This window comes from Jaculus jaculus, chromosome 4 (assembly GCF_020740685.1).
Source record: "Jaculus jaculus isolate mJacJac1 chromosome 4, mJacJac1.mat.Y.cur, whole genome shotgun sequence".
Lineage (NCBI taxonomy): Eukaryota > Metazoa > Chordata > Mammalia > Rodentia > Dipodidae > Jaculus > Jaculus jaculus.
This window is the reverse complement of record NC_059105.1, coordinates 39,849,292-40,137,649: the sequence shown is the minus strand read 5'-3', so window position 1 is coordinate 40,137,649 and position 288,358 is coordinate 39,849,292. Positions and strand designations below refer to the sequence as shown.

The window sequence follows — 288,358 nt, the reverse complement described above, 5'->3', positions numbered from 1 at the left end:
TATGTCCCAAGACTGGTCCTAGATGCCTGTAATTATGTGTGATACTGAACTACATATATATATAGTCTCTACATTTTATACAGACTTATGATAAAACTTGGTTTAAAAATAAGTATAATATGACATTAACAATAGCTGATTATAAAACAGAGCAATTATAACAACATATTGTAATAATAGTTATTTAATACCTATGAATTGGTTATTTTATTTTTAGAATTTGCCATTGGGGTAGACTGCTGTACAAAATAAAAAATGCTTGCAAGAATGTAGAAGAATGATGCTGCAGTCATGTTCACATTGGTGGCAGAAATCACCCGACCAAGAGCAGCTTGTGGGAAAAAAGTTTATTTTGGCTTATAGGCTCAAAGGGGAAACTCCATGGTGGCAGGAGAAAATGATGGCATAAGCAGAGGGTAGAAATCACCCCCTGGCCAACATAAGGTGGACAATAGCAACAGGACAGTATGCCAAACACTGGCATAGGGACACTGGCTATAACACCCATATGCCTGCCCCCAACTATACACTGCCTCCAGGAGGTATTAAGTCCCAAATCTCCATCAACTGGGAACCTAGCATTCAGAAAACCTAAGTTTATGGGGAACACCCAAATCAAATGACCACAAATTAGATGTACAACTGGTATAGGCATAGACAGTCCAGTCTTTGGACAAGAGTTTAGTAATGTCTAGTACAAGTGAAAATTCACAGCCCTTGGAACCTGGCAGCTCCACTTCCAGGTGAAAATCTTACATTTTTTTCACTTAGAAGAATGTTCATAATAGATAACCACGACATCTCAATGACATGCAAGAATAAATATTAATCAAACTTGTGCAGCTGTAGGTTTGGCTAAAGGTTAGCTGATCTAGGCTGGGGCAATCCCTACCTATTAATGAGAATTGCTTTCTCATTGGTGTGACAAAATACCTGACCAAAAGTGACTTATGGAAGGAGAGGGGTTTAATTCAGCTTACAGTTCCAGAGAGTAGAGTCCATTATAGCAGGGAAAGCATGGTATGAGCAGGAAGCCAGCATCCCATCAGCAGGGAGGAAAGAGAGAGACAGACAGATAGACAGAGAAAGAGAACAGTAAGCCAGCCTGCAAAATCTCAAGTCCCAGCCCCACTGACACATTTTCTCCAGCAAGGGTCTGCCTCCTGAAGGCTACACAACTTTCCCAAAGAGTGCCACCATCTAGGAATTCAGTATTGAAACAGAGGAGCCTATGGGGGCATGTTATATTCAAACCATCACACTGAAGCAATCAGCTGAAACATGCTGAACTCAGTTATGTGCCCAGTTCTGATCCACCTGCTTCCTCCACCTTCCTATGAGTAGCCCAGGCATATTTTCACAGCAGCACAAGAAACTCAGAGCCACCACTTCAGGCACATAAATATTCCTCCAGCCTTTGGTCATGTCTTGCCTGTTGCCACACCATTGGCCAAAGTAAGTTACATGGCCAAACCCAAAGTCAAGGAACAAGATGATAGAAACTAGATGGAGGAACCACAAAGTCGCATGCCAAAGGATATGCATTACAGAGCAGAAGGAACTGACATCATTAGAGCCATCTATGATGCTCTCTGCAAAACTAATCATAGTAAGACATATGCATGTATATACCTATATATATGAGATTCACTATTACCCACAGTTCCAGTCATCAAGTACCAATCTTGGAAAGTACCCCGGCAGACAAAGGGCTGTAGGTGTACCTAAGACCCTGCATAGCTGTGAAAATTCATAAACTATAGCTTCCTGTGTGATGACATAGAAACCTCAAAAATAAAAGGTTGGTTGAAAAATAAACAAGTTCCAAAATGGAATGCAGATCATAAAATCACTTCTTTTAAGCTTTAAAATGCACCAGACATTGCACATATTGTTCATGGATATATATATATATATATATATATATATATATATATATATATATATATATATATATATATTAAAGATGCAGTTAAGCCTCACAGAAGTGATGATTTCTGGAAGAAGAAAGAAATGGAGCCATGGAAGGGGACAATGTGTGCCTCACTAGTGTCTGAGGCATTTTACTTCCTAATATAACAGATGTAGCAGCAAATATAGGAAATATGATTCTGGTGGCTGATAAGGAAAATGTTACAAAGAGCCAAACAAATAGCATTTGGCCCTAGAACAGAAACAATTGTCTGCTACAAACACCAGGAGATTCTGACCACTTAGACCACTTCCTATCACATTCCTGCCAACACTTTTGAAGCAGCTCCAGATAGGTATGCAGTAAAAATTAGACAAGAGATTACCAGGTATGAGCAAAACTCTGCTCCTTCTCATTCTAATCACTTGCCAGCTTGCATCCTAAATCCCAGACACACAAGCTCATGCTTCCTTGGGGGACACAACATGTCTGGCTGTCTCCTGAGTCAGCAAATCAAGTTACTGGGATGGAGTGATCAAGGTGCCTTTGTGGAAAGAACTGAGCTAAAAGGGAGTTGTTTTACTCATTCTCCCTCCCCCACCTTTTAAATTAAACTTTTATCAGAACATCTCAGAGTCTCTTTTCATCCTCAGGGAAATGAAAAGGACTATTATGAGCAGAAAATAAAACCCAAATTTTGTTAGCAAATATTAAAAAAAATTTCAATCATGGCAAAGAAAAATTGCCAGATGGTCTGGAAGGGAGTAATAGCGTATTGGAGGGTGGGGGGGCTGGAGGCAGGTGGATCAAACAGCTCTTCACTTTCAATGTATGAGCAAAGCAATGTCAGAGGGGAGTGTGGATGCTTGTTTAACTAAATGTAAAGCTGGGTAATTTTTTTAAGCAAAGTTTACTTTCCTTTAATTTTCTCTGTATTTCACTCCAAAAAATGCTGACGTTGAATGGAAACGAACATGCATATGCAAAGAACTAGAGAAATTGTACAAGTAGGATGTCGGTTTCTAGATGGTCTTTGCTGCTGATGCTCAGATGACTGTATTAATATGTATTAACAGTAAACAGATGACATGTCTTTGAAATAGCCGCCTAATTGAAGAAAATAGGATTGCTGGATGCAAGGCCATGAAGGGGCAAGCTAGCATATTTTCCAAAGGCACTCAGCCTGAAATGAGTATCCTTGCCCAATTTGCAACATTACATCCAAACATTAATCTGAATGGTTTTCCTAAGGAATAATTTAAGCGTTATTATCTGTGATTTTGAAGTTGCTTATGGTGGCTATTAATGAAGGAAGATAAATCTCTCTTCGCTCCTCCTATTTCCCTTTACGTGCTTATTTATTGCATAGTTTTGCTTCAAAGCAAACTCGATTTTTCCATGTCTCTGCATCTCCACAGCTGCCTCCCTCCCACCACCGCCACCTAGCGCCAACCTCCCCCTTGTCACATGACAAATATGGGGGCAGTAGTTCCAAGGGTCCACTCTGGACTTCGTTTTGTACCTGTTCTCCACATAGATGCAAGCTAATCTGTGTATCATATAAAGCTGGTTATTTGATCTCTTTTTCTGTTGTCCTTTTTCCTATGACTAAGATCCCCCCTTTCCCTCCTTGCAGAGAACTCTGGATTCTATGTACTCCACGGCCCTCCCACCCAGTACTCCTGCCATGCCATGGTTTTCACGTTCGGTTCAAGTTATCACGAGTTTCTACAGGAAAGTCAGAAGATTTTGCAAGCTGTGTTATGTCCCGTTTGAGGAAACGTCACCCCTTGCTTTATTTCCCCAGAGGAAATCACTTGCAACTATTTCTGCTGATTCTTTAGGATTTTGCCCACACATCTCTAAGTGCTGCACTTTTAAGGCATTTTGATTTTTGTTTTAAGCAGATTCTTCTCATATTGAAGACAGGACTTTGTTCTTATACATCTATCTCAACACCCCCCCCCACCCGCCCTGCTCACACAGTTACCTGATCACTGTGATTAGATCAATAATCTTGGTCTTCATTATTTCGGCTATGTCAACATTTTCACAGCTGAGCCACTTGTATCAAAGGTTACTCTTCCTTCTCTGAATGACTTGGATTTTCCCTATTCTTAATCATTGCCAAGTTTTCTTTTAACATTAACTTGAGTTTATCACTAAGTCAACTCTAAACCCTCCCTCATCTTGTCCATCTTTCAAACAGTTAGGTACATGTTGATTTCTATCTTAAGGAAATCTCCCTTGACCAGACTTTGTCCTGTGATGGCAGCTGTCATCTTGAAACAGTCATTCATTTTAGTAGAATTGCAACAGAAAGGCAAGTAGATACACATGTCCTATGACCGTCATTCCCCAAACTTTCTTCTGATTCTTGTCACTATGCCTCAGGGCCTTCACACATGCTCATGTCTCTGCCTCTCATCACTAAGTAGTCTTTGAATCTTTTAAATCTGAGCCTAAAAATCACTTCAGAGACATTCTCTGATTCCCCATGCACACCTCATACTTTGTAGTGTCCTATTCTCTTCCTGGAAAGCACTTATCACAAGTGTTGGGATAGTACGCTAATAACTAGAGGCATTTGTCTGGCTGTGCTTTGAACATGACCTTTATCCTAATCAGATACATTCATTTGCTCAAGAACAAGCAGGATTTTTATAGAAGAAAAGGCAAGAGCTAAAAGCAATTAATGCTTGGTCTTTTGACTTCTCATAGAAGCTTGGGAGAATTTGAAGGGCAGCTGGGGATGTGAATGTTGAGTGGAGAGCAGAGATAAGGCTGTAATAAGAGTGGTGCTAATATTAATCAGTATACAAATAAATATGCTAGTATACAAATAAAAATTCCAAAACATATTTCTTTTTATTGTCTAAATTTTCTAAATTAATTATAGTATACAACTGTTTACTATGAAGAATAAGTTGTACCACAAATCATCCATTAACTCATTTAACAAAGCACTATTAGGTTATGGAAACTGATGTATGTGATCTTACATTTGTGGCTATAGGAGGACAATGATTTTCATTCCTTTGTCTCATCCCTTGCCCACCTCTGGTTTTAGGTTAAGTTGAATTAGTCAGTTTCTATGCTCACAGTCAGTTTCCACTTGGGGCAGTTTGAATGAAATGTCCCTCACAACTTCTAATGTTTTGAATACTTGGTCCCCAGATGGTGGCAACTTGGGAAAGTTGTGCAGACTTTGGGAGGTGGGGCCATTGCTTGGCAGTGCTATCTCACTCTTGTGGCTTCCTCCTTGTCACTGATGTATGAAGATGTGAGCAGGCTGTTTGCTCTTATCATGCTTTCCCTGTCATGATGAGACTCCCCTGGTCAGAAGTTTTGTGCCAGCAATGGGAAGGTTACTGGTATACCAAGTAAAGGTGATGCTCATTGTTGTTCTACCCTAGGGCTTTCTCTAAAGCCTGATGAACTCACATGGCATCTTGAAGGCACATCCTGGAGGTGACAAGAAACAAACATTTTGGAGACAACCTCAAGTAATCATAAACAGGCAGTGATGGGAAACAGTGCCCCAGGGCCTCAGACACCCATATTGAGGAACTTAGAATCCTCTTGCCTTAGCCTCTCAGGCACCTTGGATTACAGTTTCATGCCACTATACCTGTTTTGGAAGAAGATAATTTTAAGAAGCGTAGTTCTGTGTAGTTTCTCAAAGGATCACCAGCAGGATCAGGCCCCAGTACCTCAAAATGAGAGCTAGCACAATGACATTCCTTTGGTTGGCTTCTCTTCCTTCAGGTGCCCTCACTTCCTGCTTTCCCAGTTACCTTCCAGATATACTAGAAGTACCCAAATCCTTGCCTTGGGTTCTGCTTTTGAGAAAAAGCAAAATTAATTCTCCAGATTATGTCTCCAGCTGAGTTTATAGTTTGACTCGGTCCACAGCTTCCCCGTTAGAGTAACAATTATAGGGTCACTGGGGGATCTTGTGCAGTGAGGAAGTGATGGTTGATATTGCTACTCTCCTCTCAGCCTGGTTACGGTACGGTCACTGCTCTCTAGGTGCCCGTACACCTCCTGCCAGCCTTCCTCCTCCTCCTGGGATAGACAGGCTAGAGGCAAAGGGAGAAGTGAAGAGGAGGGGAGACCCAAAGGGCACAATGGATAAGGTGCTCAGGTAGAAGACAGATCACCACAGAGGGGGGAAGAAGAAAAGAAGAGGAGGCATAAGTAGTAACTGGTGGCAGCTCACCTGACAGTGCCTGAGCCAGGCCAATTTTTCACTGTAGCTCCTCTGCATGTTCTGCTTTGGTGATGAAGAGAGTGGCCAGGCACAGCGGAGAAGGAAATGGCCCACAAATTAGATGTTGGGAGGAGGAGCTAAAGGAGAGAGGATGCTCATCATTTGCTGGAGCTCATGATTTCTTAGTCAATAGGGTCATGAAAAACCTTTTCAATGCACCCTCTCCCCCCACCCCATACACACCCTCCCTACAAGGCCTGGATTCTACTTTCCCCCATAGACATAGTTCTACTTAGCTCCTTCTGGAATGCAGAATTAGTCCTCCTTAGCCTGCTACAGAGGGCTTCTACCCCCTACCAAGACTTTAGGGACTAGATACAACTTCTAGTGCCTGAGACAAATAACCCAACACCCACAGCATATTCTATGGGTCTTTACTCTGAGTGTCCAAACCAGAAAAGTCTCTGTATCCTACCACACGGGATTTCTATTTGAAAACCACAATTCTGGAATTTTACTCAATTTTCATTTTAGTGCTTGTTGATATTGCTCCTGTGTTTTTCCCAGACACTATAAAAACATATCCATAGCTCATAACTAATAAATTAATGTACTTGTGGAATAATAAGCCCACCTGTGTACTTTTATCCCCATGCTAGGATAGGCTGGCCACACAGCTACACACACTTTGCCTGTAGACAATCCAGCTTGTCCATCCTTAAGACTTGGATAAGCTCCACCCAAACACTACTTCCACTTCTGAGTAAGCAATCATCCCAAAACTCTCAGCTTAACATCACCATTTATTATTATTCCTAACGTTTCTAAGTGTTGACTAGTCTCAGTTGGGTGGTTCTCACTGAAGGTCTCTTTTAGTGTTGAAGTAGAATGTCGGATGAGGCTGGCATCATCATATGAACACCCAAGATGGCTTCTTCACCCACATGCCTAGTCTCCAGTCTAGGATCTCTGAAAGAAAAAGGTAGAGGCATTTGTCTGGCCATGTAGTCTCTCCCAAAAGCCAGCTTGGGCTTTCTTACAGCATAGTAAACTCGTACAGATTGCTTGTCTACCTCAAGGGGAGCCTGCCAAGAGGACAAGTACAGACTTTCTTCAGATCTGTGCAGAAGCCACACAGCATAAACTCTGCCATAATCTTGGTCACATAAAGTTACAGGTTAGCTACAACTTAATGGAGATTATATTTTGAAGAGTACCTACCACAAACCTGGACGTTGAGGGGGAAACCCCCCCCACACACACACACAAACTTTACTTAAACATGTATTTACTTATACAATCACCTATTTGACTAATTCTGTTGAAACTAGAAATACATGCAGTCCCCACTGCATGTAACTCTGTGATCATAGTATGTGAAAAAAACTCAGAGACAATATACAAGTGAGTTGGTATGACCGTGCAAGTTAAAACTTCTCATGAATTCTGAGATTTGAGTCTTTTATCATTTTCACACATTCGATATTTTCTTTTTTTTACTTCATCATAACAAGATTTTTTATTTATTTCATTCATGCTAATTAGGACAAGTTAATACATTTATATTTTCACGTATCTAAGTATTCCCACTGCTTAAATTGTCACCTGATTCCTAATAATATGTATTTCCAGTATCCAGCTATGCAGAGACTCAACCCACATACCTCCATGCTGTTTGGACAGTTAGTTATTGTTTTGAGGCCATCAAGCAAATTTGGTAAAGCTTTTCTCTGAGGCCTGAGTGAAGCTAGTCCTGAGAATAAATGCTCAAGGTTGCCAAGTGACAGAGGCATCCATGTGTTCTCTAATTTATTTATTTTTAAACATTATTTATTTGTTTGTTTGTTTATTTATTTGAGAGAGACATACAGATAGAGACAGAGAGAATAGGCACATCAGGGGCTCTAGCAACTGCAAACGAACTCCAGACACATGTGCCACCTTATGCATCTGGCTTATGGGGAAATTGGGGAACCGAACCTGGGTCCTTAAGTCTTCACAGGCAAATGCCTTAACTGGTAAGCCATCTCTTCAGCTCTTCTAATTTTTTTTGTATGTGATATAAGGGACCATCTAGAGCACTATTCTTGGGCAGGGATTCTTGTCTGGACTAAGTGCTGTACCCGTTGCAACAATGCTGAGGACCATTGCAGGGGTTAGGCCACTTACCTGGATTCCTTAGGAGAATTTACATACTGGATACTTTCTTAACCACCTCCAAATGTACAAGCCATTCTTACTTCTCAGGAGGAACAGAAGCAGGCAGCAGGCCAAATGTGACCCATGGGCTACACTTTGCCAAACCTGGCCTAGACTAACTTCCATAAAGGCAGCAGCCATGTCTGCCTTACTGGCTCTTATGAAACCTGTATTTAGTATGCCATAGCTGGTCTTGATAAATATTTATTAGATGAATGAGTAGTTGATTTATTAAAAAAATAAATAAATCTCTGAAGTAAGAATTTCTCTGAAAAGCCTTTAGTGTTCACCTCGACATTCATCCCCTCCACTTAAAACCTAGGTCCAAAATTACATTCGTAGCTTTATTGACATTTCTCTGGAAATATAGCAGTATCAGTACACCCAAGTCTCACTTACCCATGCTAAATGTGCCCAGAGTGCCTTGAATAGTCTAAAACTTCAATACAAGAGAGTGATGGAGGTTTATTGCCTTCTCAGCTTCTCAGAGAGATGCAAGTGCAGGCCATGAATCAGTGATGTCATAACTCCTGAGCCTCATGCTGCTATGAAGGCGCTGGTAATGTGACAACACTGAAGCCTAGAACTGCCTCAAGTCGTCCTGGAGATTCTTGGTCAAACTCTCTGTTGCAGTCAGGTGCGTATTGCTGGCAGAAATCACCCAACCAAGAGCAGCCTGTGGAAAGAAAATGGTAGTTTATTTTGGCTTACAGGCTCAAGGGGAAGTTCCACAATGGCAGGGAAAAATGATGGCATGAGCAGAAGGTGGACATCACCCCCTGGCCAACATAAGGTAGATCATAGCAACAGGAGAGTGTGCCAAACACTGGCAAGGGGAAACTGACTATAACACTCATAAGCCTGCCCCCAACAATACACAGCCTCCAGCAGGTGTTAATTCCCAAACCTTCATCAGCTGGGCACCTAGCATTCAGAACACCTAAATTTATGGGGGACACCTGAATCAAACCACCACACTTTCTCATTTCCCTGAAAGTCAAACCAAAGGTCTTCTTGCTCCTCCCCACGACTTCCTGTGTCTATTAATAACAGCAGGGGTCCCTAATCTCTGTGGGCTCAAAACTGGAATTTCCTTTGTCTTCCCCTTCTTCCTCATTTTCCTATTTTCTCATTGCTGCAGGACCAATTTCTAGACTACCATTTTCCTCTCCCATGCCCGTGCACCTTCTTCTCCCACCTCCAATATACACGGCTTAAATGCTCTCAAACCAAAAGTGACTTTCCAAGGGCACTTAGCAGCTATTGACTTGTTTTATAATCATTTGAATGTCAATCTTTTCAAAGTATAGCCTTGGTCATGCCATGTTCCTGCTCCAAAACTTTTGGGAGTTACCACTGCCTACTAAATTGGATAACCTCCTTGGCCTCACATTCACAAGAGTCTAAACTTTTACTTTCATCTCTTAGACAGGGCCTACATGTTTGGCTCAGTGGGAGTGTAAGAGATTATTTGTCTTCCAGTATTTATTCTTCTCTTCCTTTTTGGAAATAGAGCTCTTGGCGTTGATATAAGCACAGGCCCATGATGGTTCCCAGGTTGTGTTGCAGTCAGGCATGTCCATTTTACAAAGCTCTTGCAAATAGGAAGTAAGAGAAAATACTGTGTGTGACTTGTTAAAAATGTCCTTAAAGTATCAGGAGATAAGCCTTTTTATATGCCTTCTTCCATACAGCCAGGAACAATGTGAATATGTGGGTTATGTCATCTTGGCCTCTAAAACAGAAGGCAAGTAATGAAAGACTCTGGGTTCCTGATGTTCAGAGTCATCCTACACCCTGAGCTCCCAATCCTGGACTCCTTTATGTCAGACAAAGATTAATTTCTATCTTGTTTAAGTCACAGCTTCTTGTTTATCTAGTCTTTCATTTTCTTTAATCACTTGCAGCTGGAGCTAATCTTAATTGATACCAGAGCTAGTCGTCATTTTCTCAGAAAATGGTTTTCTTGCCCTCAGGCTTCTCTGTTCTTAGCATTGGCTGTTGCTTCACCAGGACTGTCCTGGTCAGGGGTGACAGGGCAGGAGTGGATCCCTTCCTCCTAGCTGGTCTGCAGAGTGTAGGGAGAAATGAAGTAGAGCACTTCAGAAGTCAGTCTGCAATGTGAGAGAAGATGGACAGAGAAAGGTCATACTGATCAAATGCAGTCAAAGCCTGAGGTGGCTACACACCGTCACCCTCTACACTGTTGATCTCATTAGCTTGCCGTTTTTACTTGAAGCTAAAAGTCAATATATACTTGTAGAATTCATTGTAACACAATAAATAAGTTCAAGTCCCTTGTTGGAGGGTCACAGATGGTTTGATGGTGGAGCAAGGGACCCTTTCAGTTGCATCAGTTTGGTAGACCACCCTATGGTGAAGAATTTCTCATATTTGGAGAGCCAGTCCCCAGACAATTAGCCAGTTTAGTGCTGGAAGGCACTACATGAGCTACCAGTGGAAAGTGGCCAACATCTGTCCAAGCAACTCAAAGTCTAAGCAACTCAGAAGCAAACAGCCTGATGTTATGCTCACACAAGTGCAATAATGGCACCCAGCCATGGTGGGTAACTAACTGCTCTTGGATTGGCTAACAGATCCACACAGTGGAAAGGAAACAACTGGGAAACAAGTCAGAGTCTATCCAGATAATGATTCTGCTTTCTACTGTCAAGCTCCCACTAACCTTAGACTATAACAGGGTCTGAACCCTTTTAATTCTCTCCAAGTTAACAGTGGTTATCCCACAGTTAACCAGTGCTAACTTCATTCTCTGCTGGAGAATCTGCTTCTCTTTTTTAAGACAGGAGCTAGACTTGAGGAGATAAATGACCCAGTGCACTTCACCCTGGCCCAAGTTGAAACCACAGAGGAAGTGGGAAAATGAACAAGAGTACTGCTTTCTTAGTGAATCTGATATCAGCACAAGGGTGATGTAGATAGACACTGAAGACACTCAACACCTACCAAACCAGAGATCCAGAGGCTCCTAAGAGCCCATCACTGAAGTAGTCTTAAAATGCTTCCAGCATGGCTCGGGGAATTTTGCAGAAGTGGGAACAGAAAGATTGTTACGACCACAAGTTGGGGCATTTTGCACAGAGATATTGCCTCCCCTCCCCCATGGTGCATGACCCACAATCCCCATGGGGCTGACCTGCAGTCCCAATGAGGAAGGCCTCTTCAGACAAGGGGCAGAGAGGAGGGAAAGGATGGCACCAACATGTGATGTTTACATAGTAAATATGTCCATATCTAATAAAAAAAGAATTTCTTATATTTAATTTTCTTTCCTTTTTCCCAAAATTATACTCTCATTTGATTGTCTATGACATTTGTTACCTGTGATGACTTTTCAGCTCCTTGGTCCAACCTTTGTAGGAGCCAGAATAGTTTCTATACTTGGGTTCTATGAGACACCTTTGATTCTGATTCTTATTGTACCAAGTGTCCACTTAAAAAAAAAAAAAAAAAACCTGAGTCTTGCTATGTAGCTTATGCTGACCTGGAACTCACAGTCCCCTTGCCTCAGCCTCCCAGGGGCTGGGGTTACAGGGATTATAGGTATGTGTCACCAGGTTCAAGTGCCTTCTCTTAATCTATTTTAAATCTAGCTTACTTTTGTTACTTGAAGCCAAAAGGTCAATATATACTCATAGAATTCATTGCAACACAATAAATAAGTACAAGTCTCTTGTTGGAGGGTCACAGATGGCGTGATGGTACAGCAAGGGACCCTTTCAGTTGCATCAGTTTGGTAGACCACCCTATGGTCTTACACTTTTCTTATACTTACTTTTCTTACCTTCCTCCCAAAAGTATGCTCTCATTTGATTTTCTGTGACATGTATTACCTGTGACACTCACATGACGTTTACCACTTGCTGTCTAATTGTTAATGTCTATGATCACCCAGCTTACAGACAACAGTGAGACCTGTCCTCTGTGCCAGTGAGTCCTTCTACGTAATAGCTTATCTTTATTTGCACTGAGAACAATCTGAACTCTCACAGGTCAGTTTTTGTCTTTGGTTTTATTTTTATTTCCCCTAGTCAGATTTACTGCAATCTTTACCAGGACTAGAGTTATTTATAAACTGAAGTCCACAGATGGAAAGAGAGAAATGGCTATATTCTCTTTATCACCTAAAACTCTAAACCCTAAAGAGCAAGAAAAACTAGAAGTGAAAATGGTAAGGAAGAGTGAGCTGTAATAAGTGAATAACATCAGGCTTTACTATGGAGCCCCACTTTCCAGTGTGCTGTGCAGTAAAACACGTATTCTTGGGTTTCCGTGTTCAGTAGACAGCTGGAAACCCACACAGGATGCCAAAACTATGTGACCTACATTTGCAGCTAGGCAGCCTCTGCTGCAATGAAATCCAGGATTCAAATTCTTTTACTTTAAATTTCCTTGGGAGTATTATGTGTTCCAGATAATGGAGTAGCGGATGCATTCCAAGTTTTGATTCCAGATACTTTAAACCATGCTAAGCTGCCTCTCTATCTTTCAAAAACAAAAGAAAATAAAGCAGAAAAACATGCACTGGACTTTTATTTTCAGTTATAAAATATGTTGGGGGAAACGTTTGAAACTTTCTTGTTTCTTTAAAAGTTCATCTAACATACTATTTTTCTTTATCTTTGGAATTTAGGTACAATCTGAAATAAACTGAACTTTCATAGTGGTTTACAGCTGCTTCTTATTAATGTGGATAAAATAAATAAACCTAAATGAATAGCATTGCAGTCAGATTCATTTTCTCCTCATGCAAATGGCCTATGAGTATCTTTTTAGGAGGCAAAAGCAAATATTTATGGGGAAATTCCATTGTCCTGTGGGATTCCCTGAATGAACCTCATGGGATCTAGCAACTGAGGTCTCAAAGTGTATGTGGAGCTTGTTTTGATGATGGGAACTTGAGGAGGGGAAGCATCTTTTTCTCTGAGTCCTGGTCCAGAAGGAACTTTTGGACCTCTGGCCCCTAATCACTATATTGAACGAAAGCAGTTGAAGCCTGAGGTGGCTGCACACCCTCACCATCTCTGCTGTTGATCTCAACTGCCAAGAGCTGTCCCTCCCCAAATTTCCAGCAGGGAGGGCATTGAAAATTGATTTCCATATTTCCAGGGGTATTATTTCTGTCCTAATGCCTTTCCCACTCTTGTTTACGATCCTTTTTACTCTCCCCTCATCCAGCTAATCGTTAGGGAAGTCTTTGCCAATACACCAAAATTAATCATTTCCCTCCCAGCTTTCTATAGCATTAACTCCCAGTTTTGCTTTCTATAGCATTTACACATCACATTACTGATCTGTCCCCTTCCATAGTTGTCTGACCTTTCCAAACCTCTTTGCTCCCAGTTTGCAAACTCCCTCTGGATGTGGCCCCGTTTTACTCATCTTTGCATCCTCAGCACCTGACCTGATCAGGGCTTAACCAGGTGCAGAATGAAAATGAGCAAGATACTTTGCTGCATCAATCATGTACTCTCTCTCCTACGTCTCTCCAAACTCTTTCTTTGTTTTCTAGACACGTGTTCAAGTGCCCTAGAAACTAACCAGCACTAAGTGATAAAAACAATGTTAATAATAATGGTAATATTAATAATAGCCTATGGGTTCCTATTGATATGAAAAAGCAAGTATAAATAAATGAGGCTTGGTGGATCATGCCTACAATCCTAGTGCTTGGAAAACTAACTAGGAGAATTGCTGTGAGTTCAAGGAGAGCCTAGGCCACAGCATGAGTTCTGGGTCAATCTGAGCTAGAATTAAAAAAAAAAAATCTCAAAAACGAAAGAGTGAGAAATAATAATAGAATAGAAAGACCATCCTTATAGTATGAATCCAAGTAATACATAGAGAAGGGATTTAGCAAATGACCAGTTAATTACCAACATAATAATTGATTCAAGCAAGACTTGTCAATAACTTCTCTAACTAGAGAATGAAATTTTGAGTAGAAACAGAACATTTATTGTTTCTAAATGTTTCCCCACAATTTTTATCACTTATGAGAAAACCAGTGTAGTTACAATAAAGTTATCAAGGAAAAACACCCTCTATAAGTGGCCTGAATGCCCAGCATTGCAACACATCAACACCATGAGCCTCCTGAGATGATTACTAAGAAAGACAAAACACCATTTTAGTAGCCCACCACAATGCATGCCCAGGATGTTTCAAACTAACACAACAAGAGACTGCCTGCAAAAGAATGGTCTTATTCTTTTTTTAAGTGCCAATACTTCACATCTGAAGAAGACTGGTGATGGGTTGAAGAAAAACAAAGGAACAGGACAATTTAATGCAATATGTGACTTGAATGTTCTTGGGCAATACAGAACACTTTGGTACAATTAGTAAATTCTGACTTAGGATCTTCAGCTTAGGAGAAAGCACTATACTAATGTTAATGCCTGGATTTGGATCATTCTGATGTAGCTGTGACTGGGAATATTTTTTGAATTTAGGAAATGCACTGAAATATGAAATATGAAGGATATCTGTGACTTGCTCCCAAACAAAAAAGACATAAAATCACAAGAAGTCAATCAAACTGGCCTTGCCTTTGCTTCTTCATCCTCAGTCATTTCTTTTTTTATTTTAGTTTTATTTTTAATTAATTGATTTATTACAGGGGGGGGCATGCCAGGGGATTCCGCTGCTGTAAACAAACTACAGATACATGTGCCACTGCATGTGCATCTGGCTTATGTGTGTTCTAGGGAATGAAACTTGGTTCCTTAGGCTTTGCAGGCAAGCATCTTAACAGCTAAGCCATCTCTCCAACCCAGAAGGATGAGACCTTACAAATAAGGTTCTGAGAAAATTGCTGTGAGATGCTTTTTCTACTAAATTCCTAACTTGTAACTTTCCCTGAAGCTAATCTTCCTTTTTTTTATTGACAATTTTTATAATTATAAACAATATCCCATGGTAATTCCCTCCCCCACCCACTTTCCCCTTTGAAACTCCACTCCCCATCATATCCCCTCCCCCTCTCAATCAGTCTCTCTTTTATTTTGATGTCATGATCTTTTCCTCCTATGATGATGGTCTTGTGTAGATAGTGTCAGGCACTGTGAGGTCATGGATATCCAGGCCATTTTGTGTCTGGAGGAACACATTGTAAGGAGTCCTACCCTTCCTTGGGCTCTTACATTCTTTCTGCAGTCCCTGTATGTCTCATGACCCTTCTCCACTGCCTAATTTAAATGATCTTTCTATACCTCCAATGGTCTCAGTGCTGCCAAATCCAGAAATAGTTCTCTGTTCTCTTCTACTTTTCTTCTCCTCCTCAGTATTTGATACTCTCTTCACTTCGATATTTAGAAACTCAGCTTCTTAAATCACAAACATCACATTGGAGAGATGGATTAGCAGGTAACGTGCTTGCCTGAGAAGCCTAAGGACCCAGGTTTGATTCCCCAGTACCCAAGTAAAGCCAGATGCACAAAGTGATGCATGCATGTGGAGTTCATTGGCAGCAGTTAGAGGTCCTGGCATACCCATCCTATCTCTCTCATCCTGCCTCTCTCTCTCTCTGTCTCATATAAATAAGTAAAATATTTTTTAAAAAAAAACAATCCTAATATTCTTTTGCCATTTCCATGAGGCTTCTTCACTGCTAGTGGAATTATGATACTGTTTTACTTACAAGTCTCTCCATGTACCTCTTTCTTTTAAATTATTTATTTATTTATTCTTTGGATTTTTCTTTCAAGGTAGGGTCTCACTCTAGCTCAGGCTGACCTGGAATTCACTATGTAGTCTTCGGGTGGCCTCGAACTCACGGTGATCCTCCTACCTCTTTCTCCTGAATGCTGAGATTAAAGGCGTGTGCCACCACACCCAGCTTCCATGTCCCTCTTTTGCTTAGGTTGCTCACTTTCAATTAACAAACTTCAACTCCTCCATCAATTGCCAGCTTATCTATCACCTGTGAGGATTCTTCTCTGATGCCCTGTCCAATTTTGACAATATTCAAACCCTGTGATGCTGCTCCAACTACTTAGCCCCTTACAATAGCAGTGCCAATTTGCTCACACAACGCTTCACAAAATCCCAAAGGACAGAGACCATGTCTTGCTCATCTCAGTATTCTCAGTACTTTGCATGGATCAAGCATTGGATGAATCATTGACTGACCAAAATGACCTGATGTTTAAAAACTGAACAAAAGCCAGGCGTGGTGGTGCACACCTTTAATCCCAGCATTCGGGAGGCAGAGGTAAGAGGATCGCCATGAGTTTGAGGACATGCTGAAACTACATAGTGAATTCCAAGTGAGCCTGGGACACAGTGAGACCTTACCTCGAAAAACAAAAACAAAAACAACAAAAAAAACTGTAAAGAAAATTTGCCACACAAATGTGAGGACTATAGTTTGGGTTCCGAGCCCCCATGTACATGTTTGGGAGATGCAGTAGCCCATTTGTAATTCTAACGCTTGAAAGCCAGAGACATGGGATCCCTGGGTCAGGCTGGTTAGTTAGAGTAGCCAAATTGACAAGCTCTGTGTCCAAGTGAGAAAGCTTTCCCGTGTAAACAAAGTGCAAAGGGATCTAGAAAGACACCCTGCCTCCACCTCTGGCCTCCAACGTGCACGCTCACACACATTAGAATATGTATTCATTCACACAGCACACACATTCACATGCAAAGAGAAAAAAAAGTTTAAGAGGATGGTTTAGTTAAGAGAAAACATTAATTTTGGTTTTGTTTTTAATATTGTTTTGCTAAGCAGGCATATTTCATTGTTATAACTACTTAATAAGCTTGGACAATAATGTCATTTGTGGAACTGCTGTCTGGCCCCTGGAATAACAGAACAAAATGAGAGATTGCAAGCCTCCCATGCAGGCTTTCTTTGATTTGCAGGTTTTCCCATGCCTAATGCAACTTATATTTTTCTTGTTGCTCGGATTTCCTACTGGTTTCCATTTGGTAGAGAAAATGAAGTTGGCATAGGACTTAAAATTTATTCATTAACCTTATAGCAGCTTCAAAATGATGCTTAAATAATGGCTTTATTCTCCTGAAAAAAAAAATTGTTATCAAATTGTTGGAATGAAATGAAAATCTAGAAGAGTCTCTCACATGAGAAATGCTTTATTTCTGTTCCCATAAGGATTCATCCCAGAGATCAGCATTCATATCTTCTCTCAACACTAATTTTAAAAAAACCCTATAATGCAGTTTGCATCAAAAGCATGAAGTTAAAACACAGGTGACACATAAAGCCCCTGAAAAGAGAGTTCGTGTTGGGTAAATCAAAGGCCAAATTCAGCATAGCTATTGTTTCTTTATTGTTTGGTTTAATAAAACATTTTTTTAATTTTTGTTATGTAGAAACTTTGTATGGATTCACCATGTGTTGGCACCGTCATTTTCCTCCTCCCCGCCCCTCTCCACTGAGAGCCATTCTTAGCGGGATTGCAGACATTCAATATTTTTTAACAGAAAAAAAATTATAATTTTGGTTTTTTAAAAATGATTAGAAAATAAGGCACATTTAGAAGTAAATTTGATGTATTGGGTTGGAATTAGACATTTCTGGACTTTTGTTTCCTCTGTATCATTTAGGAAAACATGACTATAGTTAAGCAGTGTTGTGGGGTTTGGACTTGGATTTGAATCTAGATGGACAATATAGAAGCACATAAAAATCTCAAACTGGAAGACAGCAAGATTGCTAAGAATTCAGGGATTTCTCTAAAGACTCTGTTTTCTCTCAAAGGTTAAAATCAGTTGTTGCTTTTGTACAAATTCTCTGCATAGCTGGGTTCAATATTGGGGATGATGGTGATTAAGAATGCCCACAGGTTTTGAGATGTAAAGCTAAAAGTGTAACAAAATGTTGTTTCTTGTATTGCAGAGTGCAAAGAGGAGAAAAGGGAAAGAAAGGACTAGTGTGAAAGGATTAAGCATTTGAAAACTAACTTTCTTAAGAGAGTACAAACAAACATAGGACATCATTGTGTCCTTACAATAGGCACAATTTCTTCAGTCGGACACAAAAATAGTACTGATCATAGAAAAAAGATGGATAAATTAGATTATATTAAAAGTTATAACATCTACTTATCATAAAAGAAATCTATCCTACTGTAGCAGTTATCTTCTCAGTACTGGGAGAAAACATCCAACCGAAAGCAGCACATGGAAGAAAAGAGTTTATTGCAGCTCACAGTAGCAAGGGGAAGTTTCATTATGGTGAAAAAAGCATAACACAGCAGAGGCTGGACATCACATCTTATTACATCAGCTAGAAGGTAGTAGCAAGAGTCACTTGGCTAGTAGGACTGGACTAATGAACCTTAAGGCCCACCCCCAGTGACACACCTGCTCTAACAAGGCTCCACTTTCCAAAGTCTCCATCAGCTGGGGATTTAGTATGAGGCATAAATACAGACACATGAGTGCATGTGGGACATTTCACTTTGAAACCACCACACCCACAAAATGTGAGAAGATATAATTAACACAGAGCATTTAAATCCAGATCATGTTTTTAATATTTCTACAAACAAGGAAGAAAACTGTAGAAAAATTGATCAATGACTTGAGACAGTTCATAAAGACACCCAAATAGCCGATAAATATACAGAATGATGCTCAGCTTCAGCAGTTAGTGAACTGAAACTCCTTCAATCTCAGACACAAGTGACTATTTCTGTTTTTGTCTATATGCATAGCCAAATCTTGAAGTCTACGTAGAATGTCTTCTTGCCATTTTTCCATTTGTACCTTAATTTTTCATAATTTCTTAAGGAAGAATAAAATGGGTTCCAAGATACTTAACCTGTATCCCAAGAATCCCATTTTCATTATCCATCAGCCACCTGTAGGACATGTGAAGAGTCAGTGTTTTCAAGTTTTTGCCAAGTAACACAGGTAGTTGTTACATACTATGTGTCAGAACTGCGGACCCCATGCCCTGTTCCCAGCACTCCTTGCCTTATTGGATTTTATTGAAGACAGAACATTTTGCCAACATGATTCTGTCTCCATTAGAAGGCTCTGTCTTCCTTCTGTGTCTTACCCAGCTCAGTAGGATGTTCCCTTTAGAATACTTTCACTGTCTATGCTATATCCTTCCATCCGTAGTTCTTAGAATAAACAACTCGGTACATTAAATCTTGGGCTGTTTTTGGATTTACCAAAGTGTGTCATTGAAAAGGCTTTAGGTTGGGGTTGAAGTGGTTAAACTTGTATTTAAAAAAACAACAGCAAGACTGTAGCTGTGATGGAAAAGCCTAGGTGGAAGGCAGTTATATTTCATAAGTCACATCTTTCAGGTCATCTGTGTGCTGAGTAGATACTCTATAATAAATGAGCTGATGTAAGCATGAATGAGTTATGTGCAAAAATATGTATATCATTTCTGGTGACAGATATATTTTATATTAGATTCTAAAATATTGTTGTGTTAGTCACTTTTGATGGCTGTGACAAAATACTTGAGAAAATCAACTTCAGGGAGGAAAGATTTATTTTGGCTAATGACTTCAGAAGTTTCCATCCATGGCAAGCTGGCTTCATAATTTCTGAGCTGTGGTAAGGCAGAACATGAGGTTGGGGAATTTCACAGTGGAACAAACTTACTGACTTCATGGCAAGCTAAAGGAGAGAGACAGACAGATAGACAGAGATGGCAGAAAGACAAGACAGAAATAGAGTCAGTGTGGAGACAAGGTATGTCCTTCAAAGTCACACTCCCAGCCACCTACTTCCTCAATGAGGCCCCCACCTCTAAATAGCCCATTAAGCTATAAAGTCACCAATGGCTAATCCACTGATGAGGTAAGAGCTCTTGTTATCCAGTCACCTCTCTCTGCTGCTCTGGGAACAAAGCATTGAGCATTCCAGATTCAAACTATGATTGTATAATAAATTATAACATATAATCAGAAATTGATTCTAGTGACAGGCACACTTTTACATTTTGCACTTAGCAAACACTTTCATAAACATAAAGGAGGTAGTAGATTAGTCAGGAGCAACCAGTAGAAAATCAGGTGGTGATGAGAGAATGAGCTGGTGACAAGGGAGGAGTCATGATTTTTCACTTGGGGACTGCCACCAGTTCAGCTTTGTACCAATTTTAAAATTTAAAAAGCCAAGGATGGGCTGGAGAGATGGCTTAGCGGTTAAGCGCTTGCCTGTGAAGCCTAAGGACCATGGTTCAAGGCTCGATTCCCCAGGTCCCACGTTAGCCAGATGCACAAGGGGGCACATGCGTCTGGAGTTCGTTTGCAGTGGCTGGAGGCCCTGGCGCGCCCATTCTCTATCTATCTATCTGCTTCTTTCTCTCTCTCTCTGTCACTCTCAAATAAATAAATAAAAAATTTTTAAAAAAAAAGCCAAGGAAAAAATTATTAGTCTAGAAATAGGGAAACTGAGGTACTTGAAATATATAATTTCCTTCTATTTTCTGTGTTTTCTTTTACTTGTTTATGTGTATGTGTGCCAGTATAATTTTTTGTGCATGTGTAGTGTGTGTGCGTGCATGTGCGTGTATGGCATAACATGCATATGTATGCACAGACGCACTTGAAGGTGTGCAGAGGACAGAGGACAACACCAGATAGTCTCATCTATTGTTCATCTATGTAGTCGATTGAGAGTCTTTTCTCGGAGCCTGGAGCTGCAGTTTTCAGTTTTTGTGATCCCTAGTGATTGCCCAGTCTGTGCTCCCCTCAAAATTGGGATTATAAATATGCATGGACATGCTCAGCTGTGTATGTGAGTGCTGCGGAATCAAACTCAGGTGGTCTCAGGCCCTGTCATGTCCTTGTGCTGTTAGTAAGTACTCTTACCAATGAGCCGTCTCTCCAGCCCTTAACCTGTTTATATAGGAAAATATATTTAAGGAGCGTGCCATGCATTTTCTTCATAAAAATGCTATATTCTTTAGCATCCTACAGCCCCTGGATTTGTGGTCACAGCCTCTCAGGATAACTCCAGGCATTATTAAGGTGTTTACTGACAGTGATAAGTGTGTTGAGTGAATTCCATAAGCCCAACATCCAAACAATATATGTGGCTATTGTGGTGTTGTTATATTAAAAATTCTCAAAACAGAAGTATTGCAATACAGATTCCAGCCATGTCACTCCATGTTGCATAACAACAGCATATGGTGTCTTCAGCAGTAGGGTCTTACCACTAACCTTTTGTGGGTCATCAAGTACTCTGACAGAAATCTGTCTTCTTTTGGGAAACCTTGTAGGTCTCTCTGATCAACAGCTCATTTGGGATGTTAGCCACATGCTGGTACTAGATGTTACAGGTCAGAGCTAAAGAAGAGAAGGAAGAAAAAGATAAGTAATATAAAAGATATAGAGAAAAGAGGAAGAGAGAGAGAGAGAGAGAGAGAGAGAGGGAAGGAAGGAAACAGAAGATTAAGGTCAGTCTTCATCATACTCTCTTCAGAGCCCTGTGATTCAGGTGTTCCTTCTAAGGGCCTGATGAAGGTTCAACCATTTAGTCTGTCTTTTAGGATGTAGAATTTTATGGTACCATTGCTATTTGGGTCCAGTTTTGTGTACCCCATCCCCACCCTTACCCTCTCTGCCCCACCCACACTATTTTCCTGTCCTCAAGATGTTTATTACGTATATCAGCATCTCAGGTAGATTCATGTTAGGAGCCATAGATGAGTGAGACTATATGACAATTATCTTTCTGTGATTGGCTGAGTTTACTGAGAATGATCTGTTCTAGCTTTGACCATTTTTCTTCAAATTTCATTGTGTCTTTTTTCCTTACTGGTGTGTAGAATTCCTTCATGTAGATATACCAAATGGTTATCCATTTGTCTAATAATGGACATTTGGGTTGATTCCAGCTCTTAGCTATTACGAACTGAGGAGCTATAAACATGATTGAGCAAATCTCTCTGAAATAAGGTGTAGAGCTTTTAGGATAAATGCTCAGTAATGGAATAACTGGGTCTGTTGGTAACTCTATAGGCAACCTTTTTGGAAATCTCCATATTGCTTTCCAAAGTGGTTGAACCATCTTACATTCCCACCAACAGGGGATGAAGGTTCCTTTTTCTCCACATCCTTGCCAGTACTTAGTCATTTGATTTTTTAATGTTTGCTGTCCTTACTGGGATAAGGTAGAATTGCACAGTTGTTTTAGTTTGCATTTCCCTGATGATTAGGGATGATGAACATTTTCTTAAGTGCATTTGCCATTTGTATTTCTTCCTCTGAGAACTTTCCAGTTCTTGGCCCCATTTTGTGAGTGGCTTGTTTGGCTTTTTATTATTTAGTTTTTTTTAGTTCTTTGTAGATTCTAGAAATTAGGCCTCTGTCAGTTGGATAGCCAGCAAATATTTTCTCCCATTCTGTGGATAATCTATTGGCTCTGCTTATTGTAGCTCATCTAGTACCAGGAGGCGCTACATGAGTGACTGGGGGAAAATGATCAACATCTGTCCAAGCAACTCGTGGTATAAGCTATTCAGCAGCAAACAACCTGACGTGATGCTCATACAAGTGCAATAGTGGCACACAGCCATGGTGGGTCACCAACTGCTCTTGATTTGGCTAACTGATCCCCTCAGTGGAACAGAACACATAGCTAGATCTGAGAAACAAGTCAGAACCATATCCAAAAATGAGCCCACTCTCCAGTATCAAGCTCCCACCAACCATGGGCTACAAGAGTACCTACACCTATTAAATTCTCTCTCTAAAATAATAATGGTTATCTCATTTATCTGGTGCTGACTTCACTCTCTATTGGATAATTTGCTTCTCTTTTTCAGATAGACGCAGATTCCAAGGACAGAACCAGTTCATCACACCTCAAAAGGGCATCTGAAACTAAGAGTATTTGGGGAAATAAGCAAGATTGCTGCTTCCTTGGTGAACCTGGTACCAGCACAAGGGTGAAGGAGATAGACACAGAGAACACTCAACTCCTACCAATCCAGATATCCAGAGACACAGAGGCTCCCAAGACTTCATCAGTGAAGCAGACCTAAAATGAACCCATCATGGCTCAGGGAAATTTGCAGAAAAGGGGGCAGAAAGAATGTTAGACAAGTTGGGTCATTATGCACAGAGACATTGCCTCTTACCCATAACTGATGGCTAACCCCACAATGCATGACCCATATTCCCCAAAGAGGAGGGTCCCTACTGAGGAGGGAGGACAAGGAGGAGGCTAATGATGGTACCAACAAGACTGTATACACTGTGTCCATAACTAATAAAAAAGTATTTCAATGCAAGCTAATTAAAATAGCTGTATATAATCTTGGTTGTTGGAATCTAGCCTTATACAATAATTTGGGACCTACATAGGAAATGCTATTTGTATGATTATGATGTTACTTTAAATATAAAACTATATGGAAATACTTATAAAATATGGTATATTATTTGATCTGATATTAGTTGTATGCACTAAATGATATCATACATGATGCTTTTGTGATTCTTTTCTCAACACCTAATTGAATTTTTAGAATGAATATATTATACCCATTTTCTTAATTGCTGTTTTTTGAGTGCTGTATAGTGTCTATACATAATTGCTGTTCAATATATGGTTATTAAATTGTTAAACAAGCTATATAAAAATAGGAACATGGAGCCGGGCGTGGTGGTGCACGCCTTTAATCTCAGCACTCGGGAGGCAGAAGTAGGAGGATTGCTGTGAGTTTGAGGTTAGCCTGAGACTACATAGTAAATTCCAGGTCATCTTGGGCTAGAGTGAGACCTTACCTCAAAAAAACAAAAAATAAAAATTAAAAAAAAGAAAGAAATATGAACATGGCTTAAAACCAAATATTAAATAAAAAGTAGATAGCCATAATAGTTTGCAACAATATAATATATGTTTATGAAAAGTGACTGGAGTAGCTAGGTGCTATGGTACATCCCTGTGATCCCAGCACTCACAAGGTAGAGACCGGAAGATAGCTGTGAATTTGAGGACAGTGTGGCTTACATAGTGAATTCTACATCTATCAGGGATACATACAGAGACCCTGTCTCAAACAAACAGAGGAAAACAAATGAAAAATTAGAAAGTGGCTGAAGAAAAATGGTGAGGTTTGTCCTAGATATCTTTCAATGATGGAGAGAGGGAAGGCAGGCAGGGTATTTCTGAAATACTGTGCTATGAGAAAAATGAAGCTTTTCTCACAATATCATTCTATAAACCTTAGCTCATTCAATTTCTTAAAACAAATGGAAAAGTAATTGGCAATTCTATCATAAAGAATAGTAGGAAGAAAGAGGTTTATGGAAAATCTTGACATAAAAGGTTGGTATGAAAAGGGAGGGAATAAAGAAAAGAGCTCCAGTGATCAAGAATTTGTTCCCTGTGCTGACACTTTATTTGCCTCTCCAGACCCAGACCCATGCCGCCAGCTCTCTCAGCCCTTCTTTAGGGGGGTTCAGCAAATCAGAGTCCTCAATGCAAAGATCAGTGGGGAAGGGAGAGAGATGCTAGAGTGCTTGCTCTCTGTCTTTCTTGTCCTCTACCAAGCCAATGATTCGGTTCATGGCTACATTTCCCCTAGATTCTTTTTAATTTCTTCATGTCTTCTGCTTTTCCCAGAAGATTCCTTTTTGAAGGATCCCATTTGGATAGAATACCAGTGATATCCTTTGTCTTCTCCTTTGGAGTTTGGAATGAGCCCTGCCTCCTGCTCATGGCTGGGCACCCTCACCATCCTGTGTTGGTTCTCTTTCCCTGCCCATACCCCTTTGAAGAGAACTTTTGCTAAACTCATTTAATCAAATCTCTTGAGTAAACCTCGTATTTCTGTGCATAAGTCTAAATAATAAGTACATGGCCTATTATCAAGATCTGTACTTACATGGGCAGGAATCAGGAAGGCAAAGAATTATAGTCATAAATAAATAAAAATATTATTTTTAAAAGATGGGCTGGAGAGATGGCTTAGCTGTTATGACACTTGCCTGAAAAGCCAAAGGACCTCTGTTCAATTCCCCAGGACCCACATAAGCCAGATGCTCAAGGTGGCGCATGCATCTGGAGTTCATTTACGGTGGCTGGAGGCCCTGACACACCCATTCTCTCTCTCTCTCTCTCTTATTTTCTCTCTCTCTCTCTCTCTCTCTCCCCTCTTTCTCTCTCTCAAATAAATAAGTAAAACTGAAAAATAAATAATTACAGTCAATGACAAAAAGGTTTACAGTTTGTCAGCATAGTAGGCACTTGTAAAGTCAACCAAGGCAGGCAAGTCCAGTTAGTACAACAGTGAGCTTGAAATCATTCCAGTGTTCACTGACCATGTGATGGCCATGGAAGAACCCCATGCTCATTGTTCCATAGGACTGGAGGAGAAGAAAGAAAGACCTTCTGCATGAGAGTGCTCTGCATTTCACACACCAGCACCTTATCTGAGTTTCACGAGTGTCCACACTGTATACACCTTCATTATTGAAAGCAGAGATAAGGCTAATCATTGTTGGATAGAACCCAAAATGTGGGTAACATAGTGGCCAAAAGAAAATGAACTTCTGTCTGGCACAGTAAGGAGGAGGTAAGAAAGACCAGAAGAAGAAATGTTGCCAGGAAGTCCTAAGACTACAGTTTTTAGCAGGCACTCTTAAAGGCTTATCCTGTCCATGCCCTGCTCATATTTTTTCTTTTCTTTTTTTTTTTTTTTTTTTTGCGGGCTTGTCTCAAATTCACAGTGATCCTCTTACCTCTGCCTCCCATGTGCTGGGATGAAATGTGTGTGTGGCTATTTCCAGCCTTGCTGCTTCTCATGTCTCATGCAAGCAGGCTTCTTCCATTTCCTTGCTGTTTGCTTCCAACATTGCACAGTACTTCACTGTGGATTGCCTACCACTCCCAGCATTCTGCAAACCACAAGATACAAAATTCTCTGATGTAGACACCACACTCTTGTCTGCAATTTTTAGATGCTAAGAAACCACTTAGCCAACTGGTTCTGACCCAGAAAGCTTCAAAGGATGCCCTGCCTGCCAGGACTGTCTCACTGCCATGCAGAAGCTTTCTGCTGTGCTGACATCCAAGCACCACGGCCGCAGCCTCCTTCAACGATCAGTAATGGCAGAGGCAAGATTAGGTGTCAATCTAACATTCATTTGCTGGCATTACCTGCTTATTAATGAGACTTTTAAAATGTACTAAGACTACTCTGAAATTTTTAAATGCTGTGCTTTCAAGGCTAGTTGGGCATATTAATTTTCCATCACAATAAACTCAATTGGTTCTGCTATATTCTTCAATATTTGAGAATCAATGCATGCCAGCAAGAAGTTGGCTAGCTTTTAATTTGCCCTTTAATTTTCAATCCATGTGGTTCTTAAGAAAGAAATTTAATATATCGATCTGAGATTTGGTTCAAAGAAAAACCTGCTCCCTCTAGGCAATAGCTTTAAATGGAATGATCACTGCATCCACTGAGTCACTACTAAAGACTTAAATCTCTGTGGCATAGGCGGTGGTGTGTCCTTAAGCAAAAGTGGGGAAGAGATGCTCATACCTAAGGAGTAAATGATATGCTTTCATGAGGGAATGACCTTTCTGAAGGGTTGCATTAAGTATGAATATTTGGATAATGAGGAAAATAAATAATAAAGCTAGTTGAAAAAGAAGAATGGCAAGAACACTAGTAAAATCTTTAGCCCTAATAGCCTCTATCTTTTACTTTCTTCTTCATATTTCATTCTCTATCTCCCTTTATTTTTATATACATATACATAGTGTGCATACATATGTGTATATAAATGCATGTTCGTATATGTTGTGGACACACGTGAATGCATCTACCTGTGCATATGTGTATGCCTGCATGGGAAGGCCAGATGTTGATGTTTGGGATTATCTTCAGCCACCCTCTCTTTATTTTCTGTCATCTCTTGATAAATATAGAGCTCACTAATTCAGCTAAGCTAGCTAGCCAGTGAGCCCGAGGGATTCCCTGTCTTTGCTTCCCTAGCCCTGGGATCTCGGTTGTATGCAACCATGCCAAGCATTTTTTTTTTATAGGTTCTGAGGATTTGAACTGAGGTCCTTGAGCTTGCATAGAAAGCATTTTATCTGCTGAGCTACCTTCCCAGCCTTGTTTTCGCTTTTAATATCTCCCTAACACCTCTAATATTTATATCACAAGCAAAAACCAATGCAACCTTCCATATGATATTTAAAAACATCTAAATTATGTATCAGTTCTTTAAAAGGAACCAGTTCACTTATTCAACAAATATATACCCATTACCCTAAATATAATATCCAGTAAAGTAACTCATACAAAGCATATACGGTAAGTTAACTGCTCAATAAATCTTAGTTATGGGATCATAGTCATCCTGATGATAATAATTTTATAAGCAATATGCTAACTGCAAAGACAAATATTCATGAACAAGAAAAATATGATCCCTTAAGTGTTTTACCTTCTGGTTGCATATAGGAAGAGTGCAATGAGATCTATGAGAGAAACAAACAGTATATTTTGATAGAAACACCAGCAAAGTAATTTTTATATGACTGAGTCCCATGTAAAGGTTCATATTAATAAGTCAGAGACCTTTATCTTTTTTAAACATACACTGCACTGTGGTTTGAATCAACTGTCCCCCTTAACTCACATGTTCTGAATACTTGGTGCGCAAGTGGTAGAAATTTGGGAGGTTAGCCTTGCTGGAGGAAGTGTGTTGTTGGGGGTGAGTTTAGGGGTGTTATAGCCAGCTCCTGCTTTTTAGACTTTGCTCACACTCTTGCTGCTATTTTCCATCTGCTGTGGCAGGGATGATGTCCAGCATCTGCTCATGGCATGATTCTCCCTACCATCGTGGAGCTTCCCCTCAAGACTGTAAGCCAAAATAAAAAACTTCCCTCCGCTACTTTTTAGTTGGGTTCTTTATTCCAACAAAGAGAAAATAACTACAACATCCTACCTTAAAAATAATTATTATTTGAAATAAACTTTCCTTAGACATTTGTTTATACTTTTCAAGAATGTCAGGTGAGCTGGGTGTGGTGGTGCACGCCTTTAATCCCAGAACTTGGGAGGCAGAGGTAGGTGGGTTAGAGGCCACGCTGAGACTACATAGTGAATTCCAGGTCAGCCTGGACGAGAGCAAGATCCTACCTTGAAAAAAAGATAGATAAATAAATAAAAGCAAACAAACAAAAATTTTAAAAAAAGAATGTCAGGTGATTGTCACATTCAGTCAGAAAAGCTTCTTTTTGTAGATGCTGGTTAACTACTAGGAAGACTCAAGACTCATCAAAGGGTTGAGAAGAAATGACAGTTAAGTGCTCAGCACCAAAAGACACATGTTCATTACACTCACCAAGGCTCAAGGAATATTGCTAAAGAGGTGACAGAAAGAATGTAGGAGTCAGAGGATATAGTACCAGCATGTGGTTCACATCCACAATGAGCTGTTGATCAGAAAGACCCACAAGGTTTCCCAAAAGAAGACAGATTTATGTCAGAGTACTTGATGACCCACCAAAACGTTAATGGTAAAACCCTACCACAGAAGACACTGTATGCTGTTGGTACAGAACATGAAGTGACCTGGCTAGAATCTGGAAGAAAGTCAATCCGCAGACAGTTACCTCACCTAGTGCCAGAAGGTGCTACATGAGTGGCTGGGGGGAAATGACCAACATCTGTCCAAGCAACTTGTGGTCTAAGCTACTCAGCAGCAATCAACCTGATGTGATGCTCATTCAAGTGCAATGGTGGCACACAGCCATGGTGGGTCACCAACTGCTCTTGATTTGGCTAATGGATCCTCTCAGTGGAACAGAACCCATGGCTAGGAATAGGAAACAAGTCAGAACCAGATCCAAAAAATAAGCCCACTCTCCAACATCAAGCTCCCACCAATCATGGGCTACAAGAGGGCCTACATTTATTAAATTCTCTCTAAAATAATAATGGTTATCTCATTTATCTGGTGCTGACTTCACTCTCCATTGGAGAATTTACTTCTCTTTTTCAGGTGGATGCAGAACCTGAGGAGAGAATCATTCCATCGCACCTCACCAGGGCCCCAGTTGAAACCATAGAGTAAATGGAGAAACGAGCAAGAGTGCTGCTTTCTTGGTGAACCTGGTACCAGCACAAGGGTGAAGGAGACAGGCACAGAGAACACTCAACTCCTACCAAACCAGACATCCAGAGACACAGAGGCTCCCAAGACCTCATCACTGAAGTAGACCTAAAATGAACCCAAAGTGGCTCAAGGAAATTTGCTGAAGAGGGGTGGAAAGATTGTTAGAGCCACAAGTTAGGACATTATGCACAGAGATATTGCCTCTTACCAGTAACTGATGGCTAACCGCACAATGCACTACACACATTCCCCAAGGTTTCCCAAACCTGGAGGAGGGTCCCTTCAGATGGGGGGAGGACAAAGAGGAGGCTAACAATGGTACCAACATGGCTGTATGCACACTGAGTATATAACTAATTTAAAAAAAAAAAAGAGCCAGAGGATAGGAAGGAATACTTTGGAACACTGTCATCTGAACATGAAGTGGCCATTGCACACATGACTTCACAGAAGCTATTGTTGCCTGCATAATACTGGGCTCATTAACATGTCATCATGAATGAAGAAAAAGGCAAAAACAAAGAAGAAAATGAAGAAGAACAATTAAAAACAGAAGGAGAAGAATCCAAACTAGAAGAACTAATTGGAAAAGAAGGTTATATGGAAGGGATATGAAGGAGGGATGACAAAGAAAACAATAAATAATGGGAGGGGATTATGATCAAAATACATTAAGTACATGTATGAAAGTTGTCAATAAAAAAATATATGCTGGGCATGGTGGTGCATTCCTATAATCTCAGCACTCTGGAGGCAGAGGTAGGAGGGTCACCATGAGTGCAAGGCCACCCTGAGACTCCATAGTGAATTCCAGGTCAGCCTGGGCTAGAGCAAGACCTTACCTTGAAAAACCAACACACACACACACACCCGCCACCAAAAAAAAAAAAAAAAATCTAAAATAGGTGGCTCACTGTGAGTTTGAGACCAGCCTGAGACTGCATAGTGAATTCAAGGTCAGCCTGGGCTAGAGTGAGACCCTACCTAAAAAAATATATATATAAATATAAAAAATGAAAAACTCTTTAAAATAAAAAAAAAGAAAGGAAAAGAAAAAGAAGAATGTCACATGATTGTGGGTTGCCTTTCACTTGGGCTGCACATGAGAGCATGTATGTTCACTGTCTTTGTTGTGAGCAGAATGCAATCTGCCTACATAGGATCATCTTGTGAGGAAGGAAATGAGAAGATCCACTCTCCCTCACTGAAGGAACAGAGAGCAGATATGACATGTTCTGAATGGAATCTGCCATTCCTTCCTGAGGCTCATCAATGAATATTTTATTGGACCCTTCCCTACCCATTATTTTCCTGAGAATAATGTTTTTACTAAATGGTTTAGAGGAAATCCTAATGAAGTAAGAGTACTTGTTAAAGGAGAAAGAAAATTACACTTTGAGGTACAAACCCAAAGCCTGATTTTTTTTTTCTGTTTCTTTATAAGCACGATGTTTTTGTGTAATTGGCTCATTTCTCATTTTTTGTCATATCCTTCTTATTTCTTAGCCAAGGGGCAGACCACTGCACTTCATGCCATTGTTTTAACCTCTATCAAAGGCCTTATTATGCACACCTTGTCATAAGTAATACCAAAATCCATAATCTTCACCTTCAGCCGAGTTAAATATAATTGGACTTAAAACAACCAATTACATCCTCAATTCTGCTGGTGTGCAAAGTGAAGAATGCAATTTCACTGAAGGAAATGGGAATATCTGGACTCAATAGGATACTTTTAAAGGAAGTTCGCAGTTGTCTGTTTTCCTTGGCAGGCCTGTCTCCACTGCACCTCCCTAAGCTCGGGGGATTCCCAGCATGCCACGTTCCCCGCCATTCTGGAACCACAGCCTCGAATCTCTCTTCGCCTGAAAGGTTTTCTTTCTCCTCTGCCTGAAAGTTGCTGCCCTCCCTTGATTCCTGTGCAGACCCCACTTCTCCTTTCTGGCTGAGTTTAGATGCCATCTGCTTCTTGAAAGCCTCCCTGAACCTCCAAATTACCCTCCCCCCTTTTTTTTCTTTGATTTGCTCCTGTAACACCTAACATCTCTTCTCATACTGTGCCTGCTTTTATAGGGACTTGGAGTCTCTATTGTTTCACTTTCTATATTGATAATCCCCTAAGGGAAAGAATTTTGAAATTTATTTTATATCCCCTTTGCCCCTCACGTGGAGCCTTTGGCCTGGGTGGCATGTCATAATTGCTTTTAACAATTGAATAACCAACCACTCTACCTTGCATCCCTCATGTTCAAAATCCTTGTGAAGGTCAAATATGTTTTTTTTTTTCTCCCCAAAAGAATTTACTAATAAACCTTTTTCATTCTGTTTACATCTATAAGAAAATATAAAGGCTTGTACAGAGGGGAAAGCTAATGCTGGCTTTTTTTTTTCCCCTGAAGCAATTCTATGTCTATAAAACTATTTTCCTCTAATCATTGCAATGAATTTGTGCTGTCCCTGGTAAACACTGTGTCTGATGCAAACCTTTCCTAATGTATTCAGCTTTCCAGCCAGGAATTTCCATTAAACAGGGCACTGTGCTGGAAGCTGTAATCTGGGTGAATGTGACCAGGACTTTGTTTCTTTTATCCACATGTATGAGATGGTCCCAGTGTCACAGTATTTCCCAACCCTTTAATTATTATTTAAGATAATTTAAACTCGTGTTTATTGGGTTACTGATTTCTTTTAATGAATTCCAGATATCAGGAGTCTCTTAGAGAATTCCCAGCTTGTGTGGGCCCACTGTCTGCAACATGGGAACATGTGGGTGTTGAAGTCATTAAATCAAAGGGTGATTCTCCCTCTCCTTCACGTTTACAAGGCTCTCTTAGAGCTCATGGCGCACACACTCAGTGACTGACTTGTGTTCCTTCCGATTTTTCATCAGTTGAGCTAATCTAAAAACAGCCGAACATTCAGCTTGTACATGTGTTGGGCTAATCCCCAACCTAGCTCAGTAGTGAAAGGTATTTTTCTTTTAAGAATCAGTGTAAGAGAGATGGACCAGTTAAAAATATACATATAAGCCTTTAATCCCAGCACTCGGGAGGCAGAGGTAGAAGGATCACCGTGAGTTCAAGGCCACCCTGAGACTACATCGTGAATTCCAGGTTAGCCTGGACTAGTGTGAGACCCTACCTCGAAACACCAATACATATGTATGTATGTATGTGTGTATGTGTGTATATATAGATATGTATGTATTCATGGTTCAGAAATCCCAGCCACCCTCTTCAACCCTAGATGCTGTTTGACTCAGTAACCTCCAATCTTTGCTCTTACATTTCTAGACAAGTCGTGCATCCTACTGTTTAAAATGGAGCAGGTGACAGCTTTGGTTCTCTCCCGTCAAGCTGTGTCCTGAGCTGAAGCTGTATGATGCCAGCTCCCGACTCCCAGGTGCCCCACAAGTGCCTCGTGATGGAGCGGAGCCCCGCCGGCGGCGCCCTTCTACCCCGTCATGCTGGAGCCTCTACCGCATCAAAAATAACTAGACGGGCAGCTGTGGCTCTAGGAAACTTTTGAGCTCATAGATTTATTTAATAATGGAAACATTGGCCCAAAATTTCCTACAGAGAGAGTCCTCTGCTTTGGAAATGGTTTTACTTATACATAGCTACAAAAATACCATTTCTGAGATATTTATGTAGGGCCCAATATTTAATCTTTTTGTGACTTCTGGAAAAGCTGGGAGGGGGGGGGAAATACTCCCCTCTTTTCCTTCCACAACCACCTCTTTAGATGTAACCAAGACGACAAAAAGAAACGATGTAAAACAGAGCATGTTCGGGTGTTTGTGATTTGCCATTTCATTGATAAGCACTTTATTTTTTTTTCCAGAAAATCTCCATGCATTTCGTTCTTTTGTTGTTATTCAGACACTACCTTATATTTAGCAGACAAAATAGTTATGGATATTTTAATTTCACTTAATGTTTAGCAATGCTGTATGTAGTGTCATACACTGGCAAAAACAAATGTCATATTTTGTTTTTTAATTCCAAGGGAATTTTGACTGAATTCCCTGGAAAACCTTGTAAAACGTTTGAAACTCATTAAATGTATTTAAAAAAAAAAAAACCACTCTTTTTAATCAGTGGAATGTGAACTCCATTTTCATTCTCTAACACCACCATCATTAACTCCAATCTCAGACCCACTGTTACAGCTCCATGCAATCTTGGCATCTTCCTGGGGCGGAGACAGCAGGAGTTTGAGAACAAAGCAAGAGAAGCGGCAAGAGATCCTCCTTCCTTACACCTTCACTGCATTCCAAACCAGCGCTGGAAGCACAGCAAACAAGACCCAGCCCTCACCAAACCAGGAGAGGCCGACTTCAACTTGAAAGCTGTGGGGTAGAGCTGCTGGCTCAGCTACTACTGGCACAAACTTTAAATGCTTTAACTTCACAAAGCCTTTATTTTCTTGTCTATAAACTAGAGCACTTAAACCGTGCATTCCTACCTCCGAGACTGTTGGTAGATTCAAGTGGTATATATTATATGTAAAGCACTTTGTCAACTAACTATAAAGGATCATAAAACACAAAATGTTACTTTAAAAAGGAAAAAGGACCTGGGGAGAGATGACTCAGCCACTAAGAATACTTTCCGATTAAGCATGAGGGACTCACTGGCTGGTGACCTCCAAATTCAGCTCCCCAGAACCTATATCAAAAGCTAGGCCTAGAACTGGAGAGATGGATTAGTGGTAAAGGCACTTGCCTGCAAAGCCTAAGAACCGAGGTTCAGTTCTCCAGATCCCGTGTAAGCCAGATGCACAAGATGGCATATGCATCTGGAGTTTGTTTGCAGTGGCTAGAGGCCCTGGCGTACCCATTCTCCCTCTCTTTCTAGATAGATAGATAGATAGATAGATAGATAGATAGATAGATAGATAGATAGATAGATGGATAGATAGATGGATGGATGGATGGATAGATATCCTTCTCTCTTCCTCTCTCTAATAAATAAATAAAAATATTTTTTTAAAAAAGCTAAGCCTGGCCATTCACATATGTAACCCCAAGTGCTGGATGACAAGACTAGAGAATTGCTGGGACTTGCTGATTGATGGACAGCAACTCTGGGTTAAGGGAGAGACCCCATCTCAAAGAGGCTCTCTTGAGCATGAGTGACAAGAGAAGGATACCTAATGCTCTCCTCTGGCCTCCACAAGTATGCACATAGGACATGGGCATCTACATACACATGTGCATACACTACACATCACACACTCATATCCATACTTTAGTGGTTTGAGTCAGATGTCCCCATGAACTCATGTTTTGAATGCTTGGCCCTCAGCTGATGACAATTTTGGGAGACAATTTGGAGGAGGTCTATTACTGGGGGCAGACTTAGGGGTGTTATAGCCAGCTACCCCTTGCCAGAGCTCAGCTCAACCTCGTGCTGCTTTTCTGCACCTGCTCTTGGAGGAAATGGTGTCCAACTGCTGCTCTATGACCATTTATTCCCTGCCATCATGAAACATCCCCTGGAGACTATAAGCCAAGATAAACCCTTTCCTCCCAGCAGCTGGTTCTGGTCGAGTGTTCCGCCGCCCCCCCCCCCGCCCCAGCAGCATGAAGGTAACTATAACACTCACCAAAACAAGGCAGGAGAATGGAGGAAGCTATTCCACAACCAAACTTAGTATGAGGTTCTCTAGGCTATGGAACATGTCTCTTGCTTCTCTAATTATTTTCCTACCTGTTTTTAAAAGGCTACCACAGAAGCTAGGAATCTTTCTTTCTTTTTGTCTATTCTTCTGGATGTTTTGGCCAAGAGAATCAGATAGAGTATGTAGAAAGTCTAGGAGTCCAAGAGCACACCTTCTGTGTGCTGGGCAGGCACCACATTCCCTCCTGTGTGCTCGTTCCAGCGGCTGATATCTCAACACTCATGAAAAGCAGACACCCCCCCCCCCCACCCTGGTGATAACTCAAACACATGATGCTTATTTCTTGCTCATGTCACTGAGAAAAAAAAAAAAAAGATGTTCTTAAAGGGCAGAGCCTGTTCTCCAAGCAATATTTTAAATATTTGGTTCACCCCACGTTTAGGTTCCATGATCTTCAATATAGAGTTCACAAGATTTGTAAATTTGTCTTCTCAGAGCCAGCACACAGACAAGAAGAGAGGAAAAACACACTCACCCTCAGTCACTGCACCTGAAAGTGATATATGCATTTCTTCTTAGCGTCCACTAGCAAGATCTCATCACATGGTTCCATCTACTCAAGAGGAGCCAGGAATAATGCAGCCTGGGTGCACAGCCACAGCTGTCTAGAAGAGGACAATTGATTTTGGCGGACAACTTATTGATAGTCTCCATGAGTGTCGCTTACACAAAAAGGTTCGAAGAAAAAATATCACAGCTGAAAGGCATATTTGCAATGATCTACCTCAGCATTCCCCAAACTGGCTTGACTATGACCTACAAAGATTAATAAATAGTTAACCCAGTACACCACATGTATATGGGTATGAGATACAAGGGTTATAGAAAGTGGTATTTTTCCTGATATATACGTTGTACTCATACTTCCTACTACCTTAGTTGCTACCCTTTGTCAGTGGTTTTAAATATTAACTTTATTTCTTAACTTGGTGTTGGGTTATAACACACATTCATATCTAGGTCACATTATAAATGACATATATGAGGCTCTGGCAATGACATGATATCCCTGATGCCATAGATAGATGGTAACATCTTTGAACACATACTTATGGTCACCAGTCATTAGCCCAAAGTTGCTTTTATTTCTATTTACTTGAAAGAGAGAGAAAAAAATGAGAATAAATGGGCATGGCAAAGCCTTTTGCCACTGCAAGCAAACTCCAGAGCAAGTGAACCACTTTGTGCATCTGGCTTTACATGGATACTGGGGAATCCAACCCGAGGCCTTCAAGTTTTGCAAACAAGTGCCTTTAATCACTGAGCCATTCTTCCACCCCCAAGTATTTTTATTTGTGAAGGTATGTGTATGTGGTTTCAATACATTTTCCAGTTTAAATTTTAGATATGAGTATCTTCACTGAAAACAAAAGTCAATGTCGGATGTAACAGAGTACTTACATGCAAATTATTGTTGAATAATATACTATTCTCTAAATATATATTTTAACTCTAAAGATGAAAGAAATATCTGTCATCTATTTATCTATCCATTGTCTCCATAATCTGTTGTTTAAGGTTACTAAGTATCCTTTCTTGGGAAGAATAGACTTTATTTTGATATTATGTTCTTTCTCCTTTTTGGTATTAAAGTTTTATGGGTAGTAAGACTTTGTACTGTTTTGTATTGCTGTTTCAATGTCTTCTTTGGCAAAATTAATGTTGGCAACTGAGTCTTGGATCTTCAGCACTCATGCAAGTACACGCATATGCACATGCACATGCGCACACACATTTATAAAACCCAAAGTCTGGGAACCAAGGCATTTTCTTCTTATGATTGATTTCCAAAATACTTCCTAACCATCTCTCTGAGACTCAAGACAATCAAAACAATGAAGAGTTTGGAATCTGACTCAGGCCTAATTATGTAAACACTACTTTTCCTCCCAGGAGGGCAGCTGCATTCACCAACAATGTGCATTTTCCCATGCAACTCAAAGGGAGGGGGTGAGGGGAAAGCTGACCCAAGAGGAATGTCCCTGGAACCACTGTTGCCTGGGCTGACAGGACTGGCTGCAGTCCTAGGTGGAAGAGAATCTCCCCTTCACTCTCTGCACTTCCAATTCCATCCAGAAACTCCCAGAAATGTGTGTGGTGTGTGTGTGTGTGTGTGTGTGTGTGTGTGTAGAGGAGAAGAGAAGGAGAGAAAAGGAGAAAGAGAAAATGAAAGAAAGGAAAAAATGTTTCAAGAGAACTGAAAAGTAAGAAAGGTTAGTAATGATGAGAGTTCAGCTAAATGGGGGAAGTGAGAAATTACTCTACGCCTTATACCTCAAAGAAATAAGTTGCATCAGCTTAATATTCTCCCCAGTGACAAATTCTTAGGGCTGGCAGTCTTTTTTCTCCTCTACTTTACCAAGAATGACTGGGTTTTCCATTTGGATAAAGCTTCATGCGTTTCTCATCTGCCAGCTGAAAATTGCAAACAGGAAAATTCTGTTCACTGGAGCACAGGGATAGTTTCAGTTGGTCAAAATAGTTTATAGATCCTGATGGCTTTTGCTTTGAACTTGAAGAATCACAGGTTTATTTGTTTAAAGGAATAGAGTTAGTCTTTCTGCTTAGTTTTATGCTATGGACTCTTGAAAATCCCTTGGCAACAAGTAAAGTTGTTCTAGCAGTGCTATTTTAATGAGTAATAATATTTATATTTTTATTCCATAGGATCTTATAGGAAGTTACATTTTAAAACTGTGTCTGTCATACAGTTGTATGTCTCAGATGAACTTCACACACTGCAAACTAGCTGACTTCATTCAGAATGGAGTGAGCACAGTTCTGGGTGCTGGGGGACATAGTGAACCATTTCCACTGTAGTGGTGTAAAGGTGGAACAGCTGGACTAGCATTTCTTGTGAACCAGCCCTTGAGATTAAGTATTTTTGTGGGAGAAATCCAATGTTAAATGTGGTAGAAGTTGAAATTTACTAACCAATCTTGAGTTGCTACTATTTTCTTTCCTTAAAGTAAAAAGAAACCAGTTTTACTATTGGCAAAAGATTGTGTTTTAATACAGGTACATAAAGATTAAGTCTTCTCTCAAAATTAGTAATGCATGTAAATAGAAAACAATTTTTCGTATTTACAACTTTTACAATATCTATAAGATGTAAATGGCTTAAGAGCCAGAAATCAAAAAAAAAAAAAAAAAAAAGAAAGAAAACCTGGATTTTGTCAACCAGGCAACAACAGTAAGGGAACTTTGTGGACATAATTATCTGGATTCTCTACCTTTTTAAAGATAGAAGATAAGCTGAGAGAACATGAACTTTAGTGCTGTTTATTTTTCCAAATTCTTCAACAGTGTGGAGATTTACCTTCCACTACACCCAGTCACTACACCAAGAACTGTAAGCTTGTGGAGGTGCTGAAACCCACAGAAGTCCACACAGTCTTTCTTGTCCAGCATTCTGGGTCCACAGTGACCAGTGGAGAGTGACAGAGTTAGCTCGCTTGCTTACTTGAATATCCAGGTAAAACGTGGCACATACCTGCTACATCTGTCTGATCTGGTGATTCTTCCTCCTTAACATGGCATTTTGTCACATGATACTATTACATTTTCAGAAAGAACCAGATTTAACCTACAGTGTCCCTTCTAACTAAACACAAAGTCTATAAAAGTTAGTAATGCTTCTCTAGACCAAGGGCAGCTGCTTATGTATGATTAAAAACAGCCTCAGAGTAACCTTCATTAGTTATGTGTGAAGTTTCTTTGGGGAGTCTATAATTTTATTCAATAATAGCAGACATTGTATACTTTTTGTAGGTCAGACATAACTCCTTAAGTCTGAAATTTTTAAATAAAATCCAATAATGTGGGGTACCTCTGTTCTTTGGATGAGTGAAGTAAGGACTTGGGGAGGGTAGGCATGTTGCCCTGAACAGGAAGGAGGAGAGTTAAGAATGAGAGCCAGGTCAATTTAAACCCAAATCCTGCATTCCCAGATCCACTCTGCCCTCCCTCTATTCAATACCACACTGAAGCCACTGAAAATTCAGACTGTCTTCAGGACCAGAAGCCAATTACTGGAGGAATGATGGGATGCTCCTATAGCGGTTTCCCCAGGCTCCTCTCCCATCCCACCTCATCCCACAAAGACACTCTTGTGCCTGCCAGGTGGGGTTCTCAGTGAAGTGAATACCCATTAGGCCAACCGGAAACCACACCTCGCAGCACCCTCCTGCTCATCAACACCCACAGATTACAATATTAATTATCCAGTAAATTACACTTTTTTTAGGAAAATGTGTAATGTGGGCTTAAAAAAAATTTTTTTTCCCCACACAATCTTGCTCATGAAAAATGTTGGCAAGAGAGCCTAAGTCTTGCTGAAAATAAAAACACAACTGACTCTAAAGAGCCTGTCTTCATTTCAGAGAATGATTTGCTTCTTGGTCATCATGCTTACTTCAAGACCAAAATGGTCATGTTTCCTGATGAGGGTGGTACTCTGTCCTCAGACGCTGCTCTCACGTAAAATGCTTCAAGTGATTCTTTCATTTAAAAATAACATTGAAAGAAAATAAAGTACACTAGTTATTGTAATTTCCTGCATACCTTAATATTTATAACTTTTAGAGAAACCATTTAGATTGGAATTTATGTTGTAAGAACTATGGTGGTTTAAGTCAGTGTCCCCCATAAACTCATGTGTTCTGAGTGCTGGGTCCTCAGGTGGTAGCAATTGCAGCCTTGCTGGAGGGGATATATTGTTGAAGGCAGACTGATAGGTGTTACAGCCAGCTTCCCCTTGCCAGTGTTTGGCACACTGTCTTGGTACTGTTGTTCATCTGATGTTAATCAGGAGGTGATGTCCAGCTCTGCCCATGCCACATTTTCCCCTGACATCATGGAGTTTCTTCTTGAGTCTGTAAGCCAAAATAAACCCTTTGCCCCAAAAGCTGCTTTTGGTTGGGTGCTTTGTGTCAGCAATACGAAGGTTATTGCAACAGTAAAATTGGTACCAAGAAATAGGGTTATTATTGCTAGAAACCTGACTGTGTGGCTTTTAACCTTTTGGAACTGATTTGCAAGAAGAATGTGGAAAATTTGAAACCTTGATCTAAGAGATGCCTTGCAATGCTGAAGGTAGAGTTTCATGGACCATTCTTGTCAGAGTTGAAAGACCTGAATGCAGGAAGAACTGTGAGGTTTAGTTTATGAGGTTGAGAAAAAGCTTTGTCAGGATTGGTCTAGGAGCAATTTCTATAAGAGGCTGGTTTTGTGCTGCTTGCTTGTGTCTGAGAACTTGTGCAGTCTTGCATTGTGAAGAAATGGACTGGTGTTGAGCAAATGGATAATAACAGCCCAGTTCAGCTGCAATTGTTTTAGAAATTGTAACCATTGAGATTGGGCCGGCTATTTTGCATTGGGGAAGCAGAAAGAATGAGGTCTCTTTTGAAAGTAAGGGGACTGAATACTAAAGGATTGTCCTGCTCTTCAAAGTCAGCTTTATTCCCCTCTGGATTAACAAATTGGTAGCCCACCTGGTACTATGGAAATATAACAAATGCAGGGAAGAAAGGGTCATTAAAGGCTTTGTTGTTCTGGAAATGGCCACGGGCAATGTGAGGCAAGGTTGTTGGATTATCTACCTGCATGGAGGTTTGACAGAGCAACGAGGATGAACTATGGGTTACAGTAGAGACCCTAGCACTTTTTGAAGTGGCAGGAATGCAAGCCAGCCACCAAGGAGAGTTGCTAGCTTGCAATGCATTGTACTCCAAGCTGAGAAGCCCAGCTACAGGGGTTGAATTCGAATTCCAGAGACTCGTCACTGGTTAGAGATGTTTGACTTGAAGCTATGGAATTTCATGTTTGCCTTTTGTTTGAAAATTTGTATTGGTTCAATCTTTCTTTGTTATGCTCAATGTAATCTTTTGTAGTGTGAATGTCTATTCCATGCCAATATGGGTTCCTTCTTTGGTTGAACAGGATAACTGTTAAGAAACCTTAGACTATGGGGATGTTTGAACAGCACTGGGATTGATTTAAAAAAAAAAAAAATATATATATATATATATGTATATGTATATATATATATATATATATATATATATATATATAGAGAGAGAGAGAGAGAGAGAGAGAGAGAGATTTTTAAAGTTGAATTGAATATATTGCATTTTACATCATGGATGGTCATCAGTTTCTGGAGCCCAGGGGTGAAATGTCCTGGTTTTATTCAGGTATCCCCCATAAACTCAAGTGTTATGAATGCTGGCTCCCCAGATGGTGGTAATTTTGACATTGGAGACTCCTGATTGTTGGGATGATTATAAGTGTTATTCCCCTCCCAGTGTTTGGCATACCACTCTCCTGTTGCTGTTGTCCACCTGATATTGGCCAGAAAGCAATGTTCACCCTCTGTTCATGCCATTGTTTTCCCTGACATCATGGAGGTTCCCCTTGAGTCTATAAGGCAAAATAAACCTTTTCCTCCTCGAGTTGTCTTTGGTCTGGTGCTTTGTGCCAGTAAATAAGTCTAACTTATAGACTAGAGCAAAAATTCCCAGGTTCCAGTTCAAGTTTTACCACCAATCAGATGTCTAACATTGGCTGAGTCACACAACCTGCATTCTTACCATGCAGCAGTGGATGACCAGTAGAATATAGAATGTGGTCCGTGGGGCAGTTCCACAGACACAAAAAAGAAATAACAGAGATTCTTTGACTCCCTGGACTTTATCACCTTGTTTTCTTGAGGCCTGTGTCTGGTGTTTGCAGAAGTTAACATAAAATTCCAGCCTAATCAATTATCTCTCCCAATAATGTTATTGTCTCTCTGGGTAAATCATTGCTTTTTAGGAAAATTCTGTTCTTGATATTCCTGCTCCTTTCTGAGAGGACATACTGAAGATGTGAGGGAGGGTGTGTCACTTTTGATAGTGTCAGAGAAAGAGAGGGCATGGGAGCCCAGTAAGCCTCAGCCCCGAGTCCTTGCTCTCTTCCCAAGCTGCTGGGGAACAGGCTGGCACAGGGTGCTGAATCTGGGGCTTGTGAATGGGCAGTTAAATCCTCAACCTACTCAGAGTGGAACCTACTTTTAGACTATCTGGATATCTCAAAGCTCTTCCTGTCATGAAGACCTCTGTGATCTCCACTTGATGCCCACTCTGGATGGCACTCTATTCTCTTTGGCACAGATCATTGTCTTCCTTGCTTGTGGTGACTCCCTATGGAGGGTCTCTCAGCCACCATACATGTCTCCATAGGCTATGAAGGACAGGCATGTCTCTTCCATGCCACACAACAACAGGGGCATATGTGGCACAGCCTTTCTTTCTCCCAGGCATGCTATGCCATCATTGGTACAAGGCATAGGCTACAAGGGGCATCCTTCTGAAGTCTAGAATGGGAAGAGGACTAAATGTCCTTATCTTTGGGTTTTTCCCTAAACTGACCCAAAATGTGTCACTCCTCTGGAATTTGTTTAGAAAAGCAAAGGTCAGGCCACAGTCCATGGTTCTCTTACCTCCATCTCCTCCGCTTCCTCACAATCCACTGAGGACCAGAGCTGAGCTAATATTAGAGGCCACCATGCACAGTCATTCAAATTGTAGCCTGTGCAAGAATGAGCAAACGAGATAGCAGCTACAATTTGAAACCCAGTGGGCTTTCTGTTTGCCCTTCCATGAGCCTTACCGCTCATCTCTGTTTGCTTAGAACACAAAGATCCTTTCATAATGGCATGGTAAGGCTAGCAGCAGCTTGGATTATATCCATTCCCCTCTGCATGCACTTCCTTCTCTGGATTTGCAATGGCTGGCACACAGCACGCCTGATAAGGTAGAAGAGTGGTGCACATATTACTCAGTATTTTCAACATCTGATACACAGTCCACATGCTGAAGTGCTCTGAGATCAAGGGGTTTTGGTGGAAGGTGATTCAAGTAACGCTTGAGCTTTTGCCATTAATTCAACACTGGTCTGGGATGGGGATGCAGAGGAGGTGTATACAGGACCCAAAGTGCTCTCTATGGAACAAAGGTAAAACACGGTGAATTTGGCCCCAGCTGAACAATGTGGATCTCAGTCCCACAACTCTCTGGGGAGGACACGGGTGTGTGAGGTGAGAAGACTTTGGAGAAGGCTACTATGCCGCTGGAAAACCAGTGACCCCACTGAGCTCTTAAGTATGGTACAGTCTGAATTCTCATTCCAGAAATTGCTATTAATCTTAGGCTTTCCTCTATCCTATCTATTTCAATCCTTGTTTTAGTGTGTTTTGTTTTTATGAGAAAGTATCTCACTCTAAAGTTCTGCCTGGCCTAGAACTCACTATATAATCCAGAACTCAATACCAAGATATCCTCCTGCCACAGCCTCTAGAGTGCTGGGATTATTGGTGTGAACCACCACACGTGGACACTTCAATCTTAGCACTGGATGAAATCTCTAGCACATTGGCCAAAGCTCAGGAAACAGTGTGGAGAAGGTGTGGGAAGAATAGCTGTCATCACTGACCAAAGAAGCTCCTTTTTGGAGATGACTGTGGATACTAGGAAAACTCAAAACTCATCAAATTGCTGAAAGCAAGAGGCTCTCCAGGGCTCAGCACTACATGAGCTATCTCTGTCATACCCTCCAAGGCTCTGAGAACATTGACAGAAAAGTATACAGAAAGATAAGAGCCAGAGGAGGGAGACACCATCCTCCAAACATGAACTGGTGCATTCATAACTTCACGGTGGATGTTGTTACCTCCATAAAACTTGCTCAGTATTGAGCCCATCAACATTTTGACATAAATGATGGAGGAGGGCAAATTAAAAAAAGAATGAAACATCAAAGTAAATAAAGGACTGCTTAGAAATAGGAGGGGGTTCTGTGGAATGGATTTGGGGAAGTGGAGCAAAAGAAGGTAGAGATGGAAAGGGATTATTATCAGATTGCCACTTGTGTATGTTCACATGTCAAAATTCTCAACAACAACAAAAGAAAATTAAAAGCTATGCTCCCCAAGGTACCCGTGTATATACCTACAGTGGAAAGGTCGGTTCTTGGTTCCCCCTCTAGTGGGGAAGTATACTACACAGATTTCAATTCAATTGCCTTTCCTGGTCAGAAAGGGAAAAAACTTAAAACATGATTATTAAAGTCAAACTTTAAGTGGAAAAAATGAATCACTGAGCAACTGTGGTTAAACTCTCCCTCTTAATGTAACACGAACCTTCCATTTAACTTGTCCCTGCCCCATCCCCACCAGCTCAGAAAACATAGACTTCATCTCTCCACTGTCTACAATACAAGTGTCTGAGGCATGATGGCCAAGCACCTTCATTAATTTACCTTAGAGTCATTTCTCAAGCATCAAGGTCATGTATTTGAAAGCCTCCTGAGACACCTGTTGGTTGCTTGGAGTTCATTAAGATGTGGGTTGTTAATTAGCATAATTGTTCTTCAAAATCTCACAGACTAGGGCAAGGTCAGGTCACTTCACTGAAAAGGTTAGGGCTTTAGGAGACTCACAGGAACTGACAAGCACTGGTTTTGGTAGACTAAGGTCCATATATACTTTTCTATAAATAAATCTGCTTAAAACCATATGACATGTATAAATATGACAGATATTTCTAGTGATATTAAGGATAGGGAGAGAAGAAGGACAAAATGTTTTGTTATTAAAGATGATAAAAATATATTTATGGCCCTTTTCACAAGTTCTTTTTTTTTTCTTTTTTCTTTATTTATCAGAATAGATGCACTATGGAAAAATAATGCAACACATAAATTCTAGTTATATTAGCATAAAAATGAAAAGTAATCACAGGAAATGATTACAGTATAAGTAGGCTTATAAATTCAATGTTTTTCATTGTAAGAGATGTAGCGCATGATTCCAATGGAAAAAAAAGATAGCTTGTTTATTTCATATTTTAAAATGGACGTCTCTTTTAATATAAAAAAGGCAAAACTACACAGGATAGTTAATGTGAGTTAATATAATTACAATTAACCTGAACAATTCTTCCTACTGCCCTGAAACACTCAGTAACATTAAACAGAGTGCCAATGCTGATGGGCTCTGAGGTGAGAATAGGAATATTGAAACTTGCCCTGGCCAGGGGTTGTCCTCGCTGATAAAACTGAGCCAGTGGTGTCTGTGAAAGGGCATCTTTCACAGACAGCACAGGACCTTTTCTCTCCTTTGTCACTGTCCTCTGGTAGTCCAAATCCAGGACAAGGGGCACAATGGTCTTCAATCAGCTGCCACCCAAAGGAGTTTGGAGGCAGCTTGGCAAAGCCTTGGGACATGTCATCTTTCTTCTAATGGGCAATCTAAGACAAGACCACTTTGCAGGCAACTACAAATACAAGAAATGTACACCAAATTCACATGCTCCTGCCACAGGTCCACCCGCATAGTTACATGAGGAAGAAAAAGAAAATGAACGATCACTCTTCTAAGATTTTATCTTGAAGAACGTGGACATGTGTGTTCCCTAACTTCTCTCTCACCCCTCTGTTATAAACGGCCTTCTTTCTTGGCTGGCTCAGGTCCCAGGTTTTATGAGGCAGAATTAAGTGATTGTAAAAGGGGAAAAAAAAAAAAAAAAGACCAGCTAAGGAAGTAGGTGGGAGGGGCGGATGGGAGGGGCAGGCAAGACCAAGACAGTAGGTGGCTAAGACCTTTGCAGAAAAATGCAGATGAGAATGTGAGGAGCTAATTGAGTGAGTGAGAAGCTTGTGATCCTGGGCGTTTGAGAAAACCACAAAGGAAGCGAGTCCCCTCAGAAAAGTCTCTGTAGGCTGAGAACTGGATGGTAAAGGAAAGCCATCCAACCACTAGAAGATGAGTGTTCTTTCAGAAACACAGCAAAAGAGGGGTTCGGCTTTTAGGCTGGATGGTACCGAAGCAGCCCTGGCCCTCATTGCGTTCATCCAGGTCTCCTGCCAGGGCCTCAGTGGCTTCCACAACATCCAGATGGCAGCGCCTCGCAGCTAACTCAAGTGACAGTTCTAGTTGGAGTTTAGTTAATAAGGCCTACCAGATGTGCCCCAAAGTCTCACGACCACTACAAACTCTGTCAGGTCTCCACAGTGATATGAACGTCTGAAGATGGTTGTCCACATGAAAGTGAGTGTGTCTCAGAATACAATACACAATACGGCCTGGGAGAAATTAATATGTGAGTCATGAGCTTACTATTTATTTCCACATACAACCACAGCATTTTTTTTTAACTTTAGCTAGGTCATCTTTTATAACTCTCCCAAGGATGTACTAAGAGAATAAATCAGATTATCATTTGTATCAATTGTGCCATATTGAACATCTCAACAAGATGAGCAATATTATCACAAGGCTGGTGTATTCATCAGGGTTCTGAGCACTCCGTGGCCCCGTCAAGTAGACACATAAAAATCACCATCACAGCTGTGCTTATAAAAGCCATAAATAAACCCTTATTTTTATTTCATCGAATGTAATGTGAGATGTATCTCAGGCTTGTTAGCCTGAGATCCAGTCAGAGATTCATCCTTTGGCAAAAGGCTGGCCTAATGTTGAGGGATTCTCCTCCTACAATTTCTGCTGCTTGCCGATCGATCTCACCCCGAATGCAGTGTAGGATGAGTAGGAACAGGAAGGGCAGGGCCTGACAGGATGCTCACTTCCCTCACTTGCAATTCCCCAAACCTTTTAGCAACAGGGCAACCTTTCAGGGACATGCAGCTAAGGGCGCTGTGGGGAAACTCAATGAGAAAGCAAGGGAAACACTTGGCAAGTTGTTGAATACCAGTGTCAGTCCCAGAGGTAGGATTTTTCTGCTCCACTTTGTCTCTCAGCTTTCATTTTGTTCTACAACAAAGCAAGCACTTGCATTTAAAACTGTGCCCAAGCCACACCCTCCCCCTCAGACTTCAGGGTGCATGTGTGTGCCCTGCATCCAAAGGAGGGGTCCTTAGTATCAATCTGAAACAATGTCTTAAAGTAATTCATTATCTTCTCCCCACCCTAAAATATTCCTTTCTCCAGGGCACATCTATGTGGCAGTAGATAAATATGGAAAGGAAGAGTTAAGTGCTTTACATAAAAATATTCATTAATTTCTTTTTATGGAAACAGGTTTGACAAACCAATAGATCTATCCTGATTCTTCGATGGGTGTTTCTAGTTAATTAATTCTCATAACAAACAAAACTCTAGCAAGCTAATTTATTGTCTAGTCCTCAAGCTAAAATGAGCTTCTCTATCATTTCTCCTTAGCATGTACCTGCACACTTCTGGGCTATGTACCCCTTGGTAAAATTACTTAGCTTCTCCATCTTACATGTTGCAAGCACCTTGATCTTTGTGTGATTCATCTTCACACTTGCACAGCATTTTGGACAGTGCTTTGCCCTTGGCAAGCTCTCTGAAAATATACTCAACATAATGCCAGGCATGGTGGCACATGTCTTTAATCCCAGCATTCAGAAGGCAGAGGTGGGAGAATTGCCATGAGTTTAAGGCCACCCTGAGAATACATAGTGAATTCCAGGTCAGCCTGGGCTAGAGTGAAACTCTACCTTGAAAACAAACAAACAAAAATATATATATATGCATATAAATGTGTGTGTGTATGTATGTGTATATATATATATATATATATATATATATAATTCAGCATAAAGGGAATGTCTATTTGTCATGCAAAAGCCAATTAATACTTCATGGGCAGCTCCTAATGCCCCCATACTATACTGTCTGTAAGATATATGGTCCTAGTGAGGAGGAGGAACCCATCAGCATGAATGAACTGTCACTGTGCTAAGTGACAAAGGCCAGACACAAAAAGATAAACATTGCACAATATCACTTATATACAGAATCTTTTAAATTTTTTTATTTGAGAGAGAAAGTGGTTGTGCCAACAAACTCCAGATGCATGTGCCACTTTGTGCTTCTGGCTCTAGGCAAGTGCTGGGAAATGGAACCCTGGTCAGCAGACTTTGCAAGCAAGAACCTTTTTTAAATATATATTTATTTATTTATTATTTATTTGACAGAGAAAAAGGGAGAGAGAGAATGGGCACACCAGGGCTCCCAGTCACTTCAAACAAACTCCAGATGCTTGTGCCCCCTTGTGCATCTGGCCAACGTGGGTCCTGAGGAATCGAACCTGGGTCCTTTGGCTTTGTAGGCAAACACCTTAACTGCTAAGCCATCCCTCCAGCCCAAGCAAAAGCCTTTAATGGCTGAGCCACCACCCCAGCATTACAGAATCTTTTTGAAAAGACAACTAAATAAAAAGCAATAGAGAGTTGACATTGGTTACCAGGAGTGGAGAAGAGAGGGAAATAAGAATCAAGCCAAAGATGCAAATCTACAAGTCAGTGGGGTGTAGAATCTAGAGGTTGCATGTATGCAGCATGAGGACAACAGTTCATGATGTATTTTTACTTCATATGAGGTAACACACAATGGAAACTATGAAAGGGGATGGATACGTAAACTTATTTCACAATAGAAATGATTTCACATTGGACTGGAGAGATGGCTTAGAGGTTAAGTGCTTGCCTGTGAAGCCTAAGGACCCAGGTTCGAGGCTCGGTTCCCCAGGTCCCATGTTAGCCAGATGCACAAGGGGGCTCATGTGTCTGGAGTTCGTTTGCAGAGGCTGGAAGCCCTGGTGCACCCATTCTCTCTCTCTCTCCCTCTGTCTGTCTTTTTCTCTGTGTCTGTCGTTCTCAAATAAATAAATAAAAATAAAAAATTTTAAAAAAGAAATGATTTCACTGATTGTATATGGCTCAAAATACCATGTCATATTTCTTAAATACATGCAGGAACAATGAATAAGTTAATTCTATCTTAATAAAAATCAAATCTATTAAGAATACGGACCTTTGTTACTTTTAAAGTTCACTTTAAGAAAAGGAAGCAAGAAGAAAAGAGCAGGGAAAAATCATTCTTAAAAGATAAATTCTATAGGGAGGAGAGAGTATGATGAGATATTAAAACATTACTGACTAAATATAATGGTAACTATGTGGCATTGGCACTTGAAGAGAGAGATGGATCAATAGAAAGGAATAGAAAATGCAGAATTAGACTCAGTTTCATATAAGAATATGATGCTTGATAAAACTTGGCATCTCAGATCAGTGGAGGAAAAAGTTATGCTTTGGTTAGTGGTAAAGGGTAATTGGAGAATTACAAGGAATAATATAAAATTGGTTCTATTCCTCATACCACATAACAGGATAAATTCCTAGTGGATCTAAGACTTAAATGTAAAAAGTCAGATCATTTCACAACTAGAAGAAAACAGCATGAATGAATTTATAATATGGAGCTGCAACTGCTTTCCTAACAAATTTGAATATCTAGAAGCAAATAAAAGAAACAAATTAATATATTTTTTAAATTTTTATTTATTTCAAGGAGAGAGAGAGAATGAGTAAATATATCAGGGCTTCTTAATACTGCAGATGAACTCCAGACACATGTACCAGTTTATGTATCTGGAGTCACATGGGACTGGTGACTTGAACCTTACCCTCAGGCTTTGCAAGAAAATGCCTTTAACCCTGAGCCATCTCTCCAGCCCCAACTATCTTCATTATTTTACTATATCTATCCAAATAATTAGAGGTTGAATTGTACACTGTCTTGAATTTGCTTCAAAATAATCAAGAGGCAAGAATAAGAGCATAGAAGGAAATAATGTGGCCATAAGTTGGAAATCACTGGTTAGGTAAAAAGTATCTAGAAGACCTATTCTCTCCTTCATATTTGAAAATTTCCAGAATTATAAATAAAATATTTTTTTAAATCAGTACCAATTACAAAATAATATCATTGGCTCTTACTAAAATCATGTAAATATGTGTGAACATGAATGGAGAATGCATACAGTTTCACAAACTTAGCCTAATAAAGTCTTACCTATTAATTTTTTTAATAGTCTGTTGTTTGTATCATTATGACTGAGTAGCTACTCTGAGTGACTTTCCTACTGCAGAATAGAAGCTGACTGAAAACACTTTAAGACATGACTGACTGGCTTTACAAGATTGAGAATATGTTCGGAAATCCTTCTCACCAAAAACTTACCTGAGGTCAGAGGGACATGAGCTGGGGCATCTGGAAGGGACAGTGTTACTTGATACTGGCTGGACAGTCATGTGGCCCACTGCAACAAGAGTAAAAGCAGTCTCAGGTTCCCTGTGCCAATGGAGATCTCTAGGGAAGCTGAAATAGTCCCAGATAGAGAGCTCCTTGGTCACCAGAAGAAGTAAATCATGTCCAGGAAACTGGACCACCACTCAGTTTTGATCTCACTAAATATCTAAATATGGCCAGATAATGAGCTCACTATCAGAGGTCCACCACTTCACAGGGATACAAGGCACTCTGACTAAGAGATGGCAGACATAATAACAAAAGCAAAACCAAACCAAACAAGCCATGCAACAGAATAAAGATGGACCCTTGTGTACCTAGATTTTGGAAGTAGTAGAAACAGATTATACAGTGTTGTGTATAAAAAGCATGAAGTTATAAAGGACTCAGTCACAACCAAAACCAATTTAACAAAAGATTATGAAGAAATAAACAATTTTAATTTCTAATTAAAACTTTTGAAAGTCAGACCATGAAATTAAAATCTTTTTTATATTTATTTATTTATTTATTTGAGACAGAGAGAGATAGAGAGGGAGGGAGGGAGGGGGGGAGAGAAAAGGCATGTTGGGGCCTCCAGCCACTGCAAACTAAAATAGATTCGGGCACCACATTATGCATCTGGCATATGTGGGTTCTGGAGAATTGAACCTGGGTCCTTTCGCTTTGCAGGCAAGCACCTTAACCACAAAGCCATCCCTATAGTCTTTACTATTTTATATTATACTTTTCTGTCATAAGTTTTATGAAGGTCATATTTTAGAGGGAAACACCATTGGCATAGCCTTTATTAATACTGAAATGGATTTAAAGTGGCAGACCAAATTGAGGGAAATGCATTTCATATTTCATATTTAATACATTTCATATTTCACTTGAGCAATATGGTATTTTATACTGTTTTAAAAAAAAATTCTTTCATCTAGCCAGGCGTAGTGGCACACGCCTTTAATCCCAGCACTCAGGAGGCAGAGGTAGGAGCATTGCTGTGAGTTTGAGGCAACCCTGAGACTACATAGTGAATTCCAGGTCAGCCTGGGCTAGAGTGAGACCCTACCTCGAAAAAAATAAAAATAAAAAACCTTTCATTTTCAGTAGAAATTTCTACTGACCTTTATTATGTCACATGTTTATCTTGTAACTTTTTCTGACCAAGTATTTTCATACTTTGATTGCCGTTATGAATAAATTGTCCTCAGCATTGTCTATTGCTAGTATATTTCCTTCCTTCTTCCCTCCCTCCAGCACTCTTTTTTTTAAATTTTCGTTTTTTTGGTTAATTTTTTTTTGTTCACAATTTTTATTAACATTTTCCATAATAATAAAAAATATCCCATGGTAATATCCCCCCACACTTTCCCCTTTGAAATTCCATTCTTCATCATATTACCTCCCCATCTCAATCATTGTACTTACATATATACAATATCAACCTATTAAGTACCCTCCTTCCTTCCTTTCTCTTCCCTTTATATCTCCTTTTTAACTTACTAGCCTCTGCTACTAAGTATTTTCCTTCTCACGCAGAAGCCCAATCATCTGTAGCTAGGATCCACATATGAGGAAGAACATGTGGCACTTGGCTTTCTGGGCCTGGGTTACCTCACTTAGTATAATCCTTTCCAGATACATCCATTTTTCGGCAAATTTCATAACTTCATTTCTCTTTACCGCTGAGTAGAACTCCATTGTATAAATGTGCCACATCTTCATTATCCACTCATCAGTTGAGGAACATCTAGGCTGGTTCCATTTCCCAGCTATTAAAAATTGAGCAGCAATAAACATGGTAGAGCACATACTTCTAAGGAAATGAGATGAGTCCTTAGGATATATGCCTAGGAGTGCTATAGCTGGGTCATATGGTAGATCAATCTTTAGCTGTTTTAGGAACCTCCACACTGATTTCCACAATGGCTGGACCAGATTGCATTCCCACCAGCAGTGTAGAAGGATTCCTCTTTTTCCACATCCCCACCAACATTTATGATCATTTGTTTTCATGATGGTGGCCAATCTGACAGGAGTGAGATGGAATCTCAATGTAGTTTTAATCGGCATTTCCCTGATGACTAGTGACGTAGAACATCTTTTTAGATGCTTATATGCCATTCGTATTTCTTCCTTTGAGAATGCTCTATTTAGCTCCATAGCCCACTTTTTGATTGGCTTGTTTGATTCCTTATTATTTAACTTTTTGAGTTCTTTGTATACCCTAGATATTAATCCTCTATCAGATATACAGCTGGCAAAGATTTTTTCCCATTCTGTAGGTTGCCTCTTTGCTTTTTTCACTGTGTCCTATACAGTGCAAAATCTTTGAAACTTCATGAGGTCCCAGTGATTAATATGTGGTTTTATTGCCTGAGCAATTGGGGTTGTATTCAGAAAGTCCTTTCCAAGACCAATATGTTGAAGGGTTTCCCCTACTTTTTCCTCTAGCAGTTTCAGAGTTTCAAGTCTGATGTTAAAGTCTTTAATCCATTTGGACTTAATTCTTGTGCATGGCAAGAGAGAAGAATCTATTTTCATCCTTCTGCAGATAATATATCCAGTTTTCCCAACACCATTTGCTGAACAGGCTTGTCTTTTCTCCAATGAGTATTTTTGGCACTTTTATCAAATATCAGGTGGCTATAGCTACCTGGACTTACATCTGGGTCCTCAATTCTGTTCCACTGATCTACATGTCTTTTTTTGTGCCAGTACCATGCTTGTTTTTGTTACTATGGCTCTGTAGTACAGGTTAAAATCAGGTATGGTGATACCACCAGCCTTACTTTTGTTGCTCAGTATTATTTTAGATATTCTAGTTTTTTTGTGATTCCAAATGAATTTTTGGATTGTTTTTTCTATTTCCATGAAGAATGCCTTTGGAATTTTGATAGGGATTGCATTAAATGTATAGATTGCTTTTGGTAAGATTGCCATTTTCACAATATTGATTCTTCCAATCCAGGAACAAGGGATGTTTCTCCACTTTCTAGTGTCTTCTGTAATTTCTTGCTTGAGTGTTTTAAAGTTCTCATTGTAGAGGTTCTTTACTTCCTTCGTTAGGTTTATTCCAAGGTACTTTATTTATTTATTTTTTTTTTGATGCAATTGTGAATGGGAGTAATTCTCTAATTTCATCCTCTGTGTGTTTGTTGTTAGCATATGTGAAGGCTACTGATTTCTGTGTATTTATTTTCTATCCTGTTACATGGCTGTAGGTTTTGATCAGCTCTAACAGTTTGCTAGTAGAGTCTTTAGGGTCCTTTATGTATAGAATCATGTCATCTGCAAATAATGATAACTTGATTTCTTCCTTTCCAATTTGTATCCCTTTTATGTGTGTCTCTTGCCTTATTGCTATGGCTAAGACTTCCAAAACTATATTAAATAGAAGTGGAGACAGTGGACACCCTTGTCTTGTTCCTGATTTTAGTGGAAAAGCTTCCAGTTTTTCCCCATTTAGTAATATGTTGGCTGTAGGCTTGTCATAAATAGCCTTTATTATATTGAGATATGTTCCTTCTATTCCCAGTCTCTGGAGGACTTTTATCATGAAGGGATGTTGGATTTTGTCAAATGCTTTCTCTGCATCTAATGAGATGATCATGTGATTTTTGTCCTTCAACCCGTTTATGTAATGTATTACATTTATAGATTTGCGTATGTTGAACCATCCCTGCATCTCTGGGATAAAGCCTACTTGGTCAGGGTGAATGATCTTTTTGATATACTCTTGTATTCTGTTTGCCAATATTTTGTTGAGAATTTTTGCATCTATGTTCATGAGGGAGATTGGTCTGTAATTTTCTTTTTTTGTTCTATCTTTGCCTGGTTTTGGTATCAGGGTGATGCTGGCCTCATAGAAGGAGTTTGGTAGAATTCCTTCTTTTTCTATTTCCTGGAAAAGCTTAAGAAGCAATGGTGTTAGCTCTTCCTTAAAAGTCTGGTAAAATTCAGCAGTGAATCCATCCGGGCCTGGGCTTTTTTTAGTTGGGAGATTATTGATAACTGTTCGGATCTCCATGTTTGTTATAGGTCTATTTAAGTGATTAATCTCATTTTGATTTAATTTAGGTAGGTCATATAGATCAAGGAAATCATCCATTTCTTTCAGATTTTCATACTTTGTGGAGTATATGCTTTTATAGTATGTCCCTATAATTTTTTGAATTTCTCTGGAATCTGTTGTGATGTTACCTTGTTCATCTCTGATTTTATTAATTTGTGTCTCTTCTCTCTTTCTTTTGGTCAGATTTGCTAAGGGTTTATCAATCTTGTTTATCCTTTCAAAGAACCAACTCTTTGTTTCATTAATTCTTTGGATTGTTCTTTTTGTTTCTATTTCATTAATTTCTGCCCTAATCTTTATTATTTCTTCCCGTCTACTACTTTTTGGTTTGCCTTGTTCTTCTTTTTCCAAGGCTTTAAGGCGAAGCATTAGGTTGTTTACTTGCGACCTTTCTAATTTCTTAATATAGGCACTTAAGGCTATAAATTTACCTCTTAGAACTGCCTTCATTGTGTCCCAGACATTTTGGTATTTGTGTTCTCATTATCATTTGACTCTATAAATTTTTTGATTTCCTTTTTGATTTCTTCATTGACCCACTCATCATTTAGTAGTGTATTGTTTAGTTTCCATGATTTTGTGTATGCTCTATAGCCTTTCTTGCTACTGATTTGTAGTTTAATTCCATTGTGGTCAGATAGAATGCAAGGAATTATTTCAATTTTCCTGAATTTGTTAAGATTTGCTTTGTGTCCTAATATATGGTCTATTTTAGAGAATGTTCCATGTGCTGCTGAAAAGAATGTATATTCTGCAGCCTTTGGATGAAATGTCCTGTATATATCTGTTAGGTCCATTCCTTCTATGACCTCATTTAGTCCAGATGCCTCTCTGTTTATTTTTTCTCAGGATGACCTGTCAACTGATGAGAGTGGGGTGTTAAAGTCACCCACCACCACTGTGTTTGGTGTTATCTGTGACCTTAGTTCTAATAGTGTTTGTTTGACGAATTTGGGCGCCCCCATGTTAGGTGCATATATGTTTAGGATTTTAGCATCCTCCTGTTGGAGTGTACCCTTAATCAATATAAAGTGACCTTCCTTATCTCTTTTGATTAACATTGGACTGAAGTCTACCTTGTCAGATATTAGGATAGCAACCCCTGCTTGTTTTCTAGGCCCATTTGCTTGAAATACCTTTTTCCAACCTTTCACCCTAAGATAATGTCCATCCTTTGTAGAAAGGTGAGTTTCTTGGAGACAACAAATTGTAGGATCCTGCTTTTTAACCCAGTCTGCAAACCTATGTCTTTGGTTGGGGCATTGAGGCCATTGATATTAAGAGAGATTATTGAAGGTGTGTATTTATGTTTGCCATTTTTTTGGGGGGGGTGGTTCTGGTTCTACCTTTGCTCTCTTCTGTTAACTAGTATTTGAGTATTGCTTATTTTTTCTAGGTTCCTTATATGTGTGCTTTTCCTTTTCTTCAGCATGGAGGATTCTATCAAGTATTTTCTGTAGAGCTTGTTTTGTCTTAAAATACTCCTTTAACCTGCTTTTGTCATGGAATTTCCTTATTTCTCTGTCTATTTGAATGGATAGCTTTGCAAGATAAGGTAACCTTGGCTGACAGTTGTTATCTTTCAGAACTTGGAACACATCACTCCAAACCCTTCTGGCTTTTAAAGTTTGTGTTGAATAATCTGCTGTAATCCTGATGGGCTTGCCTTTGTAGGTAACTTGATTTTTCTCTCTAACTGCTTTCAATATTTTTTCTTTGGTTTGTGTGTTTGGTAGTTTGATTATAATATGGCAAAGAGAGGTGCTTTCCAGGTTTTGTCTGGCTGGTGTTCTAAAGGCTTCCTGTATCTGCATTGGCACCTCTTTCCCAATTTGGGGGAAATTTTCTTCTATGATTTTGTTGAAGACACCTACTATGCCTTTGGAGTGGAATCCTTCTCTTTCTACTATGCCCTGAATTCTTATATTTGATCTTTTCATAGTGTCCCGAATATCTTGAAATTCCCACTCATACTTTTCTATAAGTTTGTCTTTCTCTTTGTTGGCCTGTATTAGATCTGCCACCTGGTCTTCTAGCTTAGATATTCTGTCCTCTCCTTCATCCATTCTACCGGTGAGATTTTCTACAGAGTTTTTTATTTCATTAACTGTGTTCTTCATTGCTAGTAATTCTGACTGGTTTTTCTTTATCATTTCTATTTCCTTATTTATGTCTTGTATTGCCTTCTTTATTTCATAAAATTGGTGTCCTGCATCTTCTTTGATTCCTTTGATTTCCTCTTTGAGTTCCTCTTTGACTCCTTTGATTTGTTTTCTGACTTCCTTGAACATATTTATAATCATTCTTTTGAAATCTTTCTCAGGCATTTCCTCTAACTCGTTCTCACTGGAGGACATTTCTGATGCATTAATACCATTACGTGGATGTATATTGTCTTGCTTTTTAGTGTTTCTTGTGTTATAATGTATATATATTTTTGCATCTTGGATTAAGTTAATGCTTGGATTTTCTAGCTAACCAGGTATTCTTAGATGTATCAATTGATTTGATGTTATATATCTTTGGGATAGGAGCTTAAGGTGTTAGGTGTGGCTCTTAAGGCTCTCAGAATAGCTACAAAGGTGCTCCTAGGGGTTGAGTTTCTCTGCTATGGTAGTATTCAAGTAGTCTGAGTGGAATAAAATACAGGTAGATTCTAAAATTGAACTAAACACTATACACATTCAATCAAAATCAGCACCGAATATTTATGCAAGAGTACTTATTATAACAACCAGATCCTCTATCAACAAAGCGGTTAAGATTTCTGGTCTGTTGAGGGATCCAAGTCAGCTTGTGACCAAGTGAGACCCTTCCCTGGTGCAATCAATCCCAGTTACCTTTGTGGATGATTTTGGTCTCAGTCAAGTTGCTGGCTGGGTCATTGGGCTGCTGTCCTGATTTCTGGAGCTGGGCACTGGCTTTTCCTGTGGGGCAAACCCAGGCTGGCAACTGTGGCCCTGCAGATCGGCACCCCCGCTGCTGGAACCACTACCGCTGCTGCTGAAGCTGCTGCTGCTGGATCTGCTGCTGTTGCCTCTGAAGCAGCGGCTACTGGATCCACCACTGCTGGGGCCACTATTGCCAGTGCTGGAGCCACTGGTGTTGCTGCCGGACTCTTCTCCTGCTTGGGTTCTGCTGTCGGCTCAAGTTGGCATGGCTGGGTCTCAGGACCACAGCTCTGTTCGCTGGAGCTGGGCACAGGCAGTGGGGGACGGGAGGGAGCCGCAGCTGCTCTGGTTCTCTCACTGTTCCACGTGTTCTTCTACCTTGTGATCTGCTCTTCTGTTGCTCACTGCCACTCTCCCTTCACATTTCTTGAGTTGCAGACAGCTCCGGTGTGAGTGGAAGCTCTCCTCACCTGGCTTTTCCTGTGGCTTGAGCAGAGCCCGGCGGCTTTCTGGTGTGCCGCCGCCACTGCCGTAGTCAGTGGACTTGCCAGGGCTGCTTTTGCTGGCCTGTGTGGGCTCTGGATGCTCTGGATCTCTTCTACTTCTCCCCTGCCATTTCAATTTCCTATACACCTCACTTTTTAGTAAAGGTGTGTGTATTTTGCTGAGGTTTTGGGTTTTGTTTTGTTTTTGTTTTTTTTTTTTTTTTTTTTTTTTTTTTTTTTTTTTTTTTTTGGTCTTTTACCCCCTCGGCTGCTTTGGCGTGGTACCTACGCCACCATCTTAATCGGAAGTCCCCCGAAATTAAAATCTTAAAGTGCACAGCATTAGACATGTCCTATGAAAAGAAGGTGTATAACACACTGAAAGAATTCCACCAAAAGAAAATCGCAACACAAGCCAAAAGGAAATGGCAAAAGAGATAATGAGGCTAGTAAGAGAAGGTATACTGTAAATTTTATACAAAACCCTAAAGAAGAGAGCCTAGAGTGAGATATAATATGTAAAGACTATTTCACAGTAATGGCTACCACAATTCTCAGAATTAATGGCAACCACAGATGTTAGCAGTTGGCACATTGCCTGTGTTGGACCTCTTGCCCGTGGAGAAGGTAAAGTAGAGGCTTATGAAACTGTGCCTTCTTCCAGTGATGGTAGCAAATGGAGAGCACTACACATTCTGGATGGGGAGATTAATGCCGCTTTTTAAGGAGCTAAAGCAAACTTTCTCTGTAAAACAGTTCTCCTTTATATGGAATAGTCAGTGATACATGACATAAACTTACAGATTTACACTCTTGCATGCCACCTCATACATGGGCTAAAGAGGTCTGGACCATCTGGTTGTCCCACTGGACATCTCACTGACTCACTGATTCAGTGACATTATTCTCATTGGAGTAGATGATTTGGACTTGGAACAATGTTTGAGTGAAGGCAGATGAAGGACTGCTATTATACAACGGGAAGAGAAATATTTGCATTATTCAAATGATGCCCTTAGGTAATTTTGATTTTCCTTGCCCATTTCTACTGGGGAAAGGTCACAGTAAAATATCCAAGCCTTTCCAGGCGTGGTGGAGGACGAGGTAGGAGGATCACCATGAGTTCGAGGCCACCCTGAGACTACATAGTTAATTCCAGGTCAGCGTGGGCCAGAGTGAAATCCTACCTTGAAAAAAAACAACCTAGGGCTAGAGAGATGGCTTAATGGGTAAGGTGCTTGCCTACAAAGCCTAAGGACCTAGGTTTAATTCCCCAGGACTCACGTAAGCCAGATACACAAGGTGGCACATGTATCTCCAGTTTGTTTGCAGCAGCTAGAGGCTGTGGCTTACTCATTCCCTCTTTCTCTCTCTCAAATAAATAAATAAAAATAAAATGTTTTTTAAAAAGCCCAGCCTGTGGGGCTGGAAAGATGGCTCAGCAGTTAAAGCACTTTCCTGCAAAGCCTAACATGCATCTGGAGTTCTTTTGCACTGGCTGGAGGCCCTAGCACACCCATTCTCTCCCTCCCTCTCTCTCTCTCTCTCTCTCTCTCTCTCTCTCTCTCTCTCTCTCTGTGTGTGTGTGTGTGTGTGTGTGTGTGTATGCATGTCTGCTTGCAAATAAACAAATATTTATTTTTTAAATCCCAGCCTAGGAAGGGCATGAAGATCCCATGCTTGGGTCACTCTGTGATGTTGGGAACCAAGACTGGGAGAACTGATAGTCAGGGGACTCTAGAGTGAGTAGTGACAGTATACAGAGAGTATTTGTCACAGCCACATAACCAGCCATAGTGGCAGAGTGGTTGGTGCCACATCTCTCTCAGAAAGATAAACACATAAAATCTTTTTAACTTTAATTGACAACCTCTGTGCATACACAATATACCGTGATCATAATGCCCTCCCACCACCCTCATCTGTCCCTCCTCCCTTTCCCTTCCACCAAGTCCCTTCTTTCTAACTAATCCTTGTTATATTTGATGTCATCCTCTCCTATTATGCAGATCTGCCCTAGGTAGCATCAGCCACTGTGAGGTCACGAATGCCACAGCCACTATGTGTCTGGAAGACAGTTTTCCAAAGCACTCTTTAGTTCTTACTTTTTTTTCCTGCACCTCTTCCACAGTGGTCTCTGAGCCTTGGAGGGTGCATGCAGAATCCTGAAAGAGCTGCATACATACAAAAAATGAATTTGAAGCCGAGTGCCTTTAATCCCAACACTCGGGAGGCAGGGTAGGAGGATCACCGTGAGTTCAAAGCCACCCCGAGACTCCATAGTGAATTCCAGGTCAGCCTGGGCCAGAGTGAGACCCTACCTTACCTTGAAAAACCAAACAAAAAAATGGATTTTAGTGAGGCAAAGGGTGAACTACAGTGTACATAGAGAGGTCTGCTGAGATGCCTCTTTAAGTAAGGCTATTTGAGGAGCAGGCACTAGGTGGGAATGGTATCAGCAGATAGTCTCCAGCTATGGTTGTCTTAAGAGCACATAACTATTTGACCCAAAAGCAAACCCATCAAAGTATGCACCACATCCAGGGATTGGTCTTGGTGGGGTCTAGAGTTCTGGTTATTTGGCTCCATTCATTGCAGGACAGCTCGTATGGGTTGTGAGTGCACCATGAAGTGGGCCTTGGCTCTCTCTGCATTACTCCTTCCATTGTTTCATGAGTGATGGTCACTAATAAATATTGTGCCTTAGCATCTACTTCCAAACAACCTGTGTTTTATTCCTAGATTTGTGGTTGTCACTAATTCTTAGAATTGTTATAGACATTATTAATAAATATTCTTTAAATATTATTTCTTACTCTAGGCTCTTTTCTTTGGGGATTTGTATAGAATTTAAAGTATTCCTTTCAGAAGAGTAACTTCAAATAAATGAAGTCTCCTCTACTCAATTTTCTGATTACTGTTACATGGTCAAGCTCTTTAGAATCTCACCCCATATATATAATCTTCTTTTGCTTAATCCAGTACCCGCTGGCAAGGTCTTGTCCTTAGAGCATAGAGTCTTTTTTTCCTTATCAGTCTCCTAATGTTCCCTAGCTGGCTAATCTGTGACTTTACCCTAAATATAGGCCAAGTGGTTAGGAACAAAGTAGGAGTAGGTCCTTAGGGGACACACATTGCTGAGCAGAGAAGAGTTCTCTAAATTGTCTCAAGCAAGGGGAGTGTGCTAACTCTTTATAGGAAGCTATAAGACGCTTAGAAGTGATGAGAGTCCAGGAAAGTTTTAACCGTTCAAGGTTTTAGGAGTGATTCAGCCAAATGATTGCATCCAAAAAGCATGGACCCATTTTTCCCCAAACAGAACCTGACCTTGACATAACAGACCTTTCTTGGTATTTCATCAATTGATTAAGTCCTGAAGCTGGCACTGGTCTTCAGGTTTCAGAGACCCCTTGTAAACTATCAGGAAAGCTGCCTGGCTTTCATACCTAACTTTGCAGTTGTTGATAAATCACATCCTTCTTCCATTATCTTCAGCACTTAGCAACAGCAATGCAATCCATCACCCATAGAGATCCCATGTACTTCTCAACTGCTTGAGATGTGAAGCCAGCACTCCATCAGTTCACCATACCAACTCATCTCTAATGACAATATTAACCAGCTGGCTGGCTGTCCATTCTCCTTCTCCAACAGAGATGGGGTCCTCCTTATCAACAGAAAAGTGTAATCCAGCTCATCTGATCACCTATCTGCTTAGCCCACTCTCAGCATCAACTCATCAATTCTCGGAGATGGGGGAAGAATGGAGGCTATATAGGAGAGCAACAGTTAGGTTTATGGAAGTTACAGATAATATTCAAATTCTTTGTTGGGTGGAAAATCCACTGTTGTTTATTATATTACCTGGTATATAATCTTTTAGATATAGCTAATGATATTTTAAAGAATAAAAATGCAAAAGGGTTTACCAGTTCTCTATATTGCATAGCATCTTATGTTTCCATAATTAGAAAATTATAAAACAGCATTACTACAATTAAAAAATATAGTCCTCCAAATACTTTAAACAAGTTTATGTGCTTTCTGTTATTGCTGTTGGAAATAAATGTGGTCTGTGAGAATTAACTAATGTTTGTGGTAGTGGATTCTTTGTCACTTTTGCTGTACTCGTGTCTTGACAATTGATTTTGGGTGGAAAATACCTCAATTATCATTAAATATAGTTTGCTTTAGTTTTTAACAATTGATGTTTTGCATTTCTTTTTCTGAGGTAGGGTCTCACTCTAGCCCAGGCTGACCTTGAACTCATTCTGTAGCCTTGAACTCACAGTATTCCTCCTAACCTCTGGCTGGGATTAAAGGCATGTGTCACCACACCCGGATTGCATTTCAATTTTGAGATACAAATAGAGGTTGATAAATCTTGAAGTCTTGATTCACAGGGCCTGGAGATATCTCTACCACTGTAATAAGGGAGCACTTCCTACATCAAGCTCTGATGAACCATGCTGATCTTGCTTCATTAAGTTCTATCTTTCCATAAACTTTGCTACAATATGAATATAATGATTCTCAATTTTTTTGCATGATGAAATCCTTAAATATTGATAGGCATGCTTATTTTCTAGGGACTTGTATGCTTAGATTTTGCTTTTTAAGCAAGAGAATAAATATCACACTTATATCTTAAAAAAGAAATATATCTATTATGCAGATAAAGAATAAAAGAATATAGAAAGGAGTGAGAAGCACCTGGAAACTCTACCCAAAGTCCAGGTGAAAACAGTAATTATCTCAATCAGACCACTACAAAAATAAAGAAAGATTGAACTAAGTAATATTTGATGTACCCTGAAGAAGGACTTGGCCAACGAGGTATATAAATACAGGACAAGGACCAACTAAAGGAACCTCAAGTTTCTAGTCAAGTTGACTGGGTGGAAATGATGGCACCCACACAGGTTTGCAATCAAAGATAATTAGTATGTTTAGCAGAGGAAGGGTTAACTTTGTCTCATCCACAATGACAGTGAGAAATCTGTACTGCAGAGGTAGAATCATCAGGGTTTATCAAGCAGACATTACTACCAGAGGAATACATCATAATATTTTAAAAATATTCTTATAACTTCTTATCTACCATTATATGAGTTATGTCTTTCCTATTTCCCTAGAGGAAACCAGAGAGGGGACAATCTCCAAGACCTATACAGTGTCTTAGCTAGAAGCTAGAAGTCTTGACCCAATGCTAGAATTGTATATAAACTTATGGATTCCTAACATAGAATGGAATTTTTGTCCCTATTGTTTTAAATTTCATTCTTTTTAAAACTCATGGTAGAAAACATATAACAAGTTCATTTCTTTATAAGTATAGTATACAGCTCATGCTAAAAATGAAGGTTTATGTACTGATGACTACACAATCCATAATTTCCAGTTGGCAAACACAGAAATAATCAATGTATAGCAACAGGCCTACTGAATATCAATATACAGCAATAAGCCAACTACATTCTTTTATAAATGGGATATATAAAGCATTAACAGCAGGCTTTCCTTAGGCTTATATTTTTAGTTGAGCTTAGCTGACCTCAAAATAGATTTGCATTGGGGGGAATGTAAAACTTCCTCAATTTTCCTCATGTGTCTATCCTATGGCCATAGACAGGTGGTGTGGGTAATTGCTCTCTCACAATCTTACTATTTATGGAAGGATCTCCTTTAGGTAGCCATCCCTGCAATTAAGCTATGGAGCCACTAGATGGTGATAAGAAAAAAGTACTATAATCAAACTGCACAGTCTGCCCAATTGGCAGGCAATTAATTGAGGGACAGATATTTCTTCTTCACCAATAATTTTAGCTTTTGTAGTTGTAAGATCTCTCTACTCACACCCCTCCCCATTCTCCCCTGCCATTCTGGCCATGTTAACCCTGGGGCTCTGGGACTGCCTCATGGTATAATTGAGTATACCTGTGAGCTAAGAGAAGGGAAAGTTTCCTTCCCTCAGCCCCTACCTCTGTATATCACCCAAGGCCCTTCCCTCACAGAGCAGTTTCTCTCTTCCATAAAACCCACTCCCTGGCCTATCCTCATTCTCTTTCTGGCTCTCCTGCTTCTCAGATACATGCATCACCCCCTTTTTCCTCTCTCGCTCCCCCTTTTTCTCTGGTCCATGAACTAACTCTTTTTCTCTCTCTCCCCTTTCTCTCCTCTTCTCTCTCACTCTCTCTCTCTTTTTCCCTCTCCTCCATTACAATAAAGTCTTAGATCCAAGAAGCTGTCTGTTTTGGTTCTCCATTGTGAGCCTTAAAATCTAAGAGTAGTCATAGCAACACAAATGCATTCAATTTGTAAAATGGTATTTTTATAACCCTCACACTGAGTTGAATACAACCTGGGGAAAGTGAGGGGTCAAAGAGTAATTAACTTCCTTACCTACACATATGAGTCAGGGATCAGGCAAGAAGGCAAGAAACAAAATTAAAGAATTTGTGCTTCATTAGATCTAATAGGCTGGAGATACTCGTCCATACTAGGCAGGGCAATCTACTTTCCTGAGTTCACTAATTCAAATGCTAAACTTATCCAGAAACGTGTTCACTGACACTTCTCAAAACAGCATTTAATCTGAGAAATGCATGGTAGTCAAGTGGACATACAAAGTTCATCATTACATTGAAGTAACTTGGTTTACTAAAGATGTTTTGATCAGGCCTAATTCTAAAACATTGATCATCAAACTACGCTGATTTTCTATGTTATCTGCCTAGATTCTTCTCAAGTCTTTAGAAAACAGTGGCATTTCTGGTATGGAATACTATAGAAGTAGAAGTTCTCAAAGGATGTAGTTTCTTCAGCTACTGGATATTCCAAATGCCCCACTGACACATTAGCACACTTGACTTAATTCAATACAGTGCTGTAGACCCAGAACCAAAACAAATATAAATGAAACCAAATTCTGCCTCATAAGAAGTTCACATTTCTCCATATCTGACTAGCATGCTATTCTAATAGAAGAATTGGGCTTAATAAGGATAGTAACAATTGGAGGTTTATTAAGTGTAACATGAGTTATTTGGACCTATTTCAAGTCCATATAGTCCACAGAACATCAAGGATGTCTTGAATGAAATATGTGGGCAATGGAAAGGAGCCATTGGTAGGAACATAGGACCATCAGAACATAGGACCATTTATAGGTTATAGTGGGCATTCTTTTTGTCCATGATGATCCCTTCCATGGACAACCAGATCCTTCCATAAATAGTAAGATTGTGAGAGAGCAATTACCCACACCACCTGTCTATGGCCATAGGATAGACACATGACTGGCATTACCCAATCATGTCCCTCAAGGCATAGCAACTGGCCCAAAAATGTAGATGGACCCCAAATGGCACCAACTGAAGTCAATTTCTAGGATTGAGGTATGGATTCTAGTTGAAGAGGACTTTTTTTTTTCCCTATTGTGAACTCTACTCAAGTAAGTACCATGTGAAGCTTACCCACCACCACGTAGAAAGAGAATACAGGAGCGATAAAGACATACAGTGCAAGAGACAAAACAATAAAAAAGGGTCAGTGAACCCTGACAGCATCATTTGAACTCTAGGATATATTTTCAGTTGCAGGAAACAAGCATAAACATGCATAAGAAAAAATATCGGGGGGGGGGAATATGATTGCTCTTTTATTTGTTTCATGTATGTGAAAGTTTAAGAAGCAACATTAACATTAATTGAAATTACAAGTGAAGTTGAGTTTTTGTTGCTTGGAATCAAGAATACCAGCTTAAAAAAAAAAAGAGGGAGGAGAAGAAAAAAAATTAAAAGAAAGCAAAAGAAAAGAAAATCTGTTAGTTTAAGCCTTGCTCTGCATCAGTTAGTGGCGGTGCATGGTTAAATCTCTGAGGGTGGCTGGAGCGAAAAGGGCCTGGGGCAGATGCTCTGCTCTTCACTTGCTGTGCACCATGAAAACAGCACTGGAGGCTGTGAGCTCCCCGTGTCTCCCAGGTCTCTTCCGGAAGGATTTGGAGCAATCTCTGCCACTTGCCCTAAGAATCAAGGACACCTCTTGAGAGCTGCATCTGCGGAATCCTAAGTATCCAAGGCAGGCCTCACCTCCGGATTAGCAATTTAAGCAGTTATGCCATCAGATCTTGGGACTTGACCCTTTTTCTTTTCTTCAACTCTCTATAGATGCTGAGCAATGAATTAAGATCACTGATCTGAGAGTTCTATCCCCAGTGTTTCGGAGCCATATTTTAGCTCATTCATCTCCATGATGAATAGACTTCCGACTATGAATAATCTGAAAATGAGCATTTTGTGGACCCTCACTGATCACTGTTAAATGAGAAAGTCATTAATCAAATTTCAATGACATGGCAGGATGCAAGGTTGAGATCTGAAAATATCATCATGGCTGATATGTATTTTATGGTTCCTGGGTCTGAAATTTGGCTACTTAAGCCATATGCAAAAAGTAGGTGAGGTTTCAGCCTCCCACGCTCTGATAATTTTCCAGTGACTATAAATATGTGCTCAAGAGACAGCTTCTATGTAAACACATTCAGAAAGATTTTTCGGCATCTGCCTAGAGAAGCTGCCATCCTATGCCCGGGGAAGCTGAGGGCACAGCACACAGAGCATGCTTTCTCATTGGGGGTGCCAGCATCTGCTGGGCAGGAAGGCAAGATAAGACAAAGAGTCACCTCTTGGGTTCAGGCAGGGAAATGAAACACGATTCAGTGTTTTGTCTTGAGCAGTTTTACATTTACTGTTCTGCTAAGTAGTGGAGTTGGTCTTTCATTAGAAACATCATGCAAAGCCTTGGCATTGGGGTTGGGTTACAAAATCTTCACTAAGAACTGGAGATTCCCTGTGCCTTGTTCTCACAAAGTTCTCCAGCCAGGTCCAGCATACCACCTGACATACAGGTGCATTTCACAGTCCATCTTTCCATCCATTTTGTTTTGTCCCTACTTTTAGCAAATATGACTGGTAAAAATCAGAGCTACCTCAGATAAATTAGAATATAAACACTACAAAAACATCCCCAGAAAAATCTTTCCTTGAGATGATCTTAATTTGCAAGCCCCCTCATTTAGGATGCATTTAAAAATATAACAATATATGTATAAGTTCTTCTTCAGACATTTCATGATGGGAAAAAAAAAAAAAGAAGGGTACTGTTTTACTCCTGCCAGAAATTTGCGAGCAAGGCCTAGAACTGGCTAAAAGAAAAACTGTAAGGCAAGAACTTATAAAACTTATGAAATTTAACTTATAACATAAACTTATTTATTTAACTTATAAAATAGGTTAGGGGATTATCTGAGGTCCTCAACTATTCATACAAATCGTGTCCTTCATTATCACATGTGCATAGGAGAGGCTGTGCACTGTATGCATAAATTTACCACTGAGTATAGCAACAGGAAACCCTCCAGAATCACCAGCTCATGGAATTATGGGCTTTGAATGAGAATTTCTGCCATGGCTCTCACATCATCATGCTTTGGCAAAATGATGGAAGACACAAATGCCTGCCAAGATTTAGAGAGATGGTAGACGATAGATGCAAGGAAGAGAATGCATGCTACATGTTATCCTGACTCTCAACTCGTTTGGAAGGCAGATAGCTCAAACCTACCCTGGTCCCAGTGTAAACCAGTATCCCCAGAACAGAGCAGCCTTCTCCATGAGCCTGCATTCTCCCCAGCCCACCCTGCCCCTCATGCTGCCGACTCCTTCCATGGCTCTGTTATAGGCTGTGGGACCATTTACTCTAGCCTTCAACCCGGTACTTCTACAGGCACCTTTTTAAAGGCAAGCAGATGGTTTAGCTTCTTTTTTTTTTTGTTTGTTTGTTTTGTTTTGTTTTTCGAGGTAGGGTCTCACTCTGGTCCAGGCTGACCTGGAATTAACTCTGTCATCTCAGGGTGGCCTTGAACTCATGGTGATCTTCCTACCTCTGCCTCCCGAGTGCTGGGATTAAAGGCGTGTGCCACCACGCCCGGCTGGTTTAGCTTCTTTTGTTTTGTTTTGAGTTCATTTACAGTTTTGTGATTTTATATACTTACACATAACATTATTAGAGGAGGAGTGGGGTTTTTCACAGCTTCTAATTATCTAAGGCTCAAGTCTAGCTTTTAGTGTTTGTTAAATAATACCTAGCATTTCTGGCTATCAGCTAGTAATCCCTTTCCATGGTTCCTCTGCACATCAGAACCTATGAAGACCACTCTTCTAGTGCTCAGTAACCCTCCTTGGAGGCCTATAGGTCAGAAGCCCAGAATTTTAGAAGCAACTAAATGACTAAATCTATAAGCTTTTGTAAGGCCTGTACTCCAGCATCTTCAGTATGGTTAATTTTGTGAAGTTGGCTTAACCATGGTGTCCAGATATATGACTGAACATTATTCCGGATGATTTTATGAGGATAATTTTACGTCAATGGGCTTTGAATAAAGCACAAGAAAGTTGGGCCTCATCCAATCAGGTGAAGGCTTGTAAAGAACAAAACGACTAACTTCTCAAACAGTATACATGCTCTACACACATTGGCACATGCTTGTAAGCCCAGCACTTTGGAAGTAGAGGCAGGAGGATCAAAAGTTTAAGATCATCCTTGGCTACACAGTGAGTTAGGGGCCATTCTGGCCTCCTTGAGACCCCATTTCAAAACAAAACAACAACAAAGGTGTACTCTGCAGCCAACAGATCAGGCCTTTATACTCAAACTGCCCTATCAGCTCGTGCTGTCTCCAGCCTTCTAGAACAATTTATAGATATTCTCTCTTTCTGTCTTCTTCCTCTTGGACCCTCCTTCCCCCACCCTTCCTATTCTCTTTTTTGAAGTTCCCTCTTCTTTTTCTTAGCTAGTCTCAGTGGGAAGAATGTTCTAGTCTTTCAAAATTCCCTGTTGTCTGGCCTGAGAGATGGCTTAACGGTTAAAGCAATTGCCTGCAAGCCTGAGGACCCAAGTTCAATTCCCCAGTACCCATGTAAGCCAGATGCACAAAGTAGTGCAAGTATCTGGAGTTCATTTGCAGTGGCTGGAGACCCTGGCACTCACATTCTCTCCCTCTCTCTCTCTCTCTCCCTCTCTCTCTCTCTCCCTCTCTCCCTCCCTCTCTCTCTCCCTCTCTCCCAACCTCCCTTCTTCCTTCACCTCTCTCTTTCAAATAAATGAATAAAAAAATCTTTTTTAAAAAAATCCCCTGTTCTCCAGGCTGGAGAAGTGGTCCAATAGTAAAGATGCTTGCTTATAAAGCCAGCTAACCTAGGTTCAACTCCACAGCCACCAATGTAAATCCAGCTGGACATTTGTCTGCAGTGGCAAGAGACCCTCTTGGTGAACCCATATGCACACACTTGCAAACAAATAATTGTTTCAATTTTTAGAAATTCTCTGTTCTCTCTTCACACAGGTGTCCCCAGGTGAGCTCTGATGTCCGTGTACACTTTGTCCACCAAGAGCAAACAAGCCATAGTAACCACCTTGCACTCGCTTATTCTTTAATTTACTTATTCTTTCAGCAAAGCTTTTATAGAACATTTATTATGTGCCAGAATCCGAGGGTACAAGGCTGAAGAAGGCAGTATCCTATATCTAAAAATATATACTACAGACTTAAAGCTTCTAGGAGCGATGACATGAGATATTCTCAAATCTCTGAAGTAGGACTGCAGAATTACTTTTTAGTTTCCTGGCTTTCTTACTGAATCATATATATTTTTTTACTTAGTCACACATAACCTATGAATATTTTCACACCCCAAGTTAACCACCTTTTAACGTTGTTCAAGCATAAACTCTTTTATGGAGAAATTGTTTCTTTCCTTAGGCATAGAAACAATTGCCTTGTTCACTCTGCGTCTGCTCCTTTAGCCAGATGTACAACATTATCAGAGATGAACAACAGAAGGCCGGCAGAATCAGTGGGTCAGTGGTTGGTCCATACAGCTGAAAATCAGCCTTTTGCCCAAAAGCTATGCATTTGGACCTGAAATGCAGCCCTGCATCCGAATAATTCAGCTAATGCTCCAAGACATTTTTCTCTCCTCCAAATATGTGCTAAATGCTTGAATACAAAATGTCCCATCACTCTCATGCTTCACTTGTCTCTCTGCTTCTGTCCACAAACAAACCACATGTTCCCTGATCCTTCTTTCCCCCTGCCTCTAAGTTAGAAGTTACCAGAGTCTATCATCCTGGCCTCTCAATCCACATAGTGTAATTCAAAGCCCTTACAAGAAGCTAAAAGCCAGCTGTTTTAATTTTATTATATTTGATGTAAATTAGTAAACTTCCAGCAATTTTCTATGATTAAATTTCCAGGATTTTCTACTATGCAGTAAGTTTCAGTATTGTCCTTTTTGAGCTCTGTCTCTTTTGTTGCTAATGTTACATAATCCATAAAAGTACACAACCAGTCAATTTTCACAAAGTGTACTAGTATATAGCCAGTACCCCTGGAAACTAGCCTGGGTCCCCTTCCAGTTATTTCTCCTTCCTAAAACTAGCTTGACTCCCTGGTTTTTCACTTTCTACAAATGGAATCGGATAGTGTGGCCACCATGGATGTGTGCCACTGAGAACTCGCTATAAGAAAGAACCTGCAGTGAGAAGGGTGGTGATCGGCAGCCTAGCTATTACACCACTTTGCTGTGAGGCACAATTATGCCAAGACCATCTCTCCCTACACTGTCCCACCAATGACTGATCATGATGCAGCACTATAGCCACCAATGAGGAACTCTACTGGGCAAACTTTGTCCCACATTCTGGGACTCTTCCCACTTAATCCCCTTTCTGTCCTCCTCTTACAAATGCCAAGCATTGTCAACATGATCATTCGCCACCTGATATCTACTTCTCCATCTTATTTTTCATAATTCACTTCTAGCTCTTCAGTTCTGTCAAGCACCTGCTTCATAGAAGACCTGCTTTGGTTCAACTTATACATGTAAGCAATCCTCTTACTAAAAAAATAGTTATGCCGGGCGTGGTGGTGCACACCTTTAATCCCAGCACTCGGGAGGCAGAGGTAGGAGGATCACTCTGAGTTTGAGGCCACCCTGAGACTACATAGAGAATTCCAGGTCAGCCTGAGCTAAAGTGAGGCCCTACCTTGAAAATTCAAAAAGAAAAATAAATAAATAAATAAATAAAATAGTCATGGGCTGGAGAGATGGCTTAGTGGTTAAGGTGTTTGTCTGCAAAGCCTGAGGACCTAAATTCAATTCCCCAGTACCCACATAAACCAGATGTATAAGCTGGCATGCCCATGCTCTCTCTCCCTCTGTTTTTCTCTCACTGTCTTAAATAAATAAATAAAATATTTTAATAAACAATTATACTATCAACAGATGAATGGTTAAAAAATATGAAATTATGCACATGCACATAATGTAGTGTCATTCAATCATAAAGAAGAAGAATTAAATTAGGGGCTGGAAATGTGGCTCAGTGATAGGACATAGCATGGATGAGAACCTAGGTTCAATTTCCCAGTAACACACACACACACACACACACACACACACACACACACACACACACACTGCATATACACATTAAAAAAACATAAGGTAAGTTTTAGCTTGGCATGGTGATGCATGCCTGTAATCCCAGTACTTAGGAGGCGGAGACAGAAAGATTAGGGGTACTCAGCTACATAATCAGCTCAAAGGTAGCTTGAGCTACATGACATTCTGTCAAGAAAGATGGCTGGGGAGATTGCTGAGTGGTTAAAAGCATTCTCTTGCAAAGGCTTTGAACCTGAGTTTGATTTCCCAGTACCTATGTAAAGCAGAAAGTGGCATCTGGAGTCACTTTGCAGCAGCAGGAGACCTTAGCACATCCATCCTATCTTTATTTCTCAAAAATTTTTTTTAGTTTATATTAATTTAAAAAATTGAAAGGGGACAGGGAGAGAGAGAAGAAGGATTATGAAGGATACTTTTCTCTCATTTGTGGATCCTGGATTTGATATTCATGTGAGACTGGGGGAAGGAAGGGGGCCATCCCCAGGGGGAAAGGGAGCAAAATGGAGGATGAATATGGTCAAGTACAGGATATCCTTGAATGGAGATGTCCTTATAAAACCCATCACTGTGTACAATGAATATATGCCAATAAAAAACAAAGCCTAAAGGCTGGAAAGATGACTCAATGGTTAAGAGCACTTCCTATGCAAGCATAGAAGCCTGAGAGACAGCTCAGGTTTGATCCCCAGGACCCATATAAACATCTGGTGTGGCCACTTTTATCCCCAGTCCCATGGATAAACAGAGACTTGAAAATCGCTGAATCTTGCAGGGTGGGGTGGGGTGGGGAACAACAAGTTCTGGCTTCAGTAAGAGAATCCAGTTCAAATAGAAACGGGCATGAGAGCACTAGAGGAGAATCAGCCACTGCAGGGAAGAGCACCCCACAGTAGTTGAGCACACGAGGTGCCACATGGACACACACGCACACACACACAAACACAATCAAAAACAAAATTAAGCCTGGGAAAAAGCCATCACAATTTATGGGTCATCTTTTCAACAGTGGGATGCTATTGGTGAATATCCCAGCAGCTTTCATTTATAAAACTAAAGCTATAGCAGTTAAGAGACAAGAAAATAAAACTAAAGATAAAAAGCCTAATTATGCACTAATAAGGCTGTTCCAAACCTCTTCATATAGGTATTAAAATTTTCTAACATGCTATAGTCTCTTCTTCATCTTTGTGTCTGATTCTTCTTTCTCAACTGCCCGTGAGCTCAGGCCTTGGGTCAAATCCTCATGAAAGCTCAACCAGCCTGAAGTGTCTCTCTGATGTGTAAGCTCAAAGGCTTGCTCAGCACACAAAAAGTATGCTGTCTTAACACCTACACTGTCCAAGGTATGCTGGGGACAGTTGTTGACACACCAAGTAAATTCCACATTCAGTAGCCTGCTATTAGCGTACCCCACAATGTACTTCCATTTGCCTTTTTAGGTTCTTCCTGGGTCCCATCCTTATCCTTGGAGATGAGTATTCCTCATTCTAATGATTTCTTAGGACCTTCCACTCACACCTCTCTGAACCTCAAGGTGCATTTGGTTAGGGTTGAAATCTCCCTTTTTTGCACCTTTAAAGTCAGCGTCAACCCTTGACTTCAAGCCTAACCTAGCTTCTGTGACACTGAGAATATGAGAAGAAGGCCTTAGGGCCAAGGGTAGGAAGACCTGGGCTCAGGAACTTAGAGAACAGAGTTCAAGACCTTGCTCTTCTGTTTCCTCTGTAATTTGAAAAAGTCACTTAATTTTTTGGAGCATTACTTATACAATAAAGAGATCTGGATTGATCAAAAGTCTCTTATGGCCCCGCTGAAGACTCCAACCTAAATGATTAAACAGAGAAAGCAGGACAGGACCAGTGCATTGGGCTGCATAACAAACCACAGCGTGTTCCTAACGTTTCAGAGACTTTCATTTTGTCGTTTTCTAGGATATAATCTTCTGCGCTGCCTTGTCCCAAGTACTGGGTAACCCTACTCTCCATCTGGTACCTATTCTGTGGGCATTTCAGGGACTTTCATTTCCTGTATTGGAGTCTGGAATCTTTGAGGCCCCCTAATTTCAAGTTGGCAGGAGATAAAATTGTCCCTGCTCTCTGGCTTTAGAAAAGATGAACATTCTAAAATCCATTTATGTTATAAACATATTCACAACCCTCAAAGTCCAAACAATGTCATTAACATGTAAGAGCTGCTGTACATATAAATAACAACTTTGATTTTAACATTTAGGTATATGAAACTGTAACGTTATATCAGTTTTGTATATGGTTCTAAAAATTTTAACTGTAAGAAGCAACCTATTCAGAATTCTAGGGCTGCAAAATTAATCATTTCAAATTACCCTTTTGGTTTTGGATTTCCTTCAATGGTCTAAAAATAGTTTTAAAAGTCCCTTTGCTTTTATTATAAATATGAATTCCATTTGACTTAATCATCTGTCATCTGAGGCTCCTGATTTCCCCCTGAATTGAATCCTCTGCCTAAATTTACAATACTAAAAATTGTAAAGATGTAAGCAAAGACCACATACACATAACTACACTCAAGTTAAAATGCTCACCATTAATGTATGTGATTATGCAATGCTTTAAGCACTTAATAGTCCTTAAAAGATTTTGTCTTCATATAGCTGCTCTCATTGTCCCTGGAGCTTTAATTCAATTTTCCAAGAATATTTACTTGCTGTTTTAAAAAAATGGTCAAAGAAAGCCAAGATTTTAAATATGTGACTAGAAATTTAATAATTCTCTTCAACTTTGCTAAGATGCAAAGAAGAGGAAGAAACTAACACCTATTACATGCATCCGTTCAACATTATGCTCTGCATTTTCATATGCTCTCATTTAATTATACACAAAAGATTATTATTAAAAAGAAAATTATCTGTCTCTTTCTAAAATAAAGAAAAATATGAGTAAATTGAGGACCTAAAAGATTATGATGCTTGCACAGAATCCATGCAGATCTTTTCCAATACCTACTTTATGTTCAGATTGAAAGTGTTTATTTTAACTCAAGTCATCAATCAGCTCTGGTGTGTAATTAAGATGAGGACTCCTGAATTCACCCAAATAACGAAAACTGTGTTCAGTAGTTTGACCTTTCTGTTTCTCCTACCCTGAAATGCTAACATAATATTCAAATTATGTTTTACTTAATCTCTCCTTGTTCAGTTTATTTTCTAGGAAACCCAAAAAGAGATTTACATAAGGTGTGATGTGTTTTTCATTGAGTGCTGCAAAAAATGGATTTCATTTGTATTTAATAGACTTCATTGGCATAAAGTAAGACATTTTTAGGTTACTTCTAATTCAAGTTTTGAATTGTTAATGAATCTGTAGAAAACTAGTGATTTTTAAAAATAATGGCACTTCAAAAGACTCATTTAATCCTCTAAACCATCTAAAGTATACTAAAATTTCCCAAGCATGTTAAAATAGAAATTACTGGAAAGGCAAAAGAACTTCTATCATGTGTGACAATGAGCAGTCACTAAGATAAAACACTTTAAAAAATCTATATGGAAGGAAGGAAAGGAGGGAGGGAAAGAGGGAAGTTAGTTCTGCTCCCTCCCTCCCTGAAACAATTTGTAAAGGATATAGCATAAAAATACAATCTTCAATTATGCACAAACAAAAACATGAATGAAAGCATTTTGGGGGACTGCCACATATTGTTTTAGTTCACTAAAGTAGAAATGAAACCCATGGGACCCAAGTGATTTAAAATAACTATATTATTAATAATATTTATTGGAACCATTGCATCAGATTCTCATTTGATTTGTATAATAGCTCAGTAAGTTCTCTACTTATTACCACCTCCTCTTACAGGTAACATTGCTGTTAGACACAGGTCAGAGTAGTAACGACCCTTAGTGAATGATTTTGACATTCCTGTGGACCCTTTTCCAAGAGTCCAAATTAAACCACCAGATGTCCATGAGTATTTATTTGTTTTGTTGTTGTTGTTGTTGGTGGTGGTGGTGGTGGTAATCTAACCAAACTGCAGAGATTGTATAGCCTACAGGCTTTGGCTTCTTAAACTTGAACTTATATGAGAATCATCTAGAGAGTTTGTTAAAATATAGACTTTTAAATCCAATCCCAAATATTCTGATGTAGTAAGCCTGGGACCCATAATTTTTATTTTATCAGCTTTTCAGGAAATATTTCTGTTGACAACCCATAATATACGCTTCAAGTAATAGAGGTTTCTGGTTTTATTTGAGGTAGTACCTAATAAAGGCATAGATTTCTAGAACCATCGGGAAATGGTAAGAAGGTTAGCAATACTGACTTTTCATGTTAACACGGCCATTTGGCATCATTATGAGCTATGCACTGTAAAGGGTGCTAGTTACATGGTCTACAACTTACACAACTGTCCACTCTATCTTTGAGGGATAATGCTTTATTAGAGTAGGAGGAGTGTAAGGAACAGAAAAGAAAAGGAGACTTTGGTTTGACTAGTGGGTTTTGGAGATTTCCCAGGAATATTGTCCTGATTTGCCTAGTTATACTGATTTGGGTTCAGAATGTTTATCTAAGGAGAAAGTCTGAGATCAGCTTTGGAAGCCAGGGATTGGAAAGACTTTGGGTAGTCAAGTCTCTCCAGTTTAGGATCGGGGTCCAGGAAAATCATAAGGTTGGGGCAAAGGTCATCCAGCTTATCTTTACAGAATGTTCATTGGTATGGATGGAAAAGTTTCTGGGCAGCATCAGGAAACAAGGAACCACCAGTGGGAAGATGAGCAATAGAGGCACTGAGGAAACACCTCTTCTAAGTGGCTGGCAGACAGCCTCCCTCATAGAGAAGGGTCAGAACTGAGGCACCAGGAGATGCTATGTGCAGACCCCTAGTCTCAGGAGATTCTACTGGGGACCAAAGCTACAATCTGGAAGCAGTGCAGGTCAGGTATATAAAGCTTGCGGAATATTAATAATAAAACCGCTCTCATATTCATAGGCTAGTGAGTTCTAAAGACACCCAAATGAAAGAACTCAAAAATGCCATCAGTCATAATAATACAGATTGCAAGTATTCCCTTTTGTTACAGGAATAACTTTACTATTTTCCTATTAGTCACACACTATGAGCAATTCACATTTCTGATTGATCTCTGTTGCTCATAAACTGCCACTTCCAGTCCCACTTCAGTTTGTCATCAGGTCATGACATCTGACACAACTCGCATCACTACACATGGCATAGCATCTGATAAAAAGGCTTGCTAAACTCAGGTACAGGTAGTTGTAAAGACAATTTCTTCTTCCTCCCAGTGTACTTTTCTTGGCCCACGGAATCAGAAAGCCCACTGTAACTGAAAGAGATAGGAAGAGAATATCTGTCTTCATCCAAAGAAGCAGTTGAATTTTGGAAAGGGAACTAAATTATTCCTAGCTCAAATCTTTCTGCTTTTGATATCCTTAGTCCTGGAGTAGAAAGGATTCTCTTCTGCCTAGTGGATATATATATATGATTGTATACTGATAGCTAAGTAGCTAGTGTAGTTCATGTCATATGGTTGCTATTTCAAGCCACATTCTCCCCCTCGGAATTTCAACAAGAAACAGACACTTCAAATTGGGAAAATTTGAGGAGGGGACATTTACAAAAGGACTATTTACAAAGATGGGAGCAGAGTACATGAAACCCCAATGGATCGCATCAGGGCAGAGCTGATAATAGCAGAGGGCATGGAAAGGTTAGATTACCAGAACCCAGGATGAGAGAAGCATTTAGGAAAGGTTCCCTTGTGATCTTCAGACTGAAGAGAAATGACTTTTGGTTAGGAGACACAGCCAGCCAGAGGAAGAAAGCCAAGAAGGTAAGTATCATGATACCATTTCTCTCTGTTACTCTCCCTTTCAGCTAAGTGCAACCAGACACCAAGGTCAATGGAGTCCATTGATGATCTTGTTGTATTGATCTTGTTGGGTGGTGGGGGGAGACCACACATGGTACCAAGCATTGGTAATCACCATGCCTGTCTACTTAGTGTCTTCTAACTGAAAACACATGAAACTCATTGGTTAGGTTCTCAAGCCAATGGAATGTAACTGACTCTCACATAGAGCAGCTGAAAGTACCAAATAGGTAGTAAGGTATGAGAGCACCCTTCAATGAGTGACTGATAGGAGTTGAAGGATAACTACTTCAACCCTACAGGGATAATCCCAACATGTGCTCTGCACTGCTTACCAGAGCTCAGCTGTAGAATTGAGCCTCAACTGTCTACAGTGACAATGCTTGAGACCACATCTTTCACTAGAATTCTTCCCTCTCCTGTCCCACTTCCCCATTGTCCTACCTGTACATCAAAGGATCACCTCCTAAAAACACTGTGACACTCAAGGCCTCAATTCAGGGTCTGCTCTGATTATACCCAGCCTATGACAGTAGAAAATACAGAGCAAAACAAATCAATAGCTAATAATCTATATATCCCACTGACATTAGCTCTGGGTTTGACCCACAAAAGTAGAAATCACACCCCATGTCATTGCTCCTTCCCAAATCTGTCTTCTTTTACATAACATATATGAGTTTACTCCTACCATTTAGTAACATGAGAGACAATGGCAGACAAATGGGTAAAACAAGGTGATTGCCTTTGGGGAAGAGACCTGGGATGGCATCAGGGAAACAAGTGGGCAAAGAACACTTGTTGGCTGTTAAAACTTTGTCAAACTACTTGATTACTTGATATATACACATGTATTTCTTTCATGGAAATAAAATATACAGTTAAAATATGGTTTATCTTACAGGATAGGAATGACAGGGAATAAGAAGATGAAACACAGGACAATTAAGCTGAAGAAGAAAAGGAAATTTAGTTGGATTAAATGCGTGTGGTCAAGCTAGATGAAGAGAAAAATGAGGTATTTGAAATCAAACTTAATCTACCCAATATGGAGAAAGGCATACAACTGGCTCTAACTGCTTATAAATTTGGGAATATAAAACAGAAAGCTAGGCTCCAAAATGTAAGACAGGAAGGCTCAAGATATTGAGAAGCAAACTGAAGTGTCACCTCTTGAGATTATTCAGATTTAAGAAGTACTGAATGCATTGTCTTAAAGCCTTAAGTAGGAAGCCCATAAAGCTACAAACTGGGAAGTGTTCCCCAGAGAATGAAATGGAAATACTAAGAGATGACAGGAAACCTGTGCAGCTTTGAGAGGAAATTATGCTAATTAACAACATAGGATGTGTGAATATGTTTAGGCAGGTGAATTTCATAGTGTTATTGTAATAAGAACCCAGGTATTACCCGTCCTGTGAAAGACCACTCAAAAAAATTACAGATCCAGAGGTTTTGTTTGTATGGATGGCTGAATAAGTTCCACAGACAGCAACTCTCAGCTGTAGGAAATATAATAACACAAGAACATGAAGGCATAGATAGTGAAAAAAGAGGACAAATGTGGAAAAGAGAAATGGCAGAGGGTGAGGTTTCCCACCCCCATGAGTTTAGCTCACAGCTAATACCCAGTTGTCATCATGCAGAGCTGGAGCTCTCATAGGAAGATGCAACTTACTTTTCCCTAAAGGGCCAGAAGACAGAGAAAATGGGAAAATCCAGCTATAAGAATATGAGAGGATTATTACAGGAAGCATATGGCTCCATATAACTACAAATTCTGTCTGACCTCTGAAATCCAGTTAAAGAAAAAGAACCAAATCAAAACATGAACTGTCCACCAAAAACATAGTTCGAAGTGTGAGTCTAACTAAGTTGGGGGGAAAAAGCCAAAATACAGCAGGATAATTTAATTGATTCAGCCTTTACAGCACTACAAGCTGATGTCTATGATACAACTCAAAATGCCCAGCTGGAAGATGATAACAAATTTTGAAGAGAAACAGAAACCTGTACAGATTAATTCCAAAATGATTCAGATGTTAGAATAATTAGCCCACAAGAATTTTACAATATTTTTATTTACTTGAGAAAAAAGGAGGGGAAATACAGGGCCTCCTGCTGCTGCAAATAAGTTCAAGTACATGCACCATTTTGTGCACCTGCCTTTATGTGGGTACTGGGGAATTGAATCTGGGCTGTCAGACTTTCTAAGCAAGTGCCTTTAACAGCTGAGCCCTCTCCCTAGCCCCAGCAGACAAGAATTTTAAAATAACTATTAAACTGTGGTTAATGAGGTAGAGGGAGGTATGTTTCCAATAAATGAAAAGAAAATTTATAGAAAGGTAAAAACTATATAAGATTTAAATAGAAGTTTTAGAACTGAAAAGTAAAATGCTTGAAATAAAAATTTCACTGGATGGAGCATAATGAGAATGACAGAGAGTTAAAAATAAGAGAGAGAATTTGAAGTTTGTCAATAAGTATAATCCAGTCTAAAGAGCACACAGGAGCTGGGGAGATGACTCAATTAGTAAAGTACTCACCTCACAAGAGTAAGGACCTATGTTCAGACACACAGCATTCACATAAATGTCACAAGTGTACTGACCTGCCAATGCTTGGATGGCAGACACAGAAACTCCCTGGGCAAGCTGGCTAGCCAGACTAGCTGAATCAGAGAGCTCTGGACCTGTCTCTCTAAGCAAAGGGCAGAATGATGAAGGAAGACATCTGATGTCAACCTCTGGCCTCCACAGGCACACATGTGCACCTGCTCCCACACACATGCAAATGCTCACACACCAGCAAACATGCACATATAATAAAGTAATTTTTTTAAAAAAAAGAATATATAGCCAAAGGAGAAAAAGGAAAGTAAGGAATACAGTACAGAAATCTGAGAACCAGAGGGACAATATTTTTTAAAATTTTTGTGTATTTTTATTTATTTATTTGAGAGTGACAGAGAGAGAGAAAGAGGCAGAGAGAGAGAGAGAGAGAATGGGCGCGCCAGGGCATCCAGCCTCTGCAAACGAACTCCAGATGCATGCGCCCCCCTGAGCATCTGGCTAACGTGGGTCCTGGGGAATTGAGCCTTGAACCAGGGTCCTTAGGCTTCACAGGCAAGTGCTTAACCACTAAGCCATCTCTCCAGCCCCAGATGGACAATATTATCAAAATGTCTGACATTTATAACTAAAGTCCCAGAAGAGTAGTAAAAATCATGAGAAGAAAAGAATAAATGTGAGAGAAACTATGGCCAATTTTTTTAATATGATAAAATCACAAATCTGCATATGGAAGGAGCTCATCAGGACCCAAGCAGAATCAACATGAATAAACCATGCCTGATAATCATAATAGCCAGTGTCTCTAAAAATGCAGGAAAAATCTTAAAAGCAGTTTGAGAAAAATACAACTCTTTCAGGTTTTGTCAACTTTTAATCTGAAACAATGGAAGCAAGAAAAAAAAAAAAAAAACAGCCTGTGTGTCCAGAGAAACTATCAGTCATGATTGAAAATGAAATAATAATAATTTCAGGTTTAAAGGAAAAGAACCTAATAAAGGGATTCATCTTCAGAACTCTTTTACTGCAAGAAATACAAAGACTGTTCTCCAAGCTGGAGGGAAATGATCCCAGATGAAAACTCTGATACTCAAAAAAGGATGAAAAGCAATTGTTTCTTCAATCTTTAGAAATACAATTTAAGTTATACAAAAGTAATAAATATAGCTGCTACTATAGAAAGGAAATGAAAATTAAATTCTATTGTAATATTTCTGCATTTACATAATTGGTAAATAATAATCCCAAGTGGACCATAAAAATTAAAGGTAAATAATACAATCCCTAGAGCAGTTAGCAAAATGTATAATGCAAAAATGTATAAAGTCAAAAGATAAATTGATATGGAATTCTAAAACATATTCCATTCATTTTAGGAAAGGCATAAATTAAGAAATAGAGAAACAATCCAGCTAGAATCAAGCAGAAGCATGCATTGAAATAGCATAAACAGCTCCAACTATATCAATAAAAGCAATTCAAAAGTGAAATGAGTCTTCAACAGAGGGCATTTGAATAACTTGGTATCTACATTGTGGGTACTCCTTTGTCTCTAGCTCATGTAGTGCATAACAATTAATTGTAATATAGATTTGATATAACAACTCACATCATATTTTTTAAAGAGAACTTAGAATGACTTCATGACTTAGGCTAGACAATATTTTGTTAAATTGGACATAAAAGCAATAACTGATTTGGAGCAGATAATTGAGACTCCACCAAAGAGAAAAAGTCTGTTTATAAAGATACAATAAAGTACACATAAGGGAACCAGAAAGCACACCAGCAGTCGAGGGCAGGGAGAGGTTACCAGAACCTAGAAGAAGAAAATTAAAGGGTCTGTGGTCATCTGAATGCAGAGCAGTGACGTATGGTTAGGGGACACAGTCAGCCCAAAGCAGTTCTATTGGAGGGGAGCCAGGGTAACAAACAACCTAACATCCCTCTCTTCACCTCCCACTAGAGATTCTTCTTGGCTGAATCCAACACTATGTCACATGCAAGGCCCAGTCGATGTAGTTGTTTAAGACACTGTGGACACCCTGCACACACCAAACAGCATTTACATTCCCCTGTTGTATTTTTCCAAATCATCTTTTAACATTAATAGGAACTCTCCTAAAGGGTTATTCCAGAAGTCCATATAGACATATGGTCAGAGCCTTGCTAGCTCAGCTTCCCGACTCTTTCAGCTCTTTCATACTATCAATCATAAAATTAGGGATTCTAGAAAGTGCCTATCGCAGATCTCGCTGTGAGAAGACTCCTAAATGGCTTCAACGTGACACCCACAGGCTGCTGCTCAAGACTGCCTGACTCCTCATTACTGTGCTGGTAAACAATTGATGTTCTTACTCTAGGAGTGGACCAGGCAGGAAGCTATGTCTTTCCCCATGATACCTGAGACAGATTGTCTGGTGCCGACATTTGCCTTGGCATTGTAGCTAACTGACTGAACTAAGCTTTGAGTATGAGAGAGTAGAGAACAGTTGAGTAACAGGTAGCACTTACAACAGAGAGAAACAAACACCCACATAGTATAACACTAACATAGGATTAGATAGAAATTCCTGAAAAAAAATAGCCTTACTAAAGACTGTTTCTTGAATCAATTCCCTTTTGGGCCTGCTTGGTTTTTTTTCTCTCTTTTTTTCTTTTTTTCCTTAATTTCTTCCTTTTCTGTTCTTTTGCTGTGTGTGAGAACTGCTGAGACTTCCTGCTATATCCTAATAAACCCAAGGATACTAGAACAGAAATCATTTCCTTGCAACCTTAAATCAGATCTTTCAGTTATGTGGTAAGGATAAAAGGAAAAGTAATCCTATTGCCTCAAACAAATGAGTGATCTTGAAGTATTCAGATTAAGTCTGATCCAGCAGCTTAATAATACAGCCAAGAACTTACCTCATTGTCTACCCCTTTTATCATATGCAGACTCAGGGACCAGGAGCATTGAAAGAGATGATCTGTTAATGCTCTATACTTGAAGATAGGTGTTGGATAAGCTACAGGAATTTCCAAAGATGTTGAAATTGATGGTGAATGACATAGCAGTGCATAGAATAGTAGGAGGCAATACGTATGTCCCCACCTGTCTACTTCTCTGCCTAAATGTCCACCAAAAGATACATACTTCTTCCATTCAGACATCCCACTACTAGGAAGTTCTTTAGTTAAACCTTGATTCTCCACTAACATGCCAATTTTCCTGCTAAGAAAATGCATTCAGAGCCAATCATCATTCCTAAAGAGGTTGAGGTTTGAGGGACAGACAGGACAACTGAAAGCAGGAGCCTTGTTTATATTTAGGAAAGAGAAAACTGCCAAATTATGTGTCATTTACATTTTTGCCAAATGAGTACAGTAGCACGTGTCTATAGTTTTACCTATTTGGAAGCTCAGGCAAGAGGATCACTTGAACCTAAGAATATGAGAGCAGCTTGAGCAACATACTGAAACCCTGCTGATAATAAATAAATAACTATTAAAAATGTGAATCCTTCCCTGTGGCCATAATAAGTAGTTCTGTGCTGTTCCATTGCCGTATCTAGTTTAACAATAGCTTTTGACTTCACAAATCACTACAGATATTTGAGACATTTTCAATTAAACTGCAATGGGCCACTCTCAAGAGAGAACATGTGTTTATTCCAGGACTTCTGTCTCTGGGAAACTAAAATAAACAAGATCTGCAGTTAGTCATCTTCTACTTCCGCTGAAATTTAACAAAGACACGGACTATTTGAAGGCATTGTGTTTTGACTGAAGTCAAAAGCCACAGAGATTTTGCAGATTCTGTCTTTGTGGGCTCCTTGATGTACTAGTTCAGGGTTGTATTTTAATGAGGCTTCAATTAAGCACATTTATCCCTCATCCCTGCCCTGCCCCCATCATCCTCTAGCACCTGGCAAGGCCCAGAACTGTGTAGATCAAAACAAGCTTCAAATTTGATAAGCTGATAAGCCAATGGCTCAGGAGACAAAACAATATAGATTTAGTCCTTTACTATAAAAATTAGAAAGTTAATGAGAAAAATCAAATAAGTAAAGGATATATTTTTTAAAATAGGCAATTAGGGCTGGAGACAGGACTTAGAGGTTAAGACACTTGCCTGAAAAGCCAAAGGACCTGGGCTCAATTCTCCAGGACCCACATAAAGCACATGCACAAGATGGCACCTGCATCTGGAGTTCATTTGCAGTGGCTGCAGGACCCAGTGCACCCATGCTCTCTCTCTCTCTCTCTTTCTCTCTGCCTCCCTCTCTCAAAATAAACAAATAAAAAATATTAAAAATAGGCAATTAGCTTGAGTGGTACATTAAATTTGGATACAAATTTTAAAGTAAAAGTTTCTGTTCATTTACCACAAGAACAGATTTTCATATGAGTTATATAAACTTATGTGGTACAAAAAGTTAAATATCTATATGTAAAACAATAAAGTTCAACCCATACCTTCCACCATATACAAAACTAAACTAAGAATAGATCATAAACCAAAATGTAACATTATAAACTGTAGAATATCTGGAAGAAAGTATAAGTGAAAATAGCTTTGATTTTCAATTAGACAAAGATCTATTTGACATGATACCACAATATAATTCATAAAAGGATAAATTGGACTTCATCAAAATTAGCAACTTTTGCTCTTCAAAGCACACTGCTGAAGGAACAGACAAGCTACAGATTAGAAAAACAATTCTGAATTCTAAAGTGGTAAATGAAAATGAGCTTTATATATTCTGCATTTGGAATATATAAAGAACTTTCAACATTTAACATTAATAAAATAACATATATTTTTTTTCTTTTTCTTTTTCTTTTCTTTTCCTTTCCTTTTCTTTTTTTTTTTTTTTTTCCGAGGAAGGGTTTCACTCTAGCTCAGGCTGACCTGGAATTCATTATATAATCATAGGGTGGCCTCAAACTCATGGCAATCCTCCTACCTCTGCCCCCCGAGTGCTGGGATTAAAGGTGGGCACAACCATGCCCAGCATATATTTTGTCTTTTCTTATTGACAACTTCTATACTTAACAATAAACCATATTTCCCTCCCTACCCCCTCTTTCACCTTCGCAGCTCTGTTCTCCATTACAGCCTCTCCATCGCTCCATTAGTCCCTCTTTTATTTTGATGTCATCATCTTTTTCTCCTATTATGAGAGTCTTGTGTAGGTAGTGCTAGGCACTGCAAGGTCATGGATATCGAGTCCAATTTCTGTCTGGACAGTTGCATTGTAAGGAGTGGTACTCTTCCTTCAGCTCTAACATTCTTTCTGCCACCTCTTCTGCAATGGACCCTGAGTCTTGAAGGGTGTGGTAGAGATGTCTCAGTGCTGGACCCTCCTCCGTCCCTTCTTCTCAGCACTATGTTGCCTTTTGGGTCATTCCAGTGGTCATCGCCATCTGAAAAGAGAAGCTTCTCTAACCAGAAGTGAGAGTAGCATTAAAATATGAATATAAACATTAAGTGTAGTGCTTTCAGGGCAGTTTGGTGAGAATAATATACACATTTAGCCAGATGAGAGCAGGTTTTATACCCCTAAGGCACATGACCTCCCCTGCCGAGGCTTTTGATTAGGTTTTCAGTACCAGGCATGTATTCCTTCCCATAGAGTGGGCCTTCAGTCCAATTAGAGAGCAGTTGGTTCCCTCCAGAGCAGACATGCCACTATTTCACTCATTCAGTCATTTAGCCTGTGTGACCAAACTTGAGGCTTCCAGTGTCCATTGTTTTCACCGCTGATGACTTCTGTCTCCCATAGGGCTGCATGCAGTGCAGCTTTTTTCAGCTTTCAGTTGGCTGGTCTACAGGAAGAAGGTTTTCTGCTCAGCACCAGCTTGATTTCTCAATGACTTTGCCACTCAGGCATGTGAAGTCTTCAGCCATAGGGTTTTACCATCTGTTTCTCAAGGGAAACCAAGGGCCTTGGAAATAGCCTGTAATGTTTTGGAGGTAACAGGGAACTCCCTGGCCAACAACTCACTGGAAGATATCCCATCCCTGGCACTGAAAATTTTCCAGTAACAATCTATGGCTTCTGAATGTGCCATTATTAAAAAGTAGGCTTTCATATGTCTTAATCAGAATATCATGAATTTTGATTGACCTTCCCCAGCCCTTCTTTTACACAATCTCTTCCCCTGGCCTTACTTGGGCCTTTTCCCTCCCTGTAATCTGTTCTTCTACTACATATATACAATACATATATACAATACCATCACCTTAAGTCCTTCTATCTCCTCCCTCCCTTATAGCCTTGATCTAGCTTACTGGCCTCTGCTACCAATTTTGGTTCCAGTTCACTCACAAGTCTATACATTTGTAGCTAGGATCCACATATGAGAAAGAACATGCAACATTTGGCTTTCTGGGCCTGGGTTACCTCACTTAGTATAATCCTTTCCAGATCCATCCATTTTCATGCAAATTTCATAACTTCATTTTTCTTTCCCACCGTATATAACTCCATTGTGTAAATATGCCATATTTTCATTATCCACTCATTAGTTGAGCAACATCTAGGCTGGTTCCATTTCCTAGCTATTGTGAATAGAGTAGCAATAAACATGGTTGTGGAAGTATCTCTAAGGTAGTGAGAAGAGTCATTAGAATATATGCCTAGGAGTGCTATAGCTGGATCATATGGTAAATCTGTTTTTAGTTGTCTCAAGAACCTCCCCACAGATTTCCCACTGGCTGTACCAGATTACATTTCCATTAACAGTGTAGAAGGGTTCCCCTTTTTCCACATCCTCACCAATATCTATTGTCATTTGTTTTCTTGATGGTAGCAATTCTGACAGGAGCAAGATGGAATCTCGAAGTAGTTTTAATTTGCATTTCCCTGATGGCTAAAGATGTAGATCACTTTTTTGGATGTTTATATGGCCATCTGTATTTCTTCCTATGAGAATCTTTATTAAGTTCCATAGCCCAGTTTTTAATTGGGTTGTTTGATTCTTATTGTTTTGGGTTTTTTGTTCATTGTATATTCTGGTAATTAATCCTCTGTCATATGTGTAGCTGGCAAAGATTTTCTCCCATTCTGTAGGTTGTCTCTTTGCTCTATTCTCATTGTCCTTTGCTGTATAAAAGCTTTGTAATTTCATGAGATCCCAAGATATTTTTTGCTTCCAAATGAATTTTTGGATTGTTTTTTTCACAGAAATAGAAAGAAACAATCCAAAAATTCATTTGGAAGCACAAGAAAACCTTGAATAGCAAAAAGAAATTTGATCAACAAAAATAAGGCTGAAGATATCACCATAACTGATTTAACCTATACTACAGAGCCATAGTAACAAAAACAGCATGGTACTGGCACAAAAACAGACATGTAGATAATAGGAACAGAATAGAGTACCCAGATATAAGCCCAGGTAGCTAGAGCCACCTACTACTTAACAAAAAAAAATATTCATTAGAGAAAAGACAGCCTCTGTAGCAAATGGTGCTGGGAAACTTGATAAGTATCTGTAGAAGGATGAAAATAGATCCTTATCTCTCTCTATGTACAAGAATTAAATCCAAATGGACCAAAGACCTTAATATCAGACCTGAAACTCAGAAACTGCCAGAGGAAAAAGTAGGGGAAACCCTTCAATATATTGGTCTTGGCAAAGACTTCATGAATATAGCCCCAATTGCTCAGGAAATAAAACCACAGATTAACTGCTAGGACCTAATGAAATTATAAAGATTTTGTACTGCAAAGGACACTGTGAATAAAGCAAAGAGGCAACCTACAGAATGGCAGAAAATCTTTGCCAGCTATACATCTGATAGAGGATTAATATCTAGGATATACAAAGAACTAAAAATAAATAAATAATAAGAAATCAAACAACCCAATTTATTTTTTAATTTTTATTTATTTACTTGAAAGCAGCAGACAGAGAGAGAAAGAGGCAGAGAGAGAGAGAGAATGGGTGCACCAGGGTCTCCAGCCACTGCAAATGAACTCCAGATGCATGCGCCCCTTTGTGCATCTGGCTAACATGGGTCCTGGGGAATCGAGCCTCACACCAGGGTCCTTAGGCTTCACAGGCAAGCACCTAACTGCTAAGCCATCTCTCCAGCCCAAACAACCCAATTTAAAAGAGGGCTGTGGAACTAAATAGAAAGTTCTCAATAGAAATACAGATGGCATATAAACATCTAAAAAAAGTTCTACATCCCTAGTCTTCGGGGCAATGCAGATTAAAACTACATTGAGATTCCATTTCACTCCTGTCAGATTGGGTACCATCATGAAAAGAAATGACCATGACATGAATGCTGGTGAGGATGTGGAAAAAGAGGAACACTTCTACACTGTTGGTATGAATGTAATCTGGTCCAGCCATTATGGAAATCAGTGTGGAGGTTCCAGACACAGCTAAAAATAGATCTACCATATGATCCAGCTATAGCACTCCTAGGAATATATTATAAGTTCTCATCTCACTATCTTAGAGATACTTGTTCAACCATGTTTATTGCCACTCTATTCACAATAGCTAGGAAATGAAACCAGCCTAAATGTTACTCAACTAATGAGTGGATAATGAAAATATGGCACATTTACACAATGGAGTTATATACGGTGGGAAAGAAAAATGAAGTTATGAAATTTGCATGAAAATGGATGGATCTGGAAAGGATTATACTAAGTGAGGTAACCCAGGCCCAGAAAGCCAAATGTCACATGTTCCCTCTCATATGTGGACTGGACTTCAGGGTGAGTAGGAAGAAAACTCAGTTGCAGAGGCCTGTAAGCTAGAAAGGAGATGTAAAGGGAATAGAAAGGAAGGGAAAGGAGGACTTAATAGGATGGTATTGTATATATGTAAGTAGAAGGATAGATTAATGGGGGTGGAAAGGCCTAAATAAGGTCAGGGGAAGAGATTGAATAAAGAAAAAGTGGAGGGAGAGTTAATCAAAATCCAAGAAGATATAAACAAGTCATATGGAAACTTACTTACTTTTTTGGACAATGGAACACTCAGGAGCCATGGATTGTTACTAGAAAATTTTCAGTGCCAGGGATGGGATACCTTCCAGTGAGTTGTTGGCCAGGGAGGTTCCTGATGCCCCCAAAGCATTACAGGCCATTGCTAAGGCCCTTGATTTTCCATCAGGAATCTATGGTAAAACCCTATTGCTGAAGACTCCACATAATTGGGCTACAAGATCACTGAAAAATTCTGCTGGAACAGACCTGAAAACCTCCTCCATGTAGACCAGATGACAAAGAGCTGGGAAAAGCCACACTGCATGTAGTTCAATGGGAGAGAGAGAAATCACCAGTGAAGATACTCAATAGTGGACAACCAGGCCAAATGAGTCAATGGGTGCAATAGTGGCACATTTGTTATAGGGGAAACCAACTGCCCTCTAATTTGACTGGAGGCCTGCCCTATGGGAAGGAATACATCCCTGATACTGAAAACCTACCACAGGTGTAGGCATGAGCCCTAGGGGTGTAACGTCTGCTGCTGGCTGGCTAAACTGCCCAGTAAGCACTTCTCTTAATGTTCATACCCACATATTAATGCTACTGTCACTTTTGTTAGAGAACCTTCTCTTTTCAGATAGCAGTGACCTTAGGATGACTCAGAAGGCACCATGGTGCTGGGAAGAAGTGACAGAGGAGTGCTCAGCACTGAAATATCTCTATCACACCTTCCAAAGTTCAGGATCCATTGTGGAAGAGGTGGAAGAAAGAATGTAAGAGCCAAAGGAAGGGTAGAACTCCTTACAATGCATTCCTCCAGACACAAAATGGTCTAGATCTCCATGACCTACAGTGCCTGACACTACCTACACAAGACCATCATGATAGGAGGAAAAGATGATGACATTAAAATAAAAGAGAGACTGATTGAGAGGTGGGAGGGGAATATGATGGAGAATGGAGTTTCAAAGGGGAAAGTGGGGGAAGGAAGGGAATCACCATGGTATATTATTTACAATAATAGAAGTTGTCAATAAAGAATAAATTAATTTTAGCCAGATGTGGTGGTGCACACCTTCAATCCCAGCACTTGGGAGGCAGAGGTAGGTGGACTGCCATGAGTTCGAACCTACCCTGAGACTACATAGTAAGTTCCAGGTCAGCCTGGACTAGAGTGAGACCCTACCTCGAAAAACCAAAAAATAAAAAATAAAATTTTAAAAAGAATAAATTAATTTTTTAAAAAAGAAATGCCATTGGAATTTTAATGGGGATTACATTAAATGTGTAGATTGCTTTTGGTAAAATTGACCTTTTCACAATATTGATTCTTCCAATCCAAGAACATGGAATGTCTTTCCATTTCCTTGTGTCTTCAGCAATTTCTTGCTTGAATGTTTTTAGGTTCTCATTGTAAAGATCTTTCACTTCCTTGATTAGGTTTATTCCAAGATTTTTTTTTTTTTTTTTTGAGGCAATTGTGAATGGGAGAGATTCCCTGATTTCATCTTCCACATGTTTGTGGTTAGTACATAGGAAAGCTACTGATTTCTATGTGTTTATTTTGTATCCTGCTACATAGCTAAAAGTGTTTATCAGGGCTAACAGTTTGCTGGTAGAGTGTTTAGGATCCTTTATCTATAGAATCATATCATCTACAAATAATGATAATTTGATCTCTTCCTTTCCAATTTGTATCCCTTTTATGAGTGCCTTTGCCTTATTGCTATAGCTAAGACTTCCAGTATTATATTAATAAAAGTGGGACCAGTGGACACCCTTGTCTTGTTCTTCAATTCAGTGGAAAAGCTTCAAGTCTTTTCCCATTTAGTATTATATTGGCTGTAGGTTTGTCATAAATAGCTTTTATTATGTTGAGGTATGTTCCTTCTATTCCCAGTTTTTGCAATACTTTTACCATGAAGGGATGTTGGATTTTGTCAAATGCCTTTTCTGCATCTATTGAGATGATCATGTGATTTTTGTCCTTCAGACCATTTAAAAATAGATCTATTACATGCCCAGTGTATTGGTTTCATAGAAGGAGTTTGCTAGAATTATTTCTTTCTCTATTTTATGGAAAAGTTTGTGAAGCAGTAGTGTTAGTTCTTCCATAAAGGTCTGGTAAAATTCACCAGTGAATCCATCTGGGCCTGGCCTTTTTTTAGTTGGGAGACTTTTTATAACTGTTTGGATCTCTGTACTTGTTATAGGTCTATTTAAATGGTTTATCTCATCTTGATTTAATTTTGGTAGATCATATGAATCAAGGAAATCATCCATTTCTTTCAGATTTTCAAGCATATATATATATATATATATATATATATATATATATATATATATATATATATATATATACTGTATTAGTTTTGTACTCAGTGAATACAGTCAAGTTGGTACCATTGTTAACCTCCTCCCTGTCCTCCCGTCCTTCACCCTCTGCAGAGACCTGCCTAGTTGGGGAATATGGGTCATGCATTGTGGAGCTAGCCTTAAAGTATGTCTTTATGATTTTCTGAATTTCTTTGGTATCTGTTGTAATGGTGCCTTTTTAATCTTTAATTTTATTAATTTTTGTCTCTTTTCTCTTTCTTCTGGTCATATTTGCTAAGGGTTTATCAATCTTGTTTATCCTTTCAAAATATCAACTGTTTGTTTCATTGATTCTTTGGATTTTGTTTGTTTGTTTGTTTCTATTCCATCAATTTCTGCCCTAATCTTTATTATTTCTTCCCATCTACTAATTGTTGGTTTGCTTTGTTCTCCTTCTTCTTCTTCTTCTTCTTCTCCTCCTCCTCCTCCTCCTCCTTCTTCTTCTTCTTCTTCTTTTTAAGTTTTCTAAGGTACGGTCTTGCTCTAGCCCAGGCTGACCCAGAATTTACTTGGTGGTCTCAGGGTGGCCTTGAACTCACAATGATCCTCCAAACTCTGCCTCCTGTGTGCTGGGATTAAAGGCATGTACAAACATGCCCAGTGTATTTTTGTTGTTGTTGTTGTTCTTCTTCTTCTTCTTCTTCTTTTTCCAAGGCCTTAATGTGAAACATTAAATTGTTTACTTGTAAACTCTCTAATTTCTTAATACAGGCACCTAGAGCTATAAATTTCTCTTTAGGACTTCCTTCACTGAGGCCCAAAGGTTTTGGTATGTTGTATTCTCATCATCATTTGAGTCTATAAATTTATTGATTTCCTTTTTTATTTCCTCAATGACCCATTCATCATTCAATAGTGTATTGTTTAGTTTCCATTAATTTGTGTATGCTCTGTAGTTTTTCTTGTTGCTGATTTGCAGTTTAATCTCATTCTGGTAAAATAGAGTACAAAGGATTATTTCAATTTTCCTGTACTTGTTAAGATTTGCTTTGTGTCCTAATATATGATCTACTTTGGAGAATGTTTCATGTGCTGCTGAGAAAAAGGTATATTCTGCAACATTTGGATGGAATATTCTGTAGATAGCTGTTAGGTCCATTTGTTCCATGACATCATTTAGTCCAGATGCCTCTCTGTTTATTTTTTTTGCTGGGATGACCTGTCAGTTGATGAGAGTGGGGTATTGAAGTCACCTACTACAATTGTGTTTGGTGTTATCTGTGACCTTAAGTCTAATGGTGTTGGTTTGATGAAATTTGGAGCTCCCATGTTAGGTGCATGCTTGTTTAGTATTGTAATGTCCTCCTGCTGGAGTGTTCCTTCAATCAGTATAAAGTGACCTTCTTTATCTTTCTTCACTAATGTTGGTTTGAAGTCTATCCTGTCAGATATTAGGAAAGCAACCCCTGCTTGTTTTCTAGACCCATTTGCTTAAAATACCATTTTCCATCCTTTCACCCTAAGACAGTGTCTGTTTTTTTATTGACACTTGAGTTTCCTGGAGGCAACATATGGCAAAAATCCTGCCTTTTAATCCAGTCTGCAAGCCTGTGTCTTTTGGCTGGGGCACTGAAGCCATTGATATTAAAAATTATTATTGAAAGGTATGTATTTATTCTCACCATTCTTCTGGTTTTGTAGTGCTTCCTGTATTCCCTTTACTTGCTTGTTTCAACTGTTATTTGAGTATGGTTTATTTTTCCTGTTTCTTCCTGTGTGTGTTTTACTTTCTCTTCAGTGTGAAGGATTCCTTCAAGTATTTTCTGTAGAGCTGGTTTAGTTTTCATAAATTCCTTTAGCCTGTTTTTGTTATGGAATGTCCTTATTTCTCCAACAATTTGGGTAGATAGCTTTGCAGGATAAAGTAATCTTTGTGTTGAGTAATCTGCTGTTACTCTGATGGGCTTACCTTTGTAGGTGACTTGTTTTTGCTCTCTAACTGCTTTCAATATATTTTCTTTGGTTTGCATGTTTTGTAGTTTAATTATAACATGGTGAGGAGAGATTCTTTCCAGGTTTTGTCTGTTTGGTGTTCTATCTATCTGCATTGGAATTTCTTTCCCAATTTGGGGAAATTTTTCTTCTATGATTTTGTTGAAAATGCTTCTGAATGGAAGTTCTTCTCCTTCTACTATACCCTGAATTCTTATGTTTGATCTTTTCATAGTGTCCTGGATATCTTGAAATTCCAATTCATGCCTTCCTATTAGCTTGTCTTTCTCTTTTTTGGACTATATTAGGTCTGACACCTGGTCTTCCAGTTTAGATATTCTGTTTTCTCTTTCATCTATTCTACTGGTGAGACTTTCCACGGAGATTTTATTTGACTGGCTGTGTTCTTCAGATAGAATTTTAGCCTGGTTTTTCTTCAGTATTTCAATTTCCTTACTCAAGTATTACAATGACCTCTTTATTTCATTAAGCTGATTTCCTGTGTTCTCTTTCAGGAGTTTTCTTTCTTCTTTAATTGCTTTGCTTTCTTCTGTGATTTCTTCTCTGATTTATTTGAGTATAGATAAAATCATTTTTTAAAAAATCTTTGTCAAGCATTCCATCTAAAACAGTCTCATTGGTGATCATTTCTGATGGATTTATAATTTTTGGAGGGATTGTATTGTCTTGATTGTTTGTGTTTATTGTATAATAATGTAGTGACTTTAGCATCCTCTATTGATTTGATGCTTGGATTTTCTACTTATCTGAAGTGTTCTTAGACGTGGTTATCCAACATTATATACTTTCAGAATATGAGTTTAAGGTTCCCAGTGTAGCTCTTGTACACCAATCCAACTGCAGAAGTAATCCTAGGTATTGAGTTTTCTGCCAAGAAAGTATTATAGTGGACTGGGTAGAACAATTTACTAGCAAACTCTAAACTTCAACTGAGCAGTACACATATTCAATAAAAACAAGCACAGAGCATTCAAGTGTGGGGTTTAAAACAGATAGTATTAAAAAGCCCAAATCCCTAAGGGTGTATGTTGCTCTACATCCTTAATCCTGTCAGCTGAGAGGTAGAGAATTCTGTTCTGAATTGGGTTCTAGGTCAATCTGTATCTGAATCAGACCTTGTCCCCAATAATGACAGAAGCAAAAGACAAAAGCCCTATAAATCTGAAAGCATCAAAGGCAACAATATTCAACCCCCAAATACAACTTAATTAAAAATGACAAAACCAGCTGGTCATGGTGGCACATGCATTTAATCCCAGCACTCCGGAGGCAGAAGTAGGAGGATTGCCATGAGTTTGAGGCCACCCTAAAAATACAGAGTGAATTCCAGGTCAGCCTGGGCTAGAGTGATACTCTACTTCAAAACAAACAAACAAAAAAAAAAAGAATATGGTACCCATAACCTGCCCTGACATGGAAAGAAAGATTAGCACTTCCAATGCAGACCTATGTACCTGTTTTTTGTTTGTTTGTTTGTTTGTTTGTTTGATTGATTGATTGATTGATTTTTGTCAGTTGACTTCATTATCTTTTGGGGTGGCTTCCAACCTTACCAATGCGAGTGCCAACCTCAGTCCCTCCATATTGTGCTGTGGAGCTGGAGTTCTGATCAGCTGTGCTGGTTGCCCTGCCACCAGGGGCTGAATGCCAGAGCTTCCTGGTTCTGATGGTTGGGGGTGGGAGAGGACAGGAAGCCTGGAGTTGTACTGGAGTTACTCACACAGTTCTGCCTGGATTCCTTTCAGCTTCTTAGCTGATCTCAGCTGTCTTCCCTTCAGATTTCTTGATTTTACAAAGAGGCTGATGAGGTTGGAAAATCCCTTTGTTTGGTCTCTGCTGCTGCCCCTCCATGCTGGTGCCTAGCAGGTGGTGCTGGGCAGGTGCACAGATGGTGTGGATGAGGGGCCACAAGTGCTTCAATAGGATTCTGACTGTTTTCCTCCTTTCTAGTGGATCTTGGTCTCTCATGTTTCTCTGCTCTAAGAAGAACCTATACACCTTCACTTTTCAGAAGAGTGTATTTTGCTGTGGTTTTGCTTAAACCCCTCCCTAGGCTGGTTTGTCATGGCTCCTATGCTGCCATCTTTTTAAAACAGGCAAAAAAAAAAAAAAAGTACAGATGGCAGACTAGTAATAAAGGATGTTCAGCTTTAAGCACTGGAAAAATGGAAGTAAAACCTCAATGAGGTATAACCCCACCCCTATTAGTGGAGCTAACATTAAAATAACTGACCACAACAAGTGTTGGTGAGGAAGTGAAGAAAGTGAAGAAATAGAATTCTCGTAGTCACAAAATAGCATGAACTTAGCAAAAAAGGCTGACCATTTACTTTTCTTTTTTTTTTTTTTTACATATTTTTAAAATATTTTATTTAATTATTTGAGAGAGAGATTGGGCATTCCATGGTCTTTAGCCACTGCAAATAAACTCCATATTCATGCACCACCTTGTGCATTTGGCTTACATGGGTCCTGAGAAATGGAACCTGGATCCTTTGGCTTTGCAGGCAAGTGCCTGCCTTAACCACTGGGCAATCTCTCCATCCCAGTTAACCATTTCTTATAAAAACACACATGTATCAGCTATATCATCCATTCATCCCACTATTATTTATTTATCCAAGAGAAATGAAAACATAGCTTCAGTTGCAGTAGCTAGAAACTGAGGATGACACACGTCTCCATCAACAGATGAATGAATAAACAAACTGGAGTACACTAATATAGTGCAATAAAAACAATAAACTGCATATTTAAGTAATGTGGGAAAAGTCTGATATTAGAGTTAAAAAAGCTGAGTTCAAAAAATATATATAAACTATGAGTCCACTTAGCTAAAATTATACAAAATAGAAGTGAATCAGAGACAGAAATTAAATCAGTGGTTGTCCAGAGTGGGGTGGGGCCAAGGGATGTATTAAGGAGGAATATGAAGCCGGGTGTGGTGGCACATGCCTTTAATCCCAGCACTCAGGATGCAGAGATAGGAGGATCAGGATTGCCATGAGTCTGAGACCACCCTGCGAGTACATAGTGAATTCCAGGTCCACCTGAGCTAGAGTGAAACTCTACCTAAAAAAAAAAAAAAGAAGAAGAAGAAGGAGGAGGAACATGAAGAGGAAACTTTTTGGTATTATGACTAAGTTCTCTAACCATTCATGAAGATAATGTAATTTCATCATACTCCCCTCCCAATGCCTTTTGTTCCCCACCTCAACCATTTCCCTTCACTTAATTCCTTCTTTCCGACAAGACCTTTTTATTTTGATGATGATTCTATTTTGTTTTGTTTTTGTTTTTGTTTTCTCCCTCTTCCATCATCCATGTCGAACCATTGATGAGCTCATTCTTGTGAAGGTTTTGTGGAGGTAAATCTTCCATCTTGATTGCAGTGAATATCTAAAATCTATATGCAAGTGTCAAAATATATCAGATTTTGGATTTCTAAATGTATGCAATTTACCAAATGACAATTATACCTCAGTAAAACATTAAACAAATAGATTTAATTCAGTCATGTATTAGTTGAAGATATCAGGGAGGGCTAGAGAGATGACTCACTGGAGTTCAGCTCCCCAGGGCCCTCTTAAATGCTGAGTGGTAACCAGATTGTAATACCAGTGCTCAGGAGAAAAAGATGAGGATCTCTGGGACAAGCTGGCTCACTAGTCTAGCTGAATCAGAGAGCACTGGGTTCATCTGAGATAGCCTGCCTCAGTAAATTAGGTGAAGAGTGATTGAGGAAGACATGAATGTCCTTCTTTGGTTTCCACATGCACATGCATGGACATCTACACATGTGTCCTCACACACATGTACACATGAACATAACTACAAACACACAAAGAGAAAATATCCAGGCCATGTATATATATATAATTTATTTATTTGAGAGAGCAGAGGAGAGAGAATGGGCACACCAGAGCCTTTAGCCACTGCAAACAAACTCCAGATACATGTGTCACCTTGTGCATCTGGCTTTGTGTGGGTCCTGAGGAATCAAACCTGGGTCCTTTGGCCTTGCAGGCAAGTACCTTAACTGATAAGCCATCTCTCCAACCCTATCCAGCAATTTTAACATTGGATAATATTTTCTGCATGCTCCTAAGCACTGAAGCTGTTTTTTTTTAAATATTTTACTTTATTTATTTATTTGAGAATGACAGACAGAGAGAGAAAGAGGGAGAGTGAGAGAGAGAGAGAATGGGTGCGCCAGGGCCTCCAGCCACTGCAAACAAACTCCAGACACGTGCGCCCCCTTGTGCATCTGGCTAACGTGGGTCCTGGGGAGCCAAGCCTCCAACCAGGGTCCTTAGGCTTCACAGGCAAGCGCTTAACCGCTAAGCCATCTCTCCAGCCCTGAAGCTGGCTTTTTTAAGGTATGAGATTGGACCCCCAACATTCTAAAGAGTTCAGAGTTGCTGGATTCATGGGTTTAGAGGTAGGGGACATAATCATATAAATTTCAGATATAGAAATCTTGAGCTATCAGCAGATTTATGAGCTAAAATATAGATATTGTGTTTATAAGGATATAGAGTCAACAAAATTTCTTGTATCAAAGAAGTGTCCAAAAATTGAATGTGGGCTAGAGAGTATAACACAGGAAAGGCCACTTGGAGTGCCAGGATTTGAGGTGGAGAAAGGAAACTGAGCCAGGATGATACTGAAGAGAGATCTAAGAGCTGGCATGAGAACTCAGTGATAGCACAGAGTGTTCTCAGAAGAAAGATTGTGAAAACCCACAGGTAGTGAGAGGCTGAGGCAGGAGGATCATGAATAAGGCCAGCCTGGGATGGATGATGAGACCGTGTCTCAAAAGAACAAAAGAAGATAAGGAGGAGGAAGAAACTGTCATGAGTGCCAAAGAGTGTCCATTGAATTTGACAAGAAGGTCCCTAGGACCTTGGTGACAGAACTTTGCACAATACAGTAGAGAAGAAGGCAGACATCCACCTATGCACAATGTGCCCTGCACACTGGTATTTGGGAAGGAAGCAGCAGGACACTTGAGTCATTCCTTCTCAGGCAAGCCATTGTGGCCCATGGGAACATTGGTAAGGTAGTGTCTGCTTCTAGACTTCCTCTCTTACTACTCTGCTTTTTCTGTTCCTCAAATAAACACAAGCCAAATAAGGTCTTGTTTTGCTCAGAACAAATGTCATTCATCACTCTATTACTCTTCTCCCTCGCTCATGTCCCTGGATTATGGTTACCTCCTAGCTCCATCCATCCCCTTCACAACTCTGAAAAGTGTGGTCCACATCTGTTTTCTCCACTTCCTCTCATTCTTTCTTCTTTTTGTCACCATGAGGCACCTAGAAATCTAGTCCAGATCCCATGCATGAGTTTAGAAGGCCAGGTCAGGGGAAGCTGAGAGTTTGATCACTAAACTAGTCGACAAACAAGTGTGGGTTGATTTTCTAGTTGAGAACTACACCAGATATTTCTGAGCTCTTAGCTTCTCCATATCCATTATTGCTAATGCAATCACTCATCAACATGACCTGCCTGGCTCCTACCCTGACATGGTCCTTGTCTACTCAAAGCTGTAGGTATGTGATTGCCTTCTGCAGGCCATCTGTCACCTGCCTGTGGCTCAGTGGTGAAGAGTAATGTTTAATGGGAAGCTTTGGGACCTGGACTTAAGCAACTCTCTCTTTTACAGAACTCATCTGATAGCACTATTATTAGCATAACTCTCATCTTATGTTCTAGTCCTTGGAACTATACTTCCTCCTTCTTCCCTATCTTGACCCAGAATTCTTGAAACAAATTGCCCATCTCTGCTTCATTTTTTTTAAGTGCCTAATTTACCTGGTTATGCCAGACAGGAATTTCAACTAGTAGCTATAACCAAAGTAGAAAATTTTAGTGACAAATATAAATTTTCTTTTCATGTAATAAAAAATCTCCAGATGGGCTGGAGAGATGGCTTAGTGGTTAAGGCACTTGCCTGCAAAGCCAAAGGACCCAGGTTTGATTCCCCCAGGACCCATGTAAGCCAGATGCACAAGGTGGCACATGCATGTGGAGTTCATTTGCAGGGGCTAGAAGCCCTGGAGCACCCATTCTCTTTCTCTATCTGCCTCTCTCTCAAATAAATAAGTAAATAATAAGCTCCAGATGCTGCCAGTCACCCAGAACTGCTATGATAGCACCTCAGTGGTTACTTTATCTTGAAGGTTGCTTCATGGTCCAAGTTGTCTTCCAAGGAAAGCATAGGAAAAAAGAAAGACAGCAAATATTTGTCTGTATCTTTTAAAAAATATGCAATTTATTTATTTATGAGGCAGAGAAAGTGTGAGAAAGGGAGTAAAAGAGACAAAATGGGAGAGAAAGAGAGAGCCTCTAGCCACTGCAAATGAACTCCAGACGTGGGCACCATCATGTGCATCTGGCTTACGTGGGTTCTGGGTAGTTAAACCTGGGTCCTTGGACTACTTAACTGCTAAGCTATCTCTCCAGCCCATTTGTCTATATCTTTACAGAACAATTGCTTTCTTGACAACTTCCTATATTATTTCATTGGCTATAAATTAGTTAAATATTAGCTAGAAATTAGTCAAATGGATAAAACTTCCTACACTTGCCAAATGAAACCAGGAATCAGCAAGAGGTGAAAAGTGGGTTCATGGCAGGCAACCGGTGGTCTCTGGAATAATTATTGGGCTTAGAAACTTACAGAGCTCCTCATAGCCTGTCTCTTCCCTGCACCCGTGTGGGTCTCATCTCTCTGACCTTAATGTCTGCTAATGGACTTTTGCTCATCTGACTGCCTACTCACCACCCACACAGGTCTCCAACAAACTGTTTGTTTCTAGAACTTCTGCAGCTATGCCATCCTCATTTGTGCTTAAATTGCTTGCTTATTCCTTATTGCTTACACCATACTGTTGGCACCAGCCCTGAACTCCTTGTCTATGAATTCCTGGTACATTTTATTCTCCGGTGTCGCAAAAAGGGTTTGCAGTTCTCTTAGGGCATATTGTATGGGAGGCAAATGAGAGAAAAAGGACAATGACAGTCATCAGGACACACAGACACACATCTGGTCTAAGGCAAGGTGGTCCTTACTCGGTTTGCCCAGCTTGAGCTGCTTGCTGCCTCTCTTCCCTCATTCTTCGCCTGATAAGCCATCAATTCTAGAATACACTCCTGCATCCAAGACTTCCCTTCCTAGTTTAGCAATGGCACTGCTACTTTCAGAAATGCCTCCTCTTTCTGGCCTCCTGGCCCAGAATCATTTTCCAGTGACAAACCTTCGGTCCTTGATTTCTTTCTCCCTCACCTGGCTTGTCAGATACTCATTCTCATTAACAGCGTCTCCTGAAATTGTTGATAAATGAGTTTGTTTCTTTACAGGGAAGTTTCTGGATCAGGCACATGTTGTGTTGGCTCAGGAAAGACAATAGTTAAAAATAAAAATATAAAATATAATTTGTCACACTGTTGGTAGTTTAAAATTGGCCACTGTAGGAGTAAATTACATTATGGAAATTGACAAGCACCACTAATCCAGGCTTTTTCTTTTCCTGAAATGTGGTTCATCAGCCTCCCATTCCTTGTTCCTCCCATAACTGCCTGCCTGCATGCACATGCGCATACACACAGCGAACATCTCTCACCCTAGAACCCCATCTCTTCCATCCACCTTAGCCTCCAGCTTCACATAACCCTTCCCACTCTGCTATCTATAGTGACTTAGCATTTTGGCTCCTATACTAAAGCTTCTTTCACTTACAGTATTTGATAATGGAACATATATGTTGAAAAAATGCTCTGGATCCTAAAAAGATTTCTCCCAACATTGCTGATGACACCATTTGAAAACTGCTGATGCAGTTCATCTGTCTGTTTTCAGAATAATTAAAAGCAGGGCTAGAGAGATTGCTCAGTGGTTAAGGTATTTTCCTTTGAGGCCTAAGGACCCAGGTTTGATTCCCAAGTACCTACATAAACCAGATGTATATGGTGTCACATGTATCTGGAGTTCATTTGTAGCAGCTGGTGGTCCTGGTGCTGTGTCCATTCTCTCTCTCTCTCTCTTTCTCTCCCTGCAAATAAATAAATAAAATATTTTTTTGCAAAGAATATTTAAAAGCACATGGAGGAAACATTTGTAGGGATAATCCTACCTACATAAAATGGTGTTGTGATAGAGCATCTGAAATTAATTAATTAAGACTTCTACGTTAATATCAAGCGGGAAAAGACCAATTAATTATTACAGGTATTTCAGAATACATGGTGTAAATGCTGCAATGATGAAATTGCAGTGGCCACCAGCACACTGAGTTGCTTTTCCCTCAGCAGGAACTCCATCCCATCATTCAGATCATGCTGTTCCCTCAAACTGATCAGGAGCTGTGTGACATATGTCTCTGATTAATGATAATGAAAAATGAATTAATTATAACTTATTATTGAAACATTGTTTAGTAAATAAAACCATTGAAAACATGGAAGGAACTACAGTAAGAAAGATGATGAAAGACTGGAAGCTACCAGACTGTGAATTTTTAAATGAGCATGCCAGTTTTTGATCATAAAATAGCTAATATCTCTTTTCATAGACACAAGCCCAGGTTGCAAATATGATACTGATGGGCAGCATGTGCTACAGAGACAGATGCCTGGGTGCACTTTAAAGCTTTACCATTAGCTTGATGACTTGCAGCAAGCTACTTAAGTCTTCCTTTTCTCATCTGTAAAATGGAAATAAAAGCACCTCCTTCACATGATGACTGTAAACTGAAGAGAGAATGCTACACACTGTTTAGCATGGTGGCTTGTTGTGGTAAGTAATAAGCACTTGCTCTTGTTTTCACTTTTGACAGCATTTCTTGAGCACCTACAACATGCCAGAAGCTACACCACGTGCTTCACAACCCCCTGTCGGGTAGGCAGCATTATGGAACCCATCTTATGAGTAAGGAAACTCATCTTCAGCCAAATGATATAACCTTTCCAAGTCCTCATGGCTAGGAAGTGAGAAAGAGCTAGGCTCACTACATTTTAAATTGCATTTAAATGACAGAAAGATGTAAAGCCACTGCTGGCATTAAAATCCAAGTCGAACTGATATTTAGTATTCTGCTGGGAAATCTTCCTTCATGGTCAACTGAACTCTTGCATGCTGGTGCATAATCTGTTCTTGTTCTGTCTTCAGCAGAGATGCAAAGTTCACCAGCATCTGGGCGTTTGCATGGGAAGACTGTGAGGAAGTTGCCCTTCTGACTCCCCTTCCCCAGGTTTTACAAATACAGTCCCATAGGCTTGCCTCATGAATCCTATTTATTAACCATAGAATAATCTACACAGAAGTACTTCTACTTTCTCTCCCAGTAATTTTTCAATTAGCCTTTAAATCTGAAGTTCATTATTAATGTAACTAGGACACAGTATTCTTTGGTTGAACTGGCTTCATTTATGAAGAAGCTGAATATAGGATCCTCCCCCTCCCCCAACTTGGACTTTCTTCTCCCACCTTCCTCTCTAAAAGCTGCTGCCCATAACATGCCACAATATATTTGAGAAAGACTTTTAACTTCTCAACCTTGCATGATATTTTGTTTCACAGGGCTGAGCCTAGGTTCACGTAGACCTACTTGTATAATTAGGAAGGGAAATAGCACTGTGGACTGGTGTTCTTTAAGAAATGTGGATACATCATTGTTAAGTCACCTGGTCTGGATAGGTACTGCACAAGAACACCAGCAGCAAATGCGCATAGGGAGTGCATAAGTTGCATCATGAAAATGCATGTGCAATTGCCCAAGACAGAGCAAGACCTGGGAATCAAAAGGATCATCGGGAGGGGCCGCAAAGATACAGATATCTGTCACTGCAGGTAGTGCACTAGGTCTGATCAAAAGCCCTAGGTAACCAGGCTGTGACACTAACTTCACTTCATTCACTCTTAAATCACCCACTATGACTGGAATTGTGTCTTCCCCAAAATGATTGGTTGGAGTCCTAAATCAGGAGCACTTTAGCACATGACCTTATTTGGTGATAGTCTGTACTTCAAAGGTTACTTAACAAAGGTTACAAGATTACTAGCATCCTATGTGAGGGGGACATAATTTACTTAACCATTCTTTTATCTTGATATAGAGACAGACATGCACAGAAGGAAGACAATGTGAAAAGACACAGGGTAAAGCTGGCCATCCACAAGCAAGGACAGAGGCCTGGGACACATCCTCAATGGAAACAAGGTGCTCACACTGAAACTGGTACTCGCAGCCTTTAGCACTGTGAGACAGCATTTTTCTAGTGCTCATGCCTGCCTGCTGAAGCCCTGCGCTATGACGACCATCTCAAGGCTAATATAGCATCTTAATGTTGCAAGTACACTCCACATCTCAGGTTCCACTCTGGACAAGGCCAGCACCCCCCACCCCCGGGGATCATTTGGGTAGCACTAAGAGCACAATCACCCAGGAACATGTCCGCAGCTTTCTTTGGCTTAATATTGTCTCTGATTCTGAGGAATCTAAAGAATTCCTTTTGCCAAGCGTGGTGGTGCACGCCTTTAATCCCAGCACTCAGGAGGCAGAGGAGGAAGATCACTGAGAGTTCAAGGCCACCCTGAGACTACATAGTGAATTCCAGGTCAGCCTGGGAAAGAGTGAGACCTACCTCAAAAAAATAAACAAACAAAAAAAGAATTCTCTTTTTTTTCTTTTTTTCTTTTCTTTTCTTTTTTTTTTTTCAGTGACTCTGGGTCTATAAGAAGACCCCACACCTCAGTGTCCAGGAGTAACACTAAGTAGTCCTGTGTATAAGATAATAATATGAAATAACAAAAATTTTTAGAAAATAGCTATATTTAATAGATAACACTGTATAAATAACAGATCAATGTGGTATCAATTAAAATGTGAATAAACATAGAAGACATTGAACTTCACAGTCATCAGATTTGCAACAAAACCGTCCATGCTACACAGAAGAAGTTAAATATGCGTACATCAGAGAACACATGTGTGCATCTTGAATGACGGACAGCTTATGCACCTTCAGTGTACAACTGATACCATTTGTCTTCCTGTTGACACCAGAAGATAGATTGAACCTTGAGTTATCTTCCCAGAATGGCCAGTGACATGTAACCTTTAAAAGTAAGCTCAGCCTTCTGCTTTGTACACATTCATTCCAGGAACAGTTCCTGAGAAGTTTTTAATTTAAAAAGTCAAAGACAGTAAAAAAAAAACAAAGCACCTAAAAAGTTAAGCCAATGCACATTGTTTTGTCTTGTTGCTTGTTGGCTTCTAGCATGTTTTGCCCTCAGGTTCACAGCGTATGCTTTCTTGTATCACTCCAAGTCTTTATCTATTCTGGAGAATTTCCAAAATTCCCAAGCCGAACCCTAGTTCCAGGTCATGACATAATCTGCTGTTCTGGAACACCGGATGAATGACTCATGTCTTGTGATCTTCCAGAGCAAGTCTTCAGCAAGGTTTATTTCTCTGCCCATTCATCCCTCAACACCTCCCCCTGGCCAGTGTCCACAACGGGCTTCACTTTCACTATCTCTTGCCTTCTGCACTTTCACTTTTAAGTAATATTATTATATAAAAGTGATGTATCAAGGAGGAAAACAGTAGCATACAAAGTTAACAATGGAATTCCCCCTTCTCAACTTTCAGTCTCATCCTAAAAGATGCCAGTATTATAATATAAGTATCTTTCAACTTCTACCCCCTCCCTCCTTACAGATCATGCTACACAGTGTTCTGATTTACTACTATTACTCAAAAATATACCACAGACACTGTTCCATGTCAACACACCATATCTCTGTCATTTCCAAGCACTTATTATTCCACAGCATCGACATACTCTATTTAACCATTCTTTTATACATAGATATTGAAGTAACCCAAAATTTTTGCCTCTTACAAATAACACTATAGTAGACATCTATGTAAATGTTTTCACACATCTTGGATTTCTTTAGGAGAGGTAGCTTGTACAGGCAATATGTAGCAATAGGTCATGTGCATTTTTAGTATTTATAATTACTTTAAATTGCTTTTTGCAAAATATTTTACTAGTTCATATTCTATCAAGCTAAGATATAAAAGTTCTTATTTTTTATACACACTCACAAACATTCGATATTAAAACATATATTTGCCATAATACAAAATAAAAAAATCTTCAATCAGGTGCTGAGGAAGCAGCTGAAATTATTAATATAATTAGAGATTAGTACAATTACAAAGAGCCTCCTGCACAGCAGCAAGCAACAGGAAAGGGTCCTAGAGGGCAAGATCCCACCCATCTATGACTTGATCTTATGAAAATGCCAAGTCATTTGAAAGGAGGGAACCTAAATTGAAAATGTCACTAAAGAGTTTTCCTGCTGAAAAACAATCATCTAGGGAAGTGTTTATCCTGATGTTAGCCTGGAAGGCAACAGAAGCTGATGAAACTGTTGTCTACGGAATCCAGGCTATATCCCAAGCTGATGGCAGAACTTGACAACACTGCCCACATGGTACTCGTTTGTCAGATATGAAAGATGCAGGATTGATGGGGGTGGTCATGGTATCTTGTGTCACAATTCTGGATAGGTGCTGATGCTAGCCAATGTGTGACAGGGTCATAGTCCCTACACAGAGTCCCTAAGAAGCCACTGTCTGAAGCTGTGAAAGTGAGACCTGTTGCAGTAGAGATCCCAGGATATTTGAGATGTCAGACCATGAGACATCTGTTAAGGAAAACTTCAGGATAGACCAAGAGAAAGGTTATGTGTGTACAAGGCAGCAGAGCTGGAGGAGTAGGACTCCCCAAGCTCGCTGGGGGCCACATTTCTTTCACAAGATTCAGACACCAGACATGGAGCTTTGAGCTTAGATATTTACCATTCTGAGTTTTAATCTTGCTTTGGTCTAATTTTTCCTACAATGTACCTATTCCTTCTTTTTACAGTAGGAGTGTTTAGCTTGTGCCAGTGTGTGTTGAAGTATGTAACTTGGTTAATTTTATAGGGTCCTCAGGTGATCAACTGCTTGGAGCCTCAGAAGAGGCTTTGAACGGGACTGTTAAATACCATGGGGACTTTTTTAAAAAATTTTTTATAGTTTTATTCATTTATTTGAGAGTGACAGAGTGAGAGAGAGAGATTGAGAATGGGCATGCCAGGGCTTCCAGCCACTGCAAACGAACTCCAGACGCGTATGCCCTCTTGTGCATCTGGCTAACGTGGGTCCTGGAGAATCGAGCCTTGAACCGGGGTCCTTAGGCTTCACAGGCAAGCGCTTAACCACTAAGCCATCTCTCCAGCCCCATGGGGACTTTTGACATGGACTAAACTCATTATGAGAGGGCTATGAGCCTGTGGGGTTAAGAGGTGGAAGGTTATGACTTCAAAGTAGTATATTTGGATGTTAAGTTGACAAGGGTGGACTTGTGATGATTAATACTGATAACTTGATAAGATCTAGAATCACCTAGGAAACAAATCCTTGGGCATGTCTATGAGGAATTATCAAGATTAGTTCACTTGAGGTAGGAAGACCCACCCTAGATATGGGAGGCACTAATCTATAGGCAGGGGTCCTGGATGAATGAATAAAAAGGAGAGATTGGGGCTGGAGAGATGGTTTAGCAATTAGGCGCTTGCCTGTGAAGCCTAAGGATCCCAGTTCCAGCATGAGTCCCCAGGACCCACATTAGCCAGATGCACAAGGGGTCATACGTGCCTGGAGTTCATTTGTAGTGGCTGGTAGCCCTGGCACACCCATTTTCTCTCTCTATCTGCCTCTTTCTCTCTGCCGCTCTCAAATAAATTTTTAAAAATATACTAAAAAAAAAAAAAAAAAGGCAAAGAGTGAACAGAGCACCAAGCAATCTGCTCTCATACTGAGACCGAATATGGCCAAGTGCTTCATGTCTTTCCAACCATAGTGGGCTGTATCCCCTAGAATTGCAAGTCAAGATAATTGATGTCTTGCTTTGATTTAGACTCTAATCACTAGTGAGGTTTTTTTTTATATGCCTGTTAGAACATATTCCTTCTTTTGAGGATTGCCTCTACATACCCTCTGCCTACTTTAAAATCTTACTGTTTCTCTTTTCATATGAATTCCTAGAATGTATTTTTTAGTATACATATTAAACTTTCCTGTTGTACTAAATGTTGCAGCAATTTTTCTCTAATTAAATAATTGTGTTTTGGTACTTCTCACTGCACAGAAACGTTGAATTTTGTTATCACATTTGTCTAATTTTTTTTCCTGTTACAGTTTCTAGCATTTTTAATCAGATATTTTTAATTAGTATTTTAAGGATAACCAAGATTGTGAAAGTCTAATATTTTCTTTCGGTCTTTAGTCTTTTAGGGTTTTCAAAAAATGTTTAGGTTATTCATCCATCTGCAACTTCCTCTGAAATATGAAGATAGTCATGCTTAACTTTCCAGAAGGCATTTTTATTCCAGTATCAGTTTGTAGAGGGTATATAGGAAGTCGACACCTTAGGGTGACTCAGAGACCCAGGCTTTGTTCCACCTCTAGGTAAGGGCTCACCAAATAGCACCACAGTTCACATCTACCCCACAGCTTGTCTTTCATAAAGAAATACTATTAGAATATAGCCAAGCCTATTTGTTTAAAGAAGCTATGTCTCTGTTTACAGTTCACTGGACAGAAGTTTCCAGTCCTTATGATACAGATCAAATGAAAGACATGACCTAAAGTATTTGCCATTTGGTACTCCATAGAAAAGATCTGCTGACTACTTACTTTCCACATGGGGTAGAAATATTATGTAGGAGATTCCCTCGAGGTACAACCTGGAAGTTGGGTACCAAACTTCCACATATATGACAATGGTCAGAACACAGTCACATGGCCTACCCCCAAAACTTAGGAAGCTAGGAAGAGTGAGTTAGTGCATGCTCATGAAAGACATGACTAGCCACTCAGCCATAGTACAGACTACAATCATTCCTTTATTTCCTCTGTTATTAGAGTTGTTAGGGTCAGGGTCTGGGTGTTGGCAGTACTAACAAAGTAGGCTCAGCCACCTGTCTGCAACATGCTAATTAAAGGGACAAGTAATAGTGGCCAGATGTGTTGACACATGCTTATAATCCTAGACCTTGGGAGATACAGGCAGAAGGAACAGGAATTCAAAGTCATCCTTATCTACACAGCAGGTTTATACCATCCTGGGCTACATGAAACCTTGTCTTAAACAAAAAAAAAAAAAAAGACCAATAGTAGTGAAAAGCAAAGATTTATTCAATGGAGCCACATTGGGAAGAGAGATTCAGAGAACCCTGGCCCTCCCAAGTCAGAGGACAAGAGGGCTGCATCTCTAAGTAGGCCATGTCAAGGTACGGTCCTGCCACAAGTTCTCAGAACTGTGTGAAATACCTTTCCAGGAGAAAAATTCCTCTTCTGGCAGGCACCAGGGCCTTCAGCCTTTTCATTCCCTGAGACTCCTGGGGAAATTCCAATTCCTTGGGGCCATTGTTTCAATCGTCTGATAGCCAAAGGGAGGGACACAGGGTTTCCTTTTCAAATATCTTGGTCCTGCGTAAAATAGTCTCACTACCTCTCTATTTTTAACCACAGCAGGCTAGATTACATTACAAACAGGCCCCCCCCCCCCACCTAGTCTCGATGCCTTAGAACAACAGTTGTATTCCCCACTCATACTACATGTCCACTAAGGGCAGCAGGGATGTCACACTGCTCAGTGTCTCTGTTTATTCCAGTCTGATGGAGCAGGCACCTCTATTCACCTCTGTTTCCAGGGAGGGAAAGACAATGCACACTTCTGTCTCATCACCATGTCCTTGGCAAAAGCAAGTTGTAGGACGACGCTCTGGTCAGGTGAGACGTACAATCCCACCAAAGGTTTTTGAAGAAAGAAGAGCCTTAACATTTGTGAACAGCTCTAATGACTACAGTCATAAAGGCACGTGGCATTGGTCTCCTCCCTGAGGTAGGTAACCTGGATTCTATTCAGTAACCACACCCAGTCAAAGTCCTGGATCCCTAGATGGGAAGGAGCCTGCCCTATCAGGCCTAAATGTGGCAAGGTAGAGTGGAGCCTAGCAACTACATCCCTCTGTCCACACAGCTTACTCAGACATTGAAATCCAAACAGAGACTACAAAGCTGACTAAAGCAGGCTTCTGGGAAGGTGAGCCCAGTTCTGAATGACTGTGCCTGGAGATTCAGGCATCCAGCACCGCGGGGGGTAGAAAGCAGGGACTGTGGCATTTTGCTGAAATCAATATTGTAGGAGTCAGCTTTATTGACTTCGATGCCTACAATGAAGTACATCTGGGTGAAGAGGGAAAATGACAATATTCAAGAAAGCAGCAGGTTCAGATTTAAAATATGTACATGGAAATAGTAGGAAACATAAACAAACATACTCTGTCCCTCAGAAGACATTTACTGACATGATACTTGTTTCAGAACAGATTTTCATTTTTAGTCCAAAAAAAAAAAACAGTAAAATGAGATTCATGGATTATAGTCTTAGAGACTCATCTTGAATGATAGAATCCTACTGGCAATCTTGGTCAAAATTTAAACAAATGTTAATTTTAAACAAGTTTTCCAATGTGTGGCAAAAATACAAATTCATCTTTTTCATCTTCTATTTCTTTGGAGTCTTATATCTCCATGTGGTAGTGGGAATGTATTTCATATGCTTTTAAAATCATTTATGCTTGAGTCATCAAACACTGCGTCATTAGTTATTTGATGTGCAAGGAGATTTTACTTACATTTCAATGAGCATTTTAAACTCTTTCTTCCAGAAATTGAAGGTTTTATTTTTTTCCAGAGCAAATTAATTTGAACAGCCAAAGGTCTAAATCTGATTTGAAACTGCCTGCCTGTAAAACTTCCAGAAGTCCCATTTCTTTTGCTGGGCCCCTAGCTAACTTGTGAACGATACTATTGTTTTCTTTGGAGTTACTTTGTCCTTGTTCTTTGGCGGGCTTGGCCTTCGTTCCCACTAGACACTAGAAAATTAGCAGCAGTCTACTTTGTCACAGTGACTGGTACACTTGTTTTATTCATCAGTCCTATGCTTGAACATTGCTCTTCTCTTCTCAGTACACACAGCGGTTATTATCATAGCCACCACTTCCTGGGAAGCTGACCTCAAATAGGAAAGGCCAGGTCTGGGCTTCTGCAAACCCTTTCACCCCTCTGGTCATATTCAGTTCTTGAAAGTACTTTTTTTGATCAGCCTTCGCTACACAAGTTAGACTTGGAGTCCTCAAAGGTTATCAAGGAGTGGACGAAAGGAATGAAGGCTGAGTCTGCTCAGGGTTACTCACAAAGCCTGTCTTGGGGAAACAATAAGTTACTGGAATTCTAATTATGGGGGAACCCCCTTTCAAAAAAATAAATAAATTACAGCCAGGCGTGGTGGTGCACACCTTTAATTCCAGCACTTGGGAGGCAGAGGTAGGAGGATTGCTGTGATTTCAAGGACACCCTGAGACTCCATAGTGAATTCCAGGTCAGCCTGAGCTAGAGTGAGACCCTACCTCAAAAAACAATCAAACAAAAAAAAAAAATACTTTGCCAGAAATTTCCAAGTCAAACTGTTACAAGCCACCAATTTCGACTAAGTTGAATAAGCATTAGGGTAGTGTCCATCCTGTACACACAGTGTGCCTTCTAGAAGCTTTCCCATGTGAACATAGGCAGAGCCACTTGTGTGGGTTCAAATTCTTCCTCCACCACTTGCCAGCTAAAGACTTAGCCAAGTTATTTAACCTCAGTAACGTCTTTATTTGTGTGTGTGTGTTTGTGTGTGTGTGTGGATAGATAGATAGATAGATAGGTAGGTAGGTAGATAGATAGATAGATAGATAGATAGATAGATAGATAGATAGATAGATAGATAAAGGGTGTGTGTTTGTCAGCAAACATACGTACAGAATGGCGATCTTTTGAAGGAGTAACTCGACCAAGACGCATAAAGCACACACACAGATTTGTTCAATAAACTGGTGACTCTCCAGTCCAGCTTGTCAGGTAGCAAGGGCACCCCAAGTCAGGTAACAAAATGAGTTCTTTCTTCTCAGCTCCTTGTACTAGGGTTATGCTCTGTCGGCTAGGTCTGAGCCTTACCTGAAAGGTGTATTTTATTTCAAATGACGACCTTCTGAACGAGAAAGATGTACGCTTCCGCCCTACCCTCAGGGGTCCTTTGCCCTTTGGAGGTTGAGAGGCGACTGATTGGCCAGCTCTGTAAGGGGCCCTGGCAGCCCCCATAAAGCCGCTGAGAAACAGTTACTTGGTATCAAGAGGGGGGCGGGAAGCGCCTAAGGAAGTTACCCGTGGAAAATAAACCAGAGAGCTGCCTGCATTTCATCCTGCTGCCTCTGGAAGAGGTGTGTTATCTCAAGTGCTTCCACGATGAATGTGGGGGTAAACCGCCTTTTCCCTCCCTACCGCTCTAGCCACAGGCCGATGCCCCAGGGCCCCAGGGCATCTAGCTGAGGCTGGGTTGCTGTGGTGCACGTTTAGAACCCGGCGAAGGCGATGGCAGGTCCACTGAGCCCCGGACACTTACTTTGCTGGTGTCTGAATTTCCAGGGCATTTCCAAATAGTCTATCTTTGTTTACATTTCGAGCTTGGCTCGTCCCCAGAATGCATTAACTACCTTCCGAGAGGAGCAGCATCTTGCAAGCTTTTGCAGACAGTTGCAGGAGGTGGGGCGGGGGGGGGGGGCGGGGGGTGACGGCAAAGTTCATTTTCCAGGGTAGGGTGCAAAAAATTAGCAAAAAAAAAAAGAAGGACGATTCTCCAGCTACTCGCGAGCGTCGTGTGAGGAAATGTTTGACTCCCAGGAGGAGTTGTGAGATGGAGGTTTGTGGTGTGTGTCTGTGTGTTGGGGGGTTAGGTTAAGACGAGGAGGTGGGTGTAGGGGTACGCAGGGAAGTGCGGAAGCTGCACGGGGATTCTTCTAGAAAGTAGGGTGGGAAAGGAGCTAGGGAGGGCGTGTGGAGGGAACGGGATCTGTGTCAGAACGTGCGTGCGAGCGAGCGAGCGGATACAAAACCCGGGGAAGGCGCGAGCGGCGCCCAGTGTGCAGGCGGGAGCGAGGGGCGCGGGCTCGGGGCTGTGTGTGTGTGTGTGTGTGCGCGCGCGTGTGTGTGCATGTGCGTGTGCGCCCGGTGAGTGACACCGAGGGGCGGGCGGGGGGGCGGGCGGGAGTGTCCCTGCGCGGGGCCGGCCGAGCCGAGGCATCCAGTCGGCCGCGAGCGCCGGCAGCGCGGGGCGAGCTCGGGACGGCGCGCGGCCCAGCAGCGGCTCCCGCTCCGCCCGTCCTCCGCGCCGCAGGGGCCGCCACCGCCTCCCTCGCAGCCCGCGCCCGGGGACCGCGCCCCCCTCCCCCGCCGCCGCCGCCGCCGCCACCACCACCACCACCACCACCCCCCGCGGCGGCCCGGACACCGAGCGGCTTCGATCCGCTCCGAGGTAAGCCAGGACGCCCAGCCTCGCTCGCTCGCTCGCTCCCCACCCCGCGCCGCGCCCGGACCCTCGGTTCGTCCGCCAGCTCAGGGGGCCCGGGACTCGGGGCCTGCGGCGGCCGGGATGGGGGAGGCTGGGGCTGGGCTCCGCCGCGCGTTCCGCAGCCCGGGCGTCCCGGACACCCCGATCGCCGCCTCCCGCGAGTAGTGTGGAGTTGGCGGGCTGGGGGAGGGAGGGAGGCGCTGGGTGTGGCCCGCGCTCGGTGTCGCCGCGGGCCGGACGCCCGAGGTCACCGTCCTTCCTCCGGTGTGTGTGCGCGCGCGCGTGTGTGTGTGTGTGTGTGGACCGGCGGCGGGGAGCCCGGGGACGAGGCGAGGGCTCCGCGGGGGCCGCGGCCGCGCTCGACGTGGAGCCGCCCGTCCCCCGATCTGAACGCGCCCGCGGTCCCCGGCCGGCCCCTCCGCGGCGAGGGCGCCCCCTTCCCCTCGCCGACCGCAGTGCCGCCTTCGCCGCCGCCTCCCTCCCTCTAGCGGTGTCCCGGCCGCCGCCGTCCGTCCCGTCCTCCGGGGCCGGCGGGAGCGGATGCGGGACGGGCACCCCCCCCTCCGCCGCCGCCGCCGCGCGCCGGGTGCCCTGGCGTTCGTGTCGGTGCTCGTGCGCGCGCGGGAGGCGGGAGGCGGCGCCCGGGACGGAGGGTTCGCGCCGCCCGCGGCTGGGCGGGTGGATGAGCCCCGGGGTCGGCGGGCCGGGGACCGCGGGTAGTTTCCGAGCCGCCGAGACAACTTGACTTTTGCGTGTCCTGCAAGATCGACCCCGGCTCGCTCGCTCGCACGTCTGCACGCACTCGGCTCCGAGGTCCGCGCACACGGCGGCTGCCTGTCCGGGAAGGTCGCCCCTGCTCGCTGGCTGCTCCGCGCACGCTGCGGACGCGGGGCTGCGGGGCTCGGTCCTCACCTGTGCCAAGGGAGCCTCGGGTCGCATCCTTGCTAGTTAGTGGACGAGGCCTCCTGGGCCCTGAGGGGCTGGTGTGTTTGTGAACTTGACGAGCATTTTTTCAGTTCCCCGGCACACTCCTGATTTTAGCAGGTGACTAGGGTTTGGAGACTTTCACTGAAGAATCTTTCCGTGCGTCACAGGGTCTGTAGCTTGCGAACTGGTGTATACCCTCGGACTTCAAACACAGCTTCTCTCTCGGACATGATTCATTGCGTGTGTTTTTCTCTTGCTAGTTTAAAATAATTTAAAATATTAAAGGATCACACACAGCAAGCCCACAGACTTTAAGAAGGCGGGGGTGGGGGGGGGAAACTCAGAAATTTTAGAACTTGTTCAGACAAAGAAGAAGAAGGTCCCGTGGCCTTGTAACATTGTTTTATTTTGCCTTAAAGGAACAGTTCATTGCTACTTGGATTGATTCTGTTTTCCAGAGACTAAGCAGATGTGCAATATGGAAGGGAAAAGAAAGGACAGGAAGTCAGAAATAGAAAAGACTATTCAAATAGTAAAACCAATGATTTTGAAAGAACTTTCAAAGAAGTTGCCTTCTGGATAAAGAAATTTATTGGTCTTATGAAATTGTGTTGCTTGACCAGAAAGCAATGTGTTGTGTAGATGAGGGCAGTTTTATCAACACTAGTGCTTGATGTTTGTTGGTTCTTTAACCAGGGGGGGAAAAAAAAGCTTTGGGAATGATTTTCTATTTGGACAAGGCAAATACTGCTGCAGTATCTAATTAGAGTTTTGGAATAAACTCAAGCTGGGTTAAAAACCTTTTTCTATGGAGCCACAGCACAGAAAACATGTCAAATTCTGAATGGCTTTACACACACACACACACACACACACACACATCCTAAAATAGCTCCAAAAGATAATTTGCATGAAAATACAATCACTTGAGTGCAGAGACTATTTAAGAGATTAGTAAAAAACTGAACATCTGGGAAAGGAGTGTATTAATTGGCAATTTTCATTCTTTAATCTCTGAAATATTAAATAATTTCCTAAGAATCAACTTAGTTAATGTGCTCATTTAGGCAGGCAAAATGATCAATACCTCTTTTGTATTCATTTTGTTTCAGAGCCCCGGAGGAAAGTCTTTAATGGTTAGTTTCCCTGCTCACACTCATTTTCAGGCGGCCATTGTGGAGAGAAGTACCTACTTGCTCTTGAAGCCGTTTTACAGTGATGAAGGAAACAAAATCCTTAGGCCTCAGCAAGCCAGTCTCTGAAACCCTGCCAACTCGAAGCATCTGATGGGCCACCTTTACCATGTAGATGGCAGTACTTGTCATCAGAAGTTAAGCTTTAGAAATGTTGCCCTTTTTGTCCTGAGTTTCATCAGTTTCTCAGTCTGCAGTGAGAAAACTGTGCCACTGTCATTAACAGTGGCTGGTCATTCACGGTTTTCTGGGGTGCATCAGTGGTCTTTATGCACTTACCTACCTGCACACGGTTTCAGTCAGTGTTTAATGAAGTGAGTCAGGATACGTTGTTTTGGTTACATTTTGGATATGAAAGAAGAAGTAAAATTTGTTCATGGTGAGATGGAAGCTGAGACCCTCCATGTGACTTGCCACATGGCATGAGTGACTATGCTTTCTGTGCACACCCAGGTACTGCTTAGTCACTGTCCTGTGGCCTTGCTTCCCTAGTCATCTTTGGTGGCACTCTCACTGCTACTGGCCTATAATAATTCCATCTGATGGAGTAACTTTTGCAAACATGGCATAGGATGAAAGGCATATATATACTATATAGACAGATTTAAGTGATCGGCACTATGTATTGATCCTCTAAATGGTTGTATGTAATTCCCTGCCCAGCTCATTCTATCACTAGTTCACCCTCGAGTGAGACCATGCAATTAAAATAGGATTTTCATTATATAAACAGTTAAAAACCCAGCATACATGATTATAGAAGAAAAACAAACCTTTTTTCCTTTCCTCTTTTGAAGTCTTTGGCTCTTCAGGTGTTATTTCCTTGACACATCAAAATGGCCAATTTGGAATTGTGATGCTTATTATGTAAATAGGCCATATGTTGAATTCCTACAGAAGTTTATTTGTTCAGTGTTGTAGTAATGGTTATGACCCTCCTTAAGTACCATAGCTAAGAAAAATAATCTGTAAAGACATATCTCTGGTATATATACATATACATATATATATGTATATATATGTCTTGTTTGGTAACAAGCACTTTTTTTAAAGAAGTTATTTCTATTTATTTACTAGAGATAGAGAAAAGGGGAGAGAATGGGTGCGCCAGGGCCTCTAGCCACTGCAAACAAACTCCAGATGCATGCGCCACCATGTGTATCTGGTTTACGTGGGTCCTGGAGAATTGAACCGGGGTCCTTAGGCTTCACAGGCATGCACCTTAACCACTAAGCTACCTCTCCGACCCATTTTCTTTTTTTTAAAAAAATTTATTTCTATTTATTTATTAGAGATAGAGAGGAGAGAGAGAGAGAATAGGAACAAGCACTTTTATTTTCTAATAAACCTTAACTGTGACCTATCCTTATACAGATCTTTAGCTGGTACTGATACAGGCTTCATTCCCCTTAACAGACTTTTTTATAGTTAAAAAATATTAATTTATTTGAGAGGAAGAGAGGAGAAAATGATAATGGATATGCTTTCAGCCATTGCAAACAAACTCCAGATGCATGTGCCAACTTGTGCATCTGGCTTATGTGGGTTCTGAGGACTTGAACCTGGTTCCTCAGACTTCTCAGACAAGTGCCTTAACTGCTAAGTCATCTCATAAGCCCCTTAACAGACTTTTCATGGCAGGTGTCCTACTACCAAACCAATGGTTGCAGGCATGATAACAAATTTCTTCACATTTTCTGCTAAACTTGTTCCTTTGAAAATGAAAAGACTTTCCATTGCTTAACGCTTTTAGAGTTTTCTTGATGAGCCATATCAGGAAGTCTGCTTTTCCCTCTGGGAAACTGTATCAAGTCTTACTAAATTTTCCTTTGAGACAGTTTCTCCAAGAGCCCTTCCCAGAGCTTCCTTTCATTCTTCATCCTTCCCTAGAGCCAAGGCCCTCCAGCCTCCACTGTTTGCTAGTGGTCTTTATGGCCCTGTGCATCCCACTCTCTCCATCACTGGGTTCCCCATCCCTGACTCTTCTGACACCCAGCCTTCCTCAAGCCACTTCTCCAAGAGTATCTTCATAAGAGGGTTGTGTGAAACTCAGGTTTATTTGCTTCTAAAGCCAGTGCTATTCCCTGTACAAGATGCTCCCTACCTGAGGATAGTCTGACTTGGAATGTTTCAACTTAATTGTACAAATTCGATTCAGTAGAAACCACACTTAGGAGTTTTCATCTTGTCCTGGGCTAGTGATATTCTTTTGTGATGCCGGGGAGTGGCAGTGAGCCTCAGCTCCCAGTTAGCCATGAGATCAGGAGGGAACAAGGGACATTCTGCAGTGTACTGTGCCACTGGCTTTAGATATACATAGCAAATGAATTACTTTGTATTAGACACGTTCTATTGTAAAATGGTTTGTATTTGTTGATTTTGTCCAGTTGTAGGCTAATGCAAGTATTTTGAGCAAGTTTAAGGTAAATCAGGATGAACAAAGATGTTCAGCAGGCTCCCATTGCCAACTTACTACGGGTTTATTGGGACCCAAGCCCACAGTAAGTCAAAGAAGCACATGTGATCCAGATACTTTCCAATCCTCTTGCCCTTGGTTGACGTAAGGTTCATCCTCTCAGCCTGGTTTTAATGTACTTCATAGTCTTGCCCAAATTGGACTGAATTTTATTTTCTACTTATTTCTAATGTGAACCTTCTCTTCCTGCTGCCCATAATTCTCCTCATTTTCATGTGCACCCTTTTGTTTTCTTAACTTTAGAAAGGCTTTTCTTTTGTTCTCTGACATAACCACATCCTGTAAGTTCAAACCCTCATTGTATCACTTTCACTGGTTTCTTCCTCTTCTGTCTTTTTGTCTGCATTATTCTTTAGATCCTTAGATCTGCTCTGCCCTCTGCCGCTGAGTACTCCATTCTTATTTTCCCAAGTAGACGGCATGCTCCTTGAGGACAGTGATATGTCTGTCTTTGAACCACCTCAGGCCCTCCATCATGGTAAGCACTTTATAAATATACTGGAGAATTATAAGTCAGCAGGGTGTTTTGTCCTTACACGATGGCTTTGTTACTGTTTTTGTGTTGATCACCAGTGCTTTTTTAAAAAAGATTTCTATTTATTTATTTAAGACACAGAGAGGGAGATAGAGAGAGAGGACATGAATGGGCATGCCAGGACCTCTAGCCACCGCAAATGTCCTCCAGACACATGCGTCACCTCATGCATCTGGCTTATGTAGGACCGGGATAATAGAACCTGGGTCCTTAGGCTTCATAGGCATGCACCTTAACTGCTAAGCCATCTCTCCAGTCCCCAGTCACCAGTGTATTTTGAGCCTAGCTTGCAGGCTGTATGTAGTCATGACCTCAGTAAATATTTGTTCACGTAGAAACTAATGTTGACATTGGATAAAAGAGACAGGCATTTGAAGGAGGCATCTGCCAAGGAGTTTTTCATCGGTGGTTCTAATCAGTCTTTCCATTCATCCATTGTGAGGATTCTGAGAACTCGGCATTTCCCAGACTCGAGATAATGATGGAGTCTGGCACTTGTATGTTGTACTAAAGTAGGCTATAGTTATTTTAAGGTGAGTTGATGGGTCCCAGTAGTGAGCAAAAATAAAAAGCATCAGGCTTAATGCCAATATTTTTTATATAAAATAATTAAGCTAAAGTTAGCAGTTATATAAAAATTCTGTTAATCAACCTTAAAATTCCAGATGATACTGGAGGCATGCCCAATCTTCTCATTTAAGGTCTTCCTTATAAATTTGGGTGGCCTGGGGGGGCATGATTTGTGAGATCCATTTGTGATTGAAAGGTGAGGTTGGGAAGTGTCACCTCTATTATGTTGTATTTGGGACAAAATTCAACTCTTTAAACTTTTGATAAAACTTATTTTGTAGGAGGTGCCGTGTGTGTGTGTGTGTGTGTGTGTGTGTGTGTGTCACACACATGAAGACAACTGTATATGTTGGTCATACTTTGAGATAGGGTCTCTCATTGTTCACCGGGTTAGCTGGCCCTTGGGCTTTTCTGGAAAGTTCTTTTATCCCTGCTTCCTACCTCATAGTAGGCACATTGAAGTTACAGACATCTGCCACAGCTTCTAGTTTTGTGGTTGGTTCTGGGAATCAAACCTCAGGTACTCTCACTTGTGCTACAAACACTTTGTCCACTAAGCAAGCTCCCCAGCTGAAGGTGCCATTTCTACTAAGAGGTATGTAGTCTGTCAGGAGAAATAATATATGCATGTCAGAAACAAAAGTCTAAGGTTTCTCAGGTTGGGAAATTTTCCTTGTGTTGAGGAGTAGTAGAGACCTTCCTGGAATAAAAGTTGTTTGAGCTGACTACTTAAAGGATTTGGATAAGATTTCAATATCAATGATTTGGATCATAAAGACTGGGAAAGTGGCTGGGTAGAGAGAAAGGCTTATTTCCCAGATGCTTTCTGATTCCAACATCAATTCTGCTGCTCCTGTGCTGAGACCCAGTAGAGTATGGCTCGGCCCTAGTCACCTGCCGTGTTCAGTGGTGGAACCCAAAGAATATCTAAATATGTGTAATGGTTATGTGTGATACCAAGTGCTGAACTAACTATGAAATAAAGCACAAAATAGATATTGTAAGCAGCACAATCCAGTGTTTTCCTGGGTAGCACCCAGCTCACTTAAGATGCTCAAAAAAAAAAAAAAAAGCCGAATGGAATGTCACCAAAGGCTGACTCTTCCACAGTACTGTAGGTAATGAGTAGCCTCCTCCAGAGTGTGGTCGCAGGCAGCCAGTGAGGGACACTGTTCAGTGCTTCTCGTGAAGTTCAGTAGACAAATAAACGCACTGTTAATACAGAACCCTCACCTGGCTCTTCAGAACTACCCTCATAGACTGTAAAACTGGGACCCATAGGTATAAAGTTCAATAAGACACATTTGGGGTCAGTATAAGGAAAGTTGTCCTATTATGGGGTGTGCTATTTCAGGAAGGAGTAAGCACCAAAAACTAAACATGTACTAGCACAGGCCATATAAAGCAACGTCCTGTGTAATTATACACATTATATTCTTTCATCCTCAAAACGGTGCTATGAAGTATGTGCTCATATTAGGCCCATTTCACTGAAAAGCAAGACGAAAGCCTAGAAAAGTTGATAGCTAGTAATTTACAGAGCATCAAATCCAGGTAGTATGAGAACAAAAACTGATTGTGTACACTGATGAGGAAAGGATACAGACATATACATGGCATTTGAAAGTTTTAAGGTCCCTTCCTATCACTTGGCTTGATTCTTTCCTCTTCCTTAAGGAACAAGATACCAACCGAGATAAGGCATTGATTCTTTTTTAGGAGCACTCAATTTCTAGAAATTTAGAACAAACTGAATATAATAATCCCAGTAATCACTCATTGACCAACTCATTTAGACTTCATACTCAACTTGCATTTTAAGAAAGGAATAGGGGCTAGAGATATGGCTCAGCGGTTAAGGCCTGCAAAACCTAATGACCAGGGTTTGACTCCCCTGTACCCACATAAAGCCAGATGAGCAAGGTGGCAAACACATCTGAAGTTCATTTGCAGCAGCTGGAAGCCCTGGCTTCCTCCCTCTCTCCCTCCCTTCCTCCCTTCCTCCCTCTCTCCTTGCAAATAAATAAAAAAATTTAATTCCAGAAGGGAATCATGAAGCTCAGACAAGTTACAGAACTTAATTAAGAAAAGTTAGTTAGTGGCAGATAAATCACTTAGTGTCTGACCCACCCCAAGCTCTTTTTTCTTTTCTTTTTTCTTTTATTTATTTGCAAGGAGAGAGAGAGAGAGAGAGGAGACAGAGAGAAAATGGGCACGCCAAAGCCTCTAGCCACTGCAAATGAACTCCAGATATATGTGCCCCTTGTGCATCTGGCTTATGTAGGTCCTGGGGAATTGAACCTGGATCCTTTGGCTTCGTAGGCAAGTGTCTTAACCACTAAGCCATCTCTCCAGCCCCCAAACTCCTTTTCTTTACACTACCGTGTATGTAATGTGCAGTGATAGTGAAAATATTCACTTCTGAGGTCTTCACCGACACTGATCAGTCAGACACTATGAGCTGTAACCAACCACTGTGGCCGTGGCTCCGCCAATGGTCAGCACTGCCTGAAGTGATGTTTTGGCAAAGTCCACAGGTATATAAATGGCCTATGGTAAGACAGATTCCATGCTCCAGAAAACTAGTGAATTCTTCCTGTGCTCCACATTTATCTGATTCCATATAGTATATGTAGAACTATGAAAGAAAAATAGCCTTCATGTATAATTATACTTTCAGCTTCTGTACTCACAGATTGAAAATACATGAAAAAAGTGTTTTTGCTATTATTCCCCACATAATACAGAACAAATATGTGCATAGCATTCACATTGTATTCTTAATAATGTAGAGATGATTTAAAGTGCACAGGACTATACTGTAGATTCTATGCAAATGTATGCTGTTTTATATTAAGGGACTTCATGAATTCATGAATTTTGACATCTGCCTGTGGGTGGGGGGGCGAAGTGTCCAAAAACCAATTACCTGTGGATACCAAAGGACAAATCTTTTGCATCTATGTTTTTAATTAAGGGAAAATCATTTTTCAATTATAATAGTCCATCTTGACAAATGTTAGAATCTTCTTCACCTCTTCCTTCTCTTCCCTTTCCTTTCTTCCACCCCGAGGCTGGTCTTCCTGGATGTCATCCTCCCTCAGGCACCTTGATTCTTCTGTCTTTCTTTCCTCAAGGTCTCAAGCACTATTTTATTTTTATTTTTTTCCGCTTGTAGTAACAGAAAGTAAGACAAATGGCTCCAGTTGGCCTCTTCTGTCTTGGTCTGGGCTATGTTTCACTGCATTCCTGGCCTTGCAGTCAGCTCCTGTGTCTGTTCTTCTCAGCTCCCCTCCACCTCCAGTTCTCCATAACGCTGACCTCCAATAACATCTGTGTCTGCTCTTTACACTACCAGATCTGTTGTCTTAGAGCTCTTCTACTTTTTATTTTCTGAGTTCTTTTTACTCTGGTCTACCTATTCTTTTGGTTGTTGTGTACAGGGTCTCATCACATAGCCCAGGCTGGCCTTAAACCCCTGATCCTCCTGCCTCCACCTCCCAGGTACTGGGATTGCAGGCATGTGCCACCACTGACTTCTGTTTCCTCATCTTGCAGAGCATTGGTGTTACTGATCACGCTCTGCTCCCTGAGACATGGCCACCTGTCTTCCCCTCTCTCCTGAGCTTTTGCTGTTAGGCAAGTGCTCCGTTGTGGACATCTCTGTGGACTGCTTTCCTCCTCTTAAACCTCAGCCTCTTCGAGAGTTCAGCCTTTGCTCACTGTTCACATTCGCCCTGGGGCAGTTCACATAATGGTTTGCTTCTGCCTGCATGTCCAGTTGGACACCTTTTTTGATACCTGCTTCATGTACTGTTTTAAACTCATTAAGTTCACAGCTCTGTTCCCCAACTCCAAACCAATATATTCTGTTGTGTTCTCTGTCTCAACTAGTGAAGCCATTTTTCCAATTTAAAACTTAAGAGTCGTTCTCAGTTTCTTTCTTTTTTCAACACCTACTTTTTCTTGACCACTAAGCCCTCTACCTGTAGACATTTGACTGTCTTTTCAAACTCTCTAGAATCTGCCCTCTCCTCTCTATACCGTGACTACCTTGGGTCAGACCCTGAATCCTTCTCTTGAGGATTATTATGGCTCCTCAGAACAGCTCTCCCTGCCTTCTACCTGGCCTGCCTCCAGTCATTCCTCACACTGCTGCCTTTCTAAATGGCAAATCTGATCATGACTCTGCTTCTTAAAATCCTCCAGCTCAGTCACTGTAGCTCAGGATAAAGACTAAGCTCCCTAGCAGGACACAAAAGTCCCTTTGTGTGCGGGAGGGAGGGCGTTTCTTCACGTGTGCATCCATCCCCTCCAGTGATCCTAGGCCCCACTGTCTACCTATGCCCACAGTATCCTCACTAAAGGAAATGGGTTGTTACAAATAAAGACATTATGGAAAGGATGGTGGAAACACAAGAGATATACTGGAGTTGTGCTGTCTCACATTGTTACCCTACCACTGCATGTGGCTGGGGAGCCCTTGAAACACGCGTCATTCGATGTTACATGTGCATCTGGGCGTGGTTGTACACGCCTTTAATCCCAGAAGTTGGGAGACTGAGATAGGAGGATCGTCATGAGTTCAAGGCCACCCTGAGACTACGTGGTGAATTCCAGGTCAGGTGAGACCCTACTTTGAGAAAAAATTTAAAAAGCAAAGTCACATGTGCTGGTAATATAAGAAAAGTCTTTGTTGGAAAGGGAGATGTAAAATATATCATTAGTATAATTTTGATTACATATTGATATAGAAGGATATTGGACATATCAATTAAAATGTGTTATTTAAATTAATTTCACGGGCTGGAGAGATGGCTTAGCGGTTAATCGCTTGCCTGTGAAGCCTAAGGACCCTGGTTCGAGGCTCAGTTCCCCAGGTCCCACGTTAGCCAGATGCACAAGGGGGCGCACGCGTCTGGAGTTCGTTTACAGTGGCTGGAAGCCCTGGTGCACCCATTCTCTCCCCCCACCACCTCTTTCTCTCTCTGTGTCACTCTCAAATAAATAAATAAAAATTTAAATTAATTTCACATTGTTTTAACACAGCTACCAGAATCTTTGAAATTGCCTGTGTGGATTGTATTATAGTTCTATTGGACAGCATTGTTAGAAAACATCTCTTCACTCCTAGGAGAGTTGTGTGCTATAAGCCAAATCCTTGAGCCTCTGGGATGATTAAGTCAGCCCTCTAGTACTGAGAAGCTGTACTTGTTCAGTTTCTCAAATCCAGAGATATAAAGTGCTTTGGCTGAAATTCAGAGTCATGAGATCCTGAACTTGACAGCTAGGAGTCATACATACAATATGCAGCGTGGAAAGCACCATTAAGGTCCATCCACCTCCCCTGGTCTCCCTAGTCATCCTTAGAAGTGGAGGCAGGAGTTCTGAGACATGGGAAAAAGAGGACTTGAAATAGATAGGAAGAACAAAGGATGGGACAGTTAAATCTTACTCCTGAGATGCTGAGGGCCAGGGCTTTGACAGCCCTCATCCTCTCATTAATTCTTCCTGGTAGGTTAAGTCCCAGCTCCCCCACTGTTTAGCTGTTAAGATCACAAGTCAGTTAGTGAATCAGTGAATTTTGAGTCAATAATATGCACACTGTACAGCCATTATACACCAACCAAACCATGTGCCAAAAAGCAAATGAGCACTTCATAGAAGCTATGCCAGTACTGTGGGCAGCCTTCTGTGCATCAGTTGGCCCAAAAGATTTTTGAGGGAAGGATGTATTGCTATCAGCAAGACCCAGAAGATAGTGTGCTATATCCCATGAGATATGCAGAGCTTTATGTCTTCAGAGTGGAAAAGTGGTAGGAAACCAGAGCTTATCAGGTTGCAACAGGAGAGAACCAACTTCCAGGAGGAGGTCGTGGAAGAAACCAAGACGATCAAGGGAAAAAACTCAGAGGACCAGATTGCGGTGAAATGGAGACAGGCAGTGTGACTAGCCGCCTTCCAAGTGGTGATTTGCTTGCTGTGTGTTCTGGTGAGAACTGAAGTTCTGAAACAAAGCTCCTCCCTTCTTGGTTTCACCATGAGCAGCTGGTTTTATGTACTTTACCTACTGGGCATTTGTATATAATTTTGTTAAGGGGAAATGTTCTTGTGCTCAAAATAGAAGTTAGCAGTGGTATATTTACAGAAAATGGCATGAGGAGTAGTGAGCACCTTTGTGTGGTCATTTGGCCTTTGTTACAGGGGTTGCCTAATGACTCACTGGATTGACCATGTCAATGTATTGTATAGTCAGTGTGTTGTAGTCAGGTAGTTATAACTCATCCTTCTTGGGTATTCAAGTTTTCTCTTTGTGTCCCAAATTCTGCTTTGTCTCCCACATACATGAGTAAGTCCTGCTTTGAGTAGTTCCTATGTAAGAATCTCAAGTTAGGCTAGAGAGATGGCTTAGCAGTTAAACGCTTGCCTTGAAGCCTAAGGACCCTGGTTCAAGGCTTGATTCCTCAGGACCCATGTAAGTCAGATGCACAAGGTGGTGCATGCATCTGGAGTTCATTTGCAGTGGCTGGAGGCCCTGGCATGCCCATTCTCAATCTATTTGCCTCTTTCTCTCTCTGTTTGTCGCTCTCAAATAAATGAATAAAAATAAACAACAACAAAAAGAACCTCAAGTCATCCTGACTAAAGATCCTTTTCTCTCTCCCAGTCTCCTTGAGTGGTGCTATAGATGCACACCATAGGGCTGAGTCACTGGTTATCTTTCCTGGGCCACTTCTGTACTGACAAGGGAACATGAATCAGAAAATTTATATCTTGAGGCATAGTCCCCCCACCATGGGGGTCTTAATTACCTACCCAACAGTGAATACCAATAGCTCCACTGAGAGGAGCCCTCAGGGAAAGTGGGAAGGGGATAGGGGATATAAGACCTTTATAAAAATAAAAACAAGAAAAATAAGCCAGGTGGTGCACACCTTTAATCCCAGCACTCGGGATGCAGAGGTAAGAGGATCTCCGTGAGTTTGAGGCCACTTTGAGACTACATAGAGAATTCCAGGTCAGCCTGAGCTAAAGTGAGAACCTACCTCAAAAACAAAACAAAAGAAAAATAATAATAAAAAATAATGACACCTACTCAAAAGTGACCATGGATTATTTGTGGGAATGAATAACTTGTCTGCATGCTGACTGACTATATTAGTTCATTTTTTTGTTACTATGACAAAATACCTGAGGAAGCATGCTCACAGCTTTGGAGGCTGAAAATTGAAATAGCACAGCTCTAGCCTGGCAGAGGCTCCATGACAGACAGCCGAATACATGTATGTTGAAGGATAAAATACATCTCAGAACAGGAAACCAGAGAAACACGAGGGCCCTAGAGCCCCTTCTGAGGGCAATATTCCCCAGTGACCAAAGGGTCTCCCAACAGGCCCCACTTTGCCCTTCTGAGGAGCAAGGTCCCAACGCATGAACTTTTGGGATGCAAAATAATATGAAGCTATACCATGAACTCTTCCCTACTTCCAGACCCCAAACACCAAAGGCCCTGGCAGATGGACTGCTCCACTGGTTTTTGGGTCCCATTGCACTATATGTGCAAATGGTAGGGAAAAGAGGAAGGCACGTGTAGAGCTCATGTTCATAAATTATGATGCATCTGTGTCTTTGTTCAAGTGGAAATGCTGGACTGTGGTGTAGAAGAGAAAAATGACTGTCTTTACAGTATGATTTCAAAACTGAAAAGGGCATTTCAGAAATCAGTAGTTCCCCTTCCTTGTTCTCCACTCTAAGGACAGCCCCCATTACAGAAAATATTATTGCTCCTAAGACCAGTATGGTTTCTAAGAAAAAGAGGACCTACCAGTTCAGCACTTGTAAGACCTATAGGTTTTGACTCCTGTAATTGACTGGCTAGATAAACTTGATCAAATCATTTAATATTCCTGAACTTCAGTTTTGCCATGCATAAAGTATGATTACCAGTTCCACAGTTTCATTGTGATTTTGTCTTGACTAAGAAAAGATAAAAAGAACCAGGACCTCCACTGCAAATGGTATGGAAGTGGTGACTTAAGCACGTGTGAGTGTGTGTGTGTGTTCAGATAATGTGTGTTTGTGTATTTGTGTATGTGCATATATGTGTGTATATATTCATATTCCTTGGGTTGAACAATTTTGCATCCCCAGGACTGATAAGAGAAATAGAAACCCAAACCAAGAACAGACCCAGACCCCATTCACTCTGTGCTGAAAGCCAGAAGGGAGCTGCTTCGCATTTTACCTCAGCCCCGTCCTGCCAAATGGTATCATTTGTGAAAATATTCCCCTGGGACTTTGAAGCCACAGGGAAAAAAAAAAAAAAAAAAAAAGGCCTGTTTATATACTCTGCCAGGCTAACATAACAATAAGCAAAACAGGGTTTTGAATCTCTGAATAGTCAGGTGCACTGCCGTCAAAATAAACTTTGATTTCGATTCTTTGCTGATAGATTACAAATAAAGGAAGGCACCAAGATACCCTGGAAAGAAAGCTTCGTGTACAAATTAGACACCAGGGACAAAGTTTTTACATTCATGTTGTTCGAACTATTCTTCCCTTAACTGTGGGTGTTTGGGAAGTTCTTTTGTCAGAGGCTTTGTTGCTTGTGAGGAGGAAAAGGCTTTAGAACACCAAAGAAAGGTGGTTTTGATTAGAGGCAATGTTGTTCTTAGTGTGGGCTGACTGTCATACGTTGTGGTGAAGGTTAGCACCTAACTGAGCGAACCCTCTGACTGAAGTGCTGTAAACAAGAGTGAGATTGTCTGATCAGACCTGCCTCCGCTCCTGGTGGACAAGTGTGAGTGTGGGCAGCCTTTCCACAGGGGTTGTTATGCTACTAGGACTGATGTTGTGGTCCTTTTTGTCCTTTGACATCCCCTGGGACTTCTCAGTGGTGGCTGGGATCTAGCACAAGCCCCGCACCTCTGGCTTCCTCGAAGCTTGCCACAGTTGCTCACCCCACTGAAACAGCCTAGCCTCCTTTACCATCACACCAGACTTGTGACTAGTCACGGAGCAAATAGACACCTGCTACCTCCAGATTGAGAAATAACGGTCCTTAAAAATATTAAGCTAGGGCTGGAGACGGGGCTTAGCAGTAAAGACACTTGCCTGTGAAGCCCAAGGACCCAGGTTCAATTCCCCAGTACCCATGTAAGCCAGAAGTACAAGGTGGTGCATGTATGTTGAGTTCATTTGCAGTGGCTAGAGGCCCTGGTGCACCCATATTCTCTCTCTCTCTCTCTTTCAAATATAAACAAATAAAATATATTTTTTTTAAAAAATGTTAATCTAGTGCCTGTTGGGAGCACTGAAGATATAAACTCTTTTATTGTTCTGCTGACCCCTGAGCAAGAACTGTTTCCGCTGCAAGTGGATAATATCAAGTTAGGTTTCTATGGAAACACTAATTTATAAGTTCCAAACTTTCATGGAATTTCACCTGGACTCTTCTGGGTTGCATTTCAATTTGCAGCTTTATTATTTTTCTCGCTGATTATGGCCGGGCATGGCTACTGCTTACATTAGTGTGCTAGGCATGTCTTCATAAAAGTTTCGAAGAAGAAATTTGAAGCACAGAATATAGACAATGGAATGGAATAGGAGATACTGTGGTCCAGTGTCCCACCAAATGCAGGCATCTCTTCCATAGAATGGCAGTTGCTCTTTGAACTCATTTAGAATGGGACTTTACAAAGTGTGACGCCAGTTAATCCTTATGACCATAACCTGCAATGCTTTCAGACCTGCAAACTTGTTTAGACTGGGCTCTCGTCTTGTCTGGGGTTGTACCAGCACTCATCATCATCAAGCCCAACTCGAAAACATTTTCAAACCTTCTTCCTCACAGTGTGCTGAACCCAGCTTTCTGCAGCTTCCCCATGGGTCTTCCACAAGACCCTTAAATGTCTAAGAATAGGTAGGTGCCTTCTGGGAAGTACCTCTTCCAACATTTGACCAGAACTGTTGTATTTCCTTCAATCAGGGTTATGTGGTCCCAGTTGTCAACTAATAGTTCTCTTCCTGATAACGCTCCTCTGGGACTCAGCATGCAGCCCATTTCTTCTTAAGCAGTGCTATCTTCAGTCAGCATCCTAAGCCTGAGACCGCAGAGTACTAGAAAACACAGGGCTACTTTGGCTTTCCTGACCACAAGGTGGTCTTTTCTTTAATCTAGTCAGATATCATCTTGGCCTCTTTTGTAAGCCAAGGACAGCACATTTCTTAGTTCATATATGTGAAGGCAAATAAAGTTTTGAAATCTTTTTTTCTTAACACTTCATTCTCAAATCTTATTCTCTGCTTGAACAATTAACTATGTATTTGAAGAACTTTATATTCACAGGGCTTTGTATTTACCCTTATTTTATCTTTTTTGTCAAATTATGTTTCCTCATTATCAAAGTGATTTTGAATTATGAATTTTAATTTAGCCTGCTAGTGAGACTTTCATTGACTTATCAACTGAGCATTTGAGTTTGTTGTTTTGCTTTTGTTTCTTCCAGTGCTGGGGACGGGTCCCAGGATTCCATAGCTCAGGCAAGTACTGTGCCCAGGTTCCTCACCAGCCCTGAATACTTGAAACTGAGGACTCAGAGGCCAAAGTTAAAGGCTGCGTTTTCAGGAGAGTTCTTGACATCATTATATGAATTTTGTTAGATTGAAAAAATATTTTTTATTGTTATTTATTTATTTATAAGACAGAAGGAGAGAGCATATGGGTATGCCAGGTCCTCTAGACACTGCATAAGAACTCCAGACACATGTTGTCACCGTGTGCATCTGGCTTACGCGGGTACTGGTGAATTGAACCTCTATCCTTAGGCTTCGCAAGCAAGTGCCTTAACTGCTCAGCCATATCTCCAGCCCTAGATTTTTTTAAGATAACTAATTGGATATCTTGCATTTACTTTATTGTCAAAGAGGATACAATGAGGGAATGCCTTAACCAAATGCCTTAGTAACCCTGTCATTGTCAGTTGGTATACTTATTGCCAGCCATTGACTCCTTTCTCTTAAGTTTAATGAAATTGATTAGGGAATAATTTTAGGTTACATTAACTTCCCTCTTGAAACATTTTACTAAAAATTCCTTCTTAGTATGTCATTCAGTTCTTTTTACCGATTCTTGCTCTTAAATTGGTGGGGTCATGGGAAATTATTCCATAAGTATTAGTCCAACATGATGGTGTGTACACACCTCCTGAGATAGATAGTATGAGGCTGAGCCATGTTCAAACAATGCATTGGTGCGTAAATAATGGTTCTGTGATGGTGTCAGTAATGTGACCATGACAGAGAATACACTAACAGCAGTATGTCAGTGATGGGTTTGTTTTTTCTAAGCCAAGAGCTCTGTTTCCTTTTTAGAGGGTCTTCTTTTATCCTCTTACACAAATTCTTTGATTTTTTAATTTTTTTTTTATTTATTTGAGAGAGAGAGGCAGATAGAGAGAAAGAGAGAATGGGCATGCCAGGGCCTTTAGCCACTGCAAACAAACTCCAGACACATGCATCCCCTTGTGCACCTGGTTTACATGGGTCCTGGGGAATCGAACTGGTGTCCTTAGCTTTGCAGGCAAATGTCTTAACCACTAAGCCATTTTACCAGCCCTGATTTTTTTTTTTTTTAGATTATGCCCAGTATCTGCCCAATAACATACACAGTACTTTCTGTATTGTTTTGTAGTATTAATTTACAAAATAGTTTTTAAGAGATATGTTATGAATGGTTTGTTCTTGTTTTTGGATTTTCGAGATAGGGTCTCACTCTAGCTCAGGCTGACCTGGAATTCACTATGTAGTCTCAGGGTGGCCTCGAACTCATAGCGATCCTCCTACCTCTGCCTCCCAAGTGCTGGGATTAAAAGCATGCGCCACCACACCCAGCTTGTTATGAATGTTTTTAAATTAATTTATTTGTTTGACAGAAGACAGAGAAAGAGGAAGAGACAATGAGCATGCTATGGCCTCCATCCATTCAAACAAACTGAAGACACATGCACTACTTTGTGCATCTGGCTTATGTGGGTATTGGGGAATTGAACGTGGTTCCTTAGGCTTCGCAGACACCTTAGCCACCAATCCATTTCTCCAGCCACAAAATAGTTTTTTAAATATGATTTTTCACTTGGTCTAGTTATTAAAAAAGGAATAGAGAAGAATAATAGTCCTGAGAAACATATCTATGAAGTAAGTCAAGGGATGAACCGAACCATTACCTCCTATAGCATGAATGTTTCTTTTTTATTCATATTTACTCATTTGAAAAATATTATATAATATTATATACTCATTAAAACTGGAAGATACAGGAATGAATAAAAACATATTAAAACTCAACTAAAATTTCGCTGAAAATTTCCACTGTTAAGAGTTTGTGTTTTCCTTCAAGATAAGCATTTTTATGTGGTTGCAAGAATGCGTGTATGTGCATGTGCTTGTGTGTTTTAAAGTAATCTTCTGATAGACACAGGAAGTTAGTGCTGAAGAGTAAATACATCCAGCATAGTAGTTTAAAGTGCTTGGAATGCCAAGAATGTAACTCAGGGGACCCTGGGCTCAGGCCCTAGAAATGTCATCCCCAAAAGTGCTCTGGAATCAAAAACTTTGAGATTTTTAGTCCTGAACATACTACTTATACAGTCTTAACCTCAGATTCTAATTCTATATATGGGCTAGTAATAGTATGGACCTAATGTATTTATTGTAAGAATTAGCAAAAATGATGCATATAAAATACATAGCATGGTCCTTGACCCTTGCTCAGTGAATGTGCTCTGTCATTAGTAATTCAGGTTTTCTTTTCTGCTTTCTTCACTTTAACTCTAGGATCAGAATTTTCTTGTCCCAAAATACTTGAAAACATTTGGAATGACTGCATACACTTCAATATACATATGTTTTAATATTATCATTTCCCTATAGTTAGCCCATTTCAAAGCTTTTGCTATCATAAATAAGATCACAGCTAGTATACTATTTATTGTTTTATTGCATAAACAACAGATTAAAAATGAATTACTAGTTGCATTTTTATGGAGAGACAAAAATTTAATAATTCTTTAATGTTTACTAATTTGCCAGGTTTTATGCTACATTCTTTAGAGCAAAATTCTCATTTCACTGTCTTCCAACCTGTTTGAAGTAGTCCTGTCACCACCATTTTTCAGAGGAAAAAGCTCCCGGGGTAGATAGGTAGCTTGGCTACGGCCACTGAGAGAGCGGTGCTGGAGATGGTGCTTGGAGTCCTCGTCTCATTTCAAAGCCTAAGCCTTTTCCATTCTGGCTTGTTTGTATTCATGAATGAATACTCGCCATTGTGCTTTCTACAGAATGTCACTTGGTGCCACATAAAAGATAGGACACTTGGCTAGAACTCTTGGCTTGCTCAATATAGTTCCTCTTGTGTGCGTATGTTCTTATATGTTTTGGAATCAAGCCTCATTAAAATGAAGGCGTTAAGTAAAGGACAGGGAACATTGATATGATTGCTTGATGAAAGGAAAGCTCAAGGAAGAAAACTGCTATTTAGTCAACACTACAGAACTTCTTTGTTTTAGTTGTACGGGAGAGGCCAGAATCACTTATCTCCCTAGGAATCAAAGTTTCACATAAATCAGCTTAGGAATTAAGCAATAAGATCACTCAAAATAAATTGATACTTGCAAAAGAAATTGTTCATTTCTCTACTTGCATATTGGGTGCTGAAAGGAATTAAAAAACAAATATCTTCCAGCCTTACCTGAGCTGATCCACTGGGAAAGGGCTGTAATAATTGCTCCAGGAATCAGGAGAGATTTGAGAGACTTCAAACATACTGGGGTAAAGCCCCAAAGAACTGTTAGGTGAACTGACAGGTTGTCTTCAAAAAGTCAACCTTTCAGAACAGCTCTCAACTCTGACTCACAGCGTGTAGTGTGGCAGCTGATCTTGTAGGAGAAACGCATAATTAATGCGACAAAGAAGGTGAGGCAGGTAGTGTCAGTCAGCACCTCACACCTTTCCGTAGAGCAAAGGGACAGCTGAAGTCATCCTTTAATAGGGTAATCCTGGTTTGTCATTTTGTAGGTCTCAGTACCTCCTAAAAATTATTTAAAAAAAAAAAAACAAACCAAAGGCCTTAGCAGTAAGGTTTCATAGATAAGAGGCACTTTGCTTCAGTGTATAATAACCAATTAATGTCTAGTCAGGAAAGCTATCTTTGGTTTTTGAATTCTTGAATTTTCATATCCCTAGAGCTTGCACATTTTTATCTTAGAATCATCCTGTCCCTTCAGTCATTTTCATTCTTACAAGAAAGATACACTGTCCTCAAAGCCCAGTAGAACTTGAACTGTTGATAGATAGTGTCCCTGCACCTACACCCAGGGGAGTGTCAGTGGTCAGGGCCTCCCTAAGCAAATTTGAGTTTCTTTCTACAGATTGGATTCAAGACATGAACCTGCCACTTGGTAGCTAACCAGGCAGAGAACACCCCTGGGTGTCTCATTCCTCAGCTCTCCAGTGGAAATAATGGGACTACAAAGTCACAGATCATTTGGAAGATCAAATATATTGAGCAATCCATTTAGTTAACTCAAAAGTTACTTCATGCTTTGTTTCTTAGTTATTAATTAATGGTCACAGGTCAATTCCCTCAAGGAAGATTGGATTTAAAATATTTTCAGATGAACCATGGGTACGTTTATAAAACATGCATAAAACCACTGGAGGGACTTACCCCACCAGATCCTTCTAACTCTTTGATTGTGTTACTTTACACAATGATAATGGGCCAGGCCCTTTCCCTGCCCTGGAAACCCTTGGTTGCCTAGCATAAAATTTCTTAAAACATAAATGATCATTCCCAAGTCACAGTCCTCTGAGTAATGAGGAGCTCCTTGGCTGCAATAGGTGAGTTTTTGAACACAGTATAGCCCTTTGTAAAAGCAGGCATTGAAGTCAGATGTGGTAGCACATATCTATAATTCCCACACTCAGGAGGCAGAAGCAGGAGGATCACCCATGTGTTTGAGGCCAGATGGCTAGGCCTAAAAAGTAAGACCTTGTTTTAAATAAATAAGTAAACAAATAAAGACATTTAGATCTGTGTGCTACTTTAATATAGAAACAGAACTAGCATATTTGATGCAATTTTTAGCTTTCAATAAAAAGGCCCAAAGAAAAAGACAAAAAGGTAGAGAAATATTGTAAGACCACATTATAGAAGATTATAGGAGACTCCTTGATTATAATGCTGCTGGAGCCAAGGAAAGAGAGTGAGCCGTTAGGACCTTTGGCCCTGGGAGATGCTTTTCTGAACTCTCTCATTGATCCTGTCACTGGCTCTGCTTTTGTTGGTCTCAGAAGCCTCTCTGCTTCCTGTCCCTGGGCTGCCATGGAGTCACATTGCCTGGCAGGCAGTCGTATGAGGAGGAGGCTTTGTTCACTGTGCCACCCCCACTTTTACGGTAGGAAGCTCACGAATGTGAAATGTCTCTGTGGAGTTCTCCAGGGTGAGGGCATGGGAGCCAAGTGCTGGATGTTTTAGACAGGGCTCTGTGACCACATGGTGGTACTGAGCTGTCCCAGGGAACACTGATCCCAGGATTCCTTAAGCATGCTAGGTGGTGAGACCTAGACCTGCTTACTATTTTCATTTCTCTTTTGACAAGTATTTTTGTTTATTTATTTGCAAGCAGAGACAGAGAGAAGCGAGACATATAGAGAGAATGGACGCTCCAGGGCCTCCTGTAAACGAACTCCAGATGTATGTGCCACATTGTGCATCTGGCTTTACATGGGCACTGGGGGCTCAGGTTGAACTCAGGCTGTTAGGCTTTTCAGGCAAGCACCATAACTGCGCAGCCATCCCCCAGCCCCTAGATTTCATTTCTGAATTTTATTTTTTTTATGCACACAGGATACTATTCTGAACATCTCTCCTTTGTTCTGTTACTAAAGCATTATCCTGCCAATTTCTTCATGTTTCCTGGTGTCAGTCCTCCACTAGGACCAGAAAAGGAACCAGAAGAAAGCAGACACTGATAAAGAAACAAGCCTTAGTTAGATAGAAAGCAAGATGTATCTCCAGAGTTGAAAGGAGAAAGGGGTTACATTTGTAATGATTTATTTTCTTTTTTATTCTTTTATACCACTGTTACCTTCTACAATAAAATGCACTACATAAAAATCTATGCTGATATTCGTTTATGTGGCAAATCTCATTATAATGAAAATCCTATTTTCACTGTGACTAGGGCGAGCATCCGTAGGACATAGTTCCATGAAGCAGAAGACTTTTGAGAATCCCTCAGAGTGCGCTGGAATGGGATTTGACCTGTATATCAAGCTTTTCATGGTTTTGATATTTTTCATTTCCATGTGTCAACAAATACCTGACTTGATATTAAATCCAGTTAAATCAATATTTCTTGCTGTAGTCAAGGTACAGCAACACATATCCAAGGGCAGCAGATCCCCCATAGCCATATTATGTTGAGTAAATATATTTTATCATAAACCTAACCGGCCATGCTGCCTTCCAGTGACTAGGATGAAAATATCAGCATAGCTACCATTTAAAATGAAAGCCAGGGAATCTGTAATCATGTTCCTTCCCTCTCATTTAAGCAGTCTCACAGTTTACTTGGCTCACTTTAATCGCATGGAATGACAGTACAGAGTAGGTTTTAGCTGTGGTAGCTGTGGCTTCTGTCTCTACCCCTTTCCAAATTCCATCCTAACCTAAGGATTTTTCAGCAGAGGTCATGGACCCAAGAGCCCTCAGCTGTAAGAATCTGGTTCTGCAATGGTAAGGAAAGCAGGGTTCTAAGGAGTTGAAGCCTATTCCCACTTATTCTTTCTCTGAATCTCAGCTTTCAGAGAATTTCTGAAAAATATCTGTTAATACACTCACAGTATTTCTACAAGTAGCCCAAGCCATCAGTTTATATACATCAACATACTGATTTACTGGTTGTCATTAGGGAAGTCTAACTTGTCTTCCATGTGCTTCAAGAGACTTCAAGATACATACTGTTGTCATTTTTTGATAAAAGCATAGGTGAGATTTGAGCTGCTGAGTAACTTGTCAAAGTGCATCAATGTCGAAAGGGAACAAGCAGATATTTGAACCCAAGTTTGTTTGATTCTGAAATCTTCTCACATTTTACTATGTGAGATCATTTCAAATTGTTAAAATAATACATACTTGTAGAAAGTTTAGAAAACATCATAAAAGAGAAAACACCCATAGTCACCTACCCCAGGGATAACTACTATCAATTTTTTTAAATTTCTAGGCTTAAGGAAACTCTGCATGTCCAAATGAGTACTGTGGCTCACAGTTATCTGGAAGTTCATGCACATACTCCAGCGCAGCTGCCATTGCATGAACCTTTTTGGAAATCTCTTTAAGAGCCAACTTAGGAACCAAATTATCTATGAGTTCCAGGCATAGGATAGTTTGTTAAAAACATAGCAAAGGTTGTATACCCATTACCTGATTCCTATCAAAATAATATGTGATATGTTGACTATTTTGTGCCTTTTAAAATTCTATACTGCAGCTATTACTATCCTATAAGAATACCACCTTGCCCTAAGAGCCATAAATAACTTGTGCCAAGTTCAACTGTAGTGGGGAACTGAATTTACCAAAATGCAGGTTCTTCCCATGTCAAATATTGATGGATATTTTGGGATATGCTTTAAAGCCTTTCTTAAAAATTAAATCTATAAATGTTTAATACCTTATTTGACAACTCATTTATTACGTTGTCAACCCAGCAATGTTTACCTTTTGTGGTGCATAAAGAAAGTCAGAAAATTGCTTTTGTCAAAGTTTGAAAAACATATTTTGAAATCAATTCCTATTTAATGGAAGTATTGCACTCACCGAATTATTTCCCTCTAAGGATTTCTTGTGCAAGCAAATGGATCTAAATGTGACGATCTGATCTGTAAATAAAGTCAGTAGCATCTTATATAGTAATAAGTAAATGTTTCCCAAAGAAGCATGCATGTGTCACACAGATTGCTGCCAAAATGCCATTGGTATGCTTTAAGCAAGAAAGTCAGTCACCTCTAGCTACTTTGCATATACCATTAGCAAGTACTTTTAGAAAGCAAGCCTGACTTCCAGTTCAAGCATCTCATTAATTGTCTGTCTGGTTTATGCCTTATTTTCCACGGGCGTTCTTATCTACCCCATCAGCCTACCATGGCACCTCACTCACCAACTGCTGGGCACCTGGGGCGCTGGAGCCCTGCATGCTAGATTGGTCCAGATTTCCTCTAGGCCACTCCCCAGTTCAGTATGCGGCAGACTGGACATGTACACTTGTCCTCAGGGCCACATTCTTCCCTTGTCTTCCTATTGCCAAGATTTCCTATGATAAGAATTCATCGTGCTTACAGAGCTAATTTCAAAATGTAGGTCATGTCTTGTGCTGATATCTTTGTCACTATCCTAACATCATTCAGTCAAGTAAGGGTTGTAATATATTTTCTTGAAAACATGACTGCTGTGAGAAAAAGTAAGATGAAAAGAGGTGTAGATTAGAATCTCAGGGCATCTAGATTAATTTTCTCATTTAAATATGAAACTCAGAAATATAGCTGAGATAGAGAGGCGCCCAGAGAGCTCTGGTGCCAGAGCCAGACATAGTGTCTTATTTCCTGAGGCCATCCCATTCTTTCAGGCATCTGCCTCCCTCTTTACCAATGGTTTCATGAAGGCCAACCTCCTGATTGTGGGATCAGTGACCTGAACCTTTTTTTTAAATTTTTTTTTTAATCAGAGAGAGAGCAGGGGCTGGGGAGAGAATTGATGCGCAAGGGCCTCCAACCATGGCAGTCGAACTCCAGATGTGTCTGCCATCTTGTGTGCACGTGTGACCTCGCGCTCTTGTGTCACGTTGTATGTCTGGCTTGCATGGGACCTGGAGAGTTGAACATGAGTCCTTAGTCTTCACAGACAAGCATGTTAACTGCTAAGCCATCTCTCTAGCCCAAACTGAATGTTTTTAAAAATATTTTATTTTTATTGATTTTATTTATTTGACAGAGAGAAAGTGAAAGAGGAAGAGAGAGAGAAAGAGAGAGAGAGAATGGGTGCACTGGGGCCTTCAGCCACTGCAAATGAACTCCAGACACATGCGTCACCATGTGCATCTGACTTACGTGGGTCCTGGGGAATCAAACCTAGGCCCTTCGGCTTTGCAGGCAAGTGCCTTAACTGCCAAGCCATCTCTCCAGCCCTAACCTGAATCTTTGAATGCTTACATGAGGTTTTTAAGAGATACTTGTTTAGAGATGGCGGTGAAAGTGGCCAAATGAATGGTTGGTTAACTTAAGATGCTAGCATGTATTCTTAAGCTCAAGTAGTCACTGGCTGGGTGGTTAGACCTGTGGAATTGTACACTGTAGGCTGTTTCTGGGAAGAGAATATTGTACAATACCAAGTATTTATTTATTTATTTAAGAGAGAGAAAGGAGGCGACTAGACAGCCAGGGCCTCCAGCCACTGCAAACAAACTCGAGATGCATGCGCCTCCTTATGCATCTGGCTTACATGGGTCCTGGAGAATCGAACTGGGATCCTTGGGCTTCACAGGCAAACTCCATAACTACCAAGTAATCTCTCCAGGCCCCCAAGTATTTATTTTTTCATTATTAAAAAAACTTTTTTAAAAATTTACACAATCCCTTCCTACCATTCTCCCTTATCCCTCTTCCCTATCTCCCCGCCCCCCGAACCTCATCTTCCAACTATTTCCTGTTCTATTTTGATGTCATTTGCCCTCCTCCATCATCCTTGGCAACATGTTGATGGGCCCAGTATTATGCACGTCTTACGCAGGTGATGCTGGGAAGTCACGAATGCAGTGACCACTTTGTGTCTGCAAGTCAGCATTCCAAAACATTCCTCCCCATCCTTTGCCTCCTGAATCTTTCTACTATCTCTTCTTTTATGTTTCTTAAGCCTTGTGGAGGGTGTGATAGAGATGTTTCACTTAGTGCAAGCATTTATTTTTAACCAGTTAGGCAGATACTGTGTGGCCACCTTTTCATACTGTAGGACCTGATTGTCACCACTGAACTCTCAGCTCTACTACATCCCTATGTAGTTTCATGGGTCAGGAAATTTGGCTTCTGTGTGCCTTACTCAGTAATCTCTGTCAAAATACCTGCAATGCCATGCTTCCCTCAGAGTAATGAAGGAGTCAGCCTGCATGAACAATGCTCTCAAACAATGGCAGGCACTTTTTAAACTAGCAATAAATGTTAGCTATTGTTAAAATGTCACTGCCATGTGCTAGGTGTGTTGAATTCAGTGCACATGCTGCCTATCCGCCAGTCACTTTATAAGGAAGATATTAGCATTCCCTTTTCTGACAGCTGAGTGACAGAGACACAGATTACAATGCCTACTCCAGGTCACATGGTCATTAAGTCACAGGTGGACCAGTCCAGTAACTGCCAGACTATAACCTGTGCTTGGGCACAGGTATGATAGGAAATAATGGGACATCTGTCTGACCTTCCAAATTTTCTTTCTTTCTAGGACATTCCAGAACCTAGGCTGCTGTCACAGATATCTCTGTGGATCCCCAGGTGAGTAGAGATGGGCCTTCCCTTCTCATGACCCTGTCATGGCTGCATGACAGGTTGTCCCTTCACACAGACGACTCTTAGAGGCTCCTGTCAGAGCCTCAGCTGCCTCTCAGGGTCAAAGCCCCACAGTTCTATTTACAGTGTGGGGACTGAGAGGCACCCATTTTCCCTTCCCACTTCATCCATGTTTCTGTGGTTATTGGTGGGGTAACACTGTGTAACATTCTTTGGAATACCACAGAAAGTAAAAGAACAAAAGTCTTACATTGACGTCTAATCCTTGTGATTCAGAAATGGAGTATTACTGTTAAGAGTGGCAGGCTCCCGAGCTAGACTCCCTGGCTTTCCACCCTTGCAGTGGTAGCCACGTTTGCCCTTGTCATGCCACTGCAGACTGCTCCTACGAGCCAGAAGTCGGACTTGTGGCTGCAGTGCCCAGCCAGAGTGACACGGGTGGAAGGACAGAGGTCTCGGGGCAGGCACCTGCATCACCGTATGCTCTTTTTTCCTTTCTTCCTTCCTTGAACCTCAGTTTCCTTCTCTCTCATGTGGGTAATTATGCTGAGCTTATAGAATGGTTGGGCTGTCACAAGCTCATATATATGTAAAGGAAACATGCAAGATTGACCTCCACTAAACTGGTAAATGCTATTATAACCAGTTATTGCTATGTAAATGAAGATGTTCTAAGTCTTTGGGGGTAGAAAATGTGTCATTTTCATTATCGGAAATATTTTATATTCCCTTCCCCAACAGTCTATAATCCTTGTGGAGTCTGTCAAATAATCACAAATTCCAATTGACATAGTCCAGATTAACAAGGCCTCACTACCTCTTGGATATTTCCATAATGTTTAAGCTTGATTCCTTTTCTACAAACCTGAAACTTTAGCACTAAGATGACTGTAACTTTTTGAAAAGCATCATTAACTTTGGGGGGGGGGGGAGTTGGTCATAATCCGTGCATGGAATAGGATAATTTAACTTCCTCATATTTCAGTCACCATGAAAAACTTTATAGCCACTAAAAGAGAATTAGTACGGATACAGCTGGTTGATTTCTCTGTTTCTCTGATTCTATACACGTGCACATATGTGTGGACACACACAGAGACACTTTGGTTGTCTCCTGGTTAGGCAACTGAAGAGTTACTATGTAAATTCCGGCAGCTTGCTCTCCATCAGACAAGCAAGCAAGGGCACAGTCAATTCTTGTCCCCTTGGAACATATACCACATCATCAGAACTCTGATTATCCTGCTGGAAGGCAACAGCTTGATGGAAAGATGTACCAATTGAAAACAATTCTGATCATATTTTTGTCAGGAGAATGAGATGCCTCCAGCTGTCTGTCACTAATCATATTAGAGGTAGAAAGCAGGAACGCTTTGGCCTGCAAAAGATTGCTCTAATTGCATGTTGGAACACTACTTTTACTGGCTGTTTATTCCAGAATGGTGACATTAGACATCCCTTCTGTAACTGGTCTTGCCAGTTGGTAGTTGTCTGAAACATATGCCACATGAGCACACTTAAGGAATTTTCTAATTACAGCTTAAAGGCTTTGCTTTTATCTTTTGATGCTTGTACTGCAGACACCGCTGACTGAAATGACTTCTCCCTCAGCATAATCTTATTGTCAGCAGTTACAAAAACAGCAGCAACAAAACTAGGAGGAAGGTAAAGGAAAGCCGCAATAACTGAAGAGATGTCCGAATTCAATTAGGAAGAGGCCTGTCCCTTGCGGACACGTAAGCCATGTAAATCCATTTTAATTGTGAGCTGTGGTACTTATCTGGTCATGTTTATTTTGAAAGCAAGTGCCAAAGCTGGATTTAGACCAGAACTCCGGATCTTTGGGCCCTAATGACTAATTTGGGTACCCATTGAATCCCTTAATTCATTTCTTAATTAGTGCTCCCAGAATTAGAGAGTTGCTTAGTTACAGTCATTGTTACAATTTTCTCATAAATCAAAATAAATGCACAGATTTTCCCACTATGGTTCATATATTTTTCCATGATCTTACAGAACTATGTTTGTTATCAAAATAACCATAACAATGTCAAAAAAGCAGCAACAAAACTAAAATTTGTCAAGGGGTATAGCGTAGAGCAATCTAAAGTTCCTAGAGACATGGGTTTTGAATCACATCTGTGGGACCTTGGTCAAGTTACTTTCTCTTTCTGTGCCTCAGTGGTTGTTTTAAGAGGAGGAGAATGATAGTATCCACTACATCAAGTGTTCTGAGGATTAGGTAAATAGATGTAAAGTGTTATGTATGTGAATTCCTGCTGTATAGTAATGGATGCTGGTTGCAGTGTTCATTGTCAGTATGACAGGGGTGGACTGATAATGTTGATGTCACAGTGTTGTCAAGTAAGTACGTCCTGTGTCTGCACTGCATTTGGAAAACACTTGTTAATAATGAAAACACTGGAGACTCTAAAGTTGGAATTGATCTGGGGTTTTTTGTATTTGCATGCTTTAATTTGACTGTAGAATCGATATTTCTGACTTTACAGCCTTTATCAGTGTTACCTTGAAACCCTTTTGATGCAAAATTGCTTTAAAACTTGAAAAATGTTTTATTCTTTTAGTAAAAGCAATATTAAAAAGAAAACAGTGTGGTATAAAAAGGTGCGTTTGGGGCAAAGGGGCTAGGAGGATAACTCAGTGAGTAAAGCGCTCATGTTGTACCTTGAGGACTGAGCTCACTGCCTAGTGCCAGAGGAAGACCCTAGGCTAGTGTCACACACCTGCCGTCCTAGTGCTGGGGAGGCAGAGACAGGTCAATTCTTAGGGCTCACTGGCCAGCCAGTCTAGTAGCCAAATTGGTGAGCTCCAGGCCAATGAATAGCTTTGTCTCGATGGAGGTAGACAGTGTTCCTGAGGATGACATCTGAGGTTGTTCCCGAGCCCCCACATTCACACAGGCACACACATATACACACATGCATATATATAAAAATGTGTGTGCATACAAGAGATAGTGGAAACACCTTAAATAAATCTTTTCAAAATTTTTAACAGAGTAAAATATGATAATCTAATGTCATAGCTTATACTTGGTGTGTGTGCAGGAGTTAAAATCTACAGAAAGATAAATCTAGTAACTTAATGACCTTTCTTTTCAGCTACATAAAAATTGGTTAATATTAAAATTAACTGCTGAGAGATGCATTGGAAGTACTTTCCTTTAGGTCTTGTTTAGGCTTTTATTCAACTTTGGTCCCTGTATGTGTGTGGGGATATGTGCGTTTGCCTTGTGTATGTGGATATGTATGTATGCATTCTAGAAGTATAAATTCATGTGCACCCAGACATGTGTTCAGTGTAACCATATGTTTAAATATTATACTGCAATGGAACGTGAACTGTAGCTCTAAAATGAACTACACAATACTGTGGACATATCCTACAGATATAATATTGAGGAAGATATGAAAGAATAATACACAACAATCTGATCATGCTTGAAGGAAGTATGAAAACAGACAGACCTAAACCCTATTGATAAGGTGTGCATATGTAAATGGATAAAACTACAAAGAAAAGGAAGGTACTTATAAGTGAAAGAGTCAGGCATTAGGATAGTGGTTACCATCCAAGGAAGAGAAGAGAAAATACTGGAAGGTTAATTGAATTTACAAATTCTATTTTTAAATTTTTTTAATGTATTTATTTATTAGAGAGAGAGAGAGAGAGACAGAGACACAGACAGTGAAAGAGAGAGAGAGAGAATGGACCCACCAGGGCCTCCAGCCACTGTAAATGAACTCCAAACGCATATGTCATCTTGTGCATCTGGCTTACGTGGGTCCTGGGGAATCGAACCTCTTCCAGGCAAGTGCTTTAATGGCTAAGCTATTCCTCCAGCCCTATTTTTTAGGTTTTAATAAATCCTTACAAATTAATTCTGCCAGGAATTCCTATAAGTTGAAGATAGCTCTCCAAGCAAGAAGAGCGTGTCAGAGCTTTTCACGAACCCTTAGTTATATTCGCTGGGGAGGGCTGTAGCCACTGGATCCCATTGGCAGGAAGCTGGCCTCCAAAATTCTAAATTACCTAAAAAACATGGGTATTTATCTTTGATGGCTAATTATGAACTCCATCTTGTGTGTATTTGTCTTGTGATGTCATGACTGACTGTTGCAGTCCGGTTCGCATTGCTGGTAGAAATCACCCAACTAAGCAGCTTCTGGGAAAAAGAGGTTTATTTTGTCTTACAGGCTTGAGGGGAAGCTCCACGATGGCAGGGGAAATAATGACATGAGCAGAGGGTGGACATCACCCCCTGGCCAACATAAGATGGACCATAGCAACAGGAAAGTGTGCCAAACACTGGCAAGGGGAAACTGGCTATAACACCCATAAGCCCACCCCCAACAAGACACTCCCTCCAGGAGGCATTAATTCCCAAATATCCATCAGCTGGGAACCTAGCATTCAGAACACCTAAGTTTATGTGGGACACCTGAATCAAACTACCACACTGACCATAATGTCCATTCTGTCATCCTGCCTTTCTATGTTTGTTCATATGTATATGCTTTAAAACACCTTATTACAACAATGCTTGAATGTAAATTGTCAACAAGCTACTAAACATATGTTAGGGATAGAGGGTCAAAACCCATGAGATAAAGACATCCTGGATAGCACCTCTCTACAGTTTGAAGTCTATCAGGACTGAGAAGTAAATGAAAAGAATGCTGGAAACTTGTTCTCCACATCAAAAGGAGGCATATTTCATCCCTAATTCCTTTCTCTTGACACATATCAATACCAAGTCTGATAAAAAAAACTTTCTCCACTGGGCATGATGGCACATGCCTTTAATCCCACCACTTGGGAGGCTGAGGTAGGAGAATCACTGTGTTTGAGGCCATCTTAAGACTACATAGAACCAGGTCAGCCTGGGCTAGAACGAGACCCCACCTCAAAAAAAAAAAATTCTCCCCAAACCAATTGGTTGAGGGTGGGTAAAACAATGGGAGAAGCACACACACTTGCCCAGAATGGCTTTATTTTTTTTTTTCTCTTTGTTTATATTTTCTGTAAGATTTCCTTTAACTGGGATTTGTATGGAAAAAGAAAAGTTGAATACCAACAGGCAGGTGTCCCCAAGGTAAACATAATAAAAGGGCAAGGCTATGCACACATTGTGATTTGTCATGAAGGGCACGCCTATGTTCCAAGCCTCCAGTTGCCTCTTGCCAGGCAGCCAGGCTGCAGCATAGAGGCACGGTCCTCTCTGAGCTGCCTTCTATGTCCTGTGGGTGATAACAGCAGTCTTTCCCCAACCTTCACACGGGTCACTCTATGAGAGCATCTGTAAAATGTTGAGCACCCTACAAACGTAAGGGACTGTTAGGATGTGGGCCCTCATTTTTCTCTTTTGTCAGCATGTAACTTTTATGAAATCCTGGGGTCTTTAACCTACAAGACTTGTTTTCACTGAAATGTGCAGAAAGTCAGCTTAAACCAGAAACAAACTATTTCTAGATTTTTATTTATTGGAAGAATTCTGAGGTCTCTCAGGAATGAAGGAAGGGTAGAATCCAGCCACCCGGACACACAGAAGATGTGAGGAAGCTGGGGAGAGAGCTGAGCTTGGGATTGTGTGGGTCTTTCCTCTAGTAAGAATTGCCATTAGTGTGACTGAGCAGTGATTACTTGCAGTCCCTGGGCTCAAGGTCCCCAAGCCTGACGCTTCTACAAGAGGAAATTTAATTGGTCTTAGATCAGTTGGCATTGATTTGACCAGTTAGCCTCAGCTGAGGGAATATGATGCCTGGAGTTCAGCCTGGTACACCTTGAGGATCTCAGAAAATTGGGGATGCCTGTGTAGTTCTGCCTACAACTGGTATTAACAGTATTAAAGTTTCAGTGATTGCTAATGACCCAACTTTCCTTAAGGAGTTCTAATAATATAAGTTCAAAGAATAAGCACATGTTTATGTATATTTTAAGCCACCTAACCAGGCCTGGGCTCTTTGTGTTCTTTTGGGGATGGACTCTGAATTTTAAATCACTCTTAATAGTTGCTAAAAAGTTCTCGGTATGTCACACCATACTTCTAGGCTTAGGCTGCTTCTCTAATATGCGGCTTTACTTTTACCTAAAGCTATTGGTTTGCCTCTGGTGAGAAAGAAGGCATTAATTCAAATTTAGCATTTCCCCCACAGTCTAGTTTGCCCTAAAATTCTAGTCAATAGCAAAGAAGATAAAAGGGGCACACAGAGTCTTCGTACCACAAGTGAGTCATCATGCCATGAATAGTCCTTGAGCTTTTTTCTTTTTTGGACCTATTAATGTGTATCAAATAACTCACAGCCATTCCTAAACAGACATAAATACTATATAGCCATTCCTCACACCAAATGAGCATCCAGTGCACAGCATTTATTTTACCAGGGTCACACGGTTGCTTGTAATATTTCAAGATTGGAAATAGGGCTGGGGAAATGGCTTGGCAGTTACGGCGCTTGCATATGAAGCCTAGGGACCCCGTTTCGATTCCCCAGGACCCACGTAAGCCAGATGCGCAAGGGAACGCATGCATCTGGAGTTCATTTGCAGTGCTGGAGGCCCTGATGTGCCCCCCCCCGCCTCTTTCTCTATTTGTTGCTCACAAATAAATAAAAATAAACCAAAAAATGGAAATGATGAAAATACTCATATATCTGAAAAGATCAATGTATAGCTTCTAGAACAAGTCAAAGCTTTCAAATATTATTCTACATGGTGAGTATCCTAAACTTCCTTCTTGGAGTATTTATTAAAAACTTAAAACTGAGTACCAAAATACTTTATTTGCCAAGCACTAGATTGTTTTTGGTTTTTCAAGGTAGGGTCTTACTCTAGCCCAGGCTTACCTCGAACTCACAGGAATCCTTCTACCTCATCCTCCCAAGTACTGAGATTAAGGGCATGCACCACCACTCCTGGCTAACATTAGATTTTTTTAATTGTTTTTTCTCTGTAAAAAGAATATTTCTTAGAGAAAGCATACTCTTGAAGAAACAGATGGGATAATAGCAATCATTATTTTACTCAACTTCTCTTTTCCAGAGTGCAAAGTTATAATGTAATCCATACTCCGTGTATTTTCACCACCCCCCTCAATTCATTATCAAGCCAGTGCTTCACACTGGTTATAAGAGTGATTTATTTGTTAGTGTTAAGTGCTGACCCAGGAAATGCTCAACTTCTCTCGGCAGCTGTTGTCCAAAGGTTTGCAGGTGTTCTGACTAATGCTTTGAAAAACTAGCATTAGTGATAAATTGTAATTTTTCAGTAAGATAATGGAAAGGATTTTGTACTCAAGGTCCTCTATTAAAGTAGAGGGACAAAACATTCTCAGGTGTTAGCCCTTGAAATTTAGGCCAGCCGTAGTCAAATAGCAAAAGCATCTTGGTAGCTTTGTTCTCCTAACCTCCGGTTTCTTGGCTATGGGAACTGTCAGTGTGCCAGGCAGAGGCCTAATTGCATTCCTTGTTTCTGAGAAAAAAGTGGCAAAGGAATTTCCCCTTTCTTTCAGAGGGGTACCTGAGAAGTAACATTTTGGGGGATAACAAATAGTATATAAGACTTTCAAAACTCCGTGAAAAGAGCTTGATGTGGGCTTGCTCTGGAAGCCAGCAAAGAGGCTTGTGTTGCTTACCCAGAGCAGTCAGTCACAAGAGGAAGAGATGTGTGGCTTTGTCCTCTAACAGTGTGCTTTCTGATTAACTAGCCGACAGGTTCATTTCTTCTTCCTTCTCCGTGCTCTGATCAAAGATGAAGCAGGTTACCACATGACATTCAGCTGGCCCTATGATAGACAACTGATAGTGCCAGGTTTTTTTTTTTCCCCAGTGCTGTGCCTACTACCTGGTACACAAGGAATTTTCCATTAGTATATGTTGACTGAGTGAGTGTATCCAGGTCACTCCATCCATGACCTCCATGTTGCAAATCAGTTTATTGAGCCAGACCTACTCTAAACCAGATTAACCCTGGAATTAGTAGTTAACTTGAGTGAACTGAGCTCTTCCAATACATGAAACAGACTATAGAGAAGCAAGGGAACCAAGTGTGTGAACACAGTGATTTAGAGCTAGTGGTAAGAACTATGAAGGACCCAAGCAAGGGGACAGGGGCTCAGGGCTTGGGAAAACCAAAGCTGGAAAACCTGAACAGCCAGTGTAAAGAAGGAATCGCTGGGCTGGAGAGATGGCTTAGCGGTTAAGCACTTGCCTGTGAAGCCTAAGGACCCTGGTTCGAGGCTCGGTTCCCCAGATCCCACGTTAGCCAGATGCACAAGGGGGCGCATGCGTCTGGAGTTCGTTTGCAGTGGCTGGAGGCCCTGGCGCACCCGTTCTCTCTCTTCTCTCCCTATCTGCCTCTTTCTCTCTCTGTCACTATCAAATAAATAAAATAAAAAAAAGAAGAAATCGCTATGACCTTTCAGAAAGCTTCATGCACTGCAGACATTAGCATACTCAGTGGAAGGGTTCATGTTGTCCTGCTTTTTCTTAATGCTCATGGGTTTGCAGAGTTCTTACTACACCAGTAATACATTCTGCTTTGTAGAATTTTACTTCTAACATCTTGGTTGGTTAGCACCAAGTGCCAAGGCCAAGAGGTAGTTCTTTGTTTTACATCTTGTCTCCCAGAGCCAGCCAGCTGTCACTAAGATGCACCACCAGTCACGTAGAAAACCAGATAACCAGCAAGGGATATAGATCGGCACAAATTTATCATGCGCCCCGAAAGAAGAAGAGAGCCTCAGAATGAATGCCCTGCTGCCTGTGGATCAGCGTTACCTTTGTCTCTCAAGGACAAAAGGTTTAATAAAGATTTCAGTATGAAGTACACTTTACCCCACAAGCATGCTGAATTGTGTCAACCAGAGAACTGCTCCTTAGGGTTTACAAGTTCCTCTTTTTCCTAAATTAAAAAATGCTAATGTGAACTGTTGACTCTCCACAATACATGTTATTATCATACATAGGGCAAAGAGTAAATAAGACACTTGCTTAATGAAATAACCGTTCATTTTAACTTAGCAAGCTGGAAGTAACTTTAGCTGGTTTTTTTTTTTTTTCATCTTTTCTTTCCATGCTTCATTTTGGAAATAGGCCATGATCGTTTTCATTCTGCTATTCTTCATAACCTTGTAGCATACTTCCTATTTATGCTTTTAAGAGCTGTTTTTAAAGACCCTTAAGGGATATCACTTAATACTTTCGTTTTAAAGTAATTACTCATCTATATAGTATTCGCTTACAATGTTTGAAGGTTTAGAAATATAGAAACTTCTTAATGAGATACAGTTAATGGTCTATGCAGGATATCACAGTGTTTACACCTGGCTTTGTTAACATAAATTACATTTAATTAGTCATTCCAGAAAAGTAGATATTGTAGAATAGATTTAGTTCCTAAACACAATTTGCTTAGTATAGATAGTAGTCATAGATAAAATTCTATAAGCAGCATAGACTTTTAAAACATGTTTATAGTAATAAAGTCAGTTCCTAAGGACTTGAAGACATAACATGGGACTGTGGATATAGTTCAGAGGCAAACTGTTTGCCTGGCATGGGTAAGGCCTAGCTCACTCCTCAGCACTGCCCCACCTCCACAAATAAAGACGTATGAAGAACTTTGTCTCTTTCTTGTTGGTGTGTACAAAACACTCATGAAGAAGAGAAAATTACTTTTATAAAAATTCTTTATGGCTGGGCGTGATGGTATACCCCTTTAATCCCAGCACTTGGGAGGCAGAGGTAGGAGGATCACTATGAGTTCAAGGCCACCCTGAGACTATGTAATAAATTCCAGGTCAGCCTGGTCTAGAGTGAGATCCTATCTCGAAAAACCAAAAAAGAAAAAAATTCTTTTTTTTCTAAATTTTTTGAGGTAGGGTCTCACTCTAGCCCAGGCTGACCTGGAATTCACTATGGAGTCTCAGGGTGGCCTAGAACTCACAGCGATCCTCCTACCTCTGCCTCCCAAGTGCTGGGATTAAAGGCATGCGCCACCACGCCCAGCTATGAAAAAAATTCTTTATGAACTTTAAAATGCTATAAAAATGCAAAACAAATTATGTCACTGTCATTTTTACATTTGTGGTCTGAAAACTCTTGGGGATGACAGTCCATGGCATCTGTGTTAATGCTGATTGTATTCTGATTACGAAGGAGGTTTTCTTTTTCATATATAGTCCTGTGGCCCAGGTAGGTTAAGGTCCTTTGTTGTGTTCTTTGACATCACACCTGAGTGTTTGAACCCTCTAGGGCATACGTACTTACAGGATGCTTTAGAAGGAAGGAAATGGCATTTCTAGGAACAATCTTTGAGGACACATCTGCAGTTTACAGATGAGCATTATGAGCCCCAGTGTGGCTGACTGCCCGGTTCCTCATGTGCTCTAGAAAAGGTCTGAGACATCATTAGCTGGTGTTGTGTGGCTCTCCGCTGTGGCCCTCTGACGTAGTTGGTGTGTCTGGAATTTGCTCCTGACATTCTAGGCTGTTGCTACTTTGGTATCATCTTGAGCATGGTCCTGATTTTGTGACTATTCTGGTCAACTTCAGTTTCCTTTCTTCCCATCCTGGTGTCTTCTTATACACCAGTATCACATTCTCTGCCCTCTGCCTGTTTGTACCTGCACAATGTAAAGAAACAGAACAAGAAAGCATGTCCAGGTAGCATTGCACTGCTCATTCCCACCACTTTCTTCCCGGGGTGGAGTTGCTCTTTCCCACAGGACCCCAGACGTTCCTGCTGGGTCCTTGCCCTGCACACCTTGCAGAGTGCTTACCCGGAATGGGTGCAACCATTCCCCCATAGAGTGTGCTTGCTCCTCCAGAGAACTGCTGCATTGTCCTGACAAGGACCTGGCCATGGAAAGAAGACTCCCTGGCAGTCACCATGGGTTACACAAACACTACTTTCACTTAGCTTGACCTTCCATTGTGCTCAAAAACAACTGCAAGTACTTAAGTCATCTACAGTATTTTTCTGGAAACAAAAATAAATGGGGTTCTTTTAAGAGGCCACACTCAAACTTGTGTCCTTGCTCTTCCTTTTTAAGCCATTAAATCCAATTTGAGGTTTTCTTTTATCCTATATTTGGCTTTTGTGAGAAATAGTTTCTCAATTGATAAAATGATGAATCACAGGAGAAGTGTGATTGTTAAAGGCAAAGATACTTCATATGGCCTTAAAATATTTAACTCTGGGAATGAATGGCACCTGGCTGATATTTCTTCAGTGATTTCATATGTCACTGGCCAATTGACTTCATTCTATAACTGCCTTGATGTGTTGACACAGGCTGTGATTATAGCAGCCTCATGAGGTGGTGGTGTGGACATTTGCCTCTGTTTACAGATGTAAAGACACAGAGGCCTGGTGAGGGTAAGGGGCTTGCCCAGCCAGGGTCACTCTAATTGTGAGTAAAGCTAGATTTGAATCCAGGCCACCTAGCTTCAGTGACCACTACTTTTTCTTCTTTTGAGAACAGGCTCCCATGTAACCCATGTTGGGCTCTAAACTTGCTATGTAACTGAAAATGACAGCAAATTGATCCTTCTTCCTATGTCTCCTAAATCCTAGGTTTACAGACATGATCCTGTATTCTTCACTAGTGATCTAAATTGCCTAAATGACCAGGTGCCTTGTTTACCTTCTGGAAGACTCAGTTTCCTCATCTCTGAAGAAGGGACAGTAATACTATTGCTTGTGCAAAAATAACCCAGATAGATAGGTAGACAGACAAATAGATATGTATATATACATATATAAATGATCTTACTTAGCTGTGAGGATTCGATAATAATTTGAAAGGGCTTCATGCACTCTCATGTGCGCATGTGTGTGTGTGTGTGTGTGTGTGTGTGTGTGTGTATGCATCACATCCACGTGTGGAGGTGCTTGTCTTTCACCTCACCTGAGACAGGTTTCTCTCTCTGCTGTCATTGGTTCTTTGCAGCACTCACTACAAGTTTATGGGGTTTTCTCCTCTGGCCTTCATTGTTCCAAGATTACCATAGGTCACCATAGCTTTTAGCCTTTTAGGTAGAGGTGAGGGGAGGTACTCAGGCTTGAGCAGCAAGAGCTTCATCCTCTGAGCCATCTCCCCAGCTCCATCCTACCATACTTTCTATTAGGTGAATCTTTCTGTTGAGTGTGACCCTTGCTACTTGGATATAATACTAAGTCAGAAGGGGGGAAAAAAAGCAATTTTGAAATCACAGGAAACATCATATTTCACAATGTTAATGATTTTATTCTAAAACAGTGGCATTTAGAAGCATGTAAACATTAAGAAAAGCTTACCATAATATTTTTAACATGCCAAATAAGTTTAGTGCTATTTTTTTCTTTTAATTCCACCTCCCCATTAACATAGCATTTGACACCACCCTTCTCTTTCTTAAATCGTGCAAAATAAATTTTCTTCAAAGTACCTGTTTACCACATACCATGAACTTACATTATAACTATCTGGAATCCTGTCCTTTATTGCCAGTATGGTGGCCAAGACAGAAAAAGCATTGAGCAGGAGCTGGGCTGGTGAAAAAACATTGAATGACAATTCCAAAGATGAGGATTCATAAAGTCCACATAGAAAGAAAGAAGAAGAAAGAGAGAGAGGAGAGAGGAGAGGAGAGGAGAGGAGAGGAGAGGAGAGGGGAGGGGAGGGGAGGGGAGGGGAGGGGAGGGGAGGGGAGGGGAGGGGAGGGGAGGGGAGGGGAGGGGAGGGGAGGAAGGAAGGAGGGGAGGAGGGAGGGGAGGGGAGGGAAGGGGACGGGAGGGGAAGGGGAAGGGGAAGGGGAAAAGAGAAAGTCCTTCAGCATGAGGGTCAGGAGACCAGAGCCAGCACTGCAGAGAGATGTGACGGGTGCTGGAAGAGTTGGGTGGCCTGGGAGGACACAGACAATGAAGAGGACAAGCCTCCCAGGAGACTGGTTGGTCCCTTTGAAGCTGGTTTACAGGACAGCAATGTGCTCCTCCTCCTCTGATGCTGGGGCGGCCTTCCCTGCAGGAGCTGCGGTGTCTGCCTGTGCTCCCCATCATGGTCTCACAAGGCAAAATGATGGCTTCTGAGCTTTTACTGCTCATGGGAGAAGTGAATAAGCCCAGAAGCCTGATTTTGTATGACTCCTTTTATGAGTCCCAGAAATTGAGTTCTTCTGTTTTTGTATAGGACTGGCATCACACAAGGTCACCCTGTTTGGCAGATCTTCCAAGCAGGGTTTGTGATCATAATGAGTTATTTTTTCCTCTCTTTTTTATGGTTAAGAACAATATCCTTGCTATTCAATCTCCAAATATAGCAAGCAGTTATGATAGAAGAATGTCCTTATGTTAGAAAAAGAGTTGGCATTCTCACTGATGTGAAAATGTCCAATTTAGAAAAACATGTTTAAAAGGAAAAGCTGCTTTAAGTCATTTTTGGAATCAGGTGGAGTATAAATGAATAAACAAAAAAATTCAGACAAAATGTGCAGTCTTACAACACATTCCCCTGATTTTTCCAGTCTTACAGGTACTTGTTGACTTTGCCTAAATTTTAAATGTCATTTCTATCACTTCATTAAAATGTCAGGCCACAAACTGGATCTGACATCTAACTGGGTGCATACCTTGGATGGAAATCTCCAGTTGTAATCTGAGTACTTCAATAATATTGCTTTGGACTTTCTGTCTTAAGGAATGCTGGTGAGTGTAGTTAGACACCAGGGAAGAAAGATGACATCATCAAGTCCCAAAGAAAGAGCCCAGTGGAATGTACTAGTAGTTCCTACTTTGTCTGTGGAAGATACACTCCAAAACCCTTAGTAGATGCCTGAATCTATGGATGGTACCACAGCCTGTGTACACAGTTTCTTCATGTCCATACATACCTAGAGTGAAGCTTAATTTACAAATTAAGCCCTTTAAATAATAGAGTAACTATAATAACAGTTATGTGATGATCTCCTTCAACATATCTTTACTGCACTGTAGTCACCTTTCGTGTGATGATGCGAGTTGAATGGTAGAGGACTGTGACCTAGCATTGGGCCACTGCGCAGCGGTTACCTGAATGCAAGTGCTACGTATCACCACAGTTGAGCTGACACTCTGACTAGTAGTGAGATAGCATTTGTAGCTTGGATAAAGGGATGATGGACATCCTGAGCCAGTAGGATCAAATAGGATCACACTACTCAGAACGGCATGGATTTTAAAACATAGCAATTGTTTAGTGCTGGCATTTTCTAGTTAATATTTTTGGGGCATAGTTGACTACAAGTAATTGAAACTAAGAATAAGAGGAAATTGCACACTGGTTGTGGCCAATGTGTAAATAGGGAGTGTGTATACAGTATCACATCATCTACTTTATTAAGGTGTCTATAGTTAACATTCATTAACATTATAGATACAAACACATTACTTACAATCAACCTATGTAGTTTTCCTTTGTACAGTAATGAACTCAGCATAACACTCAAGCATGCAACTCAAGTAAAAAGAAATCTGTGATTCTGAAAGTTTGGCAATACGTTTTTTTTCACTCCTTTTTAAATGTGTTTTTATTTATTTATTAGAGACACAAAGAGGGAGAATAAGAGACAGAGAGTGAGTGAGAATGAGCACACCAGGGTCTCTAGCCACTGCAAATGAACTCCAGATAAATGAGCCCCCTTGTGCATCTGGCTTATGAGGGACCTGGAGAATCAAACCTGGATCCTGAGCCTTCTCAGGCAAGCACCTTAACCACTAAGCCATCTCTCCAGCCCTTTTTCACTCATTAAAGTAGTAGTATTGTAGCATCACAAATATTTAAAATTTTTTTTGTTTTTTTTTTTTAAATTTATTTATTTGAGAGCAACAGACAGAGAGAAAGAGGAAGATAGAGAGAAAGAATAGGCATGCCAGGGCCTTCAGCCATTGCAGATGAACTCCATACGCGTGCGCCCCCTTGTGCATCTGGCTAACGTGGGTCCTGGGGAATCAAGCCTCGAACTGGGGTCCTGAGGCTTCACAGGCAAGCGCTTAACCGCTAAGCCATCTCTCCAGCCCACCAATATTTTATTTTTAAGAATTTATTCTAAGGAAATAATTGAGGATATTTGCAAAAGTGGTAGCTATAGATATGTTCACTGCAGCATTGTTTATAATATGATAAATGTGTAATTATTTAAACAGGAATAATTGGTACATTGTTAAATATTTATTTATACATAAATAAAATTATTATTTTATATTAGTTATCAGAGAGAGAGAGAGAGAGAATAAGTTTGCCAGGGCCTCCAGCCACTGCAAATGAGCTCCATATGCATGTGCCACTGTGCATTTGGGTTTATGTGGGTACTGGGGAATTGAATCTTGGGCATTAGACTTTGCAGGCAAGCACCTTAAGTGTTAATCCATCTCGCCAGCTCTGATAAGTATTTTAATTATGTTAAAATAATCCTTGGAATATTATTCACTCTCTGTAAGTGATGTTGTAGGTAAATATCAATAATGAAAATGTCTATGATCTAGTATGTGATAAATTGTTGCAGAAATGAATATATGTACAATGTGATCCGATTTTGTTAATGTTTGAGTATATTCTTAGAACTAGAGTAATTAAGAGTTCTTAAAGTGGTTTGGTTTTCTGGGTGGTAAGATTATGATGATTTTAAATGTTCTTGTATCTGTGTCCTGATTTTTCTCTCCTCCTCCTCTTCCTCCTTCTTCTTTTTGTTTTGTTTTTTGAGGTAGGGTCTCACTCTAGCCCAGGCTGATCTGGAACTCACTCTTGTAGTACTAGGCTGGACTCAAAATGACAGTGATCCTCCTACTTCAGCCCCCCGAGTCATGGGATTAAAGGCATGAGACACCATGCTCACCTTGATTTTTCTATTCTGTGTATATATTTTTATTAATACAAAAGAAAGAAGCTACAAATCTACTGTTAACTAAAAAGGAATATAGGCGAGCTAAACCATATGAAAGTAACTAGCTCTGATAGCTGAGGAACCTTACAGAATGATTTTTTTAGCTGAATTTATTTATTTATGAACATATTTTAGCCGACATATAGGCCTTGACTTTGAGGGTAACAGCTGTTTCTTTAACACACTAAATTTAGCAGAGATTATTAGCTTTCTTTCAAACCTTCCCAGTAAAATGAAGGAACTCAATATATTTGGGCAGTTCTGGACTTCCTTCCCACTTCCCAAGCCCAAGGTCTACACATCCAAGGTCTTCCCTGAGAAATGCTGGCTGGGAGACCCCTGCACTCCTCGAGTTTCACACTGCCCAGTGCTGAAAACATGTATTAACAAGAAGGTCTCACCACTTGAAGTACATGCAGGCTAGCCAGTTCTGAAATACTATCCTTGATCTTCTGCTCTTTGGAAGAGAGACATTCAAAAGACCTAGCTTTCCATCACTTGGTGATCATCCGGGTTTTTTACTTTTCCTAGAGAGCTTCTTCTGGTAAGCATTGCACAGCTGAGAATGGCTCAGTGTTTCGGGCGAATCTCAGATATGTATGGCGGCAGTTGAAGCGATTTACAGAAGTCACTCCCATCAGTACTCGGAAGGTAGTGGTAGGAGGATCATCATGAGTTCAGACCTTACCTCGAAAAACACAAAAAGAAGAAAAGAAAATCCCCCACAGCTGTTAAACCCTGACAAGCTCTCAGGCTCTTCTTTGCAGCATGGAGGCCTCTGTCTGTCATCACCTTTGGACTGAGTTTAGGTCAGTAAGGCAAGACATAAGTTGTATATTATTCCTTACTAATCACCCTTCACAAGTGTCATGGTAAGGCAACCCATTTCTACTACCTTAAATATATGATTTTGGAAATTGGGCAAAATAGCAATGATAACAAAAAATTTAATTTAAAAAGTTTAAATAAGGTTGAAGAGATGACTCAATGGTTAAGGCATTTGCCTGCCAAGCCTAACGACTGGGGTTCAGTTGCCCAATGCCCACATAAAGCCAGATGCACAAAGTGGCACATGTATCTGGAGTTCATTTGCAGTGGCTTGAGGCCCTGGCATGCCCATTCTCTTTCCTCTTTCTATCTCTCTACTGGCAAATAAATAAATAAAATATTAACATATATACATATGTGTATCTATCTAAAATAAAGTTTAAATATATAATTTCAGAATGACTTCACAACAAATTTAGAAGTAATAGTACATGGCCAGCAAACTTACTTGCTCATTCTGTAACCTCTGAAGAAAACATTGGTGGAAAGACAATTGTCATGGAATCTTCGAGAGGTAACCTAGTCATTTCAGATACAAACTTCTCTCCCCAGTAAAATGAGAGGGTTGAATTTTCAGGATTCTTCGAGTTCTGTAACTGAATCACTATGATCTACAAAGGTTGGCTACTGTTTCCTCTGTCACTCAAGACATCAGGCAGAGCATCTATTGGTCCCTCATTCCTGTGATATCCCTGCCCCCACCACCTACCTCTATTTGCCCAATAAACCACTGTTTTCTTGTTTGTCTTTCTTTCCTCATGTCACACTATGTAATTTCAGAGAAAATCTCATTTTGATACTTTCTATATCTGCCAATGTATGATGTATTTTTGTAACTACTAAAAAAATTCTTAACAGCAGCCACTGGAATTATTCTCCAATTTTAAAAGCTATCCCCTGGGCACTGAATGTCAATTCAGAGAATTCTACATTTGTTATAATTTCTAACCTAACCAATAGAAATCTAAACCATAATTCAAAACAGAAAGATTCCTGCCTGGAGACAGTGGGCTCATAAATATGTAGCTTGATTTATCCCTATAATTTAAGAAGAAATTAGGATTTTTAACATTTTAGAAACATTTTATTCAAAATCTTATCAAAATTTAATAAACAAAATTGGGTTGGTCTACATGCTTGTAGATCTTGATTTTTTTTTTTTTTTTTTTTGGTTTTTCGAGCTGACCTGGAATTCACTATGGAGTCTCAGGGTGGCCTTGAACTCATGGCAATCCTCCTACCTCTGCCTCCCATGTGCTGGGATTAAAGGCATGAGCCACCACACCCAGCAATCTTGATTTTTTTTTTAAATATTTTATTTATTTTATTTTAAGAGAAAGAGGCAGAGAGAGAGTGAATGAGAATGGGCATACCAGGGCCTCTAGCCACTGCAAACTCCAGATGCATGTGCCACCTTGTGCATCTGGCTTACATGGGTCCTAGGGAATTGAACCTGGGTCCTTTGGCTTTGTAGGCAAGCAACTTAACCACTAAGCCATCTTTCCAGCCTGATCTTGCATTTTTAATTGTATGTGTGTGAGAGTAAATGTATCTGGTGGAGTGCAATGTGATAAGTGTGAAATATATACATATGTGTACAGGATATGTATGCAAAGGCCAGAGGAAAACATTTGAATATTTCCTTGAAATGGAGTCTCTCAATAGGGAGCTGCTGAGTGTCTGTTTGTTTGTTTTGGGTCATGGAGCTCCAGGGAGTTTTCCTGAAGGACTGGGTTTGCCCACATACCTGCCCAGCATTTTATGTGAGTTCTGAAGAATTAAGCTCCAGAAGTCTCAAGTCCTCTCAAGACCTCATGCTTAAATAGCAAGTGTTCTTTCCCACTGAGTCTTTTGTATATCTATTTTTTAATTTTTAAATTGAGTAATAACTTCAAATGAATCTACTATAAAACAAACCAGGTTACTGACACCTGTATGATTTACAAAATCAAATACTAATGTGTTTTAACTTTCTAGTTTATAGACTCCGAAATAAGCCTTCTCTCCTTTATATATTGAATATTTGCCTGTTTTCAGCAGTAAGCATGAAAAACTCAACCTATACAGGCACAAAAGAAACGACTCATTTCCTATGGGCCATTCTTTCCTTTTTCCTTAGTGTAACACATCTTGATTTTAATCAGCTGAGCAATATGCTTGCCTGAAAGACTGTCTGTGCCTGTCTCCCTGTCAGTACAAGTGGCCAACACAGGTATCATTAGGTGAAACTTGCAGGAAACCTCTTCAGTGGGAGTTGACAGGGCTTTGTACTTACTGACTCAACTTCCTTGTGCCTTTCTGAGGTCCACATCATCATGTGCCCAAGGCAACTTAGCTCTAAGTTCAATTCAAGCTCAACACAAAAGAGAAAACCTGTTTTCATAATTCAAACAGAATCCTAGATTTGCTTTGCTGTTGGCCTGGTTGCCCATTTAGGGGCTACACTGAGCTGATCTTTGGAATGAAGTGTTGTTGAGTTGACCTGGGGTCATATAGTCCACCCTTGGGCCCGCATTGATGGTAGCTCCATTGGGTCTCCCAAATGAAGGGCTTCTACAGCTAGTGGAAGTACGAGTGGATAGATACTATTATCAAACCACAGATAACTACCTCACCAAGTTTGCCAATTTCTTTCCTTGAGTTATTCTAGCTCTAGCAACATAGTAAACTAATTGCTTGGTTTTTAAAGCTTCATAAACAATAGTTTGGCCACCGACTTCATTTACAGTAAATGAAGTTGAAAGCTCAAAGCCATGCCATTAATCCAGATTAGATATCAAAATATATTTCTTTTAGTTTTCCAAGGTAATGTCTTACAATGCCCGATATAATTTCCCTTTCTTATTACCACTCTATAGATGACTCTAAAAAGATTGAATGAAAAGTTAGCAAACCAACTTTTTAAAACCCACAGCAACTGTATTTTCCAATATAGCTTGCTGATGTAGCAAAGAACATTGTCTTTGAACATAAAGTTGTATAACATGTTAGAGCTAAATGAAATTTAAAATGACTTGTGATAATAAACCCTGAAAAAGTAGTGCTTTAAAATAGTAATGTCAGCAGGCTGTCTGTTATGTAACCATAATACTAGTGTTCTGAGTTTAGGTGGAGGAGTTACAGGGCAATGACAAAAGTGTTGTCATCTTGCCCTTGGTACGAGTGAACATGTAAAAGTGATTGACTGCAGATGCATGTTGGGACATGGTAACCCACAAGAAAGATGATTATGGTCATAGTTCTGAAAATGTTCAGATGGCCTTCATTTTTTTTTCCAGAATGTCTGCTAGTTTTCAGCAGAAAGGCTCATCATGTCACTCCTTTGAAACCATGGGGAATGTCCTTGGAGAGTGGATTGGGGAAAATCTTCCTGTAGTGACCAGGGTCTGGCCTTCTGGGTGGAGAGCTAGGTGGGACAAATCAGCAGAGTGTGCGCTGCACCGTGAAGGTGGTCTTGGTCTGTGCAGACACCAGACACCACTGAGAAATGGGGACATGAGACTCTCTAAAGCATACAGTGTGTTAAGCTCAGCGCCTTTTCAGTACATGTCAACTAGAATTGTTTCCAACATGACCCTTGAATAGAAGAAGGAGTGCTGGGATTTTTGCTCCCCCCCCCCCTCCGCCCAGCCAGGTTCTTTAAGAAAAAACACACTAGGTGTGAAGAAGCTGAGTTTGGGCTGGCTTCCATCCTAACAGTGCTTGGGTTAGGATTGGCATAGTGCATGTGCATCAGCCAGAATGGAGTCTTGCCCTCTACCTCGGTGTGTGCTTGCTAAGAGTACTCTGGTTGTGGAAGGGTGGTGTCATTGTGTTATATCCAAGAATGACACTCACTTGCTATTAGGGATAGATTCCAAGAAATCAGCAAAACCTCGGGCCCGTAGATAGCACCCTGCAAAGACCACTGGCATTCTGGCTGGCATTTGAGACCTGCTTGGAAGAGTGGCTCAACATACCAAAATAACAGGACCCAAAACCCATGACCTTTCAGTTTGCAAATGAGGAAACTGAGCCCTGGGATGGAAAAGTGACTAAAAGATTACAGGCAGGAAATAAATGCAAGGCTCCTGGGACATAGGTCAAGGGAATAATGACTCTAGCCACTAGATTGCATTGTTTGGCCTCAAAATTTCTGGTCATCCAACCAATGAAGGGCAGAAGTTCATTCTTTTCAGCAGATTTGGTTTGTTGGAAGCCAACTCCCACTCCTCAAAATGTCAGCATCTATGTCATGTAACTTCAGCCACTCCGTTTTTGAGAAATGCAGCTTCCATCTCCCATCTGAAGGCTTCCAAAAGTAGCCAGTGTCCTAGACGGGGAGTGAAGAGCACTGGTGGCCTCCTCCTGCCTGTCCAGACCTCCTCCCTAGCATCTTGCTTGCCAAATGTCTCAGCCTGCCCTCCACAGGGCCGAGCTTCCTGATGGATCTAGTTCTTGTGGAAAAATCAATTAGTCCTGTCCTGTGAGGTTAAGGAGGGATGGTTGTCTGGCTGCTCTGAGTGGGACACATCCGTCACCCTCCTGAGCCCTTCCTAGAGCTTAGGAAGGGCCAGATGGCTGCCCTCTGTGTACTTTCCATAGACCAGGAGCTGTCAGAGCTGTCAGAGTGGGCTCTGCAGAGTCAACCTCCCACTCCTCTGTTTCCTGTCTTTCAGAGGGGTCGATCAGGTCTTAGTCAATTTGGCTTAGACCTTTTACATATCTCTCGCCATCCTGCTGAGCTCTGGAAGGAAGCAGAGATAAGCATGCTCACTTCCCACCATGGTGATAACTTGAGCTGAGTAGTTATTTATGTAGTAGCTTGTTTCATTTTGTTATTTATTTATTCTCTTCTGTATTTATTTGGAATGCTGTGGATCTTGGACCTTAACAATACAGAGAATGAGGAAAGGAAATCTCATTTCTCCTGTGTGAGGAGTTACCATCCGTGAAGATCATACCATATGTTCAGTCACTGCCAAGAACCTTCTGAAAGAATGAATCATTTCAGGTTTTCTGTTATCACCAAAAATTAACCTCACAGTATGACTGACAATCGTGTCCATGAAAGTGTTTTGAAAATGATGGTGCCACTTTGCAACCCATGGGAAGGAATCCGTAAGAGCCAAGGGAGAGGCAAAGCTGTGTATTTTTTCTGTAGATGAGCACTTGCAAGGAGGACATGCCAAACATCTCACTGTTTGTGTTCTTAGATGCACCAACCAGCAGTAGAAAGATGTTCTCCAAGTGTGCTCATACCTCCAGTATAGAGGAATAAATGTTTGTTAAGCGAATAGTCTTAGTTTGGCAGGTTTTTTTGTTTTTTTTTTTGACTACAGCAACATGTTTGCAGCAAAAGCATTTGAAATCAAGACTCTTTTCAAAATCCTAAGAAATTAAATTTAAATGAATTGGCACATATTTTATTTTGGCAGGGACTGAAATTTTTCCATGAAGAAGTATAAATATACCACCTTGTCAGTAACTTTTCTCCAACACCTGATATATTTTCGTCAATACTACATTATTCCCGGGGTTCTGACTTGCATAATTGTTACCAAAGGAATTAATCTAATACACTATTCACAATTGATGGCTGATTTACATAGCCTTAAGCTATGAAGGATGGGCCAGTAAAATTTTTATATTCACTACTCCCCCTAGTAGTGAGGGGTTATTGACTGAGTTTTTATTTCGATGCAAGTACAGTTCAGCCTTGTAAAAGCACAGCTTTTACAATAATGATGTTCCTTACGGCAACATAGACTTTAGTATGAGGTGGTCCTCTATGCACTTCTTTATTCAGCAAGTATTGAATTCTGGATATCTGAGGGTGTTTCGATTACTTACACTACCCTTTGGCACAGTTCTTTAAGGGTGGAAACCCCATTTGCCACTTCTATTCTATCACATCGATCTAGTTCCATGATGTTCGACTAATAGCTGCTATCTTTCTGTTGCCTTTTAATGGACCCTCACCATGTTGTTATGTCTCTTCTATAGACTGTTTGACTGCTCGTCTAGCTTTGGTAGCTTCTCATTTTGGTGGACATCTCACTCTTGTATTTATGTGCTCTGTACTTGAAAAAGAGAACCAGAGACAGATGGGTTCTTTTGTCCTATCTCTTGTTTTTTGTAAACACTAGACAATGTGGCCATGCCTTTTGGTTTATAACCAGAAGAGGTGCTTTTCCTGCATTTATGTGTTTGTTTGCTCATGTGAGAAAAACTGACAATTTAAGAGCCATAGGAAAAGACATACACTTAAAGACTAAAAATGAGTTTTTGCAAGCTGTATATAAGATATAAAATGTTTTGGTTTTGAGGCCACTGTAACCCTAACCAACAAGAACTTATAAACAGACAAGCACTAGTTTTCTTTCACATTTAATGGTGATCCCAGATAACTGGCTTAGCTGATCTAGTTTTTTCCCCATTCTATCCATCAGGTGCTCTAGCCTTGTGTAGAGGTGGCTCAGAATGTTCTTGTGAATCCCCAGAAAACAACAGCAACAAAACTTTGTATTAAGACAGCTGAGTTTAGGACTAGAAAAATGGCTTAGCAGTTAAGGCACTTGCCTGAGAATCCTAACAGCACGTGTTCGAATTTCCAGGTCCCACATAGTAACCAGGTGCAAAAGTGATGCAAGCATGCAATGTTGCATGTGTGCACTAGGGGTGCACACCTCTGGGGTTCATTCACAGTGGCTGAAAGGCCCTGGCATGCCCATTCTCTTGCTCTCTGTGCCTCCCTCCCTCTCTCTCTCTCTCTCTCTCTCTCTCTCTCTCTCTCTCTCTCAAAAATAAATAAAAAATTTAAAACCTAAAAAAAAAAACAGATGGGTTTAATGGCAAAGGCCATCAGACTGTAGTTCCAAGGCTACTCCAAGGCCCTTTCCCTTGCAGAGAGGGCAGCATTCTTATCACACAGCATCCCCTCCCCCCCAGTGAGTGTAGGGAATATCAGGTACAGGTAATTCAGCGCCCACCCTCCTGAATTCAAGGATTGGCTCCCCAAACAAGCACTCTCCTGTTCTGAGCCTGAGGAGTCAATGGAGCCAAGAAGGCAAAAGCTTAATGAATTCCTCTAGGTGGTGATAAGAGCTACATTCCAAGAGGATTAACAGCACAAACCCCGGCATGTATGAGATGGTAAAACATGAGAAAGTGGAGGAGGAGAACTCCCACCCACACTGGCACACATACAGCCACCCAGGGCACTTTCTTCAGGTGTTCAGACTCAGCTCCTGTGACAAGAGCACCCACACTGTGCATGGCGCACGTGTTCTTGAAAGCTGGGTGCACTCTCACTACTGTTCCTCGGAGGCTGCCCTTCCTGGGATCCTCATCACTGCTGCAGAATTACAGCTGGCCTCTGTCAGCTACCTTCCTGATCAAAGAGTAAAACATTTTCCAAATACTGAGATTCCAGACTTTTCAGCCTAGGGGAGAAAAGCAGAAGAGATGGAAAAGTCCATGTAATCTGAAAACCACATCTGAGAACAGCTCTGGAAAAGGAAATTTGGCTCCATTTAAGCTTTCCTAAAACAGCATGATCACTGCGTTGAAATTTGGAATCTTGATTGTGCAACTCAAGAGGAGGTCTCTTGTCTTTGTTTTGACGCATGTATTTGGTGAAACTTAAAGACAGTACTATAGTTGTCTGCTAATCAGGGGCTAGAACCCACCCACACACATCTGCCTTGATCTTACTGTTTGTTATGAAAAGAAATTCCATTTTTCAAATGATGTCACTACCCCTACCATAGAAAACAAGAAGAGCAAATGGGTGTGATCTCCTTTAACCTTTCTCCATCTTCCACCCACAGTAGACTTAATAGCCCATGTTTTCAATCTGGAACTACACTTGTCTTGCAGGACCCCCTCTTGCAGAAAAGAATGTGTCTTAGTTTAGCTTAGCCCTTGGGCAAAAAAAGAAAAGAAATCTGAAGGTATTTGCCATCTAGACTCGCCATGCTTGAGGAATACACAGCCAGCTCTTAGTGAAGAGTGACTGTTGTAGGTACTGTGCGGTATACTTCAATGGAAGTATTCACCATCGTGGAAAACTACAGCTCTTGCACAGAGCACAGTCCATGAATACCAACATGGGCCCATGATAAAAATGCCCAGTCCATATTTTGCGTGTGATATCCACCAGAGATACACCTGCTTGCTGTCAGCAGAGGTTTAATGAAGTTAAACATCGGCCAAGGGCGTTTGTTTTGAGAGCAGCTGCTTCAGAAAGGCATTCTGAAGCAAACACAAGCTTACCTAACCATGTGTAATTATTTGCCTATGTCCATAATCTTAGCAGCATGAATCAATAGCTTGGAACCTGTCTTTTATCTCATCGACAAAAAGATGTATTGGCTAAAACAAGAATTGTAATGCAAGCTTTGTTCATAGTAGAAAGGGTGGTTTTTTTTCATTGTTGTACAATGACATGGATAGCTTTAGCCTGCATTCCTGGAAGTGGAGCCCTGGGTCTTACACCATGTAGTTAGCCTTAGAAAAGAATCTGGAGGTGGGGGTGTATCCATCCACTTTCCTATTTCATTGGCATGCCTCTTAAGCCCTCACCAATACCAGAGGCTACTTATATTTGGGGATTCTTGTCACTACCCGTTCTTCCTATGGTAGGATGGTGGGGAGGGCAGTGTATAGAAAATGTACATAGTTTTGAACTGTCTGTAGTTGAATTTTAAAGTCTTTTCTGGGACACACAAGAGAATACTTTCCAGTTCAATAGAAAATAGCCATGAGTATGTTATTTGCTGTGACTGAGCAAACCAGGTTTTAGCAATACAGGTACCTTTGACATCTCACCAGGATTGTGTTTCATAGCTAAATGTGACATTTAGGAAATGTCAACTCTGAATGACTTAAAAAATTGTAGTGAAATCTGGTTAGATATTAGTACAATCTCTGACTTACAAGCATATTTCCAGGAGACACAAAAGGCTGCCCTTCCTCCCTCCCTTTGCAGGCACCTCTTTCATTTCACCCTTTCAGCCTTCCATTCGCCTTGGTGGTACCCCCTCAACTCCAGAGCTCTTCAGTACTACTGTGTGAACTCCCTGTGGAAAACATTGGCTCTTCTGGGAAAAATGTGGTTTCTCGGGTGAAAAAGCAGCTGTACAAAGTAGACAATTAGGGGTGGTCCCATGGCAAGGGCCAGGGCCAGGCCAGGTGAGCACCACACCAGTACGTTTTCCTAATCTGTTGTATCTGTAAGAGACCCCCCACCAAAAAATCTTCTTTCACTGATATATTCACAAGCATCTGGTCATGCTTGTGACCACACTCACATGCACCCACACACACACTTACATATATTCTGTCATTTATATTTCACTGTTTATAAAAGATTCCTGTATACACATTTGCTCTTTCCAGCTGCTTTACAAATGGTGAAACTGGGACTCCAGGAACTTGAAGTATTTGAGCTGCTAAAAGCAAGACTAGAAGCTACAAATGTAAATTGTGAATTGAGTTCTCCTTCCATTCTGGTTTGCATTGTGTGTTCCATTGTGCCTTTTTAAACAGGGAAGCAAACACATTTACAAATGTTTGGCAGACAGAAAGTTCAGAGAATCCAAAGCCAGCTTCTATTTCAATACTGTTCTATTTTTTAAGATACTTGTACCTGGAAGATTGAAAATTAGATGGCTAGTTTTGTAAGGAAGTCAGCAAAATCGTTTCTTTACTTTCAGTGCTTTGGAGACTGAGACTATTGTGTGTGACCATAAAACACATATGAATGATAACATTTACCACTTGACTGGAAAATAGTTATGCATTAGTGGATTATACAATTAACAGACATTAAGATTTTATACCTTATTTATAGGCCTAAATCCCTACTAGTGGCATATGTTGTTTTGAATTACTCACCTAGTCCACTCTTGGTAAGTATTTGTACCTACAAGGTTTATTGGAATTCCATAGCAGAAAGCAAAGCTCATTAACTATTTACATACGATAACCTTTCTAGGTAACAATTCTGAAAATGATAAACATTCAGTAAAGCACAGCACAAGGGTCTATTTATAGTAGTAATAATAATGGTGCATACAGATCTCACTGGAGCAGACATACAATGGGAACATTATAAAAGATGAACTAGTGCCATTTTCTGAGATAGAAAATTCTCATATTTTACATAAAGCCAAAAGGAAAAATGGTTCCAAGAAAAAAACGTGTTAAGAATTATAAGTGTTTAGCTTAGTGAGGGAAGAAAAAAACAGGTTATCACAAACATTTTTTTTTCTCCCAAAGTATAGAAACAGTTTCCATTCTCTAACTCCATGACGTCATGCTCTGAATAAGACATAGTGAAGAAAATGGGATTATGCAAATGAGTGATAAATTTGTCATCACCTGGCTTAGTATGAAGTAAAAATCTGAGGAGGGCTTGGTAAATAACTTATTAAGCCTTCAGAGTCATGGATTCAGTATTTTCTAGGATCTAAATGAATTTTGCTTGATGGAAACAGTAACAGCTGCATCCAGTAGACTTCACGGATACTGAACGAGTTAAGTTCGTCTTTATCTGGGGTCCTGGCTGCTCTTGGACATCTGCTTGCCCTTCTGGTCTGCCTCCCTGGAGAGATTGCTGTGTTCTTGAAGGCAATACCTGCAGGACTGTGCTTTGGGTTCCAGTCCTTTCCACGTCTGGCTAGGTGAGAGCTACTGAGAAATAAAGCCAAACCCATAGAGTGGTTAAAAGGTTTCTTTGCCATCTGAACATTGGCAGAGTTTGAAGGCTCAGACTCTCAGCTCAATCTGTCACTTTTTTTTTTTTTTTTTTTTTTTTGAGGCAGGTAGAAGTTACAAAGACCATCGATTTTTGCCTTTCAAAAAATCTGGAGAGGAGAAAAAGCAAATGTATAATTGACGTGACTTTTTTTTAAAGTTAGTATTAAATGCCTCTTTCCTTAGTTGAAACAAGATTTGAAAAGCCAACCCAGACCAAATTACTTTTCCATACTTTAATTCTTCTTGGCTAAACTTTAAAGTACAGGTTATATTTTATATAGTGAAAACAAAGAGCCTTTAATCACATCAACTGCCAAGCATAGTGACTTGGTTTAGATCAATCTGCGTTCAAATAGACCATCAGCATATTCCTCAGGAACTAGTATGAGGTTCTGAAGTCACCATTGTTTTAGACCACTATTGTTTGTATAGGAGCAGTACATGTCTTGTAGGGCATTGGAGACAATGTCTTAGAGAGGTGGCAAGGAAAATGAGTTTGACTTCACAGCTGAAGGCACCCAAACACACACAGTTGCTTAACCACCAGACAAGGAAAGTGCCTCGATGTCAAGCAGCTGATGTTCTGTCACTTGCCAAACACTCCTGCTATAATCATATTCTGAAATTTTCACAAACCAATGAAACAACTAAACTGTGTGGTCTGGATTAAATAATATCGGCCTCAAAGGAAAGCAGTGAAGATAGCCAGGAGGCCAGATGGCAGATATATTTTCCGCAGAACTCTATTTGGAAGTGAGCTCTGTGCAATTTTTGGTCATTTCTTCCCATCATGGGAGACCATTTTCAGAATAAGTCATTGAGGAATCTAGCACACAGCTCTCAGAAAATGAGCTGCATGGGCACAGGCCCATCTCATAACCTGTGCACAGGATTCAAGCAACTTGATGGAAATGCTTGCATTGCTTTTCCTCTTTTTTTCCAGTACTCTGCCCCATCTCTCTCATCATTCACTTGGTTAACTTAGCCTAGAGATAAACCTCCTGACTGAAATACTATGGAGTTCCTATATGCAAAAAAAATCTGACTGAGAGCTGAGCATGGTGGCATCCACCCTTAATCCCAGCACGTGGGAGGCAGAGGTAGGAGGATCGCCGTGAGTTCAAAGCCACCCTCAGACTTTGTAGTGAATTCCAGGTCAGCCTGGGCTAGAGTGAGACCCTACCTCAAAAAACCAAAACAAAACAAAACAAAACAAAAACTCTGACTGAGTTTGGTGCACAGAATTATTACTGGTCTTTATTGTGTAGTTGATAAGATTGTTTATGTGGAAAACTAGAATATGCCCATTTTTAAGGACCCATTTTAAATTCCTCCTTCCATCAAACTTTATAATACTTTGGACTCTTGAACATTTAGCCCATGCTCCATGTTTAACTCTTGTTCTTTGAGATGATAGGGCTAAACCCAAGCTTTTAAGTGGAAACAAACAAACAAACAAAAAAATCAACTCAGAGTAGGGTCAAATAACATAGCAAATCTTAATCGAGGGAAACTTCCAGAAATCACTTTGAGTTGCCCATTTTCCAAATGACCAGGCCATCTCTGTGCATGCGTGAATTCTTCTTGCTTCATTCCCTGCCAGTTCTTTCAACCTACCTCTCTTTTACTTTCTTCTCCACTGTCACCTTTATCATGGCTGCTTTATCTTGACGACTCTTAGGAGCCATTCAAATCAGATGTTTACCCATGTATTTAGAGCATCTTAACTTCAGTTTAATCTTGATAAAATATTGACATCATGTTTTTGTCTTTAACTTTAAAGATGCTCAACAGTCCTATGGATTTGGTTTCTGTATCTCAATTTCATGGTCCAGAGTGACCAGCACTTCCCTTTTCTCCCTTCACTCCCACTTCTAATAACTGACTTTATTTCCTCCTCAATATGTTGCCATCCAACTCAGCATGGTGAAAACCAATCTTTCCCCCATTTCTTTGATAAGCCTGCTTTTGGAAAAAGTCGTTCCCAGATAACTGTCACTTGGAACACCCTTCACCTGTCTTTCTAGCTTACGTCTTACCCAATCAGCAGGTACAGGTTCAGTCACCTTCTCTTTCCAGGTCAACACATATGCATCTGAGCCCTTATACTAGGTTGAAAGTTATTTTACAGTACGTACAGTACGTAGTAAGGCTGTAACAGGCCCCAGCTGCATTTTCTGAGTCTGTCTGGACTACTACAGTCTTCCTTTCCTTCTTTTAATTTCTGCAGCACTCACAATCTGGACCAGAGGCCTCCAGCTTTGGGAAGACTCTATTGGACTTCACACTGACATTTTTTAATATATATTCATTTTTCTATTAGAGTATTTCTACAAAGGCTATAATATATTAATATAGAAGCACATAGTTGACATTTACAAATAAATAACATGCATACGGTGTGCCCTGTGTATATGTGGTTTCCATACCTATGGGTTTAACCCACTGAAGATCAAAAATATTCAGGAAAAACTGAACATGTACAGACTTTAATCGCATTATTATTCCCTAAATAACACACATGGCAATTATCTACATAGCATTTATAGTTTATTATGTAAATGTACTAAGCATTTGATGTAGACAAGGAATATATACAAGTTACATTCAAATACTACACCGTTTTATATAAGGGACTGGAACAGCCATGGTATCCAGGGTGGGGGAGGATTCTAACATGAGTATCCCACTGATACCTAATGACAGCTTGCTCTCTCCCCATGCCCCACCTGTGTGTGTGTGTGTGTGTGTGTGTGTGTGTGTGTGTGTGTTTCTTGTGATAGCCCTAAAATAATGAAGTGAATGGCAAAAAATGGAAAACTAGGCAGCGTCTGAAGTTCAGAACAATTTTATAAGAGTTTCAAGAGGTCAGCAGTCTGGCCTGCCCCAGTCCATTGATTCATTCAAAACTTATTTAGTGATAGTCTCCAGTGTGCCAGTCAGTGTTGAGAGGTAGAGAAGGCAGGCGAGGAGATTGAAGTGTCATTGCTTTTTCAATTTCTGACAGATGCTGTATGGAAGATTTAGCTGTAGAGTAGGACCAAGGAGTTTGCAAACACTTCACCCTCGCATTAGGTAGCCCCAATCACAAAGGCAACATTGTACCCCCCTTTTTTGCCTCTTTTCTTCTCAACCAGGCTCCAAGCCTACAACCAAAGCTGCCAAGAACAAAAGACACGAACAGTCTTTGTAGGCAGGGTGAGGGAGATTGAGTGGAACACGCATGCTCAGTTTGTTCTTTGAAACACCTGTGAGATAAGCCAGTCTTGCAGGAGGGGAGACAGGTAACTGGAGGTGTACAAGTTACTATCTTGTGACCAAGAAAATGCCTGACAAAAATCAGTTTACTTGAGGAAGTGTTTATTCCCACTTACAGTTTCTGGTTGCAGTCCATCTTGGCATAGCATGATGGTCAGAACTGGTCATGTTCAGTCCACAGTGAGGAAGCAGAGCAGAGATGAACGTGTTCTGCTCAGCCAGCTCTGTCCTTTTCAGGCACTTCAGGATCCTGGCCATGGAGGTCTTCTCGCCTCAATTAACCTAATCAAGGCAATCCCTCACAGTGATTCTGGGTCCTCTCAACTTAACAATCAATATAAACTATCACATTGGGGTCAGCCATGTGTCACTGATCTAGGTTCCCTCCTAACAAACCTATTAAGTTTTGCTTTTGTTTCAAATGAATCTTCCTACAAAAAAAAAAAAGAATATTTTTTATTTTTTAACCCTAAAAGAAATACCAGAATACTGGGCTGGAGGGGTGGCTTATCAGTTAAGATGCTCATCTGCAAAGCCAAAGGACAGACCCAGGTTCAATTCCCCAGGACCCACATAAGCAGATGCACAAAATATCACGTGCATCTGGAGTTCATTTGCAGCAGCTGGAGGCCCTGGTGCACCCATTCTCTCTGCCTCTCTTGCTCTTTCTCTCTATCAAATAAACAAATAAAAATTTAAACAATAATTGAAAAACATAAAAAAGAAATATCAGAACACATGAAACTCATTGTCAGGATCAGTAGAGTTGAGTACTATGAAGATGTATCTGTACCCAAGCTTAAGGCTCCTTCCATTTTCTGCTTCAGGCTTTCTTGTCTGCTTTCCCAAGACTGTAATATAACAGAAGGGGTGTGTGTGTGTGTGTGTGTGTACACACATATACCTATGTGCCTGTCCAGTTGTCAATAATAAGAAAAATGGAATAGCTGAGAATTATATCTGGATGCATTGCGAAACTCTCCTTAGCTCCATCCCTTATTCCATTGCCCCCACCATATTCATGTACACACTGCTCCTACCATTACATTTTGCAGACTCCAGCATTATAGAATGGAAAATGTGGTCATGTGAAACAAAGCCAAAAAGAACAAGAACTTGTTTCTAGAGGCAAAAATGAATTCAGTAGTGGGAGAGACAGAAAGTAAGAGGAGAAGGAAATGAGTACTAAGGGAGAGGAAGGGGAGGCATTAGAAGCACGTCTTTAGCCAGGATGCCCAGCTCCATGGATAAAAATCCTTCTCAAGGTTATCTGTCCTTCCTGCCTGCACTGGCAGAGCAGAACTCTAAGAGTCTGAAAAATAAAAACCTACCCAGTTTTAACATATCTATAGATAAACTTAGATTCCAGTTTTGACTGTTCCCATTGTGGAAGGGGCAGTCCATCGCCACCCTTGTCTGGTACAGTGGACTAGATTCATGCTGAACAAGCCAGCCCTGTGCCGTCGCACACTGGTTTCTGTTTGCATACCTCTACATTGTCTCCAGTTTTCCATTTTCTACTTTCATTGTGGGAACTAAGTAACAGGATTACTTGATGCTCTCTTGGTGCTTCTACATATTTATCCCAAATATTCTGCTTTTTAAAAAATTATAATGTTAGTTCAAAATCAGTTCTTGTCATACTGAGTTCCTCAGAGTATTCGGGCATTTCTAATCATAGATATTAAAGATATCAAAACTATAATTCAAAGATTGAATGCAGGAAATTCAGAGACGTCATTGTGAGAAATCTCTGGATTAAATGGTAGTTAGGCTACTGAATTGGTTGCTGTGATGAAAAACAATCTACCATGTCTTAAAAACATCAAAGTTGCTTTTCTCCATCATGTAAGAAACTAAACATACAGACTTATGGAGGAAGATTCATGTAGTGGGGATAGGACTTCTTATTGTAGGAAATGGGTTGCATACTCAGTAGTGCTAAGTGTATCTTGAGGTCCTGTGGGTCACTTCCACTCACATCAAACTGGCTAGAACTTTAGCTGCCTACCTTACTGGATTGCAAGAGGGCCGGAAATTGTGGCTTTGACCTGGTGACCATGTGTCTGGTAGAAGGCAAAAATGGATATTGGGGACAACAGTTCACTCTGCTTCCAGCTTTGTTGCGGTGGCCTGAGGAGCATGTTTTGACCCAGAGTTCAGCTGTGGGTTTAGTAGAAAATATCTCAAGATCTAAATAGGAGAAAAGTTTCCTGTGTAGTAGGAGTTTAGCATTGCAGCCTTCTGCTTCTTAGGCCTCCAATTTTATGATAAAATACACCTTTTTCCTACTAAAAAAGAATTGAAGCATAATTCCCAAAGAAGCCATTCACAGCTCTACAGTTGAATTACAGTACATTCCAGGTGACATTTTTAGACCCAATAGCGTCCATATAAAAGCCAAGGTCACCACTTCATATGTGGTGTAGGCCACAGAGACCTTGCTCTCCCTTGATCCCAGCCCTCCTATGAGTCTAGGCTGTTGTGCCACTTCTTTAGAAGAGAAAATAGAGTATATTTGGGGCCTGTAATGATAAGACTTCAACCTTTTAATGCTAGTGAATGAAATTTTAATTGTACTTCTACTACCACATTGTAAAATGTGCATCTGTTTAAGAATGTCTGTTGTAGGGAAATGACCATCAACAGATACTCTGCTGATTGCAGTGTTATGCATACTCCATCTGGGACTTGCCCTTGCTTACTTGATTAGCCAAGCACGTTTTCTTGTTAGTGTCCACATTCATCCTTTTCAATTATAAACCTGGTTTTCATCTACCCTGACAAGACCAGTGTATATTTCGACAGTCACGCTAATTTTTATCTATTGAAGCTGCTAGAAGCAAAATCTGATTTTGCCCCACCTTCATTAATGGGAAAAGTAATAAAAGCAGGGTAGAACTAGATCAAAGCTATCCATTATCGTGGTCAAGAACAAAAAGTAAATATGTAGCTCCACTGAAATAATGGATTAAGTTCAGTGTACAAGTGGTATTCATAAATTACATTTAAATTATGTTTCTGTGCTGGGGAGATAGCCAAGTTGATAAGGTGTTTTCCTTATAAGCATGAGGATCTGAATTTGGCCCTAGTACCCACCTAAAATGCCGGGCATGGTGGTACACACTGGTAATTCCAGCACTAGGGTGGCAGAAGCAGGACGAACCTTAGAGCTTGCTGGCCTGATAGTCTAGCCTGCCATTGAGAGTTCTGTGTCAAAGGAGGTGGGTGGTATTCCTAAAGAATGATACTCAAGGCTGTCCCCTGGCCTCCACTCGCACACACTCACACAGACATACGCTTATACACCCACAAATACGTACGCATGTGCATAAGAATAAAAAATATATATCTCAGCTGGTCATTTACTTGATATACAAACATTAGCGTTTTGACGGTTGTAAAATACACTAGCTCCCACTGGATGAGTAGTTAGTTGTACCTTTTCTGTATCAATTTCTGTGATTAGAACTTAAAGCCCTGGTTAGTCCCATAGCAGATGCATGGCTGGCACCTAGCAGAGAAAGAGAATCTGGAGCTTTGGTGGAAGTAGACAATAAGTTTCTTCATTCCCATTCAGATATGTTGTGATCAGCTCCACATTGCTGTGATGAACACCCAACCAGGCACAGTTTATGGAAGGAATGGGTTTATTTCAGGCTTACAGTTTCAACATCGGTGGTAGAAGAAGCTGCTTAGTTACATAGATCCAAGCAGAGGAAAACAACTGCAGCAAGCAAACACCAACAAGCAGCAAGACACAAACCCACCAGAGCTCAAACTGCTCTTCCACACCGTGGGCTGCAATTCAGATACACCCCCAGTGACACCTCCTCCAGCTGAGCAGCTGGAAGCTTGAGTTACAAGTTCAATTTTAATAAAACACATGAGTATATGGGGCCATATGGTTATACTATTACATTCAAACTACTAGAATATATATCATGCATTCTAAACATGAGTGATATTGTCCTCAAGCGTGTAAAAATTAGTTCATAGGGAATTAACAAACATTTGGATTATTATGACTGAGGTTAGAGGTAGAAAGAGGCCTGACTACAGAAGAATGGTCAGAGAAATGGCAGATTGTGGAAATGAGCAGTTTCTTTTTCAGTTCAGTGAGACACTAAATAACCACCAAATAGAATAACTTGTGAGAAGTGTGGACACGGGTGTTCTGACAGACAAGATCCAGGCACTGAGTGTACTGACTTAGCTATGTTTAGGTTGATGATTATTTCAGGGAAATAGTCAATTCTTATTCTGGCCTTGCCAGTTAAAGGGAACTTTGCAGATCTTCCCTCAGAACCATCTTGTGTTGGTTTTATAGTTTAATTCTCAGAGCACATTTTCTCATTTCACCTGTTACCAAAGTTTAAGGAGTTTCTTATTTTAAAAAAAATGCATCAACTTAGTATGTGTGTGTGTGTGTGTGTGTGTGTATTGCAGGTTGTATGCACATAGACATGTACATGTGGAAGCCAGAAGACAAACTCAGGGGTTATCATCAGGAATGCCAGCTGTCTCTTTTTGAGAAAGGATAGTCTGGCTGATCAGCAAGCTCCAGGGATCCTCCTTTCTCTGCCTCCCCAGCACTGAGACTACAGGCACATATGACCTCACTCAAATTTTATGTGTATACTGGGGATTGAACTCAGATTCTCAGGCTTGGCAAGGCATGCACTTTACTCACTGAGCTATCTTCTCTCCCTTGAACGTTCCTTCTTATGCCTTCCATTATACTGCCAACTCATAGTTCCTTTCCCAAAGCAGTTGTCCCTCTGGTCATCTCCCTCTTTTACACCCTAAATGGATAAAATTCCAAGATTATGTGCAGAGGCTGGGGAGGGATAGCCCCTGGTGGGGGGGAGGGCCAGCTGCCAAGCACCCAGGTCAGGGGGGTCTCCCAGGTGGGGTTGTGTTTTCAGAGTGATGTGTTGTAAGTCAGGGTCCAGTTGATTTGGAAAAATAAACCCAGTGCATTGTTTCTATTTTCTAATTAGTGGAAAATGTGTATGTGTGTATGCCCAAGAAAATCTCTCTGCAAAAGAGAATCTTAGCTGGGTGTGGTGGCACACTCCTTTAATCCCAGCACTCAGGGGGCAGAAATAGGAGGATTGCTGTGAGTTTGAGGCCACCCTTAAACTATATAGTAATTCCAGGTCAGCCTGGACCAGAGTGAGACCTTACCTTGAAAGAAAAAGAAGAGGAGAATCTTTACAATCTAACAGTCATTGCCTTGTTTTCCATCATTGAAAATGTCTGGGCAGAGCCCAGTGTAAGTGAAGTCCACAGCATTTTCTCTACCTTTTCTCCACCTTTGCTTACTCAGATTCACATTATTTTTGCGTAGTCTCAGGAAAAGAAAACAACAGAATTGTTTTCCTACTACCCAAGTGCTAAAATTTTTACATGTGGCTTTTTTTAATCCTCACAAAATTGCTATGAAATAGAGGAGTAGGTGCTTTTATGCCATTTACAGCCATGGGCTCAGGTATCCATGGAGGGTGACAGCTCTACAGGCCTGGTTGGATACTGTAACTGCTCCCCAGGGCTGCTGCTGGCCAGTTACCTCTGCAGTACCCCTGATTGAGGCCATGCTTCAAAGCCTGGTTTTTTTCTCCAGTTGTGTACGCTGGACTCTGTGAACTCAGAAATGACCTACTGTGCTGTGCCTTGTGCTAGAAGAGTTTTAATATGAAGGATGCAACAGCCAGAGAGCTCACATCTTTACTTTAGAGTGTTCCTTTATCTCTGTGGACTACATTCTTTTCTCTTCCCTTGTCACTGCGTCCTACCTCTTTCACTAGTTAAGGTCCATCTTAGATCTAACACCCACTTGGACATTTTCCTTGACCTTCCCAAGTGTGGCACTTGCCCCTTGCCACCTCTGCAGCACTCTTAAGGAAACACTGTGCTTCTTCGAGAATAGTTCACATGGAATCGGTTCTGCATCCCTGTCTGGTAACCTGTGACACTAAAATATATTTGTTTCAAATCCAGTCTTTTAGTTTGACATGAATCCCTCTACTCTGGAGTTAGCAGACATGTGTGGGCTGTTATAATTATTTACAAATGACATTGACACTGACATTCCTGGCATGCTAATAATGAGACCTCTTCCTTTCATTTCTCTGTCATAAATTCTGCACAGTTGCATGAAGGAATATGTCAATTACCAACTCAAGTCCATGGATAATCAGCAATCTTTGAAGATTTTTTAAAAATATGTATTTTTTTGAGGGAAAAACAGAGTAGGCAGATAAAGAGGGAGAGAATGGACACACCAGGGCCTCTAGCCACTACAAATGAATTCCAGATGCGTGTGCTACCTTGTACATCTGGCTTACATGGGTACTGGGGAATCTAACCTGGGTCCTTAGGCTTCCCAGGCAAACACTTTAACTACTAAGCCATCTCTTCAGCCCTGAAGATTTTATTGTTTTATTTGATACTGCTGTTCTTATGTAAGAGTTTATTTAATAATCTTCATCTGAGAAATCTTGATACAGCAAAAGATTTCATTACCTCTCTCTGGCCAAAGCACAGCAAAATTTATTTGCTCAAATGCTTCAAATTCAATGTATTAATCAGTCTTAATGCAGAGTATGTCCTTTAGAAAATAAACTCTTGCATCAAGGATGGAATTATCAACATGAAAATAGGTATGATGTTTGTAAATAGGATAAATGTTTGCGAAAGTAGACTAAATTTTTTCAAAAATTACTTGTTAACCTTATTGCAAAAATCTATGTATTTCTTTCAGCAGTGTCTTGCTCTGTTGCCCAGGCTGGCCTGGAACTCTTGAACCCAGGTGATCCTCTTGCTTCAACCTCCTAAGTAGCGGGCACTACGGGAATGTACTACTGTCCCAGACAGCCTTCCTGCAAAACCTGAATGTTTTTGAAATGATTCCTAGCAGGTTAAAATGTTAGTATTCTAAGTAAACTCACTACAAATAAATTTTAGTCTAATTTACTGGGATGTTTTCCTGACCAGTGTAGAATTTTTTTTAATCTTTGGGCAAAAACTGTGCTCAGGACAGCTATTATGATAATTAGCCATAACTTGGGGATCCCAGCCCCCTTCATTGCTTGCATGGAGGGTTATTTACTTAGCAATTCATGGTGAACTCTGACTTGCTGATTCAGCAAAGCACACTTCCAGGTCAGGCGACCATGACCTCCTGTGGACAGAGCACATTCTGTTAGCAGCACCCCAGGAAAACAGCCAAGGTAAATGGATTTGCTGTTTCTCTGCAGGCAAGATATTGTAAGATCAAATCACAGGCAATAAAAATGATCTGATGACTGTGATAATTGGTACAGAGATGTTGATAGAAATCTATACTTTTCAAGAAAATAAGAGTATATGCTTATTTCATATTGAAAACAAATTGTGGTGGATTGGGTGGAAGCTTTTGTATTTGTATTTTTGTATTCAGATAAATTGCTTTGGAAAAGGTTAGACTAAAGAAATAAGAAGTAATGCTTACATGTCACTGCCAGCAGTGAATTCTTACCAGACGCCCTCGCTTTCTTCTTTCCTTCCTTCTTTCTTTATTTCACAGTCCCTCTGCCATGAATTCTCCAAGAATGACCTTGAACTTCTGATCCTCCTGCCTCCACCTTCCAAATACTAATAGGATTACAAAGTATGCCCCCATGCCTGACTGCTAATGTCAACTCTTATATTACATATAGAAATGTACATTGAAATTCAAATGCTTTAAGTAAATAGTCATGTTGATGATCAACAGCATCACTTGATATTAAATTTATTTGTATTCCTTTGAAATGTTACGGTGATGTCTTAATTGGTGGGTGGTGAAGGATAAAATTTTTAAATGATACATTACTTAATTTATTAGTTTTTTTGCATGGGAGGATGTGTTCACATACACTGAAATTCCGGACCTGCGCTGTCATATCCAGCAGCTTACATGGGTGCTGAGGGCCGCTCAGCCTTCCAGCTTGCAGGGCAGGTGCTTCAGTCTGAACCATCCTCCCAGGCTCTCACCTGGAGCCTTTAAATTTACTGTATTTAGTTTGATATTTAAAAGAGCACGGGCTGGAGAGATAGCTTTGTATTTAAGGCTCTTGTCTGCAAAGCCTAATGACCTGGGTTCGATTCTCTAGTACCCACATAAAACCAAATGCACAAATTGGTGCATGGATCTGGAGTTCGCTTGCAAAAGCCAGAGGCCCCGGCACACCCATATTCATCCTCCTCCTCTCTCTCTCTCTCTCTCTCTCTCTTGTGTGTGTGTGTGTGTGTGTGTGTGTGTGTGTGTGTCTGTGTCTGTGTCTGTGTCGGTCTGTCTGTCTCTCTGTCTGTCTGTCTCTGCTTGAAAATAAATAGATAATTTTAAAAAAAATAGTGTCAGGTGGCTGGATGGCTCAGTCAGTGAAGTTCTTGTCCTACAGACATGAATACCTGAGTTTTGAGCCCCATCACCATATAAAGCTGGGCATAGCAGTGTATGCATATAATCCCAGAGCTAGCTAGGAAGGCAGATAGGAGGATCCCTGGGTCTTGCTGGCCAGCTAATCTAACTGAATCAGTGAGCTTCAAGGTTAATGAAAGACCCTGAATCAAACATGGAGAATGACTGAGAAAAATGCCCAATATGAAACTCTGGCCTCCATATTTCCACACATGTATACATATACCTGCACATGTCCACCCACACACATACCAAAATATATGTATGGATACCACGTACATACTCAAGAAAAAGAAAAATAAAGATGTTTTCACTATCAAGACATTGGGAAACCTAATTTCTCTCATCTGCCTGAAAAGAAAATTAACCATCAGTCAGTCAGTGGTAGAATTTGTAAGTCTGGGAGAAGAAGGCAAATGAGCCCCCTCACTGGACTGGCACAGTGAGCGGTGTGCCTGGAGCAGGGCTCAGACCTAGAGGAAGCAGAGTAAGGACCCAGAATCCCAAAAGAGGGTACACACTTGTTGACATGGAAGGGCAGAAGAAACCACCATGCCCAGAACAGTTCTTCACACTTAGTAAATACTCAAGAAAGAGTCTTGAGTGAATAAACGAACCTTAGACCACCCAGTGTTATCAAGCATTGGCATAATTTACTCTGGAACTAACATATAAAACGATGCAGGAGTAGTAAGTGAGAGTGATGAAAGACGTAAGCTGTTTGGACACCAGCTAGAAGTCTTACTCATACTTAAATGAAAATCGGGGCTCAGATACCAATTTACCTCTCTGACATTTTCATCTCTAGGAAAGTAAAAGAAATGAAGGAAACTGCTATTTTTGGGTCTAATTTTGACCAAGAGGAGATTGGTTGGTGAAATGGAAGTAGAGGAAATTTTATATCCATTTATTCAATAAATATGTATTGAGTGTCTGGCAGTCTAGTGTAGCTTTTAGCTTTTGTGATAACCAAGAAGCAGATGATGAATATGTCCAGATGTGCCACAGGTTTTAGGAGGGAAAACACAAGAATTTCAGACAACCAGGGGGTATGCTTTATAGCCTGGAGGTCTAAAAGAGAGGGCTGGAGCGATAAGAAGCTCAACCCTTAAATTCAGACGATAGCCCTGTACTCCCAAACTCCCAAACTTGTGAAACCTCCCTTGCAAATCTTTGTGTTCATCTCTTTTCACTGGACAGGGCTTACTTGTCATGTCTATCTGGCAGCCCTGGTAAATGCAACCATGGCTGGCACATACCAAACAAATCATATGTGTGCATATATGTATGTTTATTTGTGTGTAAAAGAGAGCCTGGTGTGGTGGCGCACGCCTTTAATCCCAGCACACTCGGGAGGCAGAGGTAGAAGGATCGTTGTGAGTTTGAGGCCACCCTGAGACTACAGAGTAAATTCCAGGTCAGCCTGGAGTACAGTGAGACCCTACCTCAAGAAAGAAAGAAAGAAAGAAAGAAAGAAAGAAAGAAAGAAAGAAAGAAGGAAGGAAGGAAGGAAGGAAGGAAGGAAGGAAGGAAGGAAGGAAGGAAGGAAGGAAGGAAGGAAGGAAGGAAGGAAGGAAGGGAGGGAGGAAAGAAAGAAGGAAAGAAAGAAAGAAAAGAAGAAGAAGAGGAAAGGCTGCAAATGGCACATTCAAAGAATACAAGGAAAGCCAGAATAAATGCCAAAAAGGTGGAAGTAATTCTATTAGAATATTATCATCATGAAACTTAAGAGTCCAGGGTGGACTGGAGAATGTGAAAAATTCTTAAAGCAACAGACAGAAGAGAATTAAAAAGCTGAGGAGGAACAATCCTATGGAAAATAAAGTTGACAGAATAGGCCAGGTTTAGAAAACTGGAATGCTTGTGACAGTGTGTGAGTTCATGTAATTTTGCTAATAATGTTACAATTTCTATAAAGACTGGAATATTATTTAATTTTTATGTTTTATTTATGAGAGAGAAAGAAACAGAGAAAGGACATGCACTTTCCACTGCAAATGAACTCCAGACACATGTACCATTTTGTGCATCAGGCTTTACTTGGATGCTAGGGAATTGAATTTGGGCGGGCAGGTTTCACAAGCAAACACCTTTGACCATGGAGCCATATCTCCAGCCCTGAAACATTATTTCTATCATACTTTTTATAACAGAATTTTGTTTTATTGTTGTAGATAAAAGAATAAGGAAGGGCCAAAACTTCCAATGAGCAAAACAGGACTGGATCAGCCCTGCCACTTAGAACTCTTAACCAGAGATACCTTATTTCCTAGTCAGTTAGGACAGAGCAGAATGTGAGTTAAGAAAGTCATGCCCCAGCAGTGTAACATGAGATCCTGAAGCCCTCCTCATGGACGAGGGTGTCCTAGTCCTGGCTGCTTCTTCAGGCCTTGCACACCTGTGATAGTCCACTCTAGCCAGTCACCTGCGAGAATTTCTAAGGCAAAGTCCCCAAAGTCGGGATGTGGACAAGAAGAGAAAACATAAAATTTCAGCTCAATTCTAGAATTTATTCTGTTGACAGAACACCCAGAAAATGAAGTGATAACCATTAGATACCGAGACAAAGTTAAGTAGGACAGTAATTTTCCTATCCAGTGAGATAACTGGAATGCAAAATAAAGAAAATGTGGCATCTGAATTTCATCAAGGTAGCTTTTACAACATCTCAGGATTTCATGATGGATTTGATGGAGATACATGAACTGGATAACATAACAGCAAGTTGATTGCAAATAGATCTGTGTAACTAACCCGAAAGAGTGCAAAAGGGTGGAGAGGCTAACTTTTGTGGGCATGCACTTCTGTTTATTACCAGTCTCTTTTTATCAAGGATGTAAATATGATGAGCAGTAAGTAGCCGTAAGTGACTCCTATTGAACGTCTGTGGCACCATCACCCTGTATGTATTAGCTTATTAATCCTCACAGTTCTATGCAGTTGGCTTTTTCATCATCACTTTCTAATGAAATCAAGTAGAACAGATACTTTCCCTAAGGTTATGCAGCTTCTAAGTAGCAGAATTGATTCAAACCCAGAGTGTCTACTTACTGGTGTAAGTGACATAAAATTATATCCTTCAGCTTGTGAATGGCCAGAGTGAAATGGACAGTTAAAAGAACCCAAAAGAACCCTAATAGACTTGAAAAAACAAGCCAAATTAATTTGAGCCAAATATAACCCCATGCACTCAAGTGACCATAGATAGCAATTGCAAAAGAAAAGATTGGAACAGTGGCCTCCGTGACCTATCTCAGGAGGAAGTCCTGTAGAGTTTGACTGTAGAGTCATTATGAAGAATGTGGACAGTGATGTGATTTTCAATAAAATGCATTCTTAAGATACATTTGTTAAAGAATAAAGCCATTGACTGAGTGAACAAGGTAATGAGTGAACTATCAAATAAAAATAGTTTTACCTCACAGTACCTGACACCTACATAAGACCATCATAATAGGAGGAAAAAGATCATGACATCAAAATAAAAGAGAAACTGAGTGAGACGGGGAGGGGATATGATGGAGAGTGGAGTTTAAAAGGGGAAAGTGGGTGGAGGGAGGGCATTACCATGGGATATTGCTTACAATCATGGAAGTTGTTAATAAAAATAAGTTAGTTAAAAAATAAAAAAAAAAAGTTCTAGGGCTGGAGAGATGGCTTAGCGGTTAAGGTACTTGCCTGTGAGCCTATGGACTCAGGTTCAATTCCCCAGTGCCCACATAAGCCAGATGCACATGGTGGTGCATGCATCTGGAATTCATCTACAGTGGCTAGCGGCCACAGTGCACCCATTTTCTCTCACACACAAACTAACTCTCTCTCTCTCTCTCTCTCTCTCTCTCTCAAATAAATATAAAATATTTTTTAAAATAAAGTTCTATATGTCTGATGAGAAGTGAATTATGCTGAAAATTATTGAAGGTTTTATAAAGTCCTTCTCAGTTACCACATCCTTTGGTCTGTGAATGATTCTGTTCTAGAATAGAGGAAGTATTCTTAAGATGAATCTGAGTTTTGGAAGAGTGGTGGATTCTGGGATATCTGAGGTGGATGCTGAGCCAGAGTAGTGCTATGCACTAGATGCACCCTCAGGAGGAAGCACGAGGAATCCATGATGGTGGTTTGTTGACTAGAGGTGCCATGGCCACTTAAAGGTGGGGAATTCAAATATAGTTCAGGAAGAAGGGGGATCTTTTGGTCCCTGCTAGCCTCAGGAGTCCAGAGGGAATGAACAATCACCAGCATATTCTCTCTCTCCCCCCTTTCCCCCTCTCTCTGTCTGGGAAGCTTGTGGGGGATGAATGCTGGGATGAAGCTAGAACAGCTTGCAGTGCTATGGCTAAGTTGAAACCAGATAGGGGAGAGAGGGTGAACTAGAAAACAAACCAAACACAAAAATTTGAGAGAAAGCTTTGTCTGCCGATGACAGTTTCTTCAGATTTTGTCACCAAAGCTGTATTTTATTTTTTATTTTTTAATTTTTTTTTAATTTATTTATTTGAGAGCGACAGACACACAGAGAAAGACAGATAGAGGGAGAGAGAGGGAATGGGCGCGCCAGGGCTTCCAGCCTCTGCAAACGAACTCCAGACGCGTGCGCCCCCTTGTGCATCTGGCTAACGTGGGACCTGGGGAACCGAGCCTTGAACCGGGGTCCTTAGGCTTCACAGGCAAGCACTTAACCACTAAGCCATCTCTCCAGCCCTGTATTTTATTTTTTTGAGGTATTGTCTCGCTCTAGTCCAGGCTGACCTGGAATTCACTGTGTAGTCTCAAGCTGGCCTTGAACTCACAGCCATCCTCCTACCTATGTCTCCCCAGTGCTTGAGATTAAAGGCATGCACCACCACACCCAACAACAAGGCTATATGTTTGAGGTACTTCCGTCACTGCCTATTGACAGCTTCTTTCCATGACCATCTCAAATAGCCAGGCCCAAACAGCTCCAAGGAAATCATTGACTTTTGGGTGTATGCCTCATGGCTATCAGTTGGACATGACTTGGTTTCAGTTTTCACTTGAAGCTCTCACAAAACACATCTAAGGCCAAATGAGAGTATTCTCAGTGCCTCATGAAAAGCTCAGGGTGAAGACTGGGGAGGGACTACAGAAGAGTCGCTTCCCCTTCTGGAATTCCAGAGTTATAAGGGAGTCAGAGGTCCCCCATCTTTCTGAACACAGTGAGGGGAACCTCTCCAACATTTCTCTGGAGCGACCATTCACATTCTGTGGCAGGGCAGGATAGCTTCTCCTGTCCTTGAAGACAACAAAACACAGCAGGAAGAAAGAGATGAAAACACAGACAATAACGAGTTTAAGAAACAGTGAGAGAATACAAGAAAGGGGCTGGGACGGGAAGGTATTTCATGCAGATTTGTCATCAATGAGAAGTGGGAAATAAAGTTTAAAGGACCAAGAAAACATTCTTCTTCCCATTGAAAAATTTTCTTCCTGGGGCTGGAGAGATGGCTTAGTGTTTAAGGCGCATGCCTGCAAAACCTAAGGACTCAGGTTCGATTCTCCAAGTCCCATGTAAGCCAGATGCGCATGGTGACACATGCATCTAGAGTTCATTTGCAGTGGTTAGAGGCCCTGGTGTGCCCATTCTCACTCTCTCTCTCCCTCTCTGTCATAAATAAATAAATAAATCTTTTTTTAAAAAAAAAAGAGAATTTTTCTTCCCCATTTGGCCTTTTTTTTTTTTTTCTTTTTCGAGGTAGGGTCTCACTCTAGCCCAGGCTGACCTGGAATTCACTATGATGTCTCAGGGTGGCCTCGAACTCACGGCAATCCTCCCACCTCTGCCTCCCAAGTGCTAAGATTAAAGGCATGCGCCACCACGCCTGGCCCCTTTGGCCTTTTTTAAAAAAAGATTTTTTAATTATTTTGGAGTGAGAGACAGAGAGAAAGAAAGAGGGAGGGAAGAAAGACAGAGAGAAAAAAATTGGTGTGCCAAGGCCTTTTAGCTACTGTGAATGGACTCCAGATGTGTGTGTCCCTTTGTGGCGCGTGTGAAACATTGCACACTTATGTCACCATGTCTGGGTAAGTGGGACCGGAAGATTTGACCATGCATTCTTAGGCAAGCACCTTAACTGCTAAGCCCTGTCTACAGTCCAGTCCCCTTTTTTGAATGAATTTTACATTTACAATTCTAATTCTTGTGGACACAAAGATGTTCCCATTGTAATGAACCCAGAAGGAAATGTTTAAATTGTGGCACCAGCCTGCTGGAATGGGGGTCACTCTGAGGTTTGCTGTTGACCAGCCTTGGTTCCCTCATCTGTAAAATGGAGATAATAATATTGTCACTCTGCAGGAGCATTATGAGAACTTAGCAAAACAAATGTTGAAATGATTACCCAGTGTGGTGCCCCAGGGTGTGTGTGTGTGTGTGTGTGTGTGTGTGTGTGTGTGTGTGTGTGTGTGTACATGTGTTTGCACACATGTGGGGGCCAGAGGACAATCTCTGATGTTGTTTCTCAGGAATACTATCTCCCTTTTATGAGACAAGGTCTCTCACTGGCTTAGATGAAACTGGCTGGTGAACAAGCCCCAAGAATCTGCCTCCCCAGCACTGGGATTTCAAGCATGCACCACCATGGCCAGCTTTTTGATTTCTTTAAACCTGGGTTCTAGGGTACCGGCTAAGGTCCTTATGCTTGACAGGCAAGCTATCACAGCCCCAGCCCCAAGGTGGCTCTGTTTAGTTTGCTCATCATTGTATCCCCAACACTTAGAACAATGTCCAGTGCAGAAAGGGTACTTGGCTTAGCAGTTTAGGCGCTTGCCTGCAAAGCCAAAGGACCTAGGTTCAATTTCCCAGGACGCACATAAGCCAGATGCACAAAGTGGCACATGCATCTGGAGTTCATTTGCAGTGGCTACAGGCCCTGGCCATTCTCTCTCTCTCCCTCCTTCTCTCTCTCTCTCTCTCTTTCTCTCTCTCTTTCCCTCTTGCTCTCTCTCAAATAAATAAATAATAATAATAATAATAAAATCTTTTAAAGAGGATGAAAGAAGTCAGGCATGGTGGCACACGCTTTTAATCCCAGCACTCAGGAGGCAGAGGTAGGAGTATCGTCTTGAGTTCAAGGCCAGCCTGAGACTACATAGTGAATTCCAGGTCAGCCTGGGCTAGAGTGAGACCCTACCTTGAAAAACAAAACAAGACATACAAACAAACAAAAAAGGATGAAAGACAGCGGGAAGGAGGGAAAAAAGGAGGAAAGGAGGATGGAAAGAAGCAAAGAAGGAAGGAAGGAAGGAGAAAGGGAAGAAAATGGCCATTAATGCTTAAATATTGCTAAGTCATGATAGAACTGTCAAGCATTAGAGGTCTTTCTGTGTAAAGCATATGGCTGATTATTTAGAGGTTTGAAGAAGAAGAATGTTTTATCAAAACTAAATTCACTTTTCCTAGCATGGCTTCAGGATCTTCCAAACAACAGCTAATGCTGTGACCACTGTTTATCATCTTACCTCAGTCCCTGCCCGTGCACTCTATGAGGGGTCTAAAATGGCCTCATTCTATCCAATCATGTATTGTTTGAAGCTTGAAATGAAAAATGAATCCAAGTTAAGTCTGGCTGGTAGATAAAAACCTAGATTAATTTTCAAACAGTATCTTTAATCTTCCTTATAATTTTGAGACGCATTCAGCAAAACAGGACTATCTTTTTAGTGCCTAGTTATCTCTGTGTCAAGCCCCAGTCTGGCAAATTACATATTAACTGCTGGTCAGTTTCCAGGATAAAAAAAATTGGCTAATATTCAAACCAAGTGTAATCTTAAATACAAGTTATGGATTGCTTTCCTGGAGGCATTGGGAAACTTAGCAGCATAGCTTTTGTTTGAGAGATGCTTAATATTAGTCAGATTAAAGCATATGATTTCTTAATACTTAGACAGCAAAAAGTCAAGTTGCATCATATTGAAATCACTAAAATATGTCCAGTTCTCATTTCGGCATTTCTCTGATAATGAAGGAACTGGGTAAGTTTTAGATTCAGTGCTGTGCAACCAAAACAATGAGAGGGTAGGAGGGTGAATTGGCATGGGTAGGCATGAGAAGGAAACTGTCCCATTTATTAAATAAAAAAGGAAACAAAGGTGATTTTTACCTCTTGCTGCTGGACAGGTATGTAATTGAAACCATATCATCCAACATCATACATATATATATATATATGCATATATATATATATATGCATATATATATGTATGATACACACATATATACACATATATATACACACACACATATATATATACACATATATACATATATATATTTAACAATGTATTTCCTGACATCTTGATGCCACCTTCTGATGGCACCTAATTGTGTCCTACCTTCTAGTCTTATCTCCTGTCAGGAGCCAGTCTTAAAACTATTGCATTACAATTAAATTAAACACAGTGCATCCAATAGAGACTCACAGTAGATAACCAATATTTATTCATTGACATCTGGGCACTAAGCAGGTAGGTTTTCTTCTTGGCTTCAGTCATGACTCATTTACTTCTGCTAGAGAAGTTTTACATGTGTTCTTCCACCCACCTGAAATGCCACTCCCATTTTTGCTAGTACTGCCTCTAGGCCGTGCAAAAGGGCATGTCCTTTCTCAAGTCTCTGGTCAAAGCTACCTAAACCGAAGCTCTAATCCCCCCCACACACACACAGAAGTTGTTGTTTCCGAATGGTTAATATTCTTTTATAGGGGTGTGTGTGTGTGTGTGTGTGTGTGTGTTGTATGCACCTACATGTGACCTTACAGTGTTCCATGCACTCGCCTGCCATGGCCAGAGCAGAACATCAGGTGTCCTGTTCCCTGTACCATCGCTCTTCAGTCCATTCTCATTTTGAGCCAGTTTCTTACTAATACTGGAGCTTGCTGTTTTGCATGAGCCCAGGCAATTCCCTGTTCTCTGCTGTCCTTTGCAGGACCAGGGTTATAGGCATACATGGGCATGCCTAGCTGTTACATAGGATCCGAAGATTTGAAATTGAGCTATGCTTAGGCAGGAAGTGCAACGTGATAATTACAGTTTCTCTTGGTTCTGACATCTGTGCCTCATACCATCACCCCAAAGTAGTCTCAGTTCTTATAGGGATATACCCACCCACATAGACACCCTGCACATACAGGGTCAGGCTTATGGGAGGCACATTCTGTGGACATGTCTCACACCTGGGTAATGAAATTATTAGTGTCAGTAAAAAGCCAGAAACGCTGATTGCTTGTCTCATAAATTTGCCAAGATTGGACACAAATGGAATCAAGGCTGTAAAAGATGGGTCTATTTCATCAAGCAGGTGATCAAGACCTAATACATATACACCTCAAAATTGCTTCAAGGTAAATTGGATGGCTAACAGAAAGGCTTCCAATGGGAAATAATATATGACATTATATTTAGTTGAGAGGACTGTACAATATTTGAGTTCCTGTGTAAAAAACAGTTTTGATCCATTCAATCTTTAGAAAAATGATTTGGAAGAGATCAAACTGCATATTGCTAAAGCTTATAGACCATCATAAGCATCTGGCACTTCCTAAATTTCCCCCTATGTGAGTTGAACCATAGGGCAGGCTGTGGCTCAGCACAAAGCAGAGAGAAAATGACATCTGCTTTCCGATCTTTTGTGCTGTAAATTAAAGGAATAGACAAGGCAGACCAAGAGAAAAGTTTTCAGAGTTCCCATAAAGGACATACAAATATCAACAGCAATGAAATCTGTATTTGTTGCTGGTGTTACCTGGCTATCTAATGGTGAGATTAGTGGTTAAATGTGTTTGCATTGGGTGAAAACACTTTACCTCTCAGATTTCATAAAAGAAGTAAATTTCAGTGTCTTTCTTGGGCAGAAGTGTAGGCTTTGATGGGAGAAACTAGGATGTAACTTGGTTATCCAGAATACAAGTCTCCGTGCTGAGAAGAAGTGGAGGATGCTGGGAAGATACCTGTTTAAGCAGGTGGTATATGTGGATTCCAGTAAGTAAGATGCAGAGGGGTATGGTGCTCATGATTAGACCTTGACTCTGATAATGATTAGGAGGCATTGCCAGGTTGATAGTATGATGGGGAGAGGGGAGAGCCCTCCCTGTCCATCTGTGAGAGTGTGCTAAAAACTGGGAAATAAATCATTTAAAACTCAATGCTACCTAGAGAGAAAGAATAACATGAGGACCTGCATGTTTTTGTTGAAGATCTAGCTTGTCACAGGCATTATACACAGTAATTTGGAAAAGCGAAAGAACGCAGAATGGAATTTGTCAGACTCAGGCTTTTTCACAGAGGAAGGAATTCTTATGATTTTCATTACATTTATTATGTATTTGAAGCAATTTAAAATTAGTAATTTTCCCATTACAACATATCTCAGCTGACACATTTCTCTTTTTTTCTTATTATGGTTAGCAGTTGAAAGAAAAATTTGATAAGCAAATATGACCTCTAGAATTTTGAGCATATCAAAATGATCAACAGGCTGGAGAAATGGCTTAGTGGTTAAGGTGCCTGCCTGCGAAGCCTAAGAACTCATGTTCTAATCTCCAAGTCCCACATAAGCTAAACACAGTGATGCAAGTATGCAATGTCACACATGTGCACCAAAGGGCACACACACGTTTAGAGTTCATTTGCAGCAGTTGAAGGTTCTGGTACGCCCATTATCTCTCTCCCTCTCTCTTTCTCTCAAATAAATAAAAATTGATCAAAATGAGTTTTTTAATCTGTGATACTACATAGATAACACTGTATTGATTGCTGTGTCCATCTTGGTAAAATTACCTGAAATTAGAAATGAGGAAGGAGATTTAGTAATTTTTAGATTGCTTCCTACTTATTTCTAAGGCTTTACTTGCACTTTATTCCTTCTGTGTGATAAGTGTTTATCATTTTCCAAAGATAGTACTTTAGCTGTGGATTTGGTCCCTAAAACATTGATCATATCTAGCACCTGCAAGACAGAACCTACACTGCCATGATGATCTGTGGGAAGTAGTGGGCTTACTCCTGCCTGTTCTAAAGCTTTAAAAGAGAACAAGGGCTGAGGAGATGCCCCAGTTAGTAAAGGCATAAAGAAACTAAGCTTAGTCCCCAGAACCCATGTAAGAAGCCAAATACATAATTCCCATGCTGGGGAGAGACAGGCAGGCAGATTAGATGGTTGGAGTTCCCAGGCCAGCAAGTCTAGCCAACCTGGCAAGCTCTAATAAGAGACCCTGTCTCAAAAACAAGATAGATGGCTCCTGAGAGGTGTGACATAGAGGTTGTCCTCTTGCTTCCATATGCACACACATCCAAGCACATTTACCTGCACTCACATGAGCACACACACATATGCACACATGTGGGCGCACGCACACACATGAAAGCACAGAGAACAGATTACTCTGAGGACAGAGCACGGAGCTCTAAGTGTTCATGCCCTTAGCACACTGCAGTCAAACTTTGCCTTGGGCTCCCCTCTCTTCCTCTCTGGGGTTGCATTAGCCCCGAATCATGTGGCAGCCTCTCTGTGGGAGGAGAGAAGGGTGGAGTCACACAGGGAAATTTGTGATAAGAAGGTTGGCTTTCAAGGGTCAGCTCATCGGGCATGACCTCATAAGCCTCAGTTCTCACCTATAAACTAAGGCCAACAGGAAACCTAACACACAGGCCATAGGGGAATCTATTTATATCTTTTATAGTGTTTTTATAGGACCTAATGTATGTCAGGCACTCTTGTAATCACTTTACAAATAAGAATTCATTTCATTTGCATTACCACCCAACAAGGCAGCTTTTATTATCCCATTTTGCTAATGAGGAAATAGAGCCGTCAGATAACCTAGTCAAATTCCAAAACTAGCCACAGACAGAGCATGGATTGTCTTGGCAAAGTAACTTTTTTTATTTTGGACCATAAGGAGCAACATAGCAGACAAGCTCCTCTCTGGGACCATGACAGAAACTCATCTTACAGGGTGGCTGGCTGGGCCCGTTTGTGGTTAGCTAGGTGGGCTGTGATGGCTGGGACCAAGTGAGACCAAATCCAAAGAGCCGTAACATTGTGTGCAATACTTGTCTAAAACTTTCAAATCAGCAAATGGAGGTAGCATGAATAGAAGTAACTCACTTTGCAGGTAAGATGGGCCCCACTAGTAAGAAAACCCTCTCCACACTAATCCCAGGTGGTTACCACAGCCCATGCTTTCCTAATACCAGCTTTCCACTGGTAAAGGCTGGATGACCTTCCGTGCTGGATGAGAGCCTAACCCTAATAGGGTGCACATCCTTCAACATGATTTGCATGTTTTCATTGAGTGTAAAACTAGCTAACAGATGTTTCCCCTTGGGTCTAGAACCAGGAAAGGTTTAGAACTGGGCAATCACTTCAGGGTGCAGTGCCAAGAATGTTAGCCAGTTGATTAGTACACCAGTCCTGATGTCACCCAGAAGATGAGAAGCATTAGCAGACCTTTGGAAGGTTGATTTGGTTCCAGCCGGAACTACCTCAGAGCCTCTGCCGCAGCCAGGTAAAGGTTTCGGTTCAGTCTTACAGTTCTGCCTTCCCTAGGGTGAAAAGAATGAAGACCTGGGCACTCACTAACATGGGCCCAAAGGCAAAAAATACTGGGCAGCTTACAAAAAGAAAGCAGTCAGTCTTCTCTCAGAGGCGAGGCCTCTCCGCCTCAGGGAGCTGAAGCAGCCCAGCTGCTGGTTACTCAGCCGCACCCTGGGTCCTGTCACTGCCCTGGTTTCTGGCTCCACCTGTGGCACTATTGTGATGACTTGCTGGTCACAGTAAAAGCAAGTTGATAAAGGTGGCCAGTTGGAGAGCGGAGCTTATCCAGCCGACCGCTGAGGAAACCAGTAGCTTTGACTGTGCTCTGGGAGCCCAAGGTGGACACCTGAAGCGGTGAGTTGAGGTTCAGTGGTTGGGCAACTTTAGGAAAGCAGTGATGGGTGGAGGCGAGGACCAAGGCTGGTTCCAGGAGTCATCACATCCCGTTTGCCTCTGCCACAACCAGTGACAGTTCAAGGAAGTAGGAAGAATCTCACTTCCTCTGAAAAAAATAATTTACCAAGAAATGATAAAATGTTTATTAAGCGAATTCTGGCTTTGTGAGCAAGGACTGTTGTGACGCACTTAGAGCAAGTTTCCAGTACCAGGTGCTTGTTCATTAACAGCCAAGCCAGCCTTCCCGAGTTGGCTGGAAACAGACTTAGTTAGGAGTTCTCTTCACAGAATCACAATCCATGTTTTTCTTTGGAAATGACTATGTGGTCTTCTGTAAAGATTTTATAAAAAGGTATAAAATGTATCCGCACTATCCTTCTAAAAGTAAACCTGCCCTTTATCCACCTTTCTGTAGTGGGCAGATCTCTGGGTGGGACTTGCTACTAGAACTGACCATATTACAGAGTTGTTCTTACCACAACCTTGAGCCAGGCCAATTCCAACTCGTTTCCTTCCCCATTGCCACATCTGTCTCCTTTCTGTTAGCTAGTTTTACACTCAATGATCTGTCTCCTCTCACATACACACATACACACACACACACACTCATGTGAATACCACAGGTCAACACTGGGTGTTTTTCTCACTACCTAATTTTTTGAAGTATTTTCTTATATTTTTATTTACTTATTTATTTATTTGAGAGAAAGAGGCAGATAAAAAGAGAGAGAATGAGTGTGTCAAGGCCTCTAGCCACTGCAAACAAACTCCAAATGCACATGCCACCTTGTGAATCTGGCTTTATGTGGGTACTGGGGAATTGAACCTGGGTCTTTTGGCTTAGCAGGCAAGCATTTACCACCAAGCAATCTCTCCAGCCCACTACCTTGTTTGTTGAGACAGGTTCTGTCACTGAGCCTAGGAGAACACTGATTCAGTTGGACTAAGCTAGCCAGCTTGCCCCAGGATTCTGCTGCCTCTACCTCTCCAGTGCTGGGATTTCAGACACATACCACCACATCTGGCTTTCACATGGGTTCTAGAGATTCATACTGAGGTATTCATGCTTGTGCAATAAGTATTTTACCAACTGAGACATATCCCCAGCCCCTATGAACATGTTTTTTTCTATCATTGATCTGTCATCTTCTTGGGGGACAGAACTCAGGGGCAAGGAAATACACATTCAAATCTTAGCTCAGCCGCCTGGTAGCCATATGATTTAGCTGAATACTTTACCTCTCCCTCTGTGTACCTGTCCCTTTTTCCATAAAAACAAGTTGACAAGAACTTAAGTCAATATTTTATAGGGCTACTATGACTGTAAATTAATACATGGAAATACATAGGAAGTCCTTAGAGAAGTGTTGGTTAAATAGTGAGTTCCATGAAAGTTAGCTTTAACCATACCAGTATTTCCCATGAAGCCTGGAGCTTTTCCAGTATTAAACAAATATTTATTCAATAATAAGGAAAAACATTTCTCTTCCCTAGGAATTGTCCCTAGATCATTAGAGATAGAGAAAAGAAAAAGAAACTTGAGGAGGGGAGAGGAAAATAAAGAAATGTATGGAGGAAAGAGAAGCATGCTATTCCTTTGCAGCATTTGGGGAGTTATGATAAGGATTTTTGAACCATGGGGTGTAAAGAATTCTGTTAAGCTCTAGTGTCTCAATCCCTCTGGTGTGATCTTCAGGGAGACAGCCTGCTGTGGGGTGCTTGCAGAGCATGGGATTCCTTTTCTGCTTCCATAACACTGGCCACTTCATCTTGCTGGAGGCATCTTTCAGGATGAGCATGTTGTTAAAGACTTGAGCTTACATCATCACATCTTCTTACAAAATACTGATCATAATTAAGTTGCTGATACAAGTGGGTGCTTGTACCAGGTCCAGGTCACCCACATCTCTATGGAAACACATGTTTGCTCTAAAACCTAGTAATAAAAAGTAGAATTTTTTAAATAGGAGCCAGTGTTGGGTTACTTTTGGGGAGAAAAACTTGTTTATATTTTCCAGCCATCAAAGTCTTATGAAATGAAATACTTTTAAATTAAATAGAAAAACCCTGTCTCAGGTGAATGCTAATGAGCTTGCCTGTGTTCTCCTCACTGTCCCTCTCCACACACCTTCAGCGGCCAAGATTTCTGCGTTTGTTTATTTCTGCTGTCCTTTGCTCCCACCCGGGAGAGGTGGTTTGGCACTTTATGCAAAATGGTTCATCTTCATTCATAAGCATTTGTACCAAAGCAGAAAACCCAAAGCGGGCCTACCCTGAAGTGCTGTGTGAGCCCCTTTCCCGCATCTCTGTATGCACGGCACACAGAGGTGCTTACAATGTACAGGACCCGCTGCCCCAGGAGCACCACGGTTGAGTAAAGATCTTCTCCCATAAAGGTCTAAAACTTGCATCAGCACATCTTGCCCTAGATCAGCTCAAGTGATATTCTAAGTGATTGGAAGCTTTTATCTGCCTCTGAAAGCAGGCATTTTCAAATAAGTATTGACTGTTAATGACCTGTTTAAATAAAACATTCAATATTCTTTCTTCCTCCCACAAAGAATTTAGTAGACAGAGGCATTTCTAAACCAAAGGCTAACCCTGCTTTTCAAAGGAAGCTGAGCTGAAGCTTTTAAATGTGAACATTTTTTTTTCTGACATTTGCCCTTAAAATGCTATTCAGTGGAGTTGTGCTAACAGTGGGTTGAGTACATTCAAGAGTCTTTGAATAAAAATTCAACCTTGGGATTTTTTTTTCTCCAAATTAAACACAAAAAAGTCTAAGTATCTCAATATGAAATCATGTCTCCGTAACCACTGTTTTATTGTTTGTGTCCTCACTCCTAATAATTAAAGCAACTTTCCTCTGAGGAATAAGGAACCAACAAGAACTTTTATTAAAGTGTGGGAATTAAAACACAGGGAAAAAAAGAGCCCTTGGTGTATCAGAGAACTCAGTAATTACAGGCCAGATAAGGAACAACAGGGGGTTAAGGGACAAGGAGGACACAAAACAGAAGACAGAAGTCTGAGTAGCTGAAAGGTGAGACAGCAGGAAAGCTCTGTAATATTCATTTTAGATATTCCCAGTTATATAGAAGAGCCAGTATTTGCCTCTTCAGTGGGCATTATGGTTACTCCAGTTTGCTTAGGGAACAGGACTGGGCATCTCTTAATGTGATCTATACAGTGCAATAGCTTATTGCATCAGAAATGTCACCAAATCCCTTTTTTAAAAAGGTGAATGTTCAGCTTCCTGCCCCTCCCCCCCATAGCAGCTAAGTGTTCCCATCAGCTCCCAGTGCCCTTACAGACCTGCAATAGCTGAGAGGCCGAGAGGACCACAGAGGGCATTTACTTCCACCTCTTTCTCCTCCACAGCTAGAGACCTGAGGCCCACATGCCAGGCAGTGGTGTATCAGCATGAAGAGTGCCCTATAGGGAGAGATGTGTACCCTTCTCAGCGCCCCCTGCCCAAGCTTACCCGTCCCATTTCCCATTCTCTCAGAGCTTTACTCTGCTATGGGCTGATGGTAGGAGAAGAAAGAAGTTATCAGTGACCTTGTGCCTTCTTACAAAGGTCATAGCATGCCCTAAATTACATACAAATGCATCTGGCTCTTGCTGGGTTCATAGTCTGGGAAACAGCAGGACACTGTCTGGGCTGACAGGCGTTTGGTTGCTTTTCAAATTCCACCCCATCATGGAGATCCTATACATAAGAACATCCCTGCTTCCTCCCCTCTGGGCCATGATGAAAAGTGTCTTAGATCTGCATGTTCACTGCATTGTTGGCTATACCAAAATCAGATACATTGTTTAGTTCATTTATTCCAAGGAATTCGTTTAACCAGTCCCATGCATGTCATCGAGCAGCGTCTCCCCGTGCCCAGTAAAGCACCAGACTCATTGCAGCTCTTGCAGTCTCAGCTAAGGCAGGATGCTACAGGAAAACAGCCATCTCTCGATAGCAAGTACCTGCCTGCCCATTCCCATGGGAGCAATTATAAATTCTACCTGTAAGATTGTGAGGAAGTGAAATAAAAAAATAAAATAAAATAAGAAAGTTTGTCCAGTTCTTTACCAAAGTACCTTGTGTACATCCATCCAGTCTCTGTAGAAATCTGTCTGTTGTGCCTTGGGATCCAGAAAGGCATATATAAACCCCTTCTTTTTGTTCCCAGAATGGAGGTTCTAATCTGTGGTTAGTAGGTGGGCATCTACAGGGTTAGTTGAAACACTGCTTGCCCACCCCAGCCCAGCTCCTGATTCTCCCTACCTAGTGTAGGGTGGGCAGTTTGCGTTTCTAACAGGTTCCCAGGTGAAACTAAGGCTGTTCCCCTGGAAGCCATGCTCTAAGAACTGCTGCTCTAGGACAGCGTTTTCTACTAGAAATAGTGTGACCCACACACAATGTTGAGTTTTGTAGTACTCACACCTGGTGGCGGGGGCGGGGGATAAAAAGAAATGCTTGAAATTAATTTTGATGTTTACATTTTGTTTAATCTATTAAATACTATTATGTCAATATATAATTAATATAAAAATATTAAGGAAGCAATATACATTCTTTTTTGTATTAAGTCTATATAATTCAGGGTCTGTTTTTTTAATTTTTTATTTTTTTATTAGTTTTGTATTCAGCAAATACAGGCAGTTTGGTACCATTATTAGGCTCATCCGTGGCCTACCCCTCCCCATTGGCCCCTCCTTGTTGAGGTATATGGGTCGTGCATTGTGGGGTTAGCCCACAGTTACAGTACAATAAATGTCTCTGCATATCATGACCCAACATGTGGCTCTGACATTCTTTCCGCCCCCTCTTCCGCAAAATTTCATTCAGGGTCTGTTTTATACTTCTAAGCACTTTCCATCCCAGACAGGTTGCACAGGAAATTGTCCTTGGAAACCACTATTGGTCTGGACGTGCATTGGCATTTGGGGTCCACGTGTTTCTCTTTTCAGAGCTCCTCCATTGATTCTGATGATTAACGAGAAGGTCAAGTGGATCTTCATTCTATACCAGCCTGGCCATCTCCCTTCTGTAAGGAGTGAGGACATGTCCTGCTACTCCCTTCCGCTGGCATGGTTATAGTTTATGAAATGTTTATTAGTAACCCCAAAATGCAGTCTGGCTTTTATGCTTTTACAAATCATGGGAAAGTTTTCATAAATGACCATGAAACAAATTGTTAAAGTCATTTTCTTCAGCTTGACTTATGCCATTCCTCTGGCTCTGTAAGTCCAGATCAAGCAGAGTGACATAATACCTGAGAACAGGAAAGTGAACCTAAGAGCAGTCATTGTTTTCAGAGAAAGAAAAGTGAAACCTCATTACTGCCGGCATGATGAGACATGAAGCGAAAGAGAGAAAAGTCAGAAAACAAATTGGCACCTCAATCCATTGTTTAAAATTTTTATGTTTCCTATGATTGCATGAGAAAGATATATATGACCTTGGAGTTTGGTAATAGATCACCCTGACATGCATATTAAATTTCATTACGTTATATCAATTAGAAATGTCAAAACAAATATATTGTCAGAATTACTGCCATTCAGGTTTATTTTTCATAGAAATGCTTATTTTGTTTACAAGCTAGTAACTTTTCAGCCTTGTATTAATGCATAATAAGTAAGACTGTTTCTTAGCGCATAGTTCAGTTTGATATAAGTTTGTGCCTGAGGTAATTGGTGATAACCATATTTGTGTTTTATTAATTTTACTCTGGAGAGGTACAGGGATGATATATTAAAATGACAAATTTCTTCCTTTATGATTGATGTCTTTTCATAGTAAGTTTCAATAATTTTCTTGATCTTTATTTTTCTCTGAGGTATCTATTTAAAATATATGATACCTATATATTTGTAATACTATTGCTAAAATCTAAATTATAATTGTAAGGAAAAAGACTTAATACCTAAACTTTTTAAATGTTGCATGCATATCAGCACTTACATTTATTGGCATCTTAATTTTGTACTGGTTAATAGATTTGCATGGAAGATGCAACTATAGACTTTATTTTTAATATTTTATTTTTATTTATTTATTTAAGAGACAGAAAGAGGCAGAGAGAGAGAATGGGTGTGCCAGGGCTTCCAGACACTGCAAACAAACTCCAGATGCATGTGCCACCTTTTGCATCTGGCTTACGTGGGCCCTAGGGAATTGAACCAAAGTCCTTTGGCTTTGCAGGCAAGTGCCTTAACCACTAAGCCATTTCTCCAGCCCAGCTATAGACTTTTGATTATAGCTATTTAATGCTTAACAGCATAGGTACACTCTGAGAGAAGCATTACTAGGCAAACCTGTCATTATGCAAACATCATAGCGTATACTTTCATACACCTAGATGAACCTGCCTATAACATAGAGGCTATGTAGCATTGACATCATGGTAGCTTGAATCAGATGTCCCCCCACTAAGTTAAGGTGTTTTGAATGCTTGGTCCACAGCCAATGGCAATTCTGGAGGTAAAGCCTTGCTAGAGGAGGTATGTTATTGGGTATGGACTTTGGGATGTTATAAACAGTTTCTTCCTTGTCAGAGGTTGGCTCACTTTCTTGCTGCTATTTTCCACCTGCTGTGGCAGAGGTGATGTCCAGCCTCTGCTCATGTCATGCTTTCCTCTGCCATTTTGAAGCTTCCCTCAAGACAGTGAGATAAAATAAATCCTTTCCTCCCATCAGCTGCTTTTTCTCAGGTGTTTTGTCACAGCAACACAAAAGTAACTAGAACAGCCATCATCTGTACAGCCTGTCATTGGCCAAAATGTCCTATGCAGTATGGCTAGCGTCTGGCCTCAGTCATTGATCTGGCCCAAGAACAGCCTCAAGTGCTAATAAGAATTAGAAACCAGTGCTAGAGAGATGACTTAGCAGTTAAGGTCCTTGCCTGCAAAGTCAAAGGACCCAGGTTCAGCTCCCCAGAATCCATGTAAGCCAGACTCCCAAGGTGATGCATACACACAAGGTCACGTATGTGCACAATATGGTGCATATGTCTGGAATTCAATTTTAGTGCCCAGAGGCCCTGGAACGCCAATATTCCCCCCCCCCACACACACACACACAAATAAAATAATTTTTTTAAAAAAAGAATTAGAAACCAGGTTCTTCCCAGAGCTGTGTCTGCTGCACAGACTTAAAGCTGGTGTGATCTTAATGGGTTAAGAAATGGGCAGTGAATCATGTCTAGCAATACTACACCACAAGATATGATAGTCAAGCATGATTTGAAAGAATCCGGAAGGTCTATTCCATCAGTCAGTATAAGGCCTAAAAATGTCAGATTAGAAACTGCTCATGTCTTCGCCTTATAGGGCTGGGGTTTCATGTTACTGAGTCCAGGGCTTGTCATGTAGGAGGAGGGGAGAACATGCTTCCTAGAGGAAAAGCTTCTTCTCTATGCAGGGTGAGTTAGAGTGAAACTAAGTTGTGCTGATTGGCCAGAGATAGATGACAGCATAGAAAAGATTCCCTAAAAGCTGAGGGGTACGAAGCGTTTTCATCTTCACATGGGAACAATGAGTCTGCTCCGAGGCATAAGCATGTGAGACTTTGCAGGGACAAGGTGCTTCCGAGCATCCTAGAGGGGCCTGTGCCACCTGGAAGGTGCAGGCAATTGCAGGTCACCCTCACCTGCCCCACAGATTGCTTGGCATTCATCCTTATCAGCAGAACCCACTATCTAGCAACCCATAATTTCTAAAGGCAAACCAATTTCTTTGTTCTGCTTAGATTAAAGCCCTTCAATTAGTTCCCATAACCAAAGCTGTGGCCAATTTCCCAACCCTTTCTTGTACACTGGCCAGCAGAAAGGCATGATTTGGAAAGAACATTGGAATCCACCTAAAAAGAAAAAGCCCTTCACGTGGGAAGCGAGGTGGGGGAGACTAGCTCCTACAATTATTTTTATCCTCTCATCTCAGAAACTTACAATAGCCCCAATCTATACTTGTAGCCAACATTTTCTTCCCTCTCTCCCTCTCTCTCTCTCTCTCTCTCTCTCTCTCTCTCTCTCTCTCACACACACACACACACACACACACACACACACAACATCGTGATTAATCTACTGGTATTTGTACTGAGGAAGAGCCATCTTTGAGGTAGACCTTGTGGTCAGCAAGCAGAGGAAGTGTCAAGAGGGGAATGTGTGGGAGAGGGATGTATGCACACACACACACACACACACACTAACTTGTGAGTGTAGCTTACCATTAGTGTTAGCACTTCCTCGGGCATTGGAAATATCTGCTCCATGGAATTCCAGCATGTCTCCCCTGTGGATTATAACACTTCAGTTTTTCAATACACTGCACAGCCGAATTCTAGACTTCATGGCGCACATGCAAAACAAAACACCATATTTTCTATTAGATTTCATATATATGCTATGGAAAAATTAGATATGTTCATAAAATTCAGCTGGCTTAGTTGAATGAAAGGCATTGTGGTTCCTAGGCCTTTCCTAACAATTAACACCAGCGCCATCCATCATTGTTCAATTCCTGTAGCACTATGAGTTTACCTCATGACCTCACCCAGACCTGCACTACATCACACCCTGAAAAAGATATATATTATCAGTGAAGGTTTACATAATGCCAGAACTTTCATTTGATTAAGAAAATCACCCAGAAGTATTTCAAGTATCATAATTGTGGACCATCTTGTCGGCTGTGATGACTGAAGACTTTACTTTTCAATCATGGCTTGTAAGCAGAAACACTCAAGTTTATTTGTTCCTGGTCTGACACACTGTCTGTCTTCATGGTCAGTAGCCATTAGAAAATAATCTTGGGCTGGAGGGATGGTCTAGCAGTTAAGGCATTTGCCTGGGAAGCCTAAGGACTCAGGTTCAATTCCCCAGTGTCCACATAAGCCAGATGCACAAGTAGATGCATGCATCTGGAATTTGTTTGCAGTGGCTGGATGCCCTTGCATGCCCATTCTCTATCTGCCTCTCTCCCCTCTCTCTAGCTCTCTCAAAATGGATAAATAATTTTTAATATAAGAAAATAATCTTGTTTCACTTCCAGGGGCCAGAACAAATGAGAATAAAATTTAGGTATTATTTGCCAGCTAGGATATTTACTTTCTCCTATATGCCAGGAATTGGAATACAGACTTTGCCAAATGGAAGAAATGAAAGGTGTTTTCAATAGGCTGGGGCTCTTTGCAGAGCATGTGGGAAAGAGCTGCTGTACTGGAAATGAGGATGCAGGGACTCTCTGGCTAGTATGCCCAACCGTGTGTCAGTTGGCAGTACTATTTGGAAACTTCTAAAAATAAAATCTTATTGCTTCCAATATCTGATAATATGTCTTAGTGGATTTCTGTTTGAGAATAATTGGAGTGATAATAGAGCCTACATTGGATAGTGTCCAAAAATCAGCAAAAGGTGATGAATCTAAATTTATACTTTACTTAAGGTTTAAAAGAAAATAGTTGGAAGAAATAGACAATTTTTGCAAGCTGCCCCAAACATACATCATGTCTAAAGAGGAGGACATTTTATATCAGAAGTCATAAAGGGGACAAAAAGAAGTGTTTCAATAACTATGGACTGACAAAAAGCATTCAGCATACAATTAGGCCACATGTATGTTAATACCTTGGCCTGACTAGCTCCTAATTTCTGAACCATTCATGCATTTATGTTATTTATTCTCTATCTCTGAAAGATTGAAACTAAAGTAAAGACCTAATTTCAAGGGCTGGAGAGAGAGCTCAGTGACTAAAGGCGCTTGCTTGAAAAGACTGATCGCATGGGCTCAATTTTCTAGTACCCATGTAAAGCCAGGTGCACAAAGTGGTACATGCACCTGGAGTTCGTTGCAGTGGCAAGAGGCCCTGGTGTGCCAATTCCCACTCTCTGTCTCTGTGAGCAAAGACATTTAAAAAAATGTAAAGACTTAATATCCATTTTCCATTTGATCACATGAGAGATACAAAACACCATGGCTTGGTGTTAGGCACACAGAGCTCAGAGTGGGGGCCACTTCACAGAGGCGATTGGATGGCACAGAGTAAAGCAAGCCAGAAGACCATGAACAGTGTTCATGGGCCACTGAGCCTGGCAATGCTGAGCCTATAGGCTTCAGAAATCATGGTGAATGGACCTATGTATTGATCTAAAGGTTGTTTGCAATACATTGGTAAGTGTGTTGCTGGAAGGTGATAGAGGGAAGTGGCAACTATGGTTGAGGTGGTGAGGGAAGCCCTCTTTATGGAGGGAAACTTGAACAGGAAAGAAACAGTCATGCTAAGAGCTGAAGCGAGAGCCTTCCAGGGAGAAGGAAAAGAGAAAAGAGTGTTTCATATATTGACACCTATGTGTTTCTGTAGTGCTTAATAAAACTCTGCGTATGCACAGTAAACATTTGTGAGGTTACCTAGGGCTGATAAAAGCTTTGGGAGTGAGGATTACCTTGAAAATGCATAGTTGAAATTGGCGCAGTTTCCCTCCCCTCACTGTTTTTAACCACTTTCCACATAAGAAGAAATGCTGTGTAGGTGCATCACCATCTCTCATTGTCATTTTTCACATCATGATGAATAAAGGATTTTACATTGTCTTCCAGAATTATCATAACATACTTTTTAGAACAGGGGTAAATCAGATGTTTAAACAGGAAAGTATTTTTACATTTAAAATGGTATCTATGACTGAATGAAACAATTGATCATGTTAGAAGGGAACATAAAACAGCACATTGGGAGAAGTTTTGAAATGTTAATCTTGTTTTTTAACCTCTTCTTTACAGGGCTTATTCCACTAGAAGCAAGATGGCTGAACTCAATACTCATGTGAATGTCAAGGAAAAGGTAAGATCCACTTTTTCATTCACTCTCAGAAGCTACAAACTTGGGCTGGTTTAGCGGTTAAACGCTTGCCTGTGAAGCCTAAGGACCCCGGTTCGAGGCTCAGTTCCCCAGGACGTACGTTAGCCAGATGCACAAGGGGGCGCACGCGTCTGGAGTTCATTTACAGTGGCTGGAAGCCCTGGCATGCCCATTCTCTCTCTCTGCCTCTTTCTCTATTTGTCGCTCTCAAACAAATAAATAAAAATTAAAAAAATTTTAAAAAAAAAGGAAGCTACAAACTTGATTAACAAAATCCCTAGCTAGTAGGATCTTGAATGGAAGAAGGGGGAAAGAGTTTGCAGAGACACACAGTAAGCTTGTCCTACTAAGTGCAATATTTAGCAGAATCTTAAGTTGCATTTATGAAAAATATGATCATATTACATTCATTTTCTTCTCATTTGCTTTTGACCATAGCCTCATAAGTGGAATTTGTTGTCATTTCCATTAAGGTGAAAATTGAGAAACAGAAGTAATTTGGTTAAGTTCACACAGCAGGTACATGACGCTTCTGGGATTTGAACCCAGACCATGGCATTCTGTGGCTCATATTCCTTGTGACTTCTCTCTTTCCTGCTTCCTTTCTTTTAACTTTTCTAAGGGGGCATGGTTTCACTGGGAGGCCCTGGCTGGCTGAGAACTCACTGTATATATTAGGCTGACTTCAAACTTGTGATGATCCTCCTTCCCATGCTTTTCCAATGCTGGAATGACAGCTGTGAGCCACCGTGCCTGGATCCTAAGGCTCATATTTTTAGTCACCTCAGTTGCATCTAAGCACTCAAGAAATGGCCTCTTGCAGAGAACCATTTTATCACCTGGTGGACCTCCTGGGAATCCGTTAAGGTTTCTTTTGACTCTGACAGTTGATGATACTGACCACCTCCCTCCCCCATCATCTGTTGAAGACTGGTCACTCTTCAGAGCCCTTCCCAGAGAAGCTTCCTCTGCTTAGGGTTAGCATCCCTCTCTTTCCACCTGTGCTATCCTGGTACTGTTCGCACTTTGATGACCATGAACCTTAGGCTACGGAGATATGTCTGTCCAACTCACTCCATCACAACAGAGATTCTGGAAGGGATTTGTCCATGGTCATCTAGCTGAGAACAAGAGCCTGGTCAGGAACCTGGGTCAGCCCATTCCTATGCCGCTTTCCCTAGAGCCACTCCCAGGTTCCACTGGACTGCCCTATTCTTAGGGACAGAATGTGTTCTTGTTTGTTTGCTTATCCCCACCTTACTAAAAGTGCAGAGTAAAGGACAAGAGAAAGACTCCTTGCTATTTTCCCTCTTACTAGATGGCACTGATTATATAGCTTGGACTTTTGCTCGCACAGAATGTATGTTTAGAGTGGAGAAGCCAAAATAAACCCCAGAACATGTAAATATGCATAATCATTTCATGAAGAAAACACAACAAGGCACTGTGGTGGGAAAGGAGGTTTGAAAGGTGGCAACTCTACAGGAGTATATCAGGGAAGCCCCTGGAAAGGAATATTTGAGCTGAAATAAGAATGATGGGAATGAAACAATGACGTAAAGATCTGAAGGAAAAGAAGTTGCAGGGATAGAAAAGCAAAAGATGCTGCTTAAGGTGGACTGAGTTGTGTGTGTTTGGAGAGCATATGGCCCGAGTGAAGTGCAGAGAGGATGGGGGCTGAGGTAGAGGGTACCAGCCACCTCACCTGGGCCCATGGACCTCCACGAATGGAATCCAAAACTCTGTATTCTTGAATGGGAACATTTTTATCTTTCAATACAAAGACATATGTTTTTATCATCTTAAATAAGTTTAGCATTTCCTTCATCCATAAAATGTAGGCAAAGGGGGAAATAAACCCAAGGTAGCAGTTGCAGGACCTATGACTTAAATAACTAGAAATCACAAGTGTTTTCATATCAGTTTCCATTTTTTACAGATATTCTGCTACTTGTTCAACACTACTTCAAAATTATTACAATTCTAGAACCTGGTGCTATATTGTATTTGACGCTTTAATAGAGAAGTGCACATATTGCTGAAATATAAATACGTTTTTTCATTAATATTTGAATATATCGATATGAGTGCTATCTTTTGCAGTCATAATGTATTTTATGACATGAATTTCAACATGTTATTCTGAGAAGGGTCCCACAGGCTTCATCGAAGGTGAAGGTCTGTGTACAAATAGCTTTAAACCATGGTAGAGCTATATAGAGCTCTCTTCCAAGGGCAAAAGGAATCCATTGGAAGATGGTAAGCAGGAGGAAAACCTAATGTTAAGTTATGTTGCTAAAAGCTCACCTTTGTTCCCTTAGCAACTATGGAACATGTTTTGTATGTTTCCTTATTAAATAAATTTCTATGTAGGAAGACAGTGAGGCTTGAGGCCAAAGTCAGACTTGGCCTTGTCTGGTTCTAAAGCCTGTTCCCTTCTCAGCCTGTAACTGCTCCTCAGGGTGTCCACCAGACCACAGGACACGCTGGTTACCCCAAGCTTCTAGGGACATAATCACAACCTGCTTTCACCAACATACAATTTCTTTGGAGTCTTGTGTGTCACCTTGAAAGTCGATACAAAATGTTAATCTATCATATACCATATTGTATCCCATATATTATTTTAATAAAAAACTGTTTTAGCTTCTTGATCATTGAGTGAGCAACAGCAGAAAGATATGTCCCCTTGTTAGTGTGGCTTTGTGGTTTTTGTGATATTGTTGTGACTTGTGATAATTTATTGAAGTGAGAATATGTGCTCTCCAGTATAAAAAGCAGAGTCAAGCACCACAGTGCTGACCACCAGTTGACCCCTTTCCATCTATCTGGAAACCCAAGGATTGAACAGTTTCTTACATTGGGCTGTGGGGCTAGAAGATACTTTAATGAATCTGATTTCTAGCAGCTGAGCCCTACAAAGCACAGCTGGTGGATGGACCACTCTGTGAGGCCATATTGTCAACATTAAAATGTCTTACTCAGAACTGAGGAAACAGTTGATCTGTCACACACACCACAGGTTCAGAGCATTGGCTTGGGCTCCACGTAATCCACCTGTCCTAGGAAATAGAAGAGATCCATGTCACAAGTAATGGTAGGAGTTTTACCACTTCACTTTAGTAACTAATCAGAGTGTTGACAGTATTTGGGAAAGGGTGATGTTTAAGTTGTAAATATTGTGAATCTCTATGACAATATAAGCAAAGCTCCTCTAACTTAATTAGTGAATTCCATCTTCCCATGGAAAAAGGTTAATAGATTTCTCAACTCAGTAAAATAAGCCATAATAAACAACTGAAAATTCTGATCATTTATAGTTTTACATTAATTTATTTTTGTATGCTTACTTCCTTTAGTTATTAGCCTTTATAGCCTTTTTATGATTAGTTTGTTTCTCAATCTGTCACACAAAGCAATGACATTTCAGTTCTGAAAATTAAGAATAATAACTATTATATCTTAAATTATAAGCTTTTATAGATTAGACAGCAGGTCTATACTGTTTTGATACAAGATCTAGTCAGGCATTGTGGGAAATTAAATAACAAAAGTTTCAGGATGAAATGAGCCCTTCATTTTTCTCTAGTTGGTCTATAATTGGGTAGTGGATTGAACAGGAATGGCCACTTTGGTGAGAAAGTAATTTTTGTCCTCCTGCGACTTTGAGTCCAGAAGAGAAACTAATAAGGTTTAATATTCAAGACAAATGAATCTTTCAGTAGACACTGTGATATTTTATTTGAAAATACCTTTATATTGTTGGTTATACCTTGAAGGATTTGAATTGGAAATGAAGCTAGAGTCAGGTTAGCATTGTTAGTCAGAAGCTTTTATTTATTTGTTTGTTTTGTTTTTTAACACTTTCATCTGCTGCCACCTCTCCACACATCCTCTTCAGCCATCCGGACCTTGGACATGTCTGCCTCCATGCCTTTGCCTAGGCAGTTTCCTCTGTGTGAAAGAAATGTCCTCGCCTGGGGCTGGACCCTTCTCACTCCCCTTCCTCTCAGGAACTCTTTGGGCCATTTGTTTCTTTCCTCCTGCTCTGCCTAGACTCTGTTCCATGTCAGTCTTCTTCGGTAGGATTCTCTGCATCTTTCTCTGTGGGCATTACAACATATGGTAAAACCCTTAGTTGCCACTCTCCCTGTGTAAGACTTGGTGCTTCTTGGGGGCAGTTGACCCCCCTTCAGTTAGAATTAGATAAATGAATGGATAACAAATGAAGGAGTATGCCTGCTTAACTAGTTAAGTCCTTTACAGACTACATTTTTGGTTCATATTTTATAAAATCTCAGGCTTCTTGAAAAATAGAATGTAGGTTAATGGAAATATCATCTCATTTTAATACTCTTTGCTATTAAAGCATGTTTTAAATTGCTTTTAGAATCAGGAGCTTAGGTTGCATGAGTTGCCACTTGTGGTTCTGCAGGAAACAGTATCTTTATGAGATGATTAGCATATACATGGTCTCAGGTAAGTTTCACAGTAATAAATGAGGTTGCTGGGCAAGCAACGAGTCATAGTCACTGCACAAAATAAAAGAAAATGAATCCCAAATCTCACCTTACTAAGGATAGATATAAGAAGAAAAGCCTTGGGACTAGCCAGAGTATAGCTAAAGCACAGTGCACTTCTTTTCTTTTTCTTTTTCTTTTTCTTTTTTTCTTTTTTCATAGTGCACTTCTTATAGGTCTTTGCTAAATGATCTTTTAAATGAAGTTCAGCACCAGAAACTCTAAATGCATTAGTTAATAGTGTCTATTAGATTACTTCTTGCAGAAAACTCTTAAGTACCAAGTTAAATTGATTTATAATTTTCTTAAATTAAGAAAGGATAGAATTAATGTAGACAAATAGAATTTTTATCAGATATTGATCATGTGTTTTTATGAATTATTTTAAATCAGATTCAATTCAATAGGAAACATTGGTGATGGAAAGTAAAAGGAATCCTTTATAAAAATAGGGCTGAAAGCCAGGAGTGATGGTGCACGCCTTTAATCCCAGCACGTGGGAGGCAGAGGCAGGAGGATTGCTGTGAGTTCGTGGTCACCCGAGACTCCATAGTGAATTCCAGGTCAGCCTGGGCTAGAGTGAGACCCTACCTTGAAAAATATCTAGGGCTGATATTTAATTAGTGTCCAGGTATGCCATGATAACTCATTCCAAAGATGAGCAATCCCTATGTCACCCTGGGGTCCCAGTACCTTTGGGGATCTCTAACAAGAGGAGGTTTGGAAAGAGCATAGGGATAGGAGGCAGGGGTTATTATCTCTCCAGTTACTACTTGAACAACCTGAAGCAAGTCACTTAGCTCTTCTGGGCCTTAATTTCCTAGTCAGCAGATGGAACATAATTATAAACCCTACCACACAAAACCATCTAATACAAAGTAAGTGTGGGTGGGGGAGGCAGATACTTTATGAAATCTTAATAATATAATCTATAAATGATATTAGAAGGGCTCAGCTATTTATTTTGCAATTAAAAGTAGAAAAAAAATGAGCTCTGCTTACCATTTTGCTTGGGGTCCAAAATATAAATTCCTATAGAGCCAACTAAGGGTGGGGGGAAGGAAACAGAGAGAGAGAGAGAGAGAAAGAGAGAGAGAGAGCAAGAGAGGGAGGGAGGTAGAATGGACAGATGAGAAAACATCAAAGTGGACTTGACTTTTTCAAACCTTGATAGCTATTGCTGAGCGTCACAAAAAATAATTGAGACGAGACAATATGATGATATGGAAATAGGAAATAGCTCAGTCTATAATATCATTGCTGAACTATGCCACTTATTGTGAATAGCTTTTAGAGCTGTTCAAGTTAGCAAGGTAAATTGGATTGTAAACAATAATTGTACAGAGTCATTAAAATGAAAGGAGAGGGGTAGGATAGGACCGAAGAGTCCCTTGTCCATTCTGGGTACAAGGAAGTATCTTGGTTACCAATTCTGCAGATCACTAGGATAAAGTATGTCAACACCTGTGTCTAGGAGTCTATCCTCAACAGGTGAACAGATACATTATTACTTAATAATAAACATATCCTACATTATTTTTTCCTGGAACTCATGACCTGTTTTTTGCAAAGTATTGAACTACAATTCAAAGCCTTTATGTGGGACAGAGTATAGAAAAACCCAAGCATTTTATTAAAGAGATTTCAATAGGATTAAAGAGAATAAAGAAGAATGTCATCATTATGCATCTTTAAACTATTAGCTCCACTTAATAGAGAACTCATTTTGGGGGGATTGCGGTGAGTTTTAATAACAAGCTATTGTTTTGAAGAAAATGAACTTTGCAAGCTTTGGAGGGGGGAAAACTTAATTTCATAATTATCAATAATATTTAAGCTAATTTAGCCCAACCCTTAGGTGAAATAGTGAAAATACTAGCCACACAGTTTTCAGATTTCACTGTGGATCATCTCTTGTTGTCATTTTCTCATAGGAAAGGGTCATTAAATTTCCCTTTCAAAGAAAGGAGAAACACTGACAATAGTTATTGCCTAATGCTTATGTACAGAACTGCTGTTATTGTTGCTTAGCAACCAGAAGAGATTTGACAGGGAGTCTAAAGGAACTGAATGAATAAATGGAAATGTCAGCATCAGTTTCAGGGGATAAGAAGAAATTTACTATTGCAGGATTAGCATCACATTGCTTTTCCCAAGCTTCCTGATTGGAATGCACAGAGTATCCATCCCGCTTCTCCAACCCCCTCTCCTCCTAGCCTTTCGTGCTCACCCCTTTGCACTGTGGCCAAGGGCTGTGTAGAAGACAGATGGTTCATGCTAAAGAATACAAGAGCATGTCAAAAATGAAATCATTTGGCGGCAGGAAACAGTAACCTCTGTTCGCAATCCCTTGAAATTTATAGGTATTTTACCAACCTCCTAGTCATTTCTTACCATGATCCTTCATATTAAATTATCCAATTTTTAGAGATAAAAAATGACAAGGCAGCAACAATGGTTTCTTCTCTTCTGACCTTGCACAATGAAAATCTGTTAAGATAGATTAGATAGGCAGACAGACAGGTAGGTTTTGCTCTTGAAAGTAAACTGCTTATATGTTATGAAAGCTACTTTTTCTCTATAAGCCATTTCGCTACAACAAGATCACAAACTTGTTACAAGCAGTTAGATTTTTAAGTTATTTGCATAATTAATAGTTCTTTTTTTTTTAAGAAGATGGAGCCCAGCTGGAGGAGGTGTGTTGCTGGGGGTGGGTTCAGAGTATTTTTTTTTTATTTATTTATTTGAGAGCAACAGACACAAAGAGAAAGACAGATAGAGGGAGAGAGAGAATGGGCGCACCAGGGCTTCCAGCCTCTGCAAACGAACTCCAGACGCGTGCGCCCCCTTGTGCATCTGGCTAACGTGGGACCTGGGGAACCGAGCCTCGAACCGGGGTCCTTAGGCTTCACAGGCAAGCGCTTAACCGCTAAGCCATCTCTCCAGCCCAATTAATAGTTCTTACATCAGCAATATCATAGACTTTATATCCTTCAGAATATTTATTAATCAATACCCAGTGAAAAATTTAGCCACGATTCTACAGAGGTAATTATGATTCATATGGAGGAAGGTGAAGGTAGGGTGTGCCTCCCTGAGTTGGGACAAATATTAGAATGTTAGTAAGATATTGCATGTGGTGGTGCATACCTATAATCCCAGCACTTGGAAGGTGAAGTCAGGAAGATCAGGAGTTCAAGGGCATGAAATTTTTATGTCCATGGAAAATAATGAATAAAAAAATGGAGAACCACTGTTCTATACTCTTTAGTAAATTAAAATGCAAACTCTGGGATTTCCCTTCACTCAGCAAGCTGAGCCATATTGCCACCATTATGAAGGTCTTCTAAACTTCTAGAGTAAATAGCAACTTTATTTTCCAACTCTGTTTTCTGCCATATGTAAAGTTAAAAAAAAAAGTCCATGTTCCCTCTTCTGAAACTCTGTCCTTCATTACATTGTATCAACTCTTGGGCTCATGAGGAAAGTCTTATGGATGTTGTCCAGAATCCTAACTCTAATAGTAGATGAATCCATGCCCTCCCCCCTCTGCACACACAGGAACCATGAACGACCAAGGCAGGGCAGCTCCCTCCATTTGGATGGAGTACACAGTCTCTCTGTTTAGTTTCTTGTAAAACACAAGAATCTCATCACATCATCTTTAGCATCCACTCACGACTGCTGGCCAGATGCCTGATGCCCTCCTGTCCTTGGGACCCCCTCTGCTTCTCAACCTTTGAAGATAATTATCAATAAAAACGTGTTGGAGTGATGATTGAAGATCAGTTATGTAACTTAATCTTTTTCTGTTTTGTCTATTTTTTTTTTTACTGTGATAAGAACACAACATGAGATTTCCCCCCCCCTTAAGTATATAATATAGCACTGTTAGCAATAGACACAGTGTTTCTGGAACATTTGTCTTATATAAATGACCCTCAGCAACTCTCTTTCTCCTTCTTTCCCAGGCTCTGGAAGCCACCATATTACTCTCTGCTTTTATGAGTTGGATTATTTTAAAATTTTGTTAAACTGGAATCATACAGTAGTTGTCCTTTGACTGGCTTGTTTGCCTTAACATGATGTCTTTAAGACTCATCCATGCTCTTGCTGCATATTGCTGCATTTTCTTTTTTTTTTTATTTTTTTCATTTGGGTTATGGGAAACAGAGACAAAGGGACAAAGAGAGAATTGGCCAGGGCCTCAGCCACTGAAATCAAATGCAAGATGCTTGCACCACCTAGTGGGTATGTGTGACCTTGTGCTTGCCTCACCTTGGTGTGTCTAGCTTACATGGGATCTGGAGAGTTGAACATGGGTCCTTAGGCTTCTCAGGCAAGTACCTTAACCACGAAGCCATCTCTTTAGCGCCTGCCTTTCCTTTTAATTAAGGCTGCATAATATTCCACTGTATTTAATTCCAGTACATGTAGGTATTATACTGTAGGTATTCATCCATTGAGAGAAAATAGTCAGAGTTTTGGGTTTTTTTTTTTTAAATAATTACTGCTCAAATTATAACCTTAGTAATTGCAGTAATGTACAAAATGGCTTTAGTTCTTTTTACTGACTTTAGAAGAAAAACAAACAGATAAAAGTTTTAAGGAGGGCTGGAGAGATGGCTTAGCGGTTAAGCGCTTGCCTGTGAAGCCTAAGGACCCCGGTTCGAGGCTCGGTTCCCCAGGTCCCACGTTAGCCAGATGCACAAGGGGGCGCACGCGTCTGGAGTTCGTTTGCAGAGGCTGGAAGCCCTGGCGCGCCCATTCTCTCTCTCTCCCTCTACCTGTCTTTCTCTCTGTGTCCGTCTCTCTCAAATAAATAAATAAAATAAAAATAAAATATTAAAAAAAAAAAGTTTTAAGGAAAATAAAATCTGGTCAGTCAAATGACTGTTGTGACTGATATTCAAACCATGGTGTCATTTTTGAATTGGTCAAACCATGTAATTCAAAAATGGTATGCAGGTCAACAAAAATGGACCCCTCATAAAAGAAGTGCATCCCTGGTTTCCACAGGATTCAGATGATCTGTTTCCTCTGTACCACTATGAAGGAATGTCCAAGGTTAATATAATTTAGACATTAAGTTAACTCCCTTATTCTAGTATTGACCAAAGGGTAATTAACTTTTATATTCTGGTATTGATTAAAGAGTAATAGTGACTTATGTCTTTTAGAAGATTCTTTATCTGTGAAGTTCTGTGAATGAGCAGGGGAAAAAAGACCACATTAAGAGTAAATGTCAATAATCACACCCCTCCCCATGGAGACTTTAAACTCTATAGAAAATGAGAAAAGTTTTTACGGAATATTCTGTGTAGCTATAGAAGGCAAATGTGTTTTGATTTTCTACTGTGATTAAAACACCAAAAACAGCGCCGGGCATGGTGGTGCACGCCTTTAATCCCAGCACTCGGGAGGCAGAGGTAGGAGGTTCACCATGAGTTCAAGACCAGCCTGGGACTACATAGTGAATTCCAGGTCAGCCTGAGCTAGAGTGAGACCCAACCTCGAAGAGCCAAAAAAAAAAAAAAAAAAAGGCTTATGAAAATAACTTTGGGATCCTCAAGTATTAAGTTTAAATATGGTATTCATTAGAGATAACAGCTAGACAGAATATTAACCTAAGCCAAAATACTGTGTAGGTGTAACCAGTTGGCTGAAAATAGATGTCCAATGGATCCAGGGTCTCACCCTGTCCTAAATTATCTGAAAGTCTTAACTGATGATTCTGGGGAAATAGGTGGAAGGATCAAGCACAATTCTAGAAAAATACAGGTATACACTGAATCCATGTTAGTTAAACAGGTGGAATAAAGGGTACATTGCCCCCACTGCATGTTTCAGTGCATTGGAGGCACTGTTACCCTTAGCAACTACTCAGTATGCATATGTATCCATATGCTACAAATGGCAGGTTGAAGATCAAAATTCTAATATGAGCCAGGCATGGTGGCTCACACCTTTAATCCCAGCACTTGGGAGGCAGAAGCATAAGAATCACTGTGAGTTTGAGACCACCCTGAGACTACATAGTGAATTCCAGGTCAGCCTGGTCTAGTGTGATAACCTACCTCAAAAGAAAATTCTGGTATGAAACTTGACAATGGACTAACTTCAAAGATTTAGGTACTTAATTTTAATTTTACAATTACTATTAGTTTAGGTAGCATTTGATTATCTCTTACTCCATAAATCATCAGAATTATTTCTAGGAATTAAGGACATTATATCTAATACAAAGTATCAATCTTCATTTGGTGCTTTAATAACTATTAATTGGTTTTTGAATTAAAATGTCCAGTGACTTGATAAAGCATAAACACAGGATAGATGAAAGAAAACTGGCCTGTGGCTTTTGTTGTCTTTAACCCTTTGAAGTATACTGTATTCAGTAAAGAGTACTGCAACAGGATCTCCTCCATTAAGAGTTGATATATTCGACCCTACCCTTAAAACAGAGTAGGCTCTAGTGGCAGGCTGAGCCCTGTCGTAGAAAGCGACTTCCCACAAAATAGGCGATTCTATCTCTTGCTCCCCATAGGGCTCTTTCCATAGAGCTTGCCGGGCTGCCACGTAAACAGTCTGACTGTTCTAAAGCTACCATGCTGGGAGGAAGGCTAACTAACCCATTGAGAAAGATCTCACAGAGCAGCCGCATGACACCGTGAAGAGAGCACATTGCCCTGCCAGCCCTCATAGGCATCAGTGTCTCTCTCACACTATCTACTGCACGAGGGACCCCAAGGCAGATCCATGCAACCAAACGCCTCTTAGATTCCTGACCCACTGAGATAGAAAATAACAAGGAAGTAACAGACTGATTGTTGTAAGCTGCAAGGTTTCAGCTACTTGTTCTGTAACACCCAGCAACTAGCATAACTTCTCAGGAGAAAGCATGCCCTCTCCAACAGCTAATACTGTTCTGAACTAGAATTCATATTGTTGAACTATGATATTACATGAATAATGGAGATGTGTGGAAGTGTTATAGTACATTCAGGTAAACTAGTTGAGAGGTGAGCAGTTTTACCTAAAAGAGTTTTTTTTAAATTTTTTCCTATGCCATCTTCTGTCCTTACCCTCTCTCTCTTAGCATTCTGCAACTTTCATCATGTCCCTCACTCATGGTTCTCAATTCTGGTTGAACATTAGAATCATGGTGAAAACTTAAACAAAGGAATACTGAGCCAATCCACCCATATTGCTTCATTTTTTCATAACTTGCATCTAAACAGAAATCAGTTGTTTCCTCAAAGTACCTTGTGAGTTCTTCTACACTAACCAACATTGGTCCATTTTCTTGCCCTTGGGTACTGTGCTAGACTCCTAAATGGCATCCATTTGACCTTCTCCATCTCATCCACAAAGAATCCAGAACGACCTTCTTAAATACACAAACATACTCTTTTTCTGAGAAAACCTCTTCCATGGCCTTTCCTTAGAATAAAGCTCAAAGTTATGTTTGATACTTTCAGGACATTTTGGCTTCCTGCCTCTGTCTTCAGCTTCTGAAATTCCTTCCTTTTAACTCTGAATGCTCCAATGATCCTGGGCCTTCTTGACCTTGAGTATGCTTTCCTGAGTCCTGTCCATCATACATGTGTTATATTCCTATTTTTTAATATCCTACCTCCTTCTGGCTTCTACCATTACTCAGGGCTATTCTGCCTTTGTTCCCAGTTTAAACTAATTATGGTCCTCAGTGCTTCCATGATTCTCTACAATGAGAACAGTCCTCCCTTGCAGACAGCAAAACATGTTCACTTCTTTTCATTACATCCATCAAACATCAGTCTTCTTAGACTATAAATTCCAATGAAAGTCAGAGAATGTGTCTGTCATTGCCTGTGGGCCAGCTTTTGTGGCTGACTCTCTGAAGGAACATGGATTAAAAGGTCACTGTCAGCTCTGAGAGAAGTTCCTGTGAGAATGGCTTGCGTACTTGGCTTTTTGGCTTTTAAAAATTGAAGCCAACAGTTTGGCTTTGGCCGATATAAAATTTAAATCAGGAAATCTAAGATATAGAAAATGTCATCTGACTTTTAAATGATTCAAACTTTTTGATGTGTTCTTTGCTTATGGTGACAAAAATGCAAGGTTCCAAAAGATAATAACAGCTGGCTGGAGTAATGAATCAGAACTTACAAACTGAAAGGTAACAAAGCTAGTTGCAAAAATTCTACTCCTGTGTTATAATCACTATGTAATTGCAGGAGAGCAAGCACTTGTCCTAAAGCAATCTAGGGAAAGTCAGGAGCTGGTGAGCTCCGTTCAGGCCAATAAGATGTCTCCTAAAAGTATTCATGCCATTACAACCACTTGAAGAGATAACGGGAGTCCCATGAAGGCAGGCACGTGGCCCACAGTCCTCCTCTCTGATCTAGCCACCTCTGGAACAGTATGCTTTATTGCAGAAGCACATTTCAATAGAAAACACTCAGAGGAGTGTTGACCAGATGGTGAAAGCTTGGGAATCACAGCTTAGGAGAAATCACTGAAGAGCATATGTTTCTCTACAAAGATGGAGTTCTGAGCAATGCATCCGTTCTTTGAGATAAGTGAAGGACAGTTCTGGGGTAAACAAGGTTATGCCCTTCACTTTGGAAGGTAACACTAGGAACAAGAGTTGGAAAGATCTAGCATGTCCTCATTGCCAACTTCTCTTGTCCTCTTTATCTGTTCCTTGTTTTCAGAAGGATCTCTGGTCCCTTCACCTCTCACTAGTCTCCTAACCCATCCCCCACTTCACAGGCACCAGATGTCTGCACTGACTGCTCTACTGATGCTCGGGACTCCCGTCGCCAAGCCCCAGGACCACTGCTAGGTTTCTGTGTAACTTTGAGTCATTCCTATCCTCTGACCCTGCTTCTGGCTTATTCAGAATCTCTGGAAACCAGGGTATATCTGGACTTTCAGTCCTACTTAGCAATTCCTTTAATTCATTGAGGCCACTTCCTGTCTCATTCCTATAAGAACAACTCTAAATCTTTCTCTATTTTTTAAGACCCAAAACAACCTTTTAACACTCTCACTCAGATTTCTATAAAATTTCCACTGCATACTTTCAAGTCTTCATCCTCTCTGTCTCTTTTTTCTCCTTTCTCAAAATTCCAAGAAAGAGAAAAAGGAATGTCTCATCCCTTCCAAAGCTTGTTTTTACACCTGAGTCTTGACATTGTTTTCTCTCATTTCCTTAGGGAGCTCATTTCATAATTTATCTCCTTTCTTTCCTCCCTAAAAATATTTGCTCATTGCTGGCTCCTTCCTTCACCGGAGAACATGGCTCAAACACTTTGGGAGATACACTGTACACTGATTGTTTTAACATGGATTGGAAAGAGGGAAGGCCAATCCAGAGAATTTAATTAGGAAGCTCTTCCAGAGTCTTGTGGAAGACAAAAGAAACCTATCTAGGTTAGTGAGAGAATGAGTGGAGAACAGGTGAGATTTTATTATCAAAATGTCTTGGAGTAGTTTTTATTTAGACTTTGCCTCATTTTCCTTGTGTTTTGTCAGCTTCTCTTGCTTCCTCATAAAGTCTAGTTGGGATAAATGAATAGGTAGAATTCCCCAAAACATTTGATGAGGAAGGCTGCCATCCGGAAAGTGGATTTAGGGATTATGGAATAGGAGAAGACACCTTATTAGGAGAAGAAAGTGGTGTTTGTTCCTCAAAGATGAATCTGTTGGCTCCATTTCCTTTTGCCAGCACAATTCACTGCAAGCCAAGTGGCTTACTACAATGTAAATGTAGTGCTTTGGAGGTCCGAAGGCTGAATGGGACTCAGTGGCCCCCAGACCAGGTGTCTGCATGGCTGTGCTCCTTTCTGGAAGTGATGGGAAGAACTCATTTTTCTTACCTATTTCAGCTTCAGACGCTGCCCACACCCCTTGCTTCATTGCCCCTTCTATCTTAAAGCCTTACAGTGGTCGATGACTCTTTCACCTCCTTCCACTTCTGAGGACACTTGTCCCTATGTTGGGCCCCACTGAGCTAATCCTCACCTCGTCATCTCTGGGTCCATTGGGGAACAACTTACATTCCATCTGCAAACTCAGTTTGCCATGTGTTCTAGGGTTCTCCAGAAGAACAGAGCTGATTGAATCAAGGAACATTACATAGGGGATTTATTAGATCAACTTAACACACTGCAGGCTGGGCAGCCCAACAAAGGCTGCCTGCAGGCTGGAAAGGCTAAGAACCTGATAGCTGCTTAGTCCACACGGCTGGATGCCTCAGCAGTCCAAATATGGCACTGAACACCTGGAGGATTCCTGGAGAACTGCTGATCTTCAGTCCACCCTCCAAGGATGAAAATGCTGGGTTCTGATGGCAGCAAAGGATGGCAGCAAAAGGGTACATACAGTCATGAACAAGAGTCAAAGGTCAGCAGGGAAAACAGCTGCTTTTCCCTGGAATTTCTTTATATGTAACCTGTTACCAGCAAGGCTGCCCACTGTGAGAGAAAGTCTTCCCCCATAGTTAATCCTTCCTGGAAATGCTTTTACAGACTTGAGACATGTCTACTATAGTCTTGATTCAATCAGGTTGACCATAAAAATGAACCATTATACCATGTCCTAACAGCCATAAAAGCATGGTCAAAATCATATGTCAGCCTGCCACATCCTCCAGCAAGCATCATCTACCTCTCCTTGGAGCTTTGTAGAAATGTAAAAGCTCAAGAAACTCATGCAGAGCCTAGCATTGGAATTCTGATCATATCCCAGCTGCCCCGGATGAATTCTGAAGTTTGAGAACCCACATAGAGAGTTAATATCCCCAAGACCCTCTGACTTCATCTTCCTTATGAGTCTACAAACATTGCATTTCCCCCATCTTAAAATCTTCATTATTCTTTCTAATCCTATTTCTCTGTGTGCCCCAAAAAGTTAATTTTGATTTGTGCCTGTGGTGTTAATTCCCAAAAACTCAGCCAAGTAGAACATGACAACACTTCATACATATTTCTCGCTGGCAAGAAGTAGATGTTCGGGAAAAGCAATTAAATTATGGAATTATTCACAAAGCAAAGGTACTGGCCTGCAAAGAGAATTTTCTTCCTCTAGAAGATTCATAGGAGGACCGCCTTCATTAATGTGTAGATAATATTAGAGGCCCAGCAAGTGGAGCAAAACAAACGCAGAGGCACTCTCGTCCACAGAGGCATCTCCGAATGGCTCGGTGTTTGAGAAACGTGACCAAAGCTGATTATAAACCTCCTCATGGTGTCACAGGAATGGCAAACCCACAAATAACTGATCCTTGTTGGTGGGAAAAGGAGGCTACTGACTGTTTGATTGCTACCCTTATTGTAGAGGATAGGGTCAAGCACCCATCCAAGATTGTGAGTTCCTTAAGGCTGGCGCCAGCCATCTGCTGTACCTGGAAGCTAGGAGGTATTCCATACATCTTGGGCTTGAATCCATTAAGCTTAATACTATTTAGTATGTCATGCTGAATTGTAGAAATGCACTAAAAAGGTGGATTAAAACATTAGAATAAGGGCCTGGGCCAATGCTCAGTGGGTAAAGTGATTGTCACACAAGCATGAGTGCATGAATTCAGATCCCCAGCACCCATGTTAATGCCTTCCATAATGGCCCATGACTGTAACACCAACACTGGAGTAGCAGGGGCCGGGCATCCCTAGGGCCTTCCTGGTTGTCCAGTGAGAGGCCCCGTCTCAAAAGGTAAGCTGGGGTTGGAGAGATGGATAAGAAGCTCAGGTAATCACCTGCGAAGCCTAAGAACCCAGGGTCAATTCCTCAGGACCCACAAAAGCCAGATGCACAAGGGGGCACATGCATCTGGAGTTAGTTTGCAGTGGCTGAAGGTCCTGATATACACATTCTCTCCCTCTTTCCTTCTCTGTCTCAAATAAATAAAATAAAATCATTTTTAAAAGAGGGTGTGGAGATATGGCTTAGCCATTAAGGCACATGCCTGCGAAGCCTAAGGACACAGGTTTGATTCTCCAGGTCCCACATATGCCAGATGCACATGGTGGCACATGCATCTGGAGTTTGTTTGCAATGGCTAGAGGCCCTGTTGTGCCCATTCTCTCCCTGTCTCTTTTTATCTCTCTCTGTCTCTCTCTCAAATAAATAAATAAAAATCTTTTTAAAAAATTTAAAAACGGGCTGGAGAGATGGCTTAGCAGTAAAGGTACTTGCTTCCAAAGCCTAAGGATCCAGGTTCGATTCTTCAGGTCCCATGTAAACCAGATGCACAAGGTGGCGCATGCATCTAGAGTTCCTTTGCAGTGGCTGGAGGCCCTGGAGTGCCCATTCTCTCTCTATCTGCCTCTCTCCCCTTCCCTCTCTCTAATAATAAATAAAAATAAAAACTTTTTAAAAATAAAAAAATTAAAAGATAAGGTAGAGAGTCATTCAGAAGACATCTAACATTGACCTCTGGCCTCCACGTGCATGAGCATACATGTACACGTACATCTGCACGCAAACACCCCCACACACACATATGCAAACAAAACTGTAAAACATAAAAGCCTAGAATATTTCAATGGCCATTTCACCAGGATCCCTACTCCATTTATTAATTCAGTCATTCATCCAGTCATTTGACAGAGACTGTGACTCCATCCACTGAATGCCCCCATTGTTTGGGACTCAGTGTGAATAGCGACTGCCCCCCTTCCTTCACTCACATCCCAGTAGGGATAGTAACACAAGTAGGTAATTACTGCAACATGAATGAAGGCTAGAAGAGTTTGAGTAAGCCTCTTTTTTGTCTTCCTGATCTCCCCACATTCTCACTGGTTTTGTCTTTAAAATCTGCCGTTTTGCTCCCTTTGCCAGTCAGCTTTCTCATTTTTTATTTCCAGCTCTATCTGCTAATACTGCCTGTAGGCACTCACTACTTACTCTAGAAAATGAAACCCTCTCAACCTAGTGCAAATTAAAAAAAAAAAAAAAAAAAAAAAAAAAGGTTATTATACAGGTCTGGCAAGGTGTCAAGTGACTTTGGGAAATTAAGGAAGAAACAAGGAAGGCAGCTTCCAGACCAAGCACCCCCACCCCATTCCCCCCCCCCCGCTCCCCCCCCCTTTCTCTCTCATTGTATAGGATCATCGAGAGTCCACATTGGCTTTTCAACACAGGCACTTCCCCACCATTGTGATTCATTGTGAATATATTCTGATTGCTTCCTGCAGAGCACTCACTTACCCTGAGGTGCAATTACAGTTGGTCCTGACTTACCATGGTTAGACTTACAATTTTTTGACTTTACCATGGTGTGAAAGCAATACCCATGTGACCAGTCTATTTTCCACTTGGAGCACAACATTCAATAAATTAAGATATTTGGCACTTTATTATAAACTCTGTTTTGTGTTGCATGACTTTACCCAACTGTAAGCTAATGCAAGTGTTCTGAACATGTGCAAAGCAGACTAGCCTAAGCTATAATGTTCTGTAACTTAAGTGTAATAAATTTTTCATTTGTAATCTTTTTTTTTTCTTTTGGTTTTTTGAGGCAGGGTCTCACTTCTAGATGACTTATTGGAACATAACGCCATTGTAAATTGAGGTGCATTAATGTGCACATCTTTAACTTACATGTTTACATCGGTTTACTTCCACTAGGTTTGTCAGGTAACTGTGCGTTGCTACTGCTGTATCCAGACAATAGCGTAATGACTGAGCAGTTAGCAAGTGATCACATGAAAGAATAAGAGGGGAGCACAAGTGCATACCAATCACGTTGAAGATGGACTTCCTTATAAACCAGTAGCTGTGGGGAAGGGGGTCCTGGGGGAGGAGCTTAGGTCCACTGCTTCTGAGTGAGGCTATGGAGGAAAAAGTTTCAGAAGCAAGGGGCATAGCAGGCAGTCTCCCCCAAATAAACCCCGACCAACATTAGCTACATGTTCAAAGCCACACCTTTATGGCCTATTGTAAATATTCCCACTTTGTTTCCATTAAAATTTACTGAACAGCTAATACATGGTCAGATTCTTTAACAACACTTAGATGCTTTATTTCTTACAGACTCAGATGATAGCAGGCAATATCCCGATTTTACAGCTCAAGAACCAAGTTTCAGAGATCTAAGTAGTTTACCCAAGGTCACAAAGCTGGCATGCAGCAGAGCCAAGATTAGCTCTGTTTCATTGCAAAGCTCCTTCTGTGACATTTGCCCTCCCCCCCCCCACCCAGAAAGCCATCTCCCATCCTTCAGGCAAGTGTAATTGCTCCCTTCTCTGCAGTGCCACAGTACCTTGTTCATAAGACAGTACAGCACTTACTACACTCTTCCATTATAGACGATTCTGGCTCTGCTGCCAGGCTGTGCCTCCTCAGGGCAGAACTATATCTGGCTCTTTTTGTATCCTCTATGCCTGTCACTTAGTAAGGACTCAACCAATGTCTGTCTGCTAAGCTGACTTTGGAAAGTCAGGTAGGCAGTTACTATACTTTTTTCCATATTCATAAAACTCCACAAAACATCATGAGTTCTTTATTAAATAGCAGTGACCTTGTTACTATTACTGAGAACACATGCATGTTCTCCTACCAGTATAACAGGGCCTACCACAGCTGAAACCCACCCTGTTGCTGTGGATGGCAGAGTGATGGCGTGGTGCAGACTTAGTGGGGAAGGATTCCTTTGACTCCGCAAAGCAGCCTGCTGGTGCAGGTTGCCTGTCTCACACTCAACAAATAGTTACTAAGCACTTACACATTCTCCATGCCAGTCACTCAGGAGGGGACATGGTGACTATGCAGAAGTGACAGAATTCTTTCTTCATATCACTTACTGTCCAGTCATCACAGCATGTATGCAAATCCTTAGGATGCAGAAGTGAAGATGTTAAATGTTAAAACTTCTGCTGACAGAGGATTGTGGGAGTTGAGGTAGGAATGCTTCTAGCAAGAATAAATAGAAAAGACTTCATGAAACACATGGACACATCTTAGGTCAAAGGAAGAGCCCAAAGAAGGGAGTGGGAGTCAACGCTGGGCTCCAGGAGTCTATATGGGTACAGGAAAAGGATCACTTGGATTTATAGGATGATTTTCTGTTTTTATTTATTTATTTGAAAGAATGGGTGTGTCAGGGCCTCCAGCCATTGCAGACGAACTCCAGACGCATGCAACACCTTGCGCATCTGGCTTACCTGGGTCCTGAGGAATCAAGCCGAGGTCCTTTGGCTTTTCAGGCAAGTGTCTTAACCACTATACCATCTCTCCAGCCCAAAAGGACCATTTGGAAAAGCAGGTTAAAGTCTAATTGTTGATGACCTTGAAGACCAAGATGTATAGCTTACACTTCATCCTTAAGTTCTTAAGGAAAGGAGGAAAATGGTCATAATTATATAGGCAGACCTCCACATCCACATGTTCTGCACCTAATTAACTATATATATTTGCTGGACCTTCATGACACCGAGGGACAGCCCTGCTCTGGGAAGGAAGCACAGCCTGAGCGGAGTGAGTTTGCAGGGAAGAGACTGGAAGCAAAGGGAGTGTTTACCTTATGTCTGTGATGATGTAGGGTCTGTGCTGCTCACACAGCTGTGCAAGTAGCTGGAAAACTCTGGTGAGGGGCCAGAGAGAGGCCTTAGCAATTAAGGCATTTGCTTGCAAAGCCAAAAGACCCAGGTTCAATTCCCCAGGACCCTTGTAAGCCAGATGCACAAGGTGGTGCATGCATCTGGAGTTCGTTTGCAGTGTTTAGGGGCCCTGGCATGTCCTTTCTTCTTCTTTCTCTCTCTCTCTCTCTCTCAAATAAATTAAATTAAATTAAATTAAATTAAATTAAATTAAATTAAATTAAATTAAATTAAATTTTAAACTATGGTTAGAACTACTTTTGAAACTCAGACACTATTTAAATGATTCTTTGATAAACCAAAAAGATTATCTAAGGAGTCATTACAGAATGGTTCAAAATGTGTGCAGTGTGAGTGAGGAAATTGTTAACAGCTCTTAAACCAAAGACAGCTCAGGTTCTGGGGAGATGAAAGCATCAGGGCAGGAGCATTGCCAACAGGGCAGGCCAGAGGCCAAGTGGGCCAGAGTCTGCAAGGCCAGATAGAAAAGCCCCAGAGAGAGGAGCAGGTCCAGATAACACGCCTCAGGAGCTAGCGTCCAAACAACCAATGTCTAAATAGCAGTTGAATTTGCCAAACCTGATTTAAATTAGTAGAAGCAAAACAGATGAACATGATGTTGGAAAGTAATGCATTTGCTAAATGAAACACCAACTAGCAGTCTCAGTCTTGGTTGTCACCCAGCTGCCTGAGTGGCTCTCTGGTAAGCACCTGTGGGCCTCTTTGTTCATTGGGCAAGGGCGCTAGTAAGGGCCGCGGCTCCCAGCGGTGGGCTTGGGCATGAGGCTGCCGCAGCTGCCACACCAGCTCAGGCTGTGTCCGTGAAGGAGCACTGTGGGTATGAAGCAGTGCCAGAACAGCCTCTGCAACAAACAGCCACTGCAGAGCATGAAGTTTATGCATTCTCCATATGCAAACTATCATTAGTCACGCAGTGATTGAGCCATCCCTCCAGCCCACCTCTCACAAGCTGCATGACCAGAGGCAGAGACAGCCTAGGAGCACAGAAACACTGTAACAATGCCTTGGCCCTATGTGCCTGTGTTTAATGCTACTTCATAATGAGATCTCTCCTAGATTTAAATGCTCACACTCATGGTTCTGCTGAATCATGAATAGTAGCCCAGTAGGGTTCCTGCATGCTTATGTGCACACATGAGGGCTCATGGTTTCTCCATCCATCTCCACGACATTTCCATAGGAAAATAAATGCAGCAAAATTACAAACATCAAGGCTGGAAAACAGTGCTGCTCTCTTCAATTTAACAAAGTGCAGTGACCACAGAGAAGTAGAAGTTGGCCCAGAAATTCCCTAGAATTCAGCATTACTGAGAAATAGCCAAGAATAAACTAATTTTTTTTCCTTTCCTCCTTCATTTCTGTAAACCTTGGAGTATTTTTTTTAATTAAGTGCTATCTTCCAGGGGTTATATCCCATTTTTACAGTTAGACTTGCTTTCAGGACTCCATTATTGATGACTTTATGAAGATACGTCCATAGCTAGGATATATAAAATGACAAGGACACAGATGTTACCTGCGTATATCCAACCTATATACGATTTTGGTTCTTGCTTAAAGAAGATCGGGAAGGAGTAACCTAACTGTCTGAAAAGGAAGTGTCTCTGGACGCAGTGACTTATGTCGACTTCTGCCTTAACATAGTAGAACATTTGTTTTGCAGAGGACAGACTAGGAGTAGGGGGGTGATTATGTTTATTTCATGCTTCTGGGGTTTACTGTTCACACAGAAGTGTAGGTGGCTTGAAAACTTTCGATCTGATGTTATAATAATGACTTGATATAATTAACAACTAATCATTGTATTACTTAGAAAGGCCTGCTTGATGTGATAATGATGGTCATTATTAAGAAGTTTTATAAATGAACAATTTTTACATAAAAGGTATTGTAAATGTAATGTGATTTTTAATGTAATACTAATGCACTCAGAATTACAAGGCAAATATTTATCATTAGACTCTTAATGACCTTCCTAGTCTAGATATAGAAATTTTGTGTATGTATGTGTTTGTTTTTCTTCCCATCTGGCTTGCCTTTAAAAAAAATTGTTAAAGTACGCTGTGAAAGAAAATACTATCTTTCTAACACAATGGCAAATTAGAAAAGCCAGTTTGGGGTGCTGCCTTAGTCTAAACTCCTTGCACAACTTTGCAGACCTGATCCAATCTGACCCTCCCCACATCCGGCCTCCCCTTCTTCTTCACACCCCACCACTGGCCACTCACTGTGCCTCACTCCTCATTCATGCTGTTCTTTCACCCAGAATGCTTTCCTTTCCCTCCTACCCATGTCTTCCCACTCGTCCTCCAAAACGTGTGCATTTCTGTGAAGCCAGTGATTTTCTAGCCCTGACATATCACTTGAAAGTTTATATTAATCTGAACGATCATTTGATCAATGTATATATCTCCCTTAGGTCTTATGTTCCAGGAAATTTCAGGTATTCAAAATATTTACTGTCTCAGCTTGGTGACACATGTATTTAGGAGACTGAGGCAAGAGGATTAGAAGTTTTTAGACCAGCCGGAGCTACATAGTAAAATCCTGTCTAAATAAACAAACTAAATAAATAGTATTCACTGAATTGGATATTGTGAAGAGAAAGGACATGAGAAAGAACTTTAAAATTTTTATTTATTTGTGCATGCACGTGTGTGTGTGTGTGTGTGTAAGTGTGTGTGTATGTGTGTGTGTTGGAGGGAGGGGGCTTATGTAGGTGGCTTGGAAATTGTAACCTGGGCTGGCAGACTTTGCCAACAAGCACCTTGAACTGCTGAGCCATCTTCTTAGCCTTGAAAAAGAACTTTGAAAGAGTTAAGTTTTTCTGATGGAGGCTAGAAAACTAAAACCCATGCAGTGTGAGAATTGAAAAAAAAAAAATCAAAGGAATGTTCAATCACATATATACAGCAGAGCCCAAATATTTAGCATTTACAAATGTCAGGATTTGAAGCCAATTTTCTAATCAATAATGTCAGCATCTCTACAAGTCATATGCCAACAACTTGTTCTATTTTCTCATTATAACTTAAATACTCATATTCAGATCTATATGGAATAAGCCAACCATTTTCTAACACAATGGAGAAATTGCTGAACTTCTCAATAGTGTCTGATCAATCATGTCATATCACACATACCATACTTATATAAGCCATATCCCATGACTCTGATTATAATAAACTGCGGTTAACTCTAAAACTCACTGATGATAATTTAGCCATGAGTAGAAACATATAGTGATTGCACAGTTCTTTAATGACCACTCAATTTAGCACCATGCAGTGCTTGCATATTTGTTAGGACAGAAATCTCTCATGTAGAAAAGAGTGAGCTAGATTTTTCTAAAATTGAGCATTCTGTAATAATCTCAAGTTCTTGGAGAAAAAGGTTAATTAATTTTTACACTCCATCAAAAAATCCATTCTAATTTTGACAAAGAAGTAAACATACACAAACACATATATTTGTATGTATGTAAATATATTTGAACATAAGCCTGCCCTCATGGAATCTTTAGCATATACATATGTAGATATTTACTTTTACTGTTATCAATGGTTATTTTTCAGCAGTGTGTTTGAGAATGTTTTCTATCATATAGCTAGAATTACCATTTCAAAAACACATTTTCCTACCTTTATAAACATCAGTGGAGTTTCACAACACACTTCTGTGACCCCCGTATGACTGTTTCCACTGTGCCCATAGAGGAGCGAGGATATGAAGCTATTTCTGTAAGTTTTCTAAAGATGCCCCCTGAGCCTGTGGAAAAGGAGGCCTGGGCTTGGAAAAGATTCTGTGTCCTCTCTGAAAACACATCTTGTATGCACCTTGGTCTTGGGGCGTGGGGAAGGTTGGTTGCCAAACCAAAGTTGGCTTTTCACACTTGTTCCTCCAGACCTAACAAGGGGATCTCTGTAAAGGTGTGTACACAAACAAAGTGGGCATCGACGTGGTTTCCAGTATGAATGTTCACTGCTCGGAAGGGCTCGGAGTATGTTTGCTGGCAAGAAGATAAATTAGTAGCTTTCTGGGACATTTCTGTGGGAGATTCATAGGTGAAAAACACTCACAGTGTTTACTTTTCTGTGTTTCTTTTTCTTTACAGATCTATGCAGTTAGGTCGGTTGTTCCCAACAAGAGCAATAATGAAATCGTCCTGGTGCTACAACAGTTTGATTTCAACGTGGATAAGGCCGTGCAAGCCTTTGTGGACGGTAGGTATACATGTCTCGTGAAACTGAAGATGTTGGAGCTAAGTGTGCCATATAGTCTGTACATTTTTCCCTAAGTGAACTAAAATTCCATTGGTTCTTAATACTTTAGTTCTCATAAAAATATTCTAGACTTTAAAACATATAGACATGCTCATAATGAGGAGAGTTTAGAAGCCCTTTTTCCCCACATGAAAAAAGCCTCTAAAGAGTTCTAAAGGACACTGAGTTAACACTGTTATTTTCCTTGTCTAGCAGTCATTTCCATTCATTAAGCATGGACTTTCCTTACATCCTTTATTTGGTGGTGTCCTGGTGAATGAAGGCAGTGAGCTTCATTGCCGGTCTAGAGGACCTTCTCACCTCCTCAGCCAGCCTAAGTCTGTTGAGTGTTAGGAGTGGAATTCTGGAAATCCGTGCTTATACAGTCTGAGTGGAATGTTTTACATGTTAATATCCTTTGTTCATGATGTTTAGACTGTTCAGTTAATCATATCAGTTTGTCTTACCGATGTACTTTTTTTTTTTGCTTTCCTAAGAAAAAAGTTTTGTTGTTTTAAGAGTTTATTGTAATCTGTGTGTGTGACCGTGCATGTGTGTGTTTGCATGTGTGCACATATGCATACCACAAGTGCAGAGGTCAGAGGACGTTCGGTGTCAGCTCTCACCTTCCACTTTGCTTGAGGCGGGGCCCCTTGTTGTTCACTGTGTGCAAGAGACTGGCCCACCCACAAGCTGCCGAGGTGGTCCTGTCTCCGCCTCTGTCCTCCTGTAGGAGAGCTTTCTGTGCTTCCTGTAGGGGTTACGTATGTGCGCTGCCATGTCCAGCTTTATCTGGGTTTTGAGCTCTGGTCCCCATGCTTGCATACTAAGCACTTTATCCACAAGCCATCTTCCCATCCCCATTTTTGTTTCCAAAAGAATGAATCACCAGTCTCTGAAATATGTTCATCCTAAAAACTTACAACTTTATCTTTTCTGTAAGTTATGAGGAAAATTTCCCCCCCACAAATCAAATTAAGCAGGTTTCAATTTTGAACAAAGCTCCCTTAACTACTGTTAGTTATTAAATCTCTTCTCTCCTGGTATTCACTTCTATTTTGCAAACAACAGACCAGCTAAAGACAATATGACAAGTCAGGTCAGGAAGACCTGTTAGCACACTTCCCACTTGTATCCTGTTCACACAGAATTTGTCAAGGACAGTATGATTTACTCATTGTTCTAGGAGTAGAATAACCTTCGGAGTCTACAAGTATGATTGCATTTCAGGGCAAGATCCTAGAACCAAGAAACATGCTCACATTCTTATGTCAGAGTTTAGGATCCTAATTAAATTAACAAGTGATTATCATTCAGAATAGACCTGAGAATATAGCTCAGGATGGAGCTCAGTTGATAGAACACTTGCCTAGCATCTACAGAGGCCTGGGTTTCACCCCCAGCTTTGCATAATGTCAGGCATGGCGGCACATACCTGTAATCCCAGGACTTGAGAGACAGAGGCAGGAGGACAGTTCAAGGTCATTCGAGGTACATAATGAGTCTGGTGGACCACATGAGACTCTGACCTAAAAAGAATAGACCTTCAAGCAAATCTGCCATGTGTCACTTTTCCCACTGTTTTTTCCTGCTTACTAAACTGTGTAGAATAAAACATGTAGATGTTAACTCCTCTAGTCATTAGGAACAAATAGTAGAGTGTGATATGAATTGTAGATGCAGTTTGCCTCAAAATATTTTTGTAAATATGCACATCCTAACTCAGACAAATTCTTTTTTCGGATTTTACTTGTCAACATCAGTTTCTTGAAAAAGAGTTCTAGGGAAGGCCAAGGGCTGTTACCCCTGCTCCCCTACTCCTGCCTGGACGAGGCTCCCCCAGTACCATTGAGAATTTTTCTTAGCATGTAAGCCTGATGAGAGGCATAGGAACTGACAGATTGTCATCACATCTTTGGATTTAAATAGAACACCTTGCCTGTCCATCTTGAGGCTCCCCTTTGCCCATGTTTGAGGTTCCACTAGTAGAACTCACTGATTACTGAGCAACCTCATCTGATTTTAGTTGGAAACCAATAAGAAAAAGTGCTTTAAAAATATGCTTAGAAACTGGGCGTGGTGGCACATGCCTTTAATCACAGCACTCAGGAGGCAGAGGTAGGAGGATCGCTGTGAGTTCGAGGCCACCCTGAGACTCCATAGTGAATTCCAGGTCAGCCTGGGCTAGAGTGAAACCCTACCTCGAAAAACAAAAATAAATAAATATGCTTAGGAGCCGGGTGTGGTGGCGCACACCTTTAATCCCAGCTCTCAGGAGGCAGAGGCAAGAGGATCACTGTGAGTTCAAGGCCACTCTGAGACAACATAGTGAATTCCAAGTCAGCCTGGGCTAGAGTGAGACCCTACCTCAAAAAACCAAAAACAAACAAAAAAAATGCTTAGGAGGCTGGAGAGATGGCTTAGCAGTTAAGGCGTTTGCCTGCAAAACCTAAGGACCCAGATTAGATTCTCCATGTCCCACGTAAGCCAGATGCACAAGGTAGCACATGCGTCTGGAGTTCTTTTGCAGTGGCTTGAGGCCTTGGTGCACCAATTCTCACTCTCTCTCCCTTTCTCTCGGTCTCTAATAAATAAATAAAAATAAATATTTTTTAAAATGTATGCTTAGGAGCTGGACATGGTGGCGCAAGCCTTTAATCCAAACATTTGGAAGACAGAGGTAGGGGATCACTGTGAGTTCAAGGCCACCTTGAGACTACATAGTAAATTTCAGGTCAGCCTAAGCTAGAGTGAGGCCCTACCGCGGGGGAAAAAAAAAAAAAAAAAAAAACTTAGGCCCAGCCAGCTCAGTCAGTAGATCGTGAGACTATTTAAAATGCACTCAGCATCAAGAATATTTCTTAGGGGGCTGGGGAGATGGCTCAGTGGTTAAGGTACTTGCCTGCAAAGCCTACAACCAGGGTTCAATTCGCCAGTACCCATGTAAAGCCAGATACACAAAGTGACATGCATCTGGAGTTCGTTTGCAGATACTATAGGCCTGGTGTGCCCATTTGCATGCTCTCTGTCTCTCACTCTCCATGTGCTTACAAAAAAATAAATAAATGTTTTTTTAAAAAGGAATATTTCTTAGGAGTTAATTACAACGAACTGATAGCACTAAATCCACATGGATTAATAGCAACTAACCCTCCAAGTACCTTCAGCATAATTAAGACTTAATAACACTTTCAAAGCCCCTTGTAAATAAAGGTATTTCTTTTTCAAAATTGCTCTATAAGCTCATTGTCTAAGTTACAAATATAATTTATGTCAAAATATAAAAATTAGAGGATTCACTGAATATCATAGTTGTGAAAGCAATAAGCAACTCACCTTCACCTGATTAAAAAGAACATATTTAGCCGGGCGTGGTGGCACACGCCTTTAATCCCAGCACTTGGGAGGCAGAGGTAGGAGGATCGCCATGAGTTCGAGGCCACCCTGAGACTACAGAGTTAATTCCAGGTCAGCCTGGACCAGAGTGAGACCCTACCTTGAAAAACCAAAAAAAAAAAAAAAAAAAAAAAGAACATATTTAACATTTTTTTTGATGGTTTTCGAGGTAGGGTGTCACTCTAGCCCAAGCTGACCTGGAATTCACTATGTAGTCTCAGGGTGGCCTTGAACTCATGGCAATCCTCCTACCTCTGCCTCCCAAGTGCTGGGATTAAAGGCGTGCGCCACCACGCCCGAGCATATTTAACATTTTTAATTCAATTGTATTTAGAAAATGGTAGCTAAACTATAAGAATGACCCTAATGATTATTAATTCATGGAGTAACTCATCAGAAAACCTTATGAAAGTGACTTTCTAGAGTTTGTTTAAGAGGAAAACATTGAAAAACATCATTTCTCTGGGAAAAATAGAGAAAGACCAACCCAGTACATAAAAAGTATAAATTATAGCTTATTTGGGGGGACACAGTATTATTATTTCAAATGCATACAACTCAAGTCTAAGGAGGGCATTGAATTGGAAACTTAGGAATAATTAGTCTGTCGAAGCAGTAATGATACAGCCTTCTGCTTATCTATCAGCGACAGCAGACTCAATAATTGGAACCCCTACAAATATGAAATTTGTTATAAAGACCAACTTGAAGTTAATCTCTGTCTAGCCAATACCTTATAGAGTGCCATAAGCCTAATAAGATCTTGTGAGAATGCATAAAATTATTGCAAGAATGCATTTAAGAGTCACTCCCTTTAAGAATTACCTACTTATTTGAAAATGACTGATATGCTCATTACCAATAACTTGTCATGAAATTATCCCCAGCAAGTTGGAATAAATGAACTTTGCTGGATTGTGTAGAAACATTGATTATAGCTAACCAGCAATGAAGCATTTTTTAAAATCTTTTAAAATATGTTGTTATTTCACTGGGTCAGGGTTTCCATCCAAACCAGTGCACTTCCACATGCATATGTGACTGGGATAGGCACAGCCTGGGACCCAGTTAGTCATTTAATGAACTTCGTTGGTTTCAAAATGGAAGTCTTGTAAAGGCCACACCCCTTCTTTCTCTGTGCTGAATGGAGAGAATCTCACAGCATAGGTTCTGTCCGCTTCATTCCCCTGCCAGCCTTGAACATAATGAGTTAGAGTAAAAAAAGCAAAAGAATGGCACTCGGAAAGGTATTACTCACAGTTAATAATATTCAGAATCCTATGTTTGGTTCAGAAGATTACAGGTATTTTATTCACCTATCGAAGAGTGCAATTTTAATTGTACCTATGGCAATGAAGCCATCAGAAAATTCACAAGTTGTACTTCATTTTTTTTCCTCAGACAATATAATGATAAGAGAAAGTAAGCTTTATGTAGTGGGGCTTAATATTTTGATAAAATCAAGATTGTGCAGTGAATTAAATGAAAATCATGGCAATAAGAAATGAAACTGGCATTTTTATTAAGGTAGAATGTATCAAAGTAAATGAAAAAGTCTCCCCTGCCCCCAGTTGCTGCCAGGATGGAAAGACAGTGATGAATTTTGTGTGGCATTTTATGTGGATATTGGTTGAAGATTCTTTGTCTTTATCCAGGCAGTGCAATTCAAGTTCTAAAAGAATGGAATATGACAGGAAAAAAGAAGGTAAGATTAATGTTGATTGTGAATTAGTAGCATCTTCAATCAAAACCATCATAGTTGTTATCATTTTACAAAGCTGCCAATTTCATACTTCTTTCAAGTACATTAATATGCACACCCAGAAAGCTCCCAAATTCATGCCATGCTCAAATTGCCAGCCACTTTCACTTCTAATACCCTTATTTTCTGTTCAGTGTTTTTAACCACCAGGTGTGCTTAAGAAGTCCGAGCATTGTTTCTTGGGAAGTGTTTAGAGGAGCCCAGCCAGAGAATTCAAGACATTAACTTGCCCGAACATATCCCATAGTACAAAAGAAAAATTTAAGGAATGTTTTAAAATACTTGCAAAGCTCTAAATATATTTTCACATTTTTTCCAATCCAAAGAACCCAATGCTGTTCTAAGATTTTTTGTGGGGGAGGGGGCTAAAGTCTGAGGTAGATACTTAATAAAAGAAGAAAAGTAAATGCCTTAGAGCCAGCCACAGTGAGCCCAGGGCCTTTTGGAATGCTGCTGAGCTTCTCCTTGAGGACAGAGGGAGGGAGGTTTTAGTCTCCCATTCAGATGACAGAATTTTGCCTGCCTGTCCAGTCACAAGAAGGCTGTGACTACTGGGCACACACATGGAATGCCTGCGCACACACTACCAGAAGTCAGCCACTCTCTGCAGTCACTGGCCCACTCGTTCCCACAGTGGCACCTCCAGGCCCTGTGTTTTGCTTTTCCCCCATAAGATATGCCACCCCTTTCCTTGGAGGGAAGATCACAGGCCTAGGAAACAGGTTTCAAACAAACAAAGAAGCAGTGTTACTTTTATACAATCCCAAAATTACTGAAATTACTGGAACCATCCTTTCTTCTTTTCTCCTCTCTTGGTTTCATGTTGAAAAGGATGAATTAGGAGATTTTTTTTTCCCACCACTTTTTGTGCCACCATTTTTGACAATCTCTGTTATCTTTAATCATAGCTTTCCAGGCTCTGTGTGAGAGAGAAATGATTTGCAAGTGATTGAAAGGAAGTATTTATCTGTACATGGAAAAATTTCAGATGTGTGGTTTGGGTTTTAAATTTCTCTGATGTGAAGGGAAAAAAAGGAGCAGACAGCAGCTGCAGACCCAACTCCTTACTGAACCTTCCTCTTCGGGGCTCAGGAATGAGCGGGTATTTAGACACAGTCCAGTGGACATGGAGCTTGAAGACCACAAGCCACTGGGGTGTGGTGGGGGATAGGGACCACCAGTGCAAATCTCTCACTCAGAAGAACCCTTCCAAGTCATGATTATAGTTTCAAAGAAAAAGAGAAGAAGAACAAAGCAAGAGACAATTGCTTTTGGTTTCTTCTCTAACTGTGTGTGTAGGAGAACAAGGCTAGAATGGCATTCAGCAGACACACCCAGATTCCACAGGTGGGACAGGGTCTTCCTAATGGGCCGGATGTCTGCAACTATGACTGTTAATTATGTCGAATCCCAACTGGGCACAAACCCAAAGTCAAGTAGAGTATATCACTTAATTAGGAGCAACTTATTTTTCATTTCCTAGATACTGTTTTACATTTACCCCTAGAGCATCTTAGGAAAGATGGTAAAATTCTGCCATATTATGCTGTAGGAGTCTGAAACACTTCACTTGTGCCAGATGCAGTGTTGAGCTATTTCACAGTGAATACAACAAAGTTGTCTATTGTGGTTCCATCAGCACCTGAGCAACCTGGGCTCCAGATGCACAATCCTAGTGGAGGTGGAACAGAATAGTTGGATGTTACCTGTTGCAATTGTCTGCTCCAAATTAAATACCCATGGCATGATTATAGAGCCAGTAGTGGCCTGGACAGTGCCAGCACTTCTGGAAATCTCATGGCTGGTTGATGCACACTCCAGAGATTGAGTTTGTACCTACCTTCTGCTTCCTCCTCATTTTGCCAATCCACCTTCCTCCCTAAATGATGGGACTTGAGCGTCCAATGGGCTTCCCTGCCTAGAACCATTTTCCTCATGGTACTAATAATGAATTCAAGTTCTTTGAACAAGATTTGTCAGTAGTTATTCATACCCTAGAATTCACCTTTCTCAGATAACATCTCTGCTATGTAAGCTACTCCTTCCTAACTTCCTTTCAAAAGAAAGTTTTTGTTTACTATACTTGTGAGGCAAGAGTTGAGACAATTTACTAAAGAAAGAAAATATTTAAATTAATTTGGGTGGCTAATAAGGATGTGCTTTCACTGGTTCTATTAAAAGAGCCAAGAACCAAAAGAGATAATTTAACTTTCCATTCTTAGTTTTGTCTTATGTTCAAGAGCCTCAGTCAAAGTATTATTTTTCATTTGTTTCTTATTGTAGAATAACAAGAGGAAAAGAAGCAAATCCAAGCAGCATCAAGTCAACAAAGACACTAAAGCCAAGGCTGAGAGGCCCGAGGTGGGGCCCCTGCAGCCCCCAACACCTCAGATGCAGAATGGCCACATCCATGGCTTCGAGAAGGACAGCTCACCCACTGACCCTACCAGTGAAAAACCAGCCCTCCCCCCTCGTGAGAAAAAGATCTCAACACTTGAGGAACCCTCAAAGGTGCTTCGTGGAGTCACAGGTCAGTTACTTCTAAGTCAGTTTGCTTAGGAAGACATGGAAGAAAAGATCACATAGGTAGCTTCTTGGGGAGATGGCTGCTAGGGCTGGTAGGGAGAAAGACAAAGCCCACGGTACTCATGTGTGGTGTGGGCACCCACAGGTCCTGAAGCTAGGAGGGAACAAGCAGTGCAGTAAGGCAACAGAGAGATGCTCAGTCTAACTCTGTATTTAGTCAGAGGATTCCCACCCTCCACCAAAAAGACATAGTTCCAGTCTGGATGAGGATCTTCAGGAAAATGGAAATTGTGGCTTAAGGAGCTATTATCAATATCTTGGTAGGAATTGCCTGAGCTAAGGCAAGGGTAATTGGTGACAAAAAGAAACGTTATTAAATGCTTTCCTTTGGAAAGAGTAGGCCAAATTATTTTATTCCTTTTATATGCTGGGATCAAACATCCAGGATGTTAGAATCTAGACTGTTAATCATTTGCACTACAGCTGCACATTAATCTTACTAGAAACACTAATCTTACTAGAGTTTTTCCTTGCGTGCATCATTTCTTCTCTCTGTCCCATTTCCTTGCTATAGTGCAAAAAAACTGTCTTGGTTTATTTTCTGTTGCTGTTATATAATGGAATACCACAGTGGTAAATTATAAATAATGGAAGTTTGTTTGACTCATGAAGGGAGAGACATGAGAGAGATGGTGGAGCAAATTCCCTCCTTACATAAATAATCCACTCCACATCAACTATAATCCACCCATAAGGGTGAAACCTAATAATTTCATATAGGTCTCACTTCTCATCACTGTTGCACTGGAGATTAAATGTCCAACACATAAATTTGGGGGGATTCACTTAGACTAAAGCACAAACTATATAAAGTTCTAATAGATAAATGGTTCTCCATACTATAATAACCTACTACCCCATTTTTATAGCAGATCATTAAAGAAATTTTTTCTTATAACTTTTTATTTTATTCATTTATTTTCAGGCAGAGAGAGAATGAACATGCCAGAGCCTCTAGCCACTGCAGGCACACTCCAGGTTCACGAGCCACTGTGCATCTGGCTTTCTGTGGGTACTGGGGAACCAAACCTGGCTTGCCCTGGATCGTTAGGCTTTATAGACAATCGCCTTAACTACTGAGCCATCCCTCCAACCCTAAAATTTTTATATAACATAACCTACCTAACAACAGAATTTCAATAAAAACATAACAAGTTCAGGAATAAGTAAGCTAGGAAAGCCATAAAGTGGACACATATTCACACCCACTTTTAATGACATGTTTTACCTCAAGTTAGGAAGATAATACTCAAGTAGATATTGTGGACAGTTTATATATGGCATGCAAAGGAAGTGTCTATCAGGAAATGATGTGCATGTGAAACTACTGGGACTATAACTGCATTCTGACAGCGTGGTGCTAACTCCGACACCAGCACTGCTATTACTCATGAAAGACCCTTAGTCAGCTGTAAACACCATGAACCATCTTCTCTTAGCTTACAGAAGTTGAATCCTGTAATTTCAATTTGGTTCTCTGACAATCACAGTAAACCTGTTGAGGCACATCTAATTATAATTTATTTTTAAAATCATGACTGTCCAGGTGGACATGGGAAAGTTCAGGAGCATGGGATTATTCTTTGTTGTGCGGGACATTCCAGTAGCGATAATCATCCAGCATCTTGTCCCTCTCCCCACCCCATGTACTCAGTCATGCTGACAAACGTTCAGAATGCCCCTCTGCTTTCCAGAATGCCTTCAGTGCAGTAACTGATCCCTCCACGAGAATTACTGCAGTGATCATTCTCAGAGTTTCTCTTCTGTTTGGAAGCTCTGAGTTCCTTGCATCAGCAGTGTTGTTTTTAACTTTTTTATTGACAACTTCCATAAATGTAAACAATATTCCATCATCATACTCTCCTCCTACCACCCTTCCTTTTTCCTCTCCCAAATCCCCCTTCTACTGAATCTATTCTATTTTTTATTATGAAGTTTATTATATGACCCTATCGGGAGCTGGTTATGTTCTCATCAGGTTATACTCTTATGTCCCCTCTTCCCCACCCCAACCCCACTGAGGGCCTGCCTCAGTGGAGTTATTGGGCAACATCAGCAGAGTTTCAAACTCCTTTAACATTCAGAGCACTATGCTGGAGCCCCAGTGGATTCTGAGAAGGGCATGATATAGTCTAGGCTCTGAGGGAATCTCATCCTGCTACTTTTATTTAAAAAAAAAAAAAAAAGGCTGTGGCTACACTGGTGAGTTTCAGGTTTATAGAGCAGAGAACCTGAGATTTCTGGATGAGCCATCCAGAGCTCTCATGGTAGCCCTGGTGTGTGGAGGGGTGTGTAAACAAGGTGGCAGAGAGGAGGTGAAGGGTTAGGAAGCAGTAAAAGCTTTACTCAGCACCCTCATTTATTGTGCCCCTGCTGCTTAAGGTGACAAACCAAAGGTGAGTAATCTACCATCCCTGCCTAGGAGGAGTGCAGTCTAGCAGAGGAGACAGAAAATTGTATGGTGATTTGTACCAAATGAGGGTTACAGTGAAGACTCATTAAATAACTGATACACTGTATATAACACTAGTGTGTTCTTAAATTGCTCACGAAGCACTAATTTTCTTCTAGAAACAGATTTCCTAACAGCCTCATTAATAGTGCTGCAATCCAGATCATCCTTATTGACGACATGGTGATTTCTTAAAATCAAATACTGACAACAATGAAATAACCTTGTTCATTTTGAATCCAAATTCTCCAGGAATTTTTAATTCAAGGCTTAGAATATTTTGATTTATAGTCAGGAAAGGAGAAAGAAATTAAATAATCGAGTGGCAGATTCCCAACTTTACTTGTTATTGCTTTCACATGAATTACTTTCAGAATCTAATTACTCAGGGTTGCTGTTTTGATATCAATCATAAACTAAAAACCTAGCACATATATTTGTTCATTTAATTATAATTTATGCCCCCTTCCTAACAGAGTTTCAGCAACTCTATCAAGTATATGACGTTGGGGTGACTGTAAGGCAGAAGGGCCTCACTTCACACTGGTTAGTTGCCTTGAAAGTGAAGTGCCCACTAAGGGAAATCTGTATGCAAGGGGACTTTTGTAAACCATAGCATGAAGGTTTCAGTGATGAATTCTTGATCACACAAAGAGCCATTCCATTCTCCTTTGTTTTTGTGAGTTTAGCATGAAAACACTATTCGCTAATGCCACTAGTTCACTACAGATCTTTATGCTTCATGTAAACTTTTCTGTTGAAGATGAAATGATGATAATGGAAGGTCATTATATATATTTGCAAAATGAAGAGAATCCCCCTCATTGACAGCTATCTTCATTAGCAGCCCACATTTTATGATCATACATTGTAATATGAGTTTATAACTATTTGGGTTTTACCTCCCAAAGATAATGAAAGTTCACCAGGAAGTCAAAGCCAGAAGAGTTGCCCAACTTAAAAATGATTGTTCAAACTATAGGGAATCTGAGACCTCTAACGATAAATCACAGGTGACTGTTAGCACTTGGACCCTCTGTATTCCATGTGGAGTGGAACACTGGAGCTAAGAGGGATGAAAGTGACTCTTAAGTCCTGCCCCTTCGCTTGGGAGCTGAGGAAGGCAAGACTCTAGATTGAAAAACCAAGGGAATAACTGTCTGCTTAATACTCTGTAGTTGACAAAGCCTGACTCAGGCTCATCTAATTTTATGCTGTAGAGGAGAGTTTTTGCTAAAACCATGAACCCCCTAATTCTTAAAAGTATGTAATTGAAAAATTAGAAAAAGCAATAATAACAAAGCTGTATAATGATATTCTGTGCTTCAGTGGATTCACTGCATGAGCCTGAAAGAAATCTCCAGGCTACTACTGGTGGAGCATTTATCAAGCTCTCCAGTAATGAAACGAGCTCAACAAAACCTGCCCTGGATGTCCCAGTGGGCAGGAGGCTTGGACATGTGCAACATGTGCTTTATCTTTTTACAACACCTTGACACTCAGGATCTCTCTTTTTAAAAGTCTTAAACAGGACCATTATTCTGGTATGGGAAAAGTTAGCTTTAAGATATATGCAGGTGGCTCAGGGGTGTTCGTGTGACTTCCTACATGAAAAAATAACTACCCAAAGACCCATCATTTCAGGCTATAAATATCACGCTGTCAAGTGGGACAATGCTGTGTGTCAGCATATAGCTTAGAGTTTGGGAGTGTGTTTTAAGCCTGAGAGTAGTGTTTTATTTTTTTTTTCAGAGTTTTTAATAACAGCTCAAATTATATCTTTTACATAATCTAATCAAAATCATCCTGTTTTCAAATACTAAACTAGGCAAGAGTAGATCATAATTTTTTTTACTAAAAGTAGTGCCAAAGATAGTATTTTTTTTGTTTATCTTTATTTATTTGAAAGCGACAGACAGAGAAAGAGGCAGATAGAGAGAGAGAGAGAGAGAGAGACAGAATGGGCACGCCAGGGCCTCTGGCCACTGCAAACGAACTCCAGCTGCGTGCACCCCCTTGTGCATCTGGCTAACGTGGGTCCTGGAGAATCGAGTCTTGAACCGGGGTCCTTAGGCTCCACAGGCAAGCGCTTAGCCGCTAAACCATCTCTCTAGCCCGATAGTATTTTTTTTTAATTCTCTACCTAAATGTCTAAAACACCTTAGGGTCCAGTTTTCTCAAGTAGCCCTCCTGTTTATGCTTCATGAGGCTTAGATTGTCACTTAGGCCCAGTAGAAAGTCAGATTCCTACATTATCCTGCTCCTCCTGGACGCAGCACCCACTGAATGGGGGATTGTGGTCACCAGCGGCTTTGCTCCTCTGGCCACCCCCAGCAACCTTCTCTTAATAGCTCCCCATCCTTTAAGCCTTCTGGTATGTCAGGTCTTCATTTCCTGCCTAGTCTCAAGGCTCCTTGCTGTGTTTACTGACCTCCACAAACAGGACTTCCAAGTCTGTATCCATTTTCCATTTACAATGCAAATTCTAGGTTTCTGCACAGAGCTGCCTTCTCAATGTGGAATAAAGCAACTGAGAAAGAAAGGGTCTTATTCTTTTGGAATATTGATTGTTTTTCCCTCATTTGTACTTGCTGTGACAACAACCAAAATAAAAATGCCACAGCACTGTTGTGCACTGTTATGGCTTGAGGTTCCCACGGGGTTTCCAAGCAGATATTTTTTCATGTTGTTATTGATCTGATCCCCAAGATGATCTCCCCTGCTTCTCTAAGCCCTATGTTGGACCAGAGGATTAGAGAAGATCAACAAGAAGAAAGCAACTAGCTTAGAACATAAATAGTAAAGCCAAGTGTGTATAGTCTGGGATTTCAGCAGCTCCAACTCTCGAATGATGTAATATAATACCAGGACTCGGAACCAGGCATCTAGCCATGGACATGTCTGGGTTCAAACCTTGGCCATGTCAATTGCTAGATATCAGACCCTGAACAAGTTAACTACACTGTCTCATTTTCCCCACCTACAAAACAACAAAAATAGAATTCTACTCTGTAAGATTCAGGTAAGAAATAAACAAGATGCATGAAGTGATTAGCATAGCATCTGGCAGAGCATAAACCTTCATATCATTGATTTATCCATTGAGTGAATGTTTTTAAGCAGCTAACACATTCTATGTATTTATCATTGATTTATCCATTGAGTGAATGTTTTTAAGCAGCTAACACATTCTATGTATTTTTCTACAGAAAGTGTATAATATCACAATGGTTTTGCTCTCAGGAGGTTTACATTCCTTTAGACATGGGGAAAATAAGTGGAGGGCTGGAGAGATGGCTTAGTGGTTAAGGCGCTTGCCTGCAAAGCCAAAGGAACCAGGTTCAATTCCTCAGGACCCACCTAAGCCAGATGCACAAGGCAGCACATATGTCTGGTGTTAGTTTGCAGTGGCTGGAGGCCCTGGCACACCCATTAGCTCTGTATCTGCCACACTCTTTTTCTCTCTCAAATAAATTAATTAAACAGATTTTTTTAAGTGGATAAGAAGACAGAATGCAACTGAGTTAGCAAGATAACTGTAGATTATGAAAAATGTGAAGGCAGCATTATAAGGACATGGGAGGGTGTGTGTGCATTGACTTCACATGAGGACAAACTATGACATAAACTTGGGAAGAGATGTTAAGCTAAGGTTTCAGCACTTCATTCAGTTCAGTGTCTCTTACATCAGGTTATGGTAGTATCAGCAGCCAGCGTTTTACTTAAACCTGTTAAGCTTCTAACAGAAGCCTTATAATTATAATCACAGGTTTTTACTATTTTAAAAAATTAAAGATACATTACTTTACTAACAGATAGCTAAGGCTAAGTACTGTTACATGAACACGGCTTCTAATACTATTTTAAAGTACATGATTTGCTTTCTTATTCGTCTTGAATTATTACTATGTCATCTCATCTCTTGTATGTTGCTCCACCTTGACCTTGGCTTCAAGCAGCTCTCTGTATGAACTGTACACATTATTTTTAGGGGAAGCCTTAGCTTACATGTTCAATGACTTAGAACCCTGCTTCCTTGCTCTGAGTAGGGCAAAGGAGAAAGAAAGAACAGAATAAGATGTATCAACAGAGGACTCAGGACCCTCAGGTACCTCGCTGGCACCTGAGCCGGTGAAGCCAGAGGCCTCTCCCTTCTCATTTGAAGAACCACTTCTGCTGCAGCTGTCCAACACTACTGCTCATCTCTGACGACCATCTCTGCAGACCCTCACTCATACCATGTAAAGGTGATCTCAGAAACAAATGGACTTACTTAACTAGAATAATGTGTATGCGTGCACGCATGTACGCACACACACACACAAAGGCCAAAAGTTTGAAAAAAATCTTTCAGTGTTTTGAACAAAGATTTAAATGTTTTATCAGAATGCTAAGGGTGTAGAGCTTGTTTTGTGAGACATAGGCTTTTAACATGCCTGTCTTGTGACATATGAGATGTAACAGTGTAAACAAAACTGGCACGTTTGTAGCCAATGAGAACATCACCAGTTTTAATGATCTCTGAACTGCTTACATTTCATTGGATGAAATAATAGTCTATCCACATTTGATAAAGAAATTTTGAAAAGACAAATCTGATGTCTTGTATGAATAAACGCCTATCAGTTATGATCTCTTTTTGCAAAGTTACTGGTTCCTGTGAATTATCTGTTAATTATTGCTGTGCACAGATGGAAAAATGATGAAACTTGCAAGTCGAAGCATACAGCAATTATACTATGAAAGGTTTCCGTGGGGCTTCTTCACTAGGCCATTAGTCTGCAATATCTTAGGAAAGTTACCTTCACTCACTCTGTCCGTTTCTATGCCTCCCTCTCACCCATCAGCTTATTTGTTATGGCTTACAGTCCATCTCTCCAAAGAAACTGCCCCACCAGTGGCTTCATGTTATTAAGTGTAGCATGGTCTTGAATCCTTGCTTTTATCTTCTCCTTTCAGCAGTATGCACCATCCTTGACCCCTCTTTGTCTCTTCCCTGTGTCTTTATTGATTTTTCTCTGTTTCCTTTGAGGGCCATTCTTCTTTGCCTGATTGGTGAATTGTTGAAACTCATCACAATTTGGCTGGTCTCAAGTCCTTCATTATATAAAGATGCATTGTCCTTATGTCATTTAAACTGTCCCTCACTTTGTCACATGGCTCACAGACTCCTCATCTTCCTAGTCCAGGCTACTCTCTGAACTTCAGGTTCTCTAATACTTCCACCGCAGCACTTCAGAGCACTTCAACAATGGGCTCAAACCCAGCTCATGACCTTTCTTGACGTCTTGGCTCTCTCTTCTGTGTTCTTCATCGTAGAGCACCGTCCATCGGGTTACTCCACACGACATCTAGGCATCACTCATGACACCCCTCCCTCCACTTCTAATTCATTTCTATATGTAGAATTTACCCATCCTACCTTCCCACCAAAGCCACCACCTCCTCTGAATGACACCACCAGGGCAGCATACACATTGATCTCCATTTACTCCTGTTTCCCTCCAGATCATTCTGTATCATGTGATTTTTTCAAAACACAAATTTTACTTCTTGGACTAAAGACCAAAAGTCTTTCTTTGGCCCAGAGGCTGAGCGTGGTCTTTCCTACTTCAGCCTATTTTAAGTTGTCATGTGTTGCTTTTTAGAGATAAGTTTGTGGTCTGGATTTAAAATTTTGTTATCCTAATCGAGGAGATTTGGAAAATTCCATAAAGTTAAGAAAAAAAATCCTACCTCCCAGAAACAACTCTTGTTAAATTTAATTTCAAATTATCTCAATGCACAGATAAATAATTTTCACAAAAATTCGTATATATCATGTGAACTTTTACACTGTGCTTTTTACTTAACAAGAAGTATGAGTTTTACCTCACCATTAAATGTTCTTTAAGAACAAGATTTCTATAAGCATATACTAATTGTACAAAATGGTGTGTATTATGACATTTTAATGGTTGCATTGTATTTTGTAAATTTGTCACTTCTTTTAACTGTTCTTGAACTATCTTCCATGTGGAATCTTTCAGTTTGCCTTCTTTAAAAACAGTCCTGAAGTGTACAACGTCTGTGAACAACTAGGATTATTTCTTTGACACATATTGTTAGAAATAGAATTACTGGTTTTATAAGGTATGTTTTTCCTTTTTGCTTGTTTGTTTTTGTCTTTGCTGTTGGGGGTTTAACACAGGGACTTACTTGTACATGCTAGGCAGGCACTCTCACTGAGATACACAACCAGTCCCTAATACTTAAGTTCACTATATATTGCTATTCAGAAAGGCTATACTAATCTCATTGTTTTTGTCTATAAATTGATTAGCAAGAAGATCATTTTAAGCTTAATTTTCATTTTATTCTTTTATAAATATTTAAGATTATTGGACTAGAGAGATGGCTTAGTGGTTAAAGGCATTTACCTGCAAAGTCAAAGAACCTAGGTTTGATTCCCTCCCTCATGGCCCATGTCTAGCTTTCTAATTTGAGGCTAGGATATTGCCTATGAGAGAACATGTAGTGTTTGACTTTCTGAGCCGGGGTTAACTCACTTAGTATACTCTTTTCCAGATCCATCCATTTTCCTTCAAACTTCATAATTTCATTTTTCTTTACCACTGAATAAAAATACCATTGTATACATGTACCACCTCTTTATTATCCAGTCACCAGTTGATGGGCATGTAGGCTGATTTCACTTGCTAGCTATTGTGAATAGAGCAGCAATAAACATTAATGAGCAAGAATCTGTATAATAAAGTATAGAGCCTTTTAGGGGATATGCCCAGGAGTCATATGGTAGGTCTATTTTGTGCCATCTCAGGAACCTCCACACTGATTTGCATAATGGCTTCACCAGTTTATATTCCCACCAATGAATAAGGGTTCCTCTGTGAGACATATTTTTTTAAAAGATCAAATAAATTGTATGATATATCATATTTAATGATCAATGGACTTAAGATTGATGGTATGTCAGGTATCTTCAGATTGGTTTATAGGATCAACAAAAATTCAACCAAAATTCCATCATGTTTTTGGTTGAAATACACAAACTGATTCTTGAATGTATATTAGAATGTTAAGGACCTACAATAATAAAAATGGTATTACAAAAAGTAGAAGGAGAAGGAGGAGGAGAAGAAGAAGAAAAAGAAAAAGAAAAGACCAACACTGGAGGACATGCATTATCTGATATTAAGACTTCTTATTTTGATACAGTAAGCAAGCCAGTATGGCAAAGGTGTAAACACAGATCAGGGGAATACAGTAGAGTCCTGATCATATTGACTTTCAACAGGCATGCCAAGAAAATTTAGTGAAGGAAAGTTACCTCAGATTTACTAAGCTATTTAATTTTTATATTTTTCACATTTTACAAATAAGTTGAGTTGGCACATCAGAGGCACTCCATGTGAAGTGTCTGATCAGTCTACTTGAATCAGAAAGCAAAATGATTCTCAGTCCACTGTGCACCACCTGTATTAAGATCTAACAGATATTTTCAATAAGAAGAAGGCTCTGGTGATTGTTAAATTCAGATCCACGTAAGCTTCCCAAGCCATATTTAGATAAACTAAAATGTGTACAATTCTAATTGAGTTCTGAACAAATTTAATGTTTCCAGAGATAACTTTTCTTTTCAACATGTGGCTGATTTTGGTTCAAGTATTTTTAATGAATATTAAAGTCATAATCATAGGTTCCTCTCATACTAGGTTCTGTACAATTGGAAAGGGCTCTTAATATGACAAGTTTACTCCATATTTATCATATACCTGCTAGGTACCAAACGTATACTGATAAAGACATGGCTGACTCTGCCATAACCCTCTCATATAGGAAGTACAGAGAGTGTTTTAAAACTTGACTGAAAGAAATACTCTCTCATACTAGAATATAAATTAGTAGAGACTGAACATTGTAGAGCATTCATCTCATGCTTGTGATTTACATAGTACTAATCATACAATGCAAGCACATTTATAATTTTGTAGTTTCTAATAGCCACATTGAATAGTAAAATTGATAAGTCCATTTGAATAATATATCTAATTTAATAATATATCTGAAATAATTATCATTTAAACATGTAATTAACATCTATTTTATTTATTTACTTTTATGTACAATGTTGGAGGTCGCTAGATGTTCAGGAATTGTGGTCAAAATGAATATAAATGTTAGGCAGTGTAAACTCTCTACCAGTTTCATCTGAGAGAGTCCCAGAATTTTACCATACATTGACCTACATGGCCACTGTGCACATAGATCCAAGTGTCTTTGAGAATCTTAAATTTTAAATGATGAAATGGGTTTTCAGAACCCTAAAAATTACTGCTACTCAAAATCTTCAATAACTACTTGTTGTGTGAATGGTGAAATGAACCAGTAGCCCCATATCATTCTGTGATAAACAAACAAAATATTTTTAGCTCCAGGTTAATGAACCCATGCTCATTTGCATGCTTGTCTTCTGTTTAAAATTCATTTGCATCTCAACAGAGTAATTTTTGTTCCTCTTCCTAAGGTCATTATTTGCATTAGGCTCTATGTCCTCTTATTTTCAAGAATATGACCAGTTTACTACACTTCATACAAAGAGCTGTTTTAGATTCTCAGTTTATAATACCTCATCAAGACTGAATTTCAGCTCTGATTTAGAAAAGGAATGAGTTGGAACAGCTTAGATTTAGTCATTGTTTTAACACAAACATTCATATATTCATCATCAGGTGGGTGATAGTGCCCATCTTCACACCAACAGGATCCTCTGGGATGCAGAGTGCTGCGCCCACTGCCCAGCCAGACTCTCTGGAGGAGGTCCTTGGACACTTACATGTGTGAAAGCACCAAGGGAGAGTCATTTCACACTGAGGGGTGACAACGACCTTCCTACAGGGAACTTCCACTTTAGGACAACTAAGGATAAAATTACACTGTCATTTAAATTCGTTCCATGACAGGAGGAAATGCTGTTTTCAGTATTTACTTATTTCTTCACTACCTTTGCTGAACATTTCACTGTATACTGCAACTTCCCTTTAAGTACATTTTTATCATTCAGTCAGTATGTTAACAGAAGCTCTTGACAAATGGGTTATGAATGATGGATTCCACTAGAGTCAAATTATATTTCATAAATGAGCTAATGTCTGAAATTAAATTGTCTAGGACCCAGATCATATTCTCTTGCACTTTCTCCTGATTTCTGTAATGTTTGTGACAGTGTCGGGAAAGGTGTGCCTTGTTTCTTTTTTTTTTTTTTTTCCTATGAAATCATTTTAAGCGTACTTTAATTTAATCAAAATTCTACAGAAGGCTGTTTAACCAGACACAAGGACAAGGGTCTTCCAGAGTGAATCTGACTCAGTCTCTGCTCTGTAGGAAGTCATAGCCTCTTAGCGAGGCCAACAGAGAAAAGCTGTGTTAAAGTGTCATATGTGAAGGTACCATGGGAACAGAGGGGAGTAAGGTAGGGCAACTATCTGGAAAAAAAAAAAAAGGAGCTGAGCTTCAAAAGGATGACAGCATTCTGTGTGGGCATGAGCCACAGTCAGCCAGTAGAGGGAAGATACCCCTGCCAGGCCCACCAGGTCATAGGGAAGCCCAGAATTAGGGTCTTCCAAACCCAGACTTCATTCTTTCAACTAAACACAGCTTTCTCCATGAGAGCACACTGGCCTCCATTTCTTCACACCCCAAAGCTATCTTGTAATAAGAGCTTAAAAGTGATATATTTCCTTTCCAGGCCCTTAAGATGCCATTTAATTCACTCCAGCAATAACTGCATAGGAACCTACCTTTAAAAGACACCAAAAGCAATGTGCCGCTAATATATTACCACGTCTATTAAAGCTCTAGAGACTCTCACTCTTGGGATTTTAAATATTGTTGAGATATTACCATGATGTTCCCTGATTTAATCCCTTCATAAATTAGATGAAATGATTATAGTACCTGTTGTCACTTCATTCTTGCCCTATCTCCAGTCACTCTTCTGCCTTCATTAATTCAGAATAAAATACCTCAAGGCATTACTGGCGACAGGAGGGCTACATTTTTATGGCTTCAATATGAAATTATACTTAAAGGTGCCTTAGTATTTCCTGGGATAGGAAAATAAAAAAGGAAAAAGAAAAGGCATGTACTTCTCCTGTAAGCCTGTTAATAGCCTGTTACAACCTTGGTGGATGGTCATACTGAGGAAACTAAGGCTCATAGATATTACATAGCTTGCCTAAGATCACTCTGCAAGCACTTACCAGAGTGCAAACACGTACTTGGCTCTTCTGACTCTCAATACAAGGCTCTTTCTGGTATAACCTCTAATCTCGTGGGGATTCTACTGTAGCAGCTTCTTGACTGTTTTGCAATGAAAGGCATTGTTACCAACATGTAAACAAACCAGGAATCAGCCTTCCCCATCACTTTGCCATCAGTGTTTTTTAGTTTATCCCTTCACAGTTATTATTTGGTGTTCTCTTACAGAAGGCAACAGACTACTGCAACAGAAAATGTCCTTAGATGGAAACCCCAAACCTATACATGGAACAACAGAGAGGTCAGATGGCCTACAGTGGTCAGCTGAGCAGCCTTGTAATCCAAGCAAGCCTAAGGCAAAAACATCTCCTGTTAAATCCAATACCCCTGCAGCTCATCTTGAAATAAAGCCAGATGAGCTGGCAAAGAAAAGAGGTAAAGTGATTTCTTTTGCACAAATGATTCAACATAATTTACACACAGAGAAAAATGCCAAAATGGCAGAAGTCTCTGAAACATACTGTTTAGTGAAGAGAGATACACATGAAATTGAATTTCTTTTTCCCTGAGGCCCACATGGATCAAAAGGCAGTGGTTATTCCTTCTTTGGTAAATGAAGATCTTGAGTATTGAGCTGGAATTGCATCCCATTCCTCTGTTGCTCTGTGGCTACTCGCTCTGTTTGTAGACACGGACAAGCATTTGTTCACACCAATCACTTATAAACCCAGTGCTGGTGCAGAACTCTCTCAGAAAGGGACTAATGTTGATCTAGACTTGCCTGGGCAAAGATGAGTCTTAAGCCTGGTATGCCTTCAAAGATAATTATTCTCTCACGGAGTGCAGCTCTGTATTAGAACTTTCAGACACTATGACATTGAAAGAGGGTTTTATATTTGATACACTTAGAGTTTTAATTTTTAAACCTTGATACCTTGGACTCATATAGCTAGTCTTAGAAATGAAAGGAACAAATTCACTTCCTTTCTGATTCCCAGATTAAATCATCCCCTGATTCATCTTCATGTATATCAGATTTCCTTGCTTTGGCTTGGCACACTCTTTCCAATTTCTTGGGGGAGATTTCTGTCATGTAAGAAACATGCCCTCATTAGCATAAGAATATTTCCATACTTGTCATGCATGCTGCAGACCCTGGTGAGAGTTTCAGGAAACCAGGCGAGATGGGCACCCAAAGAGATGCTTTATTGCCACTGCTGTAATTTCAGGCCTGGCTCAGGACCGTGGGGTAGGAGCCAGCGTACCTGGCACGAGTGCCCCATCTTCTCTCTTGCTTGTTTGTACCTCTCCCAATCCCTGTGTCATTTTTCTCCTCCAGATGCCCTGCTGGCTTTGAAACATGCACAGTGGTGTTTACAGAGGGAGCCAACAGCACAAATGGTCTTTAGATTAGAAGACACTGCTGTTTATGATAGAACATAATGATCAGAGCCTCTTTCTGAAGAACAAAGAAACAGGTGTACCCCCCACTGGCCCAGCCAGAGACCCCACTGGAGAAGTCACAGCATCCTCAAGAGCTAGACAAGATGGCCCCTCTTGATAACTTTTTTCTTCATTAAAAAAAGCAAAAGACAAATCTCTTGTTTTGATTGGGTTGATTGTGTTGTTTAGCTCACAAATAAAGGATAAAGTGGTCAAGCTAACTTTTTTTCCTTAACATCAATTTTAGGCCCAAATATCGAGAAATCAGTGAAGGATTTGCAGCGCTGCACTGTTTCTCTGACTAGATACCGTGTCATGATCAAGGAGGAAGCAGACAGCTCTGTGAAGAAGATCAAGGCAGCCTTTGCTGAATTACACAACTGGTAAGTGACTCACCCAAGGAGCTGTAAGTTCACAGGCTCAGTTCTTCTACAGCTTGTAAAAGCATCAGATGGAAAACATTGTTTACTTAATACATAACACAGAACAACACTCTGGCAGATTTTTTTTAAGCTTTGCAGACGCGTGTATCTTAGGAATAAAAAAGAAGAGAAATATTTAAATAAGAAGAACTCTGATGGACATAGTTCACTGATGTTTAAAGTGGACTCAAAGCATATGAAGGCTATAGAATAAAAGTTAATTAAAAATAAGCCTCAAAATAATATTATTAACAAATTCATGAAAGGCTAATAATATAAATGCTATCAAGAAAACAAAATATGTCCTTTGTTACCATTATGAAATTCTCTAACAAAAAGAAAAATCATATGTGAGCTTAATGATAAGAGTCCTGATTAAAACTATAATTAAGAAATGGTAGCACTGTCATTACTGCCCAGCCCACTGCCCCTTGCACTGTGCTAAATAAACCTGTTTTCTTTTTGAAGGGAGAGAGGGAGGAACAGAGAGGAAGAAAGAAAGAATGAGAAAGAGGAAGGGAAGAAGGGGAAAGGAAGGAAGGAGAAAGGAAAGGCACTAATATGGTTTGGCTCCTGCCCTCCCCTACAAACAGTTTTGATGGAAAATGTGTCTTTGAGCCCTAAACATTTGTTCATGTTCAAATTGAAATATCACTTACTTGTTTTAAAATATCTTTTGTTCATTTTTATTTATTTATTTGAGTGTGACAGAGAAAGAGACACACACACATACAGAGAGAGAGAGGGAGAGGGAGAGGGAGAGAATGGGCACGCCAGGGCTTCCAGACACTGCTAGCAAACTCCAGATTCATGCGCCCCCTTGTGCATCTGGCTAACATGGGTCCTGGGGAATCGAGCCTTGAACCGGGGTCCTTAGGCTTCACAGGCAAGTGCTTAACCACTAAGCCATCTCTCCAGACCAATATTACTTATTTGTATTGGTGGTTGTTATTATAGAAAAATATTCTTAGTTTACCAGTTAAGACCTTTTTCATATTTAAGTGAGAGAAACCCAAGTCACACTAAAGACAAAAGAGAATTGATTGGTTAATATTCATAAAAAGTCCAAAAAAATCATTCAGGCAAATTTGTTTCTAAACCAAAATTATAGTGTCAATGTTCTCTCTCTCTCTCTCTCTCTCTCTCTCTCTCTCTCTCTCTCTCTCTCTCTCTCTCTCTTTCTCACTCTCTCCCTTTCTCCCTCCCTCTTTTACCTCCTTCTCTCACCAGCCTCCTTTCCTCCCTCTTCTTTCTCATTTCAGTATCGCCTACGATCTCCTAGTTCTGTTTATTTTCACTTCATTTTTAGACAAATACCTCTACATGGCAACAAAGATAGTGGCCCTAGCAGCTCCAGGCTTACATCAGTCTTAGCCTCTGAAAACTAGGAGAAGAATTTGCTTCCCAGCAAAAGACCAAGGGTAATTTCCATTGGTTGGTTCTGGTCACATATATACCTTTAAAACCTTGACAAGAGGGACAGTCTTACCACAGTTAGCAATAGAGTAAGTTCCAGCTCAACCCCAACTGAGAGCTGAAGCCCCCAAGCAAAATCAAGGTGCTCACATCAAAAATAAGAGGAGGGGCTAGAGAGATTGCTCAGTGGTTAAGGCATTTACCTGCAAACCCTAATGACCCAGGTTCAGTTCCCCAGTACCCACATAAAGCCAGATGCACAAAGTGACACATGCATCTGAAGTTCATTTGTACTGGCTGGAGGCCCTGGCATGCCCAAGCTCGTTCTCTATCTGTCTTAACTCTCTGTAGCTTTTGTTTGAAAAAAAGAAGGAAAGAAAGAAGAGGAAAAAATTGTAAGAGAAAGAAAACACATGACCAAGGTACCTAGGTTCATGGAACTTGTTTCCTGTATCTCTTTGGCCTCCTGTGATTTTAGAATTTAATCACATCTTCTGCATAGTTTTCCCATTCAAAGGCCTTGCTTTGACACTGATGTGCTTTTTAACAGAAACTGTGGAGTTGTGTAAAACTAAGGATTAAGCTTCACACTGACATAATCTAAAATTCATGAGTTTTAAACCATCTGCTACGTATAAAATCCCAAGGGTGCAAAGATAACAGAAACTTGAAGGCAAACTGTTTCCTTCAGTCACCATTGGGCCCTCCCAGGCCTTATAATGAAGGATCTTTTACCCACCCATTCATGTCATCCAGGTTTCGCTGGAATTCTTCAATTATTCAAAGCAATTCCCAGTACACTTGTGAGTGCTTATCAAAGGGAAAGATCCTATAATAGTGATTGTTGGTATAATTAGCTTAGCATAGTCATATGACTTTTCCAGTCATTCCCTAAGTAAATCACCCTGTTGCTTGTAAAGACAGCCAAATTTCTGTTCTCTAAAGCCAGGGTTAACAGAATTTATCACTACAGGGCCCACTCATAAATATTTGAAGCATTGCAGGCATGCAGTCAGTCAGCTCTGCTTTTGTAGCTAAAAGCAGCCATCAACAATGCAGAAAGGCAGCAGGCTAATTGGCTCCTGGGGGTTACAGTTTGCCAATGCTGGTCCAGAGATGTTAGTTATCAGGTTCACCAGAGTTGTCTGCCCTGTTCATTTGTATGGCGTTGGAGAGAGAGCCCTTCCCCTGAGGACCCCTGTGTGATACCTTCCATCTGAGTGACTCATTCACTAACTGACCATGTGTAGCAGTAACCTCAGCTCACCTCTCCTGCAGCTGCTCTGAGTGCATTTTATTATGTTCATTCTCCTTAGTAAAATGAACAGCACACAGGTCACAAGACATCTTGAGATTTACAACAGATTCTCTGGCATTTTACTCCTCAAGAACTGAAGCATGGAGCCAGGAAAGCTAGTCCCCAAGGAAGTTGTATGCATTTTCTATGTGCCGGATTCCCAGTGCACTGTAACCTGATGGGGAAGATCAGTTCTGAATGAGCTCTCCCAGGCTGGAAAGTCACCTCCGGTACAAGAGGGCATTTTCCCTCCAAACCCAAAGAGAAAACAAGTGACCAGTCCTTCTCTATATGCAATGGCCACATAGGGAGTAAACCACAGTGCTCATTTTCTGATCTAACCAATAATAAAAATGATCCCACATCAATTGTGTAAGCGTTAACTTAAAAATAAAACCAAAGTACTTTCTAAAACACAACCATTGTGCCAAATGGAAAACTGGTCCAAATAAGCCTACAGCCCCGCCAGCATGGTGACGTACTTGGACAAAGCCTCCTTCTTGTTTCCTAAGAGGGAAGAAAGGATGAATTTTAGGAATTGTGGTACTCTTGAAAAATATCAGCTCACCAAATTGACAAAGACAGCTTAGAAGATTTCTTTTATAAAGAAATGTTTCTATTGATGGTAAAATCACCTACACCAACAGATAGAAGGAACTACAAGTATAATGCCACCCATTTAAACACAAGTGAACATTAGGATGAACCAGGAATGTCTAGATATAGAAGATGCAAGTTAAGTCCTCTGGATTTCTGAAAAAGAGGTTAATGCACATGGTCCTCAGTGGCAGGCACATCCACTCTGTATCAGTCACTTTCTTGTTGCTGGGACAGAACACCCAACCAGAAGCAGGTTATGCAAGGAAAGGGTTTATGTTGGCTTACAGTTTCAAGGGGAAGTTTCCATCATGCCAGGAGCAGAGTGCCAGAGTCACATCTTCACATCTGCAGGGAGGAGTAGCAAGAGACATTTGTCAAGCACGGCTGGCTGTAAAACTGAAGGCCCACCCCCAGTGACATACTTCCTCCAGCAAGGCTCCATCCTCCCCCCAAAGGCTCCATACCCTTCTCCAACAGCGCCAGTACCTGGGGATGAAGCATTCAAACACATGAGGCTGTGGGGAGCATTTTGCATTCAAACCACTACACATTCCCAGTTCCTCTCTTCTCACTCTGGGCCAACCAGTTCTACTGACGCCCCCCCCCCCCCAAGTACTGAACAGGCATTGCATGTCCTTTAGACACAGAAACTTTCAGGTTTAAAAAAAAAAAAAAAAACATCAAAACACTCACTTTGCCACCAAAGTGCCAGCCTGAAGACATGAGTTCTGCTTGGTGAAAAGCTACCAAAAATCCTGCCACAGTTCATGGGCACAATGATATCCAGAAGCCAGGAAAAAGCAGTTGTTTGCACACCCTCCATGCATAGTGAGGACACACCAGGGCCCAATGATCTGGATGCTTTTCCTTACCAATCAGGTTGTGAACAATACTTGCTCAGTGGTTATTAAGAAAAACCACTAAGTAGTGAAGCTATAGCATCTAAGTTGGCATTTCACCAGGAGATAGTCACTTAGGCTAACTGACCCTAACAGGGCATTCTCATTTCCCCAGAAGGAACTGGGGATTTGAGAGAGTAACAAAGATGACACAATCTTCTCACAATATGTCTGCACAGAAAATAAACTTGGCAGCATGAGCATGAAAAGTCACATCAGGAACTAACATGAAACAGCTGGTTTCTTTTCTGTATGATTGGCCTCCTACCACAACTGGAAAATATTCATCCTTTGGAACCCTAGCTACCAGATTTAATTGCTTTGTGTGCAAACTAGTTCTGCTTCCCATCTCAAATGAGTGTATGTATGTCCAAGTTGATTGTGAAGGCTTAAAATAAGCAATAAAACATTAAATTGGGGAAAAAAAATTGAGGAAAGAATAATACTTGATATTTCTGCCATGTGCCAGGAGAGCAAATATTCCAGAACAAGGCTTTAAACATTCTGGTAGGTGCTGTTGTCGTTTTAACATCTAATATGGAGCACTCTCAAGGAATGGAAGGTGGTCCAGAGCCAGCAGAGGTGCTAAGGTTGGGGTGGTTGGCCGGGGAGGGGGGGGGGGGGGGGGAGTAGGGTTGCAGAGACTGAAATTGACAGGCAATCTTTGTAAACTGCTTTGTTTTCCAATTAAAAAGCGAAATTAGTCAAAGCACACATTTTGGAGGAAGGGGTCAAAAATGTTCCTATAACTTATGTTTATTTCTTCCTGAAATAGGGCCAGGCATGGCCCAAACAAGCTTTGGAAATAGTCAGAAGTTTCAGCTTGCCCTACTCTCAGCCTTTCCCCTTTTTTCCTTCCTCTGTCACCTTTCCCTTCATCTCTTTTTCCTTCAAACAACATCCTCCTCCACAGCAAAGAAGGGGTAACCCCTTGCTGTCACCCACAGACCAGGGTTCTTCACTGCTACTTCACTCAGCACAGGAACTTGGGGTATCCCCATGTCATTTGTCTTCTTTCTAATCCTGAAACTCATTCATCTTATGTAATTCATGAACCTGTTGGCTTCATGATTTAACATATCTGCATGTTAACTAACTGTTAGGTCAGGACGGGCTCCCAAAATGGAGTCACCAAGGATAGTAGGACTTATCCACATTCCTCAAGAAACTCCCCAGCCATTATCCCTTCCTTGCCTAAAATGCCCCAGGTCATGGTTTCCTGCCCCTTTTCTCACTGTTCTGGTCTCACACCCTAGCTATGTGAAATGGCTAATGTAAACAACAAAGGAGTTCTTTTCCCTTCCTCACATTCCCCCAAATGTAAAGCCCTCAAAAGCCCAGAGTCTAGAAACTCAGGTTAGCTGTGCTCCTCTCTTGTGAGTCAGCCCTGGAAGCTCCTGTTTTTCTTGAATAAAGGCTTTCATCTTTGCCTCCGAGTGGTTTGCGTGGTCTTGGTCACTCCCAAACCTTATACTAACTAGCTCTGTTGACATTGACACTCCGTCCCAGGAGAAAGAACAGCTCTAACATGAGAATTTCAGGTTGAAGAAATAGCTACTTGGAGATGAGTTTATCTTTTTCCAGCATCTCTCACACTCTCTCGCTTGCTACTGAAGCCCTGTTGGAAGCCAGGCAAACCTGTGCTGCACACAGTGTACGAGTAGCCAACCGGGTGGCCCAACACACCGGCCGGATAGCATCTCTGTGACATTGTAAATATATCTTTGTTCTAAGATGTGAGCTTGAAAAGGCTTCCCAAATAAGAATTTGCCAATAGGACTTATGTTTCATTATCACCTAAGTAACTACCAATCCAGTATTCCCAGGTGGCTGCTCCTGAAATGCCCAAATCATATAAAGTTATTGGAACATCTTTAGTTTGAATTCAAACAAGACCTTCATGCCTCACGTTTGCAGGTTTATCATGCAGTACAATTCTCACCTTGTTGGTTGATGCCACCACCTCAATACTCTTTCTCTCCCCACCCTTCCCTCACCCTCCCTCCAAACTTTTATCACCTTTTGTGTGATACCTTGCTGTCCATACAATGCTACCAGCAGAGTTTTTCTACACCTTTTGTGTTTTTTATTCATTCTCTTTGAGGATAACTTAATATTGACTGAAAAATTATACCTGTAAATTAATTAATTCTTTCTATACTAAACTGTATTGTGTGAACTTATAATTAAATATGCTTAGAGATTTGTGTTCAGTCTTTGCCTTAGTACCATCCCAAGAAATTCTGATTTCTGTAGTCCCAAAAATAATTAGGCTTTTTTATTTTTCTTATTTGTATTGCTTTAAAAAAAAATCCAGGTGATCCTCTTGTGTATCTGTAGTTACAAACCATTAGTTGAGAGTCCTATAAAGGGAATAATAAGTCTGAAGACAGAGCAGTGGTCTCAGCTGGGTGAATTTGCCCCCTAGGAGATAGTCGGTGTGGCAATATTGCCATCCCAACTATGAGATAGATTTCTGTCAGCTTCTGGTAGGACTCATGAAACCCAGGTCGCCTCTGCCTGTCCATGCTCCCATAACAAGAAGCTCACTGGCCTAAGATGTCAGTAATGCTGCCACAGACCCAGTGTAGCCTCAGGCCTGTTGCATGGCCACTCCTTGAGGAAAGAACAGACCACCCTTGACAACCCTGTGAACATCTGGCTTCCTGCACCCCATCTTCCAAAGCCACTAGTGAGGATGGTAGAGGAAGATTTCCTTGACAGTCACTTACATACCCCAAAAGTATAACATAATGCCTTCTCTTTTCAGTCAGAGCAGTAGGAAAATAGTTTTTCCATGCCGCCTGAAACAAGCATTCTAGCTACACATCTTAAAGGTCAAATTACATTTTTGCCTCCTTGAGATCAGAAAAAAACAATTATATTGTAGTGTAAAAAAAATGAGAGCTTTGCTCTTTTTTGTTGTTCTGTTTTCATTATAGAATTCAACTCCAACCTTAGAAGAAAATGGAAAAATTAAGAACTGAAGGTTGTAGCTAATGACAGGCAGTCAGTTTCATTAGCCATTCTGTCTTGACCAGAGTCTTTTTCTCATTTCGTAATAAAGCCAAATATCACAGTGAGGCCAGGATTAGGATGAAGATCGGAGGCACGTAAAGATAAGTACAGTGGGGAATTGTTCCATTAAGCATCTGGTGGGGGTTATTCTTCTCTGGCTTCAGCCAGGCAGCAGTATTACTTGAGACTGCTGGGCACACATGGCAGATGCCCAACTTCTCCAATGTCAGTGGCATTCTCAGGTGTGCCAGCCCTTATTGTTCTTACACTGAATGAAGCGGAAGGTCTTCTTGCATAGCTTATGGTACAAAGGTGGTTGAACAGAATCATGGCCATTTAATGTCCCTCTCTTAATTAGGAAACTCATTAGAATTATGAAGCTGCATACATGTTGATAGGAAGGATGCATATTAGATGAAAAGAATACTGGAAGTGGTGCTGTGTCACAAAACATGTGTTATGTGACAGCAAGCAGATTTGGGATGTGAGTTCAGTCACATGAAGGATGTTGATATAACCAGGGGGGTGGGTGAGTATAAATGTCATTGTAAAACCAATGTGACCTAAATAAGCATCCCTAGTGTGCACGCTGGGATCAAGAGGTTTCTGGGGAAGTGTGGTTATAACTCATCAAACGATGCTTTTTCTGTGTGCCTGTCAACAGGGCTGTTTACAATGGGATTACCAGTAACAGAATCCACCTGAGGAGCCTTTCCAGTTACTTGACATTGTTACATAATGGTTGCACAATGCTTTAAATTCCCTATTTAATTATCAGGAACATGTTAAACAATTGCTAGGTTTTGCTAGCTCTTAGACTAGACACATAATGAAGACTAAAATCAAGAGATTAGGTTATGAAGCTTTGTTTTTTAACAAAATCAAAAGTTTGTATTATCATTTTCATTTAGAAATTTTAATCAAAGGTCTCTGTCCTTCTGTTCTTAAAAGTGAATACAATCTTCCCATTGATCGAAACCTGTGCAAACAAGCCTAAGTAATCCTTTCTTTTCTTATCAAATGGTTTTTCTAAGTACCCACCTGCTCTTGAGTTGTACAAAACACTATACAAAGGAAATTAAACAAACTTCTTCTGCCTTCCTACCCAGTATTCCATATCATGTGAGAATATTAAAAGAGCACAAAATATGGAGATGAGCACACATTTGCAAAGGCTACAAAAAGACAGTAATAAAAGAAGCTAATAAATACATGTATGCCTCAAGAGAGCTATACAGATGATTTTTGTTTCTGTCTAGCTGACAAATTGCTGAAAATGACTCCTTTTCCTCACTCCGCACAATCCAATAAACAGAAATAAGCTCCAGGATCCATTCTGAAATTGTGAAGGGGCAAATACAATATAACATAGAGAAACCCAAGGTTCCTGTGACTTTGTGACTGAGGCAAGTCCCTGTGGCACAGTGTATTTCAAACCTTGCCTCGTTTGTGAATATGTGTCGTTCTAAATATGTGTGGCTCACTCTTTGGAGGTGAAAGCTTCCCTTTTCCTATTTTCTTTCCTCCCGAAGGTTTTTCTGCGCATTAGATGTTTCCCCAGGGCCACTGCAAGGACTAAATCAGTTGACATGAAGGAAGAGCAAGCTGATAAATACAAAAAGCACTGAACTGGCCTTTTCAGTTTAGGTGCAGTCCCAGGAAACCAGCACAAATCGCCCTGCACATTAATAGCCTTCCTGGGCTGTGTGTGGACTACTGCCATAGTGATTGCTGTGCACTTGGGCCTGAGGGTCGCCTCACGTTCACTGCAGACTTCTTTGCCGAATAAGAGCTGAAGATGAGAAATTGAATCTGATTTTGTCTTGAAATCTGAAAAAATTTCTGAATCTTTTCAGCAAATGAAGGCTGCCAATCAACCAGCCTTGTACCATGCTTCTGAAAAGAAAGTGTTCACATTCATCGTAGAATGGAAATATAAGAAGAGATTTAGCAAATTGTTCTACCCACATATTCCCATCGGGTACTAGAGTATGCTATTTTTAAAAATGCATAATCCATTTTCTCTGGGAAAGAAAGATGAATTTGTTCTTAAGCATTAGTCTAGATAGCAAATGCATTATAATATTTAAAAGAGAGCTATTCTAGATTATAATTTTAGAATGGGTCTTGAGGCTGATTTTACTTACTGGACTAGCAGCGAAGAAGACTGCAGATTCATTTTGGACAGTTTGTCAGCTCAGACAGCAGCACATCACGTAGCCAGGCCGTCCACGCAGGCAGTGTGACAGAGTCCTGTATATGTGTGCTGCATTGTTCTTTCACTGGCTGTAAACTCTTAATTCTCACTAAGCCATGTTGTTATAAAAGTCACATTTCCAATGTTTATTAGCCACTTAGTTAGGGAGCATGGGTGTAGAGTTGGAGGGAATGGGGTGTAAATCTCATCCCCACATATTCCAGCCCCACAGCTAGTTGAGTTTCTTCTTAGCTACAAAAGAAAAATACCGCTATCAATTTCTACAGGTTTTATGAAAATTCATAGGCAAGGTAATGCACTTACCAGATTATTCTAGAAAATTTCTAGCCTAACCCATGACGGATGCCCTCTTCCTTCCCACACAGCATTGAAAAGATGCTTTCCCTTATACAGTAGGAAGAGGTTAAGTTAGCCTTCTCTGACTTGTAGGTACCTAGCATGCAGTGGATCTCATCCATGAGATGTGGGTATTACATTACCATTTTGCTGTTATTTGCTTAGTGAAGAGAGACGTAAAACATAGGGACCCCTGATTCCGAAAGGCCTGAGTTGCTACTAGGATAGTTCACCTTCTCCTATCATGTCTCACCATACCTTTCTCTGTCCCTTTCCCCATCCAGCCATTCCATACTTAGATGAATGTGTCCTGAACATGTCCCCAATGGCACTTACCAAACTTCCTTGTATGTGAGATGCACCTGGCTGCCCTCCCCAGAGATTCTGATTCCGTTGGAGTGGGGTAGGGCCCAAGAATCTGCATTCATTGAGTCCCAGTCCAGTGGAGACCAAGCACCACTTCATGAAACACTGCTAGACATCCTGAGAGAGACTGTCTCTTCCCTGAAAAGTCCAGGTTACAGACAGAAACAAGCCACATATGTGCACTGTGGCAAGTACTGCAAGGGAGCTGTGGGGAGAAGAGATAGGAAGGCAGCCCTGGCTGGCTATTTAGGAAAGGGTTTCATCTCTGAGGTGGCATTTGAGTTGGATCCAGAAAAAAGACTAAAGTTTACCAGATGGAGAAGGGAAACAGAAGATCCCATATAGAAAGAACCAAAAGCATGAAAGATATGCTCTGGGGCATGGGGATTCAATTCCTTGGGTCTCACTCCATTAATAAATGAATTTTGAACACATGTCTCTCAAATCAGAAAATCCATTTATAGATTTTGCATGTGAATTACTATTAATCTGTGTGCAAAAGATTTGGAAAGCCTACTTTTTAGAGTTTAATATTTTATTTGTGTTCCCACTTTTGAAGCTACTGGCTGGAACAGGATGTTTTGAGAGAACAAAGAGAAGGCCGGGGAGACAGGTTCCCTCTTTCCCTCCCTCCCTCCTCACCTGAGTGCCCAGGAACAGGAGCCTGTAAGGAAGCTGGGACAGTAAAGGCTAGGCCTGGTTGCCCTGCGGTGGATATGACATCATTTCTTATCCTTCTTGTGCATCAGCTTCTTAAAGCATCTATACCCACAAATATGGAATATGTTCAAACAGTAAAGTTCACAGTTACTTTTGTTTCAGTTTTTCGAAGTAGGGTCTCACTCTAGCTCAGGCTGACCTGGGATTCTCTCTGTAGTCTCAGGCTGGCCTCGAACTCACAGTGATCCTCCTACCTCTCTCTCCCAAGTGCTGGGATTAACGGCATGAGCTACCATGCCTGACCATAATTAATTTTTTTAAAAGCCTCTGTTCCCAAGTTATCCATGTCCAACAACCATGATGGCTTCTGCATGGATTACCCTCCACACTCAAAATTTGCTTCTCAAAAATGTTTTGGGAAGGAAACACAAAAGTGTTAAGAGTGATTGGTTTTATTTTGTGTGTAAGACAAATAACTGTGCTTTACAAGTTTATTCTTTTTACCTTTTGTGTGTGTGTGTGTGTGTGTGTGTGTGTGTGTGTGTGTGTGTTTGGCAAAGTCTTGCCAGGTAGCCCTGGCTTGCTCAGAACTTGTTACATAGACCAGGCTAGCCTCCAACTTGAGGTTATCCACCTACCTCTGTCTCCTGAATACTGGGATGTATAGGCATAAAGGCCCATAATTTTGATTTTTAATTTTCTCCTGATTCCTGTTTCCATTTTTTAAATATTTTATTATTTATCTATTGGAAAGAGGCAGAGTGAGTGAGTATGGGCACACCATGGCTTCCTGACACTGCAAACGAATTCTAAATACATATGCTACTTAAGTGCATCTGGCTTTATGTGAGTACTGGGGGAATCAAACCCAGGCCATCAAGCTTTGTAAGCAAAGGCCTTCAACCACTGAGCCGTCTCTCCACCCCTGTATTTTCCTTTATTTAGTGAGCGTGTAAAATAAAACAAAGTAAAACTGTGAAAAAGAATGTTAGCTTGGGGCTGGAGAGATGGCTCAGCAGTTAAAGGCCTTTGCTTACAAAGCCGATAGCCTGGGTTTGATTCCCCAGTACCCATGTAAATCCTGATGCACAAAGTAATACATGCATCTGAAATTCATTTGTAGTGGTAGGAGGCTCTGGTGTGCCCATTCCCTCCCTTCTTTTCTCTCCCTTTCACTGTCTCTTTGAAAATAAATAAATAACTTTTAAAACACAAGAAAGAAGATTTTTAGCTCAGTTCTCTGAATGGAATCTTCATGTAATAAGACAACTAACATCCTCAGACGGTCTGTTTTCTTTTCCTATAGGTGTAGCTTTAAAAAAAAAATGGTGGAGGATGCCGGCTATAGTGGTGCACTCCTTTAATCCCTCCCAGCACTCAGAAGGCAGAGGTAGGAGGTTGCCATGAGTTCCAGGCCACCCTGAGACTACAGAGTGAACTCCAGGTCAGCCTGGGCTAGAGAGAGACCCTACCTCAAAAAAAAAAAAAAATGGTGGAGGGTGACATTCTATCATATTTTATTGAAAACTGACATACAATTATTTTTCTAGACTACTGCTCTCTAAAAAGAAACCAGACTAAGTAGTAGTTACAAAAATAATAAAAACATTTTATTAAAGAAAGCTAAATGTAAAAATCCTACATTGACATATATGAGGAATATATATTTTTCCAGTTGAGCATTTGCTGTTATGGGATTTCTAGACTTACAGGATTTTATAACTCTTGTCATTTAAAAAAATTCCCAGCAGAAAATGAGTCCAGGGGCTGGAGAGATTGTTCAGCTGTTAAGGTGCTTGCCTGCAAAACCTAACTAACCAGGTTTGATTCCCCAATACCCACATAAAACCAGATGCACCAATTAGCAAGTGCATCTGGAGTTTGTTTGCAGCCACTGGAGGCCCTGATATGTGTGTGTTCTCCCCCACCCAGCCACCGTGTGTATGTGTCTACTTTCAAATAAATAATTTTTTTAAAGGAAAAGAAGGATGAGTCCCTTACGAGTTTGTTTCCCCAGTACCCATATAAAGCCAGATGCATAAAGTGACACATGTGTCTGGAGTTGGTTTGCAGTGGCTAAAGGCATGCCAGGGCCCATTCTCTTCCTTTGTCCCTCTCTGCTTACAAATAAATTCTCTCTCTCTCTCTCTCTCTTTCTCTTTCCCTCTCTCGCTTTCAAATAAATAAAATAAAATAAAATAAATTTTTAATGTACAAGTAGGTGACAGATTCAAGAATCCCAGAAATGTAGAAAATAAACAAACATAGCTAGATACTTGAAAATGAGGCTGGAATGAAGTCAGCAACAGGAAAAGTGAAGGGTAGGAGAGACACTTCTCAACCCGAACAGGCTGGAGAGGACAGAACAGTGTGGGTGGTGAAGAGAAAGAGCAAGTGACCATTCGTGTAACCAGCACATAGGATCCCGCACAGGCCAGAGAGCCCCTATCAGTGGAGAAGTAAGGACTGGGGATTGGATCAGCAGTGTGCCAGATGGGTGTGCATGCCATGTGCTGTGCGAGCTGCTGGTCCTCCTAAACCTAGGAATTCAGAAGGACACACAGTCTCACTACATTCGTGGCCAGCAAGCCAAGTCAGAAGCTCTGTTGGCATCTGCCATACTTGAAAAACAGCTGAGCTAAACTTGACCTGTTTTTCCATGGGCTCAAAAACGTTTGGAATACTTGGGGAGCTAGACTGAAAATTGAACACACAGATTACCTTAGTCTATCGATGTATCGAGGAAGTTTTTCTGCTCTCCTGCTGGTGCACACTGTCCCATTACCCAAGTGAAGGGACCTAGAACCCTAAGCTTTTAGGCAACACAGTCCCATTCCTCCCATGTTCCCTGCTAGGGAAGCAACTGTAGGCCCATCAAGTGGCCCATGGACTCTGCTAGGCTGCTGGCAGCCCGGGGCATCATGGCGCCTACTCCTAAGCAGTAATAAGGAGAAAGCCCGGCTGGGGAGGAAGATGGAACCTCTTTATACCTGGAAGCCTGGCACTAGGGCTCATGGCTCATTCAGGGGCTGCTCACTGCGGGGCGCAGGTCAGAGAGACGGAACCATTCCTTCAGCATTCATTAGGATTCTGTCTTCCCACAATGTGCACCTTGCCTTTCTCCACGGTGGAGCTGGGACACAGTTTCCACAGTTTGTCTGACCTGTCACAGGCCCTGTGCCAGCCTCTGTCTCATTCCCGCTGTTCTCTAGCCTGCTCTGTCTGTCTGGCAGATGAAGAGTTAAGGAAGCTCTGGCTGAATCACTTGATCCACAAGAAGGTCCAGAAGAAAACTGTGTGGGATCACATGGTTCCGGGCAATTCCTCTCTCTCTGCTGTCTCCCTGAGGCAAAGTTTCAGAGGTGGAATTCGGCCCAGTTTTAACTATTTAACATTCAATCCTGCCTGTTGTTGCAGCTATATTTCTTTAGGTTCTCTCTGAAATTCTGCTTTCACTGATTCTCAACCATGATGGTCCTCTGCCCACTTGCCTAGCATGTATGGCATCTTCAGTGTTGAAGATCACTAGGCCTGACATGGCTCATGGAAGCGAGCGAGACACTCAGTGTCTGTCTGTAGACTGAAAGATGAGTCTCCCACAAAGCAGGAAATCATTCATCTGTTTCTCCTAGAATAGTCCTACTTCTTTTTATTGCTGTTATGAGTTCCCTATAGAAAGGAATCAAGACAGTGGAAAAATTTTTATAAAATGACACTGTATCTTTGTGATTAACTATATAATAAACTATAAAGTTTTTGCCATGGTAATCTCCTCCTAACATCCTATTGCTTTGATAATAAAAGCTTTTTATGGCAACAAAATAAAATTTTATTATCCAAGTAGTTTAGATAAAAGGAGACATATTTTGGAAGGATAAAGGGTACAGCTGAAACATGTGAGTTCAGCGTGGGTTTTATGTGTGCTTTTCTCATGTAGATGCATTCTTATTCCAAGCCAATTAAAGAGCTCTGTCAGGGTCTGTGGCCATGCCATCCAGAACATACACGATCTCATCTGTATTTCTGTCAGGTGCAGAAAATCACTACCAAAAAGCAGAAACAGTCAATACTTAGAATTTCAGACTAATGGGGAAAAACACATTATTTCAACAATTAAACCATCCCAATTTGCAAAGAGAATCACTACCTACCTATTTTGGTTCTGAGCTAAAGCCCATGTGTTTGGTGAATGTCACTGCACTTTCATTCATAAGCTTATGTCTTAAATGATTAGATTCTATCCATGACCAAAAAAGTATTGATTTTTATAAATTTTTATAAACATGATTTATAGCCAAGCACTGCAATAATACCAGTTAAGCAGTTTCATAATTGTTAGGCATAGAAAAATGAGTATGTTGTCTTCCCTTCTGTTTAGCACCATCAAGCAGTTTTCATTGAGCAACCCATAGTAGTCCAAGTTCCTAATGGTGAAGTTTAAAAAAAAATCTGAATCAGGGTTTGTTTGAAGCAATAATAGTCAAGATTTGAAGGAAGAGTTAATAGGATAAAGAGAGGAGGCTGAAGAGGCTCATTGTCTTTGAGGCAACAGAGGGCATGGACCAAGGCCCGGGTCAAGGAAAGAGCGGGCGGGGCTTGTGCCTGCTGGGCTGTCATGAGGCTCCAGTGAGATCATTCCAGTAAGGCAGTGGGCCACTAGCTCAAGGGCCTAGTTCATGGCCAGTTAACGGTGCCACCTAGGACGGCAACTGCAGGCCAATATGTGTCTACAGAGGACCTCAAAAGCAAGTGTGACGTTTCTGCTGTCTCAGTAGGACTGTGATCTGTGGCTCATCAACCCTGATGCTTTTCCTCTCAGAAGACCCCCCCACACACATCTGATAGCCCCACCCCAGGGTTCTGCCAGGATCCCTGTGGAGTTGTTTTCCATCAGGCAGCCCTGGGGAATGCTTACACCTGCCCTGGTGCCTCTAAGAAGACGGAGTAGTGTTTATAAATGACTCGACGGACTCACATAGCGGGCTGGGACTCCCAGGCTTCGAAGGCATTTGGAAGCTATCTTAGCAGTCTTTCCTCCCCGACCTACTCCTTGTCTGTCTGGGGCTCAGCATGATGTGGTGCTGGCTCCTGACTGTCTGGTAGTCTGCAGGAGGACGGGTTGGCCTGTCTTCATTTATCTGCCATATCCACTTCCCTTCCACAGACTAGTGCCCTGGAAGCAAAACACAAAGACCCTCAGGTCCAATGTGGTGAGATGCTCTGGAGACAGTTAACCTTCCTTAGCTGACCTCTGAGCTTGGTTTGCGTCTGTCCATCCAGTTGGAGCAAGGTCCTGCTAAGCAGAAACCCTGGGCTTGTTTCTGTGTTTTGCAAGCAGCCAAACATAGATGGCAGTGTTGAGATGCCCAAGGATGATCTCCCTTTGCTAAAATACCTGTAGAAGCAAGGCGTGGTTTGATGCCAACATCATAAGCTTTTCACGTCCCCAAGTGTGTGCACTAGGAGATTAACAATTTATCATGTAAGCCTTCGTCCCGCCTGTTGCTAGTCCAGAGGTCTAAGATACCTATTGTGTGTGTATCTGGCTTTGTTTAACATGTGTTCCACCTGAGGATATGTGTTGTACCCCAGATGTCCATGTTGTAAACTCTCTGGACACAAAACTATATTAACAAATCCTGTCGACAAAAACTGATAGTGACATTGTAGCTAGTGAAGATATTAGCAAAGGTTTCTTCACATTCCATCCCCCCTGTCCCAACACCCACTCAGCTTGCAGAATTCCGGAGAGAAAGATAGAGAATGAATATGGGCGCACCAGGGCCTCTAGCCACTGCAAATGAACTCCAGATGCAGGCACCACCTTGTGCATCTAGTTTTAACGGTTGTCCTGGAGAACTGAGCCTCGAACTGGGGTTCTTAGGCTTCGCAGGCAAGCGCCTGACTGCTAAGCCATCTCTCAAGCCCCAGAACACACTTTTAAATGCACTTTAAAGTTTAAACACTTTGAAACACACTTTAAAAATTTTAAAGTATATCTAATAGACCAGTCTGAATTGTGATAAGGATGATAATTGATGCGTATTGAAACATATTAAATAGGAGTTCATAACTAAACTATACAACAAAAGCATCTCATTAATCAGCTTTGAGTGATGCTTAAGAACCAACTATGTTTTTTTGTTTTTTTTTATTTATTTGAGAGTGACAGACAGAGAGAAAGACAGATAGAGGGAGAGAGAGAGAATGGGCGAGCCAGGGCTTCCAGCCACTGCAAACAAACTCCAGATGCGTGCGCCCCCTTGTGCATCTGGCTAACGTGGGACCTGGGGAACCGAGCCTCGAACCGGGGTCCTTAGGCTTCACAGGCAAGCGCTTAACTGCTAAGCCATCTCTCCAGCCCCCCAACTATGTTTTATAAAATATTTATTTATTTGAAAAGAGAGGGAGGGAAAGAGGAAGAGACACCAGGGCCTCCCGCCACTGCAAATGAACTCCAGACACATGTGCCACCCTGTGCATTTGGCTTATGTGGGTACTGGGGAATCAAACCTGGATTCTTAGGCTTCTCAGGCAAGTATCTTAATGGCTAAGCCATCTCTCCAGCCCAACAACCAACTATCTTTTGAAAACTGACTAAAAAAAGGAAAGAATCAAGCATGCATTATACCTTACCTGTACAAACTATACTTTTCCATAACCACATGGCAGTTGATAGTCAATCTCTCTCTCTGTCTCATAAGCACGCATGTGTACCCTCTCAGCTGGAAATTGAACAAGGGTTATGTACATGGTACATGATGATGATGCTAGGTAAACGCTCCATTCCAGTAAATAAACAAAGGACTGATACAAGTTAACTATTCCCGTTTGGTAAACCTCATTAACCTAGAAGATGATCATCAATGATGACTAATATGATAAAAAGAGATAGAGAGATCTTTTGTATTTAAAATAATTGTAGAACCTTAAGATTCAGAGTTGAGTTTTCTTCAGGAGGAAACTTTGTATGTATAACTCTACCAGTTATACACACACACAAAAAAAAATGCAACACATTATAAAGTATTTTATCTGAAAGAAGTCAATTTTGAATCTTACCAAATTTCTAGATTTAATGGTAAATTTATAAAACTCTTCAGGGCAACCTGGCTTCTTCAAATAACTTACAAAAGAGATAGGATAACAGATGAAAAGGAACCAGTAGATTAAACCACCTTTAAGAAACAGTCAGCCAGGCATGGTGGCACATGCCTTTAATCCCAGCACTGAGGAGGCAGAGGTGGGAGGATTGCCACCTGAGACTACATACTGAATTCCAGGTCAGCCTAGGCTAGAAAAACCAGAAATAAAAAAAGAAAAAAGAAAAAAAAATCATCAATTACAAAACAAGCCTTATTCAGATCCTGGCTGATACAAGTTGCTAAAAAGATTTAGGAGACAATTGAGGAAATTTGGATAATGACTAGATATCTGACAACATTAAATTATTGTTAATATTTTAGGTTATATAGTAATATAGTTATAGTCCCAATGAATCCTTAAATTTTAGATATATGTCTATATTAAAATATTTGTGTTCAAAATAAAACTTTAAAAGTACATCTAATATCTATACTTGTATAGACAAATCTGAGAAAGGCTATAGAAATTTGTAATGAGTAGTTGTGAGAGGGGAAGTAGGATTAGGGACTGAGATAAGAAAAAACTTGGATAATAACATTGGGGGAAATGCTGGTATGCTTATTTGGGTGAATGGGAGAGCATAGAGTGTTATAGAGTTGGCAGATGGAAAGCCCAGGCGCACCTTGGTCAGTGGAATCCCAGGACTGTCTACATGAGAACTGGGCCAACTCCCTCCCAGCCAGAAGCTGGGATAGTGGCGCTCTAGAGCTCGGAGAGTTTGGGAACTACAGTTGTTGAGGAGAGTGAGAGGAGCTTTTCAAATGCTTCTCATTGTTTTGGGATATTGGAATGTATAAGACAAAACTACCCCAAATTTACATTGGAAGCAGTACTTCTGAAAATCTGGATTTGGGGGCTGGAGCGATTGTTCAGTGGCTAAGTCACTTACCTGCAGAGGCCAAAGACTGGGGTTAGTTCAAAAGTGGCCCATGCATCTGGTATTTGTTTGCAGTGGCTGGAGGACCCAGCATGTTCATTTCTCTCCCTCCCTCTCTCTCTCTCTCTCTCTCTCTCTCTCTCTCTCTCTGTCTCTCTCTCTCCCCTTGCAAATAAATATTTTTTAAAAAAAAATGAAAGTATTTCTAGTGTGTTGACAATGATGCAATCAGGAGATGTCATTGTGCCATCCTTGGGAACATCTCCATATTGCCTGAGGTTTGGAGACAGGGTACTGCTGGCATTGTAGCAACAAAATATTTAAGCTATTTCTGAATTTTATATAATGAAAATCTTTCTTCATTTACTCACAGTGCCTACTAGAAGCTTATCTTTGATTAAGCTTTTGTTGTTTTTGTTTTTGTTTTTCCCTAGCATCATTGACAAAGAAGTTTCATTAATGGCAGAAATGGATAAAGTTAAAGAAGAAGCCAGTAAGTAGACATGGGGTTGTTTGACCAAGTGCCTCCCTGCCAGAGCTGGTCATAGGGCCCATTGACAACAGTGCTGCATTCTAGCTTATGATCTCTGGCAAGTCCCCTGTCCCCTGGAAATCTGTTCCATTTCTGCAAAAGGCCAGAACTATAGTACACCTCTCATAATGTTGTACACAGAACTCTCTCTCAAGTAAACAAAAGGTATTGATTGAGTTCCTTAAAGTTCAGGGAACTTTTGTGTACATCATAACCTTAATTTGAGGGGCTGGAGAAATGGTTCTGTGGTTAAAAGTGCTTGCTTGTAAAGCCTGATAACCTGGGTTTAATCCTCTAGTACCCACGTAAAGCCAGATGGACAAAGTGGTACATGCATCTAAAGTTTGTTTGCAATGGCAAGAGGCCCTGGTGTACCTATTCCCTCATTTGTTCTCATTCATTCTCTCTCTTTCTCTCCTTATAAGTAAATAAATAAGAACTTAATTGGCCTCTTTGTCAAATATCAGATAGCTGTAATTACTAGAACTTATCTTCCATTCCAATGGTCTGTATTTGTTTTTATGCCAGTACCATGCTGTTTTTATTACTATGGCTTTATAGTATATCTTGAAATCAGTTATGGGGTTACCTCCAGAAGTACTCCTTTTGCTGAGAACACTTTTTGCCTATTATAGGTCTTTTGTTATTCCATATGAATTTTGAAATTTAAAATCACAATGAACTTAGTATTAAATTTTAAGATACTCATTTTAAGCCCTTATAACTTACTGATTTTGTTATCTGTAGTCATTTTCACTCATTCTTTTGTAGGTTCAATTAACTCAAATTTATCAAATTAAATTCCCCTTTAAAAATTATACTAGTAGCCAGGCATGGTGGCACATACCTTTCATTCCAGCACTTAGGAGGGAGTGGTAGGGAGATCACTGTGAGTTCAAGGCCATCCTGAGACTACAAAGTGAATTCCATGTCAGCTTGGGCTAGAGCGAGACCTTACCTCAAAAAAAAAAAAAAAAAAAAAAAAAAAAAAAAACTGTACTCCGGGTAGTTGGGAAAAAGGCTCACTGGGCCAAGTGTTTGCTGCACAAGCACAAGGACCTGGATTCAGATCCCCAACACCCATGTAAAATGCGAGCTGTGGGGGCAACAAGCCTGTGCTGGTGAAGACAAGAGGATCCCTAGTGCTCATTGGCTAGTATCTAGTCCAATATATGAATGCTTTTTTAAATTTTTTAATATTTTTTATTGAGTTGAGAGAGAGAGAAAGAGGGGGAGAGAGAGAGAGTGGGCGCATCAGGGCCTCTAGCTGCCGCAAATGAGCTCCAGACCCATGTGCCATTTTTTGCATGTTGCTTATGTGGGTCCTGGGGGGTCAAACCTGGGTCCTTTGGCTTTACAGGCAAACACCTTAACTGCTAAGCCATCTATCCACCCCCAAACTGTAAGTCCATAAGTTCAGAAAAAGACCCTGCCCCAAAAATAAGATAGAGAATAATTAAGGAAGACACCCAACAGCACCCCCTGACCTCTACACACACACACTCATGCCCACAAATACATGTGCCCTCACACACATATGAATACATACACATTTCACACACATAACATGCAAAAAAAACTTTATACCATTTAGGCTGGGAATGTAGCTCAGTTAGTAGAATACTTGCCTAGTAAAAAGTACTAGGGTCTATCCCTAGCAGTGCCTAAACCATGTGCATGCCTGTAATCCCAGCACTTGGTAGCTGGAGGCAGGAGAACCAGAAGCTGAAGGTCATCCTTTAGCTACATAGTGAGTTCAAGGCCAGAATGGGATACGTGAGACCCTGAACAAACAATGAACAAACAATAACATCAGGATTTGAAATTTAGGGGGGAAATGATGGTATCAACACATGGCGGGTCCATACAAAGTTTCCACTGAATAAAAGTATTGAAATTTAGTTATTAAAACTTCCCTAAACACTTATTAACAAGTGTTTATACTTGTGCATGTGTGTGTGTGTACGTGATCATGTGCACACATGTGTTTAATGTATCTGATGCTTTTCAAGAACTCTAGGTGTCTGACAAGGCAAATTCACAAACTAAACAAGCAAAATATTCTTAAAATTCATATGTAATGGCAAAAGGCCTTGGATATCCAAACATATCCTCAGCAATAAAAACACCTCTGGTGGTATCACCATACCCAATCTAAAGATATATTGCAAAGCCATAGTGACAAAAACAGCATGGTAACTGGAATAAAAGCAGAAACATAGACCAATAGAACAGAATTAAAGACCCAGACCTTAGGTCAAGTAACTACACCTGCTTTATCTGACAAAGGTGCCAATTATGTAGACTGGAGAAAAGACAGCATTTTCAACAAATGGTGTTGGACAGATTGGGTGACTATATGTAGAAAAATGAAATTAGACCCACTCATTTCGCCATACACAAAAATCAAGTCCAAATAGTTTAAAGACCTCAATATAAGACTTGAAACTCTTCAACTACCGGAAGAAAAAATAGAAGAAACCATTGAATCACACCCCTAATAAGTACAGAAACATCTTTACAGCTACAATCTTGAACTTGATTTTCTATGGTCTCAAGAGTTTTCTCCCCATTTCCTGTATATGATATAATTCCTCAGTTATAACATAAACTGTTGTATCCCACATGGCACCTAACACAGTTCACCTAACACAGTAGTGAGAAGACTGTTGGTGCTTAATAAATGTACATATTTAATGTCCTTGAGTGGCAGGGGCGGGGGAGGTGGCAGAATTGCTGAGGCTCTGTGGTCAGCTGATTGGCTTTAACACAAGAGCTCTGTGTTCAGTGGGATACTGCTTCTCAAAGAAACAAGCAGAAGAGTGATACAGGGAGACAGACAACATTCTCCTCTGGCTGCTGCACATGTGTACAATATAAGCAATATACCACATGCATTACACATGCTATGCAGACATATACATAAAAAGAAGTACTTTCTAGATGAATATATTTCACCTTATTAATAATACAATTATGCCGGGTGTGGTGGCACACGCCTTTAATCCCAACACTCGGGAGGCAGAGGTAGGAGGATTGCCATGAGTTCAAGGTCACCCTGAGATGACAGAGTTAACTACAGGTCAGCCTGGACCAGAGTGAGACCCTACCTCGAAAAACTGAAAAACCAAAAAAAAAAAAAAAAGAATAATACAATTACCATGTTGTGTACTCCACCAAACACCTCACAAATGTTACTCTGTTTAGTTGCATAATAACCCTGTAGGGCACATAGGATTGTTACAATTTATAGATTAAGAAATAATCATGTTGTGATGCTAAAGCTTCAGACTTCATCTGCCTACCCAGGTAACTGGAGGCCTACACAAGCATGTTCTTGAAAGGTAAAATTTATGCCGGGCATGGTGGCACACGTCTTTAATCCCAGCACTCAGGAGGCAGAGGTAGGAGGATTGCTGTTAATGCGAGGACCCCCCTGAGACTCTATAGTGAATTCCAGGTCAGCCTGGGCCAGAGCAAGACCCTACCTTGAAAAACCAAAAAAGAAAAAAGAAAGGTAAAATTTACTAGAGCCATGAGAAGAAAGCATTACTTTGTATTGATGATAACACAGGCGTTTTGTGAAATAAAATGCCATATTCTCAACAATGTTAACAGAATAAGGACTTCAAAGAATCTGTGCTTGAAGAGCCACTTTAAGTCCAACTCCTGCCCCTGGATCCTGAGTACACCTTCTGCTAATGAGTGTTATTGGAGAAGCCTTAAGATTTCCCATGGTTCAAGTAATATGAGCCAATCTTCCAGTGTGTCCTAAGAACTTGAAAGAATTTATAAGTCCTATTGCAAAAATGGATTTCGGCATGCCAGATGCTGTTTATAAACGTGCATAAAGAACATTAAGTCCTGCCTGCAGTGAGGACCTGAGCTACATGGAGTATCTCCCTGTACAGATTGCTAAAAGGGCACTGCTATGGGAGCATACTTGCTATTGCCTTTTAAATTATGGGATCAATGGAGCTTAAGATCTGATCTGGTTTTGTTTTTGTTTTTTTGTTTCTGTGCTTAATGTTCTGGAGGTGAAAATGTCTGCCCCAAAAGAATATTGGCTTTACAGTAAATTATAAAGGAGACATAAAGGGAAGAGAAAGGAAGGGAGGAGGGTACTTAATAGGTTGATATTGTATATATGTAAGTACAATGATTGTTATGGGGAGGTAATATGATGGAGAATGGAATTTCAAAGGAGAAAGTGTGGGGGGTAGGGAATTAACACGGGATTTTTTTATAATCATGGAAAATGCTAATAAAAATCTAAAAAAAAAATAAAAAAGAATATTGGCTTTAGATCTCAACTTTTAAGGCTTCTTTTTCCACATGGAAAGGCTTTGAAATGTTAATGAGACTATATGTAAAAATGCATCCCAACACTTGCTGATGCAAACTATTCAATTTTCAGGCACATTTGCATGAGTTTAAACTCAGAATTTATTGGGGATCTTGCACCTGCATTCCCATTTTAGGGCCCATTTGTATCTATTTCTACAAAGTCTTCTATATCATGTAAGTGCCCCAAGTTCTACATAATCAAAAAGAACAATGACTCCTAATTGTCATCAGTCCCACAGAGGATCCACTAAGAAAAGTCAGATCTGCTTAGCTGTGTAGTTACTTGGGGTCTCCTGACCCCCTTACTAACTGCTTGTCAAGTCTGGATCTTCAGCATTCATTATCTTACTTTGCAAAAGGAAAGCATATAATTTCCTATTTTTACTCAAGAATCATTTTCTCATGCTAGACTTTAGTCCTATTCATATATTGAATTATAATGACAAGCAAACAAACAAACAAAAAACTAACCAGTCAAAGGACTTGGTCCTAGGCATTCCTCTGTAGCCTCTGGAGATAGAACTTCAGTTTTCCTTTTGGTATCCTTTCAAGTAATGGACTCATTTGATAATTGAATACTTCATTCAGCAAGCATATAAGGCACTTCCTATGCACCTGGAACCCTAAATACTGAAGACACAAAGAATATTCTGGTTCCATGGTGACTGAAGACATATACAGGCAGTGAACATTAATGCCCCAGAGGGACATGTAGGGACGGTGTCACCCTGGATACCATGCTACATCCGAAAACATCAGTGGCTCCTCAGTTTTAGCCAGTTGTTGCCACTTGGGAATGTTGGGCACATCTGATAAGAATCTCCAGTATTTTAAGATACACTACAAATCTTCCTTTCAAACAGAATATTCTAAATTTTAAATGTCAGCACTTAATTTGAAAAATTAATATATGTGCCAACAAAACATAGATACTCTGGCCAAAAATAATAATAGGCCACCTTCTTGAGAAGTCTGGACCAGCTAGATAACCTCAGATGTCATGCACAGTAATACATTATTTGTGCTCAAGTGAAAAGTCCTTCCACGGGGCTGGAGAGATGGCTTAGTGGTTAAACGCTTGCCTGTGAAGCCTAAGAACCCAGGTTCGAGGCTCGGTTCCCCAGGACCCACGTTAGCCAGATGCACAAGGGGCGCACACATCTGGAGTTCGTTTGCAGTGGCTGGAAGCCCTGGCATGCCCATTCTCTCTCTCTATCTGCCTCTTTCTCTATCTGTCACTCTCAAATAAATAAAAATGAACAAAAAAAAAAAAGTCCTTCCACGCATATCTTTCACACAAGTCTTACACTAGTTCTTCTGTGTTCTGAAAGATCATAGGTATAGATCAGTATGTCCACCCATGTGGGAGGGCTAGAGGAACCCTAATAAATACCAGAGCCCCATTCATGGTTTTTGGCAAATGACTTAGCTTCGTGGGTTTTACTCTATTGGCTTCTCAGCATTGATATTAACACAAAGAGATAATTCCTAGCCAGGCATGGTGGTGCATGCCTTTAATCCCAGCACTCAGGAGGCAGAGTTAGGAGGATCCCTGTGAGTTCGAAGACACCCCGAGACTCCATAGAGAATTCCAGGTCAGCCCAGGCTAGAGTGGGACCCTTCCTCGAAAAACCAAAACCAAAAAAAAAAAAGTAATTCCTGTGTGTCAGAAAACTTTTTTTTCGAGAAGGGGTATTTTTTCAAAGTAGGGTCTCAGTGTAGCCCGGGCTGACTTGGAAATTACTGTGTAGTCTCAGGCTGTCCTCATACTCACAGAGATCCTCCTACCTCTGCTTCCTGACTGCTGGGATTAAAGGCATGTGCCACCACGCCTGGCTCAGAAGACTAATTTTTGGTGGGCAAAGAATCTTAAGTATTGAGTGGTCTTCTTTTTTAGAGAGTCTCACTGTGTACTTTAGGCTGGCTTTAAACTTAGGCTAATCCTCATCCCTCTACCTCCTGAGTACTGGAGTATGTGCCACCACAACTTGCTTCTTTGTTAATTTTGAGACAACTATTATTTAGTGTTGTATATATTAAAAACTCTTAAAATCAGAAATCACATTGTTTGGGTGGGTGTGGAAGCACATGCCTATAATCCCAATACTTGGGAGGCTGAGGCAAACAGCCCTTGAGTTTGAGGCCAGCCTAAGAAATAGATCTTATGTCAAAAAGCAGGAGGGGGCTGGAGAGATGGCTTAGCAGTTCAGGTGCTTGCCAGCAAAGCCAAAGGACCCAGGTTCAGTTCCACAGTACCAATGTAAAGCCAGATGCACAAGGTGCCTCATGCATTTGGATTGACTAGAGGCCCTGGTATACCCAATCCCCCACCCCCCCCCCCTCTCTCTCTCTCTCTCTCTCTCTCTCTCTCTCTCTCTCTCTCTCTCTCTCAAATAGATAAAAAATTTTAAAAACAAAGTATCACATCATATGGGTTTACACGTGCTGTGAAAGTACTCTAATTGGGCAGCTCATCCAAGAATGGAATATGATGTCAACATGCATGTTACTTTTGATGGGCTGATGTTTTCTTAGAACTCAGAATCCTTGTCCAAATGTATTCATGATGAATTAGAGAGCTACAAGCCTAGCTTTTGAAAGATCAGTCTTCTAATTTATTGCTCCATCTTTTGGGAAACACACACATGCACATTAATCTGTGGCCTCAACATCTATCTGAACCTTTAATTCATCTGTCAAAGATGTAGAAATGTGGTTCTAGAGAACTCCCCAGTGTCTTCACTACTTGTGCAGATGCACACAAATCCAGCTCAAGCTAGCTTGACTTGTCTCTGAATTTTGTCCATCAGAGACACTTATAACAAAAACGTAAGACACTCTAGTCTGGACTTCTCTGTGTTTGCAAAATGGAAATACAGCTGCAGAGCCTCAGAAGCAGGGATATTTTTCAGCTCACACAAAGCTAATATAGTAAAACTTCTATGTCATATCCTAATACTACAGCTAGTTACCCTAAGTGAGCATATGTTAAAATTTATCATACAAGAAATTTTTGGGAGATCTGAGGAGATGGCTCCATAGGTTAAGTACTTGCTTCCCAAGCATGAGGACCTGAGTTCAGATTGCAAGCACCCATGTCAGATGTCTTTCATTGGCCTTGAGCTCACCAATTAGAGTAGACTGGCTGGATAGCAAGCCCCAGTCTCTTACTGTCTCTGCCTCCCCAGCAGTAGGATTGCTAGTGTGTATCCCCCAACCTAGCATTTTCATGTGGGTTCTGGGGTCAAGCTCAGGTCTTCATGCTTGCAAGGCAAGCACTGTACTGACAGCTGTTTACCCAACCCCACAATGAGATTTTAATGTATGCCTGGTTTAAAACAAAAATAGGGGCTGGAGAGATGGCTTAGCGGTTAAGCGCTTGCCTGTGAAGCCTAAGGACCCCGGTTCGAGGCTCGGTTCCCCAGGTCCCACATTAGCCAGATGCACAAGGGGGCGCACGCGTCTGGAGTTCGTTTGCAGAGGCTGGAAGCCCTGGTGCGCCCATTCTCTCTCTCCCTCTATCTGTCTTTCTCTCTATGTCTGTCACTCTCAAATAAATAAATTTAAAAAAAATAGTTGTCCTGAGTAACACATTGAAAACTTTAGATTCAGAAAGTGCAGTGAGATGCCAGTGGGTAATAAGAGGAAATGGAGTGTAGATGTCCAGTGCCTCAGAAGACACTGTTTTGCTGGAGGCAGAGGGTTGTTGGTAACAAGCATGAAGGGTAAGCCTGCCCTGGTGACCAACTCAGAAAATGTAGCCATGGTCCAACTAAGAGATCAATTTATAGAGGGAGAGCTGATTCCAAGAAATTTGGGCATTTAATATGTTTAAATCTCAAGCCTAACATATCCTTCCTTCTCATTTGGCAGTGGAAATCCTGACTGCCCGTCAGAAGAAGGCAGAAGAACTTAAGAGACTTACCGATCTAGCCAGTCAGATGGCAGAGATGCAGCTGGCCGAACTCAGGGCAGAAATCAAGGTCAGTTCTGAAATGTCCCAGCTGAACCTACAGTTAGAGATCTGATCTCCATTCTGTTTGTTTTACATGCAAGGACTGTGCCCTGAGACTCGAAGGCCATACACACAGCTCTCTTCCACAACATATAGAAGGGTGGAAAACACCTAATCATTGTGCCTAAGTATAATGTGGCATGAAAGGGCAATTTATAAAGAAGTATATTTGACCATATGTCATAGCTTGGATAGGGGATATCATTTTCAATCTATTTAATTTGTATGTGTATTTATAAACCACATCTGTGTGAGCATATCCTAACAGTAAGGATCATAAGGCATGCTGTATGTGGGCAGTACTTTTCCTTTATCAGGTTAGAACTTAATTGTAAGATTTTTTTCCCACAAAATTATGTTTATTAGATTTTGCCCACTACCAGAAACAGAAACTAATCACAGTTCCCCTCAAGAACAAGTAGAGCCAGGCATGGTAGCACACGCCTTTAATCCTAGAACTCGGAAGGCAGAGGTGGGAGGATCGCTGTGAGTTTGAGGCCAGCCTGAGACTACATAGTGAATTCCAGGTCAGCATGAGCTAGAATGAGACCCTACCTTAGAAAACCAAAAAAGAAGAAGAACAAGTAGAATTGGGATGATGTTGAGTGTAAGTCTTCAAAGCAGGGAGTGGTCTGAAGACTTGAATCTGCAACTAGGCAGCAGCCAGAGGGACGAGAGTAATGCAGGAAGCAGCAGTCCCCAGGCTCTCTTCAAGGTCCCATGGTATTGAATGACATCCAAAAGTTATTAGCTCTTGCGCCACTCCACCTGATTCAGATCCCTAAGAGAAGGGCACTGATTGGCCTCTACTTGTGTCACACTAATCTTTTGGTCAAAAGAAAGTGTGACACCTTGATTTATAGACCCATCAAGATCTTCCAAACAGCCCTGGGATACAATTGCCAGAAGGGGATTTAGTCAGCAGGAAAGCAAGAAGAATAAGTATCCTTAATAAACGAAGTTGAAGTTTATAAATTCCTCCTCTGCTCTTCTTTCACCCAAAATACTAAAAGAATACACATATGTGTACATGCATTATGAGCGCCTCAGCTTCTTACCCACTTCTAGGAAACTAGAGAACTTTCAGGACATAGAGATTAGCAGTTGTAGAAAAAAAAAGTGTTTCCCATTGGGGTCTAAAGATTATCTGGAGCAGTAGTAAATGGAAAGTGACTTTTAGTCATCTCCCCCGCCCCACTCCATCTTGATGAGGCACGGAAGGGAACTCTTGATGAAAAGGATCAATACCGGGAGCTTGAGGTGTTCACCCTCTCACCTCCTCGCCTCCTCTTTCTGGCCTTTGTTGCCTCTCACCCAGTCTCTCTGCCCTCACCATCTCCGTCCAGCCTCTCCTCCACCCTAAGTCCACCATTAAATCCACAAAACATCTGTCCTCCCCCAGTATGATCCAGCCTTCCCCTCGGAAAAGAATCCATAGCTGGACTCTGGCATATGTCGCAGCTTATTAGAACTTAGGGTGAGAATGTGGAATTGCAGCTTCCTGTGTGTTGACATCAACTCCTCTTCCAAGTTTAATTTCTGCCTACCAAATTCCCAGTCTTCACACAATGGCTGGTAGCGCAGGCTTTAGAGTGAAACTGTCCAGCTCCAAAATTGTCTGCTTCTGTGGCTTGGATAAATGACATATTGTCTTAGATTCTTGGAAACACAGTGCCCTCATGTACAAAATAGAGGTAATAAAAATAGTGACTTCATGATAACCTGATGTGTTGAAAATGAGATTACCTCTTAAGATGTTGGTCTGTGTCTAGTAAATGTTCGATAATTTTTCCATGTCCTAGCCCAAATACTCCTTTTCCCACATTACATCTTCCACTTTTACGTTTCTAAATCACCAATTATACTCTTCCTTGTATTAAATGGTATTTCTTTCCCTTGCCATGTGGTAAACTCAAGGAGGGACTGAGTCATAGTTATTTCTGTATTTCTCACTCTGTCATCTACATGTAGGCCTTAATGTTAAATTGAATTTTAAATGAATTGAAAAATAATCTTTTTCCACTTCCCATAGCAGCACTTGCAATTTTACCATGAAGAGACTGTGCTCTAGACACCAAAGACTCATTAGACTTCTTGGTTCTTTATTGAAATAGAGATGGGTATCTAGGGGAGGTGGCATATTTTCTCTTAGCAGTTAATGTGATAGCAGGCCCTTGGCCAAAGTAGGCATCCCTGCAATGCAGAAAATTGTCTTCGGGAGGGATGCTGAAAGGTTAAGTAGATGACTCCAGACATACATTTTGTCCCCTCATGTTGGTACACAGGGGAAAGACACGACTCTCACTTATACCCAGAACAAGACAGTGACCATGGTCAGGCAAGAAAGAACTGAGGCTGACTCAATGGAGTCTCAGAGCAGCTGAGCTGGAGAGATCCCCTACCCCCAGGCCAGCCATCAGTGGGCACTCGAAGAGCAAGTGAAAGAAAATGCAGATGTCTGGTCATTTCTGTGACTGTGGGGCTCCTGTGTTCCTTTTCTTTCCTCCAGCACTTTGTCAGTGAGCGTAAATATGACGAGGAGCTGGGGAAGGCTGCCCGGTTCTCCTGTGACATCGAACAGCTGAAAGCCCAGATCATGCTCTGCGGAGAAAGTGAGTTTTGCATACTTGCTAAAGAATTCTGTGTGAGTAAGTGCGAGGCTGTTTGGAGTTGATAGCGGAAATGTCAGGTGTATGGTCCCCCATCGGGGCTAAACTGAGGCCTAAAGAGATTTAATGATCTAAGGTCATGACACAAGTCACTAGAAATGTCAAGATTTGAACTTAGACTCTTCAAATGCCAGTGCCCATCGGTAAATCCCCAGGATTTATTAAGCAGAACAGAACAGGTCAACTGGTATATACCTTTTGCAAACTTTTCCTGAACACTGCCAGATAAGCTGCTCCTCTGATTTCAGACAGCTCTGGCTCCACACAGGCCAGTCCATGTGAGGGACAATCAGCTATTGTGAGAGCCCAGCGGGCTGGAGTGCTGTTCCCTGCTGCCCTGAACCCCGCCCTCGCCCAGGGTTCTCGGTGCTGAGTGAAGCCTGCAGATAATGAAAGACTTCACTTTTGCTATTAGCCTTATCTTGTTCCCTATTAAGCCTTAATTAGAGCAGCTAATGTGCAACAAAATTGGCTCCTGTCTTTTCCCTTACTCTGTCCCACCCACGAGGGACTGCACTGATGCAGCTTTGAGGACAGCCACAAGAGGGAAAGGACAAGTGACGACCCACAGCCTCATCAACAATTGAAAAACTGAAATTTGTCTGTACTGTCTCTTCCAAGGTGAAAATTGCTTCCCCCCTCTAATTATAAGAACTACAGCCTTGAGTTTAAAATTATCAAACTATATTGAAAAGAATCTATTACTTTTAGGTATCCTTTTTACATTGTTTTTTTTGAGACAGGGTCTCCTATATCTCAAGCTGGCCTCAAACTCTCTGTATAGTTGAGGATGACCTTGAACTTCTGTTCCTGCTGTTTAAATTTCCCAAGTGTTAGGATTGTAGGCATGCACCATCAAGCCTAATTTACGTGATTCTAGAGAATTAAACCCAGGGCTTTGGGCAACATCCCAAGCCCCCCTGCATTTTATTTATTTATTTATTTATTTATTTATTTATTTATTTATTTATTTATTTGAGAGTGACAGACACAGAGAGAAGGACAGATAGAGGGAGAGAGAGAGAATGGGCGCGCCAGGGCTTCCAGCCTCTGCAAATGAACTCCAGACGCGTGCGCCCCCTTGTGCATCTGGCTAACGTGGGACCTGGGGAACCGAGCCTCGAACCCGGGTCCTTAGGCTTCACAGGCAAGCGTTTAACCGCTAAGCCATTTCTCCAGCCCCCCCTGCATTTTTTATACACATATTGTCTACTTATTATATTAACTATGCTATACTACAAGTGTATTTAGTAAGAGGTTCTTTTATCACTACACAATAGATGGCAGACATTTCCCATGTCAGTATATTTATCTAATCACTTAAATATAATTGAGGTAACCAGCCCTTTGATTGTGGTGTATTTTTCACCATTAAAACAATAATGCCGTGGGCATCCTTCTTCACAGATCTTGCCTGACTTTTTCACTGTAATTCTTTTCCCTTCATATGCTTCCCTCTCTTATGAATCTATCTAGGGACTGGGGAGAGGGCTGAGTTGGAAAAGTGCTTGCTCGCAAGTGTGAGAACCAGAGTTCAGATCCCCAGCACCCATGTCCTAGGTGCTAGGTGGGCATGACAGCCACCAGCACCCATGTCCGTGCTAGGTGGGCATGACAGCCACCTGCAACCCCAGTGGAGGAGGCAGAAATAGGGAATGCTCCGGGCAAGCTGGCTGGTTAGGCTAGCTGGCTCAGTGCGCTCCGGCTCACGTGAGACCCTGACTCGGAAAACAGAGGAGGGCGATCAAGGAAGATACCTGATGTCAAGCTCTGGGGCACGTGTGTAAACAGCCAAACACTGGTTACCAGTTGGAAATGCAACTGCCCACCATAGCTTCCATTTGACCCAGATGAGGAGCAAGACTAATCCTAAGTGACTCTCTGTCACCCATATCAGGTGGCATGAGGGGGTCCACTTCCCCCTACTTCCTCCAGGTGCTGCCTATCAGAGAAAGCACCCCTTACCGAATTACAAGTGTCCATAAAAAGACAGACGCCCTCAGGTGTTTGTGGCAGTAATCCCCACAAGACTCCTTCGTTCCTGGCTTTGTTACATTGCTACAGCTATTGGACCAGAAGCAGTGGCAGGAAATAATGGCCCAATGCAGCTCAAATCTTGTGATCCCAAGAGCTGCTGAAATCCCATAGTTGTGTTTAGATAGCCCCCAAATCATTGTCGCACCTTACCTGCAAACTAAAGAAGACACGTCCCTGCCATGTCCACTGCTAATGTCCTGTGGTCTCTACTCGTACTCCTAATCCTCTTGCAGGACCCTAGGATTAAGTCAGATCCAACAAAGGCAGCAGAGAAAATTGCTTTTAAAAACTGGTGACAATTTTAAGATGCAGGGAAAAGGTCTGGGCTCTACAGCCTGGCAGTCAAATCCTGGAGAGCCGTGAGAAGGAAGTCACTTTATCCTTGAATTGATTTCCTCTGGCCTCGGTTCAGCATAATCACATAGAAATCATCCCTCCAGAAACCACCACTTTCAAAAACAACAGGACTGGCATTAATAAGCATGGAACAGACCTGCCTGAGCCCCGAGCCTGCCTGGAATGGTGCAAATCTACAGCAGGGCTGGAGAAAAATGGGGCTGATAAAAGGCTGGATCATGTAGCCCTAGTGAAATTTAAAAGGCGCATCAGGAGCTCGGGAGATGGATGGCTCAGTGGTAAAGTGCTTGCTACACAAACAGGAGGAGCTCAGCTCTGATCCACAGCAGCGGCCGAGCACACTGCGGAGTGTCTGTAAGCGCAGCCCTGGAAGGATCCCTGGGGCTTGCTTGCTGGATAGCTAGTCTAACCTACTCAGTGAACTCTAGGATGTGAGAGACCCTGCTTCAAAAAAAAAACAAAAAACTGGAAGTCAACTGAGGAAGACATTTGACATGGGTCTCTGGCCTGCGCACATGCACACACATACACACACACACACACACACACACACACACACACACACAGAGGAACATGCAGACACAAATGCCATGTACATCACACACACATACATGTAAAATGGAGGGGGGGGAGTGCACCAGGGGCTCCCTGGGTACCGCCCTATGGTTGTGGATACATGTGACCCAGAGTGACAGAGGTCCTAATATCCTAATCCCCATGCCCAGAATGCTGTGACAGCCCCAACGCTCATGTGTCAGCAGTACCAACTAGCCTAGGGACCTGACAAAGGGTTGGGTAATGGCGACTCTGTGGCAGAATACACTTATGGACAGGGCCAGAGAGGGAACATCAAGGTATCATTATCTCGTTTCCCATGGTGGTCTTGACCTAAAGAATAATATTTAAATTCATCTGATATGTCTTTGTTCCTACAAACTGCTCCCAACTTGGACACTACTGCTGTAATCACTGCTTGGGGATTCTCAAAGGAGAAATTTGGTGGTCTCTAAGCACCAATGTGCTTTTAAATTGTATCCTTATGCAAAAGACGGTGCATGCGTCTGGAGTTTGTTTGCAGTCACTGAAGGCCCTGATGTTCCCATTCTCCCTCTCTCTCTCTCTCTCTCTCTCTCTCCCCCCTCTCTTTATCTCCCTCTTTTTCTCTCTCAAATAAAATAAAATAAAATGCATCTTTTAAAAACAACAACATAATGTCTGGATGGAGCTCCTTCCAACTTCACATGCTAGCACTTTCTAATGGGTGTCTGAGGTCACAGTGTTGCTGGCGCAGCCCTTAACACCAAACCCTTCCTTGTTGCAGTCACACATCCAAAGAACAACTATTCCTGGAGAACGCCCTGCAGCTCCCTGCTGCCTCTGCTGAACGCGGCCTCCGGGAAGCAGAGTAACTTTGCTCGGAAATCGTCCAATCATAACAAGCCTTTTGAGGGTAAAGCAGCAAACCCAAAAATGTCAGCGAACAGTCTTCCAGGCACTGCCGACCCCTGTCACCAGACCATGCCGGCTAGCAAGCAGGTAAGTGCTGTGGGAGGGCCTGTGGTCTTGCCTGCAAAACACTGATGCATGGTGCCAGGAAAGAAACCATCCACTTCCAAAAGAAGGAAAGAGCAACCACGATGCTGAGCTCCCTGGGGTCCTGCCCAGACTCCCTCTAGACCCTGCTGCCCTGCCTGGGTTCACCCAGTCCTCATATCATAGGCTCTCCCCAGGTACAGGAAGTGGCCCCCATGTGTTCTCAACAGCATTAGCAGGCCCACCTAGCTGAGACAACTTTTCTCCTGCCCTTGATGGCCACCATCCCCAGGTGGCATGTGGGCAAAGGACCTACACAGATGCAAGGACGACATTCAGAACTGGGCCACTGAAGCTGTCAATGAGAGAAAGCTTGGCATTTTTTTAAAAAAGATAATTTAATCCCCACTTTTGTTTAGTGTACCAGTAAGAGGTCAAAGTTAGTACAGGCATCTCTTCTTCTCTGGGGATTTCAGTAAAGGAAACACATGTCAAGATGACTTTATTCATTCCTATCTGGCATGACCTCCAAAAATACAGGACACCGTTCCTTCTCACTTTCTCCCTTGTGGTAAGAGAATGAACAAAAAAGTGGGATTTGATGATACAGGAGTTGTACATGCTATAAAGGCAGCCATGATCTCTGAAACTTTCTTTTCTAATATTCTAAAACGTTAGCAGAAACCTTGTTGGATCTCCTTGCCTTGGCATGTGCGCTCGCTCTCGTGCTGCGTGTGGGGGTGGGGTGCAAATAAACGTGCATGCGCCTGCGTGTAGAGGCCACATGGAGGTCAGTGTCAGGAGTCCTCTTAAGTCACCCTCCACCTTATGTCTCTCACTGCCCCTAGAACTCACCACCTGGGCTAAACGAGCTGGCCAGCAAGCCATAGGGATCCTCCTGTCTCTGCTTTCTCACTTCTGGGATTATAGGTACATGCTGTCATGTCTGTCACTTATGTAGGTTCCAGGGGAGTGAGCTCAGGTCCTCAGTTTGCATGGCATGCTGTTTCCCAGCTGAGTCACTCCTCCTCCCCCCCCCACATGAGGACTGAGTTTAGATCCCCAGAATGCACATACATGACAGATGATCATGGTGGCCCACTTGTAATCCAGTACTCAGGAGGTGGAAATGGGATCCCCCCCCCCCACACACACACACCGGGCATCCTAGCTAATTAGACTTGCCAAATCAGGGAGCACTGGGTTCAAGTACGAGACCCTGCTTCAGTGAGTCTGGTATCCACATATGCACCCACACACACATGCACCCCACACACATGTGAACACACACACCTAAGTTCCCATTAATAACACTGACTAGTCCTCAATGACTTCATGAGCTTTAAAACAGCACTTTGGCAAACAGCATCTTATAAACTAAGAGATTGAATACATCTTTACTGCTTTTGTTCCTTGCTGATTACTAAACACCAGGCTGAACATAAGTCTAAAATTTAATCTACAAGTTTCCCTTTCTCAGCTTCTTTTTTTTGTTAATTTTTTTTGTTCATTTTTATTTATTTATTTGAGTGTGACAGAGAGAGAAAGAGACACAGAGAGAGAAAGAGAGAATGGGCACACCAGGGCTTCCAGCTACTGCTAACGGACTCCAGACACGTGCAACCCCTTGTGCATATGGCTAACGTGGGTCCTGGGGAACCGAGCCTTGAACCAGGGTCCTTAGGCTTCACAGGCAAGCGCTTAACCACTAAACCATCTCTCCAGCCCTCTCAGCTTCTTTACAAGCAAAGGAAGCCAGATTAATTGCTATCGCGTACATACTTTTTAAGCTCAGTGTTTTTAGCATTGGGTGATGGCTTATTTAAGTGGAAGTACTCTCACATGTCTAAGCAGAACAGTATAGAGGCATGCAAGAAGGGCCCATGTGCTTCAGAATAACTCTTCAGGCTGTCCTCAGCACCGGCTTTCATGAAACATGAAGGGGATTCATGAGGCCACAGAGATAGGACCACCTAGAATTTCCATTTTCCCTTCTGGAGCTTGAGACCCTAGAATTGAGTCTTCACATAGTCCCCCAGCTTGCCATCAGGGGGTGTTCAGACCATTTTCCCAGCTATACTGCTTTGAAGGCAGAGCACACTGCTGGTCTCAACACCCTTGTGTTCAAAAGGAGACTGCAGTGGGACTGGTGAAGAGCTTATGCATGGGGTTAGATTATCCGCCTTCCTACGTGCAAGACCCATCACAAGATGAGACCCAGCCAGAGGAGAAAACATTGGGACAAATGGGCCATGGGTCTGCACTGGTGCTCTTGCCCTGAACCCAGGATTATTGAGCACTAGTGTACCCTAAATCTATACCATCCAGTCACAGTGCACAAATCAAGACCCTTATAATTCTGTAGCTCGCAAAACTGCATTTTATTTATTTATTCATGTATTATGCTAGGTATGTGTAGCATGTGAGTGGCATGTGTGGTGTATGCACATGCATGAGCCCCTTTGGCACCCTGTATGCTTGTAGAAGGAATTGGTCTCCTGTGATGGCTGCAATGGAACATTGGGTGCTCTGCTCCGTCACTCTTCTGATTGGTCATATTTTGAACCCAAGTCTCTTTTATTGGTTCTGGAGGCCTCTGCTCCCTTGCAGGACTGGGGTTATAGACGAACATGGCCACACCAACTATTTTTTTACAAGTGATCTGGAGATTTGAACTCTGGTGGTCTCAGGCCCCCTCATGCTTGTGCAGGAAGCGTACTTAACTGCTGCACCATCTCTCCAGCCCCAAACTACATTTTGATAATAGAGGTTTGATTTTCACAACAGGTTCATGTCATAGCCTGCTTGTGGATCTTGTCAGGAGAAAGATAGAATGTAAACTGAGAATGACTCCACTATTCCTGTCAACGCTGGGCTCATTATCCCACACACACAGTGAGCAAATAAGAACCAGTATCCTCAGGAGGGACTGTGGAGATGAATGAGACCATGTGCGGCGAAGTACCTTGTGGGCTCCTGTACACACTTACTAATGCTGCAGGTGTTGAGGAGCCCAGAAGCCTTTCCCCTAAACAGAGACAGAGTGGCGCAGTCCGTTGTTTCCATTCCATCAACTTATGTATATTTTTTTGCCATTAATTTGTTAAAGAAATTACTTTTCAGTATGAAGCTTAAAAACTGGTTGACTTAGAACTACAAAACATTTGCACAAAACCTCTGTGAACACACTAACTTTCCCCAACATCTACCAGATGCACCACATCCCTGTATTTTCCTAAAATAATATTTTTAAATTATAAAAGTAATTGTTTTGAAACAAAATAGAGAAACATTGCTCAAGGGAAGGAGGTTACACTCAGAATTTTACTTTTACTCCTTATATAATTAGAATTTAAGTATAGTTTAAATAGAATGTTCATCTCAGAAATTCCCATTGTAAAGAACCAGCATTGCTCTGCCCATGCACAAATTTCCTTTTGTTATATTTTAAGTGTATTTTACAGGCTTTATCTGGCCTACTTTTATTCTTAATCTCTTTCAAGATCAGTAATTTTCTTCCAGTTCCATTTATAAGACTGTGGCGCTAAGACTGAAGATTGTATCAACTTGACCTATTTACATGTTGTCTTATTTTTCTGGAGTGTAAAAACAAAAGACCTTACCTGTGATTTATAGATTAGATTTCCCCGGTGCCTTACTGGTACCTCCCGTGGTTTGCTGGCATCTGAAACTTGCGTTCCTTTTTCTTGGCAGAATGGACCTTCTAGCCAACGACGAAGATTCAATCCACAGTATCACAACAGGCTCAATGGTCCCGCCAAGTCACAGGGCCTTGGGAACGAAGCCGATCCTACCGCGAAAGGCAGCAACCGGCAGGAGCACAGAAGACAGCCCCACAATGGCTTCCGTCCCAAAAATAAAGGTGGAGCCAAAAACCCAGAGGCCCCCTTGGGGACAAAGACCCCCGAGGCCCCCATGCATTCGGAAAAGCCCCGTCGAAGGCAGCACCCCGTGGACAACTCGGAGGCCAGGCCCTTCCGGGGTAACGTGGGTAGGGTTTCACAGTGCAATCTCTGTCCCACAAGAATAGAAGTTTCGGCAGATGCCACGGTTCTCTCGGTCCCCGCCGTGACGCTGGTGGCCTGAGCTAGGAAAGGAAAGAGCAGATTCTGCTGCGTCGTGGTTCTCTGCCCGAGGTGCTGATCCAATTCGCTGCCAAAAGAGAGTCAGTCAGAATATACAAACCCTGTATGTTTGTGTCATTCTCTGTTAATCATTTTTACTAATTCTAATACTCAGCTCTAGCTTGCTTCATAAACTCCATGGCTATGCTTGATCTGTTGGCACTTTTTTCTCATCGGGATTTTGCAGCATTTTAGCCAGGCAGTATTTACTCATTGTTAGGAAGAAAGAAAAAAAAATCAAGATGTGGCTACAGATCAGAGGCCCAGTTAGCAACCTATGTTGTAGCTGTGATGTCAGTCCATTGATTGTCTTTAGAGAGTTAATGTTGAGGAAAAAAAAAATCTTAATGGTCAGACAAACATGATCTGCTGAAGACACATGCGCTTTTGTAGAATTCAACATCTGGTGTTTTTCTGAAATATATATATATATATATATATACATATATATACATATAATGCTTTATTTGAAACAAATTAAAATATGCTGCATTTGACATCTGGCGTATTTCTTTTATTGATGTCTTAACCATCAAATGTTCTCTGTAGTAGTTTTGAAAGGAACTTTAGAGATTGGAGGTTTCAGTGCAAACTCTCTACAAGACTGTTCCTCTTAGAGTAAGTGCTCACAACACAGATAGCTGATGAACACCCCAGTCGTCATGGACACCACATGGGAGTTAGAAACCTCAGTTTCAAGAAACATAGACCTCAACTCAGCCTTGCTTAGAAGGAGAGAGCTGATTGGTTTCTTGACTAAGTAGTCCAGAACCAAAGTATGCCTGGGGCTCGGTTTGATCAGGACATCAGCAGACCTTTCCCTTCATTATTCAAGTTCTCCCTCCACAGAGCACTCTGTATTCTGAATGGTGCTAAGCTGGCCCTCTTGCCAAGGCTCAGTTCTAACATCACACTGTCCTGGAAAGCTCTCCCGGAGGCTTCTGTGCGGAGCACGTGTCTCTCTCAGAAGTCCTGCAGACCACTCATGGAAGGTACTAGTTGGCTAGACTCAACAGAGCCCCCCTCCCAACCTTGTGCTAAAGTGAAGCCACTGTTACTTCAGCAGGGAGAATGGGCATAGGGTGGCCCAAAAGTCAAAGAACTCCATCGTTGGCTCTGTCTTCAGGGGTTCCATTACTATAACTTTCAAGCGCAAACACTGAGTTTCAGACCCACACGAATTTTTTTTTTCTGGCAATACTGGTTCTCTTCCACTGAGCAGCTGAGCCTACAAACCACACAGACATCCATTTCTTCTTTTGCCAAGTACAGGAGGATGTTTGCTCTCTTGTGCTTTCTGAGGTCTCGGGTGTGTATACCCAGAGATTTAATAGGAATTCAGAATGTCCAGTCACATTCCAGGAAGGAAGGAAGGAAGGAAGAGTTGCTAGTTCAAACATGAAAGATGAATGTTCAGGACT

At 40.9% G+C, this 288,358-nt stretch overlaps 1 protein-coding gene across 3 annotated transcripts; it reads left to right on the top strand.

Annotated features, from left to right (window-relative positions):
* The first annotated feature begins 111,764 nt into the window (after positions 1-111,764).
* Spats2l (spermatogenesis associated serine rich 2 like) lies at positions 111,765-287,434 on the top strand. Of its 3 annotated transcripts, none has more exons than XM_045148143.1 (13): positions 111,766-111,785; positions 138,689-138,738; positions 201,680-201,740; positions 226,001-226,109; positions 231,200-231,249; positions 233,590-233,836; positions 246,833-247,039; positions 248,295-248,430; positions 267,737-267,795; positions 276,055-276,164; positions 278,706-278,808; positions 282,581-282,795; positions 286,507-287,434. In XM_045148143.1, the coding sequence occupies exons 1-13, from the start codon at positions 111,780-111,782 to the stop codon at positions 286,897-286,899; spliced, it is 1,746 nt and encodes a 581-aa protein (XP_045004078.1). In that variant the 5' UTR covers positions 111,766-111,779; the 3' UTR covers positions 286,900-287,434. The 3 variants fall into 3 exon arrangements, with proteins under 3 accessions (XP_045004080.1, XP_045004078.1, XP_045004079.1); XM_045148144.1 differs by lacking the exon at positions 111,766-111,785 and adding an exon at positions 112,333-112,397; XM_045148145.1 differs by lacking the exon at positions 246,833-247,039 and having other exon boundaries at positions 111,765-111,785.
* Positions 287,435-288,358: the final 924 nt, after the last annotated feature.

Bases quoted from the DNA above. Each gene is read 5' to 3' on its own strand.
- Spats2l (XM_045148143.1), top strand. The intron at 231,250-233,589 runs GTAAGATTAATG...TTCTTATTGTAG, and splicing joins ATATGACAGGAAAAAAGAAG to AATAACAAGAGGAAAAGAAG. The intron at 247,040-248,294 runs GTAAAGTGATTT...CATCAATTTTAG, and splicing joins TGAGCTGGCAAAGAAAAGAG to GCCCAAATATCGAGAAATCA.